Consider the following 215,047-nt stretch of genomic DNA (forward strand, 5'->3'; position numbering starts at 1 on the left):
GAACTCAATTTGTAGGCCCTAGATGGAAGGAGAGATAGGGGATATGATACAGATGTTTTAAATATTTGAAAGCTATTACTACTACTTAACATTTCTAGAGCGCTACTAGGGTTACGCAGCACTGTACAATTTAACAAAGAGAGACAGTCCCTGCTCAAAGAGCTTACAATCTAATAGGCAAGTGAACGTTTGTTTGCATATTATAATATGCAAACAAATCTTTTCCAGAGAAGGGAAAGTAGTAGGACTAGAGGACATGAATTGAGGTTTGGGGGGGGGGGGGGGGGGGGAGGTGACTTAGGAGTAATCTCAGGAAGTACTTGTTCACAGAGAGAGTGGTGGATGCCTGGAATGCCCTCCTGTGAGACATGGTGGAGATAAAAAAAAGTACAACAGCACAGAGAGGGTCCAAAGTACAGTATAAAGTCCAAGATACAACAAAAGACACCAAGAGCCTTCAGAAACGGGACAATTCCTTGTATTGTAAAAATCAACTTTGCAATAAAAGGAATTGTGTCCCGTTTCTGAAGGCTCTTGGTGTCTTTTTGTTGTATCTTGGAGATAAAAACAGTAAAGAATTCAAAAATGTGTGGGACAACGTATTCCTATATGGAAAGAGAATAGTGCTTAGACAGTAATTGGAAGGCCAGTGCTGGGCAGACTTCTATGGTCTGTGCCCTGATAATGGCTAGACATATCTACTACTACTACTACTATTTAGCATTTCTATAGCGCTACAAGGCGTACGCAGCGCTGCACAAACATAAAAGAAAGACAGTCCCTGCTCAAAGAGCTTACAATCTAATAGACAAAAATAAAGTAAGCAAATCAAATCAATTAATGTGTACAGGAAGGAGGAGGAGGAGGTAGGTGGAGGCGAGTGGTTACAAGTGGCTACGAGTCAAAAGCAATGTTAGAGGTGGGCTTTCAGTCTAGATTTAAAGGTGGCCAAGGATGGGGCTCAGGAAGTTTATTCCAGGCGTAGGGTGCAGCGAGACAGAAGGCGCTACTAGATGAGCTGGCGTGGGCTTTGACAGCAACGAGTTTATCTTATTGGACAGACTGGATGGACCATGCAGGTCTTTATCTACAGTCATCTACTATGTTGTCTGTAAGATACCATTTTTTAAAATTCAGCTGATAGTGGCCGTTGATGCTCCTCATAATGAAGATAACATTTGATGGTGATAAATGTTCATTGATCTAGCATAGAAGCTGGGCTAGTGACACAATATGCAGGAGTCTCAGGTTTGATTCCTGAGCTAGGCCTCTGTTGTGATGGCAGCATTCACGGCTCCTCTACCCCCCCAGGAGTCTCAGCCACCATGCCATGGCAATTTCTAGATGTCAGCCTCGGAGTCCATGTTGCTGTGGTGGCTGAGCACAGTTGGGAAAAGGATATTAAAATATATAGGGTAGTTGTGAATGGCAATGCTATATTGCCTTTGAAAATCATCTTCATAGGTTTTCCTTTACAGGGTAAACCTCTCAAGTGCAGCTTATAGAAGAAGTCACACAATGGTTTCAGTTAGAAGCTCTATCTGGAAGATAGTTCATATGTCCTCACCTTTACCACAGTCACGAGTGTCTTGTGGGGGATGTGAAGATGGGTTAAGGCTGGATCTGTCCCCCATCCCTTCTAATACCCAAGTCCTTCACCTCCTCCTCCACATGCAGCTCAGAGGAGCAGCAGCAGCTGGCATTTCCTCTTTCTGTATTTGAGCTGCACAGGCTCAGTATTGCTATAGAGAGGTTCAAACACCTCATTGGACTGCACAGACCAGCACACCCTGCAGCAAAAAAAAGGAGTAGAAATGTCTGGATCATGACAGAAGACAGCAGGGATGGCGTTACAGGGGAGCAATTTGGGCAGTAGCCCTGGGCTCCTATCAATGTTCCCTCTAAGCTGAGCAGGTGTCCTCCACCTACATTTTTGCCAGTGAGGGGTGCTGTTTCAGTATCACATTTTCAACAATGAGAGGCAAGCTTTACAGGAGTCTAGGAAACCTGCCTGTCCTTAGCGATTAAAAGCACAAATTTGAAGCAACAACCCCCTCCCCCTGGCAACAATACGGTTGGAGGATTTCTGTTCAGCTTAGAGGGAACATTGGCCACTGTGTCATAGGGGGGCTCCAAGCTTGCCCGAAGCTGAAGTAGTCACAGCCTCCCTAATTTCTACCCTGGGCCACAGCATGTCTAGCACCAGTCCTGGTAGAGATAACAGGGCATGAGCAAACACTCCCAGTTATACACAGGCCAGGCACTGGACATAGGTAGATGATGGCTGCCAGGATCAGAATCATGGCTGATTTTGGCCAACTCAAGAAACTCTTCAGTATATTTTCTACACTTACAAGAGAGACTTGTTTTTTAAGGGACAAGGAATTAGACATCAAGAACTCCTCATCCAACGAAGTTGCTCCCTTTTCTCAGCAGACTGATATTCCAAGTTCCTGAGCCCTTTCTCATGCTTGGTCATCCCTTTCTCTGGTCACTGAATTTTCTTTGGCCAAAATTCTTTCAACCACGAATACTTCTTCCACCTCAGCTGACAGTTGTTCTCCTTTTCTTATCAAAACTGAAGAGGCAGGATGACTTCTTGTCCTCCTTCAATTATCATCAATCCTTATCTTCAGGAGTTTACCCATCTGCTTGGAAACACACAATCATTTGCCCGATTTTGAAACAGTACTCTTGACAAATACTTGCCAGGAAACTAGAGAAAAGGTGAAGGCTGGAAACTGGATGAAAAAGTACTGGAAAAGGCAGTCTACCTACATCTTGTCCTTTCTAAAAAAAAAAAGACCAATGTTCTCCACACAAAAAACTCAGGTGTCCATGCAGGACAATCCACAGAAACTCTTCTCAGTATAAAAATGAGCTCAGATGCAGAACCAAATTAAGGATACCTGCCTGACTTATCACCTTAGACCTAAGTGCAACTTTTGATCTTGCTTTCACCTTTACTTTTAGATCATATGTCTACCTAGGGCACGGACTGTTGACCTCAACTGGTTTTCTTCCTACCTCTTAAACTTAGTGTCCCTCAGAGAATAATTCTTGCCCTGCTCTTTTTAATCTATTTATATCACCTTTTGCTACAATCACTCAGAGCCAAGGAACGAGTGGGTACATGTTTGCTGATGACATCCAGATACTGACCTACTTAATTCTGAAAACCTGAACATAGGCCTGGACACTGTGGCCTGCCGGCTACTACAGCACAGTATGAAATTAATCCCCTCCAAATCCAAGACTACGTGTATTTCTCACTGTTTCCGCCTTCCAATCAACCTTGTATTGATAACGGATTCCTCTTTTTGACTGTATTAAGATCCTTGGTCAGAGTGTCAAATTCTCAGCTGTTCTCATGTCCTCTCATTTAGCTCTTAGACAGATACGCTCAGTGAAGCCTTTCTTCTATACTGAAGATTTGAAAAGGCCATTTTTTCCCTTATTCTTAAATCATACAGATCACTGCAACTGCCATTACTATGGACTAAATTGTAGCTCTGCTCAAATTACTGCTCCTCCAAGATACACTGGACAGATAGGTCTGGTCATGCTACCCCCATTCTTAAAACATCTTCATTGGCTACCAACAGCTTTCAGGATTCACTTTAAGATCTTAGGGCCCAAAATTCAGCTGGTGCCGCTTAACCTTTTGCTGACTACTGCAAGCATTATCCCTCGAAATTCAATGCTGAGTCATGTATGGGCTCCAGCATTGAATTTCCAGGTATACGGAGCCGGCACAAACATAGCCATTTAAGTAACTTTGCGATCTTCTTTATGCAGCTACCTTAGCCTAAGTGCCAAGTGCTAAGTCCCATCCCCAGACCACCTCCAAAATAGCTGGTTTCATGTTAAGCAGTAACCGGACATTTTCGGCACTATCCCCGTTAAGAGCTATTGAATATGCCTGGTTGGTCCTGAACAAGCGATTTAACCAGAAGCCATTTCTGGTCAGTTAAATCGCTTTAAATATTGACCCCTTGGTCTTGATGCACAAAGTTCTTCATGCTGGTATTCCTATGTACCTTTCTGACTCGCTCATCCCTCATCAATTCAGTCAATCTAAGCTCAATATATTAACCAACTGATTTTATTATTCCCTGCCAGCCACCACCTAGACACAACCAGAAACTACATTCTCATTTTTTTTTTGGCCTCTTGACATGGAACTTGTTCCCCCGTCATCTGTGACGAGCCATTAAATTGAGCTTGCTTTAAAACTGCTTTGAAATCTTATGTTTTCTCTAGTGGGGTCCCAGAGTCAGAGGTCACCGAGCCACTAGCTTTTCGCTCTCTTTGTTTCCCTTTCTATTGATTGATTGTATTTCCTTTCTTTCTTATATTTTATTGTAAAAGTCGCTTTGCTACGTGCTACTTGAAAATTGAAAGTCCATATATTAAGATCTCCAAAAAACTAAACGGTTTTTCTTCTCTGCCATCAAGTCCTCTTCATTTCAGTCACTGAACATCATTATAGTTTTAGATGTACATAGTAAGAACACTGCAATCTTAGGGCCTCATTTAATAACGAGCCTTAACCAGTAAACATGCGTTAATGCACATTAACATTCATTAATTTAAGAGCATAGAAAGTAAACAGGCCCGAGAATAATGAGGTTTGCATTATTTAATGTGCATGAAATTGCACTGAGTGCTAATCGTTTCATGGATGTTTATAAATGAGGGTCTTAATATGGCTCTATAAGACACGTAAATCTTTTTTGAAGTTCGTTCCATGCACCTGTGCACATCAGCAAGGACTAAGTTCCACTGGTGTATGTCTTCCTTCATTAGCCTGATCAGCTAAATTACTGTTATGTGCTATTAGTTCCCCTGGTAGTCTGTGATTGCCCATTTCTTCTCTATAACCATCTTACCACAAGAGGTCTCCTTAGACTAGGATCTGTCTTTCTGTTCTTCTTAGGATCCTTTGCCTCTAACACTAAAATAGAGCTGCCATATCTCAAACAGAGGCCTTCTGCTCTTCTTTTGGGAGTTGGACATTTTCTTTTTTAAAGATATTCTGGTGAAGAAGAATCAAAAGGCTTAACTCTCTCTCGTGGAGAAAAGAGCCTTGAGAGCTGACCTCTAAAAACTTTCCTCAGAAATGGAGTCAAAATGTGTCGATAAATAGTAGCCGTCTTTAGTGTCAAAAGAAAATCATAGAATATTAACTTATCTTTAAAGGCACATACTCTTTATAGACCATGCATATCAATCCAAACTAGAGGGTTATATTTGTTCCACACAATGTGGATAAGAAAAATCCCTTCTGATCCGTAAGGAAATGACCTATGCGGTAGTTCTCACACTTGTCCTGGGCATCCACAATTAATATGTGTAAAATACATTTGTATAAACTAGACCTCCAATATATGCAATTCCTCTCATTCATTTTGGTTTGAAAACTGTACTCCATGCTTTAAATGTAACCTGAATGGACTACTGTAATTATCTTGTATTTGCTCTTCTTTCTTGTTGATTAAAATGATTTCCACTTGTGCAAATACAGCCATGAAGATTATTTACAGAGCCAAGCAATCAGATCATGTTACACTACTTCTGTTTGAACACTGGTTGCCCCATCGACTGTCAGATTCATTTTAAAATTTGGATACTTGCACACTGTGCATATTATACGGGAATCCTTTACCTATCCACCCTTTCTTGTCCCTCATCAATCACTTTGTACCCTTCATATCTCCCAAGCCACATAATAGTTGTCCGGTCAGGAGTGCTAGCGAGCTTGTGATGAATATGGACACCTGAATCAGTTCTTCTCCCGTAACTTTCAACATCGTCTTCTTTCCTGCTAATTTGCTGATCGACGTATTTTTTACTCACATCAAAAGCATGCCTGTTAACAAACCATCAAAATATGATTCTCCAAGCACGCCCCGGCGGGGGGGAAACACAACCTGCTGACCTCCTGAAAAAATATTGCCGGGTGCTCTCAAGTCATCAAGATGCTACGCTTGAGAAGCTTTGCGCATTAATTGAACTATCTTCCAAGCACTTTGAAACAATGTACGAGCTGAAGGAGATATAGCAACAATCACCATATCACTATCAGTTTTTTAAAGTCCATGTAGAACTTGAGAAATGCGCTGATCAAGCAGCATTACATACTGCGCAAAATGAGGCCTCAGCAAAGCGTTTTAAAAAGCCAGAAATAGAATAGATCTTTCCAATCGATCCAGGTGAAACAATATTAGAATAACTGGTTTAAAAGAAGGTCTTGAAGGTTCGAGTCTGATGGATTTTCCATCAAAATGGCTGTCAGCTCTACTAAATCTTACCTTTAACCTACCATTGGAGGTTGAGCACACTCACTGTGCACCATCTCAGCTAAATTCTCACTGCAGCGTGCACAAATAAAGTTCTACAGCTTGATAGTAGAATTTTTTTTTACTAGTACCAGATTTGGCAAAGACAACACAAGGAAAAGAAAATCCTTTCTTGACCTCCATGCTCTTAAGTCCCTTGGGGCCCACTTTGGGCTGCAATACTCAAGTCAGAATGACGGCCACTGTTAACAACACCCCAAATCTTTGAATTGCCAGAACAACTTGTAGCTTACTTGAATCAACTCCAATCAAATGGTATGACTTAAAGCCCATTGTATTGACATTTTGGACTAGATTCTATATATGGAGCCCGAAAAATCAGCAATGAAAATATTTACACCTAGGCTTATTCTGTAAACTGTGCCTAGATTTGGTGTGGTTTATAGAATATGCTTAGCGGTCATGCCTGTGCCTAACTCTAGGCACGTCCATACTTGGTGTAAATACCGGCACCTAAGTTAAACACACAGCAGGTGTACTCTAGCACTGTGCGTTTAGATATTTGCAACACCTGTGGTCCACCCATTCCACACCCATTAGAATTTACGCACACCACTTTAAAGAATACTCCTAGCAAGCCTAGCAAGTTTTGCTTGTAAATTCTAATTAATGCCAGTTTGTGTCAATAATTCTTAAGTGGCAATTAGCGCGGATTGGCTTAAGTTATTAAATTGCGAACGCAAATCCAGAATACAACCGGATTTGTGTGAGCAATTTCGGTCACTCTATATAGAATCCGGGGGATTTTATGTCCAAGAGATAAGCGTTAGACTCTCGCTCAAACTTTATGATTTAATACAACAAATATTGATGAACTACTGAATTTATCCCTGATCAGCATGTTACCTCATTGTAAGTAGACATATAATGTAAGAGGAAATTTTCTCCATGTTTCTTCTAGGTGCTCTGGTTATTGGATCAGGCTTCCACGTCTTGGTTGCTGACACTGTTCTTTTTTATTGTTTCCCCTACTGGCTGAGCCACTGTTCGTTGCTCTGTATGCCGTTTTTTCCAGTGATGTACCAGAGACAACTTAATTTGTTCTTTGCAGAATGTTTTCACATGCGTGATATTTATACCATTCCTTTTAATTCTTCATGATGTCAAACCCCAACCTTAATACAGCTCTTACTATAACTTCCTGGAATGTTAACGGCCTCAGAAACCCAGTAAACAGGAAAAAACGTCTTTGTAGCTTTTCAATTGAGTAATCTTCCATTATCTTTTTACAGGAGAGACAAATTTGCCAAATCTTAAAAATTATCTTCCTCCTTCCCTTGGATTTCTTAATCAGTGGATGCCCCTTCTCTAGGCAGGAAGCATGGCGTATCCATTTTATTCCATAAAGACCTCTAAGTGAATGTATTAGATCAATCAGAGATGAGGAAGGCAGATGGCTTATACATAAACCTGAGTTACACTCCCAGCAATTTATATAATCAATATCTACGTCCCAAACATCAATTCACCAATTCCACTCTCTCTCTTTGACCTAGACCCACTTCCCATATATATGGCATGGAGCTTTTAATATCCCCCTGGATGTTTGCATTGATAAGACATTCATCTACCCCCATGACTCTCAATAAAGCTAATATCACCTTATGCTCACTTATGACTCGATTCAATCTGATAGATCCATGGAGGTCATTACACCCAGATTCCAGAGATTATACCTCTTTTTCTGCTCCATACTGCACTTTCTCCAGGATAGGCTTCTTTTTAATTTCTCTGCCCAAATTGCTTTGGATTCTAGAATACATTTAATAAATAGTCAAATCCGATCATGCCCCTATCACCCTAATTTTAAACTCACTGTTGCCTTGTCCACCTCGGTCTCCAATTTGGAAATTAAATATGAAAATCTCGACTGATGAAACTACAAACAGCATGTCCAAAATTTCATTATGGAATTTTTTTCAATTTAACAGTCAGTCAGATTCCAATCCTCTCCTAGTTTGGGAAACATTTAAGGCCTCCCTTCGAAGTGAACTAATTTCAATACCAGTGCACAAAACATAAAGGGAACAAAATAATTAGTGATCTAGCTTGTCAAGAGATCTTTGTAACTAAATCACAAATATTTTACAGAAGGTAACAAGAGCAGTAAATTATTAGCTATCTTGAGAAAGAGAACCAAAATCCAAATTTCCCAATTAAAAACCAAACTGATATAATCTCCTCTTTATCAGATATCTCTCCAAAGTATTCCACCAGTTTTACATGAGCTTATATCAGTTAGAATATGTAGGAGATAATAAAGAGATAGCTAATTTCTTGCTCCTCTTTCGCAGTCTAAATGGAATGATTCAGATAATTTCATTCTATCAAAAACAATTGATGATGATCTTATATTACAGTTAAAAGAACTCCCTCCTCTGGAAAATCACCTGGGCCTGACGGAATCCCAGCAGATTTTTACAAACTATTTAAACCCATGCTTTCACCACTTATTTAAACATTTAACACAGTCACTAAGGGCCCTGTTTACTAAGGTACATTATTGTTTTAGCGCATCTACACTTAGCGTGTGCGCTAACCATGTAAGCGCCTACATGGATATATACACGTACGTGGTTAATGCATGTTAAAAATGTTAACGCGCCTATAATGCTGCTTAGTAAACAGGGCCCTAAGAGTCGTATCACAGATGCAATTATCATAGTAATCCATAAACCCAACAGAGATGCTCAATTACTACAGAATTATAGACCAATTTCCCTACTCAATACTGACCATAAATTATATGTGAAAATCCTTGTGAACAGAATCAAGAAGGTAATCAACAAAATCATCTCCCCCACGTAGTTGGTTTTATGCCAGGAAAGCTTATCATGGACAACCTCCCGATTATTTTTCATCTTTCAGAACTAGCGAAATCCCATTGCACTCTTGCTTGATGCCAAGGCGGCCTTTAAGTAGTCTGGTGCCCAATTCAGACTTTAGTGAAGAGTTAAAGTGTTATATACGAACCCTACGCATGATTCTTGCTACAACCACCTTTCTGATTCATAAACGTAATAGAGGAACTAGGCAAGGCTGCCCCTTATTGCCTTATCTTTTCAATATAGCACTAAAACCACTAATTTTAGCAATTATATCTCACTCCAGTATTACGAGATTATCTCATAACAATAAAACTTAGAAGATTATGGCATATGTGGATGACATCCTGCTCTGCATCTCTAACCCATCATTATCCCTGCCTCAGCTTTTCATTAATCAATACTTTTTCTTCATTCTCAGGCTATAAATTAAATCAGTCCAAAACAGAAGTGCTCCCTTTAAATGTACATGCCCAATCTGCCTCTATTCGACCTTTTGATATAATATGGTCCCCAACCAAACTAATATGTTGGTATTGATCTGTTCGCTACGTTACCTGAAACTATAAAACATAATGGAGAAAAAGTTCTTCAATTTCTAAAATCTTTGTCCTCTTGGCATCCACTGTATCTCTCTTGGTGGGGTAGGCTTGGAACTTTAAATGATGGTCTCCCCCCAAAATAAATTGCATATTAAACATTATCCCAGTACCGTTTTATAAATCTTTTTATAAACAAACTGAAAAACAATTATTTTCCTTCTTAGGGAAGTCTAAGCCTGCTAAAATCTCCCTTATCAAGTTAAAAGCTCCAAAATATAAATTTGAAGTCCTTTCCCCCAGATTTCCTACTTTACTCAGATCCTCTATAACCCAATGAAGTTGTCACTAGCTCTGCCCTAATAATTCATATACTCCTCTCTGGTTACAGCTTGAACAATATTTAGTGAGTCCGATTCCTACACATCTCATATCCATGGTTCTAGAACAATCCCAGAAAGACAACCCAGTTACTGTTAATACACAAACATGTCAGTTGATAAAATACTGAAATATCGTACTGGCAACTCACTTCATGTCTCATTATGATATAACCCCAATGTAAAAATATCATCTTGCAACTGGAAAACATGGGCAGACAAGGGTATATGAACTGTGAAAGACCTGCGTGATGATAATAGTAAAGAGATGCTCGCATTTCAAACAAATAGAGGATATATACTCTTTGCACTCAGGGCAATTCTTCAGATGGTTACAACTATCCCACTCCATTAAAGCATGTAAGATTCTGAGATCCAGCACTGCTACTGAACCATCCGTTTTTACAACTGTTCGATCACTATTGATTAATGGACATGTGGCATCATCTATATACAATATCTTATTGGTATATTGCTAGAAATCCTCCAACCCATTAAGCACCTTGTGGGAATCTGAAACCAAATTCTGTACACCTGAATCTATGCAAGACAAGATATGGCTTTCACTTCTCTGACCTTAAATGCAGCTAATTTTTTTTTACAAACAATGTTTTTTTATACTACTGAGCTGTTTGGACGCCTTGTAAACTTCGCATTGTTGGCTTCTCTGTTTTGAAGTTTTGTTGACACTCACATATTGTACGAATGCTCACAAATTCAACCCTTTTGATGTGAACTATTGTCCACTATGTGCAAAATCCTCAATCTTACCAATCCCGTTTCACTTCAAATTTCAAATCCTGCTCAACGACTTACCTGACCACCACAAATCTCTCGTCATTTTAAGCACTATAGGTCAATAGACAATTCTCTCCAACTGGAAAGACTCTACCAAACTAAATGTTCACTTCTGGTAGCCCTTGGCTCTATTATAGCACAAATTAGAGCTGGTTTCTGCATTCTCAATCAGCTCTCTCTTTAAAAATGTAGAACTTACCTACAATGACTGAACTCTAACAACCAATATGATCAAGTTCTAAAAGACCTTGTATCTCTGCATATTTCCAATATTTGATATCTCTGTCTCTGAACATCCTTGTTTATAACATGTTATTGTTATTATATTGTTTTTCCTTTATATTTCATCTTTTGTAACAATACTTTCCCTATTTCAAAGTAATAAAATTTCATGGAATATAGTTGTCCTGTCTATTAATTAGCCTCCCTTAAATCAGCTACCCCCCCCCCCCCCCCCACACACACACACACACACTTTGCCTCCTCTCTCTTCCTGGTGTACTCCTCTGCTTCACCCCCACCCCGCCCATTAGTCTTTGGTTCTTGCTGTTGTGATATTAGCTTTCCCATGTTCTCCTGAACCAATATTGTCTTTCCTAGTTCTGTCCTTGTGTTTTTGTTTTCTGTTATGTTCTGGTTACCTTGTTGTTAACTGCTCAAATGTCCACTGGATTATGGGTGGTATATCAAATAATGAAACGTAAATAGCTGTGGGATCACCAGGCCAGATATGGAACCTACAGACTAGGAACGACCTTAAATCAAATATTTGCTACTAGTCCCACAGCTGGCTCAGGCCATCCATTCCTACTTGTCCGTAGATAGCTCTTCCCATCAGGAAAGCAACTGAGAATGACCTACCTACTGCCTTGTCCTTTCAGACCAAAAGCTTCAGTCCACAGCCCTCTGGCATTTACTACTATTACTATTTAGTATTTCTATAGCGCTACAAGGCGTACGCAGCGCTGCACAAACATAGAAGAAAGACAGTCCCTGCTCAAAGAGCTTACAATCTAATAGACAAAAAAGAAAGTAAGCAAATCAAATCAATTAATGTGTACAGGAAGGAGGAGAGGAGGGTAGGTGGAGGCTCAGTCCACCAATAAGAGCCAACCTCATCAGTGATGTCACAATGGCTTGATTGCCTGATACTTGGCTCACTTCTGATATTGTGATGTCATAAGGGAAAGGGAAATGGGACTTGATATACCGTCTTTCTGAGGTTTTTGCAACTACATTCAAAGCGGTTTACATATATTCAGGTATTATTTTGTACCAGGGGCAATGGAGGGTTTAGTGACTTACCCAGAGTCACAAGGAGCTGCACTGCACTAACCAATAGGCTACTCCTCCACTACTACTACTATTTAGCATTTCTATAGCGCTACAAGGCGTACGCAGCGCTGCACAAACATAGAAGAAAGACAGTCCCTGCTCAAAGAGCTTACAATCTAATTGACAAAAAAAAAAAAATAAAGTAAGCAAATCAAATCAATTAATGTGAACGGGAAGGAAGAGAGGAGGGTAGGTGGAGGCGAGTGGTTACAAGTGGTTACGAGTCAAAAGCAATGTTAAAGAGGTGGGCTTTCAGTCTAGATTTAAAGGTGGCCAAGGATGGGGCAAGACGTAGGGGCTCAGTTCTGTGATCTGGGGATAAAAGTGGCTGTGGACAGTGTTCAAGTTTTGATGATGATGCTTCTGTCCAAATGGGTCCCTTATTGGGGAATAAGGTGGTATAAAAGCCTAAGAAAAGCGCAAAACAAGAAATCCTGGAAAAAAGGATGGAGGCGCCATGAGAACCCTACCCCGTATAACAAGATTGATGAAAGTGTGGGTGGCACCATGCACTCTGCGACAGAGGACCAGCAGACATAAGAACACATGCAGTCACTGATTCTGTTTCAAGTTTTTACATACCTGATCATACCTGAGTGGAGGAGTGGCCTAGTGGTTAGGGTGGTGGACTTTGGTCCTGGGGAACTGAGGAACTGATTCCCACTTCAGGCACAGGCAGCTCCTTGTGACTCTGGGCAAGTCACTTAACCCTCCATTGCCCCATATAAGCCGCATTGAGCCTGCCATGAGTGGGAAAGCGCGGGGTACAAATGTAACAAAAAATAAATAAATAAAAATCACTCCATCTCTAGAACAAACACAATAAAAAAAAAATCCATCTTACGTGTCCCCTAAGCAAAACTGCCAGTTTTCCTAAAACAACTTTTCAAAAATATTAAAGCTTAAATATATTAACAATCAGTTGCCCTTTAATATTGTAACAGACTAAATAATTCAACCAGATTTACTGAATTTATAGAAAAATCTGTCTGTGGTAGTAAAGTCATGGCAGATAAAAAGGGCAAACCTTTCCTCTTATTATACTCAGCACTTAGGATGTAAATAATCCCCTGCTCTCAAAAGCTACCTGCAATTCAATTTGTGAAGCTGTCTCCTGGGAGTCAAATAACCGGCAAAGACAAGTGATATGTCTAGACAGCCAAATGGACTGCAATAATCAGCTCCCTTCCTAAACGTCTCATACCTTGGATACGAGTTAGGGAAGGTTCCGTCATACAGAGTAAATGCTTTATTCACATTCATTGTTTGTGAACAATTCTTTCTAAACTCACAAGTGGCACACCCAGGAAGTACTTGTGTAAACTCTGCCCCTCATTATTTGAACAGTGAGAATAAAATATTGTTTGTCTTTTCTGAATCTCAATAAAACCTGTTAGTAAAAATAAATAGAGGCCGATATTGAGACCATGGGATACAGATAGGCTAACACCTGTGTTGCTGGCGAACCCGGAAATTCAATCCTGGGGCTGTATCCGGCCACCAGCATTGAGGGGCCCTTTTATTATGCCTGTGTAAGCATCAACACGCGCCCAATGTGTGCCAAAATGGAGTTACTGCATGGCTCTTGCGGTAATTTCATTTCTGCTGCGCGTTCAATATGCACGGCTGAAAAATAATTTCTATTTTCTGCCGCACGTATCGGACATACGCCAAGTGGCATTTGGCACACATAGGTCATTACTGCCCGGTTACTGCATGTGACTTTACCGCTAGGTCAGTAGCTGGCAATAAGGTCTCAGACCCAAAATGGACACACAGTAATTTTCATTTTGACGCATGCCCATTTTTGGCAAAAACTTTAAAAAAAAAAAGGCCTTTTTTTACAGGTGCGCTGAAAAATAATTCTGCACGTGCCCAAAACCCATGCTTACACTACCGCAGGCCATTTTTCAGTGCACCTCATTAAAAGGACCCCTGAATTTCTAGCTTTTTTTTGGGTGCCACAAACATAGCCGGTTAAGTGGACATTCATCAGCTGACTGGGCGGCCAAAGACAGACCTCCTATTTATGTGGGTCTATCTGGCTGCGAAACTTCACCGATCAGCCAATGAAAATCGGCAGTAACCAGTTATGTCACGGAACATAGCCGCTGACTGGGCTACTCGCTGACCTGGATATTCAACTGAAAATAACCACTTATCTCCCGCTGAATACTGGTGGATAGCTGGCATGAGGATATTTAACCGGCCAGGTGCTGTTCCTGCCCATTTAAATACTTTTGAATATCGGCTGGATAAATCATCGATAATTTGCTACCGTCACATGTTAAGCCAGATCCCCAGCATGTGTTGTTTGTACTAAGCGTGGAAACACTTTTGTGATACTACCGGTAAGATGTCTAGGAATCCGTCTCATCTGACTGCTTAGAGGTGACCCACTGAAACCACAATGCAATACTTAAATTCTAGCATGAAAAGATTTTGCAGTGTGCAGTTGAGGGGACCGAGACCAAGGGCCCCGTTTACTAAGCCGCTTTATATGTGCGTTACCATTTTTAACGCGCGTTAACTGTGTACGCGCCTACAATATCCCTATAGGCGCCTACACAGTTAGCGTACGCGCTAATTGTAGACGCGTTAAAAACGCTAACATGCCTTAGTAAACAGGGCCCCAAGAGTCAAACTTCCTAATTAAAATCAATTAATGATGTGTTATTTTTAATTCTAAAAAAACTTAGCTTTCCCTTCACCTCTCTCCACATGTCCAACCATCTGGAGCAGTAAAAGAGATCTTAAAAAGCAGTATTCGCCTACCAGCTCAATCACATTCCTCTTGAAGCGTAAATCATATATTTTTAAAACCACCGCGCAGGGAGAAGCCACCTTTCCTCGGGGAAAAACCTCCTTCACCCAACCAAAGAACATTTTCCAAGAACAATCAAATTTGTTCATAAATGTTAAAAAAATAAAGAATCAAGACCACTTTTTACAGTATAAACATGCCAATTCATTAATTTTTACTGATATTGCATTGATGAATGTCATTCTTGTGAAAAGGGAATAAAGGAAAACAAAATTAAGAAAATAGTTATCCATAGAAAACAAAAACAAACAAAAACAAAATGGCTCAACAAAAAAGGTGATAAAAAAAGATCCCCCAGCATGTTCTGCTACGCCTCCATCAGCAGCAGCGTTAGGACATCTCGTCACCTGCACAGCAGCAGTCTCCCTCAGTCCCACGATTCAAAATGTCATTTGCAAATGGTTGAGAAAAACAGATCTCTTAATAGTTTCATACTGTATTTATTTAATAACTAAAATTCACAAAAAGATCCTCAGAAAGTTCTTTTGTTTTGTAATACCATCCCTTCCTCCACTTCCACTGCTTTCAGACCCAGATGGGTTAAAAAAAAAAACCAAAACAAAAACCCAGAGATTTGAATTGTAATTTTAAATCAATAGCTGTTAAATGATTGGTCAGTTGGAGCTAAAGCACCAATGAAAAAGATGCTTTATGGAGATGAGGGTATCCCTCCCCCTTTTTGCCTTCCCACACATCCTCCTAAGGGAACATTAGGCAGGGACAGTGCCATGGCTGCTCTGCCCCCATTCACCGATCATTCTTCACCCTCTGCGACTGGCTGTAGTTTTCTTCCCTTTCTCCCTCTGGCCATCCTGGACTGCCGTGCACACCGAATAGTTCTGTTCTGGCTCCACCAAGTGGTGAGAGTCAGTGTCAAGTAGGTCCTGTTACAGCTCAGTGCTGGTTACTTTTATAAGTTTGTAAGGTGTTTTTTTTTTTTTACATTTTTCTTTCCAGGTAGGTTTGTGTGTTATTTCAGAAGGCTTGCTTTCTTATATAGTTCTTTTCTGTAAATCTGTTGGATAAGGCTACTCGTACTCAAGAAACTTCTTGTGATAGAAAAGCAAATACCTAAAAAGAAAAAAAAAAAAAAAGAGAGAAACATTTAGGCCTTAGCCTCAACATGCGTTACAACTCTTACCATTCAGTTTCTGATTTGCAATAGCCTACATCAGTAAGAGATTTAAGGAATGGGTTAAAGGAGAATTAAAAAATTAAAAAGGGGGGACATAAGAATGGAAAGCCAGCAGGCTAATTCTCTTGCACAATTTTAAGGAAATAAAAAGGTCAGCCAACAAGCTGAAGGTGTCAACATTTATGGAATGAAAAAAAAATTTATATATATATATATACACACACACACGCTAGTAAAAGAGGCCCGTTTCGAACAGAAGGGAAACGGGCACTAGCAAGGTTCCAGGGCCCCCTCCCCCTCCTCTTCTCCCCTATCACCCCCTCCCTCCCTCCCTCCTCCTTCCCCCTCGTCTCAGGACCCCCCCTCCGATTTCCACCGCCCAGCGCCTCCCTCCCTCTGTGTCTGTGGCCTGCGACTGCAAGGAGGACGTGTGCTGTTTAAAAAGTGCAGCAAGTGCAGACGCCGCTTCAGACAGGCTGTGGTTTCAGCTGTTCCTCTGGTCCCGCCCTCATTTTCTGTTTGCGGAAGGGCGGGACCACAGGAACTGCAGAAACAGAAGCGAAACCACAGCCTGTCTGGAATAAACAGTATAAATAAATAAATGCAAACTGTAATGCGTGTCTATTAATGCAGCGTTTCCCAAGTCCAGTCCTGGAGTACCCCTTGCCGGTCACGTTTTCAGAATAGGCATGAACTTGATTTGCATACACCACCTCCATTATATGCAAATCTCTTTCATGGATACCCTGAAAACCTAACTGGCAAGGGGTATTCCAAGACCGCACTTGGAGAACACTGTATTAAGGTGTGTCATTTGGACTGTGCCAACACTATATATTGCCTATTAAGGGGTTTCATTTGTATTGTGCTGACTTTGCAAGTATTAATTCTCTGCTGCCTACTATGATATAAAATTTGTACCCTGCTAACATGCATCATATTTCTGTTGTATGACTGTTCTACTGTCCAGTTTTAATGTGCACATTTCTGATTCTGTATCATGTTATTCCTATTACTAGGATTATCAGTTTGCCTGTCTCCAAATTTACGTTGGTGATTGTATTTATACTGATACTTTGTCATTTTACTATTGCCGTGCTGTTGTTAAAATTGTAAGGCTGTACCTGATCCCCAATATTCCTAATAACTAAAATGACTTGCAGGCTTTTTACCTCATTTTCACATCAGGCCTGCAGACTATAGCAGAATTAGGGGGTCCTTTTACTAAGGTGCGCCGAGAAGTGGCCTGCGCTAGTGTAGACATGTGCAGGTTCGTTTTTCAGCGCTCCTGCAATAAAAGGCCCTTTTTTTCAGCTGAAAATGGACGTGTGGCAAAATTATATCCAGATTATATCTCACCTTGCACTACACCCCAGCTGGAAAGGCTGTAAGCACGGATCTACTCAGGCGTCAAACTTTCCCTTCATCAGTGCGCACCTATGGAATGCACTTCCTAGAGACATCACCAGTCTGAGGGACTACCTGACCTTTCGCAAGGCACTAAAAACACATCTGTTTACCAAAGCATTTTCTCCGGGAACAATGTAGGCCACTGCTTCCACCACCTGGCATACGTGGATCCTGTTTAGTCCTAATCTTTTGCACTGTTATATGTAACGTTTCCTTTCTTTTTTGCCTTCTACTCTACTATTCTCATTTGTATCTTATATCTCCGGAGTTCTCTCTCTCCGGTTTATGTAAGTCACATTGAGCCTGCATGTCTGTGGGGATAATGTGGGGGTACAAATACCTTAATAAATAAAATGAAAATTGGTGCTCGTCCATTTTGGGCCTGAGAACTTACCGCCACCCATTGACTTAACAGTAAAGTCTCACGTGTTAACTGGGCGGTAATCGTCAGCAAGCATACAATGCCGATTACCACCCAGTTAGTGCTGCGCCGTGGAACTTTCTGGCACGCGTAGAAAATAAAATTACCACCCAGGCCACGTGGTAGCCGGAAGATAGCTCAGAATTGGCATGAGTTGGGTGTGCGTAGGCGCCGACGTGGCTTAGTAAAACGGCCCCTAGACTTTTAGTTGAAGTTCCCAGAGTTTGGGGAGGGGGGTGAGGGTGCCTTGACATCTAGCAACCAGAGTTTAGGTCCAAGCATAGGAGGGTCCAGGCAGAAGTCTGTGGCTCCTGGTGAAGGACTGTTATAGGGACATCGTGCCATGGCTGCTCTGCCCCCAATTCACTGATCGCTCTTGATTCTCTGTGACTGGCTGGGCTGATGTATGAGGGGAAACCTTCAGGTGGTTACTAAAGCCAGTTCTGTAGCCTGGCAAAATCAAAAAGCAAGAAAAAATAGTGGGTCAGAGACTAGTTTTGACTAGTCTTTCTGCCAAAGTGATTAACGCAGTGGTTCCCAAACCTGTCAGGTTTTCAGGCTATTATGATGAATGAGATATTTACATACTAGGAAAAAATGCCCGTTTCTGAGCGGAATGAAACGGGCGCTAGCAAGGGGCCCCCTCCCTCCGTCCCTCGAAGCTACTTGCCTTGTTCGCTGTGGGCCGTTTCGGCCCTCGAGTGTCAATAGCTCCGCCCTCGACGTCATGACGTTTTGATGCGTCATGACGTTTTGATGCGAGGGCGGTGCAGACACTCCAGGGCACACCAGATATCTCGGGCGCCTCAATTTCCGTGGAGGCTTCAGAATGTTGGGGTTGCCTTTTATATATATAGATAAGAAAACGTGTCTCATAAATATTCATCATAGATATCCTGAAAACTCAATCATGAAGATGGGGTTGGAATCAACAACTGCAGAGGGAACAGGATGAGAGCACTGAACTCTGCTGAACACAAAAGGAGGAGAATTAGAAGCACCCATAGCAAGGTCAGTGTGCAGAAGGGAATATGTGGCAACTCACGTTTGTGCAGCGGCAGAGCTGAGACTCCAAGTGCAGAACAAAGGGTCGAAAGGGTAAGAGCCATGTACGGCTGATGGGCTTTTGTAATACAGAACTTCAATTTTCTACACTTTCATGGCCAGGCTGGAGTGCTGTAATATATTGCTCCGCTTCTATACAGCTTTATATTCTTTTGGTGTCAGTACAGAACAAATCCAAAATAGTTCCATACGGGGGTTCTCGGGGACCATCATACTACATAAAGCAAAATGAACTCGCTACTCTAGTTACGTGCAGTCTGAGCTTAAAATGCACCATGAAATGTTTACCTGCCATTACAACTAAAGTTAAACTGTAAACTCACTTGGGACTGTCAGTGTGGGCCTTACAATCTTGTTTGCATATCTTCTTTAATCTTTATCTTCATTAAAATTCTTATATACTGCTAAACAATACACCGAAGGCATCCTTGTCAGCAGCCATATCGCAATCTCTTTTCGTTATGTACCACAGGGCCCTTTGGACACCCAGGAAGAGCAAACAGTCTGGGTCTTCTGATTGTGATTTATGTTGGTCATGCAAACAAGCAACAGGAAACTCTTATGCATCTTCTGCTGGAGTGTCCTAATCTGGTAATATTCTGGGCAGATGTTTGGGACAAGTTACAGAGGATTTTGGGGTTTCAAGAGCCTTTTCTAGCAAAGTATATAATCTGGAAGTGCACTTGCACCCCATTTATATTTTCAGAGAGCGATAAACAATTGTTCGATTTCTTAGTCTCTATTGCGTTGAAATTAATAATATCCCACTGGAAAGATAATTCTCCAGTTAATGTTATTCTTTAGTGGAACTGGGTCTTGTTGGACAAAAAATATGAGCTACTGTCAATACGCTTTCTACCTGGACCTACTAATGGTCCTCAGAAGTGGAAAACTTTGGATCTCTTTCTATTATCTATGGCTCAGCTTCTGACCAATGTTTGTACTCAGCTTAATGTATACCATTGTATTGTAGTATAGTACCTGTTGTTGGTTTTTTCCTGATTGATGTATTATTGAAAATTCAATAAAAATATTTACAAAAAAAAAAATCTTATATACTGCTAAACAATACACATTAATGACTGAATAAAAACATCTATAAAATCAGTCACAAAAAAACCCCACAGCAACAAAATGAACCTCTCCACAGCTCAACCACATTCTACAAGAGCCTTTCTTAAATTAAGAGGTGAAAAGCCAAGTTTTAAATAAGCTCTTAAATTTCTTCAAATCATTCTCCAACGATCCCTCGATAGACTATTGTGCCAAAAAGGTGCCACGACAGAAAACATCCTTGATCTTATCTCTGGGGTTACCTTCGAAAGCTCATCAAAAATGTATTAAGTTAGCCCAATAAAAAAGGTATCGTTTTATTTTGTTTGTTTTATTTCTACTTATTACCTTTAAAAGTGGACTAGCACGGCTACCCTACCACTTTACCCAAGATGTTAAATTCTTCCGACATGACCTGTATCATTCAATTCAATTCTTTTCCTTCAGGGCCTGATGCGAGATCTCTGATATTCATGAATAAGAAGTAGCTTTCTGTGTTCATGATTGACTTTTTTGGGGTAGTCTCATAAGCCTTGCTCTGAAGTTGTCTTGCACCCCCGATTCCTTTATAACCATTATTGTAGGACATTTCTAATGAGCAGCCAAACCGAGGTCTAAATGGTCAAAAAACCAGTAGCAACATCAAGGAAAAAGTTCCTGCAAAAGCCACTCAAAGAACATTACCACAGTAATAATGAACCTTCTATCCGATATGACCGAAGCGTCATCACAGTTGTAGCCTTTGGCAGATAAAATATAGGCATGAACTGGATGTCCTGTAGAGTGACTGAGGAAGCCCAGAAGTTTCCACTGCATAGGACAAGCTAAAGAATTAAAGACCCCCATCGTGTTACCTGGTTGTTACAGAGGTTTATTTTCATAACATACCCTTCACTGTCTAGCACATCTTTAATGGTAGCCTTGGTAATAATGGCGTCATCACATTTGAACCACTGGTCTTTGTGCTGCCGGATGAAGCTGGTATAGTGCCCGCTCTCCAAGGTTCCTTGGTGATTAACTACTGCAAACAAGGAATACCTACAGGAGAAAAACCACAGGAGACAGTTCTAGAATCAATGAGAATCCAGCCCAATTTTAAGAGAAAGAACATAGACAACCTTGCAAAAATTTTCTTAACTTATTAAAATGACTGATTTTCTCATATAATGTATATTTTCAAACATATCTCATCCATACATCTGCCAAGGACAGTGACCCACTCTTCCTTTAAACGTGCCAGATCCAGATTAAGGATATGAATTAATCCAACTATGAACTCTCAGTTTATACTCAGTTTGGTACACCTTGCTCTAGGCTGGTCTCTCCCAACCCCAGACAAAGGTAGACACACCTTCAGCAGAGTGCTGCTATTAAAATATAGTCTTATGGTACATCTTGCTCTAGGCTGGTCTCTCCCAACCCCAGACAAAGGTAGACACACCTTCAGCAGAGTGCTGCTATTAAAATATAGTCTTATGATGTAGCCAGAATAGCGAAAGAGCCTCACATCTACTCTTAACGCTTGGGAGACATGTTGGCCAAACCATAAAAATGCTGAACACGAATTTGATGACTTGGTAGCCTTATGCCTATACGTGTCATAGGGAGGTAGTTTTAAAGAACGAAATGAAATTTTAAATGATCTTCCAGGTCATTTTGTACATAAAACATGGTATTTCCAGGACATCAGTACCCTTGTGTTCCCAACTCCTCAAGTTCACTAGACCAGCGTCGGACATGGAGTACCCCCTTGCTAATCAGGCATTCAGGATATCCACAATAAATACGCATGAAATAGATCTGCAAACACTTCCTCCATTATTTGCAAACCCCCTTCATGCATATTCATTGTGGATATCCTGAAAATCTGACTGGCAAGGGGGTACTCCAGGACCAACTTGAGAAACACTGCACTAGATGTTCAATCGTACCACCCACTAATGTAGTGTTGCCCTGAAATGGGACACACAAACGCAGCACTTACTTATTGTCGTTGTTTAGACTATCTGTTGGTTGAGGATACTGCCCATTCATTCTGCTCTCTTTACTGCAACAGAAGACAAGAGATATATTCTACTAAGTTCCAAACTTGTAATCCCTGATGCTGACTGGGTTTAAGACAACAAAGAACTTATTTAAGCCTAAAGACGTTAAGCAGTTTGCTGGCAGCCAAAAAAGCAAACAGAATATTAGGAAAAGGGTGAAAAATAAAAGAATTTTATGACGTCTCTGCATCACTTCATGGTGCGACTGAACCTTTTGTGTGCAATTCTGGTCATCCTATCATATCTCCTTTCAGCTGTCTCTTCTCCAAGCTAAAGTGCCCTAATCTCTTTATCCTTTCCTCATCCTCAAAGAAAGGCTTCCACACTTTAATCATTCTGGTGACCCATTTCTAATTCTATCTTTTTTCTGAGATGCGGAGATCAGAATTGTATACAATATTCAAGGTCTGGTCACCACACCATGGAGCAAATACAGAAGCATTCTGATATTGTTTTATTCTCCACTCCTCTCCTAATCATTCCTAACCTTGTTCGTTCTTGGCCACTGCCACACACAGAGCCAAAGATTCCAAACCATTTTTCACAATGACACCTAGATCCTTTTTCTGGGTGGTGACTCCTAATGTGGAACCAGCATCATGTAGCCACCGTTTGGGTTATTCTTCCCTCAGTACATCACTTGTGCGCGTTACATTTCATCTGCTAGCTGGATGTCCAGTCTCCCAAACTATTTGTGATTTAACAATTTAATTTTGTGACATCTGAAAACGTGATCACCTCATTCACTGCTCCTCTTTATTATTATACTAGTAAAAAAGCCCCGTTTCTGATGCAAATGAAACGGGGGCTAGCAATGTTTTCTTCTGTGTGCATGTGGGAGTGTGTGTGTCCCTGCCCTCTGGCCTCTTTCCCCTCCCCCCTCTGAGTCCTTCACTGTTACAGAGCCAGCGATTTGATTTCGTGCTCTGCTGTTTTCCTTCACTGACTGTGTTACAGAGAGGGCGGGGCAGACACTCATAGGGAAACCGGATATCTCGCCCCCTTCACACTTCCGGCTGGAGGCTTCATAGAACGTTGGTGTTGCTTTTTATATAGAGAGATTAAGCACCAATCCCAGTACAGACTCTTGGGATGCTCCAATGTTCACCTTTCTTCATTAAAAAAACCTGACCATTTAACCTTCCTCTTCCTTTTCTATCTTTTAATCAGTTCTCAATCCATGAGAGGATATTGCTTCTTATCCCATAACTGCCTGATTTCCTCAGAGTCTCTTTAGGGACTCTCTAAAAATCCAAATAAAACTCAATCAACTGGCTCGTCTTTATCCACATACTTATTGAGGCCTTCAAAAAAACATGGCAAGACTTTTCTTGGCTAAATCCATGCTGGTCCTGTCCCATTAAACCATAACCATATGGTTCAGTAATTTTGTTCTTTATAATAGTTTCTACCATTTTTCCCATATCAACCCAAAGCCCTTTTTAAACATTGACATTAGGTTGGTCACCCTCTTATCTTCAGGTACTATAGACAATTTAATGATGTTACAAATCTTTCATTGACTTTCAAGATGGTTAACACACACGCTAACAGAAAAATGGGTTGTAATAAAAATAATGCCATGTCCCTTTTGCCCAAGTGATCCTACCACCCACTGGTTCATCCCAAAGCCTTTGTCTTACCTATCTCTGGGCCCTGTTTACTAAGCCGTGCTATAGGTACGTTAGCGTTTTTAGCACGCGCTAAATGCTAGAGACACCCATATGAATATATGGGTGTCTCTAGCATTTAGCGCACGTTAATTTTAGCATGCGCTAAAACCGCTAGCGCACCTTAATAAACAGGGCTATATGTGCCAAGTGCACATGCCCCTCTGTTACCTATTAAGATGTTTCGTTTTATTAAACCTTTGTTATACAAAATGCTCTACTGTACTATTTTAATGTGTACATTATTGACAATATCATGTTACTAGGATTTAATTTGTGTAGCTTGAAGTCTACCTCACTGTTCTTCAATTTAAATTCTTATTAAATCTGTTGAAAATACCACTCAGTTCAATTAAAAAAAGGAAAAAAAAATCAATCCACTATGATCAGAAAAGGTGATATTCCTGATACAACCAAAGAAAAGTGAAAGGAAAAAAATTGATGACACCACCTATGAATTTATAATATGAGGGACAGCAAACTTCAAATTAACATATTTCAATAATAAGCAATTTTAAAATACAAGCAAATCATCACATACTCTTTAATACCCTAACTAATCCCCACTAACGCACAATGATACTCCCTCACGGTCAATACTGCTAACTTTTTCTCACCTCAGTACTAACTCTTCTAGATGTGCTGGATCCAGAAAATACATAATCTTGATCCTGGAATCTAACAAAACATTTCTGAGGACATTTCAAAAATAAACCAGGGGTCCTTTTACAAAGGCGTGTTAGCACTTTTAGTGTGCTAAACGCAAGAGACACCCATATATTTCTACGGGTGTCTCTAGCGTTTAGTGCATGCTAAAAACGCTACCGCACCTTTGAAAAAGACCCCCCCCCAATTCCCAGGGACAAAGCCTGAGAAATTCCTTCCTGATCTTCTGTAACTTAACGATACAACAAATTGTAAATCCATGAAAAAGTTGCAATCTTGATACAAAAAATAACCAGTATATTGTCTCAATGTTCTAACTGGCTATAATGCTGGTCATCTGGTCATTTGATGCTGTTACTACAATCTAAGGTGGATGTCAAACTATGCCTGTTGTACACTGCCTTGGATGAAATCTCTTCATAAAGGTCGTTAATAAAGCTTACAAATAAAAGCTAAAAAAAAAAAAGACATTTTCCCCCAGGTTCTATATAGCGTGAATGAAACTGAGCACAAATCCGGTCGTACTCTGGATTTGCACGTGTAATTTAATTAGTGTGACAATTCCCACTCAACAAGCAATAGAATTCACGCGCACAACTTGCTAGGCGTTTTCTGTAAAGTGGTGCGTGTAAATTCTAACGTGCGCTGCCAAAAAGGAGGCATAGCTACGGGCGGGCTGTGGGCGTTCCGAAAATCTACAGGCAGGGTTATAAGAAGACACCTGCTCCGTGCCTAGCTTAGATGCTGGTATTTACACCAAGTTTTAGGCGTATTCTATAAACCGTGCCTAAGTCTAGGCACACTTTACAGAATACGCCTAGGCGGAAATATTCTTGGTGCCGATTTTTCAGGCGCCACATATAGGATCTAGTTCTTTAAATTTAACCAAACTTGTCTATGTTCCCATTTCCTTCACATCTTACCTTGAGGCCATAAATGGTGTCATGTCCAGCTCCAAAGGAAAAGAGACATACGTAGTGATCTTTCGCCTCAGTTTCGCTGAGTGTTCAAACCGCTAGATGAACAAGAGAGGACTTTTCAGAGATAAATGTGCAGGAGGTACTTCTGATACTCATCTATGACTTCATGTGCTAATTGAACCACAGGGGGGTAACTAATGGAATCACAGGCTGTCACTGTAAAGCTAGATTCTATCTTACAAATATCTCGATCTTGAAAGCTACAGCAAGGATCCTCTGACTGTCTCGTTTCATTTAATAAGTATATTCAGAACCACTATGGTGCCAATTCTATGTGGGCATCTCCTTTTAGGTGCCCCGATGCCACGCTCTGTGAGAGGAATCTGGGTATCCAGAGTCTGTCACACAATACTAGTCTAACCCATATTGACACGCCTTACATGCAGTTACATCAGTCATAGACTTGAATAAGTGCAGCAAGGGTACACACAGCTACTGTAAGTTGCACACATAAGTGACAGCCCCACCCACATGTACATCCTCCCGTACTACAGCACTGACGCATGCCCTTATAGAATGGCATGTAGGACTCTGACACACTTAGCTGTGACTTTTCTCTACACTTACATGTGCAAAAGGGCACGTACCCATGAGTGCCTAGTAAGAGAACAGGTCCGCATAAGTAGAGTCAATGGCTTAAACTCTTCAGCAGGCCTAAGTAGAGAGATTATCTGCACAGTGATTGAAAATTTACCAGATCTTTTTGCTACTCTGCCCTTGCTCCGTCCCTTCACTGATTATTACCTGGCCAAGAATCTCTGTATCGTACAGTATATCAATTCATAGATAGCAGATTTGTATGTTCACCAGCCTCCAATGAACACAACTCTTGTCTGAATATCAGTCCATATGCAAATCAAGATATGAGCCTTTCATATTTCAGAAGGGAAGGGGATGAGATTTGATATACCACCTTTCTGTGGTTACAATCAAATACAGATACTTATTTTGTACCTGAGGCAATGGAGGGTTAAGGATGCAGTGGGAAGTGAACCCAGTTCCCCTGGTTCTCAGGCCACTGCATTAACCATTAGGCTACTCCTCCAGTCCAAATACTACACATGTAGTCAATATGTAGTATTTGGGGCGTTTATTTCCACTGCTATGGTTAAATGTGCATGCAGAACTCAGAAATATTTAAGAATAAATTATTATGAATACAACACAAAATTCAGCTATGCAAACTCACCAGTACATTGGGTCTGAAAGAATTAAGCACGGACTTGCAAATTTTCAAGTAAGAAATGGGGCAAGACAAGATGGGGAGCCTCGAACACATCTGTCCGAGGACAAGGTCAGATGACTATAGCCAGAACTACAATTACACTAGTTAGAGAAACGGGATGGGAAAGACCCGGGCAGTCTAAAATGTCAAGCGACAAATATGCTCCTTATGCCTCTGTGCAGAAAGAGAATACAGCATGCCCCACCCCAGCAAAATCAGCCCAAACCAAACGAAATGCATACGACGCATGCTCTATCAGCCGCCACTTACTTTGAGATGAAAACAGGCCACAATAGGTAATTTCTTCATAGTAAGTTGTTTGGTGGATTCCTGGTAGCTATGGCAACCGCTACATTTGATTTTGGCACTGCTTCCTAAATGTTCTGGCCTTGTAAACCTGGCAAATGTTAAGCGACAAATTAAAAAAAAAAGAAAAGAAAGACCGTGTGTGACATGGTTCCCTCAGCGTGTCCTTCCCTTTCTGCAACTACACAATCATTTTCTTCAGAGAGGCAGCACAGGACACACAGCAATTTCTGCTTTGCAAAATGCACAGGGTTTTTTTCAGTCTTGTTTTAGGGAGGCCGACCTATTGCCGTTAACTGCCTGCAGCTGAGTCCACATTTTCAGCCCCGGAGATCGATTACTCGTGGGAAGGACGATGCAATTACTTCCTTCATGCGGTTTGGTGCTGTGTAACATGTCAGTGTGGCAAGGGACAGGCACAAACCAGCACACCAGACCTTAAACATGTACTAAAGACATATCTGTCAAGCTAGTCCATTCATAAAAATAAATATGGGAAATAATTTCTTACACCGGGACCTGATAACCACATACGAGTCCATTATAACACTTTCTTTCAAAAAAAAAAAAAAAAAAGATTGGTTTGGCCTGTTACTTTAACCATCAGATTGTGCTTTATGTATCCATCTTTAATAGTGTTCAAACACTGACTATATGGGGCAGAGTTCAAACCCCTGCTACTCCTACTGAAGCTCAATTGCCCATAGATCAGTGCATGTATCTCACCTTCCCCCACTTTCACTATAAGATCTTTGGTGTAGGGCAGTGGTTGCCAAACGTGGTCCTGGAGGCACCCTAGCCAGTCAGGTTTTTAGGATATCCACAATGAATATTCATGAGAGAGAGAGAGAGAGAGCTGGCGGCAGTGCATGTAAATCTCTCTCATGAATATTCACTGTGGATATGCTGAAAACCTGACTGGCTGAGGTGCCTCCGAGAACCACTGGTGTAGGGAGTTATACCGGTATCTAAATGGAAACAAAAGCACTATATTACAGGCAGCAAAAATAAACTTCTTAGCAAGAAGTGGAAAATATCCCACACACCTAGCCACAAAGTTATTTGCATTTCCTTGTATTCTAAGATCTATATTACAGTTTTAAACACATATTTGTTCTGACTAGCTCTGGTTTCCTTTATTGCAGAAGAGCTCTGAACTCCAAAATCACTAACCTGAGATCAGTTTTCATCAGTGGCGTACATACGGGTGGGCCTGGGTGGGCATAGGACCACCCAGCTGCAGCACTACACTGCTCTCTTCCCCCCTCTCCTCTGAGGCGTCTGCACTTCGGTCTCTGAATCCCTTCCCTCCCCAGTGTCAGTACAGGTGTCCTCGGCGCCTGCAGCGATTCATTCTCACTGCTTGCGCCGGCCCTGCAGGCTTCCATCTGCCGCATTCCGCCAGACATGAAACAGGCAATGTCAGCGAGGGCGGGACACGGCAGATGGAAGCCTGCAGGGCAAGTGCAAACAGCGAGGATGAATTGCTGCAAGCTCTGAGGACGCCTGTACCGACCTCAGGGAGGGACAGAGTTCAGAGTACAGGAGCCTAGATGCCAGGACGCTGCAGAGGAGAGGGAGAAGATGTGGGGTAGGTGAAAAAAAAATTCTATTTTCTTAAAAAATATCTCCAGCAAGATATTTGTGGTGTGGTGGGAGGAAATACATAAGTACATAAGTATTGCCATATTGGGAAAGACCAAAGGTCCATCGAGCCCAGCACCCTGTTTCCAACAGTGGCCAATCCAGGTCACAAATACCTGGCAAGATCCCATAGGGGCCACATGAGCGTGAAAAGGCCCATCCAAAATACCAAGTCTAGCTACGCCTATGGTTTTGATACTGCCTGTATTTTTTTTCAAGGTCCTGAGGTACTTTACCCAGAGATTTTGCATCTGTTTTCAAAATGAGAACTCAACTGTACTTTCACTTTGAAAACTGTAAAACTGTTCAAAGAAAAGGTTCCCTCGCACAGTAAGCGCTTCTTCTTAGTGAAAACGCAGTTTTGGAAATCCAAAACTACACGTGTTGTTGCAATTGCTCCCCCCCCCCCCCCCCCAGGGATGCCTCTGCTCAGTGCAGCCAGAAGACCACACACACCATTCACATGTTCACTCACAGACACTGTGGGTGACTTTCACATAACCCATATTTGCAAATTAAACCACATGGAAACTGCTTTAAAAATTACCTTTACACTGCAAACTCTGCCTTGGTAGCTAGAATGTGTTACAAAACTAAAACAAAATTCTATGCATTGAATCAGAGCAACAAACGTATATTAAGCACCGAGTAGACCTACTTGCAAACCGCTGCCAATGTACTTCAGTTCTAACATGCAGCCCCCTTCTCCCTCCCTTGGTTGTGGGAACTCCACAAAGCAGAGGAGGAGAGCCTGTGGTGGCTTTTTGGATATGGACATGCATCCTGGACACGCTAAGTTTAGCCTTGGTCAACTCTGGACCCGGTGGTTCCTTTTGGAAAAACTTACTCCATTAGTAATTCTGCTTATTAGTCACCCTAATTGTTGTTAGTGTTCTCTCCTTATTCTGCTGTAAAATTCATGTGTTGTACTTCTCTACTTTTGTAATTCATGTAAGCCACATTGTGCCTGCATTTGTGGCAAAATGTGGGGTATAAATGACCATAAATAAATAAATCCCTTTAACACCTAATCCTGCTCAGACAATTCTTTATAGCAACTAGCAAATATAAAGCCATCTTCTGCGTAGCAAAGCAGCTACACCTAGACATACAAAAAAAAAAATTTTTGAAGAACGTTTTAAGTACAATGTATTAAGAACTATCAAAACGCTCTACCTTCTCAGGCAGTCTGTGAGCGTGGTGGTTCCCGACACGTGGCTTTCCCCGTTCACCGTACCGCCTTCACTTCCTGGGCTCAGTGGCCAGAATGGGGTAGAGGAGCCTGGCAAGTCCAAACTGATGTCCCAAAAGGGATCTATCGTCGTAGAAACGCCACTGACAAAAAAAAAAAAAAAATACACAAAGCACAAGCGTTACGTACAAAAGAAAGCATGATGGCAGATGGGATAAAGGCACATCAGAATGTTAGTTTTCAACCACTAGAGGGCACTGAGATCACTAAAGCACTGAAAGGCTACCACTGTGTTTGATGTGTTTTCACAAGCAACTCCTTTATTTCAATATACATGAAATAGGACCCACGGATTTAAAAAAAAAAAAAAAAAAATTTACTGCATGTGCAGAGCGCATTTTACAGCTAATGACATTCAAGTGATTTAGAGCTAAGAGACTGCCTTCAAATATGTAGACTCTGACCGGGAACTGGTATAGCAGTACAGTCCTTCCTAGGCAGGACCGCAAAGCATCCTGGGATACAGGAGCAATACTGTCCAAAGGAAGGCAGGACTAGTGCAGACGTATTGCAAGACGGAAGGCAGAGAAATCCTTCTGCCACACGGAAAGAGACCTAATAAAAATAAAGGCATAAAAGCACAGCTTTGGCGTAATCAATCATGAGGCTGGGGATAACGCTGCGCATATTTATCAGCCACATAAATCACTTTCCTCAGCCTCGCACTGCAAAAAAAGATCCAGGGCCAGGAGGGGGCACCATTCACCTACCTATTTTCAGATCATAAAACCAGATTGGTCCTGCAGAGAATTTGATTCCTTGTAAGGCATCGACGCCTTCTATTTAATAACCCAAAGATAACAGTATATAAATGAGTGGTCAGGTCCCTGATGGCTAGATTTACCAGTTGCATTTAAGGGTGCCTTAAATTTCAGTTCCTAACTAAACTACACTTTCATTTTGTTCTCAAGTGGCATCGACATAGCCTCCCTGCCATTGGTTTATTCATTAAAGGGGGGGGGGTCTTTTACTAAGCTGTGGTAGCGCTTTTAGCTCGCGGTAGAAATAAGCTGGTGGTAAGTGCCGAGATGCCACCGCCAGCTGATTTCTACAGCGAGCTAAAAATGCAACCATGGCTTAGTAAAAGACCGCCTAAAAGTGTGGTAACCTGTATGCATTAATCGTTGCAGTTCTGTGTTAATGGGGCAGATTCACAGCAAAAAAGAAAAAAGAAAAAAGTGGAAAAACACAACTTCAAGAGATCAATCCGAGACAAGGGGTGAGATGCTCCAGGAAAGCTTTATTAGGGTCCCTACACGGTCCGTGTTTCAAATTGAACCTGTTGGTACGAGGCAATACTTTTTATTTCATTTTATTCAGAGACAACATTTTATGAGCTCCATTGTCTGTCAGTATATTCTGTGCAACCACTGATCGACCCCTGATGAAGGCTTTTTTAAAAGCCGAAACACGGACCGTGTAGGGTCCCTAATAAAGCTTTCCTGGAGCATCTCACCCCTTGTCTCGGATTGATCTCTTGAAGTTGTGTTTTTCCACTTTTTTCTTTTTTGTTGAACTTTTGTGGAAACTTCGAACCCCTTTTGTTTCTGCAGATTCACAGCAACCAGTAGAAAAGTATTATAGTTCCCTTTACAAATATACTACTACTACTACAAATCATTTCTATAGTGCTACCAGTCGTACGCAGCGCTTCACAATTGAACATGAAGAAAAGACAGTCCCTGCTCAAAAGAGCTTACAATCTAAATCAGGACAGACAGGACAAATAAGGGATAAGGGAAGGACAGACAGAAGGACACATAAGGAAAAGGGACTATTGAAGAGAGGAAGACAAGATAAAGGTTAAGAGCAGGTGACAGGTTAGGAATTGAAAGCAGCAACAAACAGGTAAATATAGAAATGGGGACTCTCTTCAATCAAATGCAACTTATAATAATCCCCTTTAAATATGTGTACCTCACTTCCTTAATCGATTTAACCTTGAAAAAGTTTAAGAAAATAAAAAATTTAAGAAACTGATAAAATTATTCAAGGTTAAATCGATTAAGGAAGTGACGTACACATATTTAAAGGGGATTATTATAAGTTGCATTTGATGAACGTATTACAGCTGTCACGTTAGTCTACACGACTGCACACAGATTACTATCCTATATAATAATTCTCACCTCCAACGTTCTAATGTGCTTGGGACTGTGGCTCCCTCGGAGGTGGTCTGCTAGGCAGCTTAGAATGCAGTGACGTCACTGACAGCTGATTCCAAGGGGGAGGAGCACAGCGATGTCAGAGGGGAGAGGAGGAGCGGCTGCAGGGACGACAGCCAATGCCAGATGCCTGTCTACAGAGCCGTGTTTCAGGTTTAAAATCTTTTTTTGGCTTTTTTCTTTTTGTACCGGCCACTGCTGCTCAACAGGAGACGCAGCAGCGGCTGGACAGCGTTAGTATTGGCGGTTGCGGGTGGCGATGGGGTTGATGTGCCCGAGGGGGGGGGGGGGGTAGGGGCTTGGGTGATGCGCCGAGGGGGGAGGGTCACTGGACATGGGTGGCTGGAGGGAGGCATGGGGAGGGGAGGGTTGCTGCACATGGGTGGCTGCAGGGGGAGAAGAGGGTCACTGGACATGGATGGTTGTGGGGGGGGGGGCAGGGAAGAGGGAGGGTGGGGAGGGGGTCCTGAGACCAGATGGGTGGCTGCAGGGGGAGAGGAGGGTCGCTGGACATGGGTGGCTGCAGGGGGGGCAGGGGAGAGAGGTGGGTCGCTGGACATGGGTGGCTACAAGGGGGGGCAAGGGGAAAGGAGAGGAGGGTCGTTGGACATGGGTGACTGCAGGGGGGGCAGGGGAGAGAGAAGGGCCGCTGCACATGCGTGGCTGCAGGGGCAGAGGAGGGTTGGTGGGGAGGGGGTCCTGAGACCAGATGGGTGGATCCGGGGGGGGGGGGGCAGGGGAGACTGGAGGGACGCTGCAGTGGGGGGATTACCTTGCTAGCGCCCGTTTCATTGCCTACCGAAACGGGCCTTTTGTACTAGTATTAAAATAAAAACAATCAAATATGATACTATTTTACTGGATGAACTTGCAGTAAAATTAGTGTGATCTGTGTTAAAGAAACTAATGTATGATAATATGCACTATCAGTACAAAAACATTTTCATGACACAGGACCTGCACAAAAATACCTAGCAAGCCCAGTAATTTCCATGCTGAATCTTTGTTGTACCTTCACAACACAGCAGCAAAGTGCTGGGACAATTCTAATAGGCAAAGTTTGTCCTGAAGGCTCAGTGTTGAAATTAATGTTCAGAAGAGCAAACCCCACCATCTCAACGTAAAATACCTGGACACCTACGTCACAATTAAACCAAAGACCTTAATGGACATTACCTGACTCTTCCTCCCCTCTCCCTCTCTAAGACCCCCCCCGCCCCAATCCAACCTACCATACATGTACTTCATCCCACCACAATATCACTTTGCATTATTCACACCATGCATTTGTTCATACCGGAATCGGCTATCGCCGTTAACGGTACTATGTAAGTCACATTGAGCCTGCAAATAGGTGGGAAAATGTGGGATACAAATGTAACAAATAAATAAATAAAATGGAGGAATGGAGGGCGAGAAAGAAGGAACAGGTCCCATACAGCCATCACAAGCATCCTTTTAGACTGAAAAATGTACAAATATTTCCACACCCGCTAACACCAAGCCTCTGTAAAATCTTCCCCATCCACGAACAAGACTAAAAGGAAAAATTCCCTGTAAATGCTCAACTGATAATGAATGGTTCTACTGCATTGCTGCATGCCAAAATGCACCACTGTGTGTTATTCATTGCAAGTCTTATTTCTAACAACATATCTTAACGCAGGAGCACAGTTTAGTAAATCTAGCCCTTGAAAAGCAAAGTATTTCTTCCTGACCACCCCCCCAAAAAAATAAAGACACTGAGAAGCCAGGTTTACTTTTCTGGATTTTGTATTTAGTGCGTGCTTTTCTCTGTAGTAGCTCAAGGCAAGTTATATTCAGGCACAGTAAATATTTTCCCTAACCCTAGAGGGTTTACAATCCAAAGTTTTGTACCGAGGCCATGGAAGGTTAAGTGACTTGCCCAAGGTCACAAGGAATAGCAGTCAGACTTGAAACCTGGCTTTTCTGGTTCTCAGTATGGTGCTCTGTGAGGATGCTACTCCATTCACTTGCCCTAGAGAAGGGCCATGGTCTCTTTCTATACCGGCTTAAAGGATTGTTCTGGGAAAGAAATCAGGATGAGCACTTACTGGCAAACTTGACAGGTGACATCAGACTGGAGCCCACCTGTGAAGATTTGGTCTATGATACAGTTACAGTGGTTGGGGTTGTTGGCCTTCTTCCCATTATCATCACCTATGGTTAAAAAAAAAAAAACAACAGTTAGGAAACAGAAGACCTGAAAGTATTTGTGTTTGTTTGCAGATGGCAGGAGCTCAGTAGTGTGACGTACAAGATTCACATTTTGTATGGCTTTCCTACGGAAGAGGCTCAACTGTTAGCCAAACTAGGTGGTTGCCTAGGGTGGCGGTAGGCTCTGGGGGGCTGGCGAAAAACAGCAGATTAGGTCTCGACAGCCACGAAAAGAACCAGGAGTTCATGTATTTACCAGCAGAAAGGGTTAATGTTCTAAGAGCCCACTGTCCTGGAGTTTCAGCTTTTGGAAACTGCACTTGTGAGTAATTTCATAAGACACCTATGTAACATTTCCAAAAAAGCGCTGACTTCATGCAGGCAACATGGACGCCTATGCACGTGTGCACATGTTATGAACATCCATGTGTCTTTTATACAAGACATGCAGATGCTGCAACTCCACATAATATCTGCCCAAACCTACCTTCACAACTTTATAAGAGTTTACCTTAATTTAATTTCGGAACTTATCTGGTTAATCAGATTAGTTCACGCTAGATTACAAAATGTAGGACAAAATGGGTAATACATAAAAACAATATAAATCCACAGTAAATAAAAACCAATGTAAAAAACAAATTCAAATAAATAATCATCAATCCTTCATCATGTACACGGTAATATTGTAAATATCATTCAGTAGTTAGTTCGCCTGTATAACTAAAAATATCACAACTACCCCTTATGAATAATCCCATAGAACTAAAGCTTCAACCTACAGGAACCAGCTAGTTCAATGATCCAGGAGGCATGTTAATCTCTAGCATGGCTGCCATGTAAGCTGGAGCTAAACCGTGCACAAATTTTAAAGAAAAGTATAACCCTTTAAATAAAATTCGTGCAAGCAATGTAGCTATTTAAGAATAAAGCTGTTCAGTCCCATTTAAGAGCCATTTTACATCTGTAAAAAAAACTCTCTGCACACATATATACACATACATACACACACAATATTTACGTATTTATAATCTTGGGGTCATTATCAAAATTCCAAGGTAAATGACATTTCTCTGAATTTAAGCAGACTCAGTGGAAGCAGACAGAGGCTTTCGATACTTTGGACCATCACATTTTGCTGCTGTGATTGAAAGAATGTGGCTTTGCGGGAGATGTTGCAGTGGTTTCAAGCATTTTTAACAGACAGCATATCAAGTACGAATTGGAGATACAGCATCAAAAGCTTATGTGCAAAGAACTGAGGTTCCTCAAGGCTCAGCGTTTTCCGCTGTATTGTTTAATTTGTATTTGAGACTTAAAAACTCTGGAGTGTCTCAATATTCAGTTTTTTGTTCCAGTACGATCATCCTTAGTGACTGCAATATCACAGACACAAGAGGTGGTTGAGGGAATTTTGCGATGGATGACTTAACTAATTGCGGCTGAATGTGGGGTAAACAGAGATTTTGTTTATTGGTTGCATTTGTACCCCACATTTTCCCACCTATTTGCAGGCTCAATCTGGCTTACATAGTACTGGGCAGTCGGTGGATAACAAATACAACGTTGTATAGTGATCGTATGAGGTATAAGTGGAGGGTCGGAATGGATGAAGATTGCGTGTTGTCCTGTTCGACCATAGTTATGCTGTGTTGTGAAGAGGGTTGCGTGGGGTTGTTGGGATAGGCCTTTTTGAAGAGGTTGGTTTTTAGTGATTTCTTGAAGTTCAAGTGGTTGTAGATTGTTTTCACAGCTTTTGGGAGCCTATTCCATAGTTGTGCGCTTATGTAGGAGAAGCCGGCTGCGTAAGTTGTTTTGTATTTCAGTCCTTTGCAATTTGGGTAGTGTAGGTTTAGGTAGGATCTTGATGATCTGACTGTTTCTTATTGGTAAGTCTATGAGGTCTGTCATGTATTCTGGGACTACGCCGTATATGATTTTGTGGACTAAGGTGCAGATTTTGAAGATGATCCGTTCTTTGATTGGGAGCCAATGCAACTTTTCTCGGAGGGGTTTGGCACTTTCGAAGCGTGTTTTGCTGAATATCAGCCTGGCTGTAGTATTTTGGTCAGTCTGGAGTTTTTTTATGAGTTGTTCTTTGCAGCCCGCGCAGATTCCGTTGCGATAATCTGCACGGCTTAGAACCATTGATTGTATTAGGTATCGAAAAGTTGCTCTTTTTTTTGTTTGTCTCTTCTAAGACTTCCACAGAGCTTCCCTCAACCATTTTCTTGCACTCAGTCAGTTTTTGGGCACGCAAACACTCTCTCTCCCCTGGTGCTGTCCCGTTTCTGCTGTCCATGTTCTTACTCAGTAAGTGCCCACCTCCCAACCATCTCTGCTCACCACATGTGAAGTTCTTGCAACTGTTGCCAGCTCTTTTTTTCTCAGCCTGCTGCAGCAGGTTCCTCAACCCCCCCCCCACCCATTACTCTTACAATAGCTTCTCAAGAAATCCCCTCTCCCCCCACCCCAAGATACTCAATAGCTTCTCTGGCTCTCGTCAAGGTCTATTACAGAGCTCAATCTCCCTCACAGCACTTGCACTGCATAGGAACTTTCCCCCAAGCCCATCCCTCTTTCCTGTGACTAAACACAGCCGTCTCATGAGCTGTGTTCTACCAGCATCTCTGCACTGGAAGGGGGAGGATTAGAGAGTTATAGAGGACTAAACTGAAACACATCCAGATGCTTTAGCCATCCTCCTGGTTTCAAGACACAATTTACAAACCTATAGCAGCAGGGTCTTCCAAAGGGTAGGGGGCTAGTATTTGAAAGCACAAGTTCTTAGTGGAATCAAGTCTATCAATAGAAATCAAACAAATTAAAACATGGAAAAGAAAATAAGATGATACCTTTTTTATTGGACATAACTTAATACATTTCTTGATTAGCTTTCGAAGGTTGCCCTTCTTCCTCAGATCGGAAACATTTTCACTGGGCTAGGATGATTAGCAAAGGTTTTTGGGATAAGCAGAGGGGCCGCAAAGGTGAGTAGCGTTATCAATAGATTTGACAGATTGTAGATAATAGACTTGATGAACAACTGTCAAATCAAGACATTTCCTCAAACAAGGCTCCCAGCTTGGTGGGTTCTGTATTGGACATTTCCAGTAAGACACAGATCATCTTTCTCAGCTATTACGGTAATTAAGGATCACTTATCTCCTGCCTGAATCTCCCTGAAGTCTTAGCTACTAGGGACTACTGAAAGATATGCACAGAGGAGATCATTTCCCCCTTTGAACATCTGTTGCTTGATTGTCTTATAATCCGCTCCTGAAGAAAACTGGTACCTTCTCGTTTATGATTACCGGAAATAGAGCCACTTCTGCAAGTGAAAGAAAATCCTGTTTGCTAATTCCTGATCCAGGGATCGATCATGGGGTCTAGCACGTCTTAAATTGTAGAACCAGGCACACTTGTAGACAACAGTTTTTCAGTCCATTCCCTCTCCATTTCTTCCAGTGGTACATGCTACTTGGATTGTTGCAGTAAAAGGGGATTTCTTAGACACTCAGTTCCTCAAGACTCTTATTAACAATCGGTTAATATAAAATCTCTTTTTCTTTAATCAGATGTTACACATAAAAAAAGCATGGCATAATGAGGTATACAATTTATTAAAACTCAGGACACAAAAGTGGGAAGCTGCCTTAAACGTTAAACGTCATTTGCATAAAATCATTGTCATTACAAATACCCATACCACAGTGTACAAACCAGCCACTCTGTCTGCCACAGTGCGCTTATAGCTGCATTAGTCTCATTTCATGCTGGAATTATTGCATTCAAATTAAAAGTTAAGGTGCAGAGTGATGAACTGTGCCATTAATGTGCACAGTGTGAGACAGCACAACATAAGTAAATAAAGTATCTTTTAGACTGTATGGGATCAATGGTAAAGAAAGCTCCAGATTTTAGAACTTGCAAGTGGTAAACGGACTATATCTGCATATGCATTAAACTGTGTGACTGCCCCAAAATGGAAAAGTGGAGTTGAGAAGTAGTTTCGTGGTTAAAAAGGTGGACCGAGAACCAGGGAAACCAGGATTCAAAACCTACTTCTCACACGGAGACCGTTTTTTTGAGCCTTGGCTAAAACGCTTCACCCTTCGCTGCCTCAGATAAGCCAATATAGGCAGGGAAATAACTCATCTAAACATGGATTTGGAAAATGTGAGTAATAGATCTTAAAATCAACCCCAAATCCAAAGTAACATCAGAGAGAGGCCTATGAGGCTGAGGGAGTGTGTAAGGGTTAGCACATGCCTTACCTTTGCAGTGTCTGTGTAACACATCTAATGCAGCGATGAGGAACTCATGCGCATCCTGCTGCTCGTACCCTGCTAAATGCCGTGCATGCGTCCAGACCAGGTGCAATAACCTATAGGGAATGTGAGGAGATCGGTGCCCAGAGTAAAACTGAAAAGAAAGGAAGGTGAGATTCAACCTTAGTGATGAGAATTCCTCACACATACATTGCTTTAAGAACTTGGACACTCAAATTGTTCCTTTGAATATTGTCACCTCAAAGCGCTGAAGACTTATGAACATGGTCTAACAGGGGCCTCACACAGTTTCTGACTGATCCTATCACAACAGTTGGGGCTCAGAGTCAAAGAAAATCATTTTTGCTAGTTGCCAGTCAACATATAGATAAAATATATGGATAATAGTGGGCTGTTTAAATCGTTAAATGAACTGAAATGATCCCCTGGATTCTATATATGGCGCCCAAAATTGGGTGCCGATGCAAGATGTAATGAGCCAATTAGTGCCAATAATTGGGTGCTAATTGCCACCAATTTGAATCTGTGCACACATCTTGCTGCTCGATATTCTTTAACAATGTGCGCCCAAATCCCATAGTGCAAACCCCAAAAAGGGGGGTGGCTATAGGATGTGCACGGGCAGGTCAGTGGTGTTCCTAAAATTTGCACACAGTGTCACAGAATATCACTACTACTACTACTCATTTTTATATTGTGTATGTTTTTACTGTTACCCGCTTTGATTTAAAATGTGCTATACATTTTTGAAAATAAATTTCTATAGTGCTACTAGATGTACGCAGTGCTGTACACTTGAACACGAAGAGACAGTCCCTGCTCAACAGAGCTTACAATATAATCAGACCAGACAAACAGGGCAAATAAGGGAGAAGGGAATTACTTAAGGTGAGAATGATAAAACAGACATGGGTATTGAGCAAGTGAATAGGGGTTAGGAGTTAAGAGCTGCCTCATAAAGGTGGGCTTTTAGCCTAGATTTGTCGATGGCCAGAGCTGGCGCTTGACATACTGACTCAGGAAGTCTATTCCAGGCATATGGTGCAGCAAAATGAGTTGGCAGTGGAAGAGAAGGGTACAGATATTAGAGATTTACCTGATAAGCGGAGTTCCCAGGGAGGAGTGTAGGGAGAGATAAGAGTGGAGAGGTACTGAGGAATTACAGAGTGAATGCACTTGTAAGTCAATAAGAGGAGTTTGAACTGTATGCAGAAATGGACTTGAGGAGAGACTAATATGAGCGTAGAGACACTGGTGGAATATAAGTCGTGCAGCAGAATTTTGAACAGATTGAAGGGGAGAGAGATGGCTTAGTGGGAGACCTGTGAGAAGCAAGTTGTAGTGGGTTTAAGTGAGAGGTGATAAGAGTGTAGATAAACGGCGGATATGGTCCCTCTTCACAAAAGTGGTGATAGGGAAGAAGCTGGAAACTACAGGCCGGTAAGCCTCACTTCGGTTATTGGAAAAGTAATGGAAGCGATGCTGAAGGAAAGGATAGTGAATTTCCTGGAAGCCAATAAGTTGCAAGATCCGAGACAACATGGTTTTACCAAAGGGAAATCGTGCCAAACGAATCTCATTGAATTCTTTGATTGGGTGACAGGAGAATTGAATCAGGGACGAGCTATGGACGTAATCTACTTAGATTTCAGCAAAGCTTTTGACACGGTTCCCCACAGGAGGCTCTTAAATAAACTGGAGGGGCTGAAGATAGGACCCGAAGTGGTGAACTGGATTAGGAACTGGTTGACGGACAGATGCCAGAGGGTGGTGGTGAATGGAATTCGCTCGGAGGAAAAGGTGAGTAGTGGAGTGCCTCAAGGATCGGTGCTGGGGCCAATTCTGTTCAATATATTTGTGAGTGACATTGCCGAAGGGTTAGAAGGTAAAGTTTGCCTATTTGCGGATGATACTAAGATCTGTAACAGAGTGGACACCCCTGAGGAAGTGGAAAACATGAAAAAGGACCTATGGAAGCTAGAAGAATGGTCTAAGGTTTGGCAATTAAAATTCAATGCGAAGAAATGCAAAGTGATGCACTCAGGGAATAGAAATCCACGGGAGACGTATGTGTTAGGCGGGGAGAGTCTGATAAGTACGGACGGGGAGAAGGATCTTGGGGTGATAGTATCTGAGGATTTGAAGGCGACGAAACAGTGTGACAAGGCAGTGGCCGTAGCTAGAAGGTTGTTAGGCTGTATAGAGAGAGGTGTGACCAGCAGAAGAAAGGGGGTGTTGATGTCCCTGTATAAATCGTTGGTGAGGCCCCACCTAGAGTATTGTGTTCAGTTTTGGAGGCCGTATCTTGCTAAGAATGTAAAAAGAATTGAAGCGGTGCAAAGAAAAGCTACGAGAATGGTATGGGATTTGCGTTACAAGACGTACGAGGAGAGACTTTGCGGACCTGAACATGTATACCCTGGAGGAAAGGAGAAACAGGGGTGATATGATACAGACGTTCAAATATTTGAAAGGTATTAATCCGCAAACGAACCTTTTCCGGAGATGCGAAGGCGGTAGAACGAGAGGACATGAAATGAGATTGAAGGGGGGCAGACTCAAGAAAAATGTCAGGATGTATTTTTTCACAGAGAGAGTAGTGGATGCTTGGAATGCCCTCCCGCGGGAGGTGGTGGAAATGAAAACGGTAACGGAATTCAAACATGCGTGGGATAAACATAAAGGAATCCTGTTCAAAAGGAATGGATCCTAAGGAGCTTAGCCGAGATTGGGTGGCAGAGCAGGTGGCAGGGATGATGCTGGGCAGACTTATACGGTCTGTGCCAGAGCTGGTGGTGGGAGGCGGGACTGGTGGTTGGGAGGCAGGGATAGTGCTGGGCAGACTTATACGGTCTGTGCCAGAACCGGTGGTGGGAGGCGGGGTTGATGGTTGGGAGGCGGGGATAGTGCTGGGCAGACTTATACGGTCTGTGCCCTGAAAAGGACAGGTACAAATCAAGGTAAGGTACACACAAAAAGTAGCACATATGAGTTTATCTTGGGCAGACTGGATGGACAGTGCAGGTCCTTTTCTGCCGTCATCTACTATGTTACTATGTATAAGGGGTTTGCTAGTGTGCTCAAATTCCTGGTTACCAAACTGGGTGCTAGGAAGGACACCTGGATTCTGCAGGTGTAATCCTGGTGCCCAAACTGGCACTCAATGCTACTCTATAATGAGCGCTCATCTTGGCGTTCCCATTATAGAATAGTGTGGAGCCGATTTTTAAGCACCATTTAGTGGGGTGAGGGTGGGAAAACAAATTGTCCAGACAGTGATGCTATTCACAGCTGCTACTGAATGAAAGTTATTCATTTAGACGGGCATGTGGAAGGCAATAGGAAAGGACTAATATAACTGGCACATGTGCATGGGTGCGGTCACTAGCTCGAAATATACACATATTTTACAGTATTCTATAAGATAAGTGTGTATATTTCAGTCCCACCCGTGCTCTACCCAGCCTCTGCCCACCTATCAGATACACACTATGTAAAATATGTGCAAATAAAAATGTTAAATATTTACTGAATAGCGCTTGGGCAGGGTTCTTGCATATATGCCCATATCAATATACAGAAGTGAGTATATACTAGAATTCTAAACATGGACACGCATAAGTTGCATGTAAATGTTGGTGCCTTCTTCATAGAATAACCCCTGAGTGTACACGTTGAGCACCATTATCTATAGTGGCGCTGAATATATGGACAGCATTTAATCTGGCCAATGCGCAGGTAAAATATTGACCTACAAAGCACAGAAGAGAGGGAATCTAAAGCTGCAAAAGCAAACAGCCAAAAGAAGCACAAGGAGCCTTCAAGATATGGAGCATCTCAACTGTATTTTATTAATCAGACCCGATACGGTCTGTTTTTCGGCTAGAAACACCTGTCAGGGGCTTAGACAAATGAACATCAATAAATAAGTATAAAACAATACAAACATTAAGAGTAAATAATTAAAAAAACTGCAAGTATAATAAAAGAGAGGATAAAAATTAATGAAACTGTAAATGAAAATGTAAAAATATATAAAAATATCAATACATTAAAAAGGCAGAACATACAAAGAAGTGAAATGCCCACATTGTAGAATTGACAACTGAATAAACAGTATCTCATGAATATGATAAAAATATAAATAAACTAGCCGTTGAGCCCGTAAAAACGGGCTGGTATTGGGGTTTTCCTCCCCCCCCCCCCCCCCGCGAGTTCGCCACCGCTCCCCTCCCCCCCCCTCGGAGTCGCCGCTGCCACCACTCCACCCGGCCCGGGCCCTCTCTTCGCTTCTGAACTTACACATCCATTTGCCGAACGCAGTGTGATATCCCCCTTCTCGCTCAGGGTGACCTGGTTCCCCCTAAGCAAATTAAACAGGTCTCACCAACTGCAGATTTCTCAGGCAACTATTCCAGCCCCTGGGCGCACTTCTTCTAGCTTAATACTTTATGCTTTCATAGGTCTTCACACTGAGCCGCTCCACACAGATACATGGGCTCAGTACTAGCTTCAATACTTTGGGGACTCCCAACCCCAGGCTTTGCAGCCTGCTTCTCTCAGTTCTTGGGACACACAGTCCCTCCTTTGAACACACAGTTCTTTACCAGTACTGGGGACACACAGTCCAACTCTAATGCTTTAGGGCCTTCTTACCCCAGGATTTTCAGCCTGCTTGTCTCCTTTGGACACCCAGTCCACCACAAGTCCATAAGGTTAGCCAGTATCTTTCAGGGGGATCTCTCTTCTTCTGCTGCCAGCTCACTTTTCTTCCTTTCACAACTCAGGTGGGGTATAAAGTGGTTAATTAGCTACATAGGACCCTGCCCATAACCTTCTACACCTGAGGACATCCCTGGGCTCTCCCCGGTCCTAGCGACCTCCACCTATTCTCCTACTAGTGCCCTCTAGTGGGCTACCCCAGCTAGGACAGCCTCATCACAGCAGCAAGGCACACCAGCTGAGCTGCCGTGGGCCCTTCCTTCTCTGCCTGTGGCCCTGCCCTCCTGTGACGTAACGTCAGCGAGGGCGGGACACAGGCAGAGAAGGAAGGAAGTGTTCTCATACTTTAAAGAACAAAAATCTATCAGAAAATCTTTGAGGGTCTGTCCTGGCTCAGTTATAAAAGGGTTACACCACCTCATGCTATTAAATGTACCTGTCTCCCTACTTCAGCACTGTGATGTGGCCCTTAATACTCCTAGTCATCAGGCTCCCATTCAAAACCTTCCAATCACAGGTCAGAGACTTGTTGCTCTTCTCGCCTCCCTGATTATCCAGTGATTAGAGCACCAGGCTGACACCTAGGGAATCCCAATTCAAACCCAACTGTTGCTCCTTGTGATCTTGGGCAAGTCACTTAACTCTCCATTGCCTCAGGTACAAACAGATTGTGAACCCTCCAGGGACAGAAAATATCCCTGTTGTACCTGAATATAACTCACCTTGAGCTACTTCTGAAAAATCCAAATGTACCTCTATTGCATGGGCTTCAGTAGCCAGCAACTAAAGTCATTCTGCTCAAATCTGCAAAGCAGTCTATCAACAGAAATCACTTTTTGTTTCTTTTCAAGCTTAGCACAAAACTAAAAAACGGTCAACTGGTTAAAGACGTTCCTCCATTCGCTTCTGCACAGCATGGTTAGTTCCTATTAGTGGAGGGGCTAAAAGGGGCCAAGAAGAAAGTGGACACAACAGATTAACAAATCATGAAGAAAGGGGAAGAGAGAAGAAAGCAAGACCTAAACATATTGATTTTGTTTTCTTTCAAATGTATTTATTTGGATATATGTGACCATCTCCGGGAAAAAGGTGACTAAAGTCACCAGAAACAAAACATAGGGTTTTAATGAATTCTGTTAGAGCAAACAATTTGTAATACCCCATCCTTTTATGTGAAAAAAAATAAAAAATGCTACAGAAGTGTAAACACATTACTTTTGCAGAATGCCTATGGGCCCATCAGCCATTGCCAAGATTCTGGATCTGCTACGTTAGTCACCTTTTCCCAATGACATATCTTGACTACTTTATAGAACTTGTAGTAATTTAGAAAACATCTCCACTCACTCCGTCAAGCCCCTTAGTCATAAAACCTCTGTTCTCTATCAACTATCACCTAACTCTGCTGCACGTCTCATATTCCGCCAGAACCGATATACTCATATCACCCCTCTCCTCAGGTCACTTCACTGGCTTCCGGATCAGATACCGCATTCAATTCAAGCTTCTCCTTCTTACCTACAAATGCACTCAGTCTGCTGCCCCTCACTATCTTTCTACCCTCATCTCCCCTTACGTTCCCGCCCGTAACCTCCGTTCACAGGATAAATCCCTCCTCTCAGTACCCTTCTCCAACATCGCCAACTCCAGGCTCCGCTCATTCTGCCTCGCCTCACCCTATGCTTGGAACAACCTTCCTGAGCCCTTACGCCAAGCCCCCTCTCTACCCATCTTCAAGTCTTTGCTTAAAGCCCACCTCTTCAATGCTGTGTTCGGCACCTAACCCTTACCGTTCAGTGAATCCAGACTGCCCCAATTTGACTGCCCCTATCGGACCGACCGTTCACTTGTCTATTAGATTGTAAGCTCTTTGAGCAGGGACTCTTTGTCTCTCTTTGTTAAATTGCACAGCGCTGCGTAACCCTAGTAGCGCTCTAGAAATGTTAAGTAGTAGTAATAGTAGTAGTTTCCCCACATCCTTGTTCTAAGACAACAGCAGCAAACCCATTCTTCTTATATTCAAGGCTATCTTATTTCTGGTGATAAGAAGGATAGACCGTGTCAGGTACGTGTGGCCTGGATTGGCCAGTGTTGGAAACAGGATACCGAGCTAGACGGACCCCCATGGACTGACCCGGTATGACAATTTTTATGTTCTGAAATAAAACAGATGAACAGGTAATAGAAACGCAGCAAAAGACAACCAGGGACTGTCTCTAGTAACTGAAATTTGCTGATGCAATCTAGTTCAACATAATTCAGTAAACATCAGTAATAAAACTTCCCTGTTCTGTCATGCCCTACAATTAGCTCCAGAGCCCATAGATCATTGAAACCAACAGCATTTTTCTTAATTATACCACCCCAGACACAAAAGCACTTAACACATCCTAAATTCAAAAAATGACCTGCATGTCTATTGGCAGTAACATAAAAAAAACACAAAAATTAACAAACATCACCATGAAAAAAGAACTTCAGAGAAGCAATAGAGCTCTTCCCCCCCCCCCCCACCCCCCAAAAAAGCAAGAATCCAGTTAAAAGAAACTCCAGGACATATCAAAGATGAAAGCTCTACCAACTGAACACTGTATCCAAATGCCACATACTTCTAGGGTCCAGTATACGTGATGAGGTCCAGGACTGAAATATACTGAAACCAATTACAATATGTAAAGGAGCGCCACCGCTTTAAAGTGCATGGACGAGGGCAACTAATAAAGTCAGGAAAGAAGTTAAATTAGAAGGTGGCTCTAAGACACGTTTTGGGGTGATAAACCAAAAGCCTTCAGTGTCCCAGGAAAGAATGGACCCTGAGAAAAATTCCTTTGTACCCTCTCTCCTTAATCTAGTCATTAACACAGCAACAGACTATCAACATAAAATATGGATAACCACAAACTGATATACGACAACGAAAAAAAAATGATCAGTGCTAGAAAGGCTGACTGACAAAGGATGAACATAGGGGTAAGTACGCCTTAATTTAGGCTTACTTTAAGGAATAAGCCTAAATTTCCACATGGTTTATAGGATACGTTGAGCGCCCTTCCGGGCGACTAAATTTAGTCATGGGCAATTACGCCAAGTAAAACTTGGTTTAAATCCAGACGCCTAAATAAGGCATGGACCAGGTGTAAACTATAACAACGCCTACAGATTTTAGAAAAGACTCACCCATTCCACACCCATGGCCACTCCCTTTTCAACTATGCAACTTAGAATTTATGCGCATCATATTATAGAATACGCTTAGTTCTGAACATAAATTCTAATTATTGCCAATGTCAATAATTACTTGTTAATTGGCAATTAGCACTGATTGGCTTGTTCATTAAGTTGCACACACAAATACAGAACATGACTATTTGCATACGCAACTTGTCGTGCTATATAGAATCTGGGAAGCTACTACTACTACTACTACTACTATTTAGCATTTCTATAGAGCTACAAGGCATACGCAGCGCTGCACAAACATAGAAGAAAGACAGTCCCTGCTCAAAGAGCTTACAATCTAATAGACAAAAAATAAATAAAGTAAGCAAATCAAATCAATTAATGTGAACGGGAAGGAAGAGAGGAGGGTAGGTGGAGGCGAGTGGTTACAAGTGGTTATGAGTCAAAAGCAATGTTAAAGAGGTGGGCTTTCAGTCTAGATTTAAAGGTGGCCAAGGATGGGGCAAGACGTAGGGGCTCAGGAAGTTTATTCCAGGCGTAGGGTGCAGCGAGACAGAAGGCGCGAAGTCTGGAGTTGGCAGTAGTGGAGAAGGGAACAGATAAGAAGGATTTATCCATGGAGCGGAGTGCACGGGAAGGGGTGTAGGGAAGGACGAGTGTGGAGAGATACTGGGGAGCAGCAGAATGAGTACATTTATAGGTTAGTAGTAGAAGTTTGAACAGGATGCGAAAACGGATAGGGAGCCAGTGAAGGGTCTTGAGGAGAGGGGTAGTATGAGTAAAGCGACCCTGGCGGAAGATGAGATGGGCAGCAGAGTTTTGAACCGACTGGAGAGGGGAGAGGTGACTAAGTGGGAGGCCAGCAAAAAGCAGATTGCAGTAGTCTAAACGAGAGGTGACAAGGGTGTGGATGAGGGTTTTGGTAGAGTGCTCGGAAAGAAAGGGGCGGATTTTACGGATGTTGTAAAGAAAGAAACGACAGGTCTTGGCAATCTGCTGGATATGAGCAGAGAAGGAGAGAGAAGAGTCAAAGATGACCCCAAGGTTTCGAGCTGAGGAGACAGGGAGAATGAGAGAGCCATCAACAGAAATAGAAAACGGGGGGGGGGGGGGGGGGGGGGGGGGAAGCGGGGGAGGTGGGTTGGGGGGGGGGAATGAGAAGCTTGGTTTTGGTCATATTTAATTTCAGGTGGCGTTGAGACATCCAGACAGCAATGTCAGACAAACACGCTGAAACTTTGGTTTGGATGCAAGGTGAGATATCAGGGGTAGAAAGGTAGATTTGGGAGTCATCAGCATAGAGATGGTAGGAAAAGCCATGGGATGAGATTAATGAACCAAGGGAAGAAGTGTAGATAGAAAAGAGGAGGGGACCAAGAACAGAACCCTGAGGTACGCCGACAGGCAGAGGGATAGAAGTAGAAGAGGATCCACCAGAGTGAACACTAAAGGTGCGGAGGGAGAGGTAGGAAGAGAACCAGGAAAGGACAGAGCCCTGGAATCCAAGTGAGGACAGGGTATGAGAAGTATGTTGTGATCGACAGTGTCAAAAGCAGCGGAAAGATCAAGAAGAATGAGGATGGAATATTGACCTCTGGATTTAGCCAGTAATAGGTCATTGGAGACTTTAGTAAGCGCAGTTTCGGTTGAGTGGAGAGGGCGAAAACCAGATTGTAGTGGGTCAAGAATAGCATGTGAGGAGAGAAAATCAAGGCAGCGGCGGTGAACAGCACGCTCAAGTAATTTGGAGAGAAAAGGAAGGAGGGAGATGGGTCGGTAATTAGAGGGACAAGTAGGGTCGAGTGAAGGCTTCTTAAGGAGAGGTGTGACCACAGCATGTTTAAAGGCAGCAGGGACAGTCGCAGTGGAAAGTGAGAGGTTGAGAATGTGACAGATAAAAGGAAAAAGAGCAGGAGAGATGGCAATAAGAAGGTGGGTGGGAATGGGATCAGAGGAACAGGTGGTATATTTTGAGGAAGAAAGGAGAAGTGTAGTTTCCTCAATAGTAACTTCAGGAAAGGAGGAAAGGGAATGAGGGGAAGGAGAGAGAGGGGAACGGACTAGTGGAGGGAGAGGTGGTGAGGTAGAGAAAGCAAGGTTTATCTTTTCAACCTTGTTGTGAAAGAATTCAGCAAGGGTCTGAGGAGATAATGAAGGGGGAGTTGGGGAAGGGGGCACCTTGAGGAGAGAGTTCAATGTGGTGAAGAGAAGTCGAGGATTAGAACCAAGAGAGTTGGTCAGTTGGATATAATAATCCTGTTTGGCACGTGAAAGATCAGATTGGAAGGAGGTCAGCATGAACTTAAAGTGTAAGAAATCAGCAAGGGCCCGAGATTTCCGCCAGAGGCGTTTGGCGGAGCGGGTACAGGAACGTAGGTAGCGGATATTAGAAGTCAGCCAAGGTTGGGGTTTTGTACGCCTTACAGGGCGGGTCATCAAAGGTGCAAGAGTGTCTAAGGCAGAGGATAGAGTATTGTTGTAAGAAGAAACAGCCTCGTTGACAGATGTGGATGGTGCCACAGTAGAGAGGAGGTTTGAAACATGGGAGGATAGAGATGAAGGTCAATATCATGAAGATTCCTAGATAAATTAGATAAGATAGGACGGGACTGGGAGGGAGGAGATTTAAGTGTGAAAGTTATAAGATGGTGATCAGAGGAGGGAAGATCAGAGGCAAGGAAACTAGAGGGTGAACAGTTGGAGGAGAAGATGAGATCAAGACAGTGACCATTTTGATGAGTGGGGGAGGTGGAGCATAGTGAGTGGGGGAGGTGGAAGCAAATAAGGAATCAAATCAGGTGGATTTGAAAGCAGGGGCTGCACCAATTGAAGTTTTGTTTAGGATAAATAAGCATTCTAAAGGCTGGGTATCAAACATATATGGGCTGTGGCCAAGTCAGAGAGAGGTCTGTTATGGGAAGAGGAAGTAGGATGGGATCAAAGTGAGCAGGAATGAGGGAAGGAATTCAGAACAGTAGCAAAGCTGTCTATTTTAGCAGCTAAAGTGGAAAATGGGTATAAAGTACTCTACAGAAAGCACATGTCCCCTCTGACCATTGGCATAATTGTGGGGACACAGGAGACTGTAGTGAAGCTGCCTGAAAAGAGAATATTGGAGCAGAATAAGTACTATACTTAGAGAGATGATTGGGGTGGAAATATCACTTGACTCCCCAAAGTACTTTTGTTCAGCTTACTGCTGGAGAGGAATGGATGCTGAAAAGGGAAAGTTTGGGGGGGGGGGGGGGGGTACAGCTGCAAGAATAGAGATAATTCTGCACTGGAAAGGTTCACATGTACCAAGAAAGCACACACTCGTCCCCCTTCCACTCTTCTCTGCTCTCTGCATTTACTCCATTCTCCCTTGCAATGAGGGGGGGGGGGGGGGTACATAGCATATATGATGAGTGAGAACTTCCGTTCCCCCTCTCTTAAAGCCACTAGCCCTTCCTCCTCTGTATACACTCCTTCTCCCTTTTCCACAACCTATTACCTTCACCACCAGCAGCATGCTTCCTTTTGTGCCAAGGAGGGCTAAGAGTAGATCCCCGCTGTGACACTGCAAATGTCTTTACTATGGCATGTCTACTGTTCTGCCAGTGGGAGCTGGGTCCCTGCCACACCACTAAGCACCATCTTCAATGCTGAGCAGTTTTCACCAATTTTTAGTATTGCACGGGTGGGGCTCCTTACTACTGAATTTCTTGCCTTGACTATTCTAGCTCCTAGCTCCTTCTCTGCTCCAATCTGTATGAAGGGGGTGTAGGTGTGTGGCGAGGGGAGGGATGTTACAGACATCCCCTCCCCAAAAGGTGATACAAGTTAGTGAAACACACAGCTAAACAAAACGCTAACACATGAAAATATTTGCATTCTTACTCAACTCTAGGTGGGCACAGCACACATCATGATTAGCTTTGGGGGGGGGGGGGGGGTGGCAGGTTTTTAAATATCAGTGTTCCCAGCACTAGATGACCTAAGGTTCTTAAGAACATAAGCATCACTATACTGGGACAGACAGAAAGTCCATCAAGCCCAGTATCCTGTTTCCAACAGTGACCAATCCACGTCACAAGTACCAAACACTACCTTTTCCTACTCAAAACAAAAATTTTGGAAAACTGAGGATCCATGATGGAGCTAATATCAAGCATATGCACATATTAAGGGGGCAGTTCTGAAATTGACTAGATTAGTGGTTCAGTCTAATTCTTTCCAGAATTGAATACTGTAATATTGTTTTGTTTCTGGTTGACTAAGGCTTCTTTGAGAAGTCCTCAGATAATTACTATGAGATATCTCATAGTTTTTTTTTAGTAATTATCTCACGATTTCATATCGCCACACCCTATTTGATTGGATTTAGAGGATTCTTTGAGAAGTCTACAGATAGTACAGAATATGACAGGTAGGTTGATTTTTTTTCTCTGACTTGATTTGTTCCAAGAACAACACATTTACCTGATTTGCACTGGCTGCTGGCAATGGAGTGGGTGCAGTTGGATTACCATCTTTAGGATGTTGCATGGTGAGGTTCCATATTATTTAGTGAAAATGGTTAATACTTCCACAAGCTATAAATCAGATCACTTCAAATTCTATTACACTTCCTTTCAGTATATAAGGTTAGACTCAAGAGATTTTTTGTCTACTTCTATATTTTATCAGGCAGAATCATTCTAGAATTCTTTACCAATACAACTTGGTATGATAAGTAATTATTTACTTTTTGGGAAGTCACTAAAATATTTCCTAAATAAAAAAAAAAAGTCTTAAAGGTATAATTTTATGGTTTATTAATGGAATTATAGTTGTTAATGGGTTTTGGTTTGTATTAGTTATCTGATTTATGTACTATCTGAACAACTGGTTCATTCTCCTTTTTTGTGACCCGCATAGCGGGATATAAGTCCAGTGTAATGTAATGTGTGCAGGAAACTTATTGTTGAAGGTAAACTTCTTGCAAACTTTCCCATTCATACGTTGCCCAGCAGCAACTAACAGTACAAAAGCACCTTTCGGACTTTGCACTCGCCTGTGGAGGAAAATACCTCAGAGAAATTCAAATTAATTACCCACATATTCTTTCCTTTTCCCTGTCTTGGCCTTTTTGGCTTAGTTCTAAGTATTGTGAAGCTATTGACATGCTTTTGGTTGGCTGGGGTGGGGGGAGCAGTTTTTAAATGTCCAGTCAAGCTGTGTTAATTATTAAGGAAGCTAGATGCTGCTGAAAACATGGACTTAAGGTTTCTTAGTTGTAAACATTTTATTTGGATTTTACTCTCACTTTGTCACTAGTAGTAATGCCACACTGGGAAAAGACCAAAGGTCCATCGAGCCCAGCATCCTGTCCACGACAGCGGCCAATCCAAGCCAAGGGCACCTGGCGAGCTTCCCAAACGTATAAACATTCTATACATTTTATTCCTGGAATTGTGGATTACATTCAGGTACATGTACACGAGGTGTTTTGTTGTGCAGTTACATGGTTATGACCTACTGACAATAACCACTTGAAAATGTAATTTTATAAGACAAAATTAGCCAAAGAAAATGTTGTATTGGCAAAGCAAGGAAGGAGTGATATTTTGTTGCACTCTGGGAGTTGAGTGGTGGTGTGTGTGTGTTGAGGGGGGGGGGGGGGGGGGGAGAAGTTGGTGACAGTAAGAATAGAAAAGCATTTACAGCCAGTTCTGTCTAATGTAAGTAAAAATTAAAAAAAAAAAAAAAAAAAAAAGACAGTTTGGAAATCAATGCAAGCAGAACTGGATGAGGCTCGGAAAGTAAGTTTGGTCAGCCTAGCTTTATCAAAGGTCACACAAACCCTTACTCATTAAAGCAATCCCTGTAGCATGACGGCATGCGCCAGCTTCCAAGGAAGCTACTCAATTTGCAGATTAGTTTGTTGGGTCTGTGACTATTCCAAGATTAAGCAATAGGTGCTCCGTGCAAAGCCCTGTCTGGGCAATAGTTACCACTACCATTCTTGATGGATGAAGGCGGTTCCATTTCTTGTGATTCTCTGCCATGCTGTTGGATGTAATTTCTCTCCGAAGCCCCTCTTCCTAGATCTCAGATGAGGCTTTCCAAATAGCATTTCCCAGGTATTTCGTGCTGCATGTGATGGATCTGCCTCTTCTCCAATTTATTTCGCCAGCTTACATTAGGACACAATACCAATAATCTGTTTTTATCACAGTGCACCATTAAAATTAAAATGTTGTCATTAGCCAAGTGCTAATAGCTAAGATGATAAAAAAAATCAGCACAGATAGCCATGCTTGAAATAACCGCATAGTACCAACTAATAAAAACAGAAGGGAATTGTTCTCCCTTAGTGCTTCAAATGTGTGCAGACAGCTGACATCTCCATCAGCCACAGTCCAACATGAGCTTCTCTTATGTGGCTGATTCAAAGTTCACGGTTGCTCCAATACCTGAGAGATTTGTCCCACTGTAGGAACAACCAGCTGAACATAGTAACATAGTAGATGACGGCAGAAAAAGACCTACACGGTCCATCCAGTCTGCCCAAGATAAACTCATATGTGTATACCTTACCTTGATTTGTACCTGTCTTTTTCAGGGCACAGACCGTATAAGTCTGCCCAGCAGTATTCCCCGCCTCCCAACCACCAGTCCCGTCTCCCATCACCGGCTCTGGCACAGACCGTATAAGTCTGCCCTCCACTATCCACACCTCCCAAGTTTATTAAAAAATTTATAAACGTTTCTATCCTACAATCTAGGGTGTTACAATACACGTAAAACAATGCTGATTAACCTACAGCCCTGAATAAACTGAGTATATGTTTAAATAGCAATTCAAGAATGGCTTCAAAACAATGTAATTTGCCTGAAAACTGAACTCCTGTGGGTAGTTAACACAAGAGCTCACATACTTGACATCAAAATTTCACCTTAAATCACAAGTCAGAAACTTTGGGGTACAGCTAGGTTCAACACTTTTGCTGATCCCCCAAATCTATGCAACCTTCAGGAGCTGCTTCTATCATCTTTGACAACCATGCTACCTCTCTCCATACATTGAGAAGGCAGGTTAGGTTTTACCATTGCATGAGCCGCTTTGTCAACATCAAGACTATACTGGTCATTGAAAAATGAAGACGGATAAAGACCATATGGCCTATCGAGTCTGCTCGTCCATGCCATCTACTATCCCTTTCTCTCCCTTAGAGATCCTATGTTCTTATCCCAAGCTTTCATGAGATCAGATATGGTCTTTGTCTCCACCACCTCCACCACCGGGAGGCTGTTCCACAAATTCACCCTCAGGCTACACAGCAATTCAGCAGGTTTTCTATGGAATATTTTGTGGCATTGCCTTTAGCGCCTATGATTCTTCTGTGAAGTCCCCTGCTATACTTCACTTGTAATTAGAGAGGTTTTAAACACACTACTTTTTTTTTTTTTAATTTGTAGAAGCCCTTTATTGAAAATCCAAGTACAAGAAGGAACAACATTCTAGCAACAATAACACAGAATGAAATCCCACTCAGATTTCCCAGTGAAAGTAATCAAGAACAGGCTTCTATATTTTAACACTGTTTTGTTATATATAAGAATTGAACCTCCCTGCCCCCCCCTCCATGAAAGTATTACTAAAAAGCCCAAGAACAGATAATACTGCACCGGATTAGCTTACATCTTACAAATGTTAAGGCAATTTACACCTAAGGATTATACATTTTAAAGTGATGATTCCAGTTAAAGAGGTTATAGTCAACTTTGGCTCCAAACAGCACCACAGAAACCAATTACTCCCACTTTATCCCACATCTTACTGCTGCACACAGCAGCTATAAAAAAAATTGTTCTATTTCACAATCTGTTGTCTGCCATGATTCATGCTGCTCTGTGGGAGAAATATTCAAACCTTGCAGGGAGCTTGCAGATCATAAACTGGGGTACAGTACAATGTGATGCCAGCCAGTGCGCCATTCTGATGACTGTCAGTGGGTAATACAACAGGGATCAAAGCAATTTCTGGTCTTGTTCTTTTGCTAAAATACGAACAGTGGTAAACTTGGGGTGGTGGGGGTGGGAGGTGGGGAATCAACTGGGTGGAGGGATACTAATTGTAGGGGTAAGAAGGATGATCAGGCATTAATTTATGAAATAGAATGAACAGGACAGTATGCATGCTTGCTAAGGCCTCATTTGCATATAATGGATTAATTTGCACACTGGTATATAACAATTACTGAAGTATTGGGGAATTGGTTTAATGTGTATGTCAGACTGTTAGCGCATTAGCATGCACAAAAATAGAATGCAATCGGCTTTAGCATGCATGCTAACCTTCATTGCACAGTAGGGATGCGTATTTCCTTGTGTGCATTAAAATTTAGGGCATGCAAATTCAATTTAATGCATGGTAGCCTACTATTAACTTGCATAAAGTCATTTCGTCGCCTTCGTCACCCTACCTCCCCTACCCTTCTTCGTATTCTCTTACTCCTTCTCCTACTATCCGCTGGGGACATCAATCCCAATCCAGGTCCCCCACACCAATCCTCATCCTATCTATGCAGACCACTCCGGAATGTCTCCAACCTCATTTCCATTCCCCTCTTCTCCCCCTCTTCCCTCCCCTTCTCGTGCGCCCTATGGAATGCCCGATCTGTCTGCAACAAACTCTCCTTTACCCATGACCTCTTCATCTCCCATTCTCTCCAACTCCTCACCCTAACTGAAACCTGGCTCACCCCTGATGACTCTGCCTCAGTCGCGGCCCTATGCCATGGAGGCTATCTCTTCTCCCATTCTCCCCGCCCAGTTGGCCGTGGTGGCGGTGTCGGGTTACTACTTTCACCCTCCTGCAGTTTTCAACCTTTCCTCCTACCGCAGTCTCACTGTTTCTCATCCTTTGAAGTTCACGCCATCCGTCTATTCTACCCGCTGCCACTCAGAGTTGCAGTCATTTACCGCCCCCCTGATAAGTCCCTATCTTCCTTCCTTACCGACTTCAATGCCTGGCTCTCCGTTTTTCTTGAGCCCTCATCCCCATCCCTCATTCTTGGAGACTTTAACATACACGTTGATGACCAATCCGACCCTCACGCTTCTCAATTCCTCACTCTAGCATTCAACCTCCAGCTATGCTCCACCACCCCTACTCACCGAGATGGCCATTGTCTTGACCTCGTCCTCTCCTCTACCTGCTCACCCTCCAATTTCTGCGCCTCAGCTCTTCCTCCCTCTGACCATCACCTGATCACCTTCACACTGCATCACCCTCCCCCGCAGTCCCGCCCAACACTAACCACTACTTCCAGGAATCTCCAGGCTGTCGACCCTCCCACCTTATCCTCCATTATCTCTAATCTCCTCCCTTCCATCATGTCCTTCGAGTCTGTTGACAAGGCTGTCTCCGCTTACAATGCCACTCTCTCCTCTGCTCTGGACACCCTTGCACCATCCATCTCCCGACCCACAAGACGTAATCCTCAGTCCTGGCTGACCCCTTGCATCCGTTACCTTCGCTCCTGCGCCCGATCTGCTGAACGCCTCTGGAGGAAATCTCGTACCCATTCAGATTTCCTTCATTACAAATTCATGCTATCCTCCTTCCAGTCCTCCCTATTCCTTGCCAAACAGGACTATTACACCCAATTGACCAATTCTCTCAGCGCCAACCCTCGTCGTCTCTTCGCCACTCTTAACTCCCTCCTCAAAGTGCCCTCCGCTCCCACCCCCCCTCACTCTCACCTCAATCACTGGCTGACTACTTCCGCGACAAGGTGCAAAAGATCAACCTTGAGTTCACTACCAAGGCACCTCTTCCTCTTCACCCTTCAACCCTCTCCCTCAACCAACCCAGGCCTCTTTCTCCTCCTTTCCTGATATCACCGAGGAGGAAACCACCCGCCTTCTTTCCTCCTCGAAATGCACCACTTGTTCCTCTGATCCCATCCCCACCAACTTACTTAACACCATCTCTCATACTGTCACCCCCTCCATCTGTCATATCCTCAACCTCTCTCTCTCCACTGCAACTGTCCCTGACACCTTCAAGCACATCGTAGTCACACCTCTCCTCAAAAAAAATCACTTGACCCTACCAGTCCCTCCAACTACCGCCCCATCTCCCTCCTACCCTTCCTCTCTAAAATACTTGAGCATGCTGTTCACAGCCGCTGCCTTGATTTTCTCTCCTCTCATGCCATCCTCGATCCGCTTCAATCCGGTTTTCGCCCTCTACACTCGACAGAAACGACACTCTCTAAAGTCTGTAATGACCTGTTCCTTGCCAAATCCAGAGGCTACTACTCCATCCTCATCCTCCTTGATCTATCCGCTGCTTTTGATACTGTCAATCATGATTTACTTCTTGCCACACTGTCCTCATTTGGGTTCCAGGGTTCTGTCCTCTCCTGGTTCTCCTCCAATCTCTCCCACCGCACCTTCAGAGTACACTCTCATGGATCTTCCTCCACCCCCATCCCGCTCTCTGTTGGAGTTCCCCAGGGATCTGTCCTTGGACCCCTTCTTTTTTCAATCTACACCTCTTCCCTGGGCTCACTGATCTCATCTCATGGTTTCCAGTATCATCTTTATGCTGATGACACCCAGCTATATCTCTCCACACCAGACATCACCGCAGAGACCCAGGCCAAGGTATCGGCCTGCTTATCCGACACTGCTGCATGGATGTCCAACCGCAACCTGAAACTGAACATGTCCAAGACCGAGCTTATCGTCTTTCCACCAAAACCCACTTCTCCTCTTCCTCCACTCTCTATCTCAGTTGATGGCACCCTCATCATCCCCGTTTCATCTGCCCGCAACCTCGGAGTCATCTTCGATTCCTCCCTCTCCTTCTCTGCGCATATCCAGCAGATAGCCAAGACCTGTCGCTTCTTTCTCTTTAACATCAGCAAAATTTGCCCTTTCCTCTCTGAGCACACCACCCGTACTCTTGTCCACGATCTCATTACCTCTCGCCTTGACTACTGCAACCTACTCCTTACTGGCCACCCACTTAGCCATCTATCCCCCCTTCAATCTGTTCAGAACTCTGCTGCACGTCTTATATTCCGCCTGAACCGATATACTCATATCACCCCTCTTCTCAGGTCACTTCACTGGCTTCCAATCAGATACCGCATACAGTTCAAGCTTCTCCTTCTTACCTACAAATGCACTCAGTCTGCAGCCCCTCATTACCTCTCTACCCTCATTTCCCCTTACGTTCCCGCCCGTAACCTCCGCTCACAGGACAAATCCCTCCTCTCAGTACCCTTCTCCACCACCGCCAACTCCAGGCTCCGCTCATTCTGCCTCGTCTCACCCTATGCTTGGAATCAACTTCCTGAGCCCTTACGCCAAGCCCCCTCCCTACCCATCTTCAAATCCTTGCTCAAAGCCCACCTCTTCAATGTTGCTTTCGGCACCTAACCTTTATACCTTTCAGGAAATCTAGACTGCCCCTATTTGACTGACTGTACATTTGTCCTTTAGATTGTAAGCTCCTTTGAGCAGGGACTGTCCTTCTATATTAAATTGTACAGCGCTGCGTAACCCTAGTAGCGCTTTAGAAATGTCAAGTAGTAGTAGTATAATAAAAACAAATCTCTTAAAAGTGGCAAAAAGAAAATGACCTAAAATTGGTTCTTAAATATGCAAATTAGAGAACACAATCTTTTAAAGACCTTTGACAATTAGAGAAGACGGAGCAGGCAGAATATTCCGTGACTGGCACATTACAAAACTTTTCTCAATCTAACAGGGCGACGGAATAGCACTCACCTCCTGAAAAAGTGTAGACATTTCACAGACCAGACACGAACTGGGGCTTTGCATTTCACATTTATGCCTGTCGGAGAGGAAGAAATCTCGCAGCAGTGGAGTGTGAGTAAGTGCCTGGACAATACAGTTCATAAAACATGTGTTCCCAAGGTTGATTAGCCCTCGTAGACCTACAGAGAAAAAACAAAACATAGAAATGATTAAAGTAGCATTCAAAATACTTTTCCATTTGAAAGCTGTTTATATGTATCATTTATTGTTTATTCAGGCTTGATATATTGGCTTTCAGCCAAAGTGATTTAGAAACTAAAAAAAAAAAAAAAATCATCAAGGAACTAGAAAGAAACTCCACTATATACAGGAGGACAGAAACAGAAAGAAAAGAGGAGAAGAAGGAAAAGAGTGCTCTGCTGCCAATGACCCATCACCCTATTCCCGGTGAGAGAGAAAAAAAGTAGGTCTTCAAAGCAGAACAGAATTAATATAGGCCAATTCTGCTTTGAGGAAATTAACACACCGACTCAAAAATGTTATTTATAGTGCGCTTACTATACAAATGCTATTTCTTCCAGCTAAAGAACTGTAATGATGGCTATATACTGTTCTTTTAGCAGCAGAAGAGACACATGAAATAACCAGGTTTTGCAGGTACAAAGTTTTCTGCACTGAAGAAGTCTGACTCAAAAACAGTAAGTGCAGCAGGTAAACAATGAAATGCCTCCTCCCCATCCCTGTTCATCCTCTAAAAACATACTACTGTACATGATGATGTGGAGGAACTGAACAAAATCTCGGTGAACCTGGAAGATGTACTGAGCCAAACTGACAAATTAAAGTAGTAAATCACCTGGACCAGATGGCATACATCCAAGGGTATCCAAAGAACTCAAGCATGAAATTGCTGACCTGCTGTTAGTAATATAACCTGTCGTTAAAATCGTCTGTAGTACCTGAAGATTGGAGGATGGCCAATATGACGCTGATTTTTAAAAAGGGTTCTAGGGGTGATCCAGAAAATTACAGACCAGTAAGTATGACAATCAGGGTCGGACAAAATATTGGAAACTATTATAAAGAATAAAATTACAGAACATATAGACAAACATGGTTTATTTTTTATTTATTATTTAAATTTCTTTATTAATAGTGAATTCAAGATGGATGTAGACCAAAGGAAGTTGGCATAACAAATTAAAGTGAAATAAAGAAAACCTGGCTTGGCCACTGTTGGAAAGATACTGGGCTAGATGGACCATTGGTCTGACCCAGTGTGGCTACTCTTATGTTCTTCAAATGCCTTTTGAAAATCCAGATACACATTATCAACCAGCTCACCTTTATCCATGTTTGTTCACCCCTTCAAAGAAATGCAGTAGATTGATGAGGCAAGATTTTCCTTCACTAAATCCATGGTGGCTTTGTCTCATTAATCCATGCTTATGCATATGCTCTATAATTTTATTCTTTATAATAGTCTCTACTGTTTGGCTTGGCATTGATGTCAGGCTCACCGGTCTATAATTTCCCAGATCACCTCTGGAACCTTTTTTAAAAAATCGGTGTTACTTTGGCCACCCTCCAATATTCCGGTATCATGCCTGATTTTAAAGATAAATTACATATTACTAACAATAGTTCTGCAAGTTCATTTTTCAATTCTATCAGTATTTAGGGTGAGGAAGTACCAATCGCTGCTCACTGAGAGAACATAACAAGCGGGTTGGAACATGTGGTACTGTTAAACTAGTTATGTAATCTGGGGTCCCACTGTGAAGGCTTTGAAAGCTAGGGAACAAGATTTTATAATAGATCCTTTACCACACCATACAAAGCCCACCACATCCAACACCCCATGAACGGCAACACCCCCAACATCTGGGTATTTACTACATGTTTCCCTGGTGCCTAGCGGCTGGGCAGGAGCCATTGCAGGTTGCTCCCACCCTGTCATCTGCTGGCTTGAAAGGGCACTGGCTGACACCTAGCAGTAGCCTCATGGCACTAATACCAATGGTCAGATTGCCAACTAAGGTCTCACTATAGTACATCGTCCTTTTAAAAAGCACCTTCAAATCCACGAATGGTATCATGATTAGTCTGCACATTCTTCGCACGTGGCAGTTTTCAAAGGAAAAATACATAAGCATTTTCCCTCTGAAAATTGGGTACAAGACTCTGTTTGAAAGTTGTCCTCTTGTTAATTATATCAAGACACCTGAAAAGAGTAAACTGTAGCAAAGCACCAGAAATAACATTTAGGGACTACTATACAAAAACATGAAATCAGGTTACTGGAATTAAACAGTGCTGCTAAGATGATCAGCAGAGCACAAAAACAAGGAAATAAAAACACACGAGTAGGACAAGGAGGTATATGCTCCCACTTTAATTCAACTTATACAGAGGAATGGAGGAGTAGATGAATGCTTAGTACAGCAAGTTTAGAACCAGGGAAGAACGGATTCAAAGCCTGCTTCACCCAGTGATGCTCTATGACCTTGGGCGTGTGCTTAACTCTCTACTGCCTTAGGTACAAATTAAGACTACATTTACTAACCTATGTTAATGTATTAACATGCATGATTGCTATTTCATGCACTTTATTTAATGCAGACGGGGTCTATTTACTACTGACATTTCTTATATATATTAATATGTTCATGTAAGTTGTAGAATCTAGCTTTTAAATGGTAAATCCTTCGATGCACAGAAATTCCCACCGTACCTGAACTTTAACTCACCTTGAGCACTGTTTTGGAAAAGATGCAAACTCAAATTTAAAAAAAAAAAAAAAATTTTTGAATCCAAAAACGGTGAAACCTCGTGACACGTTCACCTCCCACTCGCCACTGTTCAATAGGACCCGCAGGCTGTTGCTCAGTGGCTGAGTTGGGATACAGTTTTGCTCTTTAGTTTCCTCTGCTCCATCTCAGCAGAAAGCCATAATCAGCCAGCTAGTGATAAGTCATGCCGAGCTCCAGGGGAGAACTCTAAGCGTCTTCCAGGCTGCTCTGTCCCCTCCCCAATGGAGTACATTTCATCATTTATTTATATTTCCTGGCAGTGTCGTTCTTTACTTATTCAGTTCAGGACCTGAGTGAGTGCCAGCTCCCAAAAGCTAATCAAGAAATGCATTAATTTATTCCAATAAAAAGAGATCACCTTACCTTACGTTTTGTGTTTGCTAACCTTTATTTCTGTGCATTGTAGAGATTCCATCTACAGTTATGAACCTAGGCACAAAAGCAATGCTATTTTTGAGGGATGAACTACCATCTTATTTATATTGCATTTAAAGCAAAAATGTATATGCCACCATTTCTGGTTCAATGTTACTGTTGCCAGTATCACACCAAAGAGAGTGGAAGCATGGCCCAGGGTCAAGAGTTACGCAACCCGGGTTTTCACAGCTTTCAACATCTACCTCCACCACTCCCATGCAGCCTCTCGACTCAGACTTGCCAGATTACAGACAGAGAATCTATGTCTGCAGCGCTTGGCAGCTTTGTAAATCAATGCTAGAGGATTTCTGCAGTGACCTTGCATCAGACTGCTCTGCCAATTAAAATGTGTGCCAAGAAAATTTCACTGCACTGGACTAAATGTAGAGCAAAGCAAAACCCACTGGAGACCTAGCTAGAGACTATGTGACAGAGCAGACGAAGACTAAATCTTCTGCCCTCACTACACGCAAAAACAAAATGAAATAAAAACCAACATTAACACAATCAAGATAAAACAAAAGTATTTAGGATTATGGGGGAAGTTACCTCCATGGGCAGCTGTTAAGATGTGTTATTTTTATGTTAACTCTGGTTATTAGTAACCAGGTCTTATTGCATAAAATGGGACCTGATTTACAACAGCACAAGTTTGTGGTAAAATAACCAGTCTTAGTGGTGGCCCACATTGGTAACTACACTCCTAAGTTGGGAAAGCCGTCTGTCTCTCCAAGAGGAATTCCTCTTACTTTGCACATTCTCCCTAACAGTCTCACCAGTTCAGAACATTGAAAAGTACAGCCTAGCAGACAGTCACCAGTGACGTTAAGGGACATGAACTGACATTACACTTATATGCTCTCAAATAGGTACCTATATCAACTTCCAAGTAGCCGTCATACCAATCTCTGCCATAGATGCATTCGCTCTATCAAAGCTACCATTGAGTTTTCTCAAACCTTGAAGCAGACAAGCCCCCCCCCCCCCTCTCCTGCAGGCTATGAAGCGAAGCTACAGTTGTAGTCATCTGGCTATTACCAGTAACATTGTTTGCCCCAGTCAAAGCAAACCAATAATTTCCAAATGAGAACATGCTGTGTTGATTTAGACCAAGATCCACTGAGTGAAGCATCCTGTCTCTAACAATGGCCAGTCTGAGTCACAAGTACCCAGAAGACCCCAAAATAGATTTACTCCTTATGGGTCATTTCCAGGAGTAAGTGATGGCTTTCCCAGATCTATCTAGCTAATTAGTTTTTATGGCTATTTCCTCTGGTAATGTGACCAAACTTCTTTTGATCCCCTTTCTGTTAGTTGCCTTAATCACATTTTCTGAAAAAAAATTTGTGCTCTATTTTTGCACTGTGGAGAAAAAATGTTTCTACAATTTACTTCCAGTCTGTTGACTGTTAGGTCAAGGAGTGCCTTCTTGTTTTAGCGTTTCAAGGTCAAACCACCATCTCCCATCCTATCCAAAGAGAATGTTTTATTCAGGAATCAGTATTTCTCAACACCCAAGCACACACCTGCTTTTCTCTCTTTCTTTGTTAAAAAAAAAAGGGCAATCAATTTCACTCGCCAACTCTTTCCCACACCAACAGTCTCAGTTAAAATTCCTCTTTGAACCTACTACTCGAGCCATTAGACAAATCAAATGGCTTTTAGCTGTCTTCAGGTCACCTGATAGTTATCATGCACACTTCCCTGCAGGCACAAACTTTCAACCAGCCAGAACCATTTACAGATTTACCGATTTATCACTCCCCAGTCTCACTTACACACCTCCTCTAAACCTTTTCTCTTTAATTTGAACACTGTACAAGCTTACCCTGACTTAAAGAGTTTTTCCCACACCAGGGACATATATAGTACTGGCTGTATTCTTGAAGCTTACCCTAATGACCCAACTTAACTTTTTAAGCCCACCCACGTGATCCCTGCCCCGACAATTATTATACCTTTGACCATGTCTCACAATCTCCTTATGCTCATTCCTCAATCTCTTCCTCTCCATCCTTCCTACTCCTTACCCCTACCGATCCCTTCTCCTTTTGCTCATCCTATCTTTGTTTACCTGTCCATGCTCAATTTACATATCCTCAAAACCCCACTACTACTATGTTTACTACAACTTGTAACATTCTCCTTCAAGACTTTGTAATTCTATTTACTATGTAAGCCTCACTGAACCTGCTATGTGTGGGAAAGCGCGGGGTACAAATCTCTCTATATAAAACGCACCTCCAACGTTCTAATGAAGCCTCTGTTAGCCAACATTCTAAAGTGAAGGGGGTGAGATCGCATTGTGTCTGCCCCGCCCACGCGTCAAACGTGATGACGTCGAGGGCGGAGCAATGACACTCAACCAATCGCAACGCTCGGCAGCGAAGCGTCAGGGAAGGAGGCGGCGCTCTCGACGTCTAGCCTTCCCTTCGCTGTGTTCCGCCTTCTTCTGACGTCAAGGATGACGTCAAAAGAAGGCGGAATACAGCGAAGGAAAACCTAGACGTCGGGAGCACCGCCTCCTTCCCTGACGCTTCGCTGCCACGGAGGTAAATTTAAAAACAAGAAAAAAAAAAAAAACAACCATGTTGGGGGGAGAGAAGAGGGTGGCCACTAAACAACAACAATGGGAGTGGGAGGGCAGGGGAGAAACGACAGCATGGATGCGAAGGGGGGAGGGGGGGGGAGAAGAGGGCGGACCAGGCTGGGACATGGAAGAGAGAGAAGCATGGATGCAAGGGGGGGTCATGAAAGGGAGACAGGGGACTTGCTGCAAAAGGATGAATGGAGGCAGCAGGGGACAGAGGGGCATGGATGGGCATGGATTGGGAGGGCAGGACTCAGGGACAGAGGGAAATTGCTGGATAGGGATGAATACAGGGGACAGATGGGCATGGATGGAAATGGATTGCAGTGCAGGCCTCAGGGAGAGAGGGCAATTGCTGGATAGGGAAAATGGAGGGGCCAGGTGACAGATGAGCATGGATGGGCATGGATTCGAAGGGCAAGACTCAGGGAGACGGGAATTGCTGGATAGGGATGAATGGAGGGGACAGATGGCCATGGATGGATATGGATTGCAGGGCAGGCCTCAGGCAGAGAGGGGAAATGCTGGATACGGAAAAATGGAGGGGCCAGGTGACAGATGAGCATGGATGGGCATGTATTGGAAGGGCAGGACTCAGGGAGAGGGGAATTGCTGGATAGGGATGAATGGAGGGCACAGATGGCCATGGATGCATATGGATTGCAGGGCAGGCCTCAGGCAGAGAGGGGAATTGCTGGATAGGGATGAATGGAGGGGCCAGGTGACAGAGGAGCATGGATTGGAAGGGCAGGACTCAGGGAGAGGGAAATTGCTGGATAGGGATGAATGGAGGGGACAGATGGCCATGGATGGATATGGATTGCAGGACAGGCCTCAGGCAGAGAGGGGAAATGCTGGATACGGAAAAATGGAGGGGCCAGGTGACAGATGAGCATGGATTGGAAGGGCAGGACTCAGGGAGAGGGGAATTGCTGGATAGGGATGAATGGAGGGGACAGATGGCCATGGATGGATATGGATTGCAGAGCAGGCCTCAGGCAGAGAGGGGAAATGCAGGATAGGGAAAAATGGAGGGGCCAGATGACAAAGGAGCATGGATGGGCATGGATTGGAAGGGCAAGACTCAGGGAGAGGGGAATTGCTGAATACGGATGAATGGAGGGAACAGATGGCCATGGATGCATATGGATTGCAGGGCAGGCCTCAGGGAGACAGCGAAATTGCTGGATAGGGATGAATGGAGGGGCCAGGTGACAGAGGAGCATGGATTGGACTCACACTTTCACTCTGACTCTCAAACACTCACTCTCACATACACTCTCCCAAACATACACACTCCGAGGAAAACCTTGCTAGCGCCCGTTTCATTTGTATCAGAAACGGGCCTTTTTTACTAGTGTAATTAATATTTAAAAAAAAAAAAAAAAGTAACTTTAGCACAGTCAGCATCTACCATACTTCCAAGAAGCCAAAAATAGCAAGTGTGCTATGGCACTGATGAGACGACCTTTTGATGGGATTTTGAAGTCAAATTTTCTCAACTTATACATAAGTTTATACAACACTCGTTAAGGAATTTAACAAAGGTGCCCAAATTTGCATCTAATGGTTGATTTTCTTTTTCATCTGCTCCTGAACTGGCAAACTTTCCATTTGTAATAAAACTTGAGTCTCATTTCTACAAAGTATCACCAAGGGCGGTTCCAGCTGTATCTACTGCAACAAGTTACATCTTTTAGCTATTAAATAGGGTTTTCTCAGAAACAATTATTATTCACATTTTACCGTCTCCAAACCATTGTCATAAGAACATAACAGCCATACTGGATCAGTCCAATGGTCCATCTAGCTTAGTATCCTGCTTCCAACAGTGGCCAATTCAGGTCACAAGTACATGGCAGAATCCCAAATAGAAGCAAGATTCATGTTACTGATCCCATGGACAAGCAGTAGCTTTCTCCATGTCTATCTCAATAGCAGACTATGGACGTTTCCTCCAGGAACTTGTCAAAACCGTTTTTAAACCCAGATACGCTAATTGCTGATACCACATCCTCTGGCAATGAGTTCCAGCGCTTAAATATTTGAGTAAAATAATATTTCCTCCTGTTCATTGTAAAAATTGTACCATGTAACTTCCTTGAGTGTCCCCTTGTCTTTGTACTTCTTAAAAGAGTAAAAAATTGATTTACGTTTACCCGTTCCACACCACTCAGTATTTGGTGAACGTCTATCATATCCCCCCTCAGCCATCTTTTTTCCAAGCTGAAGAGTCCTAACCTTTTAAGCCTTTCCTCATATGAGAGGAGTTCCATCCCCTTAATCATTTTGGTCACCCTTCTTTGAACCTTTTCTAGTTATGCTATATCTTTTTTAAGATACGGTAACCAGAACTGCAAACAGTACTCAAGGTACTGTCACACCATGGAACGATACAGAGGCATTATAATATTATTTGTCTTATTTCCTATCCCTTTTCTAATAATTCCTAGCATTGTGTTTGCTTTTTGGCCACTGCCATACACTGGGCAGGTTTCAGCATATTGTCCATGAAGACACCTAGATCTTTTTCTTGGGTGCCGACTCCAAGGGTGGAACATAGCATCAAATAACTATGATTTAGATTATTCTTTCCAATGTGCATCACTTTGCACTTGTCCACATTAAATCCCATCTGCTATCAACTTTCTAAGGTTTTCCTGCAATTTTTCACAATCTGCATGCGTTTTAACAACTTTGAACAGTTTTGTGTTATCTGCAAATTTATCACCTCACTCGTCATTCCCATTTCCAGGTTATTAATAAATATGTTAAATAGCACTGGTCTCAGTTCAGATCTGTGCGTCAGTCCACTATTCACCCTCCTCCACAGAGAAAAATGGCCATTTAACCCTACCCTTTGTTTTCTATTCATTAACCAATTCCTAATCCACAAGTCAAAGAACGGGGAGTAACGTTATTAAAGAGACTCTTCCAAAAAAACCAAGGAGATGAAAAATAATAATACACTTTATTGTGTATTATAGCTGGACTCGGCAGGAAGATCATTCCAAACTCCTGTAAAAGAAAACGAGGACTGAAATATTCTTTTATAGCTAACAAATCTAGAAGATGGGAGATGTAACTGCAAAGTATTCCGTAATTACATAGTATTTTCTTGACAGGGGAAAGTAAACAATAAGAACAAATATTCAGGGGCAAGACCATATTTATTTTTTATTTATTTTCTGCATTTGTACCCCACATTTTCCAATTCAGTTGTCAGTTCAATGTAGCGTACAGTTAAACATATTACATTGTTGTTAGGAGTCGACATGTGTCTGTGAGTGATCAATGTTTTAAAAATAATTGTACAGGCCTTAAAATACGCCCTAGCTTGGATACGAAGCCAATGAGCTCTAGCCAGCAAAGGAGTAATCCTATCATACTATTTTGCAGAGTAAACCAAGCGAATTGCTACGTTTTGAAGAGTTTGTAACCTCTTCAAAATTAGTTGTGCACAACCCACAAAAGCAAATTGCAATAATCTAGCTGACTCAAAATTAGAGCCTAAAAAATTAGTCTAAATTGCAGGGTTTCAAAGCAATATCTAATCTTTCTTAGTCTTTTCAAAGTAAAAAAAAGACATTTTTAGTTAACTGAACCACATGCTTTTCAAAAGAAAATTTAGTATCCAGCACTACACTCCTGTCACTTTCTGCAAATATGACACAGGCAGAAGGCCTGAGGCAGCAAATTGTCTGCAACATAGGCAGTTTGCATGTTCATCTTTTTTCATTTGAGTTTTCATTTTCCTTGGAAGTCTAAAAGGCTCTGGACACATCCATGTCGTCCAGAAAAAGCAGTTTCTATCACTTTGCTGTAGAAAGAGCTGAATGGACAGTGATGAGTTGCTATAATTCCAAGAGGTCGCAGCTGTAACGACAGTACAGGGATCTTTGAATCAGCTGAAAAACCTGAGAATCTTTCTGTTGAAGTGAAATACCATTAGATCTAGCACTAACATATCCCACCTTTCAGCATTCAGGATGCTGACAGAAAATCATCAATGTAAGTTTCCAGTCTTGATTGTAGGCAGTATCTTAGTCTGATCCCTTGAATATTCGTTATCTGTACCATATGAACTATTGATAAACCAAAAACGATTCCTCTGTGCCCATGAAAAATAAAAAAACCTTTGCAGCATATCTTTTACCGTTATAAAATTGATGCTAATGTGAAATCAGAGCTAGTACAGAATTCTAGGTTGCAAGCCTATTACGGCATTCCTCACTGACCTCGTTTCCAATATATTCATCTGCAACTTCCTTTCTCAAGGAAAGCCTTGAAAATCCTAACATGGTGGCTCATATTCATCAAATGTATATCCAAACAAGGATAATCCTCTCTCTCATGTCTACCAGGTCTTGACCAATTTTACAGTGTTTTATTGCTTTAGGAATAAACATTGTAATGCTCTCAAAGATGGTACAGTGTCCAACCTGGATTGGTTGCCCCATGTCTCTTTCCTACTCCTTGGAAAGCTTAAACTTAGGGTTACCATACATCGTTTTTTTAAGAGGAAATGTCCCTTCTTATAGAATTCTATAGATATGTCTTCCAGGTTGGTTTATTTTTAGGAAAATATCCTCTTTTTCTTTTATGTGCCTATTACCAACACACCTAGCCACATAATGACAGTAACCATCTCTGGCCTATTAGTCAGTCTGGACACATGGGGGTGCTAAAGAGAGAGAAAGGCATTGCTGATCTTCTCTCTGTTTCCCTGCTGGTTGACTCTTTCAAAGGAATTTTGTTCGTGCAGCACAACGTTAAGCATATGTCATGCAAAGACTTTCACAAGTAAGGCGGTAGAACGAGAGGGCATGAAATGAGATTGAAGGGGGCAGACTCAAGAAGAATGTCAGGAAGTATTTTTTCACGGAGAGGGTGGTGGATGCTTGGAATGCCCTACCGCGGGAGGTGGTGGAGATGAAAACGGTAACGGAATTCAAACATGCGTGGGATAAACATAAAGGAATCCTGTGCAGAAGGAAGGGATCCTCAGGAGCTTAGCCTAGAATGGGTGGCAGAGCTGGTGGTTGGGAGGCGGGGCTAGTGCTGGGCAGACTTATATGGTCTGTGCCGGGGTTGGTGGTTGGGAGGCAGGACTAGTGCTGGGCAGACTTATACGGTCTGTGCCGGGGCTGGTGGTTGGGCGGCGGGGATAGTGCTGGGCAGACTTATACGGTCTGTGCCAGAGCTGGTGGTGGGAGCTCCGCAGGACTGGTAGTTGGGAGGCGAGGATAGTGCTGGGCAGACTTATACAGTCTGTGCCAGAGCTGGTGGTGGGAGGCGGGGTTGGTGGTTGGGAGGCGGGGATAGGGCTGGCCAGACTTATACGGTCTGTGCCCTGAAGAGGACAGTACAAATAAAAAAAAGTAGCACATATGAATTTATCTTCTTGGGCAGACTGGATGGACCGTGCAGGTCTTTTTCTGCTATCATCTACTATGTTTACTATGTTTATCTCAGAAGCCAGCCAAATTTGTTGAGAGATATCCATTCTTCTGATAAGCATACTTGGGCTCAAAGTCAGTCAAACTCAAATCCGCAAGTTCTTGAAAAGTAGGTTACTGTCTACTGCCACTGTTTGATGTATGTTTCATTAACTAAAAGACCAGAGGAGAAGCCGCAGAAGTGGAAGACTGTAGCCCATTGAGCCTGCCATGAGTGGGAAAGCGCGGGGTACAAATGTAACAAAAAACACTACATATAAAAGTACTCACAGAATGAGTAGTGTGGCCAGCAGGGGGGAGGGGGGGCTCTTCCAAAAACAACAGGAGGATAAAAAGAAAAGATAAGGAATAAAGCATTTTTCATATTTCTTTTTGTCCTCCTGTTGTTCTTGGAAGAGCCCCACTGCCTACACTACTCATTCTACGAGTTCATTAACTAAAAGCCATTTACACATTTGCTACGATTAAATATTTCTTTAGCAAAGGTAGAAACCATTTTGTAAGTCCTCTTTTTCGTCTCCACAAATAAGGTAACCCTAATTGAACTGATTTTCTTTGCAGCAGTGAACAGCACTGCCACTGAGCTAGCCTAGAGATTTTGGTTACAACAGCCACCTGGGATGATCCAGCTAGACAACTTTCTTTTGAGTTCTGGAGCCTCGGTTCATAGTCCTCTGGCATTCCCGCTTGAGTCACATTTGCAGGAAACACAAGGATGAAAGTCGCTGTGATTGGATTTGAGGGACAAGACCACAGTCCCAAGATTGTGATACCATCCTCTTTATCAGATGTACTTGCTGTACATTTAATGCAGCTCTTGAGACAGTGGCGTAGCCAAGGGTGGGCCGGGGTAGGCCCAGGCCCACCCACTTTAGGTTCAGGCCCACCAAGTAGCAGCACACCTATAATGTGACTGGCAGGGACCCCAAGCCCCACCAGCCAAAAACTCCCAACAACTGTTTGCTGCCGGTGAAAATCTGCTATTTAAAAGGTATACGGGGGAGAAGGGATGTTTGAAAGACCATATGGCATGCAGGTGAGAGAGGGAGAAATCGAATCATTTGTAGGACAAGGCGGAGTTCTGCCCACCCACCTTGGGTCCAGGCCCACCCAAACTTGGGTGTCTGGCTACGCCCCTGTCTTGAGATGAGCCTCAGCTATATTATGGGAATCACTGGCTTTCCAACGTGAAGGCCTGTGACATAAGACTCCCATTTCTGCATGTCAGCAGCCAGCTTGAAAAGGAGGAAAAGAAATGGAAGGTAACACGGGAAGGAGAAGACATCAAAGGAACTCTAAAAAGATCGTACATTGCTAAGCCGTGGCAGCAGGTGGTGCTGTATTCTCCATGGTACAGACTAGCAGAACTATTACAACCATCATTAAGGTAAATAGTATGCACTCAGAGATGGACTGCCTCAGTGTTGCATGGAAAGGTGTGACCAAAATACCACAGAGGATGCACCTTGAACTTATCAGTAATCATCATCAGTTTTGTGATTCATATACCAGTATTTTCAACAATAACTACTACTACTACTACTAATAAAAAAACAGTATCCCCAAACCACAAAGTTCCACGATTTTCCTTGAAAAATGGGAACCTGAATGCCCACATCTTTTCCAGATATGCAAGAGATAAGGTAATGAAAAAAACAGACAGGGAAACCACTGAAACCAGGAGCAGAGTTTGAACAAAAATTGGTCTCCTTAGCAACCCAGTGGTCATATTTTCAAACTGGGGATGAGAATATTTATATTTGCACTGGCAAGCTAATGAACACCGTCAGTGTCTCTAATGGAATCCCACCAAACAGACATCTTGGTCCTGCCTAGAGCAAAGCAAGTTTGCAGTTTCTAACCCTCAATTCCTTGCTCTGTAATGCACTACCACTTCAAACCCGCTTCATGAAAAAGGTCTCCATCTGCCTATCACTGCTGTCAAGCACATACTTCAGTCTCTGAATGAAAAACATCAAGCAAAATCTTTATCTAGCGACAGAGTAAATATTAAAGGGATGCAACTGTGATCATTTTCATCAGAATCTTTTCAAGACTGTTAGAAAGCAAAACTGACTTTAGGGGTTGCTTCCCCTCCTATACAAGACCACTTAGATTTATGACATCTATTGACTTGCAGGAAGAAGGCATCTTGTTTCTTTTTCCCCATTTGTTTTTGGAATTTCTTCAATATCACAGTCATCCACAAAGGGCACACTTCCCTGTAATTTATCCAGTTGCAAACTATGCCAAAATATTTCACAGGACCCCACAGTCATCCATAAAGGAAAGATATTCAACATAAAGGGATCTTTCACTTGCTCATCTTCCAATGTGGTATATATCATTCAGTGTAAAAAATGTAACAAAGGATGCTATATTGGAGAAACAGGCCAGATGCTTAAGACAAGATTCAATTTACATAGACATCACATGAACAATACTGGTGCCAGTAGGGCTCCCACGCCTGTTGGTCAGCATTTTAAAGGACCAGGACACTGTACCAGTGACGTCACAGTGAGAATCCTGAAAGGTAACTTTAAAATTACCATACAAGAACGTAAGACTTTTGAAGTCAGAATGATTGAATATTTTAACACCCAACAGAAAGGACTTAACAAGGATCTGGGGTTCCTAGCCCATTATAAACCATAAAGCTGTATGTCTCTGTTGATCACCCCCCCCCCCCTCACCTATCCACACCCATCCTGTTAGAATATCAATGATATGCTTTGATGTCCCCATGCATACCTCCGACCCACCCCCATCCTCCCACCCTGTCAGACTGTCATAGTAATGCTTGAATGTTTTCACTTATATACACTGTCAGCTAGCACATTTGCTTATTTCCGATCTGACGAAGAAGGGCAACCTTCGAAAGCTAATCAAGAAATGTATTAAGTTATGTCCAATAAAAAAGGTATCATCTTATTTTCTTTTCCATGTTTTATTTGGTTTGATTTCTATTGATAACTTCAATATCACAAAACTCTTTTTCTTAAAATTACGATCATGAAACACAAATAAAGGAGGAGGACATAGTTCAAAACAACAGGGCTTATACTCAAAGAGGAAGTGGAACTGAATTCGGGGCCAGGACCGGAAATTATCTTACTCCACACACATACAATACTTTATTTAAGTGGATAAAAATGAAACTGGAATGTATATACTCAGGACTCAGAAAATTCATATATTTAATAAAAATAATTTTAAATATCACCAACAGTAGTACAAATTTGCAACACTATGAATAAAATCTTGGCCTAAATCAATGTTTTCTTCAACATTTCTATATTTGATACCACAGTCACATCCTCCATTGCATCCACCCAATACTGCTGTTCTTTCTGATGAGAAGATATATTGATAGAAAGGCTCTCCAATCATTTAATTTAACTTGTATACTTTTTGGCATGGCATGTAATTGTAGTCCTTTAGAGCAGGGGTGGGCAGGGCAAATAGATCTCATGCATATTCATTGTGGTAATCTTGAAACCCAACTGGGTTGTAAGCCCTCGAGGGCCGTGGTTGCCCACCCCTGCCTTAAAAGTTAGCGTGTATACCTTTTCTTGCAACCTTCAGAGTACTATCAAGAAAGCAGTGTATCCTAACCAATGTAGATTTTACTACAGCGTTACATCACTGGTAGTCCAAGAGAAAGTCTGCAGTGGCCTTGCTCTTTCCTGCACTTTTCAGAACGTAGGAGTATACAGTGACCACTATGCTAACTAGAGGTGGAGACAGATTTTGGAGGGCATTCCTAGAGTATAAAACCCCCTTCCCAGATTCAAACTCGATCTTCTGGTGAAGTCCTCAACCCCCCCCCCCCCCCCCCCAACACACCTTTGGACCTTTGCTCAAACCTAAACCCCAGCCAGCTTTGCCTGGCAGAACAGCAAGCAAAAACAAAGAAATTCAAAATATGAAAATGGTGATTATGGCAAGTGTAAAAGTTTGGACATCCTTTCAGTCAATTTCTGTCATAAAAGTTCACATCCTAAAGAATAATGTTCTTAAAAATAAATAAGAAGGAAAGAAGGAAAAGTCTTGCTTGGGATCTTGAACAAGAAACTTAACTCTCTATTGTCCCAGGTACAAACTTAGACTGCAAGACCTACAGGGACAGTAAAATACCAATCATACCTGAATGCAACTTGCCTTCAGTTACCACTAATCTAAATCCAAAATCTAGTAATAGGCATACTGAAAGGTAACACAAAACTCTATAAAATTCACTACCACCATAAAAGCACTAACTTCCAGGAGTCACACAAAGGCCTACCTAGGAAAATGCCATAAACACTGCAGTGGCCAGTACATCCAAAATAACTACTGGAAAACTGAGATGGATTAGTACAGACCAATCTTAGATCGAAAAGTTGATGCTAACAGAACACCTGGTCTCTTTCACACATGTAGAGCACAGACAGACCCTTACTAAGCATTGAGTAAATAACCAGAAACTAAAAATAGGTAAACAAAAAATTCAACTTAAACCCCAAGAAACCAGACTCTTCTATACAGTACAACCCCAGAAAAACAATGGGCCTGATATTCAACTGCTGGCGTTAAACCCAGAAATTCAACATCGGGCCACGTCCGAGCTCCAAGACTGAATTTCTGAATATAGGGAGCCGGCTAAAACATAACCGGTTAAGTGTGATATTTAGCTCTGAAGAACCACATAAAGATAGGATTACGTTCCATGCAGGCCTATTTAAGCGACTATCTTAGCCAGTTAAGTGCTGATATTCGGAACTTAACTGGTTAAGTGCTGACTCTGCCACTGGAACGCTCCCCCCCCAAATATCTGGTTTCCACTTGAACACTAACCAGGCTATTTCAGCAGCACTATCCGGTAAGTACTGCTGAACGAGCTTCCCCTGGCTATTTAAATCGTTTTGAATAATGGAGCCAATGTGATGCAGGTCCTCCTGTACTGTGCAAAATATAGAGACAGCAGGTGTAAATTTCAAAACCCCAAACATTAAAAATTCACAAATAAAAGAAAGGATGTTGGTTGTTCTGATGAGACTTTCTTATTATCCAATACCCTGAAAGGCATATCATATATGTTGTTGCATTCTACAAAGATGGTTCTCGTTAATAAACAAGGGGGGAGGTGGGTAAGGGGAGGGAGGTAGGTAGGAGGGGGGGGGGGGGGGGAAACATTAACAATTATATGGTGACTTGAGTTATATCATTGATTATTTGTATTGGTCTCCTTTCATTGCATAATCTGTACAAGCTCTGTTGCTATTAATAAAAAAGATTTAAACATAAAAATTCACAAATAAAACAGACCAGAAGGTAATACCATTCTACTGGATCATGACGGAAAGAAGTTTCCTGTCCCGAACTGAGCAAGGATGTTTTGACTTATGAAAGTTAGTCAAAAAATTGAGTCACTCCAATAAAAAGGTATCACTTTATTTTCCATTTTTTATTTTATTTATTACATTTGTATCCCACATTTTCCCCACATAGCAGTAGGCTCAAAGGAGACTAACTGCTACCACGTTACTTGATCCTAAATTAAAAATAAAAATTATTCTACGTTTGGTGTCTGGCCATTTAATTTTGCTAATTGTGTTGATCCCAATCTCTAGCTACTTCATTGTCTTCTTTTAACCCTTCCTAAGGGTCTCCTGTCCATTAGTCATTGTTCACTCTTCCTTTGTCTTCTTTAACCCCTGACGGTGTCTCAAAGATAGATCACCCACTTGCTGCTTTTCCTCTCTTTTGTCTGAAGAACACTTTTTTAAACCATGCTTCCAATATCAATAAAATAAAAAAAGGAATTAAAATAAAGGGATAATATTTCTCATTAACATATTCAGGCTTATTTTCAAAAGAGAAGGGCGTCCATCTTTCGACACAAACCGGGAGATGGGCGTTCTTCTCTCAGGGGTGCCCAAATCGGCATAATCGAAAGCCGATTTTGGGCATCCCCAACTGCTTCCTGTCGCGGGGACGACGAAAGTTCCTGGGGGCGTGTCGGAGGCACAGCAAAGGTGGGACTGGGGCGTGCTTAACAGATGGGCGTCCTCAAGCGATAATGGAAAAAAGAAGGGCGTCCCTGACGAGCACTTGGGCAACTTGGTCCATTTTTTCTTACGACCAAGCCTCAAAAAGGTGCCCAAACTGACCAGATGACCACCGGAGGGAATCGGGGATGACCTCCCCTGACTCCCCCAGTGGTGACTAACCCCCTCCCACCCTGAAAAAAAAAAAAAACAACTTTAAAAACTTTTTTTGCCAGCCTGAAATGTCATACTCAGGTCCATCGCAGCAGTATGCAGGTCCCTGGGGGGGGGGGGGGGGGGGGGGGAGGTATGTGTGTGTCAGCGGAGGCATAGTGAAAGCGTCGACGTCCTTCTTTCAAACATTTTGGACGTCCTAAACTGCCCCTCCCCCCACAGGGATGGCCAAATTTCAAGGGAATGGAGTGGAGGAGTGGCCTAGTGGTTAGAGCACTGGTCTTGCAACCCAGAGGTGGCCAGTTCAAATCCCACTGCTACTACTTGTGATCCAAAATCCAAATAAATAAAGGGGATGTCAGAGGCATAGCAAAGGCATGGACGTCTTTATTTTGGATGTCCTTCTCACAGAAACATCCACATTTTGGACGTCCTCAACTGCCGTCACAGGGACAGAGGCATAGCGAAGGACGTCTTTCACCCATACTCAAAAAAAAAAAAAAAAAAAAAGCTGTCCCTGACAAGCACTTGGACGTTTTCACTTGGACTTGTGTTTTTCTAAGGTTGTAGACGGTTATTATACACACAGCTTGTCTGCATGTATGAAGCAGTCTTTGGCATGCGCAGAGCAGCCACGCATAATGCTCGGCTGCTCTGCACTGGCTTCCCTTCCTTAGGAAGGAAATCATGTGCAAATGAGCTAACAGCGAGCAGCTCATTTGCATGCGATTTCCTTCATGCATGCCCGTTCCTTTCCGAACCACTAAGGGATTGGTAAGGGAATGGCTTTTTCCGTTCAGTTAGTGCATCTGGCTGAAGGTAAGTGAGCTATGTACTGGGGAGCAATTTCCGAAGTCCACTGCAGTGCCTCCTAGGGTGCCCGGTTGGTGTCCTGGCATGTCAGGGGGACCAGTGCACTATGAATGCTGGCTCCTCCCATGACCAAATGGCTTGGATTTGGTCATTTCTGAGATGGGTGTCCTCGCTTTCCATTTATTTATTTATTTAGATTTTGCTCACACCTTTTTCGATAGTAGCTCAAGGTGAGTTACATTCAGGTACACTGGATATTTCTCTGTCCCAGGAGGGCTCACAATCTAAGTTTGTACCTGAGGCAATGGAGGGTTAAGTGACTTGCCCAAGATCACAAGGAGCAGCAGTGGGATTTGACCCGGCCACCTCTGGATTGCAAGACCGGTGCTCTAACCACTAGGCCATTCCTCCACTCCACTCATTATCGCTGAAAATCAGAAACGACCAAGTCCTGGGGACAACCATCTCTAAGGTCGACCTAAATTTCATGATTTGGGCGTCCCCAACCGTATTATCGAAACGAAAGATGGATGCCCATCTTGTTTCAATAATACGGGTTTCCCCGCCCCTTACTGGAGCCGTCCTGCGAGGACGTCCCCAGGAAAACTTGGGCGTCCCTTTCGATTATGCCCCTACATAAAAGAAAGGCATCAATTCAGCTTCTGATTCCAACTAGCCTTACCAAACACTAACTTCTCAGTTATTTCTCCTTTTCCATTACTACAAATTTACTAACATGAAAAGTGTTCAACTGTGAAATTAAATTTACAGAAAATCTTGCCTACATTTAATGACTTTCCACCTCACTTGAAAAATTTCGGGCCTTGCTATTTTCATTGAGTGGGTTATGTTTTGCACACTTAAAAAGGTTTTTCTTGAGACCAGGGTACTACTCCCCTAGCCACAAGAACTCACCCTTAGAACGGAGAATAAGGGTACTATCCTAGCAGTCACACAGTGGTTGAAATTTAGCAAGAAGAACAGAAACTCATGATGACAGTAACTCCATTTTTTTTAAATTCTTTAAAATGAAACAACTTCAAAGTAGGGATGCTGGGAGCAGTCTGACCAGTAAGGTACCTCACTAATGAGGCTCTGAAAGTGATTCATAATTGAGAAACTACAGCTTGATTAAACATGCAAAAATAAAAGGAAGACATCTTGTGCCATGTGTGCTATGACCATAAAGTTCTGCTGTAATCTCCTCATTTCATAGCAAAAAGATCACCAGCTTTTCTTTGGCACTAAACTTTTGATTGAACTGCATACGGATAATACACCAGCACACTGCAAGAGAATACAGCAAAACAGCCAGCTGCACTGTGCTAAGCTAAAAGTAGACAAAGCAATGGGGCCAGATGGGATACATTTGAGAATACTGAAGGAAGTTCTGGTGATACCGCTCTCTAACCTTTTCAATGCTTCCTTAGAGTTGGGAGTGGTTCCGGAGGACTGGAGAAGGGCGGATGTGGGTCCCTTGCCATACAATCAGAAGTAAGGGGGAAGTTGGGAACTATAGGCTAGTCAGTCTGACCACTGTGATGAGCAAATTAATAGATAGAAGATAGTGAAGTTTCTGGAATCCAATAGATGACAAGAGCAGAGGCAGCATGGTTTTACTAGAGATACATCTTGTCAGACAAATCTGATTAATTTCTTTGACTGGGTGACCAGACAGCTTGATCGAGGGACACAGTTAGATATAGTGTACTTAGATTTTAGCAAAGCCTTTGACATGGCTCTACGTGATATGGGCCCTCAAGTGAATGGCTCGGTGCAGAGGACTACTCTGTTTTGATGAAACTTTGTATAAGGTGTATCCGCCACTAAGGCCTGAAGCTCACTGACCCTGCGAGCTGAAGTAATAGCCACCACAGATGACAGGAATCAAGTGGCTCAAAAGGAGCTTTCATCAGCTGGGTGAGGATGACACTGAGGTCCCATAACACAGGTGGAAATTTGACAGGGGGCTTGGTCAACAACAAACTTCTCATGAAGCAAACTTGAGGGGCCCCTTAGGTCTAGGATGGGATGCATCCCCCGCCTTCTTTTGCACAAGGAAGTACCTGGAATAGAATACCTTCCCTTCTTATCCTGATGGAATGGATTTGACTGCATGGGCCTTGAGAAGGGTGGAGAGTTCTTCTACAAGTACCTGCTTGTGCTGAAAGTTGAAGTGATGAGCTCTCAGTGGGCAATTTGGTGGTCTCTGTAGCCAATGCAGGGCATAACCGAGATGGGCTAATTGAAGAACCCATTGGTCGGAGTTACAAAGGGACCACCTTTCTTAGTAAACTTTCAGCCTCCCCCCGATCGACAAGTTGTCTGGGACAGTCACATTTACAGTGGCTATGATCTGCTGGAGCCAGTCAAAAGCTCGCCCCCTGCTTTGACTTGGGAGCTGCCTGGGCCTTCGGTGCACCTTGTTGATGAGAAGAGTGTGCTGGGGCTGCTGGCGAGAAGGGTTGTACCTATGCCTCTGCGAGTAATAAGTACTCCTCCTCAATTTACCAAAAAATCTCCTAGAGGAGAAGGCATCCAGCGCAAGAGAGAATCGATGGTATCAGCGTGTTTCTTAATGAGGTCAGCGACTTCCTCCACTGTCTCTCCAAAAGGATTATCCCCCTGGCACATGGCATCTGCCAGCCTCTCCTGGACTGCAGGGTCTAAGTCAGACACACAGCCATGAGAGTCAGCGTATAGCTATATTCCAGGCAGAGATCCTAGAGGCCACATCAAAAGTTTTATAGGCGCCCCTGGCCAAGAACTTATGAACACCTTCTGCTGCTTGATCAGCCGGTGAACAGATTCAACCTGCTCGATGGGAGAGAGTCTGCCAAATCAGACATACTGTGCACCAAGGACCACAAGTATAAGCTTGTGAGAGTTGGTACGATTGATACAGGAGATGAGCTGGAGGCCTGATACATCTTCCACCCAAAAGAATCAGGTTTCTAGCTTCCCTGCCAGGGCACACTGAAGTATAGTCCATAGAACTCCTGGCCTTTTGGAGAGCGGATTCCACAACTAGGGAATGATGAGGCAACTGGAGCCTATTAAATCCAGAGGAATACTGAATCCAGTACATGGTGTCAATCTTCTTGGGAAGGAGAGGGATCGACAGAGGGGACTCCCAGTTCTTCACCCGAACATCCCATAAAATCTCATGAAGCGGGACCGTCACAGGCTCTCTACAAGGAGAGTTGTAGTCCAGGACTTCGAACATCTTAGCCCTAGGCTTATCCACAACTTCCAAAAGAATTGGGATGGTAGCCACCATCTCCTTCACAAAAGATAAGGAAAGGCTCTCAGGTGGAGACTTCCTCTTTTCCTGTGGAGTGTAGGGATAAGATGGGATGCCATAGGACTCCTCCTCCAATAAGTACCATGGATCCTCTTCTGAGTCCCATGAGCGCTCCTCACCAGTGTCAGCCAAGAACTCCTCATTGGAGGGCTGAGGGAGCCCGCCTCAACGAAGAGGTACCATGACCACGAGAGGGGTGTTGAGGTGTCAGCTCCACCCTAGACTTTGGCGAAGCTTCCTTTACTGATGTCATGGGTGTTTTAAAATGGGTGGCAGTAGATGCCCAGACCGCAAGCAGCATTGGCATCAGAAACCTCACCACAGGCTGGTGGCCATGCAAGACTGAAGCAAGAGGCATGGCTGACACAAGCACCCCAGACACCGATGCACTCTGCAAGAACCCCGCCAAAAGCTCAGGGAGCAAGACCCAGAGGTGCTCATCGAGGGCCAATATCGGGAAAGGCTGGGGTGCTGGTGTAGAAGCAGGCTGCTGAATCTGTGGGGTTGATGCAGGTGCCTGGTCCTGGCTGTGTGGAGACCCATGCATCAGCACCTCCTTTATGGAGGGGGAGTGGTCCTCCCAGCACTTCTTGGGGACTGGGGAAACCCTCAGTGCCTCGGAGCTCCCGGCACCATGTGTCAAGGGGGATCGATGCCAATGCTTCTTCTGATGTCTGGCATCGATGCTCCCCCAGTGCCTTGGGGTCGGGTCTGGGGGGCCTACTTAGTGGCCAGTATCGAGGCATGTGGAGACCTATTCAATGCATGGTCACTCCCAGTGTGCAAGGGTCTCGCAGCCATTTGGACTGACACACCCGATGCTGATGTCCATACCAAAGATATCAATGCCAACAGACGACGAAGCTTTGGACCTGGCTCCAAAACTCTTTTCTCTTTGAGCCTTTCTGGCCAATTGTGTTCTCTACTTCATATGAAGACACAGAATACAGTTTGCAAGGGTATGATCACGCCCCAAACACTGCAGACACCAAGAATGGGTGTCTTTGCCTGAGATGGTCCTCTTGCACCGAGTGCAGGGCTTGAAGCCACTGGGAACCTTCGATGACATGAAAGGAAAAACTGCTGGGACAGCTGTTGATGGACAAATTAATCAATGGAGTACAAACTGTACACCCTAAGGCATTGTTCTTCATTGCTTGGCCTCCTTCGATTTTAAGTAGGGCTCCCTGACTTTCCACCCAATACAAAATCTCTTCCTACCTACCTGTACCATGCAGCATTCAGTAAGTTTGAGTAATGTGCTGCCCAAAATCTCACAAGACACAGCACCATGAAATTCAAAACTGGCACCACAAGCAAGCTTCCAGAGCAGGGGGTTCACAACCCAGTCCTCGGGACACACTTGGCCAATCAGGTTTTCATGATATCCACAGTGAATATGCACGAGCTAGATTTGAATTCAATGGAGGCAGTAAATGCAGATTTCTCTCATGCACATTCATTGTGGATATCATGAAAGCCTGACAAGTTAGGTGTGTCCTGAGGACTGGGTTGAGATGAGAACCCCTGCTCCAGAGACAGTATAAGAGGAGATTAAAAACTGGAGAGGGGCCTGTTTGAAGGGGATGATGTACTAGCAGGTGCACATCATAAGAACTAAAAACAGTTATGACGGAAGACAAGTAGAAAGTAGAGAGAGAGACACACACATCTGATGCTGGGAAAAATGGAGGGTAACAGGCAGTAAAAGGAGGCTGTAGAAGTGGTAACTGTGCATTAGCATCCCCAGTAAAGATCAAATACCCTTCTGAGCATTAAATAGCATGTTCTGCTATAAAACAGCATGCATGTTCTAAACTGAGCACGCTTAGTGCTTTTTTCCTCTGACTCTGTCATCTCCTGATATACAACAGCAGCTTACTCTATGGTAGGCTGTTAAGCACAGAAATAACTAGAATGGGAGAAGAGTGGGAGAGGTCTCCTTCGCTTCCTCTAAAGAGGACTAGCTCTCTCTTGTTCCCTACCCTGGCCCAACCAGTCTCTCTCTCTCTCACACACATACACTCTCCTCCCCCTCTTTAGCTGTTTGTCTTTCTCACTCAAACTCTCTCTGACTCTCCTTTACTAGTGTTAGCAGCTGTCCTCTTCCTCTGGGGCTATCATACTGTCACCTGTTTTCTCAGGGGTCACTAATACTACTGGTTCTCATCTTCCCTTTGACTGCACAGGCCACAAAACCACCACCTTCTCCAAATGAACCATACAATGCTAATGATTTCACCTCTCCTCTTCTACTTTTCAATTGCTGACCATCTCCTCCCACTGGTCCGCATGTTCAAAAAGCCTACTGCCACCTTCTCGCTTTGGCCAACGTAAGCCACAACACCTCGGTTGCTGTTGCCAGCAGCACTGGAAGAACTCATTTTCATCTTACAGGCATGTAAGCTCATGAGAAACCTGTTGCCCCTCCTAACTGGAAGGCCTATCAGAAACATAGCACTCATGTAGCGGGGTCCATCTAGCAGGCTATGAAGGGGACCGAGGAGACCAGATGCTTGGGAAATCACCATGCTCATATTACTATTTATATTATTGCAAAGCTTTGTGATTAGATGGGAAAAATATGGGGATTTTGTATGTTCATCTCTTTAAGATGGTGGAGTGCAAAACCGAAACATAAAAAAACAAAAATACAAACATCCACCCCCCGCCCAAAAAAAAAAAGATGAGTATATTAATATTTTGATAACAAGAAAACTTCAAACTATTCGTTCTGCTACAGAATAGCACAGATGATAAAATAAACGTTAATAATGGACAGCAAATCTCACTTGCTGTTTCAGGGCTGGTCTCTTGCCTACAGCAGTGTCTTCGTTTCCAGGTATTTCTTGCTATATTCTTTAGCTGCTACACAAAATACATCTGAGTCACTGCTGACTCACTCTTCATTTCATCAAATGCAGAGGCTGGAAGAATAGGCGTTCTGGCTGCAGTATAATCTCCTAGCCCTGATAGGATCTCACTGTCAAAAATATAACTACAGTCAGATACAAGTTTGTGATAGCTTGACAAGTACAGAATGGCCACATTACCGGTGTGCTCATCTGCTCTGCATGCACAGTGAACAGAAATAAGAATAAAATTCTCTGTCTAGAATAAAGAAGACAAAAAAACAATTATTATTTACCAACATTTGGTACCTCCTGGATAGATTCTGCAACTATGCCATTCACAAATATCCTAAGATCAGGGTAGACACACAAAAGTGTAAAATCCAATTTAAATAAAAAAAAATCCACCATGGTTTTTTTTTGTTACATTTGTACCCCGCGCTTTCCCACTCATGGCAGGCTCAATGCGGCATACATGGGGCAATGGAGGGTTAAGTGACTTGCCCAGAGTCACAAGGAGCTGCCTGTGCCTGAAGTGGGAATCGAACTCAGTTCCCCAGGACCAAAGTCCACCACCCTAATCACTAGGCCACTCCTCCACTCCAAAAGAATGTACCAAGCTCAAATGATATTGTGAATATTCAGTTATAACATGCTTGTTAATGGTATATCACAATAAGAAATACAAATTAACTCATAAGAAAAGACTGCCCTAGCCATTATTACACAGTATGTGCGTAACAATAACCCTGTCAATAAGACAAGCTCATTAATTCATTTCCAGAAACAGCCATGGTTTTTCCACTCTTTACAAAGGCTTTCAAAAATGTGGGGCCACCACACTAAAAGCATGCAGCCAATTTCACTATCTTTCAGAAGGATGGAACATGCATTTATTGTACTAAACATACATCTCAACTTCTATACAATACAAACCACTTTTAACATTCAAAGTCTTCTGGGTGGGGCAGGAGTTCTCGACACAAAGCTTAGGACACACAGAGCCAGTCATGTTTTCACGACATCCACAATGAATATGCATGAGATAGATTTACATACAATAGAGGTAGTGCATGCAAATCTAACTCATGCATATTCACTGTGGGTAGCCTGAAAATCTAACTGGCTTGGTGTATCCAGAGGACTAGATTCTTCCATGAATTTAGAAATCTGATCAACCACTACTTTTTCAGTTAATTTAGAAAATAATTACTTGCTATTATACAGATTTTTAATTATTGCACACTGTTGCATCCAACCATTGGTTCTTTAACAATGGATTCACCACTAAACATTTCGACTTCTCTGAAAAGAACCAATTCACAATCTCAGCAGCTTTGGCTCCTGGCATGGTGCTTGAATCGAAAGTACTCCGAGCTTCAGCTTCTGCACATGGATCGCTCACCTTCTCTCCACTGACTCGGGAGTGGCCACACTTACACTTGTGGATGTGTGGGTTGCTGCTGCATCCAGTCTTAAAACTCCCTCTCACGGACCTGCTGGAAGATGCCAACTCTGCCAACTTCAGATCAGCATACTAATCCCATCATCCTTTGCTAAGTGAAACCTTCGGTTGGGTAAATCTGAGGGATCCTCTTGTATTGAAGACAGAAAACAACACAAACAATCCACAGCACTTCTGGAGACTGGACTTGTGTTAAGTATGGCAACCATCTTGTCTCATCCATCTGACACGTACTTCTCCAAATTTGATTTCCTCATCTGTTAGCTTCATGGAATGTCTTCTAGTGTTAGTACTATTTGAAAAAGTAAATAACTGTCCCTTGCTAACCTATTCCACCCATTCACGATTTTATTAACATCTATCATATCCCCTTCTCAGCTATCTTCCAGCGGAAATATCCGTTTAGTCTTTCACCACAAGGAGGGGTTCCATCCCCTCTCATTTCAACGGTTGTCCACAGTAACTCCAAGTTCCTTATGTTTTAACTGCTTTAAATATTTGACATTGGGATACCTTGGTTCAAGAGGTGGCAACCTTGTTAAGCACTGGATTTGCATATTTTGGATTTTATCTTCACGGTGTGACAGACTTCACTGGGACTGTTGCTATTGGACATTTATTTTCATTTGACTGACATGGTCCTTGAGATCAAGCTGAACTGGCAGTCTTGCACATCTTCTATATTCATCATCTTGGCTCGATCAAGCTAAGTAGTATAATTTTCTTTTTTATGTTATATATTTGTGATATATAATGAATCAGAATAGCAATCTTATGGTGTGATAGCGACTAGTGTGATCAGTTTTTTGTCACTTTTTGATCCTATTTCAAGTAATTTGTGAGAGTGTATTGACTTGAAATAAAGTGTCTTTTATTGGTTGTCAATTTGGTATATTTTTAAATATTTTTGTGCCATCTGCAAATTTGATCATTTTATTTGTTGGTCTCTCTTCTAGCTTGTTAATAAATAAAAACACTACCAGTACTAGCCCAGAGCACCGAAGACTCCACTATTGTATATAATTAGGTCTGCCTCACCCATTTGGGCAGCGGAAGCCATGGGCTCTCTGTACTATCCTAGAGAGAACTGCAAATCCCCTCTAGATGCTTAATTACCCCAACCCTGAATCTGCTCATGACAGGCTTACACCGTCAGGCAGTATGGACCCTCGTAATTAGAAAGGAACCCAGTATGTAGTAGATATAATAAGATAGTTTATTACAATCTTACCAATAGCAGTACAGGTGAGTCAAGCATTCACATAATGGAACTGCATATCATGGTACATCCTCTCTCTCTCTAGCCTTCTGGAGTCTTCCTTCTCTGTTCTTCTTCTCCTCTCGTCTGATCTAATACTCCTCAAACTGCTGCTTATATACAATTTTGGCCCTATTCATTTCAATGGGCCCCAGCTGTCTCAACAGGGCTCCTAGCCCTTATCAGTTGATCAGAATGACTTCATATGTTTCCAAACCTTCCTCTAGCCCCCCCTTTGGATGTTCTCACCCGGGGTGCAGCTGACCCAGTACTATCTCTACATAACCATAGCAACTCTTGCTCATGACGTCTTGCAGGTGCCAGTCTCAGGATTGTTTATAGAGTAGATTGCCCCCACCCTTGCCAGCTCTCAATTACCTCATCTCAGTACTTGCCACAGTGAAATGCAACTGTGTCCAAGGTGATCTCTGATTTTTACAGGCTAGCTCTCTTTTATATCAGAGATGGTTTTGATTTTAAGAGGCCTAGCTCTTATTATGAGCCATTGGCCTGTATTACTGAGAGCAAGGGCTAGCATAACTCTTCACTATATATGTCATTCCATTAGGAAAACTGACTGTGTACTTCAACTCTGCGTTTCCTATTTTTAACTAGTTGCCAGCCCACAGTAAGTCATCATGTCACCTCCCATGACTTTTTAATTTCCTAAGGAGTCTCATGAGGATTCTTTATCTAGTGCTATCAACCAGTTCATCTCATCACACCTTCAAAGAAGTCTAAAGATTTATGCATGACCTCCATTTTCTAAATCCATGCTGGCTCTTCCCAGTTAAGCCATGCAACTAGTAATTTGTTCTTAACAGGTTCAACCATTTCATCCATCATCAATGTCAGGCTCACTGACCTAAGCCCTTTTTGAAAATCTGCAGTATACTCTCTACCCTCCCGTTCTCACCTACAGTGGCACATGTAAATGACATGTTTCAGATTACCAGAAGTCAGTTTGCAGCTTCACGTAATTTCTTTACAACTCTGAGGTGAAAGCCATCATATCCCTGTGATTTTTCTGAGTTTGTCAGTATGCCTTAATGTCTCTTCCAGATTCACACTTATTTGTTTTTTTGTTTCGTTGATTCAAACAATGGTTACAGTGTGGGTATTTCCAACATCCTTCGCTAGAAAGACTGCAGCAAATAATTCAGAAAATTACACATCAACAGTTACCAAGGCACCTTAGCAGTCAATATGTGCAATTTCCACATTCACGTAGAATGGGGTGCAGAATGGGTGGGAACCGTGCCTTTGAATTAATGTAGAAATAACTATTAGGCTTTAATCCTATATAATAATTCTCACCTCCAACGTTCTGACTTGCTGCCTGGGACCGTGGCTCATTCCGAGTTGGTCTGCTAGGCTCCGTAGATCAGGCTGACATCACTGTAGCCATTATGATGTCAACTTCAGAACCCGGGGGGAAAAAGAAAACATGCCTCACAGCTGATCCATGTCCAGAGGAGGGTCGCTGGACATGGGTGGTTGGAGGGGGGGCAGGGGAGAGAGGAGGGTCGCTGGACATGGGTGGTTGGAGGGGGGGCAGGGGAGAGAGGAGGGTCGCTGGACATGGGTGGCTGGAGGGGGGCAGGGGAGAGAGGAGGGTCGCTGGACATGGGTGGCATGGGAGAGAGGAGGGTCGCTGGACATGGGTGGCTGCAGTGGGCGCAGGGGGAGAGGAGGGTCGCTGGACTTGGGTGGCTGCAGGGGAGCCGAGGAAAACCTTGCTAGTGCCCATTTCATGGGTGTCAGAAACGGGCCTTTTTTACTAGTAAACTATAACATGGCACACATAGGGCCAGATTTAGTAACTGCCACTCAGACACTAGAAAAAATCCACACTAACCGTGATTTTATAAAGAGTGCTCCGGGCTGCGAGCCCTTTATACAATCGTGGCTCAGTGCGGATTTCCACACCCATCTTTGGGTGTGAGGACGTTAACACCTGCTGAAACCTGGTGTAAATCCAGGCACATAACCTCAATATTCTATAACACTGCGCCAAAACTTTTGTAATGCTTCTGACCCGCCCATGTCTCCTTTTGGGTTGTGCACAAGACACTCCAGCATTAAGTCCAAATTGGTACCAACATCACTGATTGTCAACGGCTCGTTAACTATTAGCTTGCACATGGATCTTGGATCCGCACCCAAATCTGAGCAATCTTTACAGAATCCAGGAGTCAACGCCATCTCAACACATTTAGCTAACTGCATCTTGTTGTCTACAATGCAGTTAACACATGACAACACAGAAGAGAACTTTACTGTTAACTGTACGGAAAGATACTGAGGGGCCGATGCACAAAGCTAAGCTTACTATGCTTGCAACGTTTGCTTTAGACAGGTTGTAGCCGGTGTAAAGCAAATGTTATTTAGCATCTATTGCACAAAGGAGTTTTGCGTCTCTTTTACCGTTCGCTGTAGCAGCTACCGATAACCCTATGCAAATGTATTACAAGCAGCTCATTAGTATTAAAATGAGCATTCTGTTCAATGTACAGAATGGTCTACCTTGAACATGCTAGATTTTACGGCAGGTCAGGAACTGTCGGAGAGCAGCCCTCCTCATCCACGTTGGCAACTCCGGGGTTGACCCCCCCCCCCCCTTCTCCTTTCAGCCTCTGCTTCCCGATCACCCCCCAGCCTGGTGCAGGGAAACCTCTCCTCCCCTTCCAGCGCTCTGCTCACTTTTATTTATCCTGGTTTAGCTTCAAAATGCACCCAAGCCCCTGCCATCGTCTTTACAAATTATGTAGGTTCTTCCACCGCCACAGGCAGACACTCATTTTGTTAGTATAGGCATTCTCTCCCTCCCTGCCGTGTCCTGCTCTGCGCATGTGCCAGGCGCTGCCAGGAGCCAATGCAAAAAGGAACTCAGCATTTTCTGAATACTGGGTCCTATATTTATCTGTATGTGGTTATGTCTCAAATACATCCCTGGGTTGTCTGGTGCTGACCTACAGTATATCACTGAGAATACAACTGCTTGCTCCCCTTGTGAAACGTTTGCATTTATTGTGGTTAGACAAGAGAAGGAGAAAAGAAAGCTTGTTTCTGCCCTAGCAGACAGCTGAAGAAATCTGGTTCATTCAGTACACAAGCAAGCACCAGAGCTTTATCTTGAATCTTAGAAAGGTATCTAGGAAGTTCCGTCCCCCTTTCATTTATCTGCTCTGAGGGCTAAACTGATGTACTGTTGTCTAGAGGTTTGTAAACAGATCAATAAAAGGATCTGGTGGCACAAAAGAGAAAGTGCTGGCGGACAGAAGAAGAATGGCTGGGTCAGGACTGCGGAATCAGACGTCTGCATACAGGCAGATTCTCAATCTCAAGCAGATGAGTCAGTGCAAAGAACATGATGGGAAAAAGTAAGGCAGGTATATATTTAGAAAGAGGTGGGAGAATGAAAAAGGTGCAAAGGAGAACAGTCATTTTCTTCCATATTTTGGAACTTCCTATCTTCTTCTTCCTACCAGATGAAAGTTCGTGAACCGGCACCGATGAGAACACTTGAAAAATTAAATGATTAATTGAAACTCAGCAGACTATTCCTTTCACATATAAGGGATGTACAGTCCTTTGAAATAAAATTCTCCTTGTAATTGCTAACCTGAAATTTCTAACTCCCCCCCCCCCTCCCACCCGTGCATACTACTGCACAATAGCACACACAATTTAATAGGCACACTGTAGTCTCAGAGTACACACTTGACAACACTGCACCTGAAATGGAAAAATAAAATGAATCTTAAAAGTTCCTGTGAATGACAAAGAAACCAAACAAAAGCACACCCCCTATCAAATACTGAGCCAGAAAAGGTATAAAAAAAGGAAGCTGCAAATCAGGGAAAGCGAAGATACTAACCTGTAGCTGGTGTTCTCCGAGGACAGGATGGCTGATTGTTCTCACAAGCGGGTCCACGTCAGCCCAGGAAGCGGCAAAATTTTTCCAGCAAAAATCTAAAACGTTGCCAGTCTTCTGGTGCGTGAGCAGCGCGCACTGCGCATGTGCGGACGACTTCCCACCCGTTGCGAGCGTGCCTCCTCAGTTAGCAGCCTGATACGTTTTCCTCCCAGACGTGGGTATCAGTACCTGAGACGGTCCGGTTGCACAGAGTACAACGTTTGAAGCCGCTGGGTGTCCTTGATGAGGAAAAATGGCTTCGGCAAAATCAAACGATGCGATTGTGCCAAAAAAGTGAAGGACACAAAAAGGGGAAAGGCCGGCTGCGTCGAAAAGAAAGTAAACTTAATAATAGGCCAAAAAACACTAAAGGACACTACGGGAATAAAATTTTTTTTTAAGAAATAGAAAAAAATAAAGAAAAAAGTTGTCAAACTCTTGTTCCTCGGCCAAAAAATGAGGAGAGCCGAAAAAAACGCTGTCACCTTGTCCAGACAAAAAAAAAGAACTGAGGAGGCACGCTCGTGATGGGCGAGAAATCATCCCAGAAGACTCTGGCAAAGTTTTATATTTTTGCTAGAAAACTTTTGCCGCTTCCTGGACCAACGCGGACATCGACCCACTTGCGAGAACAAGCAGCCTGTTTGTCCACGGAGAATGAAAGGTTAACCCAGACCTGGGAGGGCTAAAAATGACATTTCAATTAAGGAGAGAATCCATGAATAAGAGTCTGGGCACCCAGCCTGAAATGCGACGACAATCAATAGCTCCTGGGCTAGTTCTACGCAACCGCACAATGCAGAATTGCACACAAGGACCAGGAATTAGCAGCCCAGCCGCTTGGGCATCAGCCTGTGTGCTTAGAAAAAGGTACCAGCAGTAGCGCAGAGGGCAGCATGGGATTGCGCAGGCCAATAAAGAAACACAGGCTGCACTAGCAGCATCACCCAGCCTAAACTAGATAACTGAGCTTGAGGGAGAGGCAGAAGAGGGAGAAAGCAGATGGGTGCTACTGGGGGTTGGAGAGAGAATCAAAAACCTGGGTGGAAAGGGAGTTGAGGGTTGACCCCGAGAAGGGAGAACAGTGGGATTTTGCATTTAGGGAACTGAGGGAAGGGGAGACCCTGGGGAATAGAGAGAAAGAAATAAGTGGAGAGATCCTGGGGCATGTCAGGAAGAGGATCAACTCTGAAGGAAGGATAGATTGGGGGAGGGGTGGGACTGGCTGGTTAAGTGTAGAGAAGGGAGAAAAGCAAGAAGGGAGAGATGAATCAGAGGAAGGGCCGGGAACAAGGGCCAGGAAGTTACGACTGGGGAATTCTGCACAAAAACATTATTACACATCCCATACCATTGTGCAATAAACTTTTAGCTGTACTGCATTTACTCAGAGAGAGTGAGTCTATTGTGTTAGTTGGTGATGATTTTTAAAATATCATGCACTGAATTTAAAGTTTTGTGCCAAACTCCCAGGAGTAATGAATACCTGGTTAAATAGCTACGCAAAGATTTAAATCTTGGAAAACTGGAAAGTTCTAAAGCTTTGAATGCAAAGATGTCGGATAAAACAAAAAAAGCAAAGAAAAATTAGACCACAACATTTCTGTTTCGTCCAAGCAGCTGGATGTACATGCAAGCCTCTGAATTCTGCACATAACACATCCCACCCACCAAACTGAAAGAAAAGATACTTCTCTGATTATGTTTTACAGTGTCACATGCAATCAGACTGAAAACTGAGGCCGAAGCAGTCTGCTCAGAGGCTTTCACTCTTCCTATGTCGCACAATTATATAGGCTTCTACATTCTTTTGAAAATCACATTCCTCCAAGTTTCCGTACGCCTTCAAACTTATTTCTTTTCAACCCTAGGGTACCTTGACTGCATTATTCACAACTACTGTTCACATATATGCATCATTAAAGTAACTGTCCCTTGTTACTGAGTAAAGATCATCACACTGCAGCCCAAAGAGAAAAAAAAAATGAAAATCCAGCATCTATGAAATTAATTCTAAGCTTGCAGTGTACATTTCTCATGTCTACGTTTTCTTTTTTTTTTAAACTATGAGGCAATTACTCACCAATTCAAAAAGGTTGGCTTTGTGAGCATGCTTTCCTTGCTTCAAGGGAGCACTCTTACTAGGAGGGTACATTGGTCCATATGTATGAGCGGATGCACATACATACAGCTGCGTGTACCGCTCATCAGAATCAGGAGTAATGGGAGCTGGTGCCAAGGATGTTTTGTCAAGGGATGGGGCAGTTGGGGGGGAGGGGAACATGAGTTAAGGGAAACTTGCTTCTGTGCAATGCCTGTGGCACATATTTCCACACTTACGTTATTTACAGGGAACAGCTACAAAATGCCTTCATATATGACATGCTTGGAGTGTTTCATGCATTTAACTGTTTTTGTCACAATGCTAAACATAAATAAATCTTGAATGTCTAGATGATAAACTGAAAGAAGCCAGTTAACAAGAATACAAAATCTTCTCGGTGTGTGGACTTGCAGTTTGAAGGAAAGGGGGAAAAAGCTGACTGACATTAACACAAATGCACTGAAGATTCCATCACTTATGAAGCAGGAACTGACAGAATGAGAACCTGTACTAATACTTCAAAAAGGTTTATAATCAAGATGTTCCTCACCCATTTTCCAAAATGACTAAAGTTAAAATCATTCTCACATTGTTGGCTGGAGAGTCCCGCATAAAGTATGAGGGGAAAAGATAATCATGGTAGCATTCAATAGAGGTTTGGAAAGGGAAAGCGGAAGGCCGCATCTGTTCACTTTACTCCTTTATGGTGCAGCTACACTTACCTGACAGCTCAGCATTTGATCCCAAGCCTCGCTTTTACTTCTCAGGCTGGTTGAGGATGCTACAGATGTGGATGGTGTTTACAGTCTCGGAGGTGGGTGGGGGGGGGGGTTGCCAGTGACAGTCTCCTGGCTACGAAAGAACTTTTGGGGAGGGGGTAGGGGAGACTGGGATAGTGGTGTAGGGGAAACACCATGCTTGCAAATGAAGGCTGTTGGCACTGTAGTCCAGTAGAGGCCATTTGCAACGGAGGTGAAAGCCCAAGACAAGGCAACTGTCAGGTCAAAAAAGCCTCAGTGTAAACCCTCAAACCAAAACCGCCAACCCCTCCCCCAGTACCACCACCTTTAAAGCTCTCTTTGCTTTCAAAAGACCCACCCCCATCCTCCCACCCTGTCAGACTGTCATAGTAATGCTTGAATGTTTTCACTTATATACACTGTCAGCTAGCACATTTGCTTATTTCCGATCTGAGGAAGAAGGGCAACCTTCGAAAGCTAATCAAGAAATGTATTAAGTTATGTCCAATAAAAAAGGTATCATCTTATTTTCTTTTCCATGTTTTATTTGGTTTGATTTCTATAGATTCTACATGGAATGTTGCTATTCCACTAGCAACATTCCATGTAGAAGTCGGCCCTTGCGGATCACCAATGTGGCCGCGCAGGCTTCTATATGGAATGTTGCTAGTGGAATAGCAACATTCCATGTAGAATCTCCAATAGTAGCAACATTCCATGTAGAATCTCCAATGGTATCTATTTTACTGTCATAGTAATGCTTGAATGTTTTCACTTATATACACTGTCAGCTAGCACATTTGCTTATTTCCGATCTGACGAAGGGCAACCTTCGAAAGCTAATCAAGAAATGTATTAAGTTATGTCCAATAAAAAAGGTATCATCTTATTTTCTTTTCCATGTTTTATTTTGTTTGATTTCTATTAATAACCTTTCAAAAGACAAAACTCGGTATGTTGCTTCATAAAAGGGCGGATTTGGAAGAGAATTCCCTCCACTTACCTATGGTGCAGTTCGTAGTTATTTTCCTGCGTTTAGGGTTGTGTCGCAACAGCTCTAACTCGCGTTTGGTTGGCTCCCAAGTTGAATACTTTTCTCCAACTCCTGAAGAGAGAGACAGGGGGATTAGGGTAGCAGGCAACAACAAAAGGTGCTTTCAAAAGAAAAAGCAGTGAGTTGCGGTCCAATAAGTTGGATTCAAACATACATCTATTACAAATCAGAAAAACCATCAACCGACAGTACGACCTCGCAAATATAGCTTAACAGTTGCAGCTATTCTTAAATTTGAGGGACACCATTTCAAAGAATGAAAGTCAGTAAGACTGACCCCAGTCAAAGGGTGAATTAGCATCTCTATATATTTAACATGTCACTAGGAGTTTCATGATTTACATGATATATATGCAAAAACCAACAGCAATGTGGAAATAAACAAAGCAGATCAGCAAACAGTCCAAAGTATTCTTTAATGTAGAGTCTCAAACAAATAAAACAATACTTTGGACTTCTGCTTTATTTCCACATTGGAGTTTGCAGATCGTTTGCCTTGGTTTTTTTTAAAGCAAGAGCAATTTACACATTAGAACGTCTACAATTGCATTGGATCCAACTTATTGGACAGCAACATCCTTAACCCCCTAATGCTGCTTCATTGAGTCAGTGCAGACACCGTGGAATGGGAACACCCGGAACTTATAATCCCGAAGTCAAAACAGGGAATTAAAAAAGTGGCACACTCCCAGCGCCCACCCAAAATTAAAGGCTAAAAATATTAAGACCCTGCCACTATCTGTTCAGCCTCCTGAATTCCCATTCTGTTTCGTGCACTCAAAGCATCTGATTGACAAGCCAGCAACTGTTTGCAGAGTAGGTTTGGGGTTTTTTTTTCAGGTGGTAAGTGAAACAAGTTTACATCATAAGACTGTCTTTAGTCTTAAAGCAACACGGAACAGCAGAAAGCCTGCGCAAGGTTGGAGGAGGATGAGGTATCAGATCTGAGCAGATTGAAAATCATAAGAATGCATATTGCGAAACAAAGCTAACAGACAAAGCTAAAAATATAGAGCAGAATCCAAAACATTCCTGAAAGTGTTACACCTATCTTGAATGGTACAACTAACAGCTCTACAGGGGTTTAATCTTTATTTTCAGAAAATAATGCAAAAATAAGTTCCGTCTTCCCTTTAAGTCTTTCTGTAACAGCTAAAGCCTCCCCACTGGACTCCTAATGCCACAAAGTGCCTATTAATTGGCGTCATTTGTATCGTGCCGACATTAGTGCTCAAAGTAGATGAATGTCTTAAAATGCTTTTAACGTCCATCTGCTAAAAAAGTCCAAATCCTGATTTTTGGAACGCCAGAATTTGGATGTTTCACACTGCAGTTTGTCCAAATAGCAAGGGGGTGTGTTCTGGGCAGGACTAAGGAGGGTCTAAAAGTAGGATGCCCAACAGCGATTTGCAAACGGGAAGAAACGTCATGTCTAACAAGAAGGACTTTTCTTTTTTTTTAATCTAGACCTGTTCCGGTCAGGCCCAAGTTACAGAAAGTTGCTCGACTTGAGCAGCTGACCACTGGAGGGATTATGGTATGACCCCTCCTTAATCTCCCAGTGGTTGCCGTCCCCCTCCCTCTCCCCTGAAAGTGTCAGCTGCAGGTATTATAGCCATTCTGAACAAAGCAACAAGATCAATCTACTGATTAGTGCAGTGGACTGTGAAACCGAAGGACCCCGGTTCAAGTCCTACTTTTTTTTTTTAATTCTGAGCCTTCCAGAAACAGAGAAATAATGTACCCAATTATATAAGACACATTAAAGCCTGAAGACTACTGAAGTACTGTACATTCAGGTACAGTAGGGTATTTTTCAGGTCCTAGAGGGATCGCATTCACCAAAAAATAAAAATAAAAAAGAGTTACAGTGGGGTTTGAACCTGTGTCCCTGGTTTACAGTTCACTGCATTAACCACTAGGGTATTTCTCTGTTCTGCAGGGATGTCCATGTGGCCATATTTTTGTAAATGATGCCAGACAGACGTTCATGGTTCCTGGAGGTTTTTTTTTTGTCGTTGAAAAGCTGGAAATTTCACTTTGGAATATGGCTATTCATTTTGGATGTTTTCAGTGCAAAAAAGGCCTATCTCACAGCCACAATCAAACAGGAAATCTAGACGTTTTTCTTGTTTGATTACGGCAGTGAAATGGCTGCGGTTTTTTGGCCGTTATAAGCAGGGCGGTTTTTTTGAAAACGTCCCTCATTGAGTTTATTATATCTATGACATATGAATGTTCTAATACTTTGCCTATTAAGAGGTTTCATTAGTGTTGGGCTCACAAAGTATCATACCTCTGTTATATGTCTGTTCCTCTGTGCTGCCTATTATAATGTAAAATTTGTACGCCGTTGATATTTATCATGTTTCTGTTTCTACTGTGCAGTTGTAAATGGGAACATTTCTGACGTGGTATCATGTTGCTCCTACTGCTAGGATTCAATTTGCCTGTCTCCAAATTTACCTTATTGATTGGATTTATGCTGATACTTTGTTGTTTTACTATTGCTTAACAAAATTGTAAGTTTTATGTCAAGCTGCACCTGCTGTATAGTTGCCTCATGTGAATCTCTTCATAAAGGGGGTTAATAAATCTTGATACATAAATAAAAACTGAATACGGTCACTTCTAACCCTATTTGCTTTGTCCGACTTTTGTAAAATTTATTGTTGACTTACGTCTTGCTGAGAATTAGTAAACCGTTCTTCTGACCTCATTCTTGCATTTTGGATATTTAATATGGCTTTTTTTCTGGGGGGGTGGGGGAAAGATTTAATAGTACTGTTCACTGACCCTAGCTTATATGATTCAAAACAGCTGTGATGTACAAATTGGAGAAAAGCCCTCAGAAACCAAAGGCAAAGACTGGTTTAGAACAGTAATCTACTATAATAAAACTCACCCTCAACGTTCTGAGGACACTGACGTCAGTGAAGCCAAGCCCTGACTTCCTTCAAAAAGGTTCGTAGGTTCGTGGTGGTGAAGCCACCAAAATCGCTCCGGGCCCCAGAGCAATGGCAGAACAACGAAGGGGTTGGCAGGGAGGGAGGTGGGGGGGGGGAATCGCTCCGGGCCCCGCCCTCGCGTCAAACGTCATGACGTTGGGGGCGGAGCAATGGCAGAACAACGAAGGGGTTGGCCAGGGAGGGGGGGTGTTGGCGACGAAAACCTTGCTAGCGCCCGTTTCATTTGCTCTGAAACGGGCCTCTTTTACTAGTATAAAATAATTATATGTATATAGCGTTTGATTTCGATCACTGGGCTCAAAAACGCCAATTGATTTTTTTTTTTAGTAATGCTTTAAAAGTGTAAGTGAAGTACATCAAAAAACGTGCAGGTCATTAATCAAAACTTCTCTCAATGCTTGATATATAATTTCATCACGCCATTTTAAAACTCTGAACTTATAACTGAAAATCTTTTGCACTGCTATTTAGCACCAGTTCCCGAGGAAGCCTATGGAGGGGTGAAACGGTGGCCCCACTGAACATGGAGATTGTCCGTGCTGGATAAAGAATTAAGAAGCTAAGTGCAGTTTCTATTTTTGTGATTTCTCACGCTTAGAATAAGTCAGTATCGTGACTAGATGAAATTATATATCAAGCATTGAGAGAAGTTTTGATTAATGATGTACTTCACTTACACTTTAAAGCATCACTAAAAAAAGTCTTAAAATCAATTGGAGTTTTTGAGCCCAGTGATCAAAATCAAACGCTATCTACTATAATAAAACTCACCCTCAACGTTCTGAAGACAACGTTCTGAAGTCACTCAGTCACTCCCTGAAGGGTTCATGGATTCATGGTGGTGAAGCCACAACACTGACCATGTCTCTCTGCCCCGCCCTCGCATGACGGACCAATCAGAAAAAACACCCTCAACATTCTGAAACACAAAGGACCATCACAACACCATTCCCAGGCAACACTAGGCAACGTAAGACGGACCAATCAGAGGAAACTACGTGACAATAAGGGAGGAGCATTCCCCAGCAGAATGGCTCATTATCTGTGCAGCACGGAGAGCACAGAACCACCGCTGGAACGAGAGAAGAATATTCCTGCTGTGGGTATGTGCAAAAATAGACCGGGGGGGGGGGGGGGGGGAGAAATTTTTAAATGCCTAATGCCAGTACTGAAGAGTGCCAGAGGGCCTATAACACAGACTATATTTGGGATCGCTTGACATGGAGTCAGAGGAGCCGGAAAACAACGTGCCCGTCACCATCTGGGACGTGGGCGAACAGGACAAGCTGCGGCCCAGCTGGAAGGATTACCCGCGACCCAGCCAGCAGCAAACAGTGACCAAGGACAGCACAGCACATCCCCCAACCCCCAAGCAAAAAACAAAACAAAACAAGACACACATCAACAACCTGCACACACACCGCACCCTCACACACACACACACAAAATAACTCTGTGACACATACACACAAAAAAAGCCACATGCTAGCGCCCGTTTCATTGGTTTTACTAGTATACATATAATTATTTTATATTACTGTTCTAAACCAGTCTTTGCCTTTGGTTTCTGAGGGCTTTTCTCCAATTTGTACATCACAGCTGTTTTGAATCATATAAGCTAGGGTCAGTGAACAGTAGTATTAGGTTACTATCTTTAACTCTAGCAGATACTGCATTTTCTAGATTTAAATATTTAATGGTCCAAAACCTGGCCCATGGCACTAAAGGCAACAGCTAAGGGCCAGGCTACGTTCCTACATTCAGACTGTGGAAAGAACCAACAATTCTACATAGCCCAACTGATACGCTCCAGTCCAGAGGCAGCTTCGTGGTTACAGTGGAGAACAATAACGAAAAATCCACAAAATCTAAAGTACTGTTTCATGTGCTTAACTGATGCAATAGAAGAGGAAACTTACAATGACCAGCTGGTAAGAAAAGCAGGGCTACAGTGGGGCATTTTGTTTCAAAATCAGATATTAATCAAGCACTCTGCAAGCTATGCTTATGTTACCATGTTTTAAGCAATCATAATATTAAAACACATGCTAAAGTTAGATAAATTAATTCAAGCTATAACAGCACAGAAAGAGTGCATAAAATATTACAACCATTACCTACAAAAACTTCTTTATGAAAAAGCAGTATGCGGTTTAATGCCAATTCCTCCCCCCCCCCTCCCCAAACAAGCAAATTTAACAGCCTGACTCATAAAGGTCTTTCTTCCACACACAGAGCTTGGGGGGGGGATCACCTAAAAGCCAGGACACGGGCATCACAAACACAAGCAGGGGGAGAATCTGTGCCTGCTGCTCACAGCAAAATTTAAAATCTGCTGCAAGTACACAGCTGGACCTGCTTAAATGATGTATTTTTGATACGTCTTGTGTTTTTTTGCTGCTTTTGTACTTTTCTTTATTTTACGAATGTTTTTATTGTAATCCACTCTGGATAAGGGTGGACTAAAAAAAAAACCCAAAACTAATAAATCTAATCTAAATCTAAGAATTGTTGGGTCGATTGATTTTTTTTTTTTTTCCTGTAACAATCTCCTTGAGAAATAACTACGCAAATTAACAAGGAATGGAGAAAATGGCCAGTAGGGTCTTCAAAGAACGCCTCGGAACTGCAGTGAGGTGGCCAATTTGAAAGCATTCAGGTGGTGGTTTGGGAAATAAAGGCAGCTTTTGAATTCCTGCAAAGAACTGTTACAAAAGCATCATATACCACCAAGTGGCCAAATCCAAGAGGTCCATGTTAGCAAAGAGGTTATCACAAATGACATCACAGACGCTGTGGCACTAAAAACTGGATCTCCAGGAGGTCATACGAGATATGTGAACACGGAGGAGTTACAAGGCAGCAACTTTAAGTAGACATCAAACATATAAGTGGCGAGTGACCGTACTCACTCGCAAATGCGCAGTAGACTTCCCTCTCTGTCCCGCCCCCGCGTCAATACGGGGTGGGACAGAGAGGGAAACTGCGCAAAGGGGAGGGAGGGAACCGCTGACGTCGCTACCGCTCCCCCCCCCCCCGAGGTTGCCGCCGCCGCCGCCCCCTCCACCCGGCCCGAGCACTCTCTTCGGTATTGAACTTACATCGCCGACACGCAGCAGGCAGATCAGCAGAGCTCCCATCGACCGTCCTTCCCTGCCTGTGTCCCGCCCTCACCGACGTTAAGCCAAACGAGGGCGGGACACAGGCAGAGAAGGAAGGCCGACGGAAGCTCTGCTGATCTGCCTGCTGCGTGTTGGCGATGTAAGTTCAATACCGAAGAGAGTGCTCAGGCCGGATGGAGGGGGGACGGCGGCGACTCTGGGGGGACGGACGGACCGGTAGCGGCGACCTCGGGGGGGGGGGGGCCCTGCAGCAGCGAGGGGATGGGGCCTTGGAAAAACCCCATACTAGCCCATTTTAACGGGCTCAACGGCTAGTAAGAAAACGTTTTAAAACTGCACTGCCACTACTGTCATCTTAGCCCAGTTTACAAACGCGTCTTCCCGTCTTCTGGTTTATTTTATGTTAACTCTGGAAGGTACACTAGCGATGTACATTTATTTGAACCATTTCATGTAAGCTTTTTTTTTCCTGAAACTACAGGAAAAACACTCAAAAATGTAGGGGTTTTGGTATGTTGTTAATCGGGTGAACTCTTTCGAAAGAGTGTGTGCTCTTAACAATATTGCTCCCGTAACGAAAAAAAACAGGGACAGCTCCAAACAAAATAAAAATTCCCATAGATAATACAGGAAATGATACAAAAAATTTTCAGGTGGCACACTGTCAAAATAAGGACTGCTGTGCTTTTTTCTATCAACACAGGGCAGACTCAAGGGTTACAACATAAGGCCTGTGTAATCCTTCCCTGGGAATGCAAAAATGGCATAAAAGATTACATATATGCAAAATATTTTAGCTATTGATCTTTCTTAAAAGCAGTATTTAAATACAGTTGACCAGACTTTGATTATAATACTTTCCCCATGAGTCTCACATCTATTCTAGTTAAGAATCTGGTTTCTATACCCCTTTTTAGAACTTTTCACCGTTTGCAAAATTTGATGGTTCTTTGGCTCCCAACTTTTAAAGGATTAGGTTCTCTAGGGCGTGCAAGTGGCAGATGAAGTTCAATGTTGACAAGTGCAAAGTGATGCATGTGGGTAAGAGGAACCCGAATTATAGCTACGTCTTGCAAGGTTCCGCGTTAGGAGTTACGGATCAAGAAAGGGATCTGGGTGTCGTCGTCGATGATACGCTGAAACCTTCTGCTCAGTGTGCTGCTGCGGCTAGGAAAGCGAATAGAATGTTGGGTGTTATTAGGAAGGGTATGGAGTCCAGGTGTGCGGATGTTATAATGCCGTTGTATCGCTCCATGGTGCGACCGCACCTGGAGTATTGTGTTCAGTACTGGTCTCCGTATCTCAAAAAAGATATAGTAGAATTGGAAAAGGTACAGCGAAGGGCGACGAAAATGATAGTGGGGATGGGACGACTTTCCTATGAAGAGAGGCTGAGAAGACTAGGGCTTTTCAGCTTGGAGAAGAGAAGGCTGAGGGGAGATATGATAGAAGTGTATAAAATAATGAGTGGAATGGATCGGGTGGATGTGAAGCGACTGTTCACGCTATCCAAAAATACTAGGACTAGAGGGCATGAGTTGAAGCTACAGTGTGGTAAATTTAAAACGAATCGGAGAAAATTTTTCTTCACCCAACGTGTAATTAGACTCTGGAATTCGTTGCCGGAGAACGTGGTACGGGCGGTTAGCTTGACGGAGTTTAAAAAGGGGTTAGATAGATTCCTAAAGGACAAGTCCATAGACCGCTATTAAATGGACTTGGAAAAATTCCGCATTTTTAGGTATGTTTTTACGTTTGGGGAGCGTGCCAGGTGCCCTTGACCTGGATTGGCCACTGTCGGTGACAGGATGCTGGGCTAGATGGACCTTTGGTCTTTCCCAGTATGGCACTACTTATGTACTTATGTACTAGGATGGCCAATACTATTTGTAAATTTTTCTGCGGTTTCCTATTGGAATTCTCTTCCTTTGAGTATTATAACTGAGCTTGACTCTTTTGCTCTTTGTAAAAAACTTTAACAAACAGCAGGATTCTCTGCCTTATTTTTTTTTCTGTGAATTTGACAACAAGCTGAATCTGATAAGCTGAATTTTTAATGATGTATAAATGATGCTATACTGTATGGGCACATCACGGTATATAAGAGACGTATTGGTACTGGTATATTAAAACACATAGTTTAATAGGTACAGGGGGGGAGGGGTGGGGGGGGGGGGAAAGGGGGGGAAAGGAACATTTAATGAAACCTTTGATGACATTCTAGATTAGATTATGATAAGAAACAAAACGGAAAAAAACAGACGAAGAGTTGTATCAGGTAACTGTTTATTGATTATATTTGCAATTGAATGTAATATCAATACAATAGCTTCTTCTTTTATTATTAAAATAAATACAGAATAGGGGTTGGGGGGAGGGAGGGACAATGTTATATGACAAAATTTGATGGCTGTATGTACTGATAATTGTTTAAGTGATGTTCCACTGAGTTATATACAAATGCTTCGAGATTGACATGTTCCGGTGGCTTTGTACTGTTGGTGTGGTCATCAATAAAAATTGTTAAACATAAAACACATAGTTTAGCATAACCCCCCATTTAAAGTTTTTTTTTCCCCCCTCTGATATTACGCTGACACTGTTTTTTCATGGACCCTATCAAAAAGGGCATGTGTCTGATCCACTTTTCAGTAGATCCCAGTAGGAGAGCAGAATTTCAAATCAACAGTTGATGGTTAGACAAACTAATCATGGAGGGAAGTATATGTTCTGTCCTTTTAAAAGGTATAAGATGACATTTTTGAACCACGGAACATGATTTCAGCCCATTCAACTTTGGGTTGGCTACACTGAAATTCTATTCCCTATTTATTCCTTTTATAGAATCGATGATCCCAGAACATTCTTGAATCACACACCGGCCCCATCTAGTGGTCTCCTCTGAGGCTCACCACCAGTACCACGCCTATGGCCACAAGTGTCACTTGGTGGCAACAAATGCCTTGGCTGGAACAAAGCACAGCTGGGCCTTCAAGATTGAGACAACAGGAGTCCTTTATTGAGATCAGACCTGACACGGGCTGTGTTTCGGCGTAATCGACGCCTGCCTCAGGGGTCCAAATTTCAGTATAAAAATACACAAGCGGGGAGCTCATAAATAGCAAATCCTTTAGACAAATATTTAACTCCCCAAAATCTTGATCGCAATAGCACCTGTCAAAAACCATGGCGTTTTTGCGAACAAGATTTTAGGGAGATACATATTTATCCAAAGGATTTGCTATTTATGAGCTCCCCGCTTGTGTATTTTTATACTGAAATTTGGACCCGAGGCAGGAGTCTATTACGCCAAAACACGGCCCGTGTCGGGTCTGATCTCAATAAAGCACTCCTGTTGTCTCAGTCTTGAAGGCCCAGCTGTGCTTTTTCTTTGTTTGCTACTTGTGTATACTGTCTTACCCTCTCTGGTTACTATTTGCTGGAACAAAGCACATCTCTGCCAATCTCATTCACAGACAGGGCCGTGCCGATGCGGTAAGCGGGGTAAGCACCGCAGGAGGGCGCCCACCTCTGGAGGGCGCCGCCGCGGTGCTTACCCTCGCCCCGCGCCGCCGAGGCCTTTAAATCTTTTACTTGCAGTCGCAGCAGTGTCTGTGGAAGCGGAGCGCTGCCGACGTCTCCCTTCGCGCTGTTGGTTCCCTCAGTGTCCCGCCTTCTTCTGACGTCAGAAGAAGGCGGGACACTGAGGGAACCAACAGCGTGAAGGGAAAGGAGACGTTGGCAGTGCTCCGCTTTCACAGACGCTGCTGCGACTGCAAGTAAAAGATTTAAAGGCCCCCAGGGCGCGCCGCGATCATCTTCACGAGGGGGGGGGGGCGCGCGCGCGCCAACTGTTCATCTGCAGGGGGGGCGCCAACTGTTCGTCTGCGGGGGGGCGGCACAGACCCTTGGCACGGGCCTGTTCACAGAGTCCCTTATGAACAAAAATTGATCTTAAATCTTGATTTAACTTAAAAAGAAGTCAAGGCAATATCTTAAACTTACAGGGGAAAAAACGCAAATAAATATTGGTAAAGAATATGGACAAAAATCCTGCTCGGGCCACACTGGAATCTATAACCATATCTACATTTAAAAGCCTGAGCAAAAATTGTAAGTTAACTTAATGTATTGTCCTGAAATAATTCTGAGTATCTGCAGTGAATGATTCCTTACAAGTCTCTGACCAAGCCTGCACTTTGCCCACCTTCTGTTTGCATAAATTTGTTTGACTTTAGATTGCTCTTAAAGGGCGATTAAAAAGATTTTCTTCTATATAGGAGGAAACAAAAAACAAGCCTCTATTAAAAACATGAGAAACAGAAGGTTCACAGTATAACTTGATTTCTTAAAAAGTCTGTATAAGGAAATTGAGACTCAGGAGCACGCACGGACTCCCCATCCTGTGTTGGTCACAATATATTGAGAAAAAGGGGTTATATCCATCAACAACAACAACAGAAGAACCTCTCTTACACAATAGCTCTTCGGGTTAAAAAGAAAAAAAAAAATACCGATATCTTCATTGACTTTCAAGGCAAAAAGCAGCACAGAATAGTTGCAACTACTTTGACTAAAACAGTGTGCTTCAAAACTTCCTTTTGGGAAGGATAAATGAATTTGGGAAAATCTCAGACAATTGTTCTTGGTGAGAATCTCCGATTGTTAAAAAAAAAAAAATCCTTAAAGGGAAAACTTGAACAGAAAAAATATCAAGTACTCTTTTCTTTTTTTCTTTCTAATCTCTCCTTCACCTTCTCCTCCCAGACTGAAGCAGCAGAAATACAAGAACAGAAATTTGAGAAAGATGTTGTTCTGGTAAAGCACAGCACAGTTTCTGCAGTTATAAATAACCCTGAGCTGTGGTGCACTAGATGTGGGAACTGGATACCACAAAATCCCATAACTTCTGCAATCATCAAGATGTGCCTAGCTCTGGAACTGGGTGCAGCTCAGATATGTCAAATCTTTAAGGCAAATTTGGAGCGTCTGTGTAAGATTTGGGGAAGGAAATGGTAGAAGAGTACTGGTTTCTTGCTATTCTCTGGGAAGAGGACTCAACATTTTTCTTCCAGGTTTGTGTGCTGTGAAGCATTCCATATATTAACCGTCCAAGCCCCTGAGAGGTGACATGTTTAGGACAGGGCAACAAAACTACCTAGCATGTAATGGGATATAATTTGTTCAAGTAGAACATTGTACCAAAGACAAAAAACTGAACGGTTTCGCCAATAAAGCACAGCTTCAATACAAAACCCACGTGGACACCCAATTAACCTATCCAAATTCTCTTAAAAAAAAAAAAAAACCAGCACTTAACTTTCAATGTACTCTGTCTCTGACCCGATCCCCCGGGACAGAGCACGTTGAAAGTTAAGTACTGGTATTTTTGCTATGCTTTTGGACATCAGTAATTAAGCATATAAAATTTACAGGTTTGCTGCAAGTATGGTGAAGAAAGAGAGAATTGAAAATGAAAAGAAACTAAAAAATTAATTGGGACGTTTTTGCCAACAATTGGTCCGAGTCAGTAGGCAGCTGTGGTACTCAAGTCAGTGTAAATGAGTGGAATGGACATTACCTCATTTTCACGGCATAAGCCTTTGACTGCTATGGCTTTTTTTCCCTCCCTTTTGGATAAAATAAAAAACAACGCACTATAATATCTGAGTGAAAAGATCAATAGTGTAAGGTAAAATTATGTATTACCTGATAATTTTCTTTCCTTTAATGCAGCAGATGAATCCAGGAACTAGTGGGTTAAGTCCGCCTACCAGCAGGTGGAGATAGAGATAAACAAACTAAAGGCAGTGATGCCAGACAGCCAGCTCCTTCCTCAGTTAATATGTCATTCGTAAGCATTTGCCAAGGCCAAAATATGAAACCAATAACAACTAGAAACCATCCTCACTATGAAAAACGGAGAACCAAATAAGAACTTCGAAATAACTGCAAACTTGATCCAGAAATCGGAATCCTTTCCGTGTTCCCATATCTGTCTGAACTCTGCAAAAGAGAACCCGGAAGGAAAAAAATAGCCACACTACGCGGACAATGAAAAAAAACGTCGGCTGAACTAAGGAGGGATCCTGGATTCATCTGCTGCGTTAAAGGAAAGAAAATTATCAGGTAAGACATAATTTTACCTTCCTTGTCACTTGCAGCAGATGAATCCAGGAACTAGTGGGATGTACCAAAGCATTCCTTAAGTAGGGTGGGAAGACAACGCTCCCCGCGCCAACACTCCCGCCCCAAAACTCGCATCCTCCCGAGCAGACACATCTAGCCTGTAATGCGTCGCAAAAGTATGATGGGACGCCCAAGTAGTCGCCCCACAAATCTCTTCCAGAGATAAGGCCTCCGCCTCCGCCCAGGAAGCCGCCTGTGCACGAACAGAATGCACCCTCAGGGCCACTGGAGACGCCCGCCCTTGTAGCAGATACGCCGCTCCAATGGCTTCTCTAATCCAGCGAGCAATGGAAGCCTTAGAAGCTGCCTCACCTCTTTTTGATCCCGACAAGAGCACAAAGAGATGATCCAAGCGTCGAAACTCGTTAGAGATCTGCAAGTACCGAAACAAGGCTCTCCGCATATCCAGGAAACGTAGTGAGACAAACTTCCCCGGATAATCCTCTCTTCGAAACGACGGAAGATAAACTGCCTGATTGACATGGAAAGCCGAAACCACTTTAGGTAGAAACGACGGCACTGTTCAGATCGACACCCCTGCTTCAGAAAACTGCAAAAAAGGATCTCTGGAAGACAAAGCCTGAATTTCAGAAATCCTCCTAGCCGAAGCAATGGCCACCAAAAACACTGTCTTAAGTGTTAGAAATTTCTCAGAAACCTTATTCAACGGCTCAAACGGTGGGGCCTGGAGGGCTCGCAGTACCACATTCAAATGCCACGCCGGGCATGGCTGCCGCAGAGGAGGCCGAAGCCAAAGAGCCCCGCGTAGGAAACGGACCACATCAGAGTGAGCTGCTAAAGAGGAACCGTCCAGTTTGCCCCTAAAACAAGTTAGCGCGGCCACCTGCACTCGAAGGGAATTATATGCCAATCCCTTTTGAACACCATCATGAAGGAACTCCAGAATAACCGGAATGTCCGCCCGAATAGGCGATTAAGCACGCAAAGCACACCACGCTGAGAAAGCTTTCCACACTCGCGCGTACGCTGCTGAAGTAGACTGCTTCCGTGCCCCCAAAAGAGTGGCAATGACTAGTCCTGAAAATCCCACTTCCTCAGCTGCCGCCTCTCAAAGCCAGGCTGTAAGACTAAAGCGGGAAGAATTTTCCATTTCAACTGGCCCTTGATGCAGCAGATCAGGAGTCTCCGGAAGTCGCAATGGTGCTTCTGAGAGTGCTCGAACGAGATCTGCATACCATGGAGAGTCCTCCGGTTGGTCAGTGAGGACACCGTCCTCCACGTCCTCTACCCCCGCCTGCTCCGAGAGAGCCACCACGGAGGAAGCTGCAGACGACCGTATGCAGGACCCCTCCTCAGACCCCAAAGAAAGCCTAGGTTTTTTAAGGGAGGAGAAATCCTCTGGGGAAAAATCCAAAATCTCTTGGTTACCCCCAGACCCTCTGAGAGAATCAAAGGCCAAAGCTGTCGCAGCCGCGTGAGGAGGGGGAAAGGCCCTTTTCAACAAAAACGCTTGATGGAGTAGCAAAATAAACTCTGTTGAAAACCCCTCCCCTGCAACGGAGGAGGTCGCAACCATGGCACCTGCACCACCGCCCACAGTGCCTGACGCCCCCCCCCCCCGACTCCGCTACCAGCGGAGAAGAAGCTTTGCCCAAAACCGCTACCGGAGCCGGCTCCGTGACCAATCGCCAGGCTCCGGACGGGAAAGCACGCTCTCAAGGGGGGGGGGGGGCAATGTTCCGTCGAGTCCCGCCAAATCAGCGCACCCCGCGCTGCAAAGGCCCGCCGCTGAACGCCGTTTCCTGCATCGGGAACAGCGTTTTACCACCTCCGCTGCCATCGCCCGCCCCTGAACAGGAACCCAGCAGAACTTACCCCGGACCGGGAAAGTGCAGGAACTGACAGCAGAGCTGAAGAAAAAAAAAAAAAAACTCTCCAACTCCACTTCGAGGCAGGCTCAGATAAGCAGGCAACAAAAAACAGGACTCGGACAGCAGTAACACAAACCTGCTCTCAGCAAAAACACACTTCCCTGTGCTTCTCTGTTCCTCTTTTAAATAAATTCTATGGTTCTCTTTTTTTTTTTTTTTTTTTCCAGTGAGGAAGCAGAAACAAACAGGGAAGGAAAGGAACAGCAAAAGCCTGTTCAGAGGGAATCTGAGGTGCAGCAGGGACCCAGCAACTGCGTATGCTGCCGAAGAGGACACCACCAGTCCGCCACCCCTGGCTCAAACTGGCCACCGGCCCAGGAGCACCCTCAGAGGCCTTGGGCCCAAGAGCTGGAGAAAAAGCCATCCATCACCTGCTGAGATAGAGACATACTGAGGAAGGAGCTGGCGTCAGAGATAAACAAAGTAAAGGAAGTGATGCCTATCTCCACCTGCTAGTAGGCGGACTTAACCCACTAGTTCCTGGATTCATCTGCTGCAAGTGACAAGGAACAGAGAATTTGGATAGGTTAATTGGGTGTCCACGTGGGTTTATGTAGAACATCTATTAACTAATACTCCGAGCTGAAGAAGATGCTTCTACAAAACAAAGCAAAAACAAAAAAGGAGGTAAAAACCCTCACGAAACCGTGGGATATAAAACAAAAAGTGAGGAGAGTGGATGAGGATACCAACAATTATATATTAATTCACTTAAAAAATAAAAAGTTAAAAAATAACAATGTACATAAAAATGACCCGACACGGCCGTGTTTCGGCCCAATGGCCTGCCTCAGGGGTCTTTGTAACCTCGGAAGATGTAACATGGAATGTGTACTCCAAGGGAAATAACGAGACACAATCCTCTCAGGTCTCCTCTCTTCAAAAAGATATATATGAAATATATATTAAAAAGCAGAACGGACTTGTAATACTCCTCTCCTCTCCGAAGAGATGTCTACAATTTATTTTTTAAGTGAATAAATATATAATTGTTGGTATCCTCATCCACTCTCCTCACTTTTTGTTTTATATAGAAGATGCTTCTACACCATGTAATATAAATTCAGTAATCCTCTTCCTAGCATTCAATTCTTTTCTTTTTATCTCTTTAACCTTATCTGGTACTTAACTTATCTAGGTTAACTGTGCATTGCAGTGCACAGCTAACCCAGATAAGTTAAGTATGGGATAAGGTTAAAGAGAGAAAAAGAAAGAAAAAATTGAACGCTAAAACCTGCACAACATATAAAATCTAAAATCAGGAGGAGGAGGACGAGCTGAGCCAATGATGACAGTGAATGCCCCTAGTTGATGAAGGCTAAGCCTCAAGTATATATTTCAAAATCAAGGGTGCACTGTTGAGGCTTCTTCACCCTCCAGAAAACCCTCCCTGGTTTAGTCTATTTTTTTGATAGATTAATGTCAACTGTTATAAACCACTAAACTAGGAAGAGGATTACTGAATTTATATTTCATGTAGAACATGCCATTGGCTGTGGTGGTGTACGTGTGGATCAATCAAAGTCATTTGTGACTAACCGCCAACCTGGCAGTTCCCACATATTCAAGGTACTACATGGGAACTGGTAAAGATTTTTAGAAAAGACCTACAAAGTAACACCTTTCATTAATATAACGTAATCATTCCTCTCCCTTATGTACTTCTGAAATGCTGGGTCTCTGTATACTGCTTAAGGAGACAGTTTTGCCGATTAATAAACAGGGTAGGAGGCAATAAAAAGCTTGAATAGTTAAGAAACCTTAACCAAACAATCCCAAACCCACCAGGAGGGCTGAAGAGAAAGAAATGCCTGATCCTGGAGGAAATTATCAGGCTATATATCTATATATTTTTTTATTCAAATCTTTGTTTTAGAATTGTTACAGTAAACATACTATTTACTTCACAAAAATATTAACCCTACTAAAATACTGGCAAGTAGCCAATCACAATACAGGGCTTCCATCTGAGCATATAAATTGCAGAATGTCTCCAAATACAAATTTTGAATTCACTATTGATAGCTGTCACTGAATGGAACAGTGCACTGTTTTAAATTTAAACGATCATTAAAGGAAAAAAAATATACTGAGAAAAATCAGCCTAGAAAGTGGGGGAAAAACCCCAAAACAACCAAATGTTCAAAGATCTACTAGAAATTCAAAATTGCTCATTCTCTTCATCTCTGCAATAGGTTTAGAGAAGAAAAAATAAGATTTTTGCACAACAAAGTTGAAATTCCTAACGATAAATCCCATCTAGCAATGGTAGGACAATCATCAAAGGGAACCCTTCTTGGTGAGGTGGGTCTGCAGCCCACGCCTCTTACCTGTCATTGTACACTGGTAGGGAGAAACCATTGTTGGGGTGAAGGCTAAAAAAGAAAAAAATTAGGGAAAGCAAACTGAATAAGAAAACAAATGTGTGCATTTATATCATATCTAACTGCATAGTGTAGGGTACATGTGTGCAGGTAGCTGTAAAATAGATTCTACACAGAATAACTGGAAGTACCGTATTTTTCGGACTATAAGACGCACCGGACCATAAGACGCACCTAGGTTTTAGAGGAGGGAAATAGGAAAAAAAATTTTTTCCTTTTTCCCTCCTCTAAAACCTAGGTGCTCCGGTGCGTCTTGTCCGAGTTTTGGACCGCCGTCCCGTACTTACACGATTACATGTTCCCCGGTGGTCTAGTGACGTCGGGGCAGGAAAGAGCCCCCTCTTTCCTGCCCATCGCGCTGCTCTCCGTGCTCCTCACTGCTTTCTGACGGTCTCGGCGATATTCAAAATGGCCGCCGAGAATCTCGGCGGCCATTTTGAATATCGCCGAGACCTGTCAGAAAGCAGTGAGGAGCACGGAGAGCAGCGCGATGGGCAGGAAAGAGGGGGCTCTTTCCTGCCCCGACGTCACTAGACCACCGGGGAACATGGAATCATGTAAGTACGGGACGGCGGTCCAAAAACGCTACCTTCGGACTATAAGACGCACCCCCCATTTTCCTCCCAAATTTTGGGGGAAAAAAGTGCGTCTTATAGTCCGAAAAATACGGTATTTTAAGTGAAGGGGAACTCATCTTCAAGGTCTCCATGACTAAGACAGACAATTCAAATCTTTACTTAGAATACATTTACCATCCTAAAAACCAATATATTTAACAAATACACTTTTAACATGTAGGTTAATTTAAAACTGGCCTATGAATGAGGAAGTCTAGCTCTTGGAGAAAGAGCGTACATCCCCATCTTTTACCAATTTCTCTCGCCCTTATTTCACCATCAATAAGAAAGTATAAGCTGTTACCCCCTCCCTCACCCCTTCTCCTTCGCCCAAACAGTTCAGGCAGGTACTAAAGGAAAACCAAACCTTGTAATTTCCAAGCTTTGCGTTGTTCTTCTTTGGCAATTTGTTCCATGTCTTTATCGTATATGTAATCTTGACACATAAAACAGTATATACCCCCATACAAAAGGTCTATGGCTGTAAAGAGAAGAGAAAAGAGATGTTATGGATTAATGTTGAGAGAAATAAAAGAAAAACGCATGTCATCGGACATCGTGTCTGCTTTTTTTTCACTGTGTCCATGATAGTTGACCGCTCTACAGCTGGCAATTTCAATGATATTTTTGGGTTACAGAAGATGATATAGGAATGAAGAATTCAACTAAAAACCAAGAATTTAAAAAAGTAAATAAATTATCCATTGCATTCTAATCTGCCAATCACATTATCAAATTTGTCATGAATGTGTCAAAAATCGCTCATTAGACCCATTACCTGAGCAGCTCTCAACATTCATGAAGACTTCTGGAAGAAAATTATTTCCTCAGTGCAATACACAATTAGATGCCTCAACACGAGATCTACTTAATGACCTAAAGTGGAACTGTGTGCTTGGCTTTTTTGGATATAAATATTTCTCTCTCCAAACGTGAGTTCTAGGTGAGCTACATTTTAGGTACACAAAAGCTATTTCCCTAGAGCATTTCCAAGACTGCCTCCACTTTAATGGATCTGCTTCCAAATACCATAGACTTTTCAGGAGCTGCACTCCAACATTCAAAGGCTTAAAATTACTTCCCGGACAGTCCAATCAAAATAAATGGTATCAAAGCTAGACTGCAGGTAGCAAATATTTTTGGGGTAGGCCAAAGTCCCAATTATAAACCTAAAAGTTTCTTTTTCATATCAGCTTAGAAGGAAAATTTGTAATTCTTTCTTCAAGCCCCACCTAATACCAGAATAGACAGGTTCTTGATCGTTCCCTCCTGTGGAATAATTCTGCGTTGAAATGCTTTTAAATCAGAAGTGAGAAAGAAGGGAACCCAGGGGAGGGGGTCATAAAGGAAAGCACATGTTTAGAACGACACACATCCTTGGGTCCAGTTCAGTTGTTCTAGACGAGATTATTATAAGAAAAGAATTTCAGAGACAAGAAACATGATTGGATGTAACCAGGATCCCAGTGGAAGACCATATTCAGATAAGATGATATTTAGGGATTTGAGCAAAAGGAAGCATCTGGGTGCTGCCTACATTTCTGTGAAGAGGCCAGAAGCGGACAAAGACGACAAAATGTGAAAGCATGAAACAGGCCAAACTCTAAGCAGAGAGACTAGAGAAGTGTAAATGTGTTTCCACAGAACAGATGACCTGTTTGATTTTAAGAGTGGTGGTCACAAAATTCATCTTTCTAAAATGGATTCTGAACAGTCCTCAATATTTCTACTTACATTCTTTTTGCTACCAGCTGTATGAAGGTAACATTCCCATCCCGCTGGGCACACAACGATGACAACCAGTAGGTCTCATTTAAGATTCTTGAAGGAACCCTCAGACAAGATCAGTTTCTGTAATGACTTGGTGGTACAGTTGGGAATTAATATGAATCGGGGGGGGGGGGGGGGGGGGGGAATATCCAAGGGTACCTGCAAAGGATTCCAGCTCAAAGAGTGATGGTGGTGGTAGGGGAATAGCCAAGCCATAAATTAATAATAAAAAACAGGGTATCAAATTCCATTGATAATTAAGATTTCTAGTTAAAAGCTCAGATAACCAACTCAAATCTGACTGCAGCAGAGCCACAGAAAGGCCATGTTTAATGCCCACATTTCAGTGCAATGTCTTGAGATATGTTTGTGGATGCACAGAAACGCCCACTCACTGTTGCTATGGCAACACCTCTTTGCTAAACAGGCAAATCTGTGCAATTCTGCTTTCAAATCTCTGCAATGCCCTTCAAAATGCTTCAAAAATTCTAATTCTCTATTTAAAGTAAGGCGATTTAAAGTTCTGAAAGGATGACACCATTGTTTGAGGTTTTCCTTTAGCAGCACCTCCAATGTCAAGCTGCCGTCTAGAAATTATCCCAACGCCAATGGATATATTTGGTTTTGTTTGTATTTAGCTTATGCCTTTCTAACAGTAGATCAAGGTGAGCTACGTTCTTCAGGTACAGAAGGTATATGGTGTTCAAATAACAAAGGGCCCCTTTTACCAAGCTACGGCAAAAGGGGACCGGCGCTGGCGTCGCTGCATGTTTTACACGCGCGCCAAGGCCCCCTTGTACCGCAGCTTGGTAAAAGGGAAGTCTCCTCTTCCTAGAGGAAATGGTCGGGTGGCAAGTAAAGCACTTCCCACACAGCTATTACTGCCACCCATTGAGGTGTCGGTAAGGGCTCCCGCGTTAACCCAGTGGTAACCAGGCAAAATGCGTCACTGCCCGATTACCACTGGGTACACTCTGGCACTACAACATAGCAACATAGTAGATGACGGCAGAAAAAGACCTGCATGGTCCATCCAGTCTGCCCAACAAGATAAACTCATATGTGCTACTTTTTGTGTATACCTTACCTTGATTTGTATCTGCCATTTTCAGGGCACAGACCGTAGAAGTCTTGCGCAGCACTAGCCCCGCCTCCCCCCCACCCATTCTGCCACCCAATCTCGGTTAAGCTTCTGAGGATCCATTCCTTCTAAACAGGATTCCTTTATGTTTATCCCATGCATGTTTGAATTCCGTTACCGTTTTCATCTCCACCACCTCCCGTGGGAGGGCATTCCAAGTATTCACCACTCTCTCCGTGAAAAAATACTTCCTGACATTTTTCTTGAGTCTGCCCCCCTTCAATCTCATTTCATGTCCTCTAGTTCTACCGCCTTCCCACCTCCGGAAAAGTTTCGTTTGCGGATTAATACCTTTCAAATATTTGAACGTCTGTATCATATCACCCCTGTTTCTCCTCTCCTCCAGGGATAAATCATGGTGCGCTAAGGGTGGGAAGTATCTGGGCTGCTGTGGTAGCCCAGTGGTACTTCCTGTACAGTAAGCGGTAAGCCCACGTTGGGCTTACCGCCACTTAGTAAAAGGAATGGTCCATCTAGTCTTGCTAAGTATGAAAGCTAGATCGTAACTGCTGCTCCATGCAAAAAAAAAAAAAAAAAAAAGTTATTTGCTGATGTTGCTTTTCAGTAGCTTTCAAGTATTTAAATGTCTGTTTCATCTCTCTCCATCCATCCTTTCCTCTAGAGCAGTGTTTCCCAAGTCCAGTCCTGGAGTACCCTCTGCCCGTCAGGTTTTCAGGATATCCACAATGAATATGCATGAACTTGATTTGCATACACTGCCTCCATTATAAGCAAATCTCTGTCATGCATATTCATTGTAGATATCCTGAAAATCTGACTGGCAAGCGGTACTTCAGGACCGGACTTGGGAAACACTGTGTGTGTGTCTGTATATATATAAATAATCAAGTACAAAGGTAAACAGAAAGAATTATATTTCATCAAAATCGAGGTTGCCCTTAAAGTAGATGGATGCTTGTGGTATTCTGTACAAACAGACTTGCAAGTTCAGCATAAAAGGAGAATATGCTGGACAAATGTAATGCTAAAAGCTAGCTTTTAGCTACATTTACTGATGTACCACACCTTGAGAAGGGTTAGGTGGAAAGGTGCCAAATATAGATTGTCTAGCTCTTCAGTACCTCCAATCTGCATCCTGGGCAGCATGAAGCTGCTCTGATGATATGACTGCTAATACGCAATCAAATAATCCAGGGAGGCTCTGGCCAGGCACTAATGTGCAGCTGTATCTTCCGAGAGGAATCCATGCTGCTGCTGTCTCTCCTGCAAAGTGCCTCACATGGTGATCCATCTTAGCTGTGGTTCTAACTGTGGGATGGCCACCACCTGAGCTGATAACCAACTTGACATTCCACAAACAAAATCAAATGCAAATTTCACAGACTAACACCGTATTAGTGGATGAGAGCAGAAAAACCAACTAGGTCGTCCATTTGTTCAGTTATTCCTGGATATATCATTTCTTATCTAAGACAGTTTTTTTCATCTTCCTCCACTGTACTCCACACAATAGCTGATCATGCATAATTTTTTTTTCAGTTCACACTCAGCTTGCACCCTTCCTCTGAAACCCAATGAGACAAGAGTCCACAATAATCCAAACTGCCACCAATTCCACTGTGAGATCCAGCCTCCGAGCTTCGTGCAATCTTTCCAAATGATACCTCAATACCACTAACCTACCGCATCCAAAGTAGCCAACATGCAAGACAGATCCAGCTACCTTGATATCCCACATTTCACCTAGATTTCTAGTTTTACTTCAGTGGTTTTCAAACCTGTCCAGGAGAACACTAGGCAGGCAGTTTTTCAGGATATCCACAATGAATATGGAGAAGATAAATCTGCATGCGAGAAGCCAGTATATGCAAATGTCTCATGATATTCATTGTGGATACCCTGAAAACATGTTAAATAGACCACACTTAGTGGTGATGTACCATGCTTGCTTTTTCTTAGGTAAGTGTGATGGAGTGTATATCCCAACACAGGAATTGGGGAAACCCAGAGGAGAAGAAACGTTAACCACAGAATTTAATCCCCAGAGGAGGAACAGGCTAGGAGGGAGGTGGGAACCGCAAAATTCAAAGCCCAGCAGAGGGAGCTGGGTAAGGTGGGTTCCAAACCAATCACAGAAGCGGGAGGGTTAGAGCCTCAGCAGGACAGCTTGAGGGAAAAGGTCCTGGCCAATCAGAGGGAGTGGAAACAGGAGGAGGAGGAGTCAACAGTGCTATAAAAGAGGAGACAGGAGCAGAGCTCAGTCTCTATTGAGAGACTGAAGAGTGTGGAATTCCTGGCCAGAAGACCTGCAAGCCTAAGAAGGTACAGACCTGTCTTGCTATTTTCCTGTCTTTGAACTGTGGCATTAAGACTGACTTTGAGAACTATTTGGTCTAAACCAGAACTGTTTTTGTTTTGTTGTTACTACCTGCTGAAGGGAGGAATAGATTCCAGAAGATATGAGGGTGGTGGCAGGCAGGCTAACAAGCTTGGCCTTTCTTTTTCATTTGTTATTAACTAGAAACAGTTTTTGAATCAAGCATTGTTGCCATATGTATTTGTTTGTTTGTTTTGGACCTTGACGTGAACTATGTAACACCCTACTGACCTAGGGAGGAGTGGGATATTTTCACCTCCCCATAGAGGCTCGCCCTGGGGAAAAGGCATAAAGGAACACAAGTCCAGAAGGGGACCTGGACTAGGCTCTGGAGGGAGACTAGGTGACTGTTGAAAATCCATTTTGTGGAAGAAGCTATTGTGTTAAGGATTCCAGAGCAGACACTGCATCACAGTGAGTAAAGGGCCAGTTCTCAGTAAGCTGTACCTGCAGACAGCTCCGAAAATATGTTTGTTACAAGATGGGAAATTTGGGGACTGACCCAATGGCTCAGCTGTAATGCATAAAGACTGATGCAAATGCAAGTTTGTCTGGGGCACTACAGAGAGAGCATGCACAGAACCAGGAAAGGGCGTCCCAGTAAATGTGTAATAGGTCTGAACTGTATCCCTCACTTCAGTCTACACAAGTGTGAGGGGAGAGGGGCAAGGCTTATGATCAATCATTTACTCTAAGGCGCCATGGTACATAAGTACATAAGTAATGCCACACTGGGAAAAGACCAAGGGTCCATCGAGCCCAGCATCCTGTCCACGACAGTGGCCAATCCAGGCCAAGGGCACCTGGCGAGCTTCCCAAACATACAAACGTTCGATACATGTTATTCCTGGAATTGTGGATTTTTCCCAAGTCCATTTAGTAGTGGTTTATGGACTTGTCCTTTAGGAAACCGTCTAACCCCTTTTTAAACTCTGCTAAGCTAACCACGTTCTCCGGCAATGAATTCCAGAGTTTAAATTATGCGTTGGGTGAAGAAAATGTTTCTCCGATTTGTTTTAAATTTACTACACTGTAGTTTAATCGCATGCCCCCTAGTCCTAGTATTTTTGGAAAGCGTGAACAGACGCTTCACATCCACCTGTTCCACTCCACTCAATATTTTATATACCTCTATCATGTCTCCCCTCAGCCGTCTCTTCTCTAAGCTGAAAAGCCCTAGCCTCCATAGTCTTTCTTCATAGGGAAGTCATCCCATCCCCGCTATCATTTTAGTTGCCCTTCGCTGCACCTTTTCCAATTCTACTATATCTTTCTTGAGATGCGGCGACCAGAATTGAACACAGTACTCAAGGTGCGGTCGAACCATGGAGCGATACAACGGCATTATAACATCCTCACACCTGTTTTCCATACCTTTCCTAATAATACCCAACATTCTATTCGCTTTCCTAGCCGCAGCAGCACACTGAGCTGAAGATTTCAGTGTATTATCAATGACGACACCCAGATCCCTTTCTTGGTCTGTAACGCCTAACATGGAACCTTGCATGACGTAGCTATAATTCGGGTGACTGATAATGGGACCCCACTTGGGGTCCTGACCCCCAGTTTAGGAATCACACTGTTGTAAAGCCCTTATATTCTGGGAACAGAACAAACTACTTTTACATCGCCTGTGGGGGTGCTACTTCCTGCCAGTATTACATCATACTTCAAAACAACTTCCAAGAGCTACGGTTAAACTAGAAAGGGATGCAGGAATGTTTCAATGCTGAAAGAGCTTTAATGCAACACTCCACTTCTCAATTTTACCTCCCAATTACTCTTCCGAAGCCCATCTGCTAGCCTAGCTCAAGAATCCCTCTTCTGAAGGGCTTTGCACTATTCTACCACAGTTCTGCATTCCAGCCGTTCCTCGATCTGTCAGTGCTTGAATTATTTAGCAAATTTTCAGTCTTATCTGCTGTGAGGGAGAATGAAGATGCTTGAACAATTTTTGGACCTTGGACCATTGTATCTTTTCAGGTGCTAGTCTGCCTCAAAAGTGGGAGCAGATCTGGTGATTCATCATTTTCCAGTGAATAAAACTAGGATCCTACATAGAGAAGACAAATTTTAGAGAATACATAGACATTATTTTTCTTTATTAATACGACTTCCTCCCAACCTTATTTTTTAAAATGCTAGATTACCAAGTTACAGCCTTCTCAGATTTATACATTAGAACTCAGAAATAATGTTCACACTATCACAAAACTAGTCCTGCTCACACTGAGAATTTTGAATCAGAGATATGTAGATACAAGGCTATTCTTACTCCAAGAGCCAATTGTTTGCAAGCACCATATCAAACTGTGAGGAGGATGTCTTTGTTTTATTTTGTTTTTTTACAAAAAGATGCTTTACAGCTACAATCTTCTTTCTTCCTATGCACTTAAAGAAATTACACATCTTTTTACAGCTTGGGCTCTTTCCATTGATGGAAAAGCTTTTGAAGGCATGACTTACAAGTAAACAAGACATCTAACTTCAGGATTAACGGTTTAGCTTAATATGAACTACTGGTTCCAAATCAGAGGAAAGAAAGGCTCTCCATCTTTGAAAATTATGTTAAAGTTTAATTCTAGCAAATTTCCTGGTTTATGACTTCAGGTACTGGTTTCCCCTCTTCCACTTGGTTATCTGATAATAAACTTTTACCTGTTGAGGTTAAGTCCCAGGTTCTAGGTATAGTCTTGGACCCTTCATTGACTTATGAATTCCAAAGTGCCAAACTATGGAAAAATACTAATTTTCAAATTAAAACAGCTGTCTTTAATTCACTTATATTTTGATCAAAGTGTTTTTTGTCATCTTGGTCCAGATGCTCATCTTATCGTACCTCGATTATTGCAATATTCTTTATTTGGGTTTATCTTCTAAACTTATGAAGAAATTGCAATTAATTCAAAAAACATTTCAGCTAGATCAATTCATTTCTCCATATATTGCCAAGTTACACTGGCTCCCGGCGAATAAGCGTAAACCGGTTAAAGCAGCTTGATTGATTTTTCAAGTAACATATGGGACGGCATCTGCAATGCCAACTGACATCGTTTCTGTTTCGCTACCTACTTTTATATCTCATTTATGAAACACTAGCTGTTGAGCCCGTTAAAACGGGCTAGTGGGTCGCCGCTGGCCCCTCCCCTGAGTTCACCGCTGCAGGTACCCCCCACCCCGAGTCGCCGCCGCCACCACCCCTCCACCCATCCCATCTCTTCGCTATTCAAATTACATCTCCGCAGCAGGCAGATCAGCTGAGCTCCTGTCGGCCTTCCTTCTCTGCCTGTGTCCCGCCCTCGTGTGACGTAACGTCGGTGACGGCGGGACACAGGCAGGGAAGGAAGGCCAACGGCAGCTCAGCTGATCTGCCTGCTGCGGAGATGTAAGTTGAATAGCGAAGGGACGGGTGGAGGGGTGGCGGCAGCGGCGACTCCGAGGGGGCGGGTACCAGTGGCGGCGACCTCGGCGGTTCCCTCCCCTTCACGCAGTTTCCCTCTCTGTCCCGCCCCTCGTCATCATGTATTGACGCGGGGCGGGACAGAGAGGGAAGTCTCTACTGCGCATTTGCGAGTGAGTACGGTCACTCGCCGTTTATATGTGTGATGATGTTGCTTTGACCTCCTTCTTTCAAAGGAATTCGGTATACTAGACAATTCATGTCCTTATTTTCTTTGGCAGCCGTATCATTTTAGAATTCTTTGCCAAGTATTATTAGGGTCGAATTGAATAAGTTTTGTAGAAAGTTAAGAGTTTTCTATTTGAGTACAATTCTCATTTCTTGAATTTTAATTATGTTTTATTTTTATGTATGACTGTTTCTGCTGATGTAATTTATTGATGTTTCTGTAGCAGTCTTGTAAGCCACACTGAATGAACCCTTACTGAGGATATAGCGGCCAACGAAAGTGATATTGGTATTATTTTGTCTATTTTCCGAAAAATACAATTTATGGACATTTTTCTTAGAATTAGGCCAATACAAATTATTACCCACCTTTTATTTTGTCAATTTTATATCTCAACAATAAATGATATAATTTGATATCATATTTTATATTTGTCTTGTTTAATCAGTGAAGTCTTAATACTACCACCTAGTGAAAATCCATTTTCTTCAGAACCAACACAGTTACTAGACATCCTATATACTAACACGGAACAATTACTGTAATGGTATTCATCCCAGAGAACTGGCAGAATTGAAAAATGAACTTGCAGAACTATTGTTAGTAATATGTAACTTAATCTTTAAAATCAAGCATGGTACCGGAAGATTGGAGGATGGCCAACGTAACGCCGATTTTTTTTTTTTTTTTTAAAGGTTCCAGAGGAGATCCAGGAAATTATAGACCACTGAGCCTGACGTCAGTGCCGGGCAAAACAGTAGAGACTATTATAAAGAACAAAATTACAGAGCATATTCAAAAGCATGGATTAATGAGACAAAGCCAACATGGATTTAGTGAAGGGAAATCTTGCCTCACCAATCTATTACATTTCTTTGAAGGGGTGAACAAACATGTGGATAAAGGTGAGCCGGTTGATATTGTGTATCTGGATTTTCAAAAGGCGTTTGATAAAGTACCTCAAGAAAGACTCCAGAGGAAACTGGAGAGTCATGGGATAGGAGGTAGTGTCCTATTTTGGATTGGTTAAATGGTCAGTATTCTCAATGGAGAAGAGTAGTTAGTGGGGTTCCCCAGGGGTCTGTTCTGGGACTGCTACTTTTTAACATATTTATAAATGATCTAGAGATGGGAGTTACTACTGAGGTAAATACATTTGTTGATGAAACAAACTTATTCAAAGTTGTTAAATCACAAGAGGACCTTACGAGAATGGGAGACTGGGCATCTAAATGGCGTTTAATGTAAGCAACTGCAAAGTGATGCATGTGGGAAGAGGAACCCGAATCATAGCTACGTAATGCAAGGTTCCACATTAGGAGTCACCGACCAGGAAAGGGATCTAGGTGTCATCACTGATGATATGTTGAAACCCTCTGCTCAGTGTGTGGCAGCGGCTAAGAAAGCAAATAGGAATGTTAGGTGTTACTAGGAAAGGAATGGAAAACAAAATGAGGACATTATAATGCCTTTGTATCGCTCCATGATGTGACTGCACCTCGAATTCTGTGTTCAATTCTGGTCACTGTATCTCAAAAAAGATATAGTGGAATTAGAAAAGGTACAGAGAAGGGATATGAAAATGATAAAGTGGAAGGGACGACTTGCCTATGAGGAAAGGCTAAAGCGGCTGGGGCTCTTCAGGCTTGAGAAAAGACGGCTGAGGGGAGATATGATAGAGGTCTATAAAATAATGAGTGGAGTGGAACGGGTAGACGTGAATCACTTGTTTACTCTTTCCAAAAATACTAGGATTACAAAGTTGTAAATTTAAAACGAATCGGAGAAAATTTTTCTTCACGCAACTAGGTGAAAATCAATGGCATTGACTGTTTTCATTGATTACAGTCAATGTATATATAGTGAGATACAGAGGATTACACACATTGATATTCTAATTTTGCAAGCCTTAACCACTTTTAAGAATCTAAAAATTGTATATAACATTTCTCATCAGTTCCTGCAGATTTGATTTTTGCTTAGATATATCATTATAGACTAAAGGTAGGTGGATACATCATTTAAAAAAGGCTTGGAAAATCTGGGATGCTAGTTGCCCAGGTGAAAAAGTTTTTCTTTACTCAGCGCGTAGTTAGACTCGAACTCATTTCTGAAGGAAAAGTCCATTGATCGTTATTAAATTTTGGGGTTTTTGCCAGGTTCTTGGGGCCTGGATTGGCCACTGTCGGAGACAGAATGCTGGGCTTGATGGACCTTTGGTCTTTTCCCAGCATGGCGGTGCTTACGTGCTTAAAATTTGGAGCCTGCAAGTTGACACTCTAACTAGGTAAAGGATTGTAGCAGAGAGGCTGAGGGAAGGGAAAGGGAAGAAAGGCCAAGAGAGGAAAGAGGAAGAAAAAACATTTCATACACAAAAAAATGTTTAAAAAAAAAATACTGCCTACAGCTACCCACCACCTTTCAAAACTCAAAATATTTTAACCTACACTTATAATTTCTTTAAAATCAATGGCGGAACTTAACTCTCTTCCATTTTGTTTTGTCAACAACAAAAACATTAGGCAACTTCTGAAAGGATTAGCTATTCAAATTTTGCTACACAAATAGAAAAAAAAACTTGGCAAATTTAGGAGTTCTTTTACTAAATGGTGTTAAGCACATAGGACTAGATTCTATATATCACACCTAAAATTTTGGCACCGAAATGAAATCTGCTTAAGCGCATTCTATACAGTATGCCTTAATTTAGGCGTACTTTATAGAATAAGCCTAAATTTCTGCACAGAATACGCCGAGTGGCCATGATTCAAGGTGCAGTCATTTATGCCAAGTAATGTAGTAAAACTTGGTGTAAATCTCGGCGCTTAAGTTAGGTGTAGAGCAAGTATATTCCATAACTCTGCGCATAAGTTTTCTGGAATGCCCATGCTCCCTTTTCGGCAGCGTCCATTAGAATTTATGCGCACTACTTTGCAAAATACACTTAGCAGGTAGTGAATGTACATTCTAATTAATGCCAATTAGTGCTGATAATTGCTTAACATCCAATTATCAGTGCTGATTAGCTTAACTAATTAAGTTATGTGCATTGTTATGGAATATACTTTGATTTTTGCATGGAAATCTCTGCGCAATATATAGAATCCAGGGGTTGTACAAACATGTTTAAGGGGTAATGTGCTGGTTTGCTTGTTACCGTGCATTACTACATTTTTCTGGATTTTTCTCTGAGGGGGTCGTGGAATGGGCGGAGAAAGGGTGTGGCGGAAAGTGCTCCGCCCTGAAATGGTCATGCGAGTGCTTCACTTGCCGCATGGCCATTTCCTGAAAAAAAAAAAGAAAAGAAAGACCTGCCTTTTACCCACTGCGGTAAAAGGGGACCTTGGCGAGCGTCAAAAACATGTACCAATGCCAGCGCAGGCCCCCTTTTGCCGCAGCTTCATAAAAGGGGCCCTAAATCAGGGGTGTAGCTACGTGGGGCCACGGGGGCATAGGCCCCTGTAGATTTGGCCCTGGCCCCCCCCCGCAGCCGTCTGGTACCTTTGCTGGCGGGGGTCCCCAACCCCCGCCAGCCGAAGTCCTCTTCACTGGCGCAGCCACGTTGCTGATATGCAAGGGCAGGCTTCTGTTTCTGTGAGTCTGATGTCCTGCACGTACGTGCAGGACACAGAAGTCTGCCCTTGTAGATCAGCAACACGGCCGCACAGGCTTCTGTTTCTGTGAGTCTGATGTGCAGGGTGTCAGACTCACAGAAACAGAAGCCTGCCCTTGCATATCAGCAATGTGGCTGCGCCAGAGAAGAGGACTTCGGCTGGCGGGGGTTGGAGAAGAGGACTTCGGCTGGCGGGGGTTGGCGACCCCCAGCAGCAAAGGTACCTGACGGTGGGGGAGGGTTGGCAGCAGCTGCGGGAAGAGGGGGTCAAGAGGGTTGGTGCTGGGGGGGGGGGGGGGCAAAGGAGGTGGTGGCAGCAGGGAGGTCAAAAATGGCAGCCGGGGGGGGGGGGGGGGGGCGGCACCGCCGTGGGGGGGGGAAGCAAAATGTGCCCCCTCACCTCGGGCTCTGGACCCCCCTCCCGCCAAAGTCTGGCTACGCCCCTGCCCTAAATACCTTAGTTTATCAAAAGTAAATTAACATCAAAATCCTAACTACTATTTGTTGAGCTAGGCATTAGAACTGGAACTGTGCATGTATACACACTCTTTCATATCAGAATTAGCAAATGTTAAGACAAATGCTGAAGGCCAAATGTTTAAAATAAAAAAACAAAACACCCACACACATATATATATTTTCAAGTAAAATAATTTAGTAAAAGTGGACATGCATATGGTTCATTTGATAGTTTGCCAAGAAGTCGATCAATGTGGCTTGGAAATTCTAGGGTTCCAGGTCTGAGCTTTGAGCACCAGAGTTACCTGTGAAGTAAGCAAACTGCGTTTTATGGAACACTCTAGCGCCATTTTAATTTTCATCCCACAGTACTGTCCGTGGAGTATATGAAGGCAGCTTACCTAAATTGTGTCGTTTTGTCTTCGCGTGCTCGTGAATGTGTTTCTTTGTAAAACAGCCAAAGAAGACACAGTAGAGACAAGAGTGGAGTCGGTTCAGATGGGCACCGCACAAATGACAGATACACGATTTTGCCTGGAACAAAAGCAAAACTTGCATTTATCCAAACTGGCACAGACAGACCGTATCAACCCTCTAAAGCTACTTGTTAGTTACAAGGGCATCAATTTTAAAACATTATTTAAAAAGATAAATCATTAAAACCCTATGGGTGGTAAGTGATTTCATTTATATCACACTGCTTTCAGTAGTAATGCAACAGATGGTGGCAGAAAAGGCCATCGAACCCATCCAGGGGCCCTTTTACTAAGCCGTGTAGGCGCCTACGAGCACCCAAAGCACATCAATCTTAAGTTACTGCCTGGCTACCAAATGGCCCTTACGGTAATTTCATTTTTGACGCGTGTCTGCTAGCTGCACCGGAAAATATTTTTATTTTCTGGCACACTGGCTGTAATCGGGAGGTAATCGTCATTCCACGCGCACAGACCGTTACCGCATGAGACCTTACTGCTAGGTCAATGGCTGGCGGCAAGGTCTCAGACCCAAAATGGACACGAGGCAATTATCATTTTGCCGCACGTCCATTTTCAAAAAAAATTTCAAAAAGGCATTTTTTACAGGTGCTCTGCAAAATGATTCTATGCGCACCCAAAACATGCATCTACACTACCGCAGGCCAGCACTGTCCTGTGCTAAGCCTGACGCAGCTGTACTTGACCTCTGTGTACACCGGCTTCTCTACCCTCTAATGTTCCATGTTAGACTACAGTCGCCCCCCCCCCCCCAACCACCACCACCATTTCCCCTACCTGCTGCTCGCCCATCTGCTCTCTCTCTCTGTCCCTTGCATGCTTTAAACACTATGCTGGTTATGATTATTACTGCCCCTGCTGGCAGGGTATTTCAAGCATTATTTCCTCCAAACTTAAGTCTTTTCTTGCCCTTGAATTGGTTTTAAAATGGAAACAAAGGGTCAAACAACAAGTCATAGGTGATAAAGGATTCCTTTATGCTTATCCCACGCATGTTTGAATTCCGTTACCGTTTTCAGGTGGTGGAAATGAAAACGGTAACGGAATTCAAACATGCGTGGGATAAGCATAAAGGAATTCTGTGCCGAAGGAATGGATCCTCAGGAGCTTAGTCAGGATCGGGAGGCGGGGCTGGTGGTTGGGAGGCGGGGATAGTGCTGGACAGACTTGTACGGTCTGTGCCGGAGCCGGGGTTGGGAGGCGGGGCTGGTGGTTGGGAGGTGGGGATGGTGCTGGGCAGACTTGTGCGGTCTGTGCCGGAGCCGGTGGTTGGGAGGAGGGGCGGGTGGTTGGGAGGCGGGGATAGTGCTGGGCAGACTTATACGGTCTGTGCCCTGAAGAGCACAGGTACAAATCAAAGTAGGGTATACACAAAAAGCAGCAAATATGAGTTTTGTTGGGCAGACTGGATGGACCGTGCAGGTCTTTTTCTGCCGTCATCTACTATGTTACTATGTTAAATGAAAATCAGTCCAATAAACTGACAAGATTTCCAGAGTTTTCTTAATATGGAAGATGCTTTCTTACACTTTATCAAAGCCTGATAAATATCTGAAAAATTTTTTTAACATATCCCCCCTTTTTCTCTCGTCCCACAACTATATTTTGAGTTCAAGCCTCCAAGTAATGTTTGTACTTCAGGCCCTGCTCCATATTCTATAGCATTTATTAGCCAATTTTTTCAGGGGGGGGGGGGGGGAAGAGAACACACAGACTTTTTTTGCAAAGAAAACCATCATTTGGTTCAGTTTCTTTAGATATCATTTAGTGATACAAATCAAGTTTATCATCAATCAAGACCAATAGTTTGTCTATATTTATTATTTACTAGTAAAAAAGGTCCGTTTCTGTTTTAAAGGAAACGGGCACTAGCAAGGTTTTCTTCAGAGTGTGTATGTTTGAGAGAGTGTGAATGTGCGAGTGTGTGTGTGTGTGACAGAGAGAGTGAGACTGGGTGCGAGTGTGTGTGTGAGAATTAAAGTATGTGCCAGGGTCCCCCCTCTCTCCCAGTTCCAGGGTCGTCGTCCCTCCGGTATGTCACCCATTTCCAGGGGTGCCCCCCCCCCTCCCTTCCTTCCTTCCTCCCAGTTGCAGGGTCCCCCCTCCTCCCATCTTCCCAGTTGCAGGGTCCCCCTCCCCCCTCCCTTTTTCTCAGTTGCAGGGTCCCCCCTCTCCCCCCTCCCAGTTGCAGGGTCTGTGTGTCTCCTCCCTCCTTTTGTCCAGTGGAAACAGCTGTAAAAACGGCAATGAGAACCAGCTCCTAGGTTTCCTTTTTTTTTTTTTTTTTTTTTTGAGTGTATAGGAATGACGGCTGCTTTGGGGATTGGAATCAGAGATTAACCAATGGGCTTCCTTGCTTACCATAGACTTGTTGTTCACTTCCACTCCTGTCTATTGAACGTCCTGCAGCATGTCATAGCAGCCAATCAGTGGCACTTCAGGAATGACATCACTTTTATCTACTCCACTTTCCTGAGTGGCTCTGGCTGGAAACCACGGTTCCAGGCAGCCTCAGAATGTTGGAGGTGAGAATTATTATATAGGATATATATATATATATATATATATATATATATATATATATATATATATATGTGTGTGTGTGTGTGTGTGTGTGTGTGGTGTATATGTATGTAATACATATTTAAATAAATAATAAATTCTAGATTCTATTGCATGTATTTAAATAAATAAGTTTATATCAAGACCAATAGTTTGTCTTCTAGATTGTATTACATACATACACACACAATATATATGACACTATCAGGCTTATTTTCGAAAGAGAAAGACGCCCATATTTCGACCCAAATCGGGAGATGGGCGCCTTTCTCTCATGGGCGCCCAAATCGGTATAATCGAAAGCTGATTTTGGGAGCCTCCAACTGCAGTCTTGTCGCGGGAACAGACAAAGTTGATGGGGGCGTGTTGGAGGCATGGTGAAGGCGGGACTGGGGCGTGTTTATCGGCCAAGGAGAGATGGGTGCACTCGGCCAATAATGGAAAAAAGAAGGGCGGCAGTAGCGAGAATTTGGGCCGCTTTTTTTGGACCCTTTTTTTTCACAAACAAGTCCCCAAAAATTGCCCCAACTGCCCAGATGACCACCGGAGGGAATCGGGGATGACCTCCCCTGACTCCCCCAGTGGTCACTAACCCCCTCCCACAAAAAAAAAAAAAAAAAGAACTTTAAAAACTTTTTTTTTCCAGCCTGTATGCCAGCTTCAAATGTCATATATAATCTCCAACCCAAATTAAAAAAAAAAAAAACTAGGCAAAAACCACTGCAAAGCCATGAATGTCCTCACTGAGATAAGACAGTACGGGATCCTTTTACGACACATGCTGAGGCCCCCTTTTACCGCAGCGGGTAACAGGCAGACTTTTTCTGTTAAAGAAATGGCCATGCAGTAAGTACACCACTTGGTGCGTGGCCATTTTGTTGGGGGGGGGGGGGGGAGAGGGGGAGGACTTACTACCACCCATTAAGGGTGTCTCTAGCGTTTAGCATGCGCTACAAATGCTAGCACGCCTTAGTAACACAAACCCTTCATTTTTAAATCTGCCATTGCAACACAACATGCTGGTATTCTTCATCAAAATGTACATACTATTTCTATGAAGTCATTCAAATTCTTGAACAGAGCTCAGGGTGAATTACAACATGTTAAGACCACAGAAATACATTTAACATAAAAACAGAAAAAAAAAAAAATTAAAGCTGGAGGTTGGGAGGCGGGGATAGGGCTGGGCAGACTTATACGGTCTGTGCCAGAGCCGGTGGTGGGAAGCGGGACTGGTGGTTGGGAGGCGGGGATAGTGCTGGACAGACTTGCACGGTCTGTGCCAGAGCCGGGGTTGGGAGGCAGGGCTGGGGAGGTGAGGATAGTGCTGGGCAGACTTATACGGTCTGTGCCTGTGCCAGAGCTGGTGGTTGGGAGGTGGGGCTGGAGGTTGGGAGGCGGGGATAGTGCGGGGCAGACTTATACGGTCTGTGCCCTGAAGAGCATAGGTACAAATCAAAGTAGGGTATACACAAAAAGCAGCAAATATGAGTTATCTTGTTGGGCAGACTGGATGGACCGTGCAGGTCTTTTTCTGCCGTCATCTACTATGTTACTATGTTACTTAAGAAGCTATGTAAAATCAATTAAAATTTTTGCAAAAACAACCATATTTAAGGCCTTCCTGAAATGCCTATATCAAGCGGATCTACTAAAGAACCAAACTAACACTGTCTGTTACCATGCAAAAAAGGGCACTTTTAGAATCCATCATAAAATATGACTTCACTCAAGCTCCAATTTCCCCTCTCATGGACATTCATTTTGGCACCAATTTAGCTTCAAATAGTTCAAGACAAGCACCCAATCTGTTTTAAGTTATGTGATAAAAAAAATTGACAGCTGGCTATCTTTTTGCCTCAGTCATGCTCCATCTCTAGTCTAAACTCACCTTTTTGGGAGAGATTTTACACCTTCAGCACTTCTATTTAAAAAAATAAAATAAAATGTTGTGTGTATATTGATTAGACAGAAGCTCCATGGAGTTGGGTGGTCTCTTAGGTGTACAGGTACGGCACTGCATATTACTCACTTCTAAAGTAGTATGTGTTCATGCTTTAATCCAGTTGAACCCTCCATATTAAAAATGCCTTCAGTCAGCATATATATGATTTTTTGTTGTTGTTACATTTGTACCCCGCACTTTCCCACTCATGGCAGGCTCAATGTGGCTTACATGGGGCAATGGAGGGTTAAGTGACTTGCCCAGAGTCACAAGGAGCTGCCTGTGCCTGAAGTGGGAATTGAACTCAGTCCCTCAGTTCCCCAGGACCAAAGTCCACCACCCTAACCCTAACCACTAGGCCACTCCTCCACTGTTGCTACTATTTGAGATTCTACATGGAATGTTGCTATTCCACTAGCAACATTCCATGTAGAAGTCGGCCCTTGCAGATCACCAATGTGGCCGCGCAGGCTTCTACATGGAATGTTGCTAGTGGAATAGCAACATTCCAGAATCTCCAATAGTAGCAACATTCCATGTAGAATCTCCAATAGTAGCAACATTCCATGTAGAATCTCCAATAGTATCTATTTTATTTTTGTTACATTTGTACCCTGCGCTTTCCCACTCATGGCAGGCTCAATGCGGCTTACATGGGGCAATGGAGGGTTAAGTGACTTGCCCAGAGTCACAAGGAGCTGCCTGTGCCTGAAGTGGGAATTGAACTCAGTCCCTCAGTTCCCCAGGACCAAAGTCCACCACCCTAACCCTAACCACTAGGCCACTCCTCCACTGTTGCTACTATTTGAGATTCTACATGGAATGTTGCTATTCCACTAGCAACATTCCATGTAGAAGTCGGCCCTTGCAGATCACCAATGTGGCCGCGCAGGCTTCTACATGGAATGTTGCTAGTGGAATAGCAACATTCCATGTAGAATCTCCAATAGTAGCAACATTCCATGTAGAATCTCCAATAGTATCTATTTTATTTTTGTTACATTTGTACCCTGCGCTTTCCCACTCATGGCAGGCTCAATGCGGCTTACATAGGGCAATGGAGGGTTAAGTGACTTGCCCAGAGTCACAAGGAGCTGCCTGTGCCTGAAGTGGGAATCAAACTCAGTTCCTCAGTTCCCCAGGACCAAAGTCCACCACCCTAACCACTAGGCCACTCCTCCACTGTTGCTACTATTGGAGATTCTACATGGAATGTTGCTATTCCACTAGCAACATTCCATGTAGAAGTCGGTCCTTGCAGATCACCAATGTGGCCGCGCAGGCTTCTACATGGAATGTTGCTAGTGGAATAGCAACATTCCATGTAGAATCTCCAATAGTAGCAACATTCCATGTAGAATCTCCAATAGTATCTATTTTATTTTTGTTACATTTGTACCCTGCGCTTTCCCACTCATGGCAGGCTCAATGCGGCTTACATGGGGCAATGGAGGGTTAAGTGACTTGCCCAGAGTCACAAGGAGCTGCCTGTGCCTGAAATGGGAATGGAACTCAGTTCCTCAGTTCCCCAGGACCAAAGTCCACGACCCTAACCACTAGGCCACTCCTCCACATGTGTTTTACATAATCATAAATTAAAACTCAACCTGGAAAAGTCCAAATTTCTGGTCCTCAGCCTGGCCACACCATCACTAGCTGACTTAAATTATAATGTTTGGTATCCCCATCACCCAAACAAACCCTTAAGGTCTTAGTGTTACTCCAGATGAAACCCTTTCTTACTCGGCACATATTTCTGCACTGATAAAGTCCTCTTATTATAAGTTGCACATGATCTACCCTATCCGTCACCTCTTCACTAGTTCAGCGCTTAAGATCATTATTCATTCCCAAGTAATCTCAAACTTAGATTACTGTAATGCTCTTCAAGGTATATCTGTTCATAATTGTCATCTTCAACTTGTCCAAAACTCAGCTGTAAGATTATTGACAAACAGCCATAAATATGACTGTATCACATTTCATCTCAAGAGCGAACACTGGTTGCTGATAACCCACCATATTACCTATTAGCTTATACTCCTGATCTTCAAAGTGTTGCATTCAGGTCAATGGCTTTACTTATTGAAATAAGTTATACCATGTACTCCAGTTAGGAGTCTTCATTCTTCAGATCAAAACCTACTTTTCATTCCTTCATTTAAACTGATTCATTTTGACACCATTCATTCAAAACGTTTCATTATCAATGGTCCAAAACTATGGAACTCATTGCCACCCTATCTTTGATTGGAATGTAGTCTTGACAAATTTAAATCAAGATTAAAGACATTCCTTTTCCAAGATGCCTACTCAATACTGGCTGAGTTGGGGTATATATGTACACTCTACTGTCACCTTGCTCTCGCTGTCACCTCCTCTGACCCATACTCTCTTTTCCTTCCTTTTTTCCTCTTTCCTATTGAAATTGTAGTTCCTTTCATTGCCTTACTGAATTGTAAATTTGGAAACTGCCTAGATAGTTTCCACTGTTGGTTCAGTATCGTATATAATAATTTGCAGCTCTGCACACCCGTCTGGATGCCTGGGTTCGTAACACAGTTCCCATTGGTCCGCCCTGGGGATGACGTCACAGGGCAGACCAATGGGAAGTGAGAGGGAAGAGAACCCAGCAGCAGCCACCGGACGCTCCAGTCCGATGGCCCCACTCCTGTCCGAGTTCTACGCCCCCCCTCCTCTGATTTCCTCCGCCCAAATACGTTTTACCTCCTGCTCCGCGGTCCGCCGGCCACAGTGAAGCCCTGCACACACGGATGCCGCTTCACACTGCCTTTGCTTCTGTTTCAGCTGTTCCTGTGATCCCGCTCTTCCGCAAACAGGAAATGAGGGCGGGACCACAGGAACAGCTGAAACAGAAGCGAAAGCAGAGGCTGTCTGAAGTGGCGTCTGTACGTGCAGGAGGTAAAAGCTTTTAAACAGCCGGCTCTTATGAAGGGGAGGGGCAGAGAGGGGAGGGGTTCGGATACTGAAATGACAGAGGGGGGAGGGGGTCCTGGAACTCGGACAGGGGAAGGGGGGGTGAGGGGAAGGGGGTGGGGAGAGGGGGAGGAGGGAGGTTATGGGGGGGAGGGGCGCCCGTTTCCTTTTTGTTGGAAACTGGCCTCTTTTACTAGTATTACATAAATCTAAACTTGAAATCTGAAATGCAAAGCATCATATTTAGATTAAGGATGCTACATATGAAGTTATTGATTCTGCTTAAAAAAATAAAAATAAAATAAATGTTGGCCCAGGAGACATATAGCAAAATGTACTTATCATTTATACCCCTATCATCAGTGACACAGTGACCGAAATGGACAACTGTTCCAACTAAATACAGGGAAACAATTCTATAACTACAATACAAAAGGACTGGATTTTGGTTTTGATAGTGAACACAGATCGAACATTTTTCTCATATTACCATTCCACTTCCTGCAGTTTAGGATGAAACATACAATCCATCAAACAAATGGGAAACTAATTATTCTTAATGTGATTAGTAAAGTGAGATGCTATCAGAATAGTAATGCTGTATTTTCAGAATCGCTACATGATCTCATTCGACCCACAAATGGATTGCTCAAATATAAAAAATGTACTAGTAAGAAAACATTTTAAAAACTGAATTTCTTCAGTCAATCCAGCTCTTTGTTTGGCTGGAAGTCCTTTATGCCTCCACATGTATTGTGACGTAGGATGTAGATCAGACACCTTAAGTTACAGGCTGTGATTTAAGACTGCCCAAACCTGTATTATCACTTGCTAGCTGCTACATAAAGGAATAACCTCCCCTAGAATGTTGCAAACATGCAATATGTAAGACTCTGACGGGATGAAATAAAAGTAGGTTGTTGACCAGGAATATAGCACGCGGAAACCCATTCAACGGGTTTCCTCTCTTCCTTACGCCACTGTGCCACCTCTCTGCACACATATAGGGGAATCCTATATACGGTGCCGAACATTAGGGCCTACTTATTCAGCACGAAAAAGCGTTCTAACAACTGCAAGGCACCGAAACAGGGCAGAAATAGCAGATCCACACAAACTTGCACACCCATTTACAGAATAGCACCTAAATGTTTCCCTGCAGATCTGCAAAGGAGGCGTGGCCTTGGAAGTACCATTCAAATGCAAGAAATGTTATGGAATTGTGCAGATCTGCGTTCAACTTGTGCGCCAGGATTTACAGCTGGTTTCAGTTGGTGTTAACTCCTTGTGCCCAAAGTCGAGTGCAGATCCCAGTGCTATGCGCTATCCTATAAGGGGTGCCGATCTCAAATACCCATTGTAAAATACCATTCAGTTCTGATTTTTTTTCGGCACTGAATTTTGAGCATCATTTACTGAATCCAGCCCATGATAGATTGATCACTGTACTCAAAATGATTACTTTCATCTTCAATAGCTGCATCTTAGCACAGTGTTTCTCAAGCCATTCCTGGCTTTCAGAATATCCATAGTGAATATGCACAATATAAGATTTGGATACAAAGGAAGAAGTGCATGCAACTCTCTCATACATATTCATTGTAGATATCTTGAAACTAGACTGGCTGGGGGGTAACTCCAGAACAGCTTGAGAAACACTATCTACATTTGCCAGTTCCACTAAAGCATTCACTGGTTATGAAGGCAGTGGATGTAATCACCTATAAAAACACAAAACAGCTATTACCACCATCTGCATTATCTAGACAGCAAAAGCTTGAATAAATAAAACCCATATTGGCGCTATATTATAGAATAAAAAATTAAAATTGTTGATTTTGATTTTTAGCATCTTGCATGGAATGTCTACTCATTTGCTTGTTGCATCCATTTACTTCAGAAACAATGTATGCGTAATATATATTTGTTGTTCCCTCATCAACAAAATCATAATCAAGGAGAAAGTGACATCACCGCTGTGGATAGCTGCTTTGGTATGAAGTTCCTACAGCGCAGCACAAGATATTCTATATAATGAAACGCACCTCCAACGTTCTGAAGCTGACTGTATGGCTGAGGCATTCCTGCTCTCTGTATCCATCTCCTGAATTGACATCACGTACTTCCGGGTTCGTCACAAGCAGAAGTGACCAACCACACGAGGTTTCTCGGCTTCAGAATGTTGGAGGTGCATTCTATTAAATAGGATTGGTCAGTTCCTTGAAGCACAGCCAGAGCTCAGCGACCTGCACAGTAACGCTCAGACACCAGAGAGAGAGGGGGGGGGGGGGGGGCTGACACCAGAGAGGGGGGGGAGGTATCTCTGTCACATACACACACTCTCTCACACACACTCTCTCTCACTCTCACACACTGTCTCTCACACACTCTGTCTCACACTGTATCACATTCACTCTCTATGTGTCACACAGTCACTCACACACTCTCTTGGTCTCATACACTCAGCCTCACAGAGAGTCTATCTCTCTTGCACACACTGTATCTGTGTGAAACACACACTCTCTCACACTGTGTCTCACATACGCACTTGTACACACTCTCATTCTCACACTCTCTCTCTCACAGACACACTCGCACATTCACTCTCTCTCTCACACACAGTCACTCTCACATACACTCTCTCAAACATACACACTCCGAGGAAAACCTTGCTAGCGCCCGTTTCATTTGTGTCAGAAACGGGCCTTTTTCACTAGTTTGCTATAATTCCCTCCATTTTCATCCTCCGGGCTTAACAAAGTGGTGGATACCCCACAATAGAGTGACACGTCCACTAGGCGAAAACTGGAAAGCTATAAGTTTACGAGTGGCAAGATTGGAGCGGGAGCCCTGAAGTCATCAAGCACCAACGCGGACCCTAAAATGGTGGCCGTGAAGGATTATGCGAGTGCTGCAACCCTGAAAGAAGGATTGCACGAGGATGCTGGTCATGAGGCTCCTACAGGCCTACAGGGATCCTACAGGGATCTTACCCAAGTCTTCATGGAGCTCAAGGCGGAGATACAAACTTTTCAAGCCAAAATTAAACAGGCTCTAGTAGAAATTAAACAAGAGATTTCAGATCTTGGCCAGCAGCAAGTAGAGGTTGAATCTAAGGTGGATGCTGTAGCTGATGCCCTGGAAGACACCCAACTCAAACTGGCAACACTGGAGAAAGGTGAACTTTAGTTGTGGGAGAAATCAGAAGATCTAAGAAACCGCTTGAGGCGGTACAATATGAGAATCTGTGGTATTCCTGGCATTTAAGGACTGCCGTACAGTGGCGCAAAGCATATGCTAAGACTTACTACAGCAAGACTGCAGTTCTGGGAACATATTCTACCCGCCCTGGCATTTACTTGGCAACTAGAATTAAAGCCTTTCAGTGCTGATAAAGAGGAGGATGAATCCTTCCTCCTCTTTTGCAGAAATCGGACAATGTCTAATTGCAATGGCCTCTACTGACACTCTTGATATCCAAAAAGAAATGAACACCCCCACAAGATAGCTACAACAGTAGCTTCTACTCTTGATATCCCCAGCATTTTCTACATGGAGAACAATCTGTCTATGCAGATGTCAATGGACTGGACTTTTCTGTGACAAAAATCTTCTCAAGCAGTTCTTCTCAGCCATGAACTCCTCTTTGAATCTGTGAACACGGCATACAAGATGAATGACGGCTGTGCTCTAGGCATTTCAGGTATAAATTGTGTACTCATGACAGATATGGTCTTGTTGCACTAGCTGGACCTTTTTGAAACCATTGGGGGGGGGGGGGGGCGGGCTTTCCTTTGGGACATATCTGAATAACTAGCAGAAACGAAATCAAATGACTTGGTGATGAAAAAAGAAACCCAAATGGATACTCGAGACTTAAAGAAGCATCTTTCAAGCTCAGCAAAACGCTAAACTGACAAGCGACCAAAAAAAATCCTAAGAGTGTTAGTGGGAAGAGTACTGCGTGACAGCAACAGGAACTTATATGATTTCTGCCAATAATTCTGCAAAAACAGACAGAAAAAAGTTCTGAGGAGAATGCTTAGAATCACGTTTTAACAGTTCCATGGAAAATGTAAGACTGGTGCAGTTTTGCGCAGGAGCAATAGGTGGGAAATAATGCACATGTAGAGTTAAGCTGGCTGAAAGTTCCTATTAAACACACAAAAACTGGGGATATATATATATATACAGTGGGGGAAATAAGTATTTGATCCCTTGCTGATTTTGTAAGTTTGCCCACTGACAAAGACATGAGCAGCCCATAATTGAAGGGTAGGTTATTGGTAACAGTGAGAGATAGCACATCACAAATTAAATCCGGAAAATCACATTGTGGAAAGTATATGAATTTATTTGCATTCTGCAGAGGGAAATAAGTATTTGATCCCCCACCAACCAGTAAGAGATCTGGCCCCTACAGACCAGGTAGATGCTCCAAATCAACTCGTTACCTGCATGACAGACAGCTGTCGGCAATGGTCACCTGTATGAAAGACACCTGTCCACAGACTCAGTGAATCAGTCAGACTCTAACCTCTACAAAATGGCCAAGAGCAAGGAGCTGTCTAAGGATGTCAGGGACAAGATCATACACCTGCACAAGGCTGGAATGGGCTACAAAACCATCAGTAAGACGCTGGGCGAGAAGGAGACAACTGTTGGTGCCATAGTAAGAAAATGGAAGAAGTACAAAATGACTGTCAATCGACAAAGATCTGGGGCTCCACGCAAAATCTCACCTCGTGGGGTATCCTTGATCATGAGGAAGGTTAGAAATCAGCCTACAACTACAAGGGGGGAACTTGTCAATGATCTCAAGGCAGCTGGGACCACTGTCACCACGAAAACCATTGGTAACACATTACGACATAACGGATTGCAATCCTGCAGTGCCCGCAAGGTCCCCCTGCTCCGGAAGGCACATGTGACGGCCCGTCTGAAGTTTGCCAGTGAACACCTGGATGATGCCGAGAGTGATTGGGAGAAGGTGCTGTGGTCAGATGAGACAAAAATTGAGCTCTTTGGCATGAACTCAACTCGCCGTGTTTGGAGGAAGAGAAATGCTGCCTATGACCCAAAGAACATCGTCCCCACTGTCAAGCATGGAGGTGGAAATGTTATGTTTTGGGGGTGTTTCTCTGCTAAGGGCACAGGACTACTTCACCGCATCAATGGGAGAATGGATAGGGCCATGTACCGTACAATTCTGAGTGACAACCTCCTTCCCTCCGCCAGGGCCTTAAAAATGGGTCGTGGCTGGGTCTTCCAGCACGACAATGACCCAAAACATACAGCCAAGGCAACAAAGGAGTGGCTCAGGAAGAAGCACATTAGGGTCATGGAGTGGCCTAGCCAGTCACCAGACCTTAATCCCATTGAAAACTTATGGAGGGAGCTGAAGCTGCGAGTTGCCAAGCGACAGCCCAGAACTCTTAATGATTTAGAGATGATCTGCAAAGAGGAGTGGACCAAAATTCCTCCTGACATGTGTGCAAACCTCATCATCAACTACAGAAGACGTCTGACCGCTGTGCTTGCCAACAAGGGTTTTGCCACCAAGTATTAGGTCTTGTTTGCCAGAGGGATTAAATACTTATTTCCCTCTGCAGAATGCAAATAAATTCATATACTTTCCACAATGTGATTTTCCGGATTTAATTTGTGATGTGCTATCTCTCACTGTTACCAATAACCTACCCTTCAATTATGGGCTGCTCATGTCTTTGTCAGTGGGCAAACTTACAAAATCAGCAAGGGATCAAATACTTATTTCCCCCACTGTATATATATATATATATATATATATATATATATATATATATATATATATAATATGGTTTCTCTAGAATTTTCCAATACCAAAGAAATAGAAACCTGTTAGCAGGAAACTCAATCTTAATCGCTGTTAAATCGAAAAAGTTTGTTTTTTATTATTAAGTAGAGGAGTGTGGTAGCCGTGTTAGTCCACTCTTAAGGTTATCAATAGAAATCAAACAAAATAAAACATGGAAAAGAAAATAAGATGATACCTTTTTTATTGGACATAACTTAATACATTTCTTGATTAGCTTTCGAAGGTCGCCCTTCTTCCTCAGATCGGAAATAAGCAAATGTGCTAGCTGACAGTGTATATAAGTGAAAACATTCAAGCATTACTATGACAGTCTGACAGGGTGGGAGGATGGGGGTGGGTGGGAGGTATGCAAACACCGAACAGAAAGGACTTAACAAGGATCTGGGGTTCCTAACCCATTATAAACCATAAAGCTGTATGTCTCTGTTGATCACCCCACACCTCACCTATCCACACCCATCCTGTTAGAATATCAATGATATGCTTTGATGTCCCCATGCATACCTCCTACCCACCCCCATCCTCCCACCCTGTCAGACTGTCATAGTAATGCTTGAATGTTTTCACTTATATACACTGTCAGCTAGCACATTTGCTTATTTCCGATCTGACGAAGAAGGGCGACCTTCGAAAGCTAATTAAGAAATGTATTAAGTGATGTCCAATAAAAAAGGTATCATCTTATTTTCTTTTCCATGTTTTATTTGGTTTGATTTCTATAGATTCTACATGGAATGTTGCTATTCCACTAGCAACATTCCATGTAGAAGTCGGCCCTTGTAGATCACCAATGTGGCCGCGCAGGCTTCTGCTTCTGTGAGTCTGACGTCCTGCACGTACGTGCAGGACGTCAGACTCACAGAAACAGAATCCTGCGCAGCCTTCTACATGGAATGTTGCTAGTGGAATAGCAACATTCCATGTAGAATCTCCAATAGTAGCAACATTCCATGTAGAATCTCCAGAGTAGCAACATTCCATGTAGAATCTCCAATGGTATCTATTTTACTGTCATAGTAATGCTTGAATGTTTTCACTTATATACACTGTCAGCTAGCACATTTGCTTATTTCCGATCTGAGGAAGAAGGGCAACCTTCGAAAGCTAATCAAGAAATGTATTAAGTTATGTCCAATAAAAAAGGTATCATCTTATTTTCTTTTCCATGTTTTATTTTGTTTGATTTCTATTGATAACCTTTTTATTATTAAAACAGGCACAGGAAGAACTATCTCACATTACCTTTCACTCCTCATAACACAATTAAATTAAATAATTATAGTGAACAGAGAGGGCTGACGGTGCAGTGATGCTGTGTGTGGTAACGAGTGTATAGCTTGTCAGCTTTACTCGTGGACCCACATCTGAGCACTGTTCACTATAATTATTTAATTTATTTAATTGTGTTATGAGGAGTGAAAGGTAATGTGAGGTAGTTCTTCCTGTGCCTGCTTTAATAATAAAAAACAAACTTTTTCAAGATTGAGTTTGCTGCTAAAAGGTTTCTATTTCTTTGGTATTGAAAAGTTCCTGTGTCAGGCTCTGTTGGATGAGGTCACCCATGTTTTGTGGCTTTTACTATCTTGCTTGTTCTTGGAGAAATCAAAATGAAGGAAACAGAGTACACACACGACATACAGTTAACCTAATACCACTTCATGCTACAGGACTGAAAATTAGATCTCACAAGCAACATTAAAAAAAAAAAAAAAGTTTAGCCTCTACTTCCTAAAAACATGACTTGTACAATGTTCAGAAAACCTAAGACCAGTGGTCCCAACTTGAAAAGAAGTATCTCGGATTCTCTAATTAGCGCCCTCCCCCCTTGGTTGATAACTTTTCAGAGGCATTATGGAGTCTGTTAAAAATCCATCACTTTCAGTAATTCGCTATCACATTCTGAGATTTTTGAAGACTAGCACAGAAATCATGTATACAAGAAATTGGGAGCCACAAGCAAACAGTAAAAACCTCCACATAGAAAGTCCAAACAAAAAGCAGTAGAGGATGCATAATGGACACTCTAACCCAGGAACTAGTGATACTTCAGGGCTGACGTCTTCGGGTTTTTGCTGGATGTTTGGACTTTTCCCCCCAAACCCACCTCCCCACTCCCCCCCGTTTTCTATTTCTGTTGATGGCTCTCTCATTCTCCCTGTCTCCTCAGCTCGAAACCTTGGGGTCATCTTTGACTCTTCTCTCTCCTTCTCTGCTCATATCCAGCAGATTGCCAAGACCTGTCGTTTCTTTCTTTACAACATCCGTAAAATCCGCCCCTTTCTCTCCGAGCACTCTACCAAAACCCTCATCCACACCCTTGTCACCTCTCGTTTAGACTACTGCAATCTGCTTCTTGCTGGCCTCCCACTTAGTCACCTCTCCCCTCTCCAATCGGTTCAAAAATCTGCTGCCCGTCTCGTCTTCCGCCAGGGTCGCTTTACTCATACTACCCCTCTCCTCAAGTCGCTTCACTGGCTCCCTATCCGTTTTCGCATCCTGTTCAAACTTCTTCTACTAACCTATAAATGTACTCACTCTGCTGCTCCCCAGTATCTCTCCACACTCGTCCTTCCCTACACCCCTTCCCGTGCACTCCGCTCCATGGATAAATCCTTCTTATCTGTTCCCTTCTCCACTACTGCCAACTCCAGACTTCGCACCTTCTGTCTCGCTGCACCCTACACCTGGAATAAACTTCCTGAGCCCCAACGTCTTGCCCCATCCTTGGCCACCTTTAAATCTAGACTGAAAGCCCACCTCTTTAACATTGCTTTTGACTCGTAACCACTTGTAACCACCTGCCTCCACCTACCCTCCTCCTTCCTGTACACAATAACTGATTTGATTACTTAATTTTTTGTCTATTAGATTGTAAGCTCTGAGCAGGGACTGTCTTTCTTCTATGTTTGTGCAGCGCTGCGTACGCCTTGTAGCGCTATAGAAATGCTAAATAGTAGTAGTAGTTCTTTGGATTGTTTTATCTATTCACATCTGTTTGAACATCAGTGTGACCCCTGAGGTAGGCGTTTGATTAAACGCCAAAACACGGACCGTGTCGGATCCTGCTGTACAAGCACTGAATAAAGAATTTTTTTAAGCACTAGTTCCTGTGTTGGAGTGTCCATTATTTTTTTATTTATTGCATTTGTATCCCACATTTTCCCACCTATTTGCGGTATTATCCATACTCTTTTTTTTTTTTTTTAACAAGAAATTGGGCACACAAAAGGAAAGAATTTCTAAAATGAACAAAAAAATAACATTTGTTTACTGAAGCTAAAATATGCAGATATTGCTTAGTATTCATATATTGTACATATACAAAGCCACACTCACATGGTTTTTACCTATTCTGCAATGCACCACTGCAGTAGCCAAGACTATCAGAAGATGATTATCAATGCAGCAGCAGTGCTCTCCAAGATCTAGGCTAAAATCTATTACTTTATACCTCCTAGTTCTCCTGTGTCAGCGAATCGTGAAAATGTTTTTTAATGTCCTATTACCTAATGAATTAATCTAATCTTTGACACATGACATGGAAAGTAATACAGCAGGCAAACTAACAGAGTCAGAAAACTTAACCCCCCTCATTCACACAAATGGAAGTACATGTCCAAAAACTAGCAAGATAAAAATGGATCTTCAAATCAAAACATAGAAAGCAGGGGAGAAAGACTGTTATGTGTGTGACTGAAGGGAGCAAAGCAGGAAGAGCAAGAACCTCAAGGTAAACAAGAAGGGAAAATATGCAGCACGTGGCTCTAGGAATTCCTTCCAACCCCTCTGCGTGTGCACATGCGTGATTGTATCTTTGCTGCCTTTGTGTGTCTAATGAAGATTCTGGAAGCCAGACTGAGGTTTTTAGGAAGGAACTAGAAAATCAAGAACTTCCGGGGTTAGCAGTCACAGGATTGCATTCCATTGCAAAGTAAAGGACCCTACAGGAAGGCTGAACGGCGTCTTAATAAGTGGATGAAACCACGGTGCTAGGAAAGTTTCTTTTAAATTTGTTAGCAACAGATTGACAATTTTATTTTATCAATAGAAATCAAACAAAATAAAACATGGAAAAGAAAATAAGATGAGAAAGATAAAGAGAGAGACTAATGGGCTCGCTTCCTACCTGCTGGGAGACTGAGAAAATACTGAGGCTAAGGTCACATGACCAGAGCTCTTATTGGCTCTCCAGAGTCACAAGTTTTTCTCAGTCTCCACCTGCTGGTAGGCGAGCACAACCAAGAGTCCAATCCTGGTCCGGTCCGGAGGGACGCTAAGGAATAAGATGATACCTTTTTTATTGGACATAACTTAATACATTTCTTGATTAGCTTTCGAAGGTTGCCCTTCTTCGTCATCAAGAAATGTATTAAGTTATGTCCAATAAAAAAGGTATCATCTTATTTTCTTTTCCATGTTTTATTTTGTTTGATTTCTATTGATAACCTTAAGAGTGGACTAACACGGCTACCACACTCCTCAATTTTATTTTGTATTTAGTTCATCCTTTTTTAGTGGTAGATCGAAAAAGGGTACAGACAGGTACACTCTAAACTCTCTGGGGACAGGAAAATATCAATCTAAACTCATACCTGAGGCAATTTAGGACTGAGTGACTTGCTGAAGATAAGGTAACATCACTGGTTCTCAGCCTGCTGCACTAACCACTAGGCTTCCATTCCACACATTGTGGGGAAGGGCAAGCCTATCCCAAAAGCACTGGTTCCACCTTAACCATAATGGAATCAGGTAGCTAGAAATAATGTATTAAACAAAAAAGACCAAGTTGCTTTTAAACAAGTCAGGGATGCAGGAGTTCGGGCCTCAAGTACTGCAAACAGGCCAAGTTTTCAGGATATCCCTAACAAAATATGCATGAGAGAGATTTGCACACAATGGAAGGTAGTATCCATGCAGATCTCACTCCTGCATATTTTATTAGGGATATCCTGAAAACCTGGCCTGTTTGCAGGACGTCCTGAACGCCTTCCAGTGGCGTAGCAAGGGGGGGCGGTCCGCCCCGGGTGCCGCGGCGCGCACCTGCTCCTCCGAGTTCGCTAAACTTCGCTCGTTCGCTGCAGCTCCCTCTGCCCCGGAACAGGTTACTTCCTGTTCCGGGGCAGAGGGAGCTGCAGCGAACGAACGAAGTTTAGCGAACTCAGAGGAGCAGGCACGTGCCGCGGCACCCCCCTCCCCATCGGCGTGCACCCAGGGGGGGTGTCATTTCGCCGGAGGGGAGGAGGTGTCATCTAGTGGGGGGGGGGGCGCATCGGCGCTCCGCCCCGGGTGTCATCCAGGCCAGGAACGCCACTGACGCCTTCATCCCTGAACTAGGTCATGCATTAGGAAAGCCACACGTTCAGAAGTGCATGTTTCGGAATGAGAAATCTTTGAAGCTGAAAAGAAGTTGAATATGTTAGCAAGGCAATGATATAAAATAGAACTCTTTCCTGTATGTAATTCCTGGTTGATTTTGAAAAATGAAGGTATTGGAACGGCTTTCACGGTCTCCAGATTTTGATTATTATTGAAAATCTGTGCAAAAATCTAAAACATGGAGTGCATGCAAGGAGACTAATTTCATGAATTCTGTAAGAAGGAGCAGCGTCACCACCCAGGAAAGCGGCTCCCGGTGAGGTAATGCTGACAAAGTCCGTTCACTTTGAATGGGAACTGCTGGCACAGTTTGATAAGAGACCCTAAAATCCTTAGGATTTATTTAGAAAAGGAGAACAAACCAAATGATTATAATGCCACCGTATCAATTCAACTGTGTATGATTCTAGTTATCCCATTCTAGAAGATGTAGAAGAACTTAGAAATCCCACAGACAACAAAACTGCTAAAGGGAATTGAACAGCCTCCCTATGAAGGAAGATGAGAACTCTTCAGCCTGAACAGAGACGGACAGAAATCTACAAAGTCATAAGTGGGTAATTTGGGAAATTATGACGAGGGGACTGGTCATAAAAGGAGTGGAGGTTAGAGCAGTGGTCTTGACATCCAGAGGTGCCCAGTTCAAATCCCACTGCTGCTCCTTGTGATCTTGGGCAAGTCACTTAACCCTCCATTGCCTCAGGTACAAACTTAGATTGTGAGCCCTCCTGGGACAGAGAAATATCCAGAGTACCTGCATGTAACTCACCTTGAGCTACTACTGAAAAAGGTGTGAGCAAAATCTAAATAAATAAAGATTCTAGAATTCTAAAGAACAACAAGATTCCATGCAGAATTTCAAAGTGTAGCAACATTCCATGTAGAACCCCAAAGAGTAACAAGATTCTGGAATCCTAAAGAGTGACTAGATTCCATGCAGAATCGCAGAGTAGCAACTGGAGTGGTAGAGGAGTGGCCTAGTGGTTAGAGCACCAGTCTTGCAATCCAGATGTGGCTGGTTCAAATCCCACTGCTGCTCCTTGTGATCTTGGGCAAGTCACTTAACCCTCCATTGCCTCAGGTACAAACTTAGATTGTGAGCCCTCCTGGGACAGAGAAATATCCAGAGTACCTGAATGTAACTCACCTTGAGCTACTACTGAAAAAGGTGTGAGCAAAATCTAAATAAATAAATAAGATTCTGGAATCTTAAAGAGTGACAAGATTCCACGCAGAATCTCAGAGTAGCAACATTCCATGTAGAACTCCAAAGAGTAACAAGATTCTTTGGGGTGGAGGAGTGGCCTAGTGGTTAGAGCACAGGTCTTGCAATCCAGAGGTGGCCAGTTCAATCCCACTGCTGCTCTTGCAATCCAGAGGTGGCCAGTTCAAATCCCACTGCTGCTCCTTGTGATCTTGGGCAAGTCACTTAACCCTCCATTGCCTCAGGTACAAAATTAGATTGTGAGCCCTCCTGGGACAGAGAAATATCCAGTGTACCTGAATGTAACTCACCTTGAGCTACTACTGAAAAAGGTGTGAGCAAAATCTAAATAAACAAAGATTCTAGAATTCTAAAGAATAACAAGATTCCATGCAGAATTTCAAAGTGTAGCAACATTCCATGTAGAACTCCAAAGAGTAACAAGATTCTTTGGGGTGGAGGAGTGGCCTAGTGGTTAGAGCACTGGTCTTGCAATCCAGAGGTGGCCGGTTCAAATCCCACTGCTGCTCCTTGTGATCTTGGGCAAGTCACTTAACCTTCCATTGCCTCAGGTACAAAATTAGATTGTGAGCCCTCTGGAGACAGGAAAATACCCAGCGTACCTGAATGTAACTCACACTGATACCTGGTTGCATTCAGTTAGCATGTGTAGGTGTGACTTAGTGCTGCCGTCTATCGCCTCTATTACATAAGCCACTTGCTAACCTCCCTGTCACTTTTGTGACCCCCTGCACTACTTTTGAGGCTGTGCTGTTCGAAGAATAGTCTTTAGGAACATCAAACAAAGGGCTGTTCCCTTCAAAAGCTTTTGATTTGTTTTATTTCTACCTTTAGAGTGGACTATTACAGCACTCATACTCCTTTATCCATATTTGATCCTGTATGCCAGGGCTAATAGAGTAACCTGATCAGGTTTGTGTGTTAGAAAAGGATTTTGATAGCTGTAATCTGAATCAACTATAATCACTTAGGTAGTGTACCTGGAAAGGGGATGGGACTTTCTGTGGTTACAGTCAAAGCGGTTTACATATTATATACAGATACTTGTGTCACATACCATGTAAAATGAGTTTATCTTGTTGGGCAGACTGGATGGACCATACAGGTCTTTATCTGTTGTCATTTATTATGTTATGTTATTTTGTACCTGGGGCAATGGAAGGCGAAGTGACTTGCCCAGAGTCACAAGGAGCTGCAGTAGGAATCGAACCCAGTTCCCCAGGATCAAAGTCCGCTGGGATCCGTAACTTGGATCTATAAAGCAGTGTATGCCAACCCCGTCTAAGACAATTAGCCAGCTGGGTTTTCAGGACTGCTGCAATGAATGTGGAAGAGATTAATTTGCTTAGTCTCTAATATATGCAAAATCTCTGCATATTCATTGTAGCGGACCTGAAACCCTGACTGCCTAGGTGTGCCTCTTAACAGGGTTGATATACACTGGTTCACAGATCCAAGTAAATAGATCGCCCTTAGCCTCAGCTTCCGGGCCTGAATCCCAGCTAGAAAAAGTGCTCAACTCCTAGCCGCTTCTCTCTCTGGATAGTTCCGTACAGGCTTGCAGGCTTATGGACTCCAGACTGACCCAGAAAAGGGTAATGTGATGCCCTGGGTATTACCCTGCTTGCCAATCCCTTGTGATGGCCCTGGTCCATGAAACCTATGCAAAGTGTGCCTAATTACCTGAAAACATGTATTTAGTTATCTAAGACATATGGTACCAAACATACATGGTGAGGCAAAAAAAAAAAGTAACCACCTAGAGTTTTTTTGCCATTTTCTCAGCAACTATTTTGAATGTCAATGAGAAATTTTTCGTACTTATTACTACTACTACTATTTAGCATTTCTACAGCACTACAAAGCGTACGCAGCGCTGCACAAACATAGAAGAAAGACAGTCCCTGCTCAAAGAGCTTACAATCTAATAGACAAAAATAAAGCAAGCAAATCAATTAATGTGTAGAGGAAAGAGGAGAGGAGGGTAGGTGGAGGCGAGTGGTTACAAGTCAAAAGCAATGTTAAAGACGTGGGCTTTCAATCTAGATTTAAAGATGGTCAAGGATGAGGCAAGATGTAGGGGCTCAGGAAGTCTATTCCAGGCGTAGGGTGCAGCGAGACAGAAGGCGCAAAGTCTGGAGTTGGCAGTAGAGGAGAAGGGAACAGATAAGAAGGATTTATCCATGGAACGGAGTGCACGGGAAGGGGTGTAGGGGAGGATGAGTGTGGAGAGATACTGGGGAGAAGCAGAGTGAGTACATTTATAGGTTAGTAGAAGAAGTTTGAACAGGATGCGAAAACGGATAGGGAGCCAGTGAAGCGACTTGAGGAGAGGGGTAGTATGAGTAAAGCAACCCTGGTGGAAGACGAGACGGGCAGCAGAGTTTTGAACCGACTGGAGAGGGGAGAGGTGACTAAGTGGGAGGCCAGCAAGAAGCAGATTGCAGTAGTCTAAACGAGAGGTGACAAGGGTGTGGATGAGGGTTTTGGTAGAGTGCTCGGAAAGAAAGGGGCGGATTTTACATAGTAACATAGTAGGTGACAGCAGAAAAAGACCTGTACGGTTCCATCCAGTCTGCCCAACAAGATAAACTAATATGTGCTACTTTATATGTATACCTGACCTTGATTTGTATCTACCATTTTCAGGGCACAGACCGTAGAAGTCTGCCCAGCACTAGCCTCGCCTCCCAAACCTGTCACGGTAGCAGCTAACGAAAATTGTATGCAAAGTCAATATAATGAGCTAATTACCATACAAATGCACCTGCAAAGTGATGTACAGCCGTTCTCCGAGCGATGCACACAAGCAGCCCCTACCTTTACCGTGGAAAATTTAACGGGAGGTCTGAAGCTGTCTGTCCTGACAGTTCTTCACTGTCCCAAGTAGGAGAAGGGGAGAAACACGACACACCAGAGCTTTTCCACACGAGCTATGCGAATCCTCGATCTGTTTCTTTACCCTTAGAGGCAGTTGCCACTTTTTTCCCGGAAGCAGGGAAGACGCAGGACCCCAACATAGGTTTGTCCGTCAGCCACTGCTCCAGCCCGAAGGGAAGGCACCAAGCACCCCCGAGCTCAGAAAAAAAAACCCCCTACATCAGCTTTCATACACGCAGCTTCTTTGCATGTATGAAAGCTGTACACAAGTGTCACTCTGAGCATGCACAGAGCAGACATGCTTAGCGATTGGTTGTTCTGCAAATGCTCAGTAGTCAACTGGCTTCCCTCCTATTGCATGCAAATAAGTGTTCACAAAAGCAGTGAGAAGCTCATTTGCATGGTTTTCACTTTGGGAATCTCTGTTTCCAAATCAGTAATTTTTACTGAGGTAAAAATAGAGCAATTCTTTACCAGGACCTTTGTGCATCTGGCAGTTACTGCCCATCTCTTTAGCGAAGCCAGGCAGTCTCTCTAACGAATATGTGGTCCAGTGCGAACCATTTTAAAAGGGTCTGTTTTAAAGAAGTGAAGTGTAGACCTCCTCCAACCACCTAGAAGGTCCTTGCCTCCAAACGCAATCTTTTTTTTTCAAAGTCCCTCTTTGCCTTCCTTATCAGAGATTTGCAATTGACTTGACATTCCTTATGATGTTTCTTATTATTTTCAGTTGGATCCTTCTTCAGTTTTCCGAAGGATTTTCTTTTAGCTTTAATAGCTTCCTTCACCTCACTTTTTAACAATGCCGGCTATCATTTGGTCTTCCTTCCTCCTTTTTTAATACATGGAATACATTTGGCCTGGGTTTCCAGGATGATATTTTTGAACAGCATCCAGGCCCAATGTAAGTTCTTGGCCTTCGCAGCTGATGCGCAAAAGTCGCTGCAAAAAAAACCCAACAGTGTGAGTTTAGATCCACGGTTGACGTTACCGATTTCGAAATAGCGAGCAACGCTCAAAAGAAACTGCATGCAAATGAGCTGCACGCAATGTCAAAAAGCAGTTTGGTAGGGCAAGCACCAAACACATGCTAAGCATCAATGCTATACACATGCCCAAGAAAAGAAAAAGATACATGTGCTATGTACATGTCTCCACAAGGTGCTTCAGCCTTCCATGACAACTTTTCTATAGTTTTTTTTTTAAGGGTGCCACAAATACTTTCATGCCCCAGGGGGTTGTTTATATGTGCATGTATGAAAGCCATGTGTAGCTTTTTTATTTTTTTAACACTTGCAGGTGCCATGGATGCGCCTCCACAATGTGCTTCAGCCTTTTTTTTTTGTGCCATGACTTTTTTCACAGCGCTGTTACATGCGGGACACACACATGACATATTTAAACACACACGTGCAAACACCGTTAAAAATATTACAGCAGACTGCTCTGCTGAGAAGTCAAAGCCATACTATACGACAGCTCCAGACCTCCTACAAAATTTCACAAGTTAATGATAGGCGTTCATTTCTGTGCATCACTCGGAATGCTCATTTTAATATTAATCAGCTCGTTGTAATACATTTGCATAGGATTATTGTTGGCTGCTATTGCAAATGGTAAGATCGACGCAGAACCACTTTGTGTATTACTCGCTTAATAACATGAGCACTAATCTAAACTGGATGCTGCTAGCAAGGTAAGCTTTGTGCGTTGGCCCCTAGGTATTTCCCTGTCTCTGGGGCAATGGAGGGTTTAGTGACTTGCCCAAGATCACAAATAGTGGCAGTGGGATTTCAATCTGGCTTCGCTGGTTCTCAGCTCACTGCTCCAACCATTATGAAGAGAGAGAGAAAAAAAAAGGAGGCTGGTAATGGATAATTTGCCCACCCAATTACCCCTTTTTTCTTTCCTTTTAAAGAGGGTGAGCCATAATATGAGAAACCAGAATAGCTGCCTCAAATTTCCTCAACCGGTACTCTTTAAAACTAGCACTTCTTGAAGGCTTCCTAAATTTAAGGAAATTAAAACACAAGCATACCTCCTGGCCCTGAATGCATCCGGAGATCTAACTGCAGCAGTGAAAAAGGTTTGGCACTTTGTTGGCTTTTACTCACCTACAGGAGGTTTATTTATTTAAAATTGTATATACTGCATAATCCCAATGTTCTCAGCAGTTTACAACTGAAACATACATAAAATCAACAAAAACAACCATATACAAACAAAAACAATCTAAATCCTAACAAGCAGGTTTAAATTCCCCAACGTCAATCAGCTAAAATGATCATCTGCACTACTGTTTTTCAATTCTCGTTTAAACTTTTGCAACCTCAAAAATACATTTCACAGTAATTATACAATACATAAAAATGTCAAATAAAAATATTTAAAAATCATTAAAAAAATATAAATAAGATCATAATCAGCCAGTTTTTTTAAATGCTGAAAACAAACAGAATTATCACCACTAAAAGCTAGCCTGAAGAAATAGGACTCAAGACATTTATGAAATAACATTGGGGCTTGCTTTAATTCTTGTGGCAACGTGTTAGTCAGAACCTACTAACTGAAAACATTTTGACAGGAATCATCATGATTAATCAGGCAAAAAAACGGAACCTCTACCAAACCATGATTTACTGATCTTGTGTTGGTTTACAGATTTACTAAAAAGCCCCACCCCACCTTTATAGTTTATCTTAAGCTGCAAAAAGGTTAAGAAAAAAATTCAGAGAGGAGTTTGTCATCATGCTACAGGAGGGCTAAAAAGAAGGGAACTGGGTAACAGAATAAAATGCGAATATTTAGGGGCAAATTCTATATGGTGCCACAAAAAGAGCTATTCTATAAGTTGTGCTTAAATTTAGGTGTGATTTATAGAATAGCGATTACACCTGGGACGCGCATCTAACCTTAGACAGAGCCATTTCTAAACTGGGCATGTATCCCCTAATTCTATAACAATGCATGCAAATGCTAGGAACATCCCTGTTCTGTGCCTTTTTTTTTTTTAACTCGTGTGTAAAATTTAGGCATGGATCCCGCACCTAAATTTGCACATGTAAGTTCCACTTAAATCTAATTAGTGCCAACTGCTTGTTAGACAATTATTGGCGCTAATTAGATTGAATTAAATTGGGTGCATGTCCAAATTTGCACAAGCAATTTTTGGCGGCTTTTATAGAATTAGGGGGTTAACAGCACAAAATGTTAGCACATGTAAAACTTAGTGACTGGCGCAAGACCGAAGCATTGGTCTGTATAGTTTATAGGCATCTGATTAATGTGCCATACAATCAGTCCTCAAATAGTAGCAAAATAATAATTCATTTTCGTACTACACAACATGTGTTATGACCTCTGTTTATTTATACTATAGCGGGAACCACTTCAACTTTTGCCACTGTTTCTGATAGCAATGTATTAGTGCCAGAAATTCTATTACTTTCTGTGCCAGCTGTGAAGATTAATGTCGTCACCCTTCATAGGACAGCTGATTCCACCTCTGTCTAGAAGCACAGCCTGTATTATATCAATCCTTCACGCCAGTCGTTTACTCCTACACTGGGATCCTTCCCAGCTGATCACCCTTCTGCACCAATACCTACAAGTCCAGAAAGACATTTCAAATGAGAGAAACTGCCTTTCTACTGCATTTCTAGAAATTACAGAGCCTACCATATTAGTATTCCAAGCACTGCTAGCAACGTATTTCACATTTATTTGATAAACCACACATCTACATATAAAATCTAAAGCGGTTTACAAATGAATAAGTACAGGAGTTGGACAGACAGGGAAAGCTACATTTATAACCATAAATACAAATATAAGCACCATGGGAATAAAGAATAACTAAGCAAACAAATTAATGATAAGTAAGACACAGAAGGAAGGAGGGTAGTGAGCAAGTGACATATATATAGGGATGATGCACTGAAGTCTTAGAACAAATTTTTAGCAAGTAGAATTTTTTTTTTCCAAAATGTAATGAGTATTAATGAAGGAACAAAGGAGAAAACAGCTTGTATGGCATCCAGTTATATATCCTGTACTTGTACACACACACACACGTAATTAATATGCCGCTGAATATTTTATTAAGTGTACACATGTAGTGCTCAGGTGAAATTTCCCCTCTCCAGTGCAAAGTGTTGAGACTGGAACTACCAGCTGGGTCATGTATTTGAGAACCAGACTGACACTCTGAAGATGGCAGCTTGCAACTGGGTTTTCCTAAAGAGTACAGCTCAACTCTACAAGTCCATCCATTATTCTACTTAGAAATCATGTAAGCCATCACATAAAACAGGACAAGAAAAGCACTAGAGAAAACGGATATCGGACAGAGGTACTATGAGCTCAGTAGAAGTGCTGCACTGTCATGCGGAGGGACAAGGGTTCTACTCCAGATCTCAGTCCTGGTTTCAACTAAAGCTGCAAGACCAAGTGGACCCAAAATTAAAAAAAAAAAAAACTTGCTGAATTTTGAGGCAAAAAAAAAAAAATTTAAAAAATCTAACACACTGCTCAGCACCATATCCGACTACAACTAGTGTCTAGCCAAGGCACAAGACCCTAGGGGTCAGATGCTCTTGGCTTCCACCCCATCTCACACTCATACACAGAAGAAGAAACTTTTCCACACCTTCCCAGGACAAAAAAAAAAAAAACCTCAACTACAACGTAGCATGAAATTCACACTGGAAGAACAAAAATGAGATGTTTATTCAACCAAGCAGAATAGCCCCTTGACGTTACAATTAACCATAATGAACTCCAATCATGGTGCTTGCACAAGTACCCTCCCGCCAACTTTTCTATCCCCAAACAATTTCTTTTTAGACTAAAAAAGTCTGTTGTTTTTTTTTTTTAATTCTACAATACCTTTGTAGAAAAGGTTGAGAAGAAAGGACCGCCTATTGCCCAGGACTGTACCCTAACTCCAAAAACGACCTCTTCGTAGATTGATGTGTTATTTCTAGACATGTCGTTAACACCCTTCTAAGCTCATAAGGAGACCAAACAATACTTGAAACAGACAGCTGGTTGTGAAATTCTATCAACCCCTAAAGCAAAAAACCTCCATCATTCCTGTTGAAAGCGCATCTTCCAGAGACGATTCTAAATATTTGAGGCAAGCAGAGCAGGTTTGCACTATACTGGGTCCACCTACGCACAGAATTAGAGGGCCTTATTTACTTTTTACACCTTTCCCTATTCCCTCTGGGATGTCCATTCTTGGTTTTCTACCTGCCCCCAGATCACCTCATGTAGCCTGGGCAGCAGCCACAGGGTGTCAAGTAAGTGCAGGCGTTAAGAGCAAGCTCACGGGTCCTGCCCCCTGCAAGAAACCCAAAACAGGAGAGGTCTGAATGTGGCCTGTGAGTGCATGTTGATTTAGTCCTTGCACTCAACTTTGATTCCCTGACATATACAGGACCAGCCTCTGCTACTTTCTTGAGCTAATTTGGAGAGCGATGCTGGGGGGAAGAGGCAAGGATTGTAGAAGGAGTGGAGATCTGTGTACAAGGAAAGTGAAACCGAGTAAAGGCAGACATACAACCAAATAAAATATGGATTTGGGTGCCTAGGAGTGGACTGGATCCATAGCAGCAATAGCCCATCCCATATTTCTTGGAAGAGTACAAAGAAAACAAAATCAAAAATAAAAAGATACAGACCTACCCATAAAATCAAAATATATTTGTCAAAACCTCAACCCTAAACTACCTCCTCCCACTAACTATAGTAGGAAACACCTTATTATATAGCCAAATTTGGAGTTTATTCATCCTAGTCCGACACAGGGGCAGTTCCAGCTACTTGGAAACAAGCACTCTTAAGTGCGGCTTCACTGGATCCTGCTGTTTTGTCTAATTACCATCCAATTTCCAATACCTTTCAAAGATAGCTAATTCCTTGACTTTGTAGAGAAAACTGAATAAAAACTAACATATTAAATCATCAGTCTGGTTTCTGTCCAGCACCGAAATCAAACTGTTAGTCAGCGAGATCCACAGCTTCAGAATAATACTTGGAACTGTTATAGTATTTTGTCTCTCGAACTTTCTTTGGCATTTGACATATTGGACCATCATCTTCTCCTCGTCCAACTCTGAAGTGTTATGGTCCAGAGTTGGGTTTGGGATTTGTTCTGCTCTTTTCAGTGGGATCACTCTTTCCAAGCCTTCCTCTGCCTCCTCATTATCCTCCATACTCCTCTTATATTATGGGGTGCATCCGAATTCTATGCTTTAAAGGAACAGACTTTAAGGAAACTACAAACTGTACAAAACACAGCAGCAAGACTTATCTTTGACAAAAACCATTTCGAAAGCGCAAGACCTCTACTCCAAAACCTACACTGGCTATCCATCAAAGCACGCATATCCTTCAAGATCTGTACACTGGCCTTCAGAATAATCTATCCCCAGTCTACATGTCTGACCTACCACCACACAACGCAATAAAGAATGTGAGAACATACTTAACCCTCCACTTCCCCAAATGTCAAGGCCTGAAATACAAAAGCACATACACAACAAGCTTCTCCTACATCTGTGCCAAAATCTGGAACTCCTTACCAAAGAACAAAAAACTCACAGCCAACTTAGAAAACACCTGAAAGCACACCTATACAAATCATTCCTCTCTGACGACATCACCTAGCACAACAGCACACAGGACACCACGCCTTACCCTCGAACTTGAATGATCTAACTGGACTGTTCTGACTGAACAATATTGTGCACACCACATTGCTTCTACTAAGCTAATTGTAAGCCACATTGAACCTACCACCAGGTTGGAAAATGTGGGGTAGAAATGCAATAAATAAATGAATGCTCGCTCCTCCATTATATAACATTTTTCTCTCTTTTGGCATGTGTAGTTCAGGATTTAGATGTTAAATGGCTTATTACACCGATATTTTGTTGGTTACCTATTTGGCTACCTCCTCTTGCGATCTCTCTCCTATGAATGTGTGTCTGGATGCCATGGCTGCCTGGCTTGATGATCACTGCTTGAAGCTGAATCCTGAAAAAAAAGTACCATGGCCATATGGATTACAGGGAGGTCTGTTGGTCTACCCCATCTTGTCTCTCACTTTATTGGGCTCTCCAGTGAAGTATTTAAACTATCTTGGGGGTAATTACTGATTTTCAGCTAAAAGTTTGGAAAACAGCTCTCAAGAACTGTTAAATGCACATTCTTTGCACTTAAGCAGGTTTGTGCAGTGAAGGGTTTTCTTGAATCCTCAGCAATACGTAGTTGATGCATGTATTGGTCCTCTCTTGTTTAGACTACTGCAATATTGTTTACGCTGGCATTAGGATGTTTGATATTAAGTGTCTTTAGACAGTTCAGAATACCGCTGTAAGAGCTTCTTTTACAAAGCCGCGCTAGAGATTCCCGTGCGGCAAATGAGGAAGCAGGAATTGAATGGGCTTCCTCTCATTTGCCGCACTGAGAACGGTAGTGTGGCTTTGTAAAAGAGGCCCTAAGAGTTTTACCTAGAGCCATCAGTTTGATCATAGGACTCCACTTCTCATTTGAGAACCACTGGCTTCCTGTCTTTTCCATATCCATTTTAAGCTTCTCTCACATGGTTCATAAGGCTTTCTAGGCTGGTATGCCATCCTTTCTTGCTGCACTTCTTGTTCCTTATATCCACACATGGTTCTCTTCGCTCTAGGGTAGGATACTTCCTTGCTATTCCATTGACGTAGCATGTCTTGACTCAATGAGATGCTCTGCCGTCTTTCTAACACCTCAGCTGTGGAATTCACTCCCTGTTCTACTCTGAAAGGAAAAACGGTTTTAGTAAATTTAAATCACATTTCAAAACGTTTTTGTTGTTAACCTTTTCTGTGGGTGAATGCTGAGCTGCACTGTTCCTTCTTTAGCTGTATTTTTTTTCTCTTCTCCTCTGTTTTTAAAATGGAGTTTTTTTTTTCTTTGTTTGTATTTTATTACTAGGATTCTGTGAACTGTCTTGCTGCTGCAATTGAACGTTGTTAAATCAAATTTTAATAAACTGTGTTGCTCCTTGCCCATTAATACCCTTCCAAACCAGGCAACGGAATCTGAACTATATATATAAGAACATCGACGCTCTCAAACATAATGCCTGGTGCTAATCTTACTACTGAATTCTATGCTAAATGTAAAAGCCCTAGTTTGGATCTTTGAACAACAGGCAGGTCTTGTGGGTTTAAAAAGAATTCCCAGTAAATATATTTCTAAAACTTTCAGCACTACCCCCAGATGTTCCATATAGAGTTTGTTATTTAAAAATATATAAAAGGGGGGGGGGGGGCGTGTCAAGATGGCGGATCAGGCTTGATGGTTCCCGGAGCGTGTCTGAGTCCTTTCATTTATTTCTTAAGATTTTGCCGATATTTTTCTCTATATGCCTCATAGAAAAAGAAAGGGCGTTGTAAAAAGCTTACCGCCGACAGCTTTAAGAACAACGCAATTGCAGACAACGCTGGCCCGGTATGCCACAAGTACACCGCGCCCAACCGGCTCGAGTCTACCCGCAGTGGGGGAAGGTGAAGGAGCATCAAACCCACAGGGAACGGAAACAACTTTGTCCTCGTCGGATGTGAATCCACCGCCATGTCCCGCCGCAGCCTGGCAGTCTCTGGAAGTCCAGGAGCTCTCGGAAAGCGTAGCTCCAGACTCTTCGTTCGGTGGCGACTCTCCCAGAACGGCGAGAAGTAACAACGGAAGGGAAATTGTTTCCCCCATGGCGCCTACACTGGAATCTATTTGGGCAGCTATACAAACTTTGACTTCTACAGTCACTCAGGCTGCGCAGGAGACGTCCTTAATCGTGAGTAAATTGGATTTATTAACAACAACTCTCGACACGTTGAAGCAAGAAGTTGTGTTAAACAAAACGCAGGTTCAACAAGATATAACTACCTTGACTGTTAAAACAGACCTATTAAGGACAAAATGATAATTCATCGGAAAATAGAGAACTTTGAGAACTACAATAGGCGTTTGAACCTTCAAATTCTTAATTTTCCTCGCTCATCAGAGATGAACGCCATGGAGTTATTCAAAAAATACTTGACTGAAAACCTATCTATCTCACCTACTCTAATACCTCCTATAAATAAAATATTTTATTTACCAATTTCTAAAAAGGGAGAAGATGGGAAAGCAGGTCTACAAGATTTATCAGCGTTCTTGGAAAGTTCTAATGATGGGATATTTGAAAGGCGAACTCTTCTTGTTTCATTAGTGTTTGAACAAGATTTAAATATGATTAAAAAACTTTACTTTAAAAATCTTGCTAAACTATTCTATGGTGAAAAACTCTGGATTTTTCCAGATGTTATGAAGGTTACTCAGGAGAGACGACGAGCCTTCTTGGCACTGAGGGACGAAGTTAATGCTCTGGGTGGAAAATTTCTCTTGGCTTACCCTTGCAAATGCCAAATACGATACCTTGATAACAAATATGTTTTTCTTGAACCAGAACATTTGCGATCTTTTATAGATTTAAAAAAACGGAACAAATAGAACCAGTTTGATTTTTAGATCATGTAATTCACTATACAATGCAAGCGGTGTAATCCAGGCCATATGCTTTAACTTACTTCAGATTTAACTCCTCTTTGTTTCTTTTCCCCCCCTCTCTACAAGTTAGTGGTCTAAGAAAGAAAATTTACTGTTTTTCTTTTTCTTCATAAGAAGAATCCTTAATTTTAATTCCTTTTCTGTTTTTCCTTAACAAGATGTAATGCTTGTGATTGATGTAAAAAATTCATAAATAAAGAAATTAAAAAAAATATATATATATATATATAAAAGGGGAGAAACATCTGTGAAAATCTCATGTAATATTAAACCCTTCAGGCGATGTAAAAAAAAAAAACGAAGTCAAGACAACTCAGAATCAATCACTACCCCAAACTATTTCACCTCTGGACGAATTGAAATATCTTGATCTACCACCTTTATGTTACTCATCTGTAAAGCCATTGTTTTTACGAGAGACAATAAGAGCCTCAGACTTCTGACAATTGAATATATTAATTTGCATCCTGAGAACAAAAAACATCCAAATCTGAATACTCCTCTCCAATTCTAACTTGAAAATAATAATCCAATAAAAGATTGAATCAATTATATACTATATCTCCAACCCCTACAGCACGCAACCTCTTCAATAACAATGTAAAATTATCTACATAAATGCAGAGCCTAAATCTAAAGAGACAACCACCACATTATTCCTCTTTATCAGTGTGTAGAGCAATAGGCTGACCAACCATTTTGTGTGCCCGTGCTGCCATAACCAACTAGCAAGGATCCTACTGCAAAGCACTCTAGCCTTGTAACAATGCAATCCTGCCTGTGTATGAGAAAAGTCAAGGACAACACTTTTATTGCTGTGGTGTACTGAATTAAACCGGTGCCTAGGTTTCAAGTCTATTCTGCCTAAGAAAGCCATGAAGTGGTGACAAGTTTTCTCCACAAGTTGAGATTTTTGCATTCTGTTTCTCTACACTGAGGACACTGTACATCTGATGTCCACATGGCTCTGCTAGCATCAGTGAGATCCGATCCAGCTAATCATAGAGAATGTTTTCAGCGGTCAGAAGGTGCCTGTATACAGCAACCATTGATCTGTAAACAGAGTAAAGACTGGACGTTTTGCTGCACTGCATTTACGTGCCACTTAGGTTTTCTGTCATTTTTCTTTCCTTCATTGACATTTGGCTTCTATAACTTTGTCCAAGCCACTGAGGGCAAAAATGCTTTCCTAGGCAACACCAAGCGATTCACAAACTTGCTGGACATAGGATTTTGTTTATACCTCTGGTTGATACTCAACTAACATATTACTTGAACAAATTCAATATTCTTCATGAGTCACAATCAGGTTTCCGCACCCAACATAGCACTGAAACAGTTCTGATTGTTGTCCAATTTTAAAAACACAATCTCTATGGGCAAAAATATACTTTTACTACAATTTGATTTGTCCAGTGCGTTTGACATGGTTGACCACACCATCCTTCTCAGCCTCTTAGATAAATTCGCTATTGGTGGCAATGTGCTTCATTGGTTCAAGAGTTTCCTATCATCTAGGTCTTATCAAGTCAAAGTGAACTCCACTCTTTCACCACCTTGGAAGCCTGTCTGTGGAGTACCGCAAGGATCTCCTTTATCTCCGACACTCTTCAACATTATGATGATTCCTCTCGCAACTGTACATGGCCTTAATCCTTTTATTTATACGGATGATGTAACCATCTCCATCCCTTTCAAGTCTACCCTGTCTGAAATTACTGGCTCAATACAAGCTAACTTTTCCATTCTGGAATCCTGGGCTAATGCGTTTACATTTAAACTTAATAAGGAAAAAACTCATTTTTCTTCCCAACATAAGTCTATTCCCAAAGCTCTGGTTAATCCTGAAACTACCCTCCCAATCTCAAACAGCTTGAAAATTCTTGGGGTCACGCTGGACAGCCATCTGTTGCTTGATAGTCACGTTAAGCAAATTACGAAGAAAATGTTCTTATCTTTGTGGAAGCTTAAACACATCAAACAGCTCCTGCCAAAAGATATTTTGCGAACCCTGATTCATTCTATGGTTTTAAGCCACATCGACTACTGCAGTGGCATTTTCGCTGGTTGTACACACTATATTCTGAAGAAGCTCCAGACAGTTCAAAACACTGCAGCCAGACTGGTAAATCACGCTTCAACAGTGCGCAGCCTCTTCGTGCGAGACTTCACTGGCTTCCCATCAGGGGACCGTATTGATTTCAAGATCTGTGCCTTAACTCACAAGATCATTTATGGCGACGCACCAGTATACATGTGTGATTTGATTGATTTGCCTGCTAGAAATTCCTTGGTGTCATCTAGAACTTATCTTAATCTGCACTATCCTTCATGCAGGAATCTGAAATACAAGACAATCTACGCTTCTTCCTTCTCGTTCATCAGCCCACGAACCTGGAATGCTTTGCTGAGACTCCTGAAAAAGAGACATCGGATCATCAAACTTTTAAAAAACTAGTTTACTAAAGCCTACCCCGATGTCAGCAATGCTGTTTAACCCCTTTATTTTCCCGTATTAGCAGTTTACCTGCTCTTTACCCTCTGTCAGCTTCTCCTTGGTTGCTCCAGTTTTCCCTTCCGTATTCTCTTATTTTAGCAACTCTGTACTTATTTGTAAATCTATTACTGGAACAATTTTCTCCTGTTGTATTATGTAATTTTCTTGTAACTTTGTTAGCCACATTGAGCCCGCGCTGCAAAAATGTGGGATACAAGTGGACCTAAATAAATAAATAAATAAATAAATAATGCGTATACTGGTCGCCAGTTGAAAGCCTTCATAAGAAGGATCATGTTAGCTACCCTGTGCAGAAGCCTTCTCTGAAGCTACATTATCTGCCACAAAAGGTTGTATGGCCGTTTAATTCTTCTTAGCACAAGGGGGTCAGACAGGTAAATGATCCTGTGTTGGAAGTATGAGTTAGACTGTGTGATATTTTGGTCTTTGTAACATCGAAGATTCATAAGTTGATGGAAATTAGAAACTAAACTACTGTTAGCAGACCCTTTATGGATGTGCCTTATTAACTGCCTGCCAAGCCTGTGATAAACTGTTGCTAACAAGGAATGTTTCCTGTCAGCGTGCTTATTGCCAGCCTAACAGAGTGAATTCAGCACCTGGAATTTATGTACATAACTAGCCATTAAGCCCGTAACAACGGGCTAGTTTTTTGTTTTCCTATGGCCTCCCCCACCCCTGTCCACCAACCCTGCTCTCTCCCCTGCCCTCCCCCAGCGTCTGTTTCCCTCAGTTCCGCCCCTCCTTCCCTCCCTGCTCCCTCCTCCTCCGATTTCCACGCCCATGTCCAAGCCCTCCTCCCTATTGGGCTTTACTGCTGGTGAAGGCAGGGCTTGGACTTCTACACTCTCAGCATTCCGACTCTACTGTGCATTTGCAGGTGGGTCGGTCACTTGCCGTTTATATGTTTGATACTGTAGGCATTGAAGATTCAGTTTTCTCTCTAGATTAGTACATCTCCCTACAAGTGGTAAGACTACATTTGATCTGTCAAAAGAGTCAAAGCTTCAGGACGAAGACCATCAAACCATATTTTGGCTCAAATATTCTTTAACTGTATTCTAACCAACTTCTCCAAAAATTTAGACACAAAGCTTGAACTAGTACGATGTAAAGGTTTCTTCAGGAAAGGGCACATACCACTGAGCTTCAATGATGAGGGGCCACACACATATAAAATGACCTAATCAGCTTGGGCTAATGATATACACAGCAATGTTTAAGAAGCAATTGAAACCTATTCTGTTTTCGCTAGACATTTTGCATAAATGTGTGTGCTTTTGCAGACTTTCAGTTTTCTATTCAGGACTTTCCGGAATAACTGTTTTAAACTTTTCAGTAACGTGAACATTTGTTTTTATATTGATTTTTTTTTTTTGTATTGATGTGTGGTTTTTATATCTTTTTATTGCACTCTGCTTCGATTTTAATAGGTGGACTAGAAATGCTCTAAATAAACAAACATATTGGGGGGGGGGGGGAGAAGAGGACATAGTAACATAGTAACATAGTAGATGACGGCAGAAAAAGACCTGCATGGTCCATCCAGTCTGCCCAACAAGATAAACTCATATGTGTATACCTTACCTTGATTTGTACCTGCCTTTTTCAGGGCACAGTCCGTACAAGTCTGCCCAGCAGTACTTCCTGCCTCCCAACCACCAGTCCCGCCTCCCATCACCGGCTCTGGCACAGACCGTATGTCTGCCCTCCACTATCCTCGCCTCCCAACCACCAACCCCTCTTCCCCCACCTGCTCCGCCACCCAATTTTGGCTACGCTTCTGAGGATCCATTCCTACTGCACAGGATTCCTATATGCATATCCCACGCATGTTTGAATTCCGTTACCGTTTTCATCTCCACCACCTCCTGCGGGAGGGCATTCCAAGCATCCACCACCCTCTCCGTGAAAAGATGTCAGGAAGTATTTTTTCACGGAGAGGGTGGTGGATGCTTGGAATGCCCTCCTGCAGGAGGTGGTGGAGATGAAAACGGTAACGGAATTCAAACATGCGTGGGATATGCATATAGGAATCCTGTGCAGTAGGAATGGATCCTCAGAAGCTTAGCCAAAATTGGGTGGCGGAGCAGGTGGGGGAAGAGGGGTTGGTGGTTGGGAGGCGAGGATAGTGGAGGGCAGACATACGGTCTGTGCCAGAGCCGGTGATGGGAGGCGGGACGTACTGCTGGGCAGACTTGTACGGTCTGTGCCCTTTTTATATCTTATTCGTTCCAAAAACAGGTCCAGACCAAAACGTTGGTTTCGCCCCTAGACGTTTTGGTCTTGACAATAATGCTTGTCTATTGCTACTTTCAGTAGGTTACCTAATTCTTCTGACACTAACCGTGTAGAGATTTTGTGTTTTTTCCTGCTTTTTGGCTACAGCGGGGTTTTTTCCTCCCTTAAGGGAGCTGTTTTCCGTTGAAGTTTGTTTTCAGAGGACTCACTGAAACCGATAAGTTACCTTGTTAGAGGTATGTAGGCACCCCAGGCTATTGAGGTTTTCTTTTTTTAAATATATAATTTATCTATAATCTCTGGGGTTATGGTTGGGTTTTAGGGCAAAATTATGTGATGTTATATTGATTATTTTTTTGCTCTTCAGTAATTTTGATTTTTGAGATGTCTATGCAATTCATCTTCAGTGCGTCCAAATCACAAGGGGGCAATGAGGGCAGGTTTAGGGTATTCCTAACACTTGGATGTTTTACACCCATAATGGAACAAGATCAAAACGTCTAGGGGCGAAACCAAAGTTTTGGTCTGGACCTGGTTTTGGAACGAATAAGGTATAAAAAGGTGCCCTAAATGACCAGGGGACCACTGGAGGGACTCAGGGATGACCCCACCTTACTCCCCCAGTGGTCACAGACTCCCTCCCACCCCACAAAAACAATGTGAATGGAGAAATTAGGACTTACCTGATAATTTTCTTTCCATTAGTTCTTCACACTATTCCAGGATGAGTGGGTAGTTATGTCCATCGACTAACAGGTAGGGATACAAAATACAGAACTGAGCACCATTACATAGCTCCCTGCTAGCAGCTCAGCTCCTCAGTATCAGTCCTCAAGCAAGGAAGAAGAACGCCCAATCAGGAGCATGGTCAGCAACCAACACATCCAGCCCCAAGAAGCATTCGAAGACAAGGCTCCTGGAAAACAGGATACAAGACAGTGCATAAAGCCACCAATGAGAGTGTCAAACAACGGAGGGCTCCTGGAATAGTGTGAAGAACTAATGGAAAGAAAATCATCAGGTAAGTCCTAATTTCTCCTTCCATTACGTTCATTCCCACTATTCCAGGATGAGTGGGATGTTCAAAAGCTATCCCTATAAGGGTGGGAAGGCGAACCTGCCACAAGCAGAACCGACGCCCCAAACGTAGCCACTGCCTGCGTGGCCCCCGCTATACCATCAAGCTTACTGAAGGCAAGCAGAAAAGCCCACACCCTTGCCCTACAAAAATCCATCAAGGAAGACAACAAAGCCTCTGCCCAAGACGTAGACACGCGCCCAGGACAGTGTGCCTTCCAACCCGAGGAGGAGAACAGCCTCCCAGAATACAGGCCGAGACCACGGCCACCTTCACCCACCGGGCATAGGAAGTCTTGGATGCCAAGAGACCAAACTGCTGTTTATCAAACTGCTCAAAAGGTCTATACGAAAGGCGGAAGACATCGAAAACCTCGAAAAAACGCAAAAGAGCCCTGTGAGAGGCATATAGCCGAGTACATAAAAACCAATAAGCACTCGGGCAAGGAGGCCAAAACTGCCCGAAACAAGACCCCCCGCCTCAAACGCCCCAATAGCATCGAGTTCTACGCGAGAACTGTCAGGAACACCTAGCGACGGGGCACAAACGGAGAGTGCTACAGCACCCGAAGGACCAGCATAAAATCCCATTCGGAAAAGGCACTCGAAGAGCAGCATAAGCGACCCACACCTCTCTGAAAACGAATCACAACCGGACGAGCCGCTAAGGAAGAGGTCTGCCAATGACCCTGAAAGCAAACCAGGGTTGCCACTGGAACCCACAAGGATCCCAGCGCTAGCCCTCGATATTCCCTTCCGCAAAAATACCAGGAAATGGCCCAAGGAGGAAGCAAATAACTGGCCGGCGCTGAGGAAAGCCTGCAGCAGAGAAGCCAAGACTGAATCCACTAATCCTTCTTCAGCCAAGTCCTCTCAAGGGCCAGGCCGAAAGACCAAAGGGAGAAGAATCCTCCATGACTACCAGGCCCTGACAGAAGAAACCTCAAAACTGGAGAGAACCGCAGTAGCTCCCCCAACTAGGAGCTTCATGAGATCTGCATAGCACTGGAGCCATGTCCAGGCTGGAGAACAGGACCACTGTATCCCTCAAGGCAAGGCCGCCAACCATCGGGAGGGAAGTACTGTAGACACAGAGCCCAACTTAGGTAAGGGAACATCTCCTCCTCCTGGCACCAGAGAAAAAAGAATGAGCCACGGTCCTCCCAAACTGTAGGCCTGTGTCAGACGCACTCCACACAGCGGCAAGCAGAACTCGAATGCCCAGGTGAATGGGGGAACACCCTGAACGGGCCCCTGAGGCCCTTCATAAGGCTAGCCGCCTACCTTCCGGAAACTCCCCAAGGGAGCGCGGCAATTGCCTCTGAAATCAGGGGGCCACCTCCTAGCAGCCCAACTGCAGCGAAATCCGAGACTAAGTCTCCATGGGGCAGCAGTCGCAATCCCCTGGGAACAGGCAGGGAGATCCCCATGTCCTCTCTCTTGCCGGAGCTGCCAGGCCCGCTGGAGAAGAGACTCCTAGCCCAAGCCCAAGGCTTGGTGGAGCAGATGAAGGGATGGCCCTGACCCAGGGCCCCCCCCCCCCCCCCCGACACAGCCGGCTGCGCGGGGGCTTCACTTCTGCCGAAAAACAAAATGACCGCCATTCCCGCCTCCTTCTGAGGCAAAGCACCGAGGCCCTGCATCGGGGACCGGAGTCGAAAGAAAAGTGCTGCTGTAACCGAGCGAGCCCTGTATGTGCCAGACCTGAATCAGCTCCTCCACCCGGAAACTGGACTGCACACCGTGCACTGCTCCTAGCAGCCCAATGACGGGCAGCAGGTCGTACTCTAAGCAGGGACTGCCAAGGCCAGGGACTGCCGCTGCGTGGGAAAACATGTGGCGCACCGCGCTACCCACCCGCTTTATTTTATAGAATCAGGAGATTAGGCAGTTTCTGTCTTAGGAGGAATCACGGTCTGATTGTATCGGCCAAAGACCTCAAAGAGCAGTAGTAAGATTTGCACCAGGCTCCCCTGATCCAATCACTAAAACTGCTCCTCCACTTCCTCCATGTTCCTTTTTGTAGCACCAACACGCAGTGCTCCCATCAATGTCCTGAGGCCTGAAGCACAGCAAAAAGGACCCACCACCCTGGGTCCACACCCCCCCCCCCCCCCCCCGCCACAGCAGGGCACGGCAGCAGAACCAGCCTGCCAGACTCACTGTGTTGCCTGCGACTCCTCATCTTCTGAGTAGACTGGTTGCTGAGCAGGCTCTTACATAGAGGAAAAAACAGGGTAAAGGCGCAGAACATCCTAGGGGGAAGGCATGACAGGGACCCAGCACCACCAGGTATGTCTGCTCAACTGGGAACCAGTTCAGGAGCAAGGCCTCATAACCAGAGACAGAGGAAGTTCTGTCCATCCACCTCCTGGAGATAGAAGATACTGAGGAGCTGAGCTGCTAGCAGGGAGCTATGTAGTGGTGCTCAGTTCTGCATTTTCTATCTTCACCTGCTGGTCGATGGACATTAACTACCCACTCGTCCTGGAATAGTGGGAATGAACGTAATGGAAAAAAGTATTACTTACCAGCCTCTATGCCAGCCTCAGATGTTATAGCCAGATCTATTAGAGCAGCATGCAGATCCCTGGAGTAGTCTAGTGGTGGGTGCAGTGCACTGTAGACAGTTAGACCCAGGCCCATACCTCCCCCAGCATACACTTGTGGTGGAAACTGTGAGCCCTTCAAAACTCACCAGACACCCACTGTACCCACATATAAAAGTGTCCCTTTCATCCATAAGGGTTACTGTAATGGTGTACAGTTGAGGGTGATGGGTTTTGGAGGGCTCAGAAACAAGATGAGGGCGCAACGGTGGGAACATTTATATGAAGTCCACAGCAGTGTCCCCTAGGGTGCCCCATTGCTCTCCTAGGATGTCTGGAGGACCAGTCTACTAAAAATGCTGGCCCCCTCCTACATCCCAATGGCTTGATTTTCTACGTTTTTCACTTCTCTGTTTTTTTTTTTTAATGGTCTGAAAAGAAACGCATAAAGCACAAAAAGACTTTACAAATGGTATTTTTGAAAAAAAAAAAAAGATATGTTTTGCTTTTTTTTAAATGGCTGTTTTTCCTATTTGAACTTGGGATGCTTAGTGCAAAACGTCCAAAGTTTGACCTAGATGTCTTATCAAAAATGCCCCACACTGATAACTAAAAGCTCCTAACTGGGACAAACAGCTGCAGCACTATTGCAGAGTTAAGTTCTAGCACTAAACTTGGAAAGCCTACGATAAACAAAGCGGCGTGCGTGAACCCATGGAAACTACTTACCTCTGGAGAGCAGATTATCCAGTATCATGAGGAAAGGGTCTGCTTATTGCTTAAGGACATGACCCAGTATAGATACCACTTTTACTCTCGCTAATCACTGCAGAAAAATTTAAAAAGTGAATGCAACCGATTTATATCATTCACTAAACTCCCAAGCAATCACAACAGCGTGAAAATCCTTCACGTGTCACATTGACATTCAGCTTAATGGTTGAAAGTGTGTGACGGATAACTGTTGAAAACAGGAAAGGACAAAGCAAGTTTTTCTGTCCGATAGATTATACAGACATGCACATAAGTTTTTTCACATGGCCATACAATTATACTGACGCTTCCCCTAACTTCTGCACATTTAGGACCTGACCAATATTCCCCAACCCCACGCAAAGAAGTGGGGGGGGGGGGGGGAGGAAGAGGCAGTGTTATAGCCACAGCCAATCACTACTACTATAACTATAAATCACTTCTATAGCGCTATCAGTCGTACGCAGCGCTTTACAATTGAACATGAAGGAAGACAGTCCCTGATCAAAAGAGCTTACAATCTAAATCAGGACAAACAGACAGGATCAATAAGGATAAGGGAAGGACAGACAGAAGAACACAAGGATAAGATAAAAGTGACAAGTCAGGAGTCGAAAGCGGCATCAAACAAGTAGGCCTTTAGCCCGGATTTCAAGGCAGCCAGGGATGGAGCTAGGCGTAATGGCTCAGGATGCCTATTCCAGGCATAAGGTGCGGCGAGATAGAAGAAGCGGAGTCTGGAGTTAGCGATGGAGGAGAAGGGTGCAACTAGGAGAGATTTGCCTAGTGAACGGAGTTCTAGGGAGAGATGAGGGTGGAGAGGTAGTGAGGGGCTGCAGAGTGAATGCACTTATAGGTCAATAAGAGGAGTTTGAATTGTATACGGAAATGGATAAGGAGCCAGTGAAGCGATTTCAGGAGAGGGCTGATATGGGCATGACTTTGGCGAAATATTAGTCGTGCGGCAGAGTTTTGAACAGATTGAAGAGGAGAGAGATGGCTGAGCGGAAGACCTGTGAGAAGCAATCAGGCCCTTAGTTTGAACCCTTGGACAACAGATAAGTCTCATGGGTTTAAAAAGTTTAATTCTGAATTAATACATTTGTAAAAACTGTAAAAAAAAAAAAAAAAACTTTATTGGTTTACATGTGCTACTGTTTTAATGTACGTTATTAGTAACTAGGATTCACTGCATAAAATAGAACACGTCATAAAATGATGTACGTTAATGCATACATGATGATAAACATTAATAAATCTAGCTCCTAGTATTTTTGTTAAACAAAACCCAATGTGTTACCCTGGAGGAATACTGCACAACTATGCACAATTCTCCTCCCTATAGAATTTTTGAATTTCTGTTATAGATTTTGGCAGAGGAGGCAGCCGTGTTGACCGAAGGGGGCCTGGAAGAAGTAAACAGACAGCTGTACCAGCCTGAACAGACTGGAAAGGGCAGGGTGAGCATCTGTGTCGGCTCATGTGAGCCCAGAAGGAAAGAAGTGCAGCTGCATGGGTGCACAAAGACCGCCGAGGCAGGGAGAGCAGCTGTATACCCAAAGGGCACAAGTGCCAGGGTCCTACTATTAAAGCGCCAACACAAGCAGTAAGAAAAAGCTAGAGAGGTGGCCTAGCCTGGGAAAAGGGAGACAGAAGGCTGCTCTTTAACAGGGAATTAATCCACGGAAGGAATCGGAGCAAGTTGGGAGAGGGGGGTGGAGGGACAGCATACAGAGCTTGGGACAAGTACACAGGATCTCTAAGGGAATGATAGGGAGCTTAGATGGCATAGATGGGCGGACTGGAAAGGCCATATGGTCTTTATCTGACTACATTTTTCTCTCTTTTTCACTGTGTGTGCTGGGTGTAAAAGGGTCAGGCCTGGGAAGGACCGGACTCTATGACTGGTGCATTATGGAAAATGAAAAATTCTATAAAAAAAAAAAAAATAGGAAAAAATTCTGACAAATAGAAACAATGCTGAATTTCTATTTATTTAAATTTACACAGAATTTCCCCAGAGGTAACAGCTATAATGCCATTTAAAGGATTTGCAAGATGGGTATCTTGTCATGGGAGATCATTTAGATTAATTTTTCTCCAGTGGTGTGCAGCCAACAAATCTGGAGAGAAGGAATCCCCCAACGCATGTGCTAGTCATCAGAAACCAACCTGAATTATCACTCCAGACTGAAGGAAGGTTAAACACATGCAACCTTGAAATCGAGTACAGTCTTGCTAAGTTCCTGGGAAAAGCAGGGTACAGAAAACAGGAACAAAGCACAGATTTTGGAACTGAAAGAGCAAAATATAAGGCAGTGTAGCACAGATAATGGGAATTCACGTCAAGACAACAGAAGCAGAAAGCAGCACAAATGAAAGCGTTTCAAATTTAATATTTGGGGACATCTTGTGGTGTAGTTGAACTGTGAACATTTCATTCTCTCATCACCAGCTTTGGACACTGCCTACTGCTCCAATTTGGAAACACCTCGCTCTCAAACCCCTTGCATGGGGAAATCACGCTCTCAACCCCCTTGCATGGGGAAATCACGCTCTCAACCCCCTTGCATGGGGAAATCACGCTCTCAAACCCCTTGCATGGGGAAATCACGCTCTCAACCCCCTTGCATGGGGAAATCACGCTCTCAACCCCTTGCATGGGGAAATCACGCTCTCAACCCCCTTGCATGGGGAAATCACGCTCTCAAACCCCTTGCATGGGGAAATCACGCTCTCAAACCCCTCGCATGGGGAAATCACGCTCTCAAACCCCTCGCATGGGGAAATCACGCTCTCAAACCCCTCGCATGGGGAAATCACGCTCTCAAATCCCTCGCATGGGGAAATCACGCTCTCAAACCCCTCGCATGGGGAAATCACGCTCTCAAACCCCTCGCATGGGGAAATCACGCTCTCAAACCCCTTGCATGGGGAAATCACGCTCTCAAACCCCTTGCATGGGGAAATCATTTCTTAGAAATGTCCCAAGAAAGGACTTCTACATTTAAAATAAACAAAAATAAAAACACAGCTGGGGATAAATCCAAAACAGTGCCCGAATAAATTCCTGCTCCCAAACTTGAGGACCCAATAAAGAATTTCAACTAAGGATTTTCAAAGAATAGCTAAACAGGTCACAACGGTGCAGGACGAGCTCTGAAAAATGCAAATCTGTTGTGGAGGAACTTTATCGTGAAGCCTGGAACACACTGTACTAAAAAAAATACAGGAGGCTGAACACCAGATTCTGTAGTAGGAAGACAGAACGGAAGGTCCACTAACAGAAATCTCAGACTCAAAAAGATCAAAAGTATACTTTACAGAAGGAAAAAAGAAAACCTGATGGATCTGAAAAATAGATCACAAAGTAATATCATAATTAACCTACCAGAACTAGAGTTTTCCATATGAAAACTTGATGCACAACGGATTCCTTAACATCTTGACCTCTTAACCGACACAGCAAATATGAAGAGAGAATACAAAGACTCCCCAAATCCACATACTCATCACAAAAAAATGTTAACTTGGGAAAGTCAACAAGATGACAGCTGATGTATCAATAGAGCTGTACCAAATACATCTTGAACATCCTATATAATAAAACTCACCCTCAACGTTCTGAGGACACTGACGTCACTGTCAGTACCTGCGGGCACTTCCTTCCGGTTCGAAGGGTTCGTGGTGGTGAAGCCACCGAAATCGCTGTGTCTGGGCCCCGCCCTCGCGTCAAACATGATGACGTCGAGGGCGGAGCAATGGCGTCAGTGGCTTTACAACCAACAAGGACTCGGGAGAAGAAGGTGGCGTGCGTTGATGAGGTCCGGAACAATGGTGGTCAGTTGCTTCACAACGCCGAAGGAGTGGGTAGGGAGGGGGGGGGGAGTTCGGGAGGAAAACCTTGCTAGCGCCCGTTTCATTTGCTCCAGAAACGGGCATGTTTTACTAGTAAGTACATAAGTAATGCCACAGTGGGAAAAGACCAAGGGTCCATCGAGCCCAGCATCCTGTCCACAACAGCGGCCAATCCAGGCCAAGGGCACTGGCAAGCTTCCCAAACGTACAAACATTCTATACATGTTATTCCTGGAATTGTGGATTTTTCCCAAGTCCATTTAGTAGCGGTTTATGGACTTGTCCTTTAGGAAACCGTCTAACCCCTTTTTAAACTCTGCCAAGCTAACCGCCTTCACCACGTTCTCCGGCAACAAATGCCAGAGTTTAATAATGCGTTGAGTGAAGATAAATTTTCTCCGATTTGTTTTAAATTTACTACACTGTAGTTTCATCGCATGCCCCCTAGTCCTAGTATTTTTGGAAAGTGTGAACACATGCTTCACATCCACCTGTTCTAGTCCACTCATTATTGTATATACCTCTATCATGTCAGAGATCAAGTGTTTATTTTAATAGAATTTAGCACAGTAGAGATCCGGATTATTTTAACTTAAATCGCTATTCGGCCGAATTGAATACAAGTATTCGGTACAGCCCTAGTACCAATACCATAACTGGTCCTGTTCTCAGCCGTCGTCATCGCAAATGGATGGGAAATCATGCCGCCCTGCCTTTAAGCCATTCACCTTACCTCCGTTCGCGGCGGCGGCAGGCTGGGCTCGCGTCGCCTGCAGCCTTCCCTTGCCTTCCCTCTCAGTGTCCCGCCCTCCTCTGACATCATTTCATCTTTCCACGAGGGCGGGACACTGAGAGGGAAGGGAATGCTGGAGGCGAGCTGACATCAGCATGCTGTTACGAACCCAGCCATCCAGGGAAGCAGAGTTACCAATTATTACATAGATATTTCTCTTTTGATAAAAGGTTACCGGCAAAAGGGTCTGTCAACACTGAATTGAGCCAAACAGTAAAGTTATGCTTAGAGGAGAGACTGTTCCTGGCACCAGTAACACCCCTTTTTCTCCACTGTTGGTAGACACAGGCGTGCTGGACAAGGTTTAGGAATGCCTACATGTAATGCGCCTGCAGGAAACAAGTAGAAAGCAAGATGTATCTTATCTGTATTATCCCCAAGAAACTTTTTGGAGGAGCAATGAAATAACCCTAAGGAGATATTTTTAAAATTTAATTAGATGGCCCAAAAAGGCAGAATAAATATGGGGTTTTTAAGCATGATCGACAGTGTGATAAGACGCACATCTAGCAAATTTCAGTGCATAAAGAAATTGAAATGCTATTCAAATGATTTTAAAAGTCCAAAAAGAAACTTCAGGCAGAATGCATACTGAAGAAACATTTCTTTCTGAGAGAGGTTCGATGCATGGGCAGCACAAATTTATAAAACTTTTATACCATCTTCCTGAAGAATTCAATATTGTTTTTATTGTTATTCTATGCTATAAAACAATATAAAAGCAGTAAACATCATTAAAAACAAAACAAAACTCTGTCATATCCCTCACCCTCTAATTCCTCACCAGGAAAGAATTTGTTTTTTTTAAAGTTCCTAAAATTCTAATAAGCTTGAGACACCTATCCCATTCCTCAGGAGCAACATCACACCTTCTTCATATTGCGTACAATGAAAAAACTGCCCTGTGTAGACTGCAACATTCTACCAGCCACACAGCACTGCAAACAATCCCGTAAATATCCAGGCCTCTGTCAACAGCATCTTAAAAAATCATTACTAATACCTTTAAAAAAAAAAACTTACATTGGTTTCCAATTTGCATGCTGGAACTCCTGCCACCCAACCCAACAGCGGCATTCTGTATTATCTGCAGTTTCCTAGTTAAATTTGGCAAGCCTACATACAAAGCATTGTAGCAATGCAATATACCAATAACTTAATGACTGTACCATCAAAAAAGGTCAAATTTGCCAAATCAAATGTTATTTAAAACAAACAGTTCTGATAACATTTGAAATCTACACAACCCCAACTCTGAAAAGCTCTAAAATCACTCCGAATGATCTCCTGTCCTCCTTCCATGTAAGTACTCCATTATCAGTCATGGGACATACTGATAACACCACCCTATCCAAATGTCAAAACAGCATACAATCTTGTCTTCTCCAGGTTCAAAACTAAATCACTATTCAACAAGTCCAACCCATAATAAACATAATCAACATGTGTATAAAATTCTACCTCCCCCAGGGAGGGGAATGAGGTATGCCCCAACTCCAAGTATGAAGTTCAGCACCACCTTCTCACTCCTAAGCACCTGATACCCATGAATGACTAAATCCAATCAATCAACATCCATCATTTAAAGAAAGCTCCACTAAACCAAAGGTAGCTGTTAGATTTAAGGATATCGACACCACTGGAACACCTTACCCAAATACATATACGGTACATATAATCTTATATACCCCCCTCCCCCCCCCCCCCCCCCCAACAGCGTTTCAGTCTCACTTCCTACTCTGAATCTTGCCTGCCCTACATCTGGAAAGGATTAGTCCTCCCACCTCCTTCTCAATCAACTTGGCCAACATTGGCAAGATGAAGCTTGGTCAATAATTTTGACAATTAGATTCATCAGCCCTTCCTTTTTCAACAATTGGGTCATCACAGCCTTCTTCAAAATAAGACACTATGCAAGTCTTTGATTTATTACTGGCCTTTTGTTTCGTGTCAGTGTAACTGAACTTTGTAAACAATACTTCTTCGGTAACAAGTATAGCAAGCAATACCTTTATTTCACTTCCAGCTTAGCAGAATTCTGTATTATTTGCTTGTATGAGAAGGTGCAAAAAACAAGTAAAAGCAGTTTACAAGAAACTAACTGCATGCTATACGGGATCAAATTCAGACTTCGCATTATTTACCTTCTAAAATAAAATAAAAGCAGACTAGGCAATGAGATCACTAGAAAGGATTTTACACATCAATATTTTGATGGTATTATCCAGGACTTTCATACAACAAAATCAACGTCACTACAACTGAGCAAAGTTTCAGCTAGGTTGAAATGTGCTCAAAGTAAATAATGCCAAAGAAATCTCTGACACGCAGTTTTCATGTTAGTGTGATAGCCAAAAATCGCACACTGCTTGCTGCGTTACAATAATCCTACCAACAGCTTCCATGAAGAAAAGGGAGCCTATGGGGCTCATTTTCAAAGCACTTAGACTTACAAAGTTCCATAGGTTACAATGTAACTTTGTAAACCTAAGTGCTTTGAAAATACACCTCTGTGTGCCAGATTCTGGAAGAGAAGCCAGGTCCAAGTCACAGACCATTCATGTGCCAGAGCCGGTGGTGGGAGGCGGGGCTGGTGGTTGGGAGGTGGGGATGGTGCTGAGCAGACTTATACGGTCTGTGCCAGAGCTGGTGGTGGGAAGCGGGACTGGTGGTTGGGAGGTGGGGATGGTGCTGAGCAGACTTATACGGTCTGTGCCAGAGCCGGTGGTGGGAGGCGGGGCTGGTGGTTGGGAGGCGGGGATAATGCTGGGCAGACTTATATGGTCTGTGCCCTGAAGAGGACAGGTACAAATCAAGGTAGGGTATACACAAAAAATAGCACATATGAGTTTATCTTGTTGGGCAGACTGGATGGACCGTGCCGGTCTTTTTCTGCCGTCATCTACTATGTTACTATGTATATTATTTTAAAACAAAACATCTCCCTTATGCCCGTAAGACTGCTGCTTTTAGATTGATCACCTAAAGAGCAGAGTACAAGAGAAAATTGAAGTCATGTATTCTATAAACTTCTTTTGGTCAGAAACTGAATTTAAGCAAACAAATGTACACGTAGCCAGGGGGGGGGGGGGGGGGGGGGAGGGGGAATTGAGGATGTCAACAATTCTAACCACCATTTTGAAAGATGAAGATATTTCCTAAGCTTTCACTGCTTGAAACACTACATTGAAAAATATTCTTGCCTTGACTCATAGCAAAAATGAGCACCCTAATCTTCAAGATACTATTCGGAATAGCACCCGAATATACGCTTAACATGATTGGACTATCCTCAAGAAATGCCAGCCCAGAAAACAGAAACTACCTACTCCTACATCTACCCAACTGCAAGAACACCATCTACAAAACTATCTACACAGCAGGATTTAGCTACCTGGGTTCCAAATGGTGGAACTCGATACCAAAAACCATAAGCATGAAAGAAATGAAAACCTACCTCTTCAAAAAATTCTACAGCTAATCACAAAGATATCGTTGCCGTCCTTTCAAATCTACCCCTTCAAAAACTATATGAATAAGTATCACCAAAACTCTACAACTGAACACAAAAGCTAGCACTACCTTTCCTCCTCAAATCTATCGCTTCAAAAATTCTATAGATGAATAACCACACGAATTGTAGATGTCCTCTCCACATTGCACAACACTATTGTAACTCCACCAAAATGTAAATTGTAAGCCACTTTGAACCAAAATTTGTTTTTGGATAATAGTGAGATACAAGAATGCATAAATGTAAAAACAAATCTACTCTACAACACCAGTGACCACGTTAAATTAGCCAAAACTGTTGAAATGATGGAAATGATCATCTTTGGAAGAGTGTTGCTAATCACTTCGCACAGAATGGTATGTTACACCGAAGATGTATGAGAATCCAGTTATCATTATAGGCAGTGGAAGTCAACTGGAAACCAGTGTTTGAAGACCTTGTGACAATGCGACAAAACTATCAAGTTTCCTAAAAGCGATACTATTTTCTATCGCACATCGATACTTTCCATATGAAGTTTGGATATGCCATGCAATAGATGTGGAATCTTTTCTTCTGATTCACGCTCTGTGCCCTGCCTCTCTACGTTACATCTTTGTTGCTTAAAAACATCCACCCACAATGAAGAAAAGCATTTTCAAAATGTAAATAAATAAAGTTCAATCCTGTGATCATATTGAGTGACAGGCTTACCACAGGAAAAAAAAATATGCAGAAAAGCTACTCATTTCAAGGGCAGATCACAAGCTGCTTTGTCAGGATGGACTGGTGGATGCACTTTCATCTAGAATGAACTGAAACGAACCTTTAATTTCATTCTGATTATGAGCTAAATGGAGTACATGTAAAATCATTTCTAGCCCTGTGTTTTTCCAACTTGTGCATGTAACTTTCTATTGCTGATTAACATAAAGATGATTCAGACATAACACTTATTTTTTTTTTAATGGCATGAAACTTACACAAGTAATTTTCCTAGCAACACAAAGTTACACGTAAAAGTTGAAAAAAGTAGTAAAAAAATCAGATTGACCTAAGGTGTTCCGTGGCACTTCCCATATCTGGTAACCATCAGGGACCAACATATTTTCTGTCCTGCGCCCCAAAAAGCTGAAATACACACAAAGGAAGCCTATGCTAAGTATTATCATCAATCAAGGTACTATATGTCCAATTTGACTCCAATAGGTATGAAGTGATTCCACTGAAATTCAAAGCAAACAGTTGCAAGAATATTCCACTTACTAAGCAGAGTCATAAGAATTATGGGTTTTTTTTTTACAAAATAATGGTAAGCCCAACGCAGGCTTACTGCATGCTATAATGGAACTACTGCCGGCCCAACACAGCCTTGAGCTGTTTTCTACAAATAAGATAAAACAATTTATGCAAATCAGCAGGCAAGGCATTCCATAGAGTAGGTCCCATCACTTGGAAAACAGATGATCGAAGACCTAGCAAACTAACAGAACGGAAGCTAGGAACTTCCAGAAGTAATTTCCTAGCAGACCTAAGGGTTCTGACTAGATACCTGCAAAGGAACGGGGTTCTCAGGAATTCCTGTGGGGACGGAAGCAGCTCCTGCAGGGTTCCCGCCTAAGTGTAAGCTGCACCTGCATCAGCCTCTCACCTACCAAGTGCCAAGTTCTTTGAGTGCTGTCTCCTCCTCCTTCTCCTTGCCTTAACAGCACAGATGCGGAAAGTCTTCCTTTAAGTAGGTGATAGAGATACAAATGGTGACGGATTCAAAAAGGTGTGGGATGAACGGGATCTCTATAATTGGAAGTTATAAAAAAACCTAAACTTAAATGGCTGCATGTGTGTGGAAGTGTCAAGTGAAGCCTAGTTGGTGACCTTGGCTGTGATGAACTAGGGCCAATACCGGGCAGACTTGTACAGTCTGTGTCTCGTATATGGTAATCTGGTTTAAGTTGGACTGGAAAGGGCTCAGACAGCAACTTTAGTGGGTGGAACATGAGGGCAGTGCTGGACAGACTTTTATGGTCTGTGACCCGCATATGAGAAGACAAATAAGCTGGAGTGGGCTTCGACTGCAACTCCAGCAGTTGGAAAATAAGGACAGGGCTGGGCGAACTTCTATGGTCTATGTCCCGGAGATGCAGATGAAAGACCATAATCAAGTATAAAATATCATGTTCATTGCTGATTTAATCATGAATTGATAACGAGTGTGACTATTGGGCAGACTGGATGGACCATTCAGTTCTTTATCTGCCGTCACTTACTATGTTACTATTAATCCTCTCTGCTCCCGGGCTGACGCACAGACCTCAGCTCTGACACAGGCACAAGCATCAGATATCACCTGACCTACTGACACGTACATGTGGCGACTTCTCAGCACACAGTGTCAGTGAATCAGAGACAAGTCTTACGTGTGCGCACCAGAGTGTTCCAAGTTCCTTTCCTTCCTTGCCTGCAGTGCTGCGGCTTGAACCCAGAAAGAGATGAGAGCCAACCGGATTTTTAAAAAAAATGTACCATTAAATTCTTGCGCGGATGAGTAAGGACAGGTTAAATTCTTGTGGGGATGGGCAAGATTTCTGTCCCCGTGCAACTATCTAGTTCTGCGTGGTTTATACAACTTCAAAGTAAAGAACAAAATAGCTGGTGCATCATCCTTCAAAATCTTAAAGACTAGAGTTAAAATTTTTAAAGAAATCCTTTTTTCAACATGCAACCAATGTAAAGAAACTAAAACTGGGGAAATATGCTCATGGTGTGAAATTTGTGCAATCATAGGAGCTAGAGTTCTGCACAACTTGTAGTGACTCCATCATATAAGCTGGTTGTCCCACAAGTAAGAACTTATAGTAATCAAAATGTGGTAACACAAAACTCTGCATAATCGTACGCCCTCATTCTCCTCAATACTCGCACTTTCAAAAAAAAAAAAAAAAAGGGACAGTGTTAATAAGTTGTTTAATGTGACTCTTCATAGATAACGAGGAATCCAGCAGGACTCTCCAATACTGGATTTCCAATACGATAGGTATCACACATGAAACTGGAAGGACAATCACCATTACTAAACGCTACAGAACTTGAGTTTTCGCTACATTCAATTGAAATCTGTTAGAAAGCAATCTATGCATCAGAACCAGAGATTGTGATAAATGTGTTAAAGCTTCGTCAACTGTGCCACTAACCGGGGAAAAAAAAAATTGCAAATCAGCAACATAAATTTTGTTCTGCAGTCCCAAGCATGTTACAGAATGGTGTCATATAAAGATTGAAAAGAATAGCAGATAACACTGATCCTTGAGGGACATCACTTGAATCCAAGAGGAAGCATCCTGACCCGAAATGTTCGATTACCTAGAAAAGGACTGAACCGTTCCACGACCTTCCCTGCTACTCCAAAGCTTGACAAACGTTCAAGTAAAATTTTATGAATGCAACTCACCTTGAGCTACTATTGAAGAGGCACGAGCTAAATGCAAAATAAAAATTCTCTGGAGGTCAATATTTCAAAACTAGGAAAAAATGCCCGTTTCTGAGCGGAATGAAACGGGCGCTAGCAAGGGGCCCCCTCCCTCCGTCCCTCGAAGCTACTTGCCTTGTTCGCTGTGGGCCGTTTCGGCCCTCGAGTGTCATAGCTCCGCCCTCGACGTCATGACGTTTTGACGCGAGGGCGGTGCAGACACTCCAGGGCACACCGGATATCTCGGGCGCCTCAACTTCCGTGGAGGCTTCAGAACGTTGGGGTTGCCTTTTATATATATAGATGATTTAACTGGCCAGAAATAACTCCTGCATGGTTTAATTGCTGATATTCAGTGGCACTTAACTGGTCAGTACTGCTGAATATCACCATAGACTGCTAAACACAAAGCCGGCCATTTTGTGGGCAGTCCGGTGGCGGAGTCAGCACTTAACCATATAAGACAGAGCCCACTGCATAAACCCGGTGCCAGAAACGGCCCGGCATATATACCTACACATGATAAAAACCCATGATTCAGTTAATGGTGCACCATAATGCTGCAGCAGTAATAAAAGGTTGTAAGCGACGTGACCACATTACACCATTTTTGCATAAATTTCACTGGCTACCAGTACAATACAGAGCCAAATTTAAAACTTTATGTCTGATCTTCAAGGCCCTTAAAGGAAAGGGCCCAGAGTACTTGCAGGATCACCCTCTACACACCTCCAAGGTCACTAAGGAGTTGCCGTAACCACACCCTCTTCAAAGGGCATCACAGGATGCCATACCCACCAGCGAGCCTTCTCCGGAGTAGCCCCCAAGCTCTGGAATGCACTCCCTGAAAGGCTCTGCTTAAACACAAGACCTATCTCTACGTCAGGAAGCAGGTGAAAGCTTGGCCCTTCAACCAGGCCTTTAATGGAAGAAGTAAATGACACCGGCTGCACATACTATAGCAGAACATGTTTATCCACTCCTACCCTAGCCAAGATCATGTTCAAGCACCTTTCTGACCTCATTTGCAACTCTCTTTAAACTAGTCCTTTATTTTCTTACTCCAGTTACTCTCTCTTATCTATACGTTCCATCTCTGCTTACACCTTATGCTGTCTATTAAAATGTGTATTGCAGCACGTAGTCAAGTCCTGAACTTGTTACCATGGGGTAATACAGGGTGAATAGATATGTAAGATGTGGGGTAGGCATGCAGGACGTGGGAGGGTGGATGCGTAGAGGTTGGGGAGGGAGGTGAGAGAGGAAGGGGGGGGGGGTAGATTTGGATTTATAATACGTTATGGTTAGGTGACCTAAACAAGGGGGTGGAAAGGGGGGTCGGGTGGGGTGGGGAAGTAATGTTACAGCAATGAGGGTGTATTTACTACCATGGTAGCTTTAGAAAGCTTGCTGCCGCAAGGTGTGTTTTGGATTCAGGGCAAGGGGAGGTGGGGGAGTTGGGAAGGGTGGGAGTAAATGTTAAAAAGCTTTGATGGTGTATTAAGGATCTTGCGATAATTCAGCGTGTTCTGTTTTTCACTGAGTGTATTGTGAGATTGTGGATTGTTAATGTTCTGGAACCATCAATAAAAATTGTTAAAAGTAAAATGTGTATTGCGTTGATACTGCCATGCTTTGTATTGTTTGAATACTTTTAATGCTGTAATTGTCTATTGCTTATTGTCACAAAATGCCTAGCCACCCTCCTGGGGTTACCCCGTGGCCACTTATGGGGTCTATCCCCAGCACAGCTCAGGTTTGCCTGCACCTGCCGCTTGTGCTCTACACTAGCACCCTCTTCCCACCGACTGGGTCACAATCGCCTCTGGGCGAGTCTCATGCTCTGAAATTATCCCCAGTGATTTGTAGGTTACTAGGGCCACACCCTAGTAACAGTTCCCAGGAAGCACTCACAGACCCAACACACAAGCCACCAGGATTATTTAGCAGTCCAAACAGAGAGGCAATAAACTAAATTATTTATTGTCTTTTAAAAACCTAACAGTGGAACGAAATAGTGCAATTAGCAAACAATAGCAGGTAACTGAAATATGGATCAATTATAACACTAAACATTTGCTTACTTCCTAGAACATACCTGGGGAGATCAGGGCATATAGCTGTTCATCAGTTATCAAATATAACTGTTTTTTGTACAGGGTTTCACCAAAGAGCTTTCGCTCTCTCTTCTCCCGGGCTAAAACTGCAGGCAAAAGCCAGCACTCTCAAGGAAAAGAGATCCTGGGCCAATCAGAGCCCAGTTAACAAGATTTAAAAGTATACTGCTGTGTGCTTCCTGCTTTTGTTAAAGAAACAGAACATTCAGTTCCTTGTAACAGCTTCACAGGAAAAGAAACACCATCTGCTGGCCAAATAGGAGAAATACACTTCAGGACATAAAGCAGGAAAATATCCAATACATTTTCCAGATCCAAAACACTATTGCCTCACACTTATGTTTGACTTATTCTTGCTGTACGTCTTGCGTGAATTCCTTCAAAATGGTGGTAAATACATCCTAATAAATAAATAAAATTAAATCCTCAAAATACAGTCCAAACCTCATAAACTGAAGCAGCAGTTGGAGGAGAAGTGGCCTAAGAAACTTGGGCAAGTACTCCATCCTCTGCCGCCTACACTCCCGGGAATCTTGGGCAAGTCACCTTCTCTATCTTTGCCTCAGGTCCCCACTTAGCTTGTAGCTGTCTGGGGTAGAGTCATGTTGTACCTGAAGAGTTATTGCCACTGTACAACGCTCTGAACATGCAACAGAACTATAAAAATGGTTAAATAGTATTATTTCTACGGGAGACCCCCCGTACACAAACTGCCAAAATGGAGACAACGCAGATAAAAAGCTATTTCATTTGTTCACAAAGCCTGAACTGTATCCATCCTGTTACCACACAAACTGCTAAGCTCACCCAGAAAAGCAACTTCGATTGTGAGGCCTCCAGGGACAGGGAAATACCCAGTGTACCTGAATGTAAATCACCTTGAGCTACTACTGAAAAAGGTGTCAGCAAAATCCAAATAGATAGATAAAAATAAACAAATTACAAAATGTAATCTGTAATGTAAAATGTACACTCTACCTAGTTATCCACCTATTAATCCACATAAAATGTTGGCAGCATCATTTTGCTGCATTAATAAATCCATCACTGAACAGACTTCACTTTTGGAATATTTGATAACAAACTGCTCCCTGCTTACAGAATTTCAGCTTTTAAAAAAAGCGTTCAGGCCAGTGAACCGGATGAGATGTCCAACTGAACCCTGCATATTTGGTACATTTGCAACCTGCCTCAGCTTCTGTAACTTTTCCCTACTAATTTTCTGCAGTCCAGTCACCAGATCAAAGATATGGGCGTGCAGTGCTGTACCTCAGCCAACTGTGTTAAAGTGGTTTTATGACTTCTATTCTTTCAAAAGCCATTTCTACTGATAAAATAAAAATCAGCGGGATCCTAATTAAGACAATGGCCAAAGCCCATCTATTTCCAACTACATGAAAGAATGGGTACTAAATCATTTAACAAGACAACCCATTAAGCACCTTGGACACTAAAAGGGATATGAGGAAAAACTCTTTGTGAACCAGGCTCTGTGTGCATTACTGCTTAAAACTGAACAAAACAAAACAGATTCCACAAACTGAATGCAGACTTACATTGTTCTTGATCAAACTGCCCACTTGTGCCCAATTTGATAACACTGTTTCATAATATGCAACATGGACATGAAAAACACTTGTGATGCTTCCAAATAAAGTGTATTACTACTACTACTTAACATTTCTAGTGCGCTACTAGGGTTACGCAGCGCTGTACAATTAAACAAAGAGAGACAGTCCCTGCTCAAAGAGCTTACAATCTAATAGATAAGAGTGAGACAAATATAGGACAATCAAGCCATTGTGACATCACTGATGAGGTTGGCTCTTAGGCATTGGTGGAATGAGGCATTATGACATCACAATCTCAGCTCTGGATACCAGAGACTGAAACTCTTCACACTAAGGGGGGAAGTGGGCCAAGTATAGGACAGTCGAGCCATTGTGACATCACTGATGAGGTTGGCTCTTAGGCATTGGTGGAATGAGGCATTATGACATCACAATCTCAGCTCTGGTTAAATCACTGCTATATGTAATACTACTACTACTACTTAACATTTCTAAAGCGCTACCAGGGTTACGCAGCGCTGTACAATTTTAAACAAGGAAGGACCGTCCCTGCTCAAAAGAGCTTACAATCTAAAGGACAAGTATGCAGTCAATCAAATGGGGCAGTGTAGGTTACCCGAATAGAGGTAAGTGGTTATGTGCCGAAAGCTACAGCGAAAAGGTGGGCATTGAGTTTTGAAGATCGGCAGGGAGGGCGCATGGCGTATGGGCTCGGGAAGTTTATTCCAAGCATAGGGTGAGGCGAGGCAGAAAGGGCGGAGTCTGGAGTTGGCGGCGGTGGTGGAGAAGGGTACTGAGAGGAGGGATTTGTCCTGTGAGCGGAGGTTACGGGTAGGAACGTACGGGGAGATGAGGGTAGAGAGGTAATGAGGGGCTGCAGATCGAGTGCATTTGTAGGTTAGTAGGAGAAGCTTGAACTGTATGCGGTACCTGATCGGGAGCCAGTGAAGTGACTTGAGGAGGGGGTGATGTGAGTATATCGGTCCATGTGGAAGATAAGACGCGCGGCGGAATTCTGGACGGATTGAAGGGGGGATAGATGGTTAAGTGGGAGGCCAGTGAGGAGTAGGTTGCAATAGTCAAGGCGAGAGGTAACGAGCGAGTGGATGAGGGTTCGGGTGGTCTGTTACTCCCTCATTTGCATAATCCAGACACCAGCTATAGAGTTAAAACTGAATTCACCATGATTTGTTTGTGCAGTCCAGGCATAGGATTTGAACCCACTGTATATGCTTATTCCTGAAAAGTTTCTACATATTGGCAATGAAAATGGGAAAACCTTATCTGCCTCCAAGTCTTGGGAAGCACAGTAAGACAAGGATATGAATGGTCAAATTATTTTCAAAATGACACGCCTAAAATTGAGCAAAGAACTGAAATGAGGTGGCAAAATGTGAAGATGATGCAGGTTATGGCTGTGTGTGTTAACGTCTTCGAGATCTATCGGTAAAGAGTTTGGCACGTTTCGATTCAGTTTCCCATCAGAACCCTTTCGTGAATACACCACCAATGTCTTCAGTACTTACCTTATTTCCTCACTAAACAGTTACATCAACTCCTTATTTCATCCAGTTGACACGTTTCCTTTCTAAATATCTCAATAAAGAGCAAACAAGAAAGGTTTTGTGCAGGCTCTAAGGCATCTTCATGACATTCGACTAACATTATCTTCCTTTACGACCTCTAGGCCATGTTTTCCTAGTTTACCTGTGATGTTTTCTGTATTGCTGCATAGAGAAAATGGTTTCTGAAGCTGTAATTCTGTATTTGCTGTTTACATCCAGGTTCAAAAGACTTACAAAGGAAGATCTAGGAGAATACAATTTAAATTCCACCTCCCAACAGAGAATAAAATGACTAAAAGCAAGCAGAGAAGGCCAGAAAGTCACATATGACCTGAAGAACTCAGATTAATTGAGAAATGTATCAGCATACAGACGTTTTAAAATAATTGCACTAATGTGGCCTAGTGGTTAGGGTGGTGGACTTTGGTCCTGGGGAACTGAGTTCGATTCCCACTTCAGGCACAGGCAGCTCCTTGGGGCTCTGGGCAAGTCACTTAACCCTCCATTGCCCCATGTAAGCTGCATTGAGCCTGCCATGAGTGGGAAAGCGCGGGGTACAAATGTAACAAAAATAAAAATTCTGGGGCATTTGTGGTTTAGAAATCACTAGTCAAATTCAACAGTAACACCTAGGCCTTGAAGCCCAAGAGGGTATCAGCAGGTCAGATAATCTCCCCTTAGGCTGCACTGGTTTATAAAACAGAACTTCTGGGGAAAGCAAAAAATATTACACCTAATGAAGCAAGTGAACAAAAAAAAGCTACTAGTGGTATATTTCCCTTATCAGATATCTAAAGTGAAGGACTAGATCAAAATATAGAACACTTTTTTTTTTATTTTGTTATCATATATGCAAAACTTTTTTCATAAACAGCAATCAAAAATGCTGTCTTGTTTTTTTTTTAACATACCGATTACCTTTATTTTAGAATATTTACAACCCACCAATGCAAACATCGGATCCATCAAGTCCAACCTTAACAGGAGGTATAAAGAAAAATGTCTGCAGCCAGTTGCAAAAAAAAAAAAAAAAAAAAAAGGAAAAATATCCTTCCACACTAAAGCACACCGACTGCTGTTAAGTCCATGGATCAGCACTTTTCCCTGGAGTCTAAAGTGCATCATCAGAACCACTAATCTCTTTCCTCCACAAAGCTGATCAATTTGGTTTTGATGTTATTAAGGAGTTGTTCTAAAAGCATTTTACCATATACTGTAATAGCTAAATCTTCCTCTGAACATGGCAGTTCAAGATCTGTTTGCCCTGTTAAATTTCTCCTGGAATAAAAAAAAAACTGACTTGCTAAATTCTTCTAAGATTCACCAAAATATTTTTGCCCATATATCTGTGAAATAGTATCTTTTCCCCCCTCAAGTAAAATAGTGGCAGAATTCAAGCATGCATTGGGACAGACACAAAGGGACATTAATGGCAAAGGGGAGGGGGAGGGGTGAGAGAGCAGGGCATATGGCCAAAGCAGACCACAGATCAAGCAGAACCCATAACAGCATACAGTGGTCCCAAAAGGGCTAAATGTATTTGATATTTCCTTGTCCAAATTTGTAGATTTTTTTTTTCCACCATACTCCTTTTCTTAACCCAGCACACTGTACTTTTTCTAACATTTTTGACACCTATACCATTTGGGTAAGAAATGGGTTAGTAAACATCCTGCCTTGATGAACAACTGGAGAAATTCAGAGTTGGACTACACCAATAATCAGATATTCTAAACAATAGTCTATGCTCTCAATTTTTATAATATCATCCCTTCAGAATTAAGCTAATGTACTTTTACAAGAACTTAACATTAAGTTTCCTATGTCAAAATGTTGCTACACGTCTTATGATTGCAGTAGGCAAATACTGTAGATCATGGGCCATTCGGGTATCAACATATATATATATATATGCATTCCTTAGCCATGAATCTATGAAACGTATGATTCAGCTGTTCCACTCCAACCCTAAAAACACTTCTCCTACATCAGACAGCCTTCTGCAAAAATGAAAAAGGTGCCAAGTAAATCTAGAAATGCACTTAATGGCAACACCCAAGCCTTTCAACTGCTAAATAAAAAGAAAGTGGGGGGGTTTGAAACGTCTTCTTCCTAGTTCTAGTGTCTGCTCCATTTTTAATAATTGACTAGGAGATGACAGGCTGGGCATCTGCGGTTGTGCTCTCAAGAGCCAGATGAAGCACACGGTCTGCCCCCCACCCTAAGGGCAGCAGAACAATGGGGGAAGCCCTGGCACTCCATCTGGCCCTTAGAGGAAGATGCTTTTCGGCTCCATCATAGGCCAGATCCCCCTCTTTTTCTCTAAAGCAGCTTCCGTGTTGCAGGAGGCTCTGAGGCAATAAGAGACCCATCATCATCATCATCGACCCCCCACCCCTGCAGGGGGGGGGAGGGGGTGAATGCATTCCTCCTCAGACTTCCTTATTCACACCACCACCTACACTCCGGCCTCCTCCTGCCGGAGGGGGAGGGGTGATGCTCGGTGCCCACCTTGCGTTTCCTGGTCTCGGGGGTCCCGCTCCAGACGAAGCACTGGTAAATCACTCGCAGGTTCTGTTTCCAGTTCTCCACCTTAAAGCTGTTCACATGGGAGCAGCCGGCCGGACTCATGACAAAAACACATCAATTCACCTGAGGGAGGGGGCGGGGGGGGACCGTCACCTCCTCCTCCTCCTCCGGCGGCCGCCCCGAGAGGCCCCTCACCGGGCGGACATGGCTTTTACCTCAGGCGAAGAAGCCCCGCTCGCTCGCAGACAAAAGCAGCGCCGGGGGGGGGGGGGGCGGCGGCCTGGGCCTCCTCCCTCACTTAATTCATTGAGGGGGTGGGGGGAGGAGGAGGGGTCCCGGTGCCGGTGCTGCCCCCCACCCGCTGTCTCTTTAAATTTCTCCGGCTCGCCCTCCCCCCCACCGCCACTTCTTTCTTTTTTTTTTCTTAATGCTCTTTCGGCGAAATCAACCTAGCCCGCCAGCGACGCCAGAGCGAGGGAGGCGGGAGCAGGGGCGGGGTCGGCGTCGGATCTGCCCCGCCCCCTCCCCTCTCTCTGCAGGACGGCCGGGAGCCGCTGTGACGTCACGGCCGCGCGAGGCCTGCCTGACTCGGGCTGGGCGACGTCACTCGAGCGCCGCAGGGACCGCGCCCCCGCCCCCCCTCCCCTCCCACGGGGGCCGATTTGAAAGTTCCACAGCCAGAGCGCCTATTGGTTGGTCGCTGCGGCCGCCAATCATTGCATCGTGGGCCTGGGCTCCCCCCCCCCACCTCCCGACCTGCGGTTTGAGGAAGGGATAAAGCGATTGGCTCGCCGGTGCTGTCGGTCATCCTGCCGACGTGCCTGCCCGCCCCCCAGCAGGCTGGGTTGTTGGAGCGCATGCTGTCATATCCGCTTATCTGTGCAGTTTCTCTCTTTTACCCCAGTGATGATTTCCTGCGGGGGAAGGGCTACTACCCCAACTAGGGCAACTTGTGCTTTTAAATCTTGGCTGCCCTGCTATCTAGACGCTGCTCTAAAGATACTGGGCAAAAAGTGATGGTTTGCGCTTATAGACAAATTAAGAACATAGGAAGGATATGAACAAAGAGTTAAACTGAAGGCACCCAATTGCATCTCGAAACGCAAAATTATTCACCTTAAAGAGAGAATTTTGGGACTACATTAATGAAAGTAGATTTTCAAAACAAATTTGCTATGAAAAGTACCCCGGGAACCCTGTCTGGACACATGTAAAATATTTGACGGCAAAGTACGTGAGCATGTGCAAACCTTTCCCCAGCCTTGCCCCAGGAGCACCTCTGCTTCCTATTCTATATTCTAGTCTATAAATAGTTTATATTCCGCCATATCTCCAATGGATTCATTGCAGATTGCACTTTAAAAAAAGAAAATCTCAAAACAGATGGAATTACAAAAACATTAAACAACAAGTTATGACAAACTAAAACTCAGTCTACATTTGAAAATAAAAGTGTCCTCAACTGTTTTCTAAATACAACAAAAAAAAAAAAATACAATGTAATAGTTCTAATCTGATATGGAATAGTGTCCCAAAATTTTACAGCTAAGTACTGGAATTAATTACTCATAACTTTCAATGTAACACCCTGAAAATTTGGAGATAATAAAGTATAAGAGCATATAAAACAAGATTCTCGTCCCCTAGATAGCACAGCTAAATATTTAGATAAACATTTTGACCCCTTCAAGTTTTAAAAACCATACAAGCATACAGGTCATATGAGCCAGCTCTGTGGGTACTTGAGCACCTCCTGTATTGAGCAAATTTCTTGACCATTTCCAGGAAGGGGTTACTTCCATTGGCTTTAGCAAGACCCCCAATCATTTTGAAAAGTTGACTACTGTGATACAGGCTGTATGTGCATCATTTGACCTGCACTTTAGGTGGACAGCTTTGAAGAAGTAGGACTCTGAAATTGGTTTTGCTGGAGAATGCACTTTGATATGCCTTAGCCCTGACTCACAGAACTAACTGCTGAGATATTGGACAAAGTAAGGCCCGTGTTTACTAAGCCACGCTGTAGGTGCGCTAACTTTTTAGCTCAAGCTAAAAATTAGTGCGCACTAATGATAGAGATACCCATTATATTCCTATGGGTGTCTCTAGCGTTAACGCACACTAAAAAGTTTACATGCCTACAGCATGGCTTAGTAAACAGGGCCCTAAGGGTTGCTTTTACTCAGCTGTCTTAAACGCTACTGTGTGTTCAACATAACTTAAAATGGCATACCGTGGGACAAATTCTAACTGTGCAATAAATGTTTACTTTTTCTTGGGGTGTGTCTGGGGGGGAGGCAGAGAGTGGGTATTCCTACGCTAATCAGCACAGCTACATTACCGCAAGCTGATTAGCACAGGAATAGCTCTTGAGCCTTTACCTCTACAAAATGGGTGACGGTAAGCACCCACACACTAATTTTTTTAATAGCCACGTGCTAATGGCAACATTAGCGCATGACCATATCAATGAAAAAAGATTCTTTACATTTATATCTGCAAGAAATGAAAATAGTATACAGGGAGGAAAAAGCCTCAAGAAGCTCACAGCTAATAGCTGAAAGAGCAAGGCTTCTTCATCATTGGCAAAAAAAAAACTCCCTGGTGAGTTTAATTAGATTGCAAAGTATAACTGACCAAAGAACAAGGGGACCGATTTTGTTCCTAACGTGCCAAGCGATTGCTTACCAAAGTGCATGGAATTCTTTTTACCTCAAAGGGAGAAGTTTTGTTGTTGCACACTGAATCCATCTCACATTAGAACACATTTTATTTGTGACACAGGCGCTGTGCGCCGAAACACAGCCCATGTCGGTCTGAAATGGAAGATTGATTTTCAAGTTTTACAATTAAAGAAACTGTGTCCCGTTTTTGAAGGCTGTTGGTGTTTGTTTTTGTGGTTCACAGGAGAGAGGCAACATAATGTCCTGCAGTCCCGGCCTCCCTCCCTGACAGCTGAGTAGTGAGCAGCCAGGGTCCCAGGGCGTGAGCAGGCCTCCAAACTTCCAGGCCGCCGGCATCGGCAGCGATGTGTAAGCACTGCCTTCAGCTTGCCCTGGAAGCCTTCTTTGTACAGACACTTCCTGTTCCCGCGTAGACTCACAGAAACAGAAGCCTTGCAGATCAGCAACGCGACTGCGCCAGAGAAGAGGACTTCAGCTGGGGGTTGGGGACCCCCGCCGGCAAAGGTACCCGATGGCGGTGGGGGAGGATTGGTGGCGGGAGGGGGGGAGTCAAAGGGGTTGGCAGCGGGGGGGCCAATGCCCCCGTGGCCCCACATAGCTATGCCCCTGCTTCCCATTAATACACACATGCACACTTTGATCTGTTTCATCAAGCCATTTCCTTTCAAGTTTCAGTTTCAATGTAAACCACCTTTCATGTCGAGCAGTGACTTACAAATTTTGGTTGTGGGTCCAGGTACAATGGAATGCTTTGCCTGACTCTTTGCGTTTCTGTACGAATACAGGACACTTCAAGAAGTTGTTAAAAAACACACTTTTTTGTTCAGGCTTTTTAAGATGATGCAGTCAGAATCCAGCAGTTAATCTTTGGGGTTTTGTGTGGGGTAATGAAGTAATTGGGTTTTTTTTTTAATGTTTTCTTTTTCTTGTTATGTATGTTACGCTGGTAGCCGTTTAGGTTTAAGCGGTATAAGCTTTATAAATAAATATCAAATTGTACTAATAGTCTTATCATCCAAAAAAATGAAGTCAGAGAAAGGAAAAAAATATAAAAACTTTTATTTTATTGACAGTATGGGAAACTACTATCTAAATATCAGAGCAAAGAAAGGAAAAACCACAAGGGACAGTATTTAGCACAAATGGTCTTTGTATGCTTTAGTAAAACACTAAAGGGTCCTTTTACTAAGGTGCGCGGAAAAATGGCCTGCGCTGGTGTAGACGCCGTATTGGGAGACGCAGGACCATTTTTCAGTGTGCCTGAAAAAAAAGGCCTTTTTATTTTGGCCGAAAATGGACGTGCAGCCAAATGAAAATTGGCGCGCGTCCATTTTGGGCCTGAGACCTTACCGCCACCCACTGACCTAGCGGTGAGGTCTCACACGTTAACCGGGCGGTAATCGTCAGCGTGCGCACAATGCCGATTCCCGCCCGGTTAGCACTGTGCGCCAGAAAATAAAAAAATATTTTCTGCCGCATGTGGCGGACGCGCGTCATAATTTAAATTACTGCCTGTGCCACACGGTAGCCGGGTGGTAGTTCAAAATTGACATGCATAGGATGCGTCTACGTGCCTACGCAGCTTGGTAAAAGGGCCCCTGACTGTGGCATTTATACCCGAATATTCAACCCTGGACCATACTCAGATGGCAGCACTAAATATCCAGGTGTAAGTGGCCGCGAGAAAATATCAGTGGAACCTGCATAACTTCTCGCGGCCACTTACAGGTGCAGGTACACGGATAACTATCCGGGCATGTTAAGACTGCAAAATAGCAACATGGTAAGAGAGAAAAATGAAGACCATATGGTCTATCCAGTCTGTCTATCCATGCCATCTACTGCCTCTTCCTCTCCCTTAGAGATCCTATGTTCTCCTCCCAAGCTTTCTTGAATTCAGATACAGTTTTCTTCTCCCCCACATCCACCAGGAGGCCGTTCCATGAAATTATCACTCTTTCCATGAAGAAGTATTTCCTCAGGATACTCCTGAGTCTATCCCCTTTCATCATACTACTACTACTACTACTTAACATTTCTAAAGCGCTACTAGGGTTACGCAGCGCTGTACAGTTTAACAAAGAAGGATAGTCCCTGCTCAAAGGAGCTTACAATCTAAAGGGCGAAATGTAAAGTTGGGGCAGTCTAGATATCCTGAATGGAGGTATAATGGTTATGTGCTGAAGGCGACATTGAAGAGGTGGGCTTTGAGTAAGGATTGGAAGATAGGCAGCGAGGGGGCTTGGTGTATGGGTAGAAATTGTATCAGTAAGATAAGTCAGCACTACATACATGAAATACACACACAAAAAAAGCATTGTGGATGTGGAGGGCTGTGCAGGACCATTAAAACAGCTGAAGAAGGGGAGGAAAAAGGAAAAAGATGTGCACCCCATTTCAGAAAGGAGCTAAATGTCACAATTAAGATGTCCAGATCAGGATGTCTCAAGTGTCACTAGTATTTTAGAACAGAATCTGCTGAAGTAGAAGCTGTTCTAAATTTCAAGAGAAATGGGCATTTATGCACCAAGTGCATGCAGCATAAACATCCATATTAGAAAACAAAAAAAGCAATAAACCGGCTCATATACAGTTATGTTGTAGAATAGTAACATAAACATCATCCTATGTCCAGTGGCTTACCAAGGGGGGGGGGGGGCGGTAGGGGCGGTCCGCCCCGGGTGCATGCCGCTGGAGGGTGCCGCGGCGCACGCCTGCTCTGAGTTCGCTGACTTCGCGCATTCGCTGCAGCTCCCTCTGCCCTGGAACAGGTTACTTCCTGTTCTGGGTCAGAGGGAGCTCCAGCGAACGCGCGAAGTCAGGGAACTCTGAGCAGGCGCGCGCTGTGGCACCCCCCCCAGCGGCTTGCACCCGGGGGGGGTTCCGCGCTGCATTGGGGGGTGGGTGCTGCACCCGGGGGGGGGGGGGGGCGCCGCCCCGGGTGTCCGCCCCCCTAGGAACGCCACTGCCTATGTCCCCCTCATTCCAGAGCAATTGAAAGACTCACCTCATGTGCGTTTATGCCACACAGATATTTAAATATCTCCCCTCTCCCACCTTTCTTCCAAAGTATACATTATTGAGATCTTTAAGTCTGGCCCCATATGATGAAGACCACTGACTTGTTCAGCTATCCTACTCCATCTTGCTTATATCTTTAGAAGGAAGATGGGAGAGAACTCCACAAGGAAGCGTCTGTTCACGCTTTCCAAAAATACTAGGACTAGGGGGCATGCGATGAAGCTACAATGTAGTAAATTTAAAAGGAATCGGAGAAAATGTTTCTTCACTCAACGTGTACTTAAACTCTGGAATTCGTTGCCAGAGAATGTGGTAAAGGCGGTTAGCTTAGCGGGGTTTTAAAAAGGTTTGGACGGCTTCCTAAAGGAAAAGTCCATAGACCGTTATTAAATGGACTTGGGGAAAATCCACTATTTCTGGGATAAGCAGTATAAAATGTTTTGTACATTTTGGGGATCTTGCCGGGTATTTGTGACCTGGATTGGCCACCGTTGGAAACAGGATGCTGGGCTCGATGGACCTTTGATCTTTCCCAGTATGGCAATACTTATGTAAGGACAGAACCAGGAAGAAAAAGGTTGCTTGATAGGTGGAGTCCAGTAATGCATGAATTACTGAGGGCAGTGGCTGTCAGTGTCCTAGCTGGTTTATTACATGCAAGTGGAGTCATTTGAAGGTCAGCTATATGAGTTAACAGCAAGATCTCAAAATTGATGCGGTAAGCAACTGGGAGCCAATGTTCAGTGACAATCAAGGTAGTCAGAGGATCTTATTCCTTTGTATTGTGAAATAGCCTGATTTACTGCTGTCCAGTGGCTATTTTGAATTTGCTTCAATTTAGATAGTTTAAGACCACAGTGTTCCCATAGTCAGTGCAACTAAGAACCAGATAATAAATCAAGATCCTTAGGGCTCAGAGATCCAAGTAAGAACATACAGAATGGATCTGATGTAATGCAAAAAGAAAACATGGCTTTAAAATGAAATGAAATCCGGTGTTCAAATGTAAGTATCGACTCAAAATAGCCCAGGATCTTTATGGAATTCACCAGCTCAACTGGTAGCCCCATGAAAGCAGGGGAAACATACAGCTGCTGACATCATGGGGCGGGATTTGAATTGATAACAGGAAGCCATAAGTATATGCCATACTGGCAAACACACTGAAGGTCCATCAAGCCCAGCATCCTGTTTCCAACAGTGGCCAATCCAGGTCACAAATATCTGGTAAGATCCCAAAACATACACATTTTATGCTGCTTATCTTAGAAAAAAGCAGTGGGTTTTCCCCATTTTAATAATAGTATATGGATTTTTCCTTTAGGAAGCCATCCAAACTTTTTTTTTAACCCTGGTAAGCTAACCGCTTTTACTACATTCTATGGCAATGAATTCTAGGAAGAGGCTATCTTGGATGAATTTCTGCCAACCAGAAAGATAATTAGAATACCCCTGGTTAGTTTGTTGTGTTTACCTCTGATTCAGCCAATCTGGCGAAATGTGGCCACGTTAGGACTTGTGAAATAAAGACTTTTTTTGGGATTTGGGCAATAAAGACTTTTTGGACTTATCATAAAGTTTTTTTGGACATTTATCATGTCTGCTTTAGTCTGTCTTTGTGATTTGCTGCGGACAAGGAGAGCCTCTTCCTGTTTGCTGTGACACTTAACAGGTGTGCTGTCAGGTAGCAGTGTTTTCTCCTCCTGGGGCCTGACTCAAATGCTCCCCACTCTTCTCTTTTGCTTTTAATTACTGCTTATCAAGGTGCTGTAGCATTATGTTCAAACACAAAAGAGATCTGCAATCCTTTCCCTGTCAATGAGCCCAATGGTCAGCTTTGCATCTCAATGGCATCAGTGGTGTAACCTGGCACTGCTTCAGCCAATGTGGTGGAGCCTCCTGCTGGGTTGCTGCAGAAGCAGCAGATGGAGATAACAGCCTTTGGCATCTGGGTCTATTAGGCTATTGTGAGAGCTGAATGACTTCAGAATCTGGTGTCAATAGATTCTCCCCCTTCCCCACCTCAGACTTTTCACCTCCAGATGAGCAGTTTCAATGGCTGGCTGTTCTGTGACTGAAAGAAGTTAGATTAGTGGCGTCCTTCCCTGTTAATCTAATCTAACCTTGGAAGCACTGTGCCAGGCAATCTTTGACCTTATAGATTTTTAACTTGTAATTTATGTGCTAAATTCTATTCCTGCCTATGAAGTGCTTGTTGGATATTTATTTTTTTTCAAAAGAGATTTCTACAGGTAAACAGACGTTTAGCTACAGAAAAAAAAATATATAGGGATTTGGAGGGAGGAATAGAGGACCCTGCTGAAGGTAGCAGATATGCACCTGGGGTTGTTGAACTCAGCTCCGAGGTCCAGTGGGAACAGGAAGGGAGAGGGAAAGCAGCAAATAGTCTGGGATTTGGAGGTGTCTGGACAGGAAACCAGTTTCCCCCTGGAGCTCAGGAGGCCAAATTCTCCTGCTGCCTCCATAAATGCCATGAAATTTGGCAGCCATTGATCTGCAGAGAACAAAGCACAAGGAGCCTTCAAGATTAGGGGCGTCAACTCAAATTTATTGGACAGAGCCAACACAGTTTGTGTTTCGGCAAAACTGCCTGCGTCAGGGGTCTTGAAACAGAGCACAGTGTCCAAAAGGTGCATACAATTGCAGTAAGACACTGCTCAATCTTCAGATCAAGGATGTGAAGAATACTTAGCTCACTGAGCAGTGAAAGCAGTGCACCTTGGTCAGTGGGGCTGCTCTGCGACTCTCCTTAATCCAGGCTTTATCAGTAAAAAGGCTGAGAGGTCAGGATTCGCCTCTGATTCCCGGATGGAGCACGAGCAGATGATGCAGTCAGATGTTCTGGGGCCACTTCGGAAGCAGAAGACCCGCCAGCTACACCACTGAGGGAGTGAATGTCCACTCCTTGGTGGTGATGGCTTCCTCTTTAGATGAGAGTCTTGGACAACCTTTGCTGGAGCCTTTGGAAGCCTGGGAAGACTAAGACTGGCTTGCTTTGGTGAGCAGAGCAGGGGCGTAGTTAGGTGAGGCCACAGGGGCATGGGCCCCCACATTTAGCCACCGCCAGGTACCTTTGCTGTCGGGGGTCCCCAACCCCCGCAAGCCAAAGTCTTCTTCAGCGCCGGTCTCCGGCGCCTTCGCTGATCTGTTTCTGACTCCTGACGTCCTGCATGCACGTCCTGCGCGGGGCTACATACAGGATGTCAGGAGTCAGGAATGACAGAAACAGATCAGCAAAGGCGCCGGAGACTGGCGCTGAAGAAGACCGGCTGGCGGGGGTTGGGGACCCCCCTGCCAGCAAAGGTACCTGGCGGCGGCGGGGGAGGGGCAGTGGCGGGGGGGGCGGGGGTCAAAAGTAGAGGGGGCCAGGGCTAAACTGTGCCCCCCCCACCTCGGGCTCTGGACCCCCCCTCCCGCCGAGGTCTGGCTACAACCCTGGAGCAGAGTAGAAATTATTGGTAACCCTAGGTTAGTAGGAGAAGCTTGAACTGTATGCGCTACTTGATCGGAAGCCAGTGAAGTGACTTGAGGAGAGGGGTGATGTGAGTATATCGGTCCAGGCGGAAGATAAGACGTGCGGCAGAGTTCTGAACGGACTGAAGGGGGGATAGATGGTTAAGTGGGAGGCCAGTGAGGAGTAGGTTGCAGTAGTCAAGGCGAGAGGTAATGAGCGAGTGGATGAGAGTTCGGGTGGTGTGCTCAGAGAGGAAAGGATGAATTTTGCTAATGTTGTAGAGGAAGAAACGACAGGTCTTGGCTATCTGCTGGATATGCGCACAGAAGGAGAGGGAGGAGTCGAAGATGACTCCGAGGTTGCGGGCAGATGAGACGGGGACAATGAGGGTGTTATCAACTGAGATAGAGAGTGGAGGGAGAAGAGAAGTGGGTTTGGGTGGGAAGACAATAAGCTCGGTCTTGGCCATGTTCAGTTTCAGGTGGCGGTTGGACATCCAGGCAGCAATGTCGGATAAGCAGGCTGATACTTTGGCCTGGGTTTCGGCAGTGATGTCTGGTGTGGAGAGATAAAGCTGGGTGTCATCGGCATAAAGATGATATTGGAAACCATGAGATGAGATCAAAGAGCCCAGGGAAGAGGTGTAGATTGAAAAAATAAGGGGTCCAAGGACAGATCCCTGGGGAACTCCAACAGAGAGTGGGATGGGGGTGGAGGAAGAGCCATGAGAGTGTACTCTGAAGGTATGGTGGGAGAGATAAGAGGAGAACCAGGAGAGGACAGAGCCCTGGAACCCAAAGGAGGACAGTGTGTCAAGAAGTAGGTTGTGATTGACAGTGTCAAAAGCGGCGGATAGATCGAGGAGGATGAGGATGGAGTAGTGACCTTTGGATTTGGCAAGGAACAGGTCATTGCAGACTTTAGATAGTGCCGTTTCTGTCGAGTGTAGGGGGCGAAAGCTGGATTGAAGCGGATCGAGGATGGCATGAGAGGAAAGAAAATCAAGGCAACGGCTGTGAACGGCGCGTTCAAGTATCTTGGAGAGGAAGGGTAGGAGGGAAATGGGGCGGTAGTTGGAGGGACAGGTAGGGTCAAGTGATGGTTTTTGAGGAGAGGTGTGACTACAGCATGCTTGAAGGTGTCAGGGACAGTTGCATAATGGAACAAAACAAAAAACTGCCCAGGACTAAAACTAAGATGTTTTGAGCTAGACCTGTTTTTAGAACGAATAAGGCACAAAAAGGTGCCCTAAATGACCAGATGACCACTGGAGGGAATCAGGGATGGCCTCTCTTTACTCCCTCAGTGGTCATTAATTCCCTCCCCCCCCCCCCAAAAAAAAAAAATGTGATTTAAAACATTACTTGCCAGCCTCTGATGTTATACTCAGGTCTATTAGAGCAGCATGCAGGTTCCTGTAGTAGTCTAATGGTGGATGCAGTGCACTGCGGACAGGTGAACCTAGACCCATACCTCCCCTTACCTGTTACCAGTGTGTTTTTTCTAGCAAAAAAGGTGACGATACTCAAACACTAGGCCACTCTTCAGGGGTTGGAAGATCACTGAAGGACCCACCCCATATTAGCCAGGCCCCCTGCAACCAGTCACAGAATCTATGACAAGGCAGAATTGGTGTGTAGAGCCTGAGCTCTTTCATTAAAATTTGGGGTCCAAAGGTCAATTTTAGGACACAATGGAAAAGGTGCCGGTACTCAGTACCCCCTCAAAAAAAGCCCTGATTAAAACTAAAATGTTTAATACAGCAACACAAATATAATCATCTGCAGACTGCAATTACTTAGGCTGAACTTCTCAACCAATCCCACTGCCACTAAGAGCCTCCTTTCATTCTGTGACCATAATCACATCTTTAGTGTAGAGTTTTCCTCTAAAATGTTGTAGAATCCTTGGTCATTCTCTAATCTATGCTTCTTGGTGTATTTTGTCTAGTGAAAAAGGTGCCGATACTCAAATGCCAGGCCACCCTTTAGGGGTGGTTGATCTCTGAGGGACCCACCCCACAATAGCCAGGCCCCCTGCAACCAGTCACAGAATCTATGACAAGGCAGAATTGGTGTGTAGAGCCTGAGCTCTTTCATTAAAATTTGGGGTCCATAGGTCAATTTTAGGAGACAATGGAAAAGGTGCCGGTACTCAGTACCCCCTCAAAAAAAGCCCTGCCTGTTACACTTGTGGAGGAAACTGTGAGCCCTCCAAAACTCACCAGAAACCCATTGTACCCACATATAGGTGCTCCCTTCACCCGTAAGGGCTGCGGTAGTGGTGTACATAGCATTGAAGGTAGTGGGTTTTGGGGGGCTCAGCAGACAAGATAAGGGATCAATGGTGAGATGTGTACTTGGGAGCATTTTATGAAGTCCACTGCAGTGTCCTGTAGGGTGCCCTATTGCTTTCCTGGGATGTCTAGGGGACCAGTCTACTAAAGATGCTGGCTCCTTCTACATCCCAATGGCTTGATTTTGTGCTTTTTGCACTTGGATGTTTTGGGGGGTTTTGAAAATGGACCAAAAAGCAAAATGTCAAAATCACTAAACCTTGTAAAAACAGTATTTTTGGGGGAAGATGTTTTTCTTTTTTCTTTTTTGCAAAATGTCCAAAGTCGGACTTAGATGTCATATCGAAAATGCCCCTCATTGTCCCATCCCTGAGACCAACCCCCCCCCCCCCCCCCCCCAGTCTGGCTTGCCCCAAATGTTCACAAGTCAAGCGCATCAAAGCTCAAAAAGGCATGGCCCCAAAGTCTACGAGCAAAGGCGTTACATGAAGGTATACACAAAAAGTAGCACATATGAGTTTATCTTGTTGGGCAAACTGGATGGACCGTGCCGGTCTTTTTCTGCCGTCATCTACTATGTTACTATGACCGTCATTCAGAAACGCTGTAAATATCTTGTCATTGGATAACACCAACTCCAAAATGGCAGTCATCGAAGTAGCATCAAACACTTCCACAGTCGCAGATCATCTCAAGCGCCCATCATGCATCACTATCCAATGGGGGGGGGGGCTCCAAGAGAGACCATGCATTGTCCCAGTGCTCAGTAGACACCGATACCATCCAAAGCTCTCCAGGCTCAGGCTCTACACGATATCATGTTTTGCTCAAAGCGTCTTCAGGAGCCGGGGGTTGGTTTCAGGGACGCGACATAGTAAATATGCTATTTAGGTGGTTTTATGTCATTCTTGAATAAAAATTGATATTGTTATTGTTGATTAATTTGAAGGTAATTGTTTTGGGCTATACAAATATTTCTAGGATCTTCAGATACAGATCTCAATAAATATTTGACCTTTTTAAATGTCTCTCTTAGTCTTAAGCTAGAGGGTTCCCTATTGTGAAAGGGGACCATAGGTTAACAGGAAGAGGAGGGTGGTAGTAGTGTAAGGTCCCATTGGATCCATAGTCATGGTGGTGGGCCATCAGAGCCAAGGTGTGTTGGTAACTAGGGAGGAATGTTTCAGGGGGGGCCTTGCCTGAATCTTATTTCAGGCAACCGCAATGTAAGCTCCTCTTGCTTAATAGTAGATTAACAGGCTAAGGTGTAGCCTGGGAAGTTCAGCGAGAGGGAGCTAGGAGTCAGTTGTTGTGCTGGTAAAGATTTGTTGTATAATTTTAATAAAGGGGATAACGGAGGGGGAGGGTGGAGCAAGGGAAGGCTTTTAAAGAGGGCTATTTTGCAGTCGGTGTTGCAGTATATAGTTACATACATGTTCTTCTATTGTGTTCTTTGTGGGAACTGCAGTGTCAGTGGATTTTATGCGATATATAAGAATTATGGCCTAAACGGAGGTTTAATGAGTAGATTGAACCATAAGATAAGGGAATGGGAGGGAGGAAATATAAATTCATGATGACAACGCAAAGAAGCATTCTGTGTAGTTTGACAAGTTGGTGTTATATACTGATTCTAAATAGAACTGTTTAATTTCTGTATTTTGTTGATCATCAATAAAAACGATTGAACTAAAATGTCTCTCTTAGGCACCCTGTTATAACATTTTCCCAATTTAAGTGATGAAACAAAACAAAAAGCACCAAGGGCCTTCAAAAAAAGGGGAATAAAGTCTTTCATTGTAAACGCTGATGATGCAATACTCAAATGGACCCGACACGGTCCGTGTTTCGGCGCCAAGCCCCTGCGTCAGGGGTCTCAACACAAAATCGATCGATATACTGATTAAACACACGCAGTGCTTCAGTCCCGGACTTGATCAGATTGAGTATTGCATCTTCAACGTTTACAATTAAAGACTTTATTCCCCCTTTGTTTTTGAAGGCCCTTGGTGCTTTATGTTTTGTTTCTTGGCTTTTTTTGTGCTTCGCTCCCTCTCTCTATTATACCCAATTTAAGTGATGAAATATCCCAGTGCATGGACGGTGCCCTAAAACTTCAGTAGCTTATTACTAAGCACTGTACATTTGGGCTGACTCAGAGATACTGACATTGTGGATCTGTGTATCACCATAATTTGCCTGATGGGGTTCTTTCTTGAGAAATGATTAGAAATTTTTTACAATAAACCATACAACCCACTGAAATCGCAAATGATTACCTTTCAAATCTGGCAGCCTACATGACGAGGGTGGTAGAAAGGATGGGAAATTGTGAGGTGACCTGGCCCAACGGTCCTGGAGACAGAAGAGTTTCACAGCTGAAATATCAGCAAGGATTCGCTGTTTCTTCCTGCAGTGACATTCTAGCATGTGTAACGGGTTGAGAAAACAAAAGCCAATCTGGTTTCATCTCCCAGGGAACCCATGTGAGCTTTACAGGACACAGTTTGAATGCAGTTGGCAGCACGTTGTGAGCATGGAGGGCATCTGGGGTCAGACTGCAAAAATACAAGAGGAAAGATTGCTAAATTAGCAGTGGTTTGGAACTTCTGCTGCCAAAGCTTCTAACCATGTTAGAGGGTAGACTCAGGAGTAACACTAGAAAGGATTTCTTCATAGAGAAGGCAGGGGATGAATGGAAATGTCTCCCAGGGAATAGCGGAGACAGAAACTGTAACAGAATTCAACTAGACCCGAAGGCTCAGCCATAACCCCAAAAATCCACACACTTGAACGCAGGAGCATAAAACGAATCAGAGAAAACTTTTCTTCACTCAACATGTAATTAAACTCTGGAATTCGTTGCCAGAGAATGTGGTAAAGGCGGTTAGATTAGCAGGGTTTAAAAACAGTTTGGACGGCTTCCTAAAGGAAAAGTCCATAGACCATTATTAAAATGGACTTGGGGAAAGCCCGCTGCTTATTTCTGGGATAAGCAGCATAAGATGTTTTGTACTTTTTTGGGATCTTGCCAGGTGTTTGTGACCTGGATTGGCCACTGTTTGAAACAGGATGCTGGGCTTGATGGACCTTCGGTCTATCCCAGTATGGCAACGCTTTTGTACTTATGTACTTGGGATTCTGAATGGAATCTTGCTACTCTTTGGGGTTCTACATGGAATGTTGCTACGCTTTGAAATTCTGCATGGAATCTTGTTATTCTTTAGAATTCTAGAATCTTGCTACTGTTTGAGGTTCTACATGGAATGTTGCCACTATTTGGGTTTCTGCCAGGTACTCGTGTCCTGGATTGGCCACTGTTGAAAACAGGATGCTGGGCTTGATGGACCTTCGGTCTGTCCCAGTATGGCAACGCTTATGTACTTATGTACTTGGGATTCTGAATGGAATCTTGCTACTCTTTGGGGTTCTACATGGAATGTTGCTACACTTTGAAATTCTGCATGGAATCTTGTTATTCTTTAGAATTCTAGAACCTTGCTACTCTTTGAGGTTCTACATGGAATGTTGCCATTATTTGGGTTTCTGCCAGGTACTTGTGACCTGGATTGGCCACTGTTGAAAACAGGATGCTGGGCTTGATGGACCTTCGGTCTGTCCCAGTATGGCAACGCTTATGTACTTATGTACTTGGGATTCTGAATGGAATCTTGCTACTCTTTGGGGTTCTACATGGAATGTTGCTACACTTTGAAATTCTGCATGGAATCTTGTTATTCTTTAGAATTCTAGAATCTTGCTACTGTTTGAGGTTCTACATGGAATGTTGCCACTATTTGGGTTTCTGCCAGGTACATGGATTTTCAGAAGGCGTTTGACAAAGTGCCGCACGAAAGACTCCTGAAGAAATTGCAGAGTCATGGAATCGGAGGTAGGGTATTATTATGGATTAAGAACTGGTTGAAAGATAGGAAGCAGAGAGTAGGATTGCGTGGCCAGTATTCTCAGTGGAGGAGGGTAGTTAGTGGGGTCCCGCAGGGGTCTGTGCTGGGTCCGTTGCTTTTTAATGTATTTATAAATGACCTAGAGATGGGAATAACTAGTGAGGTAATTAAATTCGCCGATGACACAAAATTATTCAGGGTCGTCAAGTCGCAGGAGGAATGTGAACGATTACAGGAGGACCTTGCGAGACTGGGAGAATGGGCGTGCAAGTGGCAGATGAAGTTCAATGTTGACAAGTGCAAAGTGATGCATGTGGGTAAGAGGAACCCGAATTATAGCTACGTCTTGCAAGGTTCCGCGTTAGGAGTTACGGATCAAGAAAGGGATCTGGGTGTCGTCGTCGATGATACGCTGAAACCTTCTGCTCAGTGTGCTGCTGCGGCTAGGAAAGCGAATAGAATGTTGGGTGTTATTAGGAAGGGTATGGAGTCCAGGTGTGCGGATGTTATAATGCCGTTGTATCGCTCCATGGTGCGACCGCACCTGGAGTATTGTGTTCAGTACTGGTCTCCGTATCTCAAAAAAGATATAGTAGAATTGGAAAAGGTACAGCGAAGGGTGACGAAAATGATAGTGGGGATGGGACGACTTTCCTATGAAGAGAGGCTGAGAAGGCTAGGGCTTTTCAGCTTGGAGAAGAGACGGCTGAGGGGAGATATGATAGAAGTGTATAAAATAATGAGTGGAATGGATCGGGTGGATGTGAAGCGACTGTTCACGCTATCCAAAAATACTAGGACTAGAGGGCATGAGTTGAAGCTACAGTGTGGTAAATTTAAAACGAATCGGAGAAAATTTTTCTTCACCCAACGTGTAATTAGACTCTGGAATTCGTTGCCGGAGAACGTGGTACGGGCGGTTAGCTTGACGGAGTTTAAAAAGGGGTTAGATAGATTCCTAAAGGACAAGTCCATAGACCGCTATTAAATGGACTTGGAAAAATTCCGCATTTTTAGGTATAACTTGTCTGGAATGTTTTTACGTTTGGGGAGCGTGCCAGGTGCCCTTGACCTGGATTGGCCACTGTCGGTGACAGGATGCTGGGCTAGATGGACCTTTGGTCTTTCCCAGTATGGCACTACTTATATACTTATGTACTTATGTACTTGTGACCTGGATTGGCCACTGTTGAAAACAGGATGCTGGGCTTGATGGACCTTCGGTCTGTCCCAGTGTGGCAATATTTATGTACTTATGTACTTGGGATTCTGAATGGAATCTTGCTACTCTTTGGGGTTCTACATGGAATGTTGCTACACTTTGAAATTCTGCATGGAATCTTGTTATTCTTTAGAATTCTAGAACCTTGCTACTCTTTGAGGTTCTACATGGAATGTTGCCACTATTTGGGTTTCTGCCAGGTACTTGTGACCTGGATTGGCCACTGTTGAAAACAGGATACTGGGCTTGATGGACCTTTGGTCTGTCCCAGTGTGGCAATATTTATGTACTTATGTACTTGGGATTCTGAATGGAATCTTGCTACTCTTTGGGGTTCTACATGGAATGTTGCTACACTTTGAAATTCTGCATGGAATCTTGTTATTCTTTAGAATTCTAGAATCTTGCTACTCTTTGAGGTTCTACATGGAATGTTGCCACTATTTGGGTTTCTGCCAGGTACTTGTGACCTGGATTGGCCACTGTTGAAAACAGGGCTTGATGGACCTTTGGTCTGTCCCAGTGTGGCAATACTTATGTAGCACACTGAGCCTAGTGAGGGTCAAGATGATCCTTACATATTCTTTCACCTAGTGCTGTAGCTTGAGCCTCTTAATTTTTGCATCCGACTCTTACAACAGCAATTTAAGCCTGGAGAGAGGCTTGGAGTAGAATTTACGACTTGTTAAAGCATTTTTGAAGCTTAGAAAGGCAAGTGCTCTAGTCGCACAGGTTTTCTCCTGATATACCAGGACTCCGGAGGAAACCCAGTCTCCAGAGATCCACATGGCAACAGTGCTTGGTCACAGAACCCAAAGGCCAAGGCCAGCAAAAATGATGCATTTACCTTGCCATGCAAGAGGCAAAACTGTCTGAACACTACAACTGAAAGCAGGGGAGAACTTTTACAGCGCCTCATGCTGCCCAGTTACCGCTGGTTTGGCACAATATACCTTACCGCCACCTCAGTGGGTGATGGCAAGTGCTCCCCTCAAGATGGCCATGTGGCAAGTGCTAACTTCCTGCCTGGCCATTTCTTTTTTACCCGCTGCGGTGAAAGGGGACTATGGGTGCGGCAAAAACATAGCTTAGTAAAAAGACCCCTAAGTTTGTATCGGAAGCAATGGAGGTTAACAGGCTCATTTTCCAAAAGAGAAGGACGTCCATCTTTCGCCATAAATTGGAAGATGGACGTCCTTCGTCCAAATCGGTATAATCAAAACCCGATTTTGGACATCTCCAACTGCAGTCCATCGCAAGGACGTCCAAAGTTCAAGGGGGCGTGGCGGAGGCGTACTGAAGGCGGGACTTGGGCGTGCCTAACACTTGGACGTCTTTGACCCATAATCGAAAAAAAACAAGGACGTCCCTGACGAACACTTGGACGTTTTCACCCGGACTTGTTTTTCTTACGAATAAGGCACAAAAAGGTGCCCGAAATGACCAGATGACCACTGGAGGGAATCAGGGATGACCTCCGATACTCCCCAAGTGGTCACTAACCCCCTCCCACCCTCAAAAACATCTTTAAAAATATGTCGTGCCAGCCTCAGATGTCATACTCAGGTCCATGATAGGTCCAGCGCATGAAGGTCCCAGGAGCAGTTTTAGTGGGTACTGCAGTGCACTTCAGACAGGTGGACCCAGGCCCATACTCCCCCACCTGTTACATTTGTGGAGGAAACAGCGAGCTCTCCAAAACCCTTCACAAATCCACTGTACCCACATCTAGGTGCCCCCTTCACCCGTAAGGGCTATGGTAGTGGTGTATAGTTGTGGGTAGTGGGTTGGGGGGGGGGTTGGGGGGGTCCGCAGACAAGGTAAGGGAGCTATGTTCCTGGGAGCATTTTATGAAGTCCACTGCAGTGCCCCCTAGAGTGCCCGGTTGGTGTCCTGGCATGTCAGGGGGACCAGTGCACTATAAATGCTGGCTCCTCCCACGACCAAATGGCTTGCATTTGGACGTTTTTGACATGGACGTCTTTGGTTTCGAAAATCGCCGAAAGTCAGAAACGTCCATGTCTAGGGACGTCCAAATTTAAGGTTTTGGACTTCTCTGATGGTATTTTTGAAACGAAAGATGGACGTCCATATTTTTTTTCGAAAATACGGGTTTCCCTGCCCCTGGATTTCGCCGTTTTGCAAGGACGTCCAAATCGCAACCTGGATGTTTCTTTCTAAAATGCCCCTCTAAGTGACTTGTCCAAAATCACAAGGAGCCATACTGGAATCTGAATCAGGATCTTTGGTTCTTCTCAGCCCGCAGCTCCTCTCTGGTCTATGAGTTAAAGAAAACCTTTGCGCTCTAGTTATAGAAAAAAGCAAGGTGTGGGGGGGGGGGTGAATGGAAGCTGAATTAGTTAAGAATTAGTACAAATCACTTCATTGGCTTCCGATCAGATATCGCATACAATTCAAGCTCCTCCTCCTTACCTACAAATGCACTCAGTCTGCGGCTCCTCGCTACCTCTCCACCCTCATCTCCCCCTATGCTCCCGCCCGTAACCTCCGCTCACAGGACAAAGCCCTTCTCTCATCACCCTTCTCCACCACTGCCAACTCCAGGCTCCGCTCATTCTGCCTTGCCTCACCCTATGCCTGGAACAATCTTCCTCAACCCCTACGCCAAGCCCCCTCCCTACCCATCTTCAAATCTCTGCTTAAAACCCACCTCTTCAATGCTGCCTTCGGCGCCTAACCGCTCGAGAAATATAGAATGCCCCAATCTATCCACCCTATCAGATTAACTGTTCACTCGTCCTTTAGATTGTTCACTTGTCTTTAGATTGTTCACTTGTCTTTAGATTGTTCTCTTGTCTTTTAGATTGTAAGCTCTTTGAGCAGGGACTGTCCTATGTTTAAATTGTACAGCGCTGCGTAACCCTAGTAGCGCTTTAGAAATGTTAGTTAGTTAGTTAGTAGTTAGAATTAGTTAAGAATTAGTACATATCCTCACTGCTTCCAAGCAGGGAAATTATATTCCAGAAAGTAGCAAATTTCCCTATTCAAACATTTTCAGGGAGGTTCCGGAGGGGGCTTGAGCTGGCGTCGGTGTGTGGTAAAACGGACCCTCCGGAACCTCCCTGAAAATTATTTGAATAGGAAAGTTTGCTAGCTTCTGTAAAATTGGTCACCCCGTCCCTCCAGTGAGACAGAAACAATACAGGAAAGATTGTTGCAGTTGTCAAATAAATTCAATCAATTCAGAGTTGATTGTAATAAATAGAAATAACGGAAACCGTAGGGGGGAAAAATAAGATGATACCTTTTATATTGGACTAACTTAATACATTTTTTTGATTAGTTTTCAAAGACAACACCTTCTTCAGATCAGAAAGCTAATCAAAAAAATGTTTTGCTAGTCCAATCAAAAAGGTTATTATCTTGAAGGGGGGGAGGGGGGAAAGGGGGGGGGAATGATAAAAGTGTTTGATGATGATTTTGCCAATGTATTTACCGTGTTTACCCGAAAATAAGACACTGTCTTATATTAATTTTTGCCCCCCAAAATGCGCTAGGTCTTATTTTCAGGGGCTGTCTTATTTTTCGGGGAAACATCGGGGTTGGCCCGCCCACCCTCCGTCGCTCGCGGAACTAACCTTAAACGCCTCCTTTCACCTTCGCAGCAGCAGGGCAGGCCACTCCTTCCTTCCGTGTCCCGCCCTCGCCTGACGCAACGTCCGCGAGGGCGGGGCACGGAAGGAAGGAGAGGTCTGCCCTGCTGCTGCTTGCTGCGAAGGTGAAAGCAGGCGTTTAAGGTTAGTTCCGGGAGCGACGGAGGGTGGGTGGAGGGGGGGGCCCGGCGACCTCGGGTGGGGGGGCGGCCTTGTCCGGCTCTCGGCGGCCCTGCTTTCAAACTAAAATTTGCTAGGTCTTACTTTCGGGGGAGGCCTTATATCTACCAATTCAGGAAAACCTCTACTAGGTCTTATTTTCAGGGGATGTCTTACTTTCGGGGAAACAGGGTATGTATTGAAGCTTTGATGGAGGCGTTTCTGTTTATGCCAGACGTTGGATGTAGTTATTTCCATTGTTTATCATCAATAAAAAAATTGTTGAAATATAAAATAAATAAGCAACACAGGTAAAAAAAAAAAAAAAGGTATCATCTTATTTTCTTTTCTATATTCTGTTTTATTTCTATTTATTACCTTTAAAAATTAACTAACATGCAGGGCCGTGCCGATGGGGTAAGCGCCACAGGGGGGCGCCATCTTCTGGGGGGCGCCGCCGCTGCGTGCTTACCTTGCCCCTCCCGCTCCCATGTAGGAATTACCCGCCCTCTTCTCTCCTTGACGTCAGAAGAAGGCGGAACACTGAGCGAACCAATGGAAGGCTAGAGACGTCAGGACTGGGAGCGCCGCCTCCTTCACTGACGCTGCACTGCCGGAGGAAGGTAAATTTAAAAGAAAAAAAAAAGGAAAGGGATTTTAGGGGGGGAGAAGAGGGCGGGCAGTTCCTACATGGGAGCGGGAGGGCAGGGGAGAGAGGAGCATAGATGGGAGGGCAGGGTTCATGGAAGGAAGAGAGGGGAATTGCTTGATCGGGATGAATGGCGGGGGCAGGGGACAGATGGGCATGGATGGGTGGGAGGGTAGGGCTCAGGGAGAGAGGGGAATCGCTGCCTTGGAGCCAGGCAGGTGTGGGGGGGGGGGGCGGCGGCGCCAACTGGTAGTCTGCAGGGGGGCGCCAGAGACCCTTGGCACGGCTCTGCAAACATGGCTACCACACCACTTTACTCAACACTGATTTGATTGTTAAATCCAATTCCCTTTGCAGACCAAGCAGAACTGTCTGAGCCATATCAGCGGCATAAATTTGCGCGCTGTTCCAGTACTATTTTTAGAGCATTGTTTGGAACAGCGCGGGGCTTTCGGTCATCTGCCCATATGTGAATAAACTAATCAAAGCAATCAGCCTTCTACCACGTAACATCCAGGCATGGATTAACTAGGCTGGACTGCTCTAGTGTGATATATGCTATCGTTTCTAAACAGGCTTCCCTGCACACTCCAGCTCTGTGATATTTCTCAATTCAGTGAAACACAAGGGGGAGATGAACCAGTTTCACAGCAGGTGGCACCCTAACCCATCTCTGTTCCCTAACCCTAGTGGCTCATCCTCACAGGTAGCTGATCAGATATTTCAGAGCTGACATTTGCCATATTTCCTTGAATAAAACTGACTGCTAGACCTGGTGATTAATTCAGCCAAGGACAGCTCATGATTTTTTTTTTGTTGTTGTTGTTGTTACTGTTTTTGGATTTAACTCATGCCTTTCTCAATAGCAGCTCAAGGTGAGTTACATAGTAACATGGTAACATAGTGGATGACGTCAGAAAAAGACCTGCACCGTCCATCCAGTCTGCCCAAGAAATGTGCCACTTTTTTGTGTATACCTTACCTTGATTTGTACCTGTCTTTTCTAGGGCACAGACCGTACAAGTCTGCCCAGCACTATCCCCGCCTCCCACCATCGGCTCTGGCACAGACCGTATAAGTCTGCCCAGCACTATCCCCGCCTCCCACCATCGGCTCTGGCACAGACCGTATAAGTCTGCCCAGTACTATCCCCGCCTCCCAACCACCAGCCCCACCTCCCACTACCGGCTCTGTTATCCAATCTCGGCTAAGCTCCTGAGGATCCATTCAGGCATTTTCCTGTCCGTAGAGGGCTTACAATTGAAGTTTGTATCGGAGGCAATTGGAGAGTTAAATGACTTATCCAACATCACAAGGAGTATGGGTCATGGATTTGATATATTTTCTTCCTGTAGTACAATCAAAGTGATTTTCCTATCACATACAGGTACTTTTTCACAGAAATATCTGAGTTGGTGGGGATCCCCAAGCCCTGCCAGATGAAGACCTCCTCCCACAAATTGAATAAACTTCTTTCCTGCCCACAAGCATTTATTTTGAACTTGATCTATGCGTTACAGTGTTCTCAAGGAACGCGGTACCACAAATGTAACATAACGTCCAAATCGTGCGAACTCTGCTCTGAGAGAGTTGGAGAAGGGGGCCTGTAGGGAGCTGCGGTCGGGTTACACACCTGTGTGAGGTGTACAGAGTCCCCAGGAAATGTGACTAAAATCTGTTTCTTTATTCAAGCCATATGATTTGCATACATTTGGGAAGCTAATTATCTTAATTTAGAGTACTAATGAGAGCTATTGGGTTTCCACACAAAGCCCTATTCGGAAGGTGCTAATCTAGTGCCCCAGAGAATTGAGTAGCAGAAATGGGATACCTGGAAGACAGATTGTGGTAGAAGGTCGTGTGGGATCTTTGGCTACCCCCGGGGGTTTGTGGTTTTATCCTGACATTTGTGTTCTTTGGTTGTGTGTTTTTATATATTTGACAGCAGGTGGGAGAGGCACTGATAGTGCTCTGTGTCCCCAAGGTGCAAACCTGAAACTTCTCTGGAGCTTTGCTGGTTTTCTAATGATCAGAAGAGGAACTGCGGGGGAAAAATGAAACAGATCAAAATGCAACAGTAACTACCAGGAACATATTCTCCTGCCGCCAGCCCCCTCCAGCAGTCTATTCACAGCTTTCCAAACCACTGCCATCAAGCCAGTGGCGTAGGAAGGGGGGGGCGGTGTGGCGGTCCGCCCCTGGTGCACGCGCTGGGGGAGTGTCGGCGCCGCTGGTTACCTGCTCTCTTTGCTCCGGAACAGGTTACTTCCTGTTCCAGGGCAGAGAAAGCAGGGAACCAACGGAGCCGACGCAGCTCCCAGAGATGACGTGCACTCGGCAGGGCGGAGCGCCAGCGGTAAAGATGCACTCCGGGGGGGGGGGCGCACCGAGGGGGGGGGCGCCATGCTGCACCCGGGGGGGGGGAGGCCGCAGCGGCGACCCCCCCGGGTGTCAGCCGACCTCGCTACGCCGCTGTATCAAGCAGTTGTCCCATTACCATGTTCTATCTGAAAGAGAGAAGACTTTAGCCATTAAAGTTCCCTTTCAGGATCCTTACCATGAAATCACTGGTACAGTGTTCTGGTTTTGTAAAGTGCTGTCCCACAGGCGTGACATCTTTGTTTGTACTGGCATTTTTCATATGATCTCTCTATATAAAACGCACCTCCAACATTCTAATGAAGCCTCAAGTTTCCCAACATTCTAAATGTGTCATGGTGTAGATCGCTTTTTCTCCATGAGTGTCTGCCCCGCCCTCGCGTCACAACGTGACCCCTTGGGATCTCCTGCTTCTTTTCAAAAACACCTTGACGGGGGGGGGGGGGGGGGGGTGGCCCTGCTGCACACTCTCATTCTTTCCCACACACACACACTCTCTCATACAGACAGCCTCAAACTATGTCACACACACTCACACATTCACTCCGTCTCTCTCTCTCACACAGTCACTCTCACACACACTCTCTCAAACATACACACTCCGCTGAAAACCTTGCTAGCGCCCGTTTCATTGGTCTCAGAAACGGGCCTTTTTTACTAGTGTCTATATAAATTAAATCTCTTCTTTAGCATCTGACTTGTAACATAGTAACATAGTAGATGACGGCAGAAAAAGACCTGCACGGTCCATCCAGTCTGCCCAACAAGATAACTCATATTTGCTGCTTTTTGTGTATACCCTACTTTGATTTGTACCTGTGCTCTTCAGGGCACAGACCGTATAAGTCTGCCCAGCACTATCCCCGCCTCCCAACCACCGGCTCTGGCACAGACCGTATAAGTCTGCCCAGCACTATCTTGTTTCTCCAATGTAGCAGCCTTTGTCGCACTTTTTACACTGAATGATATATACCACATTGGAAGATGAGCACGTGAAAGATTCCTTAATGTTGAATATTTTTCTTTTGTGAATGATCGTGGGGTCCTGTGAGATATTTTGGCATAGTTTTTGCAATATATCCAGCTGCAAACTATGCCAAAATATCTCACAGGACTTGGAGAAACAAGTCGGATGCTAAAGAAGAGATTTAATTTATATAGACATCATATGAAAAATGCCACACCTCTCAACTCAAACCTCAAAATGCCTTACTCCCTCGGATAGAACTGCAAGGGAGCAGCCCATGGATGGATGTTCTTTAGGACAGGGTTTATTTTAGACATCAGTCTCAATTTGAGTCTCAGATAGAGTTGTCAAGACATTCTTTATTAGACTGCGTCAACTTTGTACCATCAGATCTCTATTTTTGGAAAAAAACAATTTCCCTGACACTTTTACATTTAGACTATCATAACAGTCTGTACTCTAGGATTTCAACTAAAATGATCACAAGAGTTCCCTATGAGGAAAGGCTGAAGTGGCTAGGGCTCTTCAGCTTGGAAAAAAGATGGGGCTGAGGGGAGATATAATAGAGGTCTGTAAAATAATGAGTGGATTGGAACGGGTAGACAAGATTTGCTTGTTTACCCTTTCCAAAAATACTAGGACTGGGGGCACACAAAAAATTGGAGAAAATCTTTCTTCACTCATGTAACTAAACTCTGGAATTCGTTGCCAGAGAATGTGGTAAAGCAGTTAGCTTAGCAGGGTTTTAACAAGGTTTTTAACTGTCTGCAGATTTGAAAGTAATTTTCCTGGCTATGTAAGAATACATGAAAAGTATTCTAGAACATAGATGCTTGATAAGAAAAAGTGGACCTTAATGTCTTTTTATATTTTGAATTACTTGAACCAGGGAAATACAGAATCATCCCGTCTTGAAATCTCAAAGGTCTGACACATGCCAGTGTAATATATACAGGGGGTAAATCTCTACAGATTGCCTACAGTTAGGTGCTGGGATGCTATGTATGAAGTGCACATTGGATATCAGCAATTACTCGTGTAATTGGTGTTCTAGAATGCTAGCGCAGGTCCGCAGTTACCCACCTACCAATGGCTGCTGAAAGGTCAGTGTAAATTTTCTGATAATATTCTATAACCCGTGTATGGACCCGCTCATGCCCCTCCCAGATCTTCACCCCCCTCACAGTTGTACACTTTGGAGTTTGCATGCACAAGTTCAGTTACGCACAAAACTGCAAATTAGCGCCAATTATAACCATTGATCGGCTAATGCTAATTAGCGGTAATTTAACTATTAAGTTACATGCATAACTGACACTATTCGATAACTTGCGTCTGCAACTTTGCACGCTAATCCCTGGATTCTGTATAATGCGAGTTAAGTTGCATGTGTAAATCTGGTCGTATTCTGGATTTATGTGTACAACTTAATTAGTTAACAAGCCAATCAGGACTGATAATTGCCAATTAACAATTATTGACGCTAATTGGCATTAATTAGAATTACACGCAGAACTGTCTAAGCGTATTCTGTAACGTGATACACGTAAATTCTAAGTCGCATAATTGAAAGGGGCATGGCCATGAGCGTGGAACGGGCAGGTCATGGACGTTTATAAAATCTGCGCGTGTTGTTACAGAATACACCTGGTCCATACGTAATTTAGGCGTCAGCATTTACTTGGCATAACCGCCCTCGACTAAATTTAGTCATTTGGATGGGTGCTTGGCATATTCTATAAACTGTGCGGAAATGTAGCTTATTCTATGCAGTATGCCTAAATTTTGGCGTACTTTATAGAATATGCCTAGGCGCATTTTGTTTCAGCGCCACTTTTTTAGGTGTGATATATAGAATCTAGTCCTAAGTATAAAATTGAGAGTGCAAAATTATAGAATTAGGAAGATAGTGAAGCTAAAACAAGCATCATTTAAAAAAAAAACCCAATATGAATTGTTTAAGTGTCCCTTCCCAGCAGGCAGAGCAACCTGAACCTGTGAAAAAGGTAACCGGTGTTTAACATTCAGAGTTCTGCAAATCAGTAGCGTAGCCTGGGAGCCGATGTAGGGCGGGCTCGAGATCAAAGTGAGTTGACCAGAAATGTCATGTCCGCTGCTGCTGACCCCCGCCCAAAGCAAAACCCAAGTTTAACTTCCAACTCCCCTCCCAGCGCCCTCCCTTCCTCCTTCCCAAAATAAATGAAATATCTGTGCTGATGAGGTTCCCCAAACCCCACCAGCTGAAGACTTCCTTCCCGCCAAACAAGCTTACTTCTTGGGCGACTGCCAACACTGCCCCCAAACTGCTGCTACCAGATGCCGTCCTCCGCCTATGCTCAATTTTGCGCATGCGTGAAAACTGAGCTTGTGGACGGTGGAAGGGGCCTGTGGCTGGCAGCAGTGGCTCGGGGACAGTGCTGGCGGCTGCCCAAGAGGTAAGCTCGTTTGGCGGGAAGGAGGTCTTTGGCTAGTGGGGCTTGGGGATCCCCACCAGCCACACAAAGGGAGATTAATTTTTGGGTGGGCTTGAGCCCAAATTGGGTGGGCTCTGGCCCACCCGTGGCTACGCCACTGCTGCAAATGTCTTCTGTCTTCACATCCGCCAAATCATTGAACATTAAGGATGCTCTATTGTTTTGGTCTCCTGGTTCTGTTCATTACTGGACCTTTCAGTACTTGTGGTTTCTGTGCTGAGATTCCCACAGATCTTCAGCACAATCTGCACTACAGCAGGACAGACCCTGGAGGAGAGGGGGAGGGTTGTATGTCTGAAAATCAACAGAAAAAAAAATCAATGTTCATTCTGCAAACAGAAGAGCAGCTGGGCTGCTGAGGGTGAGGCAGAAACTCTGATGACCTTGGACAGGGACATGAAAGCAATGTAACCAGAGGTTAAGAAACATTCTAAAGCCACAGAAGTGTGGTGAACTGCTCCTGAGGAGAGCTGTTTGGGTTGCACAGCAGTAAGAGTGCTGCCAATTAAGTAAGGAGGAGTGGCCTAGTGGTTAGGGTGGTGGATTTTGGTCCTGAGGAACTGAGGAACTGAGTTCGATTCCCACTTCAGGCACAGGCAGCTCCTTATGACTCTGGGCAAGTCACTTAACCCTCCATTGCCCCATGTAAGCCACACTGAGCCTGCCACGAGTGGGAAAGTGTGGGGTACAAATGTAACAAAAAAAAGTACAAAAGTAATGCCACACTGGGAAAAGACCAAGGGTCCATCAAGCCCAGCATCCTGTCCACGACAGCGGCCAATCCAGGCCAAGGGCACCTGGCAAGCTTCCCAAATGTACAAACATTCTATACATGTTATTCCTGGAATTGTGGATTTTTCCCCAGTTCATTTAGTAGCGGTTTATGGACTTGTCCTTTAGGAAACCGTCCAACCCCTTTTTAAACTCTGCTAAGCTAACCGCCTTCACCACTTTCTCCGGCAACAAATTCCAGAGTTTAATTATACGTTGGGTGAAGAAAATTTTTCTCCGATTTGTTTTAAATTTACTACACTGTAGTTTCATCGCATGCCCCCCTAGTCCTAGTATTTTTGGAAAGCGTGAACAGACGCTTCACATCCACCTGTTCCACTCCACTCATTATTTTATATACCTCTATCATGTCTCCCCTCAGCCATCTCTTCTCCAAGCTGAATAGCCCTAGCCTCCTTAATCTTTCTTCATAGGGAAGTCGTCCCATCCCCGCTATCATTTTAGTCACCCTTCGCTGCACCTTTTCCAATTCTACTATATCTTTCTTGAGATGTGGCGACCAGAATTGAACGCAATACTCAAGGTGCGGTCGCACCGTGGAGCGATACAACGGCATTATAACATCCTCACACCTGTTTTCCATACCTTTCCTAATAATACCAAACATTCTATTCGCTTTCCTAGCCGCAGCAGCACACTTATCGACGATGACACCCAGATCCCTTTCTTGGTCCGTAACTCCTAACGTGGAACCTTGCATGACGTAGCTATAATTGGAAATAGCTCAGAGTCAAATATAAAATTCAAAAGAGCTTTAAATGTGGAATAAAAGCAAAGTTTAGCGTCTACCGTGGGTATAAGGGAAGTATAATGTAAAGGCAAGTTGTTTGAACGATTTTATAGCTATTTTAAAATCAGCTCCACCTAGAGGCTATGAAAGCTGAATGCTGATTGGCTGCACCAGTCCAGGGATGCTGTTTCTTTTTAAATACCTAACCACACAGGGAGTGGGGAGCAGCAGAAGGTTTATGTGAGTGAGTTTGTGGAAGTTGTAAACGTTTGCAGAACTAAGAGAATTTGCTTATCTTTTATAAGGAACAGTGTTAATATGTGAGTGAACTGTACAGAAGTGTTTGGAGTTATTTTGAAAAGCAGAAGTATTTATTTATCAGGCCTGATCAAAAGGCTGAGCGTTGCTTCAGTGAGTTGAATACTTTGAACGTTGTTTACTGATTAACTATAAAGATTTGATGCTCCAGTAGGAGATAAAATTTGCTTTTCCTGCAAAGGCCTTCTTTACCTTAAAGTTCTGTTTGGTTAAACAATTTCTGAGGAAGGACAGACCTTATAATTTGATTTCATATCAAGGGAAGAGAGTACCGACAGAAGGAAAATTACAATTTTGAAGAACAAAATCAGAAAATGTTTAAACCTGAAAGCCTTGTACAGTGTGACTTTGATTTGGGTACACTGAAGGAGTGAAATTGAACAGAGATGGCTAACTCTGGAGAGAGGACCAGGACTTGTGCTGGCTGTGAGGTCCTAAAAGCCAGAACAATTGTATATAAAGAAATTAATTGGCTTAAATATGAAGTCTGAATGTTTGGTGCGATACAACTGCAGACCCTGCCAGAAACTCTCCCTGTCAGACAAGAGCAGGGAAAAGTGGAACAGATAGAGATGATGTGATAGAAAAGGAGTTATGCTTATCTTTTGATTTTCATGTACATATATCCTCAGTCCTAAGACTCCAGAAACTGCACTGAGGGAGGATAGTATTTTTTTTCCACTTCTACTATAATAAAACGCACCCTCAACGTTCTGAGGACACTGACGTCACTGCAGGCACTCAGACACCGGTTCGTAAGTTCATGGTGGTGAAGCCACAACACTCACCATGTCTTCATGCCCCGCCCTCGCATCACACATGATGATGTCGAGGGCAGAACACGTACACAACAAGGCAAATGAACGCATGGGGAGCAGTAGGGAAACACGCTCCGTGTGTTTCCCTACTTCTCCCCTTCCAACAAATCGCAGCTGCCGAGGATGGGCCCATCACCCCGCCCCTTTAAAGGTACCGCCCCGCCCTTGGTCGCCCCCTCTTCCCCTTCTCTCCCCCCTGTCACCTCCCCTCCCCTTACGCCACTATCCCTGGTGGTCTAGTGGTATCTGTTCGCTCGGGCAGGAATTAAACAGCCCCCGCTTTCCTGCCCGGAGCGCTGCTGCTAGCTGCCCGGCTGCATCGTGTGTGAGTCCGGCTCTCGGCGTTTCAAAATGGCCGCCGAGAGTTGAAGCTGCCTCGCGAGACTTCAACTCTCGGCGGCCATTTTGAAATGCCGAGAGCCGGACTCCCACACGATGCAGCCGGGCAGCTAGCAGCACCGCTACGGGCAGGAAAAGAGGGCGCTCTTTCTTTCCTGCCCTGACCGAACAGGTACCTCTAGACCACCAGGGAGACTAGCGTAAGGGGAGGGGAAGGGAGTCCCGTGCCCGCTAGCGCCCTTTTTTACTAGTTATTTAATATTAAGGGGAGAAAGGGAATAGAACTTGATATACTGCCTTTCTGTGTTTTTTGCAACTACATTCAAAGTGGTTTACATAGTATATACAGGTACTTATTTGTACCTGGGGCAATGGAGGGTTAAGTGACTTGCCCAGAGTCACAGTCAGCTGCAGTGGGAACTGAACCCAGTGCCCAGGATCAAAATCCAC

The 215,047-nt window shown here is 43.4% G+C and overlaps 1 protein-coding gene across 2 annotated transcripts; it reads right to left on the reverse strand.

Moving 5' to 3' along the window:
* Nucleotides 1-15,976: 15,976 nt before the first annotated feature.
* On the reverse strand, nucleotides 15,977-185,148 carry LOC115476385 (ubiquitin carboxyl-terminal hydrolase 22-A). 2 transcript variants are annotated; one of them, XM_030212745.1, is made up of 14 exons: nucleotides 184,738-185,147; nucleotides 123,754-123,886; nucleotides 110,767-110,880; nucleotides 109,729-109,773; nucleotides 93,176-93,277; nucleotides 58,245-58,414; nucleotides 38,556-38,703; nucleotides 34,176-34,281; nucleotides 29,860-30,018; nucleotides 27,004-27,130; nucleotides 25,452-25,543; nucleotides 22,132-22,194; nucleotides 21,036-21,185; nucleotides 15,977-16,134 (listed from the first exon to the last, which is right to left on the reverse strand). In XM_030212745.1, the coding sequence occupies exons 1-14, from the start codon at nucleotides 184,855-184,857 to the stop codon at nucleotides 16,092-16,094; spliced, it is 1,572 nt and encodes a 523-aa protein (XP_030068605.1). In that variant the 5' UTR covers nucleotides 184,858-185,147; the 3' UTR covers nucleotides 15,977-16,091. The 2 variants fall into 2 exon arrangements, with proteins under 2 accessions (XP_030068605.1, XP_030068606.1); XM_030212746.1 differs by lacking the exon at nucleotides 109,729-109,773 and having other exon boundaries at nucleotides 184,738-185,148.
* Nucleotides 185,149-215,047: the final 29,899 nt, after the last annotated feature.

Source organism: Microcaecilia unicolor, chromosome 8 (genome assembly GCF_901765095.1).
Source record: "Microcaecilia unicolor chromosome 8, aMicUni1.1, whole genome shotgun sequence".
Taxonomy (NCBI): Eukaryota; Metazoa; Chordata; class Amphibia; order Gymnophiona; family Siphonopidae; genus Microcaecilia; species Microcaecilia unicolor.

What these genes read in the sequence shown, in the direction of transcription:
- LOC115476385 (XM_030212745.1), bottom strand. Translation starts at nt 184,857, where the DNA reads ATGAGTCCGGCCGGCTGCTCCCATGTGAACAGCTTTAAGGTGGAGAAC. An exon ending in GACAAAACGACACAATTTAG is followed by an intron (nt 110,881 to 123,753) that starts GTAAGCTGCCTT and finishes TTCTCTTTACAG; the next exon opens with CCATAGACCTTTTGTATGGG. An exon ending in TGGCCTGTTTTCATCTCAAA is followed by an intron (nt 25,544 to 27,003) that starts GTAAGTGGCGGC and finishes TTGTTCATCTAG; the next exon opens with CGGTTTGAACACTCAGCGAA.